The sequence below is a fragment of the Anoplopoma fimbria genome, chromosome 9 (assembly GCF_027596085.1).
Source record: "Anoplopoma fimbria isolate UVic2021 breed Golden Eagle Sablefish chromosome 9, Afim_UVic_2022, whole genome shotgun sequence".
Classification (NCBI taxonomy): Eukaryota; Metazoa; Chordata; class Actinopteri; order Perciformes; family Anoplopomatidae; genus Anoplopoma; species Anoplopoma fimbria.
The window spans coordinates 20,854,328-21,098,120 of NC_072457.1; the positions used below are offsets into that span (position 1 = coordinate 20,854,328).

General features: G+C 40.5%; 14 protein-coding genes across 25 annotated transcripts in view; 7 read left to right on the forward strand and 7 right to left on the reverse strand.

Annotated features, from left to right (window-relative positions):
* Nucleotides 1-62,685, forward strand: part of ptprdb (protein tyrosine phosphatase receptor type Db) — a 91,180-nt gene extending 28,495 nt beyond the window's left edge. Inside the window, 40 exon segments of the mRNA XM_054604031.1 lie at nucleotides 8,161-8,306; nucleotides 10,720-10,861; nucleotides 17,260-17,448; nucleotides 18,756-18,764; nucleotides 20,948-20,965; nucleotides 22,668-22,778; nucleotides 23,843-23,854; nucleotides 24,385-24,390; nucleotides 24,393-24,653; nucleotides 25,381-25,490; nucleotides 26,605-26,802; nucleotides 27,039-27,164; nucleotides 27,289-27,436; nucleotides 27,570-27,715; nucleotides 27,943-28,087; nucleotides 29,055-29,357; nucleotides 30,446-30,639; nucleotides 31,536-31,562; nucleotides 32,252-32,369; nucleotides 32,699-33,286; nucleotides 33,689-33,783; nucleotides 34,278-34,534; nucleotides 36,135-36,228; nucleotides 36,853-37,077; nucleotides 37,171-37,331; nucleotides 38,881-38,892; nucleotides 39,557-39,669; nucleotides 39,790-39,831; nucleotides 40,355-40,452; nucleotides 42,232-42,355; nucleotides 46,532-46,707; nucleotides 50,198-50,317; nucleotides 51,186-51,340; nucleotides 53,135-53,420; nucleotides 56,148-56,326; nucleotides 56,537-56,663; nucleotides 58,576-58,701; nucleotides 58,815-58,969; nucleotides 61,559-61,694; nucleotides 61,822-62,685. Coding sequence (XP_054460006.1) covers nucleotides 8,161-8,306; nucleotides 10,720-10,861; nucleotides 17,260-17,448; nucleotides 18,756-18,764; nucleotides 20,948-20,965; nucleotides 22,668-22,778; nucleotides 23,843-23,854; nucleotides 24,385-24,390; nucleotides 24,393-24,653; nucleotides 25,381-25,490; nucleotides 26,605-26,802; nucleotides 27,039-27,164; nucleotides 27,289-27,436; nucleotides 27,570-27,715; nucleotides 27,943-28,087; nucleotides 29,055-29,357; nucleotides 30,446-30,639; nucleotides 31,536-31,562; nucleotides 32,252-32,369; nucleotides 32,699-33,286; nucleotides 33,689-33,783; nucleotides 34,278-34,534; nucleotides 36,135-36,228; nucleotides 36,853-37,077; nucleotides 37,171-37,331; nucleotides 38,881-38,892; nucleotides 39,557-39,669; nucleotides 39,790-39,831; nucleotides 40,355-40,452; nucleotides 42,232-42,355; nucleotides 46,532-46,707; nucleotides 50,198-50,317; nucleotides 51,186-51,340; nucleotides 53,135-53,420; nucleotides 56,148-56,326; nucleotides 56,537-56,663; nucleotides 58,576-58,701; nucleotides 58,815-58,969; nucleotides 61,559-61,694; nucleotides 61,822-61,890 — 5,747 coding nt within the window. The 3' untranslated portion in view covers nucleotides 61,891-62,685.
* Nucleotides 62,686-82,757: 20,072 nt separating this feature from the next.
* Nucleotides 82,758-110,716, reverse strand: kdm4c (lysine (K)-specific demethylase 4C). 7 transcript variants are annotated; one of them, XM_054604036.1, is made up of 22 exons: nucleotides 110,468-110,716; nucleotides 108,431-108,597; nucleotides 107,961-108,136; nucleotides 107,028-107,142; nucleotides 106,551-106,744; nucleotides 103,785-103,834; nucleotides 102,721-102,824; nucleotides 102,295-102,432; nucleotides 101,922-102,115; nucleotides 101,278-101,516; nucleotides 99,050-101,142; nucleotides 98,826-98,937; nucleotides 97,482-97,666; nucleotides 96,210-96,453; nucleotides 94,244-94,320; nucleotides 93,486-93,541; nucleotides 93,239-93,347; nucleotides 87,018-87,212; nucleotides 86,518-86,688; nucleotides 85,198-85,317; nucleotides 83,951-84,043; nucleotides 82,758-83,805 (listed from the first exon to the last, which is right to left on the reverse strand). In XM_054604036.1, the coding sequence occupies exons 2-22, from the start codon at nucleotides 108,572-108,574 to the stop codon at nucleotides 83,638-83,640; spliced, it is 4,977 nt and encodes a 1,658-aa protein (XP_054460011.1). In that variant the 5' UTR covers nucleotides 108,575-108,597; nucleotides 110,468-110,716; the 3' UTR covers nucleotides 82,758-83,637. The 7 variants fall into 7 exon arrangements, with proteins under 7 accessions (XP_054460011.1, XP_054460010.1, XP_054460012.1 ...); XM_054604035.1 differs by having other exon boundaries at nucleotides 86,518-86,685; nucleotides 99,041-101,142; XM_054604037.1 differs by having other exon boundaries at nucleotides 83,966-84,043; nucleotides 99,041-101,142.
* A 3,544-nt stretch (nucleotides 110,717-114,260) lies between these two features.
* ecpas (Ecm29 proteasome adaptor and scaffold) lies at nucleotides 114,261-129,900 on the forward strand. Its single transcript, XM_054604030.1, is given in 51 exon segments — nucleotides 114,261-114,282; nucleotides 115,031-115,105; nucleotides 115,108-115,160; nucleotides 115,464-115,580; nucleotides 115,931-116,049; nucleotides 116,225-116,374; nucleotides 116,491-116,591; nucleotides 116,594-116,667; nucleotides 116,815-116,954; nucleotides 117,214-117,292; nucleotides 117,387-117,506; nucleotides 117,639-117,724; nucleotides 117,830-117,905; nucleotides 118,005-118,054; nucleotides 118,151-118,217; nucleotides 118,364-118,486; nucleotides 118,609-118,712; nucleotides 118,895-119,018; nucleotides 119,109-119,189; nucleotides 119,319-119,526; nucleotides 119,826-119,917; nucleotides 120,113-120,247; nucleotides 120,363-120,534; nucleotides 120,730-120,902; nucleotides 121,040-121,141; nucleotides 121,400-121,523; nucleotides 122,020-122,165; nucleotides 122,688-122,742; nucleotides 122,892-123,006; nucleotides 123,129-123,197; nucleotides 123,312-123,429; nucleotides 123,518-123,685; nucleotides 123,825-123,904; nucleotides 124,068-124,173; nucleotides 124,302-124,349; nucleotides 124,439-124,557; nucleotides 125,022-125,172; nucleotides 125,272-125,337; nucleotides 125,473-125,562; nucleotides 125,677-125,743; nucleotides 125,829-125,920; nucleotides 126,031-126,097; nucleotides 126,245-126,442; nucleotides 126,571-126,782; nucleotides 126,885-126,928; nucleotides 127,027-127,219; nucleotides 127,348-127,495; nucleotides 128,240-128,345; nucleotides 128,490-128,578; nucleotides 128,668-128,739; nucleotides 128,889-129,900. Coding segments are annotated over 51 exon segments (5,526 nt in total). The 3' UTR covers nucleotides 129,029-129,900.
* Nucleotides 129,901-130,692: 792 nt separating this feature from the next.
* On the reverse strand, nucleotides 130,693-140,479 carry smc2 (structural maintenance of chromosomes 2). The gene is made up of 25 exons (XM_054604194.1): nucleotides 140,207-140,479; nucleotides 139,078-139,227; nucleotides 138,667-138,789; nucleotides 138,537-138,575; nucleotides 138,333-138,443; nucleotides 138,163-138,207; nucleotides 137,810-138,043; nucleotides 137,458-137,607; nucleotides 137,124-137,357; nucleotides 136,819-136,978; nucleotides 136,601-136,718; nucleotides 135,769-135,907; nucleotides 135,521-135,640; nucleotides 135,214-135,418; nucleotides 134,837-134,972; nucleotides 134,233-134,357; nucleotides 133,842-134,035; nucleotides 133,567-133,710; nucleotides 133,310-133,384; nucleotides 132,568-132,687; nucleotides 132,178-132,378; nucleotides 131,948-132,064; nucleotides 131,592-131,752; nucleotides 131,336-131,483; nucleotides 130,693-131,227 (listed from the first exon to the last, which is right to left on the reverse strand). The coding sequence occupies exons 1-25, from the start codon at nucleotides 140,372-140,374 to the stop codon at nucleotides 131,042-131,044; spliced, it is 3,603 nt and encodes a 1,200-aa protein (XP_054460169.1). The 5' UTR covers nucleotides 140,375-140,479; the 3' UTR covers nucleotides 130,693-131,041.
* A 2,167-nt stretch (nucleotides 140,480-142,646) lies between these two features.
* Nucleotides 142,647-144,327, reverse strand: exoc1l (exocyst complex component 1 like). The gene is made up of 3 exons (XM_054605303.1): nucleotides 144,207-144,327; nucleotides 143,758-143,936; nucleotides 142,647-142,916 (listed from the first exon to the last, which is right to left on the reverse strand). Exons 1-3 carry the CDS (start codon nucleotides 144,325-144,327, stop codon nucleotides 142,647-142,649), a joined length of 570 nt encoding a protein of 189 aa, XP_054461278.1.
* Nucleotides 144,328-149,622: 5,295 nt separating this feature from the next.
* On the forward strand, nucleotides 149,623-166,472 carry clockb (clock circadian regulator b). Of its 5 annotated transcripts, none has more exons than XM_054603747.1 (24): nucleotides 149,623-149,730; nucleotides 153,393-153,480; nucleotides 153,912-154,071; nucleotides 154,481-154,569; nucleotides 155,633-155,692; nucleotides 156,043-156,191; nucleotides 156,776-156,867; nucleotides 157,491-157,580; nucleotides 157,777-157,897; nucleotides 158,384-158,497; nucleotides 158,604-158,722; nucleotides 158,839-158,921; nucleotides 159,196-159,302; nucleotides 159,393-159,540; nucleotides 159,687-159,762; nucleotides 160,864-161,008; nucleotides 161,240-161,337; nucleotides 161,557-161,742; nucleotides 162,348-162,506; nucleotides 163,265-163,489; nucleotides 164,250-164,443; nucleotides 164,645-164,774; nucleotides 165,509-165,643; nucleotides 165,882-166,472. In XM_054603747.1, the coding sequence occupies exons 4-24, from the start codon at nucleotides 154,553-154,555 to the stop codon at nucleotides 166,173-166,175; spliced, it is 2,742 nt and encodes a 913-aa protein (XP_054459722.1). In that variant the 5' UTR covers nucleotides 149,623-149,730; nucleotides 153,393-153,480; nucleotides 153,912-154,071; nucleotides 154,481-154,552; the 3' UTR covers nucleotides 166,176-166,472. The 5 variants fall into 5 exon arrangements, with proteins under 5 accessions (XP_054459722.1, XP_054459726.1, XP_054459727.1 ...); XM_054603751.1 differs by having other exon boundaries at nucleotides 165,512-165,643; XM_054603752.1 differs by having other exon boundaries at nucleotides 162,372-162,506.
* Nucleotides 166,473-170,660: 4,188 nt separating this feature from the next.
* On the reverse strand, nucleotides 170,661-187,706 carry kitb (KIT proto-oncogene, receptor tyrosine kinase b). The gene is made up of 21 exons (XM_054605306.1): nucleotides 187,519-187,706; nucleotides 185,622-185,897; nucleotides 185,242-185,526; nucleotides 182,566-182,705; nucleotides 182,019-182,187; nucleotides 180,889-181,078; nucleotides 180,681-180,796; nucleotides 180,459-180,573; nucleotides 179,466-179,653; nucleotides 179,044-179,150; nucleotides 178,318-178,444; nucleotides 177,877-177,981; nucleotides 176,858-176,968; nucleotides 176,088-176,229; nucleotides 175,902-175,969; nucleotides 175,716-175,807; nucleotides 174,892-175,014; nucleotides 174,038-174,149; nucleotides 173,658-173,757; nucleotides 172,875-172,980; nucleotides 170,661-172,601 (listed from the first exon to the last, which is right to left on the reverse strand). The coding sequence occupies exons 1-21, from the start codon at nucleotides 187,571-187,573 to the stop codon at nucleotides 172,458-172,460; spliced, it is 2,871 nt and encodes a 956-aa protein (XP_054461281.1). The 5' UTR covers nucleotides 187,574-187,706; the 3' UTR covers nucleotides 170,661-172,457.
* Nucleotides 187,707-195,454: 7,748 nt separating this feature from the next.
* fip1l1b (FIP1 like 1b (S. cerevisiae)) lies at nucleotides 195,455-205,639 on the forward strand. Its single transcript, XM_054605307.1, is given in 17 exon segments — nucleotides 195,455-195,764; nucleotides 196,006-196,060; nucleotides 196,420-196,486; nucleotides 197,113-197,255; nucleotides 197,432-197,496; nucleotides 197,739-197,846; nucleotides 199,254-199,384; nucleotides 199,650-199,768; nucleotides 201,107-201,163; nucleotides 201,403-201,502; nucleotides 201,624-201,774; nucleotides 201,888-201,932; nucleotides 201,935-201,968; nucleotides 202,791-202,846; nucleotides 203,212-203,401; nucleotides 203,761-203,907; nucleotides 204,971-205,639. Coding segments are annotated over 17 exon segments (1,689 nt in total). The 5' UTR covers nucleotides 195,455-195,685; the 3' UTR covers nucleotides 205,113-205,639.
* A 1,701-nt stretch (nucleotides 205,640-207,340) lies between these two features.
* Nucleotides 207,341-209,430, forward strand: LOC129095800 (uncharacterized). The gene is made up of 6 exons (XM_054604360.1): nucleotides 207,341-207,608; nucleotides 208,246-208,388; nucleotides 208,680-208,741; nucleotides 208,829-208,942; nucleotides 209,026-209,124; nucleotides 209,210-209,430. The coding sequence occupies exons 1-6, from the start codon at nucleotides 207,495-207,497 to the stop codon at nucleotides 209,332-209,334; spliced, it is 657 nt and encodes a 218-aa protein (XP_054460335.1). The 5' UTR covers nucleotides 207,341-207,494; the 3' UTR covers nucleotides 209,335-209,430.
* Nucleotides 209,431-213,278: 3,848 nt separating this feature from the next.
* chic2 (cysteine-rich hydrophobic domain 2) lies at nucleotides 213,279-218,517 on the reverse strand. The gene is made up of 6 exons (XM_054604361.1): nucleotides 218,206-218,517; nucleotides 216,215-216,269; nucleotides 215,830-215,985; nucleotides 215,634-215,690; nucleotides 215,489-215,548; nucleotides 213,279-214,408 (listed from the first exon to the last, which is right to left on the reverse strand). The coding sequence occupies exons 1-6, from the start codon at nucleotides 218,343-218,345 to the stop codon at nucleotides 214,358-214,360; spliced, it is 519 nt and encodes a 172-aa protein (XP_054460336.1). The 5' UTR covers nucleotides 218,346-218,517; the 3' UTR covers nucleotides 213,279-214,357.
* A 1,060-nt stretch (nucleotides 218,518-219,577) lies between these two features.
* On the forward strand, nucleotides 219,578-221,191 carry rhbdd2 (rhomboid domain containing 2). Its single transcript, XM_054605049.1, has one exon. The coding sequence runs from the start codon at nucleotides 219,816-219,818 to the stop codon at nucleotides 220,899-220,901; it is 1,086 nt and encodes a 361-aa protein (XP_054461024.1). The 5' UTR covers nucleotides 219,578-219,815; the 3' UTR covers nucleotides 220,902-221,191.
* Nucleotides 221,192-222,178: 987 nt separating this feature from the next.
* Nucleotides 222,179-224,857, reverse strand: LOC129096121 (OCIA domain-containing protein 1). Of its 2 annotated transcripts, none has more exons than XM_054604800.1 (8): nucleotides 224,656-224,857; nucleotides 224,379-224,463; nucleotides 224,206-224,259; nucleotides 224,053-224,100; nucleotides 223,513-223,642; nucleotides 223,246-223,418; nucleotides 222,499-222,645; nucleotides 222,179-222,375 (listed from the first exon to the last, which is right to left on the reverse strand). In XM_054604800.1, the coding sequence occupies exons 1-8, from the start codon at nucleotides 224,707-224,709 to the stop codon at nucleotides 222,338-222,340; spliced, it is 729 nt and encodes a 242-aa protein (XP_054460775.1). In that variant the 5' UTR covers nucleotides 224,710-224,857; the 3' UTR covers nucleotides 222,179-222,337. The 2 variants fall into 2 exon arrangements, with proteins under 2 accessions (XP_054460775.1, XP_054460774.1); XM_054604799.1 differs by having other exon boundaries at nucleotides 224,379-224,466.
* Nucleotides 224,858-230,470: 5,613 nt separating this feature from the next.
* LOC129095826 (sodium-dependent phosphate transport protein 2B-like) lies at nucleotides 230,471-236,516 on the forward strand. Its single transcript, XM_054604399.1, has 11 exons — nucleotides 230,471-230,516; nucleotides 231,653-231,781; nucleotides 232,064-232,207; nucleotides 232,336-232,447; nucleotides 233,215-233,407; nucleotides 234,090-234,192; nucleotides 234,271-234,396; nucleotides 234,719-234,886; nucleotides 234,974-235,090; nucleotides 235,395-235,519; nucleotides 235,912-236,516. The coding sequence occupies exons 2-11, from the start codon at nucleotides 231,676-231,678 to the stop codon at nucleotides 236,476-236,478; spliced, it is 1,761 nt and encodes a 586-aa protein (XP_054460374.1). The 5' UTR covers nucleotides 230,471-230,516; nucleotides 231,653-231,675; the 3' UTR covers nucleotides 236,479-236,516.
* Nucleotides 236,517-242,210: 5,694 nt separating this feature from the next.
* bglapl (bone gamma-carboxyglutamate (gla) protein, like) lies at nucleotides 242,211-243,224 on the reverse strand. Its single transcript, XM_054605182.1, has 4 exons — nucleotides 243,162-243,224; nucleotides 242,665-243,042; nucleotides 242,464-242,560; nucleotides 242,211-242,313 (listed from the first exon to the last, which is right to left on the reverse strand). The coding sequence occupies exons 1-4, from the start codon at nucleotides 243,220-243,222 to the stop codon at nucleotides 242,211-242,213; spliced, it is 639 nt and encodes a 212-aa protein (XP_054461157.1). The 5' UTR covers nucleotides 243,223-243,224.
* Between the last annotated feature and the right edge of the window lie 569 nt (nucleotides 243,225-243,793).

A 243,793-nucleotide genomic window follows, 5' to 3' on the forward strand; every position in this document is an offset into this window, starting at 1 on the left:
CTGAAAAAAATATCAATAGGCCTATTTGCATATTGAAAATAATATTTCCAATACCATAGGGAAAAAACAAAACATTGAGGGGCTAAATCTTGATTTTTTTTTTTAATAAAAGATAAATATAACAAGGCCTCGTTGATCTGATGCACTTTGAGATCAAAATTAAGAGGCTAAATCTATAAAGAACTTGTGCTCTGGTAAACAATTTGGTGCTAAACACAGTGGTTGTATACATAGAGAGCAGAGAGGAGAGAGTGAGAAAGGGCGGCCGGCAACGGTGTATCGAAAGCGTGGAAAATGATGTACTGATGTTATGATGAAGGATTGTTCAGGACATGTCATGGGTCCAAGTCACAGACTCGGGTCCTCAAGCCAAAAAAAAAAAGCTTTTCTGAGCTACTGAAAATATCACATTTTCACACATGACATATTGGGCCCCAGTACAACACTGGAAAGACCCAACTCGCTCATATGGTGACTGATTGACCTGTCAACATGCAACCATACCAGCACTCGCCTGGCCTCGAGGTTGGCTGGGATCTGAAAGGCTGGGTCAATCTCCCACAATGACAGCAGCCCTACTTTGGCTGACCATGGGAGCCCCTTGAGCGAGGCACTGACAGGAGCCTTTCTAAGCCACCTGTATTTCATGCAGATTTCCCTCAGGTACTAAGGTCAAAGGTCTAAGTTACTATAGAAATCAACTTGTCTTTGTTCTTTGTGAATTTAAATGAGTTTACTTTTTAATGTAGTTTTCAGTTTAGCTTAGACGTTTCACATTAGATCAGCTAAATTGTAATTCCCCCCACACACACACACCAAAAAAAGAAAAATCTGCATTATTTAGTTTTTGCTCAACTTCTTGTATATTTAGGGCCAGTTGAAATGAAATAAACCCTGTAACAAACCCCAAATGCACACAAAGTTTAGCTTCATATTTGAAGCATTCATATTTCATCTTTGGAAAGATCCCATACTTTGAATACATGATACAGTACATGATGTAGTATGCTGTACAGACAGTAAGCCCTTTCAGGCGAATTTAGGATGTGTGTTTATGTAAATAAATCTTGACAAAGACTTGGCTTTCGCTCCGTTGGATGAAGTTGGTCCCTCTTTGGCGAAAACATAAGAAGGCAGAGATTGCATAAGCGTCAAAGATTTGTGAGGTCAGGCGAATTGATAAGGATTTACATTTAGTGCCACATGCGTGTGTTTGCCCCCTGTTATTATGTTCCCAGTTGTCTGTTTAGTATGTATATGTATGCAAGCATGTGTAGTGCTGAGATTAGACAAGAGATTAGATTGCGATAAGTATCTAGTTTCGTGCAAGCTCCGCGGCTTCTTGTCGCTGTTGATGGATGAAGCATGAGAGGAAGAGGCAAGGTCACAAAGGGGAGGATTAGTTGAGGTGGTGAAACAGAATCAAGCAGCTATTTTCTTCGATTGATTGTGCTTCTTTTCTGTGATTGATTGGTATTGCCTGACTCACTGAATGTGAAAAAAAGGGCAAGATCTTGGTTGACATTATTGCCCAACCAGAGTACAAAATGTTAACAACTGCTTGGGGCCGTTTTGACCGAGATGGAGATTCTGGGTGATTTCTTGTGTGGACTGGAAGTGATGATCAAACGACCAAAATACCCCCAAGTGTCAAGAGTTCCTTCCTTTCTACCATTTAATTGTTATTGTTTCATTTTTTACTCAAATAAAACAGCATAGACTCATCATTTAGACATCTCTTGAGGAATCCCTCAACATTTTGGGTAACATGCTAATGGTCTTTAATGCAGAGAATTAATTTAGATGAGCAGATCGCTATCGTTCCTATATCTGTCATACAGTATCAAGCTGGAGAACAGCAGCCGGTTAGCTTAGCTTAGCATAAAGACTAGAAAGTGGGGGACCGCCTGCCTGTCTCTGTCCAAAGTTAAAAGTGTGAAAATGGCTTTTTAAGGTTAAACAAATGAGATTATGTCTGAGCTCTAGGGATGCACGAGGAGACCCAAAGACAATATTTGTACCTTGATGGTGCAAATATATTTGAAAGATAGATTTTATTTCAGAGTTTCACTTTCCCAAATGCTAGGGTCAGGCCAGGAAATTACATGAAATTTCATGCTGAAAAAATAAAGATGAATTCGGGAGGTTTTCTCTGCTGTTGAACTAATAAATGGGTCATTCCTTACCCTAAAGACACTGGGAGGGTGAACATGGTTTGGCAGTTGTTTATTAGGAAATAAAAGAGAGAAATCTTCTGCGACACTGCAGAAAAGTCGACAGTGATGTTGAGTCAGGAATACAAGGAATGAGCGTAACTCAAAAAGCACGGAAATCGTCCTTAAACTTCGTTATCCTCAATTAGCATGGCGCTTATCAACACCACTAATTTCAGTCATTGTCCAAATTATTCACGGTATATTTTCTGGAGTTATTTAAGGCATTTTATCAAAGATCAGCTCTGGCGATGATATGCCCGCTCATCCCGAAGACAACGATAACCGTTAAAATTAAAAGAAGGCAAATTTAAGTGCTTGACGACCCCGTTCCATCCACTCCAGTGCAAATATCTCTCCATAGAAGGTGACAGAAATGGGTCACGTCACAAACATTTTCAGAAGTCACACGCACAATTAAAAGGCAGATCACAGCTATGGTATTATATTAACTGTTTACTGCCAGTGCTGCTTTAGGAGTAGTCCACTGTTGATATTCAGGGTAGAGGGCACAAAATAATCTATACCTTCAAATCAATCTCATGATCAGTTGTAGCAAAGTGACCCTTTTGACTCCGTGAACAGGTTCTCCATTATCATCCATAAATGGCAATCCACGAGTGGATCCATGTTGATGGGAAAGAGAGTGAAACAGCTCTGCCGCCGAAGCTATCCCAGCGTGCTGCGTCGTCGGCCCGCAGCAGTGGGGGCTATTAGCAGCTAGCATAGCTGTGCGCCCATCCGTGGCTAACAGGATCTGACCAGCATTAGCTTAGCGTTAGCTTAGCAGGTGCACCCGTCTGTGAAGAGGCCTGGGTAGCACCAGCCTAGCTCCGACTTAGCAGAGCGGCGGAGTGTGAGTAACGCGCTGTGACCGGCGCTGAGAAAGCCCTCTGTTCGTCTTTATGGGAAGCCAGCCCTGACCCAGTAAAGTTGTGTACCCAGTGGGTAGCCCATGTGTTTCTAATGATCTGTGTATAAAAGAAGACCCTGTTTGATTAATTCCTCCCCTTGTGTTTCTAACAAATTAACCCTGATTAACTCGGCACTAGCCAGACCCTGGGGGCAGCCATGGTGGGTAAGTGGCATGCTAATTGGACATGCATTCCAATCTGCAGTAAAAGTGCAATTTATTCTTTGGCTATTGCGTCAATGTGAAAGTGACAAATGCGGATCTGTTTTGCTCCAGAGAAGTGACAAAGTACAAGTCAGAAGCACGCAGTTTTACACGAGAGGAAAACTGTGTTTGAAATGAATAATCTAATACTCCACCATTGGATGAGACACTGACACAGACGAACACTTAAACTCCATGAAACCTCAATAACATCTCGTCTTTAATGGGAAATTTGATCAAAGGTTACGGCGCTTAATTGTGCATAATTTCATTACCTACGTTGAAACGGCCCATTTTTACCTAAATGTTTTCCGATTGACACTTATGTGTGCTGCAGAAGGATGATAGCTGTGTCTCTCTGTTCTTTGGCCCCAGAAATCCAGTTTCAATTCCAGGACCAACACGAGCAGCTGATAATTTGCTCTTAATGTGTCGGTTTGATGTTAATGTGTTTTAAGTTACGGCCCTGGCCAGCTGCCCACCCACTCTCCGGGCTGACTATCGCGGCCCCGGCTCGGGCCCCGTTATTGGCCTCGTTCCTCAACTCGTCTGACAAGCCTGACTCAGTTCTCATTTTGGGAGTCATCAGCCAACCGCCCACCACCACATGCAACACTATGCAGCTGGATCTTCTCCTGGCAAGGGCCGTAAATTGCTCATTACGTGCCTAACTATCGACATGAGCACATACGCAGGAAAATGTGAGGCGCAGGCACAGATGCTTGCCAAGTTGTACCAATATTCAGAGCGGTGCTTTTTCAGATGTGATCAAGCAAACACAAATTCTCACAAAAGCCATTCATGCACACAAACACGTGTCCCCACTGTAAAAAAAACCCGATAACGTCTATGAACGAGTCCTAAAACCAGGAAGTTCTGTAGTAATTTATCCCCTTGCTCCAAAAAAGGAACGATCCAAAGAATCAGTCAAGAATTACTGATTCTATATTCTTATCTGTGATTCTATACTTTGTTGGTATTCATGCATCTAAGAGCTCCTTTTTTCAACATTTTAAAACATTATCAGCTGCAGTATCAGACAGCTTGGGTCCATTTCTCTTCAGTCCATAGCTTTTGGTTGATTTGCTTTGTTTGGAAAGGCTTGTCTGCTTTGTGCTCTTTCACATCGGATCAGCTAAGTGATTGAGGGCACATACGATGAGGCACGAGAGCACAAGAATTGCAGTGTTTTGGAGAGTTTTGGAAGAGATCTGCAGGAGTTCAGAAAAAATGACACAAATGTTTATTATTTGTTTATTTGTTATTATTCCACTTTGCGGACATTTACAGTCGGAGAACAGAATATTGAAAATCAAAAAAAAACATAAAAAACAATAAAACATCATGTTTTTAAAATCTAAATTACCATTAAATATACATTTCATATTCTTTCTGCGTCATAAAAAAAGTATAGAGCCCCATATGGGAACTTTTAAAACTATAGGCTACTTTTACAACCGGAGACATGTGTCTTTTGAGCTTAGCTCCATCGGTTTTTCCTCCCCAAAAAGATACTACTAGAATATACATTCTTGAATTCATACAATTTTCCAATCGTAACACTCTATATTCCTAAATCATACTCCCTAAAGGTTTGTGCCAGCATCTGTTCTTACAAACTCGGTCTCCCTCTCAGTGTCCCTCTAGGTTAAGACAGCATCTGCCTGCTACAGTACATCCCTGTAGCCTTCTACAAAGTGTCATTAGCTTCATTCAGTCTTGCTGTTTGTCTTTCTCGGCTACTCCAGTAAACCTCAGTACCTCCATTAGAGTTTGAAGGTTAATTCGAGGGGAGTTTTCCCAGGAATGGTCGCATTTTTATCCGTTAACTAAACTAAAATGTAGAAAACAGTTGGAAGGGAAGCAGAATCTTTCACCAAACTAGTTTTAACCTGTATGTCAGTTGGCATATTTTCCTTATACTGTATATTTAAAAAATTACACATTATCCATGCACTCACTGTTTCATCATATCCACCATCATTCTGTGCTACCCAAACGTATTCTTTCTTTTTTTTTTTTTTTTTTTTTAAATACAAAGAAAATCTCTCATCCTAGAATCAAAGTTTATCACACGTCTTCATCCATGACTCGAAAGTGGTCCTGGGGGGGGGGGGTAGAGCTGACTTTGTAATCCCTGCCATCTGTTGTGTAAATCAGATCCCACTGTATGGCGACCTTTATGTAGGCCACCCTCCATCCACACACACACACACACACACACACACACACACACACACACACACACACACACACACACACACACACACACACACACACACACGGAGAGGGGAAAGATTGTCACTGTCTAATTCCATCTAAATCTCTGTCCGCGTTCCCCCCTCACTTCCATCTTGGGTCATATTGAGGGAAAAGAGGAAGGCTGTGAGAGGCGCCTAAGCATGTGACTGCTGCAAAGTGGCCCCTCGCAGAGCAAGAATTTTCAAAGTCCATTTTATTTATCGTGGTTATCTTTAATCCATGAAATAATAATCCTGCAGGGTTCCCTCCTGTCCCCTAAACATGCTACAAATATTGAAGTGCCCTTTTGAGCTCGGGCGCTCCCATTCCTTGGCCTAAATGTCAATGCTTAATCCCACCAAACGGCCCCGATGTCCTAACCACAGTTAGGGGCGTAAATAGAGAGCGGAGAAGTGGTGCAGGGGATGGAGGAGGGAGGCTGAACGAGGGAGGATGAACGTGGAGACAAAGTGGCGGAGGTATGGAAGAGAAAAAGACGAGGGGAAGGACGGGAGCTCGTAAAGAGAGTGGAGGAGGAAAAAACAAGGGGGAAGAATTGCAAGAGCAAGTTGGGGAGAAGTGTGAAGCATACGGATACCCCCCCACACACACCCCCCACCCTTCCCTCATTAAGTCAGTCAATGTGACAGGAAGACTTATGTAACACCCCAGAGATGGAGGGAGGAGATGGAGAAAGAGTAACAAGGAGGAGGATGAAAGAGGGGAGCAAGGAGAGCAGCTGTGAAGGAGAGGGGGAGAGGTGGGGAGGAGGAGTGATTCAGCGGCAAAGAATTAGGAGTGGGGAGAAAAATAAAGGGGCAAAATATGAGAGAGAGAGAGAGAACAGAAGACAATTAAACGGGAGAAACATGAAGAGAGGAATCTGGCTAGAGAGATGTAAAGAAGGGGGGTAAGATAATAAAATTAGATTTTTTTTAAAAAAGCAACTTTTAGTACGGCTCCGCTGGCTTTACACTTTTCATTTGTTTTGTGGGGGAGAGATTAGCAAGAGGATTAAGAGAGCGATTCTCCCGCTCCTCATTCTTTCTGTTTTCCCCTCTCTTTTCTTCTTTTTCTCTTTCTTTCTCTCTCTCTCTCTCTCACACTCTCTCAGATGGGTGCATGCACACAGTGGCTCACTCTCCCGAGTACGGCGCAATGGCGTGCTCGTAGATATCGTTCGAATGTTATGGGGCTAAATAAATATCGTTCTCAGACGATTCTACCAATCCAACAACTATCTTTTGGGATTAATCGATGATGCAAAATGTCAAGAAAATAGTAAAAAGTTTGCCCAATGAGACATCTTCAAATGACTTGAGCTGCTGTTCGAAATATTCAATTTACAATCATGTTAAAGAAGACAGAGTTCTCACATTAATCATTTAATAGTTCAATAAAATTGTTGTCTATAGTTGTCAGTCGACTCATCCTGGAATTTACTAATCGTGTGTATACACATAAACTGCCACATTTAAGAACGAAAGTAGGCAGAAACATGAAAATGCACACACACACACACACACACACACTCACACACTCACACACACTGTTCTACTCAGTTGTTGAGGTAGATTTGGCGGTGAGCCAGCGAGGTGTGGAGGTGATTGGGCAGCTCGGGGCTCTTGGACCATGTTTGCCGCTGCATCTGGCTCGCTCTCTCTGACTTTATCTCTCTTGTCCCCGTCTCTCTCTCTCTCTCTCTCTCCCTCACCCATTCCGCTCTCCATCTGTCTCTCTCTCTTGCTCGTTCCCTTTATCTCCCCCGCTCTTCTGCTCCGGCTCTCCCCTGCTCTCTTTCAACGCACATCATTTTTTTCCTCTCCTTCTCCGAAAAGCTTAGCTCTTTCTGCCTCTCTCTCCCTCCCCTCCTTTTTAAACAGCAAAAAGCAATTTCTCTCCCTTTGTCAGGGCGGTTGGCGGTAAGCCCTTAAGTAGGGATTTTCTGGTTTGGCTGGAATGCCATTAGGCGAGCTGGCGGTGACGTGCCGTGACTGACGTGCCGAATCTTTTTGATGTCGTGATGTCACAATCCAGCGGGAGGCTGTGGTTATGATATTGTTGGCGTCCCCGGAATGAGGGGCTTTAGTGGTCATGTCAGGAGTAAGTCTTCATAAATCCTTTATGGCACAGAAATATTAAGCTTCTTTGGTGGTAAATGGACAGTGGGGAAAACATGGCGGAACGTGCACACACGTGTACGGAAAAAAAAGTTGCACAAAGCCACCCGCATGAGCTGAAAGACAGATAGAGATGCGTGTGTATTCCAAGAATTCCCACTGTCACTGATTCGTTCTCATTTGGATTTTCTGAAAACTGCATCATTGTCCCGCCTCTTTTTTCAACTTACATCTACACACAGACACACACATATATGGCATTCCCCTTTCACACATTACACATAGCTCTCATAGCAGATTATGGTAGCATATGAAGTGGAAATATGATGTTTCAGTACATTTTGAAAAAGCAACAATAATCCATGTGTCAGTCGTTGGTACAGAATGAATGGTTGTCATATTAAGAGCATCGACACAAACAACAACATTGTGAGCTTTGCTTAACTTTTGCGTACATCTTTCCACACAGCGCCCCCCAGGTTCACGCGAATCCCAGAAGATCAGACAGGAGTCCAGGGGGGAGTGGCCTCCTTCGTGTGCCAGGCCTCGGGGGATCCACAGCCCAAGATTGTCTGGAACAAGAAAGGCAAAAAAGTCAGCAACCAGAGATTTGAGGTATGATGCTGAGATACTGATGAAGGACATGTAACTTTCTGTTTTTTGTTGCATGATAGTACAGACTTCTTCTCATACTGAGAAGAAGTCTGGTGGTAATGGCACAGCATTCCACCACAGAGCCACGACTGTGTGGACCTGCTGTGTCCAAAACACCAACTGATGCCATTGAGCCTAAAAAAGACTTTTCCCATTGACTTACATTGGAAAAGAGACAAATAAGCAGATCATTTTTTGGTAGGTGAATCAACTTGCCAGTACGAACACTTTTTTTAACATTAGATTGAAAAAGTTCTGGAATGCACTAATAGCTTAATCCAGAGATAATTTCTTTCCTCTGTTCGTGTAAATGAGCCAGAGAACAAGGCTTAACCAAGGGTTTGGAGGCGAGGCTAAAGGACCAATAGGCCGCTTGCTTTATGGCCCCATGAATGCGGAAGACAACTGTAAGATCTGGATCATTTTGCCTGAATATTATTCTTGGAGTTCAAACTTTAATTTTTTTCCTCGTGCTTCACTGAGCAACATTCATAGGAATAGAATGGGCCCCGCCTCCAGCACTGTATCCAGTTGTCTTCCATGGGTGTGATGCATAGCATTAATAGGGTTTAAGGCTTAAATGGATTAATGATTATTATACCAAACCAAAATTATTTAGAAACTGCCCTGATAATCAGTTGTTTAGAGGAATAGTTTGACATTTTGGGGAAGACGTTCATTTGCTTTCTGAGTGTTGAGGAGATCAGTACCAATCCTTCTTGTATCTGTCCATTGAATATGACGGTTTAGCCAGGTCATTTATTCCAGCTTGCTGACTCGTATATCCTTAATGGAACTGAGCCAACATTAATGTTATTAGTAACACATGTGCTTTTCCTTAATTGACAAATAGGATTGCCCGCTGTCAGAAAGGTGTATTGTCTGCACTGTATTTATTGCAGTTTAAGTTGACATTTAAGTCAATAAGTGAAGTCAAAACTAAACTGTTAGAGATTTGATGGGTTTACCTGCTTCTCTTCATTTGTACTCCAAAAGGTTATACAACTGTGTGAAACGCTATCTGCCCCAGCTCTTTCATATGTCAGATGATGCCCGGGGCTACACTATATGAGATTCTTATATGATCAGCCTTATTAGTTCCCCGAAGGCAGTAACCTTTGATTTATTTCCCCACCTCACAAGTCACTCTTAGATGGAGATGTTGAACTAGCCCCTCTCCTGCCCCCCCACCAGTCAGTTTCACCCTCAGCTCAGGGTGCTTTTCCACTTTAATAAGACCAGTTTCCTCCCAGGTTTAAGTTCATCTCGGCCGCTTCCTGTTTGTGATTAAATCACTGGGGGAGATATTTTATTTTTAATCCACCCTATATAAGCTCAGGCTACTTGCTATATATTTTTCTTTTTTGCCCTGCCATCCAAGAGTTGTTGAGGGATTTCTTTTTATTGGATTTCAGTCAGCGGTCCCTTCTCATAATTCGAATCCAGATCTGGTACATGTGTGTATTAAACTTATGCAAGAGTAATTACTGATGTACAATACAGTATTTCATAAAATACATCTCAAATTGTTACATATCCTAAATATGAAAAAGGACATGAGGGTTAGTCAAGGACAATTTTATTCTCAACTATCCCTTCTTAATTCTTTCAAATCAGTCAAAAGTAACTTTTTAATCATCAGTGGACTGCTTCTCTGGTGCTGCTTGAAATCTATTTACATGTGCGGAGTGATTGATCCCAGACTGTGGGTCCAGGTATGCCTCGTGGCTACGGATTAAACCTGATTTAATGCTCTCATACGTCCCAGGCTCTGTCCCCTCAGCTTCCCTCCGCAAATTAAAAACTAGGAAAGGACCTTTGTAACTGTTTATCATTGAGCTGCAGACAATGTTGTAGATAAAATTAAAACCAAACAACAGCAGCAGTCAGGGTCCAATGCTTCAGCTGAACATTTAAACAAACCTGCCACCGCTTTATCTATCGCACGGTGCAATATATATTTATTTATATTTTTTAAAGCTTGATAAATCTGCTGTTACTGGTGTTTTGGCCACTTTGGAGGCAGCAGAAACAAGCTGTTAACACAACATTGATTTATTATTATATATTAACTGTTGCCCGTCTAAACATGCAGCAGCTACAGGGCAACGTTAGCATTCGTGTGAAGATGTGTTTCTGCTCACCCGATTGAAGTAAGGCCAATATTCACTCTCTTTTAGCTCTGTTTTTGGTCTCCTCCACCTCCTGAGGGCAATATTTGCCTCTGTAGCCTTGTCTATGGCCTGATATTGGGGAGATGGTGTAAAGTTGTTTTTTAGATCCACGAGTGGCACCTGTTACTTTACACATTCTGATTCATAGTTTATATATTATATTGATTAACTTCGCTTTAACATCTTTCTCCCACGAACAGGTTATAGAATTTGACGACGGGTCCGGCTCGGTCCTGAGGATCCAGCCACTGAGGACCCCCAGGGATGAGGCCATTTACGAATGTCACACCTCCAACTCTGTAGGAGAGATCACCGCCACCACCCGACTGAGTGTGCTGCGGGGTCAGTGTGAACATGCATGCTAGCTATGTTACGTTTTGCTGTCAAACACAGTTTTTTTTAAATTGCTGCTGAAAAATGACTTCTCATGATACCTGGACATACATCATGGCCACAGTACTTGTGTATCACCCTACTGTGACAGTTACTTACAAATCAGTAACACTTTATGGTTTTTCTAATGTCATCTCTGTTATTAAGAGTTTGTCTTCAAGGATTCAAGGATCATTATTGTCATTATGCAACACAGGGATGAACAACAAAGTACAGCTGTAGCCCATTTGCAAGACAAGACAAACAAAACAAAAAGAATCCTTTGATGCATTTTTGGGATTTGCATCACAAGGAATGTAAATAATACTTGCCAAAATCTTATCAAGAGAGAACTCATTAAAACATCATCCATCAACTTTGACTATGTTTGAGCACCAAGCATCATTGCTGTAGATACAGAGTCCAACTTATCTCCTCCCACCGGAGTCCTGCGCTCTGGCCTTGGGTCCGCCCGTCCAGTGAAGGTGGAGCCAGGTCTCTGTGAAGATTTTGGCTAAACAGTTACCGACCTCCCGTTGCCCGGTCCGCCTGAAGTCCTATTTCATCCATCTTATTTTCCTTTGACCGGGCATCAGACAGCCATCAGTAGGCTGGGTAGTGTAGTAGCCTCAGGTCCCAGATGGGTTAGCTTAGCTTCCATCTCGCCTCTCCTCCCTGCCACAGTTGCTGGTTGGTCGGCCATGGGTGGTGATCATCTCAAAGACCACTGCTCTTAATCCAATCCTCATGCTTCATTTTTGAAATGTTGATGAGTGTATTCTCTCATACGCCATTGCTCCAGTAATAAACACATTTTTTTTAAATGAAGATTAAAAATATGTACATAAGCATGTACATAAGCTGTTGCCATAGCAAGATAGAGCAGAACTAATGCTGGAAACATACTTACAGCTAGAATTATTTAACATGAACTTAACTGTGTCTCCTTAAGAATTCTGACAGTAATATTTATATATTGATACATGGAGAAGGTCTTTAGTTTGAGATTAGAATTTAAGGTCAGGCAGAAAGCACTGGCTGGAGTTTATGATCCATAAATGAGGTTTGTCAAATCTGAAACGTCTCTGTCGATGTTCTTTCCAAACTTAAAAAAATATTTATGCAGAAGAGGCAGAGGCTTTTCGGATGTTTCCTCAGATATGCAGTATTGGCAAGTGTAAGCCTGGGCCCACTGCGGTAGAGGGTTTTTTGTTAGTGTTAGCGAGAGTCCATTAATGCAGATGGCGATGTTAGTGTTAGTGGAGTCCATTAGGAGAACATTATGTACCGGTAGTTTTGAAGCTCAAGAGTGTCTTAGTGAGTGAAGGCGCTCAAGTGTGGATAATCACATCGGCCTGCCTTTACAGTACATGCTCGTGGGGAAAGGACCCGCAGCCTATTGTTCTACCATCTTGCCTCTCACTCTTTCCCTCTCGTCTCTCTGAGGGGTAATAACACAGTCTACAGCTTTTCCTCTCCACTCTCCTCTCTCCTCTGTCTCGTCTGTCTGTCTTTTTTTTGTCTCCCAAGTTTCTTCCCTCTTTCGCTCTCCCCCCTTTCCGTCTTTCTTGCTCTCCTCCCTGCGTCTCTCTCTTTCCCTCTCCATATGCTCTTAGGTCCACTACACGGCAACCTCTAAATTATTCACATCAGACCGCTCTTTGCATCTTCTGTTCCGTTCCGCTCCATCCATCCAGAATTTTTCCTGTCTCACACGGTTGTCTTTGTGCTTGTGTGCGCACATCTTTGCTTATGTGTCCCTGCGTCTATTTTTGATTCTTTTTTTCCCTCCCTGACCTCCCTTGATGGAAGCTATCCGCTCGTGTCTAATCTTTATCTTTATCGAGAACGTAACCACTTATGCATGCACACATAGACAAACCACACACGCACGCACGCACACACACACACGCAAATGTATCCTCAATCTAAGACAGTCAGTCTTTATGTAGTGATTAGCCTCTTTCTACTCCTCTGAGGAGTCATTGTGTTGTGGAGGACTAAGAGGCCACCTGGGAGCAGCTAATAGCCCCTGATATACTGTCAGTCCAAATGTCAGTTGGAAAGTACACACCCCCCTCTGCGCACACACAACTACACACAGATTCATGCAACACACACAACTACACACAGATTCATGCAACACACACAGAGTCTTGTCAGTCAGTCAGTCAGTCATGTCTCCTCGTCTCCCTGGCTCTGTAAAGACAAGCTCCAGTGACTGACTGACTGACTGGCTGACTGGCTGACTGTCTGTCAGACAGGAGGGATCCGGTGTTAAGGTCAGCTGGCTTAATTACTGAGGATTAGAAGCGGGCTAATTGAAATCTTGGCTTCCAGTAAACGGTCGTGATTGACAATGGCTGAAATAATAATGAACTGGAGAGCAATTACTCCTCAGGATCCAGTGTACAGTCTGATACTGTATAATTCATGGTTTGGTCAAAGTTGAGTGTGCGTCTGTTTGAATCAATATGAGTCAGTACGTCAGTCCAAAAAGTTACAACTTATTTCCATTCTTAAAGGGACAGTGTATTTAGTGTGGATCTATTGGCAGATATGTAATATAATATTAATAAGAATGTTTATAGCGTTTCATCACTTGAAATTAAGAACCCTTGTGTATTTCTTAGCTTAGTATGAGACGTTCATATATCTTCATTCAGGGCGGGTCTTCTACAGGGAGCTGGCCGCCATGTTTCTACAGTCTTCCAGAATGGACAAACCAAACACTTTCGCCACATAGGGACATTCAGTTTTCACGTCGGCCATTAAAATTGGCCATTTTTTAAATCGACATTAACGGACGGCTATACATTTTGTGTTCTCAAAGTACTTGCTAATATCTTGTACCTTGGCGACAATGAAGTCTGATTGGGCAAAAGATTATGGTAAAAAACTAGGAAAATAAGATCTGTAGATTGTACTATCTGAAATTTGGGAAACCTCTAATAATTACATTACATTACAGTCATTTAGCAGACGCTTTTATCCAAAGCGACTTACAATAAGTGTATTCAACATAGGTATTCAAGAGAACTACTAGTCACCAGAAGTCATAAGTGCATCTCCTTTCTTAAACAAGCATCTTAAAGCATAAACCAGAGCAAAAGTATAGTGCAGAGGCAAATTACTACGAAAACAATAATTGCGGATAAATACGGATACAATAAGTGCTACAAACTACGACGAATAGGATAAGTGCAGTAAACGAATACGAATACAATAAGTGCAACAACTAATACGAATGCAATAAGTGCTACGAGGAAGGCTCAGGGTAGTACTTCTTGAAGAGGTGAGTTTTCAGCCTGCGCCGAAAGTTGGGCATAATAATAATATCCCTCATATGACAATCACATATATTCTCACCTGTCTTCCTATCTTATACATCCAACTATAATAAAGTGGTCGACACAGTTGTATAGGTCTAACTCAACCCCACGGTTTTGCCTTGTACTCACAATGTAGTTATGAGAAAAGACCCTACAAAACAGATGCATGAGATCCAGAAACAAAAACAAACCAGACAAGACTTGAACAAAAATGTAACATCTAAGTATCCAAGAACAACAGCTGCAAGTGTTAATTTCCTTGCATCCATCACAGTTAATCCCGCGGAGTCAGTCATGAATGACAGAAACAGCTTTGTTTGCAGGTGCAGATGTTACACTTCTGACGTAGCAGCCCGCTCACGCTTTAGTTCCCATGATTGTACGACCAGGCCTGACCGGCGCTCTTCCAGATTTGCCGATGACAAACGCAGCGAGCGATGCCTTTTGGCTTTCATTTTTGGGTCTCGCATAAAGAGGACAGTGTTCGCACGGCGGTTTCCCATGATCAGGAGACCGGGGCTTCTCTATGAGCTGTGAAATTATCTGGACCTCTTGCTCGGTGGAAAACGGCGAAGCGGGAGCACGTCCAAATGAAACAGTGGGATGTGTGGAAGGCTCCGTCAACAGGGGGAGTCTAGGGTTACGCATCTGCTCCGACCTCAGGGGGTACTTAACCGATCTACAGCTCGCACACACATGCACACACACCGGAGCAGCTTTGTCCCAAACACACTGTGGTGTTGCTTACACCTGTCCCCCATGATGGATGGTGGAGAGCTGGTTATGTGCCTGTGTTAACATGTGAGTGTGTGTTTGTGTGTGTATCTGCTCATTCAATCACTCCTTAAAAGCCGCTACGCACTTTGTCAGCTTTTAAAATAAAGAGCTTCTGATTTTGCACACAAATGTGTGAGTATGTTCAGTTTTTTTGTGGATTTTCACATCCACAGCTCTTGCTTTTTGTGTGCACCGGGTGTGGTTGTTGCAGGAGAGGGGCAAAGAGAGGCGCATCATCTCGGGGAGTAGCATCCTGACTGTGCGTCCTCAATGATTTGCGTCCCACCCCAGGTAGATGAAATAGAATGCATTATTGCTGCCTACGAGGGGCTGTCTTTGAAGTAAGCGTTTGCATAATGAAAGCGGAGAGAATCAGGATTGCTGTGCTGTCCCCTGTGCTCTCTCTCTCTCTCTTTATCTCTCTCTCCCTTTCTGTCTGCGTTCCCCGTCTCTCGCCCCTTGTTCGCTCTCTATTTTCCTTCCTGTCACTCTTTCTTTGTGTGTCCATTCTGTCTTTCATTTTTTCTGCACTTTTGCCCTCTTTCTCCACCCATCCAGGCAAAACAGAACACCCTGGCGCTCACACAAAACCCCCTTCTGATCTTGTTCTCCTGGTTTATTATGTCCTTGTTTCCATTTGTCAGGGCGTTGCGATTGATTGAAACCAGAGCTGTTAAAAGGCCACACACACACACACACACACACACACACACACACACACACACACACACACACACACACGTGTGTAGCAAAGCAAGTGTCTCACGGCCCGTCGGCTATGGTTCGATGGGCTGGTACCAGAATTAGCATCTGCTTGGCGAGGTTCCGCGCTAGGATTTCCCATTAATGAGGCTTTGTGTAGTTGAGAGGGATGAAGTCACAGGGGATTCTGGGTGATATTTTTTTTCTTATACAATAGACTGCCTTCTACATCAAAAACAAACACATGCAAGGATGCCTAGCTCATCGGTCCGCCTTCACCATCTCTGTCTTTATCCACCTTATTATGGGTGACTCACGACGCTGACATTCTACCTCCCATTTTCAAAGTGCAGCCTTGAACAAAGTACAGAATTTGTTTTTTAAAACTGATCCGCTCCGAACCCATTTCATTCCACGAGTGAATACAGTATGCTCTCAGTTCAGATGTCTTTGATCCCCCGCCTCCTCGAAGCATTGTCCCCGCCTCTCCCTCAAATCTCCCACTTCAGCTGAATGAATTTAGCCCAACGCCCTTTGATTTCCCTTCATCACCGCCGCGCGACTCCTCGTTCTTCATTTTAATTGCCTCTGATGTCGGTGAATTCGTATTTGATTTACCGTCTAAAAAAAAAGTTGTGCCGGGGTCCCAGCGGAGGCGTCTTTATTTGACTCGCTTGTTTGAATCATCCTAAGGGGTGAGCTTCCCCGAGAAGGTTGTGTGCATCAGACTGAGCGGGACAAAACGTGTGGCTCAGCTGCTACTGACTCCCAGCGGAATAGAGCATTTGATTTTCAATTGATTCGCATTTGAGAGGCGATCGCCCAAAGCTTTTTGTGAAACAGTTTGTCAGGTGGAATGAAATGTTACTTATCCGGCTGACCTCACTGTTGTGTCCGCATTCTCGCCTCCAGGCCAATTTCGAAAAGTATTATGACTCGAAATTTAATCAAAACTTGATTCTTGCATTTGACTCTAACCTGTTTCAGTTAAAATCCTCTTCACGCTGGACTACTGACTCAACCTGCTAGGTGTCAATCCAGGGCTGAAGCAGTGCCTCTGCCAGTGCGATACCTTGTGTTTTGTCTTGTTTTGAATGTCGACCATCTGCTTTAAGTGCGTCTCAAATGCACGACTTAAATAAAATGAATGCTTTGACTTTTTAGGGCATGTTTTTATTCCATTTCTTGCTCGAGAGTTCGGTGAGAGGACTGATACCAATCTCATATCTATCTGTTCAATACCAATCGCTACAACCGACAGTCCGTTAGCTTAGCTTAGCGTAAGAGAAAGTGTGGAAACAGTAAATCTGGCTGTCTAAAAGTAACAAAATTTAAATGTTTCTAAACTGCTGCTTCCAAAATGTTCATATCAAGCATCAAGCAACCATGCAAAGTTGACCTAACCCACTAACAAAACAAAACAAAGCCTTAACGTTGACCAGCATCAATATACACTGTAACATTATACACTTGTATACATTGTGAATTAATCCATTTTATTAACCCATTTTGCAATGTTCAGCAGCCCTGTTTGACTGATGCGTTTGATCTCTCTAGAGGACCAGCTGCCCTCGGGCTTCCCCACCATAGACATGGGCCCCCAGCTCAAAGTGGTGGAGCGTTCCCGGACAGCCACTATGCTCTGCGCTGCTAGCGGCAACCCTGACCCAGAAATTACCTGGTTCAAGGATTTCCTGCCAGTCAACACGTCCAATAACAACGGACGAATCAAGCAGCTCCGCTCAGGTAACCAACGCTTTTTATCCCTCCATTCTTTTCCCTTCCCCTAAACCCCAAGCTTTTAATTCCACGTTACAGATGTTTTTTTTTCCTTCCCACTTTGATTTTATCCCTCTTTCAATGTCCGACCCTTCTTTATCCCCCCCAACCCATTTTTTTATTTTCTGTTCCCACAAAGCGTCTGTTATTCTTGCCCTCGTTCACCCCTTTTCTTATTGCTGTTCCGCACTCCTCCTGCCGTGGTTTCTGGCTGTGTTTTCTCTGCCGCTGTGGTATGACTTGACTGTGTGTGTGGTTGCCAACTTTTTCTGAAACTCTTCAAAGCCTTTAAACAGTGAACTTTCCAACGTTTCTCCGCTTCTCTCCAAACTCTCTGAGGTCTTCCCATGCAAATCACCATCACGAAAGGGTTTAACATCTCACTTAGTTAGAACGTTTCGAAACAATTGTAACAACATGTCTCTAGTGGTAACAGTTTTCTCTACTGACAGAATTCGCAAGTTAAACCCAGGTGATGGTGGCGTGCACTGAGGGAATGTCCTCTCAAAGATGGCTCACTGCTGTGACTAAACGAACAAATAACCTTTTGTTGTTCCTTATTTCATGGATAGTGCGTCTTGCGTGGGTGTGAAATTGACTCACGGATGTCGCATCCAGGCTTTTTGAGAAAATAAATTGACGTAAATGTATTAAATTCAAAGATTGCTCAGAAAAACACTATAAATATTTCTCAGTCAAGCCACTCTATCCATCTCAATCAGCTTTTCGATAGCCACAGTAGTGTGTAAAAAGCCCAACTTAGCAACGTCCCCCTTCCTTTCTTAGTCCTCCTCCTGCTTCCAGGGACTAACTCTGGACCCCAAATCCCTCTCTTGTGATTGGACACCCAACTCTCTGGCTTCCTTTTTGAAAACAACCTCTTTGCTTCTGGCCCAATTGGTTTTTTTTGTGTGTTTTTTTTAATTCTCTGGCTAAACCCTAAACACCCTGTTCAGACTCCCTTTTTTATCTTTATTTTAACAAAACAATATATATATATATTTATATTTAATTTTAGGGTATACACAATTGTTGAAGCTTTAAATGTCAAATATCTGTTTCTTCTAGAGAATGATTACAAGAATCTTTTACAATTCTTTAAAGCACAAAGTTCTGTTTAGATAATCAATATTCATGACTTTTATTTTTTTGGGGGGAGATCCAGTGCTTTTTCAAGGTGTTTCTACTAAGTCAACTCCTCTGTGTAACCAATGGTCCGATTGTAATGCCATGTCTATGCTGTTTCTTTTCTCTTTGTATCTTTTTAACCACAGAGTCCTTTGGTAAGTGCTTCTGTTCCGAGGCCCACACCCTCACTGTCCACTCTTCTCTGTACTGTTCACTAAATGCTGCTACTCTTCCTGCTGCTGCTCACCTTTTACAATGTTGAGTTGTTATTAAAATGCATGGCATGCATTTTACTAACAGTCACACACAAAGATAATATAAGGCACAGATGCACACACACAGAAGTCTGCAGACACTCATACAAAATTTTGGTTGAAACATATCAACACATATGTCTAAATATATATCATATATTCATACATGTATATATACTCACACATATCTCTGTCACCCTAGAGGTAGCTGGTCTCACCCTCACCTGTGCACCCACAGCCTTCCCACACCCAAAATAATTACAAATAACTCTCTCCTCACACTCACCTATTTACTTTTCCACTTACTCGATTATTCTCCCCCCCCTCACTTGCTCACTTGCTCACTCACTCTGTCATCCACTCACCCACTTACTATCCCCTGCCCTGCTGCATAGAGTTACCAGTCAATAAGCCATCAGCTCCCAGATGGCTGTTGGGTAGAAGGCCTCTGGTGGAGCCGCCCTAAGGCAATCAATGGAGACCAGGTCTTCAGACTCCTAGACGTTGACAGTGTAGTGTAGCTAAACATTGTTAGTACTGCTCAGAGGTAGAGAATGGATACATGCAGTTTTTAATAATCACCATAATAGAGACAGACAAGTAAAGTAGTTAAAGAAAAATCCGCCCTTCAGGACAGTTTTACCGTTATATAAATCACTTTTTGACACTGGCAACAGCTTCTCAAATGTATGTCCTTTTTTTTTTTTACCATTGTAAACTGTTAGGGTATGTGACTCTTGGTTGTACAAAACAGGCAAATTTGAAGATGTCACCTTAGGTTCTGGGGCATTAAATGATCGGCATTTTTTTTCTGACATTTATTGGCAAAGATATTTATGTTTGATTAACCAAAAACTAACCCTCGGATCACTCAGCAATGAAAATCATTGTAAGTTACAGCCCTGCCTTAACATCTCTTACGGTGGATTTACACCAAATCTGTTGACGTACGTGAAGTGGACGGATCATATACATGTTCTATGGAGCACAAGGGAACCGGACGCACGTTGCATGCTTGATACGATACAACGAGTTGATCGACCAATCGCTTATCAACATTTGCATAATCAATCAGTCAGCTTTATGCAAATGAAGTCTGTCCATCGCAAGACAGTATGCTCCTGAAACTCAGATCAAACAGTCAAACTGTTAAAAAGGAATCAATATTCTGTTGCCGCATTACTTATTTTACATCCTAAAATGTTGAAGTACATTGAGAAAGTTTGCAAAGCGGACTGTTAGGGGTTTCGTCGCGTCTTTTCGCCTTGTTGGCCGGATCTCCACCATAAGTGGCCGCATTGCATCCTGGTCTGCCGAAGTCAGCTCTTGCCTCTTTTTTTTTTCACGCGGGAATCCTCGCAGTGCGTTATCGAGTCCACAAACACACCCTTGCTCTTTTGATTCCGAGGGGGCCGAGACATCAACTTGACATTTTACTGCTGGTGTTTTTTAGATTGTTGAAAATGTCCCTGCTGTCAGACTCGGTTTGTAACTGGAAGGAACACCAGACAATAAAAATCTATCTAAGTGCAGTGTAGGGACAGTGACATGTATTTGCAGAGTTTAAGTATTGGAGGGTGGATTTTTCTTTTAGACACTAAATATATTTACACACCATGTCACTGGCAGGATTACACCTGGTGCTGAGGTTAAGCCTCAGGGAAGTGAAGTGCACTTAGAGTCCCAGTCCACCTCTTATAGACCCATAGACGAGTGCAGTGCAGACACCACCCCCCACTCCTACAGCCACATCTGCCCCTGCTGCAAGTCAATGAAGTCAAATCAATAACCCATCTCCTTATAGCTCTGTCACTCTGTCTATCTAGTTTCTGTCTCTCCTCTCAGGCTTACTCTGTCTTTATTTATTCTGTCTTTTTCTTTTATGCCTCTCTCTATCTACTTCCTCTCGCTCACTCTTCAGGATCTATATTTTGAGTCTTCCTCTCTAATTTTGATTCTTCTCCTCTCCAAGTTACCTCCCCATCCCAGTCCCTCCCTCCCTGACGCCCACTTCCTCTCCCGTTGGTACTAACACTTTCTTCTTCTTCTCCTTCTCTAATCTCGTGCATTCATTGCCCACTCAGGTGGCACGCCCATACGAGGTAAGACTGCTGGGAGGACCAACATGACACAGTGGGCTGATTCCTTTCCAAACCCCTCGTTTCCTACTTGTCTCGCGGATCTGAAAAAAAAAAAAAAAAAGCAGCTCTGGGTGGATTAATCAATACACGTTTAGTCCAAAAGACTCCCATATTGGCGATACTCATCCAGCTGCTTCAGATCAGATCTGCAGTAGGTGCAAGAGGGGGGAATTGGAATTGAGCAAGCAATTCATTATACTATGACTTTTTAATCACCTCCCCTCTTCTCATTGCTCACCCTCTCTTCATCCGTTCATCTTTCCATCTCAGCCTCAACGTTACAACACACAAATCCATCGCTTCCCTCCTCGCCATGTTGTGGTCTCTCTTTTGTATTCAGTTTAACATCATTTCGCTTTTTTACATCTCGACGTTTCCAGTCTAAAGCATGACTTGTTTAGAATATTGAATTATTTCTTGGTCACTTAGTTTGAGGTGGCAAAGCATATTATCGCTTTTGCCTGAGTCTGCTTTTTTAGATTTTTTTGTGTTGTCTTATTTTTCCGAATTCTTATTTTCTTTTTTTTTTTACGTGGGAGGGTCTTAACCTAAGCTTGACCCGGCCTCTCCTTTCTACCTTGTCTATATTCGACCAATCAAACGTCCCAGTTTTGTTTTCCCTCCCAGCTGTTAGTTCGCTCAACCTGAAAAGTCCAGATGGCGAAGACTCAGACACACATGCAGACATTAGTGTGCTCACGCAAACATACACACAAACGTACACACACACACATTTCTTCATGATTTTTTAACCATTACTTTCTCTTTTCTCTCTCATTACCGATAAAAAGCCCCAAACAACCACTTTTTTGATAAAGTTTTTACTGGGCGCTTTTTTGCCTTACCACACCATCTTTAAAAAAACAAACTCTGGTTGACTTTTTTGACCGTTTTTCTATTTTCAGGGAGAGAGAAAGCATCGGCCCCTTCCCAAGGCTTCCCGTATGTCGTTCCTTTTTTTTTTTTTTTTTTTTTTATAAATCTGTGGCCTTTTAATGGAGGTCGTTTAATGTCTGTGCCTCCTTATTGGGTGTGTTTTTTAAAATGACATCACACTCCTGATCCCACTGGTGGATCTGTAAGGGTTGGGGATATCTTGTCACATTTTATCCTTGACAACTGAAACATGACTTGCTCCCTAATATAACTGCATCTTAATTTTCAGCAAAGGATTAGAACACAAACAAATACCATATTGGTGACTGGACCGCTCCACGTTTTGGTTGCTTGGTTGATTTGTTTCTGCCTTGCATGAAGACTACATTCTCCGTTTTTTCTAGGCTTTGTATCAGTGCTTTTTTTCTTATATTTTTTTTTACATTTTGTTTCCTCTAAATCAGGAAGCTGACCCCTTGTTTTGGGCAGATTCTTGCTGACAGTGGTAGAAACTTGGTAATGTTTCCCAATAGATTTGGTCTCCTTTTTTTTTTTTCCCTTTTTTCAGCTTGTTTTCGCTGAAAACTCCCTCCGATTCATTTACACTTTGTGCAGTTCTTACCATTTCTATGTTGGTGTATTTATGGACTATACCCAATTATCTGATATCCTTCACCGTGGTGTAATTACTGTTTCTTCCTTGCTATCCTTCTGTGCGACTCTCTCTCTCTCTCTATCTCTCTCTCTCTATCTCCTACTCTTCCTCTCCATCCCTCCATCCATCCAGGTGCCCTCCAGATAGAGATGAGCGAGGAGTCAGACCAGGGGAAGTATGAGTGTGTCGCCACCAACAGCGATGGGACACGCTATTCCACTCCAGCCAACCTCTATGTCAGAGGTAAGAGGGGGATAAAAACACTGCATGCTAGTCGAATTAGAGCACTTATATTTAAGGATCCCATTGATGTGCAGATTGGGACATTTATTCTTAGACGATATATTTATGATACAGTTGTCGTCTGCTAGGAATGTGCGTTTTATGATATTAATGTGATAATGGTGCCGTTAAACCTCCCGTGTTATATTATTCTGAGCTGCAGAGCCATAAAAACGGGGCAATTTTTTATTTATTTTTTTAAAGAGAGAGTTCCTTCACATCAGCTGAGGCCGGACAGAATGTTTCACTCCGGCTATTAATCTCTCTGCCCTCCCTCCTTAGCCTTTAGACCTTTGGAGGAAAAAAACTAAACAAATCATTGTCTGGTTAAGACTTGGTGTTTCTCCCCCAAATCTGACAGGCATCTCACCTCCTCGGGCACTGTCTCTTTCAACACACACACACACACACACACACGCATTCCCATCGAATGTTTGAATCTCAGAGAGACATTTTGATTCCCGTGGCCTTTTGCTCTGTTTTCTGCCCACCCCTGAAATATAAATGAATTAAATAAAGGCTTTAAACAGTGTAGCATGCTTTTTCTGACTCCCAACATTGCTCCCGGGGGGTTACAAAACAAACACACAACTGGACACATGCACAGAAACGCACACATTTATGCTACCCTAAAAGGAAGACACATAAACACACGTGCACGGCAGCACACACACACACACACACACACACACACACACACACACACACACACACACACACACACACACACACACACACACACACACAGGGCAGTGCGGAGGCAGTGATGTGCGCCTAACAGCGCTCGCAGGGCCGGTGAAATCCTGCAGAGCTGCTCAGTGAGTGTCTGACAGGCGGTCCGTGGAGACAGCCGGCTGTGGTTTGCCGCCTTAAACAGCAAAGGCTTTCACAAGCCTTCTATGGACTCGCTGTGTTTTTTTCTCTCTCTTTGCTCTCCTCACATTTCTGTCTTCCTTTTTCTCTTTCTCTCCTCCTCCTCCTCCTCCTCCTCCTCCTCCTCCCGCTGTCCTCCCTCCCCTCTGCAGAGCTGCGAGAAGGTTGGTACAGTAACGACTGTGTGGCTACTTTTGAGTCTCTCCCCAGTACTTCCTTGTCTTCCATTTAACTGCCGTTTGTGTTTGTGTGTCTCGGCTGTTTTTTTTATGTGTGTTGCTGAAGGTTTTAAACCCTGCCTGTACAGTTTGCTCCTCTGTACCGTGCGTTCCTCTTTGACTCTTTTAAACCCCCCCCCACCCCTGTGAGTGCATGTGTGTTGTTTTTTTTGTGTGAGTATCTTTTGTGTCTCAGTTCATGAAATATTTAATGGAGCACACCTAAAAACGCCATGAATAAAACATTTTAATATCACATGCGCCCTAGTGGTGATGTTCCACACTGTTGGAATGCTTGCAGTTTTTTTTTTTGTTTTTTTTTAATGCCATAAAACTTAATCTTCAGAGCACATGGATTTTTTTTTAATCCATCAGAGGATGTATAGACACTGATTGTTATGCACTGTTCTGCACTGCAGAATTACTAACCCCCCCTCTCCTCCCTGCCTCCCTGCTTCCATCGCTGTCCGGTCCAGTGCGCCGCGTCCCCCTCGCTTCTCCATCCCCCCAGCAGACAGCGAGATCATGCCGGGGGGGAACGTCAACATCACCTGCGTCGCCGTCGGCTCCCCGATGCCGTACGTGAAGTGGATGCTGGGGGCAGAGGACCTGACGCCCGAGGACGACATGCCCATCGGCCGCAACGTCCTGGAGCTGACGGACGTGCGCCAGTCCAGCAATTACACCTGCGTCGCCATGTCGACGCTCGGCGTGATCGAGGCGGTGGCGCAGATTATAGTGAAAGGTGGGTTTGTCGTGCTGGGTGAGTGATGAGGCTTAGAGGTGAGGGCGGAAGGGGAATGTGAACAAGAGAGGAAGGGATGGTTTGACCTTGCCTCCAGTGAGACTTTTTTTTTTTTTTTTTTTTTTTTTTTTTTTTAAGAGCAGAGTATTTTTTAAGAAGACCAAACCCCAAGGTGGCCTTCTGTCTTCTATCTCTGAGCACTTTATGTGAAGCACGGAGGAGAACATTTCCATCACAAAAGAAATGTTAAATAAGACTAGTTGTTATGAATACATAACAAGGTGGTGTTATATAGTGATATATGAATAAATCAACTTTGTACTGATTTCTGAGAAATGTTTAGAATCAGAAGAGGAAAAGGAAAGACTGGTTTATTTGAGGTTAATTACATGAGTTTCACGTTGGGAAAATAAGTTTTTCTCTGTCAATAGTCTGTATTTTATTAAACTTTTCAATATAAAGGGGGTTTAATTTGGATTAACATGTGGATCAACTGAGTATATTTGTTTAGTCCGATTAAATTCATATTTTTTGTCCAATTCTTGTTATTGTTTCTAGAGATTATGTTCATTGTTTAATTCAGGATATTGAGCAAGTCTCGTCGTTTAAAAGTTTTAACCAACAGAAGTGGATTTTCTTTTTTCATTAGTACAGAGTGACGATATAAATCTGAGTCCATCAAACGATTTCTTTATGATAAACTCTCCTCTCTCTCTCTCTCTCTCAGCCCTGCCGAAGGCCCCTGGTAACCCTGTGGTGACGGAGAGAACTGCAACGAGCATCACACTCACCTGGGATTCTGGCAACCCTGAGCCAGTCTCCTACTATATCATACAGGTGTGTAACACAGAACACACAGAAGCGCTTGTGCACACGGGGGTCTTTTTTGAGACACAGAACTTAAGATGGCTAAAGCTGCACTACATTTTCATATAAACATAAACTGATAGTAATAAGGTCACCAAATTGTTCAAATGAAATCTGGAGTCTGGAGCACTCTGTCTCTTAGGAGTTAATGAATCAAAGTGTTAGGAATGAAAGATGAACCGCTGCATTGAAGCAGTGACTGAATACTCCATTCAGCCACATTACATAGATGCGGTATCTCACATTTCATTCTGTATGTTTTGACAGAGAACTTAGTTAGTTAATAAGAGCATCATGGTGTTCGTAGTTTATTGGTGTCACACTATATATGCGGGCCATTTCATGTTCCACCAAATTGGTGCCTTTTCCTTCCCCATGAATAGGCATGAAAAGTATCTGTATGATACATTATATTAAGTGTCCTGCACTTGAAGAGACATCATGTAAAACCCTGATTAAAAAACTACATAGAAATCTGGGACAATACACAAGTCACATGATCAACCGGAAGTAGCTTAATCTGAGTCTCCTGAAGGCTAAGGGAAGACCAAAAGCAAGTTTTCTCACCCAATGTTCTTTATTTTTGATTACGTAGTGACAGAGAATGTCATTCTAAATTTACAGTCCTGTTTTCTAAATTATTTCTCAGACGTTCTTTTTTTTTTTTATATATATAATATTTTTGGTAAACCACTTGATTTCCACTTGTTCTCATGCAATTCGCATTGATGTCATCTGGCATTATGTATTATACTAATGCTATGCTAAAATTTCAGTCATGTTACTTACATGAACAATCTTCCATTTAAAAAAATGAAATAAAAAAAAGAAATGTCGCAAATAAATGAATTGGCTGAAAATTGAGCAATACACATTTTGAATAGGAATACATGTGTGTTTTAAGTTACCTTTGTGAAATGTTTAATTTAGAAAAGTTACAACATGCAAATGACACCTATATTGCAGTATGGCATATATATATATATATATATATATATAGAGAGAGAGAGAGAGAGAGAGAGAGAGAGGTGAGAGTCCTCTGTACAAGGTTGTCTAATGCCTCTTCCTCTCTTGCTTCCTCCAGCACCGGGCCAAGGGGTCAGAGGACCCCTACAAGGAGATCGACGGCATCGCCACAACGCGCTACAGCGTGGGCGGCCTCAGCCCGTACTCCCACTACGACTTTCGGGTGGCGGCCGTCAACACCATTGGCCAGGGCCCCTCCAGCGAGGTGGTGGAGGCTCGCACAGCCGAGCAGGCCCCCTCGTCACCTCCTCGACAGGTCAGGGTTTGATCGGACAAAGCAAATTCACAAGATCAATCAAATGTGACATTCAAAGATTCAACCTTGGTCCTGTATGTAAAACTTACAAACAGTACAGTATGATTCACTGTGTCATTTTTTTAACAAACAAGTCTTAAGTTGCTTTTAGTTCTCCATAAAACTAACCCAACTTGCTCCAGCACATTTTATCCCACAGCAGCTCATCTAAAGTTCCTCCTGTTTTCGCCCTGCAGGTCAGAGGTCGTATGCTGAGCACCACAACAGCGATCATCCACTGGGATGAACCAGAGGAACCTAACGGACAGGTGGTGGGCTACAGAGTCTACTACACCTCAGACAACATGCTGCCAGTCAACCAGGTGCGTACCTGTTCAGTATAAAAACACAGATGACCAGTGACTTGTGTCGTCCGCGTTGGTCAAACTCTGAAGTGTCCATCTTTGTTTCTGCTTGCATTCATGCGTTGTGATGTGTGTTGTGCAGTGGGAGAAGCAGATGGTGCGCAGCGCCAACTTCATCACCATCCAGGGTTTGACTCCAAACAAGACGTATTACATCAGAGTGCTGGCCTTCACCTCTGTAGGAGACGGACCCCTGTCCCAGGACCTGCAGATCATAGCCAAGACTGGAGGTAAGAGGGGGGAGTATAAAAGAGATAAACCATGATATACTGAAAATGTATACACTTTATCATCAGCAAGAATAAAGCAAAGAAAGTATCTTAACTTGGTTTGTACTAATCCTGTTTTTCCCCAACTGTGTAGTTCCATCCCAACCTTCAGAATTTAAGGGCGAGGCCAAGTCTGAGACCAGTATCCTGTTGTCCTGGGTTGCCCCACCACAGGGTGGCCCCGACAACCAGATCACGGGATATGAACTGGTCTACCGACGAGCTGACGACACAGAGGAGGTAAAATAAGAGGGAGACAGAATGGTAGCTGGACTGATAAATTCATGGACGGTTGGATGGATGATAACAGATTAAAAGACTGTTTTATTGAATAGATGGAACAGTTGCCAAACAGAAGATCAATTGATGTTAATATTAAAAAAGTTTCAACGCCCTAGGGAAAAAGACAAGAAAAACACATTTTCTCACCACCCGCGTATTCCACCGTTTCTTTCATTTCCTTTCAGAAGAAAGTGAGCTTTGAGCCCACCACCTCCTACCTGTTGAAGAACCTGAAGCCTTTCTCCACCTACACCTTCCAGCTTGCTGCCAGGAGCAAGCATGGAATCGGGGCGTACACCAACGAGGTGGCCATCGACACACCACAGACGCGTAGGTCCCACAACGAATACTGCTGTGTGTGTGTGTGTGTGTGTGTGTGTGTGTGTGTTAGAGAGAGAGAGAGAGAGAAAAAGAGAGAGAGAGAGTGGATTTAATTTTGACAATGCAAAAATGAGAACTTACCCAAAAATGGAACCACAAATACACGTAACACCAGATCTGATCATCATTTGTATGTTACAAAAAGTACTTAATAAGACATTTGGCAGTTACTTTTTTTTTTGCATTGTCAAAAAAAAAAGGTCCCCCCAGTGAATCCAGACCTTGGCCGACCTCAGATTTGATATTTCAACAAATGTATCATTAATTAAATAGTTACCAGAACTGAATCCCAAATGCGGTACTCCAGCAAAATATAGTACCGGACAGCAAAAGAAACCAAAACTAAATTGTTGGCTGCCAATCTGAGGTCTGTAAGAGAATCAGTGAAAACAAAGGTAAGAATCCTGAGAAGCTAGATAGAGATGAGAACTGCTACATGGATCACAGAGGCTTGGGTAGGCTGTGAGGACAAGTAAGTTATGGGCAGGTATGTTTGTGTGTTAAAGCTCTAGTCAACGTTCTCGTGTCGCATCTCTTTCTTTAAGTCATCCACCCGTTTCCATCGATCAGACATTTCGACCGAACAGAAGCCAACCCCCATCGTTCAGTATCTTTGTTCAGTCATCCTGCTTTGTAGCCACAGGGTCATTTTTTTCATAAGAGCTTTCTGTTCTCCAGTGTTTTGTTTTCATTTTATGTTTCTTTGTCTTTTTTGTTCTCTGTCTCTCGTCTGCTCAATTTCATCCTCCCATTCCTTCACGGCAAACCTCACCTCTTCCACCCATCGATAACAACTTTACACACACACACACACACACAAACACACACACACACACACACACACACACGACCAAATAACATTTACCCAAACAAAACCCACCCACCCTACTGTGCTTCCTCGAAACTGGCCGATCAGTTCCTTCAGCGCCTCCCCAGGACATCACGTGCACCAGTCCCAGCTCTACCAGCATCCTGGTAAGTTGGGCCCCGCCCCCCCTGGAGTTTCAGAACGGCATCATCACCGGATATACCATCCAGTACTCCACTACAGAGGGTACCAAAATATCTAAAAGTGTTGACGGAATTCCTCCGGAGAGTTCTCCGTATCTCCTGGAAAACCTGGAGAAATGGACTGAGTATGGCATAACGGTACGGGCCCAGACGGAGGCTGGGGATGGACCGGAGAGCTTACAGCTGCTCATCCACACCGAGGAAGATGGTATGTTCCCAAACAAACCCTCCCCCCCTGCCTGTGTTAGGATGGTCCGCCCCGCTAACAATGGCTCCCTCACTAACATAGCACTAATGAGCTCAAAGCACCCTTCACTAACAGCGAGTTTCTTCATCTGGCCAGTAGAGGCAATTTGGCAATCTAAATGGATGATGCATTCAGGAACCAGTCCACCATTCCCTTTTTGAAAACCTCTCCTTGCTTCCTTCATAACCGCCAGAAACCTCCTACATCCGGAAATCTTCTCCTGCTGCTCCCTCACCTCTGCTTTCTCTTGTCAACAACAACCCTTTTTTCACCGGCAGCTGTTTTTATCCTCTTTTTTTCTTTTTTCTGCACTTTTCCCCTTTCTTATCAAATCCCCCATTTTTTGGGATAAGGGGTGGTTGGGATTTCCCACCTTTTTTCTCCACTAACGATTCCAAAACCAATCCCTTTGGCTGTAGCTGTACCTTGGCCTTTCTACACCTTGGCTTTTCTCACATGCCCTTCAAACTCCTCTCCAATTCTTTGAATATCTTTAATCTAACTTTATTCAATGCATTTTACTGTGTCTTGAGTCATTTGGAATATTTCAGCAATATTTTTGATACTCATGCTCAGTGTTATACTCTTAATGTCTGCATTTTTTCTGGTTTGGAGACAGTCCAGATTTTTTCAGAATCTATATAAAGAGAAGTGTAGTTCTTGGCAGCACCAGAGATGTTTTTCTTGATAACAGTATTTTCTCTTTGACTGCCTGCCACTGTTTATCCGCCCATGGCAACAAATCCTTTTCTATCTGCCATTCTTATCTTTCTCTACATTTGCTTCTTATCCTCCACTGCTTTTTTCCTCCATGTTTTTCCTCAAGCACTCTCATTTTTTTTTTACTATTTTGACTTTTTTACCAGACATCAGAGCAGTTTTAGACTTTTTGGAGGGTTGTATTTTTTAATTTTTTCAGCCTTTGGGTATTTTTTTTTTATCTGCCCATGAATCCAATATATTTTTGATTAGAAAAAAGTGAAGGCCTTTAGAGGTTTGAGTGCCCATCAATTGTGACCCTTGACCTCTATCCCAAAATGCATTTTTAGTTCCAAGTGGTCCTCCGCGAGGGGTGGAGGCAGAGACTGTGAACGCCTCGGCCGTTAGGGTGAAATGGCGCGCACCAGCGCCCGAGCGGCAGCACGGTCAGGTCCGAGGCTACCAAGTCCACTATGTGAGGATGAACTACGGAGAACCTCAGGGTCAGCCGTTCATCAAGGACATCCTCATGGAGGACTCTCAGGTAATATGAACATTTCTCCTCCAACACCTCATGATCAAACAGTCTGTTTCAGGAGCTGCTTTATGACAATTCACATATTTTTACTATACAGTAATATTCATTGCAAATTTGCAATTTAACCTATTAAGTTAGTAGTTTAATTAAAGACTTAAAGAAATGATGATCTCCCTAGACACCTGGGTTTGCCTGAATATATTTTATAGATGAGAAATATGTGGCCATCTAGGTATTACTCTAGATATATATATATATATATATATTTTTATTTTTTTTTTTTTTTTTTTTTTTTTTTTTCTGCACAAATACCAGTGCAGCAATCTGTCCAAGCTCAATGAAATAAATAGGTGTGACAAATGATGCCAAATACATTGAGCATAAACCTTCCTAAGGTTGTTTAAAACGAACATTTTGACATTTAAGGAAATCTGCTTATTTGCCTTCTTGCAGAGAGTTAGATGAGAAAATCAATAGCCAGGAGACGGTCGGCTAAGCTTAGTGTAATGACTCGGAAGAAAGGGGGAAATGGTTTTCCCCACCAGCACCTCTAAAGCTCACTAATTAACACGCTATATCTCCTTTGTTCGATCAAACCATTTTTACAGTCTTTTTACTTTGTATTTAACACACAGACATGTGAGTGGTATCTATTTTCTCATCTAGTTATTGGCAAGAAAGCAAAGTGCATTTCAGGCTTGATTCTTTTAATTTTCAGCCTTATTGGATCTCTGTCAAGGATAAAAAATGGATCAAAGTCTATTTATATCTGCCAATTGCTGCCCATAGTTTCAAGCAGTAAAAGATGGTGCATTCGACTTCAGTGTCTTTTAAATCCTATACCAAATGATAACAATTGTGTTCTTCTCCTTATTTTCTCTTTTCTTGATGCTGCTTTTCAGTGGGAATATGGTGACTCAGCTGAATATGTGAGTAAACCCTTCTTTAAGCCTATAATTTAATAGTGAAAACAACAAAGCACAGAGAGTAGATGAGTCATATTTATGAGATTGTAGTTTTAAAATCTGTTCTGACCTGACTGTGGGCTTGAATCCCTGCAGGAATTTCCCTTTTTCATTTCTGCATTGTGTGTTCTCCAGGATTTTTTTAATAAACCACCCTAGAAAAAAAAACCACACACAGATAACTGATGATGTGAGTCACTCGTGGGTATTGCCAAAATACCATTATTTATGCTTCTCACTGGCCAAGAAATGAAGACAATATTGTGTTTAGTGTTTAGATGGAGACCGATCTAAATTAGTTTTGAGTGTCTACGTGGTTAAAGGACGTTTTGTGTTGCTAGTGAACCCTGTTCCGAGCTCCCCCAGGGATAATTTGATATAGTTGTTTTGAGTTTTGTCGAGATGATATCCAGTCTACAGCATCTAAGTTATAAAAGAAGGGAAAATAACTTCCTGGCATGAGGAAAGCATTGTTGGCGTAGAAAAGGGCTGAATAACCATCAGGTACAGGCACAGCATTGTACCTTTTTTAACCAGTTTGACCCAGACAGATTCTTTTTTATTATTATTAAATAGAAGCTATGCTCCATGTCCTGAGGGCACAAAGAAATAGTTTCCTTTTGACGCTGACAATGCTTTTTATTTTTCTCCAGGAGGTGGTTCTCGGGGACCTGAAGGCAGACACTGCCTACTCTGTATCAGTGGGGGCTTACACCGCCAAGGGCGATGGTGCTCGCAGCAAACCTGTTACCGTCTGCAGCGCCCTGCCACGTAAGTGTGTCAGCGCAGACTCTTCCGCAAACACACTCACACACACACACACACACACACACACACACACACACACACACACACACACACACACACACAGTAATGATCTTTGAGCCTAAAGCGTCGCTAATGATCATTAGAGGCCATTAAATCGTTGAATTGCTTTACGTCTCACTCTGTCACACCTTGATATGCCCAAAAAGAAACCAGCCGCTTGGTGCCTTATTAATCATATTTTGCAGTTTTGCTCCAGGTAACGAGTAATGCGCTTTGCAATTATTCCCTAATTATCTTTTCACCATTCTCTCTCCTGTTTTCCTCCATTCTAGTGCCCCAGAAGCCCAAACTGACTGTGAGCGCCACCGTTTCAGGCACGGCCCTGCTTCAGTGGTACCCGCCGCCCAACCCGCCCACCCCGCTCCTGGGGTACCGCCTCACCTTCGGACGTGTCGACGTCCTCCCCTTCACGGTGGTGGAGTTCCCAACCAAGGAGAACCGCTACACCGCCCAGGACGTCCACAAGGGAGCCAACTACGTGTTCAGGCTCTCCTCCCGTAACAAGATGGGCTACGGCGAGGAGGCCGTCAAGGAGCTGACCACTCCGGAGGACTCCCCATGTGGATACCCAGAAAATATTATCTTGGAGGAGGCGTCTGCCGACTCAATCAGACTGGGGTGGAAATCAGTCCCGCTGATTGAGCAAAACGGGAAAATTACCAAGTACTCGGTTCTGTACAAAGACATAAACAGTCGAGGGAACGCCTCGGAAGTCGTGGTGCCCACTCCAGGGGCCAGTGTTTTGTTGGAGGGCCTGAGTGCCGATACAGTGTACGAAGTCAGGTTGAGCGCGTTCACAGCTGTCGGCCCCGGGCCGTTCAGCCCCAGTGTCCAGTTTAGGACTCAGCGGCTAGACCAAGGTAGGATTCACCTTCTAACAACCCATCTCCATTGCTCCGGATGCAACACGCGCTTCCTAACAGCATACACAAGTCCCACTTACACACACACACACACACACACACACACTCAGACACACACAACATCTGGTGACAACATCCTAAGTGTCCTTTTTCGTTGTCTTGTCACTGTAGTCTTAGACCCAACGTCCTTTTCCCAAAGCAAGGTAAGAGTCTTGGGTCATGGGCGAGTATCGCTGTCCAGTCACGTTCACTGTGTGTTGATCAGAGCAGGTAGCTAGCTTGAGACTGGAACTAGAGAGTGATACACAGGTAAGGCCATTACTTTTGGTTCAGTAGAGAGATCAAACGAGACTGGAACAGTGTTCATTTCTTTTCTTTTTCTTTTTTTGTACCTTTTAGTTTTTGCCACCAACTTCAGAGTAAAAGCTGCCATGAAGAACTCTGTTCTGCTGTCCTGGGAGATCCGAGACAAGAACCCCTCCCAGCCGTTCACCGTGAGTAGAATAACATTTTATCATATTTAAATGTAAAAAAAAAACTGAAATAAAATATTCCAGGTCTCTAAAGGTGTAAAAACAAATAAAGACGAGGTGCAAATAAGGGATGGGGAAAAAAAGGGGAGAGTGAAATGATCTGCTCTGCAATAACTCACTCTGAAGATTCGACATAATGTGTATTATTATTTTCAAGCATTTGTTTCCTATTTTTCTCTGTGTTAGGATTTTTTTACATAAAAGTCAACACTTCCTGTTTGATGATTGATTAGGTCTTGCAGGAACATACTGTAATGTATATGCTGGAAGGCTTTTAGTGTAAAATAGTTAGAGCTGTTTAGGCAAACAGGCAAAAACATGAAGACTTTGCACTAAAGTATAATAATATATACCAACAATGTCAGTGTAAATCAAGGCATTTGGAACTATTTGATAATGTTTTACCCTTTGTTGTTTATTCACTTCTCACACTATGTGGCCCATCCCGTGTCCAGATCCTGTATGGAAAGGGCCAGTCCGTGGAGGTGGATGGGAAGCAGACTCAGAAGCTGATCACTGGTTTGGAGTCGGACACGCAGTACTCCTTTCTGCTCACCAACCGGGCCAACAGCGCCGGGGGTCTGCAGCACCGCGTCACCGCCACCACCGCCCCCGACATCCTGAAGACCAAACCCATGGTGGTGGGGAAGACCAACGCAGACGGCATGGTGACTGTGCAGCTACCGACTGTGCAGACCACAGCCAAAGTCAGGTAGTGATGATGAGTGAAGAGGGAAGAATCAGGGTTATAGAGTATCTTTGATAGTAACCTTCGCAGAATTTGCTCCAATTTCACATCCTCCTCCTCCTGCTGTGTTTCATTTATTGGTCCATCGGGAGGGATTTCTCTTGAGTTGGCAGCAAAGCAAGTGTGAGAACTCCCACAACAGGCCAAATGGAAGCACAAAGCCGATAATCTCATCTGCCTTTTTTTATATCCAATAACAAATAAAGACAGCAAGCACAACATAAATCAGTCGTCTGCCGCTCGCGTGTCCTCACAGCCAAAGTGTTTTGGGGGTCCTTAGAGTCCTGAACAGGATTTTGCTCTTTCAGTATCTGCAAGAGTCTGTCCCATTTTAAGGGCCACTATCAAATATACAGCAGTAGCACAAACTGCAATGAGCTGGATATTGAAAATAATAAAACACACCACAAGCGATTTTTTAAATGTGATTAGCTTTTAGAGATTTTCACATTGATCAACTTATCTCTCTCCTCTCTAAATATAGAATTGCCAGATTGCAGCACACATTTTGTTATCGTGCGCGCTATTTCATCTTTAGAGCTATAACAAATTCTCATTTTCTCACATTTGGCATAGAGAAGCTACACTGTATTGTTCTGCAAAGCACCCTACGTGCACAAGTGCAAGCACGGAGCGCTGGGTGAGTCATCAATTGAGAACACATGGATGGTTTTGGTGTCTGTGCCCTGCGATCGCTTGGCGGGTGCTCATGGTCGGTCTCCTCCAGTGGTATTATTGTTTTTGTCTCACACGTGGCTTCAGACAGGACCCTCTGTTCCAAAAACAACCACACTGTTCGGATTTAGTGTTCCGTGTCACAGCTGCTGCTGCTGCTGCAATATACCGTATTAATGATACAATACTGCGTAGTTCTTATGAGCAGAACGAGAAATAGTTTGACATTTAAGGAAATGTCCTTTCTCACTCTCCTGCTGAGAGTTAGATGATGAGATCAACACCACATGTTCCGTAAATATAAGGCCTAAATAAGATAAGCCTTCACATAAACCTTCATTGATCCCCGAAGGAAAAACTCAGATAGCAATGATACAGATAAATAGAGAAGTAAAATAAATAAATAATAAGATGTTTATACAACTAAAAAAAGAGAAGAAGAAAAAGAAAAAATAAGTTAAAAAAATTGAAAACTTTGGATGCAAGGTAAAGTAAATATGAATCTACCACCAACAGCTGCTTAGCTTAGCTCAGTGAAATGCACAAGCACCTCTTAAGCTCAATTAAAGCAACTGAACTAAACTGACTCTGCAAAAGAGATGTAACTTGTATGTTAGTGAGACGGTTGTGTTACCCTCCGACAGAGCCAGGCTAGCTGTTTACCACTTTATGCTAAGCTAAGCTAAGTGTGTGCTGGCTGAAGCATCATATTTATCATACCGACATGAGTGGTATTTGTCTTTTTATCCAATGACGCTCAAAAAAGAAAATGTCAAATATTCCTTAAAATATCATTGGTGTTTCTCCAGGGACGGATATTTTTTTGTTTTCAAATTCCTACCTATAATGTATTTCCTTAAGCCTTAACCCAGTGCATGCTGTGTTTCAGGGGTTACTATGTGGTGGTGCTGCCACTGAAGAAGCAGAGAGGAGGAAAGTTCCAGAATCCCTGGGAGGAGCCCGACCAGATGAACCTGGATGAGGTGAGGCCTTATGGCCATAATAAAGAGCTTTTTATACAAGTTAGAGATACTTATGTTGAGGGGCAATTTTCATTGATGTTGTTGGCCAGATATGGACTGGCCACTAATGTTAATCTTTTTTTTTATGTCTAAATAAATTGTCTGTGTAATTTTCTTTGCAAACGCAAACCGCCCCATGAGGGACAATTCAAGTATTTTGAATTTAAATTTCAAGTCACACAAACGTAGAGTGCTGAGCCTACTGGCAGGTTTCTGTTGTCAGACTGTTTGTGTCTCATTATGCGAAGGTAGAAGACCTGGCTGTCCGTTGCCTGTTCAATCCAAACAATGCTTTCACCTAACATTTCCCATCTAATTCCACGTCCTGCCTTTTTTCTAAAGACTTCATCACCTCATTACGCTGTTCTGAAAGCGCATCCATGTGTGTGAGATTAGTTTCAATAGAGATATTAATGGTGCCCACTGACTCAATGGATAAACGCGGTAGCAATTCAGTTGATGATGAAGACATTCATGCTTAGGTGATAATTCTCTACACAGCCCCATTGTTCCTTCACTGATGAGGTTTTTCTTTTGTGTGAGGTCAAATTGCCAAAACTGTTAATCCCTGTCCTTCCTTTTTAGCTCCTGAAAGAGATCAACAGGACCAGTGTCAGTCGCGCCCTCCGCATCCGCAGACAGGCCGGCCAATCAGATCCGAGGGCCTACGTCACCGCTCACTTCAAGACCCTCCCCCTGGAGTTCACGCTTGGCGACGGACGTAACTACGGCGACTTCCGCAACCGTCCGCTGCAGAACGGACAGGAGTATGTTTTCTTTGTGCTTGCGCTGTTGGACCTCTCTGAGAACGTGAGTAAAAAAAAGAAACACAAACACACCCTCGCAGTTCGTATCATATCAGTTTTGACTAAATGCATTAAAATAAACTGTATCTTGCTCCAGACCATGTACGCCACAAGCCCTTATTCTGATCCCGTGACCTCATCGGATGTGGATCCTCAGCCGATCGTCGACGAGGAAGAGGGTCTGCTGTGGGTGGTGGGGCCAGTGCTGGCTGTCATCTTCATCGTCTGCATCGTCATCGCCATTCTCCTGTTCAAGAGGTAAGGAAGACATGATGGAGCCAGGAAGACAAAAAAAACGGTTTAATAAAGAGTTGGGATTGGTGAGAGGAGAAGCAAGCAAATCAAAAAGAGACAGGGAGAAGGATTAAGAGTTTTGATAAATACGAGAAAAATAAACTAATTACAAAAGCAGCTTATGTCTTTACAGACGAGCAACAGATACTCTCCAGGGATTAATTGACTTTCATTTCCAATGTGGCTTGTTGCTTCAAAATATTTTTGGGGCATCTGTTATTATATCAGTATATTTCTGTTCTCTCACAAGCAGCAGTTCTCAAATGGCCTTTGACGGAGCAAAGCTATAAAATAAATAATGTGAGCTATCTCTCTACATTTCCCATAATGCTTTGGTATATGCAAACAGGAAGTAAAATGTTTCCATGGAGTCAGTTTGGTTGGTAAGCCATGGGCTACTGAGCCCTTTTTGCCTTTATTTGTTGTTGTATGCCGAAATAGCTAATAGCAGTTCCTGTTTGCAATATATGATACCATGTGTTTGCAGACTACTTGAAAAACAAACTGAAAAAACTTACAAACGGGATGATTCCGGTCAAGTCCTCCTAAGGACCAGTCTTTGTTTACAATGATTTATAGGCTGATTTATGGATTTTTTTCACGATGGAGTCTGAGTTAAATTATATTCTCGGAAGAGTGTAAGTCACAATGAATTTAACAAACGTGTCATGTCGGCGTGATCAGACTTGACTACGTTATGAGTCTGAGAAGGAGTATGAACTTTGACCCGTCAGTCAGTGAATAAAGCCTCTCACCTCACGCAGTATCCTTCCCTCACGTGACCTGAACCTCAGAACCGAGCTGAGCCCAGCTGGTTCATTATGTGGCTCCATTATTTATGCAACATACAGGTGTAACATTATGGTATATTTATTGCTATATGCCAAAGGCCTATGCAGGCGACACAATTAAGCTCACAAGTTCTCACAGAAACCTAACTGTGTGTTCTCTGTAATCTGCTTTTAAAAATCTACATACGGGGAGTAAAGCTGGCCGACATAACAGATAGTGCAAGATACCATTATCACTCATTAGCATTATTCATGAAAATCGTCCTTCTGCTGGCTAGAGCTTTGTTAATGCACTAATGCAAATGTAATATATTACTGTGACTGATGCGGCATTGCAGAATTACTAACCTTGATGGTAATAATCTAAAGTTCATGAGCCCCGGAGTGTAAACGGTGTTGAACCACAGCCATTAATGTCTCCCTTTGCTCCATAGTTCCATGTTATTATATAGTAGATGTGGCAGTAAGAAGCTGTGCTAAGACATAATGTGTGTGCAGAATCATTTAGCTTTACATTCCCTGTTTATCTCTGTCTATAGGAGGTGCTTGTCAATTTATCTATCATTGTAAAAGGAAAGATATTTATTTCAGTGAGAGGGGTAGAACTATGAGTTCAACGTTGCTTTAGTCCCTGGTGTTTAATATTCTTTTTACGACTCAACACTAATGTTATTCATCCTTGTCTGTCCTTTCATCTGCTCTTCTCCCCTCTCTGGATCCAGCAAACCTGACAGGTAAACAAACACCACCTATTACCATTTCCTCTGTCCTGCAGGGTATTTTCCTTGCAAAGCCTTTGCAAATGATGCTTTGGATAATAGCTCCCAGTAGAGTCAGGATTAACTTGATTCTTTTTTTTTTTTGGGATGATTGTATAGTAAGCTGCAGTGCACTGGGTAAAGACATAAGGCATAATAGCATGCAGAGTAAGGAACCATGACAACTGCACTGCATGAGTTTACATATATGATTTTTACAAAAAAAAAAGTGGAAAAGGAATGTAGCTTATATTTCCTGGGAAAAAAGCTGACTTTAACCTCAATCCCAGACAATGTGCCGGCCATTTACATATAAAAGCTGCAACACTAAACCAGCAGTCAACCAAAGCTCTGGTAGAATATAAAACAGATATTTCCCGAGAATTACAGCTATCCTTGTAAATGTCCGAGGAGCGATTTTATGCAGCTTTTCTCCGAAATGTATAGCATTCACATCACTCTGGTCAATTTATTTGAACACAAATCCTCCCTCCCCAAAAATTAGGTTCTGCGTAAGATTACAAATCCCACATTTTCCCAGATTCAGCTGTATTTTTTTTTTTTTTTCATTCAGTAAAAAGGTTTCAGTTCATCAGGGTTGAGATGCATGTAAACACTGCGTGTTGATCTGTGATTCCAGGAAAAGGGCCGAGGCTGAGGGCAGGAAGGGCAGTTTCCCCTGCAGCAAAGCCATGTCGTCCCATCATCCCACTGATCCAGTGGAGCTACGCCGGATCAACTTCCAGACCCCAGGTGAACTAGACACACTGTAATGAATGCGTGGTCACATATACCACGTGCAGTTTTATGTGTGATTCTTGAAGCATTGGTTGTGTTTATAAGATTAACTGTGGTGTTGTTTCCCCTTTTCAGCCTACCGTGTATCAGTGTACCGCGGTTATCGACGTTTGTCAAGTTAGTTGGTCTTAGTCCGCACATGGATCTGCTCTCCTTTCTTCTGTCATTGTTTTCCTTCTTACAACACACATTTTCTTGCTGTTTTTCTTTCTCTGCCTTTTCCCATTTTCATTGCTAACTAACCTACCTAACTATCCCATCTAGGATGAAGCTGCTTGAATTGACAACATTTCATCAAATCGCCTCTGGAATACTTCTTCAAAACAAAGAAAAAATCATGCTAAATTTTTAACCAACTATGTCATAGTCTTTTTTTGTCTTCACCAGCAGTGTGCATATACTCCGAGGACATGTTATCGTGCCTCAGTAACTTTCAGAACACGCACATTGTTCTCTGCCAAGAGAGAAAATGGTCACTTAACAAAAATAAAACCCCATTTGCTTCCTGCGCTGACTTTGGACAGAACACTAAACAACACCACCTCTGAGAATCCGCATTCTTAACATTTTCCTCCCCCCAAAAAAATAACATTGTAAATGTATCCAAATGGCTTCTTTCTTCTATTTCTGTCCCCGGCAGGCATGGCAAGTCACCCGCCCGTCCCCATCTCTGAGCTAACAGATCACATCGAGCGCCTCAAGGCGAACGACAATCTCAAGTTCTCTCAAGAGTACGAGGTAGGAATGCTGATTATCTGTCCCTGAAAGTCTTTAAACTTGGGAAATTCATCTGGTTTTGATGCAGTCGCACACATATTTATCGTCGACTCGTCATGTTTTGTTTTTTTTAAACTCAGTTTCAATTACAGTAGCGCGGTAGATTGAGCCTCACATAGTCTCGGAGTTGCATTTTGATTCTTCATAGAACGAAACAAGATAAAGCACACTCTCCTCTCTCAGCTATCTTGTCGTTATCTATACAAATACAAGGGGGAAATTGAAATTGCAAGCTCAAAGAGAGTTTGCTTACAGCCAGATGGTTATCAAGCCCCATATTTTCTACGCTTTGGCGGAGAGAGAGGAGCAACGGCGATAGAAATAAAGAGTCAGCGTCAGAGAGAAGACTCGTCCAAGAGATACAGGAAGCAAGTGTTCTCTTGAAAAAAAGAAGAAAAAAAAGAGAATTTTTGATAAGTTTCCTTCAACTTGCAGCATAATTAGTTTGGAACAAAAAAAGCTTGTACTTAGTGATAACAAAGTGTCTGAACTCGGTGTGCTGAACTGTGGCACTGAATAAGAAAGAAAATCAGTAGAAATAATTCCCAACATGCTGCCTGTGTAGGAAATAGCGCAAGCATTACAATGAGATCCACAGAGAGCCATTAAAGGGGTAAAAATGTTTTTCTTTTCCTCCCAAAGCAAAAAAAATCAGTTTAGGCCGACGTCCCCTGGGTGAAGAAGCAGACATAAGGCTCTAATTGGCTAGCACAAGAGAGAGATGAATTGTGTGTGACAGAGATACATATATAGAGGAAGACAAGGGCACATTATGCAAAGAGTAGAAAAACAGAGCGAGGACGTTTCAGGGAGAAAAGCGTTGGAAGAGCGGATAAAGGAGGCTGGAAAGAGACAGTGAGGGAGAAGCTGTGTGTAATTGTGGTGTCAGTTTGGAACCACTCTGTTGAGCCCCGCATTCTCTCTGCATGACTGTGCGCTTTGTTCGGTGCCGAAACCCTTAACGACGAGGGAACGAGAGAGATGGATGGAGGAGGGATTGAGGGAGAGAGAGAGAGAGCGAGAGGCCAGAAATGATTGCGGCGTAATAATCAGACACACATGATGTTGGGGCAGCGTGCTGGGGAACGCGAGCTCCAACACACATATGCACGCACGTACTCAAACCAGGACCACTCCGGCCCATTTTTTCCCCCCGACCAGACCATAATTATGTGTCGTAAAATATTCACAATTGCTAAATTGCTCTGGCTCTCTCCTCTTCGTCCCTCTCCATTGACAGCCCCCATAATGACCTCATGTCTGCCTCTCCCAGCTAAAGGCGATGGTTACACTGTAATTACCCTCTAGGAACTTAATGTGTTGGTCTAACACAATCATCCTTTCTCTCCCAGAGGAATTTATCGTGCTTTTATCCACTGTCTCTGGTAGCTAGTTTTACATTTTTTTGGTGCATGTCGAAAGCGGAAAGTCCCTACATTGCTGTTGTTTCTTGAAACGGGATATCGTATTTGCAGACTTTCCCGTCCAAGTTCAATAATACCTTTATAATTTTCAATTTGTCCTTGGTTTCTAATGGAGTGGTTGGGCTCCAGATACACTGGGCCAATGCCATGTTCTTCATTTTGAGGCCGATTTTAAGGAATAACAACATCCTTCCCAGCACTTTATTATAAGTGGTAATGCTTACTGTATAGCGTTTACATGATATTATGGGATAATAACTATCTGTTGGTGTATTCTCTCTTCTTCTTCTTTGACCTTGTCTTTTGTGTCTTGCAGTCCATCGACCCCGGTCAGCAGTTCACTTGGGAGAACTCCAACTTGGAGGTCAACAAACCAAAGAACCGCTATGCTAACGTCATTGCCTATGATCACTCCAGGGTCATACTCTCCAGCATTGAGGGTAAGAGACGCTGCCAGTGTGTGTGTGTGTGTGTGTGTGTGTGTGTGTGTGTGTGTGTGTGTGTGTGTGTGTGTGTGTGTGTGTGTGTGTGTGTGTGTGTGTGTGTGTGTGTGTGTATACCCTCTTGTACTTCTATCTTTGTGAGGACATCAGTGTGGGGACATTTTTTTAGGAAGTGACGGCATTTTGGTCACTTTTTTTAAGGGCTGTTTGAGGTTTATGACTTGGTTACAGGGTAAATGTTAGGCTAAGGGTTTTGGATTTAGTTGTGATGGTTAAAGGTGCAATGTGTCATACCAAGCCAACTGCCTTAAATAAATAGTAGGCAGCATTTCACCTCAGCTGGGTCCATCCATACAATCTAAATTTACATTTATCAATTACTAAAAACAAAATTTCTAACTAACAGCAGGAGAAGAATACATTAAAGTCAATCAACTAATGAGGCATCTGTCTGTAGTTTAAGTGCACGGAGACAGTGAGGATTACATTGTCATTGTAATCGGAGTGACTGTAAAAGGAAAGGAAGGGAGGAGGGGCAGACTATCCGACCCTGCTGCAGTAAAATGAGAGATTTTCTACGGGCACTCTGGTGCTAGGAAACACTACCACTTTTGTCCACAGGGACAGCAAAAATCAACACAAAATAAAAGTTCTTCTTCGTTTTCTTTAGGATAATAAAAAAAACTTGACCTTGAACTAGTACCTTAATCTACAGAAAGTTTCAAACTGCATTCAAACTAGAATGTAAATGTGTCAAACAAACAAACTCATGTGAGAGTTTTACACAAGACGGAACCTTTCCAGCAAATAACTTATTTTTGAATAAAAGTGAAAGCTAATGGTCATTCCATTGGAAACATCTGCACGCAGCAGCAGAGCTATATGCCTCTGCCATTTGGACTGAAAGCAACTACCATGTATCAAAGGATGTCAGAAAAACATCCATCTAGAAAGTGCCGTGGAAAAGTAAAATAAAATTATTGGAATTCCTATATCAAAATGGCCTGTATTGAACAATGAAAAAAGTTTTTAAAAAATCCCCTTACAGCGGAGCATAACAAGAGAAATGGACAATACCAGAAGTTAGAAATATCCAGCACTCTTCGGATTTTGAGAACAATCTCAAACTGTTGTATTTCAAGGACCTCCAAAATCAATATACAACAGACAGAAGAAGTGGTGCTGATGTTTCCCCATCCTATTAGCAAATGGCCTCCAATCAATTTAAGTTTTTGCTAATACTAAATAAAATTCTGTTAAAAGCGCTACTAGCGGATAGCCTGTTCTTTGGGTACAGAGACATTAATACCGCCACCACGGTTTAGGCTTTACAGTATACTGCGCAGTCCCGTAATTCTAAAACTAGTTCATCATGCCAAAGAAAATAACTCTAGATTCAGCTTTTGGTGAACTTTCCAACTTTAAGGACATGATGATTTAAATGGACGCTCATTAAGTTTGTACTTGGAAGTTGTTTTCCTTAACCTCAGACTCATTGGCGTTTTCAATCCCAAATGGCGGCATTTTGTGGTGGAAAATAATACTATCTATCTATCGATGTCCCGAGATGAGTCCAAAGTGAGCGTTGAAATAACAATGAAATGACAAAGAGTGTCTTTGTGGTATTTTATTTCTTGCAAGAAAGAGGCAGAGGTTTACAGGATCACACAGAGCCCACAAAGTATGCACTGGCGAGCCCGCAAAGAAATGCACTGAAGAGAAGGCTTCACACTCTGAATATAAAGCACAAAAACAGGACAGGGTGGTCAAGGCTATATTTCAGTGTCTGCAGACTCTGTTCTGATTTAGCATATCTACTGGCGCCTATGAGGAATAGGTTGAGGAGGGAGATGTGAAGGTCAGAGGGGAAGAAGAAGACCTTTTGTACAGAGGTGTTTACCTCCCTGCACCTGGCCTGTAGACATAAATCCTTTACATAGTATATCTTCAAACATACACAAATATAAATCACACAGTATAACTAAAACCTAAATTTGCTATTACAATCTCCAAACAATGAGTTTCATGTGCTTGCTTCTATACTCTGTTTCTTGCCATTACTAGCTTTCGGTGCAGCTCCACTTCTTTTGCAGACTATCCTACAGAGACTCACTATCGCCTCTCGAGTAAAAAGTGGTATTACAAGAAAGTACAGGCCAGGGCTAGTCGGTTAGTTTGCTCATTTCAGCAGATATCTCTGCAACAAAATACATGGACATAACGTCAACACTCTAAACTCTTCACATTCTGTTATGTGTAGTGTTAGTTCGTCTTTTTAAACTAAAACTCTGGCCATATCTAAAACATTGTACTTTTAAGGTTGGAAACGAGGAAGTGCATTATGACAACGCAGTGAGTCATCACAAGTACAGAAGTACAGTTCATCGGTGTGAATTTGTGTGTGTTAGAGCTGCTTTCCATGACGGGTAAGATATAAGTTCATTTATGAATTAATCAATAGCCTATTTATTGATATAGTTTCATGGTCTGCCCATTCTACTGGACTTGGTCTTTTTAAATAGTCTGAAATTAGAATAGTATTGGTCCTGTTCTCAGTGTGCGTCATGAAGCGCACACACCCACCTCAGCTGGGAAAGACCTGAGGCAGAGAAACTGGCAGCTCCAATGCGGAGAGAGGGAGGCAGTGGGAGGCCAAGCCCAAACAGATGAGCCTTATCTGGGCAGAGCATGTGTGAGCAGCCCTTCCACCCCCGCCTGTCCTGGAGCCCTGGCTGTCTGTCTTTCTTTCAGCTTAGAAAACACATATACTCATGAGCATGTCCAAACGCACCAGAGCACACACACACACGCACACACACACACACACACACTCTCTTTCTGCGACAGAATTAAAACACATGCCCAGGATGAGCACAAGCGCAGATATGCACTTTTGCTCCCAGTCTCCTCCACACATGCTGCATGAACACACACTCTCTGCCAAGCCAGTGTAGCCAGCAAGTAACTGGAAGTGTGTGTCTGTGTGTGTTTGTTTTATCTGCACGGAGCTTCTGCTGTAGTCCCTTGCAATAAAGTTGCAGCACATCAAAGCATTTAGCCAAGCTGTCATTTAAAGACTGAGGCTGATAAACATATGTTAGAAGCCCTTCTTGCCGTCTGTCCCCATCCCATTTGAAATAAGTTGTGTAAACAACCCGTACTCCTCTGTCATTTAAATGTGTGTGTGTGTGTGTGTGCGTGCGCGTGCGCGATGGAGGCTTGGGGTTTTACAACTGTGTGGTGCTGAGTTGTGCTCATGTGAAAAAGCGTCTTGAAGAGAATCAGCTGCAGGAGTTCCTTCCTGTCGGGATTCTACTGTCTGCTCATTGACTTCCATCTTTTCAAACGTACACTGCCATCAGACGACTCAAAAGGAGGTTTTGTGTCCCATTTTGGCAGATTCGGGTCACGGCTGAATGCACACGTACACACCCGTGTGTACGTCTGTGTGTGTACTTTGGTGGTTTTGTGTGTGTGTGTGTGTGTGTGTGTGTGTGTGTGTGTGTGTGTGTGTGTGTGTGTGTGTGTGTGTGTGTGTGTGTGTGTGTGTGTGCATGTTTGAGCTGTGACTCAGTGATTTTTGGGATTATGGTATTAGGCCCCAGATGAGCAGGACTGATCCTAAATCAAATACACACAGATGGTCTCTCAACGTCGCACACACGCACACGCACACACCAACACACACACACACACACACACACACACACACACACACACACACACACACGTACATACACAATCCCCTCCAGGACAAGCAGTGTCAGCCGAGTTTTACACAGAGACGGCCCTGCAGTCATATTGCCATTCAAAGCGACACATCCAGAGTATACTCAGATTAGGCCCATGATCGTCTTAGCATGTATTATAAAACAAGACGGCTGAACAATCCAACACCAAAGAACGCTCGGCCCCGCTGAAAACGTTAATCCCCCCGCCATAACCTCAGATGATCTGCGGTCTTTATTACTGCGACGTGAACCTGCTTTCACGGCAGGAGACTTTGAATAATCCTTCTAGATTATTTCACTGTGAATCAGAATAAGAATCAGGTTCATCTGCATAGGACAGACACTGTTTCCATCCCATCAGTGACCCTCAGCCCATCACAATTCATTCTCCACCTCTCTCCGTTTTATCCTCCTAACTTCCACTCTCTTCCTCATCGTGCAGGTGTCCCGGGCAGTGACTACATCAACGCCAACTACATCGACGGCTACCGCCGTCAGAATGCCTATATCGCCACTCAGGGATCCCTCCCTGAGACTTTCGGGGAGTTCTGGAGGATGGTCTGGGAGCAGCACACGGCTAACATCATCATGATGACCAAGCTGGAAGAGAAGTCACGGGTGAGAAAAAGAGGGAATGGAGTAACAATGGGAGTATGCGACATCAAGGAAAGGGCTAGCACAGCAAACATGATACTAGTGCCCTTAAAGGAGAGAATGGAAAGGGGAGGATGGAATAAAATAGAATCAGGCAGAAGAGGAAGGGGAAGGAGAGGATGGTCGCTTTGGGAAAGGGTCAATTAATAGGATGTCATAGTGCAATATTAAAGCTGGGATAGACACTGGATGGTAGACTATTCACAGCAAGCACTGACCACAAGCCATAATGGAGTAAACGTGGGGAGACTTGAGTGGCCTAAGGGACCATAAATATAGGATTGGGTAAGGTAGATGTAGTAGTGTAGGGTCATTTAATGTTACTAAAAAGTAAACAGCTGGATTTTAGACTTTTTTGCAAGTTGAAATGTGAAACATTTTGTAAATGCAACATACCGTTACAGATTTTGTTGTCAGCAATTTTACAATAAATGCAGAAAACCCTATGAAGTACCAACAATCTTTACACCAACAGATACTTGTTCTATGAAGCAAATGAGGAAGACCTTTAGTTCTTTGGTCGGTGCCTTTGTACATTGACAGCAGGTCACTTAACTGCATGCGGTACTTACAGTGCATTATTTATTTGCTTCACCTGCAGCATTCTGCATTTCAGATGATTGAGGAAATGTCAGAAGAACGACAGCGACATGTAGTGTAAGAGTGCAACCGGACCCCCACTGTCAGCACAGGAAAGGTTAAGTAGGGTAGAGTAGGACTGGATTGTGTAGAATATGATTGGATGGACTGTATGTAGGAGCATGTTAGGAGGAGGAAGAAGTGGGAACGAAGTGTAAGATTATGAGGTATAAAAAAACGGGATTGGATGTGGAATAGGAATGTCAGGTTGAGTGTGATTAAGTAGAATGTAGTTGTCAAGGACAGGGCCGTTTCTGAAGATTAAATTACAATACAGAAAGAGGAATAAAGTACAGTGAGGTTGGAGTTGGATAAGAGTAGAATAGGATTGGATGTGGTTGGTTTGATCGCAGTGAGGAGGGTACAAGACATACCAAGACATTCAGGGCAGTGCATTTCTTTAGGATGAGGAAGAACAGTAGAATCCACGATGGATTTAACAAGGAGAGGACTGAAGAGAAAGGACCAGCACAAGTGTTAAAATAGACTATTAAATAAACCAAAAGACAACCAACATTATTATGGCAATCAAGCTGAAAGTGCTGTGGTTAAGTGAGAGTAAAGAGTATGATAATACAAGGTGGCATGCAGTTTATCCAGAATAGAGTAGGATACAGAAGAATGTAATAGAGTAGAATGGTGAGCTAGTCCTGGGGGAATTACAAGTACAGCTAAATAGGGGTTAGGTAATGAATTAGAAAATCATTTAGCTTAAAGGCTTTCCTCTGTTGTTAACAGAATACACACTTGAGTAAAAATTCAATGTAATGAGAAAAAAATAACAAGAATGGCTGGAGGTATGAATCATGATTACGTGCTAACCAATTATGTCCAGAGCCCTGTTCAGAAAATGATCCTTTCCTCTCATCTGTGCTTCTTCTCCTACTAACCTGTGTCCTGTGTTAAAACTCTGTTTGCTTTGTTCGACTTTTTCCAACTGTCTCTGTTGTGTCTGTTTGACCCTCAGATGCCCTCTTATTTCTTCTCTAAGGCAAGACCTCTCTTTCTCTCCTTTGCTAATCCCTTTTTAAAATGCACCCTTACCTCACATGGTTCTCTCCTTGCCTTTTTTTTTTACCCTCTATTCAGTGCCCCCTTTTTTTCTGCTGTTCCTCCCCACCCCAGCCCCACCCCACCACCTCCTCTGTGCAATAGCCAGTGCATTGAGTGTGAATGCAGGATTGTTTTCACCTCAAAACAAGGCACTCGTAGTTAACTCGGTCTGAAAGGGGTTTTATTGTAACCACTGCAGGTCGGACACAGTGCACATTAGCGTCCACAGTTTGCATGATCACGCCCGCAACTGTTTTTCTACTTTCCTCAACGCAGGATGTAGCCATTAAAGAAAGACTCCGACTAGAACTGGGACTGCAGAGCACCTAATTGTAAACTGCAGGCTTTAACTGTCTCGTTAACATGATGAATCTTTATTCGTGAATGACTGCTTAGCTTTAAATGATCTAAATTCAATAAGTGATTACCACATTACGCTACAGTGAAGATAGTCAATTTACTTAGCTGTTAATTATCAGCCCACTAACTCCACATCCACTGTTTGAGGGAGTGGTGGGATGCTTGGTGGAGGAAATGATTCGATCTCATTTAACACCTCTCAACATTACGCCATTATGTGTTTACGCATTAACAACACAGATGATCACAGATGGTCCCGCTGTGGGAATCTTGCCAGCATCCTTCCCCTTAGCACCAATCAAACTACGCTAAGGGCGGGGGGCAGTTATGCTATTAGCCAATATGTCACTGGATGTTACAGCCTTGGCACCACGCAGGTTTAGTCTTTGGCAGGGGTCTTGCCCGCCCCCCCCTACGTGGACGGCCGTTCCTATCCCTGCAGTGTCTCAAGGTCTGGTGGGAAAACAACAGTAGAAAAGCTGTAATTACAGCCTGAACGTCCCGGGCCAAAACGCATAATCCCCAGTCTGGAGCAGCGGAATGCAGAGCGAGCTGAGCTGAGCTCCCTGCAGTCTTTGATGTGAGGACTGGAGGGATCAGTACATAACGTTTGGTTTGGCCTGATTCTGCCAAGCCCCCCCCCCGCCCCTCCTCCACTGGGATTTCCCCCCCCTCTCCTTTGGGGTCTCTGAGGCTGAGCAGAAGGAACTACAAATATGACCGCTCTGTACAGGGTGTTTTGGTGGTCAGGGGATGCTGGGATTTGGTGTGCGGGGTTGTAGTTTTGTCGGGATTTGTGAATGTAGGGCGATCTACAGCATCAAATATGCGAGGGCTGAACCTTGGGTATCACTTGGCTTTTTCCAGCTCTGCAGTGGATCTTCGTGAGAGCCCACCAACCTATATGGCAATTTCATACCACACAGGTTTTTCTAGTATTTAAGGCGCAACTTATGCAGGATCACACCCCAGAAAGCAGAACTCTCTCTCACTTCCCTGTCTCTCTCTCTCTCTCTCTCTCTCTCTCTCTCTCTCTCTCTCTCTCTCTCTCTCTGTCTGTCACTCTTCACCCCACACACTCACTAAACCCGCTTTCACACACCAGGTTGTCGCTATATATGCACATGTTTTCCAAACATTACTGTCTGAATTTTGCAAAAACTCACTGATCTGCTTTAACACTCCCCTCCTCAATTTTTTTTTCTTTTTTGCATCTGTACACGCGCACACACACACACACACACACACACACACACACACACACACACACACACACACACACACACACACCAAAGTCAGCTCTCTCTTTCTCTCTTCTTTCACAAAAAAAAAAAAAAATGTGTACAGACATTATGCAAACCGCTCTTCATCCCTCACAGCTTCTTCCCCCTTCCCCTTGTAGGTGAAGTGCGATCAGTACTGGCCAACGCGGGGCACAGAGACATACGGCCTCATCCAGGTCACTCTGCTGGACACAGTGGAGCTGGCCACATATTCTGTCAGGACCTTCGCTCTCTACAAGGTAACATGACGTGCTCAGTGGAGTGTAATGGGGTCGCGTGTGTATTGATCTGTTGAAATATTTATGCGTACCACTTTGTGTGTTTGTGCTTGATTCTGTGGCCATTTCACAGTTTGTACATGCAGCAACATTAATGTTAAAAGAAAAAAGGAGAACAACATACTAGATTTATTTGGTATTTTCTCAACTTAATGGGACCACCTGGTTCATTAGTCTATTAATTGGTATATATGCGAGCAATTCATTCCTGTTTTGCATTTTAAAGGATAAGTCTTTGATACTTTTTTCTAATCTTTTGTCATCAACTAATCCCCACAAAAGCCAAAATAAATAAATCCCACCAACAAGTATTGAACGTGTCGCCAAAGCCTGATACACAGTGACGTATTCCTCTGTGCCACAGACCTCCATTGTTGCCCCAAAACTATTAAAACACATCAGTGAGCCACACTGTTGCTCTCCGTGACATTATTGTGACCATGAAAATACTGTAGTTTATTTTTATGTCAGTCCCACTTGCTGTAAATACTCACTGGGCCTCCAAAAGTGTGTTAATCCCTGGCGGAAAATGATCCCCAAATAATAGACAATTTAGTCCTGATTTAGCAATGTTTCCCCGCAGTTTTAGGAAATTACTAAGCCTTTTTGTTTTACAATTTTGACATGTTTTTAAAGATGTATAGCTTCAGTTATATCTTCAATAAATTGGAAGCTTAATGCCACAGACAGCGTAGGGAGATAGGAAAGTACTGAAAGACAGACGAGCATGTCGTGGTGTTTTGGACACTATGTATTTGCTGACAATAAAACATAAATGTAGATTAACACCAGTTTTATCTTTAACACACTTGTCCGTGTGCTTGTCCAGAGCGGCTCCAATGAGAAGCGTGAGGTTCGTCACTTCCAGTTCACAGCCTGGCCGGACCACGGGGTGCCTGAACACCCCACTCCGTTCCTGGCCTTCCTACGTAGAGTCAAGGCCTGCAACCCTCCAGATGCCGGTCCCATGGTCGTCCATTGCAGGTATGTGTGTGTGTGTGTGTGTGTGTGTGTGTGTATGTGTGTGTTGTATTTCGCCCTTGCTTCATCTATGATTTTTCATTGGTTTAGTTTAGGACATTCTTAAAATTCACTGGACTGAAATGGTGTAAAAAGATTCATGTGTCCCTGACCAAAAAGGAAATACTTTTGGGCCTTGCTTGTGTGTGTGTGTGTGTGTGTGTGTGTGTGTGTGTGTGTGTGTGTGTGTGTGTGTGTGTGTGTGTGTGTGTGTGTGTGTGTGTGTGTGTGTGTGTGTGTGTGTGTGTGTGCTTGCATGAAACACTTATGTGTTATTTTGGGGTTTTGTTGGCCACATCATTTTCAAAAGCCCAGGAGTCTGTGAAAATCAAAAAGAGTCCAAGAGCACTTGTATAAAATCATTCACAGGTCCTGGACTGATTGACCTGCCATTATGCAAACCTCAAACCGTCCTCTCTGGCTTAGACAGCCACATTCCTCCCTTAACGACAGCAATCATCTTTAGGGTTTTACAACAGAGGCAGCCCCGATGCTGACCTTCTTTTCCAGAAGCAGCTGTCAGGGTTCACTATTTGCCGTTTACGCCGGTTTTACTGTTTATCTTGGTTCATAAGTTTAAACTCCAACGAGCAGCTGTCTGAGCAGCAGGCTCGCATGTTGGTTGGAAACGTGTCATTGCAGTCTCGGCACAGTGTTGAGCTCCAGAGCTGGAACGAAGCTTCCACCAGGGAGTGAAGGAAGAGAAGATAGAGGGTCGCAGAGGGAATATGGAGCCGAAGCTCTCGGGGAGGAAGAATTAGCGAGATATAGATGGTGGAAGGAAGAGCAGCAAGTGGAGAAAAGGGGATTGAGGGATGATTGAGAGCGGGAGGTTGCCAGGGACCGGGAGTTAGAGGAGGAGATATGTGAGAGGAATGAGAGAGAAGGTGAGGTCAAATCCAGGACGCGGTGAATGGAAATGATGAATTAAAGAAAAGGGAAGGTGGAGAGAAAATGGAATCTAAAAAAAAAAAACTTACAAATGCAAGATCGAAAAAGTGCTAGGGCTGGTGTGAGAGTGCTGCACGGGTACTTGGAGAGAAGATAAAGAGGCAGGGAGATGAGGACAGGAGGAGGGGGTGAAAAGGTTGGCAGGAGAGGAGCTCTTCCTAATCTTCCGTAGCAGTCAGATGGAGTATCTAACAGGATTATCAGTCAAATTTAATTATCCCAGCAAGACTCCATCATAATGTGCCTTAACATATCAACCAGCCTCTCTATCAAACAATGGGCCGCGTCTCATTCCACCTGAACGACACACACGCGCTAGTGCACGCGCACACACACATAATACACACTGATATTAATTTAACAATATAAAGAGGTTTTTTATTCGCTTGTTGAAACTTGCTTGGTAAGGGTGTTTCAGCATTTAGGTACTAGCACAGCAAAAAACGTGGAAGTGTTTGGGTGAGCAGCGAAATGTATTATATTTCTGGATTGCATGTCGATAGGAGAGGATATCTTCCTAATGCCAGTCAGACGGTGATGCTGACTCATCGCTGATGTCAATTGTTACGTCCTTTGTTGGAAATATTGCTTGCTGGCACCTTTGTGATACTTAGTTGATTTAAGCACAGTATGTTAGAGCTTTTTGCAATATGCAACAGGGCAAGATTTGTACCAGGTTTGAAGTCACAGCACACACTCAGGGAAAGGATCTGCTCGACAATTCGTACCTCACAGGTTACGTGAGAATATCGCATCACCATCTGTTTTCTTTTTTTTGTTTTGTTGCTCCGTCTGGTTTTGGCTCAGTGCTGGAGTTGGTCGCACAGGCTGCTTCATCGTGATCGACGCCATGGCGGAGCGAATCAAGCACGAAAAGGCCCTGGACATCTACGGCCACGTCACGCTGATGCGCTCCCAGAGGAACTACATGGTCCAGACGGAGGACCAGTACATCTTCATCCATGATGCACTGCTGGAGGCCGTGACCTGCGGGAACACAGAGGTCCCCGCGAGGAACCTGTACTCCTACATCCAGAGGCTGACGCAGATCGAACCAGGGGAGAATGTCACCGGCATGGAGGTGGAGTTCAAGGTGAGGACTGAATGTGTGTTTGAACGTTGTACAATGTGATCAAACTGATTTATGGTTGTTCATAAAACTGATCAATGATGATTGAGATATATTAAAAATATTGCTAAAAAAGTGTAGATCCAAATGCGACACAATCATACAAACCGTTTCACCAAATCACTGTTTTCTATTTTTCAATCCGTAACTACCAAATGGAAAATAATACTCAAGCTGTCTTTGTGTGCACATTTGTGGTGATGTGTGCTCATGTTGTGACGCTCTGAATCATTGGTTTAAAGCTTGCCTTGCTGAGCTGTTGTTATCACATTTAACTGTGATGGCAAAGCCGTTTCAGAGCTATGGGACCAGTGATGTGACTGGGAGAGATTATATGGGTGTAAAGTCAATAGAGAAGCCTTTGCAAGCTAAAACACAAAATACGTCTAATTCTCCCTAACAATATTTCACAACTTGTTTACCATGCATTAGGCAAACTCATTAAAATATTCAGTAATTAAGATCAGTGTATATGATGGAATAGTTGCACAAGAATGTGCCAGATTCCAAATTTGGGCTTTCATGTCCAAGATTTTTGACCAGGGGCCTACTCGTTAGGAGATTGCTTTAGATAAAAACAAAGTCCTTAAGAACTCTTATATTTTCACTAGTCATTGATGACCAACAAACACCTCGTTCTGGCCAGTCAGCCTGGTCACTGAGCATCTTTCCCAGGGTTATTGGTTAGAGGGTTTCATATACTCAGGATGGATGGCTGGATTTGAAAGGGGTTATGGGATTGCAACTTTTGAATCCAGGGTAAGAGAGTTCTACTGGGGGTTTAAGAGAGCATCACGGCTTTGGAGTTGTTATGTTAGATGGCTACACGCAGAAAGAAGAAATAATGTAGTCCAGAAAGTTGCAGTTTATAACAAAATCTCAGGGAAAAAGGTCATATGGGCACTTTTTGAACATTTAGGGAGCTGATCAGAATTCAAAGAGGGAATACAGAACACAGGCGTCAATACACAAGCAAGAAGAGTGAGTACATAAGAGAGTATTATTGAGTTGTGCTGCTTTAATTTTATTCTAGCTGATGTTGTTTTGTTTACTGTGATATTCACCTCTACGAGTTCTCAGAAGACCTGTCTGGTTTGGCTGGGTGGAAAGATAATTTACCCATACAGGTATATATTGAGAGCAGGTGGCTTAGATTTTTTCCTGGAATGGTTTATTTCTGCTCAGACGCTCAGAGGGCAAAGCAAACACAAAGCCATTCAAAGCAATCTCCTCTATCCCATGCTCTGGCATTCCTGTCCTAATGGCAGCGGTTTCCTCAGAATGACAATGAACCGAGAGCTCCTTGAACTGTTTGCTCAGCCTTATATTGATGTAAAACATATGCCAGAGGTGTCCCAGACACCACGTTCCATCTCGATCAAACACTTGCGGGACAGACAAAGGCACTTTCCACCTTCATCAACAAAACACCAAAAGGATGGAATTTCTCATGGAGGAGCAGCGTCGCGTCCCTCAAATGGAAGAAAGTTAGAGCATGTCTGTGAGAAAAGAAAGAAATGCAGCTGTCCTGGCAGCCTTCGGTAACCCAACACCCTTTTAAGACACACTGTTTTTGTTTCCTTACACAGAGAGTTTACTGGGAGAGTTTAAAGAGGTTGCCAACAGGGCATGATTTTATCCAAGCTTAACAGATGGTTAAAATAATGGGCATGTATCAAAGAAACGGAACGTTTTGTGTGTTCCAGACTGTATTGATAAGACAGAGTCAAATTCAAATCCAACTCACAGGAAGAATTGCTATCGTTGGCACCGAAAACCTCGGTTCAGAGAACCAAAATGAACTGGTGAACTTGTGGTTGGTGTGGGATTTTCCAGCGTGGTCTGTCTGTAAGAAAATAAGGTACCGCTGTTTTCTCCCACAGCGCTCCGGTAGCCTCCGAGGGCCGAGACTCAGTTCACGAGACCCCATTGTCTCTGTCTGCGGTTTCCCTCTGCCTATTCTCTGTTGTTCCGTCTTTCGGTTTCAAGTCATCCAATGGTCGAGTGTCAGAGAGAGTGTACAGTATGTGCTCACGTCTCCATGTATCCATACGAATGTGTGTGTTACATTTTTTTTTTTTCCTCTTTGCTGGTGAAGGATTAACTGTGGTTCACATATGTGCGTTGAGACAGTATGGGGCCTTGTGGTTTCCTTCCCCCCGACTCTTGATTTCCTTCTTCCGACTCTTGTTCACTTTATAATATTCCTTCTAAAAATCCCAACCGCTGCCCTCTTTCCCCTATATTGCCCCTCTTTTTGATGTCTGACTAAATATCCCCAGGCCCGCCGAGTCTAGCTGATTTTTTTTAGTCTCAGTCGTCCAGTTTGCCTGAGGAAAACCAAGGCTTGAGCTAAATACATTTGAATGAGGTCCATGGATTTGTCTAAACTTTCTTCCTTCCTCTTAATCAATCCTCCCTTGTTTCCATTACTCCCATCATCCTTTCCCTGATTTCTTTGGGTTCTGTCTGTTCTCACCAACACTACTTCTTGGAAACATAGTTTCTAATATATGATTTGTATATACAAGACCAAAATATATAAGTAAAAAAGTGGTGTCTTGTAATCCCATGTGGGATTGGCCAAATGTTTGACACATAAATGAAATTATTTAATTAATAAATGATTCATATACTATATCATGCCAGTCAATGTAATGTAATAAAATATTGATTTCTTTACCGTTCCAGCGTCTGGCCAGTGCCAAGGCCCACACATCACGGTTCGTGAGTGCCAACCTGCCATGCAACAAGTTCAAGAACCGGCTGGTGAACATCATGCCCTACGAGACCACGCGAGTGTGCCTGCAGCCAATCAGAGGAGTGGAGGGATCGGATTACATCAACGCCAGCTTCATCGATGGATACAGGTCAGACAAAATTGACCTGAACTCTTATTTTTCGATGTTCCTGTTTTCTTGTTGGTATTTAAGACATGACATTTTAGTTAATTCAGTTATTTTATGTAGACTCAAAGGTCTTTACAGGGACTATCAACTCTCACCGTAGCGTCATTCGAGATGGAATCAGTAAAGAGGGTGTATTTGTAAAGTTTTTAACTCATCTTTTTGTGTTTGCAGGCAGCAAAAAGCCTACATAGCAACCCAAGGCCCACTGGCTGAGACCACAGAGGACTACTGGAGGATGCTGTGGGAACACAACTCCACCATCGTTGTCATGCTAACCAAACTGAGAGAAATGGGACGGGTACGAGCACAAATCCATGCAAACACTCACACACTCATATAATCAAGTACCCTATGTTCAATTCAATTCAATTCAGTTTATTTTGTATAGCCCAGAATCACAAATTACAAATTTGCCTCAGAGGGCTTTACAATCTGTGCACATGCGACATCCTCTGTCCTTCCCTCACATCGGCACAGGAAAAACTCCCCTAAAAAACCCCTTTAACAGGGAGAAAAAAGGAAGAAACCTATGGGAGAACGACAGAGGAGGGATCCTTCTCCCAGGATGGACAGAATGCAATAGATGTCATGTGTACAGAATGAGCAGCATAACAGTTCTTAGATACAACACAGGGTATGTAGGGTACTTGCCAGTATAGATTAGCTCTACTGAGAAGCAAACCTTTAATTACTGCTGTAAGGGCTTGTAGATCTGGTGATAGTATGGATCAAAGCTCTAGGAAGATCAAAGACAAAGAGATGACAAAACTCTTTGAAAGCCACAGTAATTAAATAATTTTGTGTGGGCTTTCAGCTTTAAAACGTTAGACAAGGTTTCAATTAAAATCAACCCAAATATCATATTATGATTTATTCTTAATAACATGATTAACATGATCCAAAAGTGTACTGTAACAGACAATATCATACATTGTACTTTCATTAGACCTCATATGTTAACTAATTAATACAAATTAACGCTGAAGGGCTAACCTGCAGCATGATCAGCAGCATTTATCCCCCAGTCTTCCGTTTCAACTCCATTTTTACTGAGAACTGTTCTAACAGTGTCCATTTGCATCGAAAAAATACAGATATCATACGTAGTTTTTTGGGGGGAATATCTGTAATATCATATCTCATGAACATCATGTCTCATTTGGCTGAGAATAATTTTCAAATGAATAATGAATATTGTGTGGCCAGGATGTAATTTTCATGACAAAGTAGCCAGAAATTGTCCTCCTAATGCACTGAATCCCTCAGGCATGATGTAAAGGCAAGGCAAAGCAAGTTTATTAGTATAACATAATTCATACACAGTGCTTTACAGGTGAGCAGATAAAAGAGTCATGAAAGGAAGAGTGCTTTAGATCAACTAAAAGAACCTAGACAGAAAGCAGAGTGCTTTCTATCAGTTAGTAAAAAAGCATCAGAGGACAGTCTGGTTTTAAGCCTAGTTTAAAAAGTTGCTACGGTCCATGCACCTTTAATACAATCAGGTGGGTTCCAGTACTGGGCAGCATAGCAGCTAACAGCTGCTTAAACATGTTTAAATCCGGCAGTAGGTCTTACTAAAATATTTTTTTCCAGTGATCTGAGAGGTTCAGCAAATATATACATTTGTATCATAAATGAGATATATTTTGATCTTTCTCTATTTAATGGTTTATAAACAAGCAACAGGGGTTTAAAGTCAGTTCCGTGATTTACCGGGAGCCAATGTCAGGATTGAAGTAATCTGAGTAATTTGGTTGGTTCTTTTGGTTTCGTAATAACTCTAGCAGCTGCATTTTGTACACGTTGAAGCTGTTTGATTGTCTTTTTAGGTAGGCCTGTAAAAAGACCATCACAATTGTCAACCCTGCTGGAAATTAAAGCATAAATTATTTTTTATAAATGCTGATTTTAAAACTGACAAAATGCAATCAATTTTCAACACCAATGTTTTAGATAGTGCCCTTTAATTTTAAGTAATTATTTCAGTTTGTACTTATTTAGCAGAAGAATATTTTAAAACATACAGCTGTTACTGTGGGTAATGCATCAACAGAGGGATTCTAGGAAACAAAAAGGGTTAAGTGAGAGGGCTAAGTAAGTTGGGGTGTCATCAGCATAGCGATGATTTGAAATGTTATTGTCATTAATGATTTGACCAAGCTGGAGCATAAACAGCTCTGAACAGAAGCCTCTCTGCTCTCCTCCTGCAGGAGAAGTGTCACCAGTACTGGCCTGCAGAGCGCTCAGCCAGGTACCAGTACTTTGTGGTGGATCCCATGGCTGAGTACAACATGCCCCAGTACATTCTGCGAGAGTTCAAAGTCACTGATGCCAGGGTGAGTCGTCAGTTTGTTTGTGTGTAGGTGCGAGTGTGCAACAGGTTATTATTTGTACTGCTTTAACATTATTTTTGTGATTAAAATTAATAAAAAACATTCTCTTCTTCCAGGACGGCCAATCACGGACAGTTCGTCAGTTCCAGTTCACTGATTGGCCAGAGCAAGGAGTGCCAAAGTCAGGGGAGGGTTTCATTGATTTCATTGGCCAGGTGCACAAAACTAAAGAACAGTTTGGCCAGGACGGGCCAATTACTGTGCACTGCAGGTAAGACCTACTCCTCCCACTAACACAACTATATTTTATACCATGTGATTGTCGTATTCATTGTGACAGGTGAGTGACAAATTTAGGATAAAATGAAATAAATGAGTGGCGAAACATAACAAATGGAGATGAGGTTGAAGACTTTATTTTATGTACCTGACAAACCACAAACCACAGAAGATTAACGCATAATAGTCTATTTGAAGTGAGCAGGGTCCAACTTTTTTTTTGTAGCCTGTTCACACTAAAAGGAACATGTTCACCACGGTTGATGTGTGAACAACATGCACTCAATTCATTCAAACTGGAGGTTTGACTGGGCTTGTTGTACAGTTAGGGTTTGAAGACTGGGTCTGAGGATGGACAGTAACATGGGGCACTGATCCTAAACCATTAGCCTTAAAGGTCACTGGTCACAGTCATGGGAAACTACCAGCATGGGTTTTCCTCTCTGTTACATACGGTGTCTGATCTTTGCCATGTGTAAACAAACAAATCTGCATTAGGTCACTAGAAACTTAGCCAGTGAACATACTAGAATGCTAGTATGACTTTTTTTTAAAACATTCCATACTGTGACTTCTTAATGACACTCATATGACATACTTTACAATGACTTCTTTGACCAATTAATGATACTCTATACTATACCTTTTTAATGACATTTTTATGAAATACTATGCTATGACCTCTTTACATTGAAATTACATTAATTACAATGACTTTTTTGACATTGTAATGCCATCATATAATATGACTTATTTAAAAAAGAATATAACATGCTAAAGTATGATTTTTTTTTTTATGACATTTGAATGGCATACTTTACTACAATTTTTTTAAATGCTAATGACATACTATAGTTTCACTATTTCTGACATTTTCATGACATACTGGACTTTCACTTTTTTGAAAATTGCATGACATACAATACTATGATTATTTTAATGATATGATAGATGAAGACTTTTTGGACATATTTATTGACACACTACACTATATATATTTTTTTACAACATGTTGTACTATGGCTATTATTATCATTTTAATGACATATCATACCATGACTTCTTAATTACATTTTTATGACTTACTATAGTGAGACTTTTAGTGACATACTGTTATATGACTGTTGACATTTTATTGGCATACTATACAAGAAGATGAAGGACGACTCACACACTTGGAAGAACTGGGCTTTCGTAGGGGCCGATGGCTGTGTAGCATTCATGCAGGGACGTACATCAACGTTCTCCATACAGGCTCAATATAAAAAGACAAGTGGTATTCATGTCATATCTTACCCATTCTCAGTTTATTCCTACCCACAAAAGTCATGTCTCTAATGTAAAACGCAACACATCAGCTATTTGTCCACGATACTAGACAGGCAGATATGAAGTAAAAGAAATAATTCAACAGCTACTTTAACTTATTTACCAATTTGTTGTTCTCTCTTTCAAATGATCCAGCATATATATATCCATTCATTAAATGAAATTGCATACTTTAAGATTCTCCTCATCCCAGGAATATACATTAACATTAATGGTTTGTAAGAGTAGCATTTAACATGTAGTGAAACCTTTCCCTTTTACTTCTCTCTTTCAAAACATAAAAATGCTCTCACCTAGATTTCTAATGGTTTATTATTATTTGCTTTCAGTTTGATGTTCAGTTCGAGATTTATAAAGGATTTTTTTTATACATAGGCCCATTTATTGCTTTGAGTTTGATGTTAAGTCATCCAGATTCAGCATATATATTTTTAGGCTATTTATTTAGATATATGTTACTTTCAGTTTGATGTTTAGTGATCCAGATTGTATGTCAACATAGCTTTGTATGGTAAAGTACGTGGGCTCTGACAGGAACTTTATGGTGCATTCAGGTGTACCTTGTAAACTCAGAGAGCTCAAGCTGTTCTTGGTATAAAGTACTCGTACCTTCTAGTGGATCTTTTTTGTTGTTTTTTACAGTTAATTCCCAATTTACTGGTGAAATAAGTCATTGTGATGACATATTAAATAAGTTTTCTAAGTTGACCATGAAGTGCTACATTGAAAAAAATATCAAGCTTGATACCTGTAGCTTTTCTTTTTAAGGAAACATTTGACAAAAAAATAGAAAGTTGTAAAGACATGAAAGCAATGATCTGATGATCTTAACGAATAAAGACTCCGTTGTTTACCAATGGCATAGCTGCAGTGCAGAAACAAATGTTTAAATTGAAAACGGAATCAAATCGTGACTGTTCAAATCAGATCAATGACTATTTTGAACATTTAATGACACACTTTAATCACTTTTTGACAAATGTTTGACTTGGTATACAAGGACTTTTAATGACATACTATACTATGACTTTGTATGTACTTTATGTCACACTTCACTGTGATAATTTGACATGTTTTAGAAATACTCTACATTTTTTTAGTTTTAGTTTTTTTCAAGGCATATTATACTATAACTTCCTGATGACATTTTAATGACATATTCTACTATGTCTTTCTATGAAATGTTATACTTTTTTTACTTTTTTGTTTGAATGTATCCAGCTCTAAATATGTTTCCACTTCTTGCCAACAGTGCTGGAGTAGGCAGGACCGGTGTGTTCATCACCCTCAGCATTGTTCTGGAGAGGATGAGGTACGAGGGGGTGGTGGACATCTTCCAGACTGTCAAGATGCTGCGCACCCAGAGACCTGCCACCGTTCAGACAGAGGTGATCTTCCCAGCTGCTATCCTTCGAACTCCTTTATAATTCATGCTTTCTTTCCATAAAAACACTTGCCTTAATCAGTCTTTTTTTTTCTCTTTCACTGACTCAATATTCTTCTGCCTCCCTCCAGGACCAGTACCAGTTCTGCTACCGGGCGAGTCTGGAGTACCTGGGAAGCTTTGATCACTATGCAACATAAACCCGACTGGCCGCCTTTCATGCCACATCCCACCTAGTGCACTTTTCTTAGGTCACATGCGGCCTAAATCAATGCACTAGGCTGCAATGTGTCTTTGATGATTATTGCGACCACATGCAGAGTGAAGGGGACCCATCGGCTTATCCCGTACTCAGAAACAGCACCTCTAACTGAGCCATAGCAACCTGCTTGACAAGGGTGTTTCCTTTCACCCTCAGCCCAAACACACCCATTGGTCAGTCTGAAGAAGCAACTTCAACCACTGTTCCAATCAGAATACTTGATCAAATATTGTTTTTTTTTATTTTTTATTCCTTTCAGTGCTTTTCTGAGCACCCAGATTGCTTTACATTGTTTGGGTGTGGAACTCTCACCTCGTCCACCACCAGTGTAGCATCACCAACCTAGATACAGGACCAGGCTACAGTATTTAGCTGTCACAGGAAATTTAGATTTTTCTATCTTGAGGACTGTCCAGAAGGAGTCTACAAATCCATCTTATGGAAGTCTCGTGGACTGAAAGAACTGGGACTTTTGAGCACCAGAGAATTGCCAACGGAAGACTGAAAACACAGAGCACACAGTATTAAAAAGACAAAGAATACACATCCCAAAAAAAAAGACACCAAGCTATGTTTCTCTGTTTTGTTTTGGAAACAGAATCTTGTGTAGTTTCTTGTGAATGAAAAACAAGATATTTCTACCATACAGTAATAAAAAAACCACCAGTTCAACCTTATGCTTCATGTTTTAAGATAAAGGAAGCTTGAGAGAGGTTTAAAATGCATACCACAAAGTAAAACATTAATTTAGTTTTTTAGAAAAAAAATATAGATATGTGACTATCTTGTTTTTTAAAAACTGGCTATTCTCTATGGCATGTTCTGTTCTTTGTTTTTACAGATGTTTCACTTTGTCCCCACTGACCATACAAAGGCAAAGTTGTATTTTTTTTCCCTTCTGTGTAATCCAATGAGCTGTAGCGTTTTAAAAAAAAGTGATACGGTACTGTTTTAAAGTGTACAATCAAATCTAGTGTGGAAAATGTTCACAATTCTTTAAAAAAAAAACACCACCATTGAGTATCACTCCTGTATGCTATAACCCATGTTTTTAAAAACACACAGTTGTTCACCATGCACACAGGACTCTCAACCTCATTTCTATCTGGCCTCAAATTGGTCAAAGAAGGCAACCATGTTTGAATTCCAAGGGGCCGACAGAGGTGCAGTACTAACCCTGCTGCTACTAGGAAGTCCCGAGAATAATCTCGCCAAGGTCTTCTGTGTGCAGGTTGAGCGAAAGTCCAGATAGAAACTACAGAGAGCATGCACAGAAAGCAAATACGACAAAACATCTATTTATGTGTCCAAATAAGCTTCACCAAGATTTCTCAAGCAGGGAGCGAAACAGGGATGTAGAAAACAGGGTGGGATGAGGGTGTTGGGGGGGGGGGGGGTTGTTGGGGAAGGAACAATTTTCTCACTGGAATGCTCACCTATGACTTTTCTCTCTGTCTGATTCAGTGTGCAATAAGTAGATGTATTATATATTTTTGTGTGTAGTCACTAACTGCAGTTATATGCCATTATGAAGACGATGATATTGATGACACATCTTTTTCCAGACACAAAGATGTTACGCAAAGATGTTATATGATTCTTGCCACTGTTAAACGTGTCCAAACAGAGGGACAACCTCTGACCTCTTAGGATGTAGATCTTTTATTATGTCACAACTCCAGTAGATGATGTCATACTTCTGTGTGTCATGGCAACCAACGGATTATCAAACTCATACTTCAAACAGCATCTAATAAGTATTTTGATTTTAGATTTCTAGTGCCTTATATTACACGCCTATTTTGATAAAGTTACTTTAAAGGGTTTTTGTGTATTTTATGTGTGTGTGCTTGTACGTATGTGAACCGAATGTATGTGTATATGATTTTGTTATGTTCCAGTATGTATAAGTATCTTGTTTGTTGTGTTTTTGGCTGTGAAACTTTGTATGGAAGGTTCTGTGGAGGCTGGATAATTGTACTCATCACTTTCCCAGCAGCAACACTGTCATATCTCCTTTAATCAAAAAGATATCTTACATGACTCAAATACAGAAAAAAAGTGGTTTCAAAATAGGTTATAGGCAGAATGGTCTTATAATTTTGGAGAGAAAAAAAGTTTGTTTGTATACATCTTTCAATATTTTCTTTCCTGGGACATGTGCTTAAGCTTTGTGTTATACTCTTTTGACTTCAGTTTGCCTGCCATGAAATTTTGGCCACACTGGCGTCTAGGACACCGACTGTGAGCTGGCTCGGAAAAGTCACACTTACTCAGCTCTGTAAAAATCTATATAAAGCTGAACTACAGTGGCTATCCTTTTCACTCTGGAGAAAAAGCTAAGTAACAAACCAAACAGATACCTGAAGCTCTCCACCGAAAAATCAGTCACACTGCTCATCTGTGTTACCCATTCTGATGTCAGCAGTTATATATTTTTTTCTTCAACGACAAAGGCTGAGAGAAGTTCAGGTGCTACGTCTCCAACAACACAGAAACCAATATTTTTTGTATCTCTGTTAACGCTTGACCGTATAAGGGATCGTTGACGGATTTCCACCATCTTACAGTAACCCTGTTGTCGTTTTTGTATGCATGGTACCACTTTTGAGATGCCCCTTTGGTCGCACCTGTTATGGGAAGACTTGCACTTTCTCTCTTTGTACTATGCACTAATACTAGTATCCTATTATCTCTGATAGCCCCTTCCCCCTCCCAAAGGAGTTTTACTTGAACTCAGTAAAGATGGACCCTGTAATGCTCACATGGTTGTTTATATGTAAATAACACAAAACACAGTGGGGAATTGAAATGCATAAATAATTGAATAAATAGATAAACAATTAAGGTAAAACGTGAATAAGAATCTATCAGATATACAGAGTGATATAATACAACGATGCACCTGAAACCACAGTTTATGGCACAGCAGTATGTGCAATACATCACATTGTGGATTTGTTGTACCACAAAAGAGATGTTTCACAAAGAAAGTGTTCTATTTTACCCCCTAATGTATCATGTAGATGGATAAAACTGGAGTTTATAAATTGTATAAAAATGAAAATATGGTGTTACTTGGATCAATTACATTTAATTGGTCTGTAAATGTAAACTTTTTTTTTTATTATTTGGTTTGTTTTCTGCTCCGGGTCAACAAGTGCTTTTTATTTTCTTACATTGGTTCTCGGAGCGCGTGAAAACCGAAAAACAGGTCTGTATGGTTTTCTGTTCTCTGTCGACACAAGTTTCATTTGTTACAAATAAACTCAAGTCAAATGATTGCTATTGCTGTCGTTTTGTACAATACTTAAGACTTTAAATAACATGGTTGGAATAATAAAGTACTGGATCTTTATATAACTTTTGAAGACATTATTTTAGATAAACAGCAGCTTCAAATGTAGATTTAGGTGATTTTGGCTTCCATATATTGGTGGTAAGATACTGTGCTCTGTTTTAAAGTTAAATGTGATTTTCATATCTGTAATGTTAAAAACATAGTGACAAATTTAGAGGGATTTTATTTGGCCTCTAAAAATCATGTATAAGAATGACAGAGCAAGGATCGTATATGTATCAACTCACACCGGCAGTATTAAATGTGCTAAAATATGCCAAGTCAGTAGTCCATATATATATATATATATATATATATATATATATAGTATAGTATTTCCGAAAAAGTATAGCAGGTAAAAAACCATGTCATGAAAATAAATCAAAAGTAATTGCATAATTAAAGGCTGTTGAAAATGTCAGAGTATAGTATGTCATTAAAATAATTCAAACTGCACTACGTAACTAAAAGCCATTAAAAAGTTAGAAAAGTAGTATGTCATTAAAAAGTCCAAGTATAGTGTGTCATTATTATTTTTAAAAAAGTCAACATAATGTGTCCAAAAAAGGCATGAAAAGTCTAAGTATAATATGTTGAAAAATCATATTGAAGCCATAATGAAGGATGTCAAAAAACACATAATATTTTATATTAAAGTCATGAAAAAATCACAATAAAGTCATAGTTTAGCATTTAGAGAAAGGTACTAGTATAGTATGCTGAAAAAGTCATTGAAAGAAGTCATAGTATAGTATGTCGAAACAGTCATAAAAAAGTATTTATTTAATATTTAGAAAAAGTTAAAAATAAGTCATTATAGTATGTCGAAAAATAGTCATTCTATAGCATGTCGAAAAGATATATGAAAAAAGTCATAAAAATAAGTCATACTATAGCATGTTGAAAAAGTCATATTATAGCATGTTGAAAAAGTCATACTATACCATGTCGAAAAAAGTTATAAAAAAGTCATACTATAGCATGTCGAAAAAAGTCATAAAAATAAGTCATAGTATAGCATGTCGAAAAAGGTCATAAAAATAAGTCATACTATAAGTCATGTATAAAATGTCGAAAAAAGTCCTAAAATAAGTCATAGTATAGCATGTCAAAAAAAGTCATAAAAATAAGTCATAGTATAGCATGTCGAAAAAAGTCATAAAAATAAGTCATAGTATAGTATGTCGAAAAAAAATCATACATAGTATAGCATGTCGAAGTAAAAGACATAAAAATAAGTCATAGTATAGCATGTTGAAAAAGTCATACTGTCAAAAAACTAAATGTCGAAAAAAATTCAAGTTATGTCAAAAAGTCATAAAAATAAGTCATAGCATGTCGAAAAAAGTCATACTATAGCATGTCGAAAAATCATAAAAATGAGTCATACATAGCATTTTAAAAAGTCATACTATAGCATGTTGAAAAAGTCATACTATACCATGTCGAAAAAAGTCATAAAAATAAGTCATAGTATAGCATGTCGAAAAAATAAAAATAAGTCATAAAATAAGTCATAGTATAGTATGTCGAAAAATAGTCATTCTATAGCATGTCGAAAAAATTATATGAAAAAAGTATAGTCATAAAAATAAGTCATATATAGCATGTCGAAAATAGTCATAGTATAGCATGTCGAAAAAGTCATAAAAATGAGTCATAGTATAGCATGTTGAAAAAAGTCATACTATAGCATGTTGAAAAAGTCATAGTATAGCATGTCGAAAAAATGTCATAAAAATAAGTCATACTATAGCATGTCGAAAAAAATAAAAATAAGTCATAAATAGCATGTTGAAAAAGTCATACTATAGCATGTTGAAAAAGTCATAAAATATAGCATGTTGAAAAAAATGAGTCATACTATAGCATGTCGAAAAAAGTCATAAAATGTTGAAAAAGTCATACTATAGCATGTCGAAAAAACAAAAAAGTCATACTATAGCATGTCGAAAAAAGTCATAAAAATAAATCATAGTATAGCATGTCGAAAAAAGTCATAAAAATAAGTCATAGTATAGTATGTCGAAAAAAGTCATAAAAAAGTATTTATTTAATATTTAGAAAAAAGTCATAGTATAGTATGTCGAAAAATAGTCATTCTATAGCATGTCGAAAAGATATATGTCAAAAAAAGTCCTAAAAATAAGTCATAGTATAGCATGTCGAAAAAATGAAAAAAGTCATAGTATAGCATGTCGAAAAAGTCATAAAAATGAGTCATACTATAGCATGTCGAAAAAAGTTATAAAAAAAGTCATACTATAGCATGTTGAAAAAATTCATAAAAAAGTCATACTATAGCATGTCGAAAAAAGTAAAAATAAGTCATAGTATAGCATGTAAAAAAAGTCATACTATAGCATGTCGAAAAAATACTATAGCATGTCGAAAAATACATAAAAATAAGTCATACTATAGCATGTTGAAAAAGTCATACTATAAAAAGCATGTATAGCAAAAAAATAAGTCATACTATAGCATGTCGAAAAAATTCATAAAAAAGTCATAGTATAGCATGTCGAAAAAAGTCCTGAAAATAAATCATAGTATAGCATGTCAAAAAGTCATACTAAGTCATAGTATAGCATGTCGAAAAAAGTCATAAAAATAAGTCATAGTATAGCATGTTGAAAAAGTCATACTATAGCATGTCGAAAAGATATCATAGAAAAAGTCATAAAAAAAGTCATAATAGCATGTCGAAAAAGTCATAGTATAGCATGTCGAAAAAATTCATAAAAATGAGTCATAGTATAGCATGTTGAAAAAAGTCATACTATAAAAAAAGTCATAGTATAGCATGTCGAAAAAAGTCATAAAAATAAGTCATACTGTAGCATGTCGAATAAAGACATAAAAATGAGTCATACTATAGCATGTTGAAAAAGTCATAATAAATGTTGAAAAAGTCATACTATACCATGTCGAAAAAAGTCATAAAAAAGTCATACTATAGCATGTCGAAAAAAGTCATAAAAAAGTCATACTATAGCATGTCGAAAAAAAATCATACTATAGCATAAAAAAATCATAGTATAATAGCATGTCGAAAAAAGTCATAGCATGTCGAAAAAAGTCATAAAAATAAGTCATACTGTAGCATGTCGAAAAAGTCATAAAAATAAGTCATACTATAGCATGTTGAAAAAGTCATACTATAGCATGTTGAAAAAGTCATACTATACCATGTCGAAAAAAAAAAGTCATACTATAGCATGTTCATAAAAATAAGTCATACTATAGCATGTCGAAAAAGTCATAAAAATAAGTCATAGTATAGTATGTCGAAAAAGTCATAAAAAAGTATTTATTTAATATTTAGAAAAAAGTTAGAAATAAGTCATATTATAGTATGTCGAAAAATAGTCATTCTATAGCATGTCGAAAAGATATATGAAAAAGTCATAAAAATAAGTCATACTATAGCATGTCGAAAAAAGTCATACTGTAGCATGTCGAAAAAATTCATAAAAAAGTCATACTATAGCATGTCGAAAAAGTCATAAAAATAAATCATAGTATAGCATGTTGAAAAAAATAAGTCATAGTATAGCATGTCGAAAAAGTAAAGACATAAAAATGAGTCATACTATAGCATGTCGAAAAAAGTCCTAAAAATAAATAGCATAGTCAATAAAGTCATGTATGAAAAAAGTCATAAAAAAAAGTCATAAGTCATACTGTCATAGCATGCATGTCGAAAAAGACATAAAAATAGCATGTTGAAAAAGTCATACTATAGCATGTTGAAAAAGTCATACTATAGCATGTCGAAAAAAGTCATAAAAATAAGTCATAGTATAGCATGTCGAAAAAAAGTCATACTATAGCATGTCAAAAAAATATAAAAAAACTCATACTATAGCATGTCGAAAAAAGTCATAAAAATAAGTCATAGTATAGCATGTCGAAAAAGTCATAGTATAGCATGTCGAAAAAAGTCATAAAAATAATTCATATATAGCATGTTGAAAAAGTCATACTATACCATGTCGAAAAAAATTATAAAAAAAAAAAGTCATAAAGATAAGTCATACTGTAGCATGTCGAATAAAGACATAAAAATGAGTCATACTATAGCATGTTGAAAAAGTCATACTATAGCATGTTGAAAAAGTCATACTATAGCATGTCGAAAAAGTCTTAAAAATAAGTCATAGTATAGTATGTCGAAAAAAGTCATAAAAATAAGTCATAGTATAGCATGTCGAAAAAAGTCATAAAAATAAGTCATAGTATAGCATGTTGAAAAAGTCATACTATAGCATGTCGAAAAAAATTCATAAAAATAAGTCATAGTATAGCATGTCATGAAAAAAGTCATAAAAATAAGTCATACTCTAGCATGTCGAAAAAGTCATAAAAAAGCATACCATGTCGAAAAAAGTTATAAAAAACTCATACTATAGCATGTCGAAAAAAGTTATAAAAAAGTAATACTATAGCATGTCGAAAAAAATCATAAAAAAAGTCATACTATAGCATGTCGAAAAAATATATAAAAAAGTCATTCTATAGCATGTCGAGAAAAGTCATAAAAATAAGTCATACTATAGCATGTTGAAAAAGTCATAGTATAGCATGTCGAAAAAAGTCCTCAAAATAAATCATACTATAGCATGTTGAAAAAGTCATACTATAGCATGTCGAAAAAGTCATAAAAATGAGTCATAGTATAGCATGTCGAAAAAAGTCCTGAAAATAAATCATAGTATAGCATGTCGAAAAAAGTCATAAAAATAAGTCATACTATAGCATGTTGAAAAAGACATAAAAATAGTCATACTATAAAGTTGAAAAAGTCATACTATAGCATGTTGAAAAAGTCATACTATAGCATGTCGAAAAAAGTCATAAAAAATATTCATACTATAGCATGTTGAAAATAATCATAAAAAAGTCATACTATAGCATGTCGAAAAAAGTCATAAAAAAAGTCATACTATAGCATGTTGAAAAAATATATAAAAAAGTCATACTATAGCATGTCGAAAAAATATATAAAAAAGTAATTCTATAGCATCGAAAAAAGTCATAAAAATAAGTCATACTCTAGCATGTCGAAAAAGTCATAGTATAGCATGTTGAAAAAGTCATACTCATAGCATGTCGAAAAAGTCATACTGTAGCATGTCGAAAATAATTCATAAAAAAGTCATACTATAGCATGTTGAAAAAGTCATAGTATAGCATGTCGAAAAAAGTCATAAAATAGGCATACTATAGAATGTCGAAAAAGTCATAGTATAGCATGTCGAAAAAAGTCATAAAAATAAGTCATACTATAGCATGTTGAAAAAGGTAATACTATAGCATGTTGAAAAAAGTCCTAAAAATAAGTCATAGTATAGCATGTTGAAAAAGTCATAGTATAGCATGTCGAAAAAAAGTCATAAAAATAAGTCATAGTATAGCATGTTGAAAAAGGTAATACATATATAGCATGTCGAAAAAAGTTATAAAATAAGTCATACTATAGCATGTTGAAAAAGTCATAGTATAGCATGTTGAAAAAGTCATACTATACTATGTCGAAAAAAAGTCATAAAAGTCATACTATAGCATGTCGAAAAAAGTCATACTGTAGCATGTCGAAAAAAGTCATAAAAATAAGTCATAGTATAGCATGTCGAAAAAGTCATAAAAATGAGTCATACTATAGCATGTCGAAAAAAGTTATAAAAAAGTCATACTATAGCATGTCGAAAAAAGTTATAAAAAAGTCATAAGCATGTTGAAAAAAATATATAAAATAGCATGTCGAAAAAAGTATAAAAAAGTCATACTATAGCATGTTGAAAAATATATAAAAAAGTCATTCTATAGCATGTCGAAAAAAGTCATAAATATAAGTCTTACTATAACATGTTGAAAAAGTCATAGTATAGCATGTCGAAAAAAGTCCTCAAAATAAATCATAATATAGCATGTTGAAAAAGTCATACTATAGCATGTCGAAAAAGTCATAAAAATGAGTCATACTATAGCATGTTGAAAAAGGTAATACTATAGCATGTCGAAAAAGTCTTAAAAATAAGTCATAGTATAGTAAGTCGAAAAAGTCATAAAAATAAGTCATAGTATAGTAAGTCGAAAAAGTCATAAAAATAAGTCATACTATAGCATGTCGAAAAAGTCATAAAAATAAGTCATAGTATAGCATGTTGAAAAAGTCATACTATAGCATGTCGAAAAAAGTCATACTATAGCATGTTGAAAAAAGTCATATAAAAATAAAAATGAGTCATACTATAGCATGTCGAAAAAAGTCATAAAAAAAGTCATACTATAGCATGTCGAAAAAGTTCATAAAAAGTCATACAATAGCATGTCGAAAAAAGTATAAAAATAATTCATACTATAGCATGTTGAAAAAATATATAAAAAAGTCATACAATAGCATGTCGAAAAAATATATAAAAAAAGTAATTCTATAGCATGTCGAAAAAAGTCATAAAAATAAGTCATACTATAGCATGTTGAAAAAGTCATAGTATAGCATGTCGAAAAAAGTCATAAAAATAAGTCATACTATAGCATGTTGAAAAAGTCATACTATAGCATGTCGAAAAAAGTATAAAAAAGTAATTCTATAGCATGTCGAAAAAGTCATAAAAATAAGTCATAGTATAGCATGTTGAAAAAGGTAATACTATAGCATGTCGAAAAAAGGTATAAAAAATACTAGTAATTCTATAGCATGTCGAAAAAATATATGAAAAAAGTCATAGTATAGCATGTTGAAAAAGTCATACTATAGCATGTCGAAAAAAGTCATAAAAATAAGTCATACTATAGCATGTCGAAAAATATATAAAAAAGTCATACTATAGCATGTCGAAAAAAGTTATAAAAAAGTCATACTATAGCATGTTGAAAAATATATAAAAAAGTCATACTATAGCATGTCGAAAAAAGTTATAAAAAAAAATTCTATAGCATGTCGAAAAAAGTCATAAAAATAAGTCTTACTATAGCATGTCGAAAAAGTCATAGTATAGCATGTTGAAAAAGTCAAAAAGTCATACTATATGTCGAAAAAAAAAATAAGTCATACTATAGCATGTCGAAAAAAGTTCAAAAAAAGTCATACTATAGCATGTTGAAAAAGTCATAGTATAGCATGTCAAAAAAGTCATAAAAAGGCATACTATAGAATGTCGAAAAAGTCATACTATAGCATGTCGAAAAAAGTCATAAAATAAGTCATAGTATAGCATGTTGAAAAAGGTAATACTATAGCATGTCGAAAAAAGTCCTAAAAATAAGTCATAGTATAGCATGTTGAAAAAGTCATACTATAGCATGTCGAAAAAAGTCATAAAAATAAGTCATACTATAGCATGTCGAAAAAGGTAATACTATAGCATGTTGAAAAAAGTCCTAAAAATAAGTCATACTATAGCATGTTGAAAAAGTCATACTATAGCATGTCGAAAAAACTAATACTATAGCATGTCGAAAAAATTCATAAAAATAAGTCATAATATTGCTTGTTGAAAAAGGTAATACTATAGCATGTCGAAAAAAGTCATAAAAATAAGTCATAGTATAGCATGTTGAAAAAGTCATACTATAGCATGTCGAAAAAAGTCTTAAAAATAAGTCATAGTATAGCATGTTGAAAAAGTCATACTATAGCATGTCGAAAAAAGTCATACTATAGCATGTTGAAAAAGTCATAGTATAGCATGTCGAAAAATAGTCATACTGTAGCATGTCGAAAAAATTCATAAAAAAGTCATAGTATAGCATGTCGAAAAAGTCATAAAAAGGCATACTATACCATGTCGAAAAAAGTTATAAAAAAGTCATACTATAGCATGTCGAAAAAAGTCATAAAAATGAGTCATACTATAGCATGTCGAAAAAAGTCATAAAAAAAAGTCATAGAAATAAGTCATACTATAGCATGTTGAAAAAAGTATAAAAAAGTCATACTATAGCATAAAAAAAATAAAAAAAAGTCATAGTATAAGCATGTCGAGAAAAGTCATAAAAATAAGTCTTACTATAGCATGTTGAAAAAGTCATAGTATAGCATGTCGAAAAAAGTCCTCAAAATAAATCATAATATAGCATGTTGAAAAAGTCATACTATAGCATGTCGAAAAAAGTCATAAAAATAAGTCATACTATAGCATGTTGAAAAAGGTAATACTATAGCATGTTGAAAAAAGTCTTAAAAATAAGTCATACTATAGCATGTTGAAAAAAGTCCTGAAAATAAATCATAGTATAGTATGTCGAAAAAAGTCATAAAAATAAGTCATACTATAGCATGTTGAATAAAGATATAAAAATGAGTCATACTATAGCATGTTGAAAAAGTCATACTATAGCATGTTGAAAAAGTCATACTATACCATGTCGAAAAAAGTATAAAAAAAGTCATACTATAGCATGTCGAAAAAAGTATAAAAAAAAAGTCATACTATACCATGTCGAAAAAAGTATAAAAAAAAGTCATACTATAGCATGTCGAAAAAGTCATAAAAATGAGTCATACTATAGCATGTCGAAAAAAGTTATAAAAAAGTCATACTATAGCATGTTGAAAAATATATAAAAAAGTCATACTATAGCATGTCGAAAAAATATATAAAAAAGTAATTCTATAGCATGTCGAAAAACGTCCTAAAAATGAGTCATACTATAGCATGTCGAAAAAGTCATAGTATAGCATGTCGAAAAAAGTCATAAAAAAAGTCATACTATAGCATGTCGAAAAAGTCAAAAAAGGTATAAAAAAGTAATACTATAGCATGTCGAAAAAAGTCATAAACATAAGTCATAGTAAAGCATGTTGAAAAAGGTAATACTATAGCATGTCGAAAAAATTATAAAAAAGTCATTCTATAGATTTCGAAAAAAGGTATATATGAAAAAATATATGAAAAAAGTCATAGTATAGCATGTTGAAAAAATATATAAAAAAGTCATAGCATAGTATATCGCAATCAGAGTCAGAACCATAAGCTGTTTATTGATAGTTCATTACACATACAAGGAATTTGACCAGGTGATTGATTGGTGCGTAACAGCAAACACAGTACAATAATATAAGACATCATTTTCAAAAAGAAATATGAAAATATACAATAAAATATGGTAAACAAATAACAGTTCATTAAAACAAGTATATTATTCAAATGTCAAGTGTATATTAATAAAGAAAAGAAACGATTTGCAGGGTTGAATAACTGTGAGAAATTGTCCTGGGGATATAAATGTCTGAGTCCGTGGTGGTCCCGTGCTTTATTGATGAACCAAACTGCCGACAGGAAGAAACTGTTTTTGTGGCATGAGGTCTTTGTCCTGATGGACCGCAGCCAGAGGGGAGGGACTTGAAGAGTTTGTGTCAAGGGTGAGAGGTGTCGGCTACAATCTTTCTTGCCCGTTGAGGACCCTAGATAGCGGGTCATAAAGTTGAAGAAAACTATATCTAAATTAGTCATAGTATAGTATGCCAAAACAGAGTATAGTATGTAATTAAATAGTATGTTATTAACAAGTCATAGTAGAGTTGTTGAAAAAAGACATTGTACAGCATTACCAAAATAGTCATAAAAAGTCTTACTATAGCATGTCGAAAAAATATATAAAAAAGTAATTCTATAGCATGTTGAAAAAGTCATTTTTCAACATACTATAGCATGTCGAAAAAAGTCATAAAAAAGTCATAGTATAGTATGTCGAAAAAAGTCCTAAAAATAAGTCATAGTATAGTATGTCGAAAAAAGTCATAAAAAAGTCATAGTATAGCATGTTGAAAAAGTCATAGTATAGTATGTCGAAAAAAGTCATACTATGGCATGTCGAAAAAAGTCATAAAAATAAGTCATAGTATAGCATGTTGAAAAAGGTAATACTATAGCATGTCAAAAAAACTCATAAAAATAAGTCATAGTATAGCATGTCGAAAAAAGTCATAAAAATAAGTCATACTATAGCAATGTTGAAAAAGTAATACTATACCATGTCGAAAAAAGTCATAAAAAAGTCATACTATAGCATGTCGAAAAAACTCATAAAAATAAGTAATAGTATAGCATGTTGAAAAAGTCATAAAAAAGTCATATTATAGCATGTCGAAAAAAGTCATAAAAATGAGTCATACTATAGCATGTTGAAAAAGTCATACTATAGCATGTCGAAAATAATTCATAAAAAAGTCATACTATAGAATGTCGAAAAAAGTCCTAAAAATAAATCATAGTATAGCATGTCGAAAAAAGTCCTAAAAATAAATCATAGTATAGCATGTCGAAAAAAGTCATACTATAGCATGTTGAAAAAGTCATAGTATAGCATGTCGAAAAAAGTCATAAAAAAGTCATACTATAGCATGTCGAAAAAAGTCATAAAAATAAGTCATAGTATAGTATGTCGAAAAATAGTCATTCTATAGCATGTCGAAAAGATATATGAAAAAAGTCATAAAAATAAGTCATACATCGAAAAAGTCATAAAAATGAGTCATACTATAGCATGTTGAAAAAGTCATACTATACCATGTCGAAAGAAGTTATAAAAAAGTCATACTATAGCATGTTGAAAAAGTCATACTATAGCATGTTGAAAAAAGTCATAAAAAAGTCATAGTATAGCATGTCGAAAAAAGAAATAAAAAGGCATACTATAGAATGTCGAAAAAAGTCATACTATAGCATGTCGAAAAAAGTCATAAAAAAAGTCATACTATACCATGTCGAAAAAAGTTATAAAAGTCATACTATAGCATGTTGAAAAAGTCATACTATAGCATGTCGAAAAAAGTCCTCAAAATAAATCATACTATAGCATGTTGAAAAAGTCATACTATAGCATGTCGAAAAAAGTCATAAAAATGAGTCATACTATAGCATGTTGAAAAAGGTAATACTATAGCATGTCGAAAAAAGTCTTAAAAATAAGTCATACTATAGCATGTTGAATAAAGACATAAAAATGAGTCATACTATAGCATGTTGAAAAAGTCATACTATAGCATGTCGAAAATAATTCATAAAAAAGTCATACTATAGCATGTCGAAAATAATTCATAAAAAAGTCATACTATAGCATGTTGAAAAAATATATAAAAAAGTCATACTATAGCATGTCGAAAAAAGTCATAAAAATGAGTCATACTATAGCATGTTGAAAAAGTCATACTATACCATGTCGAAAAAAGTTATAAAAAAGTCATACTATAGCATGTCGAAAATAATTCATAAAAAAGTCATAGTATAGCATGTCGAAAAAAGTCATAAAAAAGTCATACTATAGCATGTCGAAAAAAGTCATAAAAATAAGTCATAGTATAGTATGTCGAAAAATAGTCATTCTATAGCATGTCGAAAAGATATATGAAAAAAGTCATAAAAATAAGTCATACATCGAAAAAGTCATAAAAATGAGTCATACTATAGCATGTTGAAAAAGTCATACTATACCATGTCGAAAGAAGTTATAAAAGTCATACTATAGCATGTCGAAAAAAGTCATACTATAGCATGTTGAAAAAAGTCATAAAAAAGTCATAGTATAGCATGTCGAAAAAAGAAATAAAAAGGCATACTATAGAATGTCGAAAAAAGTCATACTATAGCATGTCGAAAAAAGTCATAAAAATAAGTCATACTATAGCATGTCGAAAAAAGTCATACTGTAGCATGTCGAAAAAATTCATAAAAGTCATACTATAGCATGTTGAAAAAGTCATACTATAGCATGTCGAAAAAAGTCCTCAAAATAAATCATACTATAGCATGTTGAAAAAGTCATACTATAGCATGTCGAAAAAGTCATAAAAATGAGTCATACTATAGCATGTCGAAAAAAGTCTTAAAAATCATAGTATAGCATGTGTCATAAAAAAGTCATACTATAGCATGTCGAAAAAAGTCATAAAAATAAGTCATAGTATAGCATGTCGAAAAAAGTCATAAAAATAAGTCATAGTATAGCATGTTGAAAAAGGTAATACTATAGCATGTCAAAAAAAGTCCTAAAAATAAGTCATAGTATAGCATGTTGAAAAAAGTCATAAAAATGAGTCATACTATAGCATGTTGAAAAAGTCATAGTATAGCATGTTGAAAAAAGTCCTGAAAATAAGTCATACTATAGCATGTCGAAAAAGTCATAGAAATAAGTCATAGTATAGTATGTCGAAAAATAAGTCATACTATAGCATGTCGAAAAAGTCATAAAAATGAGTCATACTATAGCATGTTGAAAGAAGTTATAAAAGTCATACTATAGCATGTCGAAAAAAGTCATAAAAAATAAGTCATAGTATAGCATGTCGAAAAAAGTCAGAATTAAGTCATGTCGAAAAATAGTCATTCTATAGCATGTCGAAAAGATATATGAAAAAAGTCATAAAAATAAGTCATACATCGAAAAAGTCATAAAAATGAGTCATACTATACCATGTTGAAATAAGTTATAAAAGTCATACTATACCATGTTGAAAGAAGTTATAAAAGTCATACTATAAATGTCAAAAAAGTCATACTATAGTATGTCGAAAAAACTCATAAAAATAAGTCATAGTATAGCATGTTGAAAAAGGTAATACTATAGCATGTCAAAAAAAGTCCTAAAAATAAGTCATAGTATAGCATGTTGAAAAAGTCATAGTATAGCATGTCGAAAAAAGTTATAAAAAAAGTCATACTATAGCATGTTGAAAAAGTCATACTATACCATGTCGAAAGAAGTTATAAAAGTCATACTATAGCATGTCGAAAAAGTCATACTATAGAATGTCGAAAAAGTCATACTATAGCATGTCGAAAAAAGTCATAAAAATAAGTCATACTATAGCATGTCGAAAAAAGTCATAAAATAGTCATACTAAAAAATGTCATAAAAAATTCATAAAAAAGTCATACTATATACCATGTCGAAAAAAGTTATAAAAGTCATACTATAGCATGTTGAAAAAGTCATACTATAGCATGTCGAAAAAAGTCCTCAAAATAAATCATACTATAGCATGTTGAAAAAGTCATACTATAGCATGTCGAAAAAGTCATAAAAATGAGTCATACTATAGCATGTTGAAAAAGGTAATACTATAGCATGTCAAAAAAAGTCCTAAAAATAAGTCATAGTATAGTATGTCGAAAAAAGTCATAAAAATAAGTCATAGTATAGCATGTTGAATAAAGACATAAAAATGAGTCATACTATAGCATGTTGAAAAAGTCATACTATAGCATGTCGAAAATAATTCATAAAAAAGTCATACTATAGCATGTTGAAAAAATATATAAAAAAGTCATACTATAGCATGTCGAAAAAAGTCATAAAAATGAGTCATAGTATAGCATGTCGAAAAAAGTCATAAAAATGAGTCATAGTATAGTATGTCGAAAAAGTCATAAAAAAGTATTTATTTAAAAAAAAAGAAAAAAGTTAGAAATAAGTCATACTATAGCATGTCGAAAAAAGTCCTAAAAATGAGTCATACTATAGCATGTCGAAAAAAGTCATACTGTAGCATGTCGATAAAAAAGTCATAAAGCATGTTGAAAAAGTCATAGTAAAGCATGTTGAAAAAAAGTCATACTATAGCATGTCGAAAAAAGGTATAAAAAAGTAATTCTATAGAGTTTCGAAAATATATATGAAAAAAGTCATAGTATAGCATGTTGAAAAAATATATAAAAAAGTCATAGCATAGTATATCGCAATCAGAGTCAGAACCATAAGCTGTTTATTGATAGTTCATTACACATACAAGGAATTTGGCCAGGTGATTGATTGGTGCGTAACAGCAAACACAGTACAATAATATAAGACATCATTTTCAAAAAGAAATATGAAAATATACAATAAAATATGGTAAACAAATAACAGTTCATTAAAACAAGTATATTATTCAAATGTCAAGTGTATATTAATAAAGAAAAGAAACGATTTGCAGGGTTGAATAACTGTGAGAAATTGTCCTGGGGATATAAATGTCTGAGTCCGTGGTGGTCCCGTGCTTTATTGATGAACCAAACTGCCGACAGGAAGAAACTGTTTTTGTGGCATGAGGTCTTTGTCCTGATGGACCGCAGCCAGAGGGGAGGGACTTGAAGAGTTTGTGTCAAGGGTGAGAGGTGTCGGCTACAATCTTTCTTGCCCGCTTCAGGACCCTGAAGCGGGTCATAAAGTTGAAGAAAACTATATCTAAATTAGTCATAGTATAGTATGCCAAAACAGAGTATAGTATGTAATTAAATAGTATGTTATTAACAAGTCATAGTAGAGTTGTTGAAAAAAGACATTGTACAGCATTACCAAAATAGTCATAAAAAGTCTTACTATAGCATGTCGAAAAAATATATAAAAAAGTAATTCTATAGCATGTTGAAAAAGTCATAGTATAGCATGTCGAAAAAAGTCATACTATAGTATGTCGAAAAAAGTCCTAAAAATAAGTCATACTATAGCATGTTGAAAAAGTCATAGTATGGCATGTCAAAAAAAGTCCTAAAAATAAATCATACTAAAGCATGTTGAAAAAGTCATACTATAGCATGTCGAAAAAATGTATAAAAAAGTCATACTATAGCTTGTCGAAAAAAGTCATAAAAATAAGTCATACTATAGCATGTCGGAAAAAGTCATAAAAATAAGTCATACTGTAAAAAAAGAGTCATACATACTATAGCATGTTGAAAAAGTCATACTATAGCATGTTGAAAAAAGTTATAAAAAAGTCATAAAAAAAAGCATGTCGAAAAAAAAAACACATGGAAAAAAAGTCATTAAGAAATTCATAGTATAGTGTTTCGAAAAAAGTCATAAAAAATTGTAGTACAGTATTTCGAAAAAAGTCATAGTAGAGTAAGTCATAAAAAGTAATAAAGTAATAATATAGTATGTCGAGAAAAGTCATAAAAAAAGTCAGTAGAGTATGTCGAAAAAAGTAAAAAAAAATGTTTAAAGTCATTGTATAGCGTGTCAAAGAAAGCCATAAAAAGTCCATCTACATTATGTCGAAAAAAAGTCATAAAAAAGTCACAGAATAGACTTTTGAAAAAAAAAATCATAGTATAGCATGTCAATTTCTTTTGTAAAAAAGTCATAGTATAGTATGTCAAAAAAAGTGATAAAGTCAAAATATAGTATGACGATAAGAGTCAAAAAAGTCATAGTAAAGTATGTCAGAAAAAGTCATAGTATAGTATGTTTAAAAACAGTCATAGTATAGCATGTTGAAAAAAGTCAAAAACATTATTGTATGGTTAATCTGAAAAAAACATAGTATGACAAAAAAACCTGGTAAAAGATATGTTTCAGGATAGTATGTAAGAAAAATCATAGTATAGTATGTTGAAAAAAGTCAGTATAGTAAGTGTGGAAAAAAGACTACATTCAAAAAATCATAGTAAAGTATGTCAATAAAGTCATAGAACTATGTTGGAAAAAATAAGCATTGAAAAGTATGAAAAAATACAGTATTCCATCTAAATGTACCAAAAAGATGAAAAGTAAAAAAAAATATGCTATAGAATAGTATGTCATAAAAAAGTCAGTTATTTGTTTTCATTAAAATGTCAAAAATATTGATGCTCACTAGGTAGCTATATTTATTAAGTTCGCTTTTGCCATAGCTTAGGTGCAAACATTTGCTATTTGGCAAACACTAGTTAAATTCCCCAACTGGTATTACCATTTGTCTCACTTACAATTAATACATGTTAGAGAGTACTTATGTACAAATTTGAGATACTGGTATTTCACTTTAGAAGTATGAAGTTGCATAAAATGAAATTGTTCACTACATCTCAGGAAAATATTGGTTTATTTTTACTGAAGTGTATTTGTCTGACAGCTGTAATTACTAGTAACCATTCAAATTACAATCATTCATACACTTCCTATCCATAGTATTATAGGTTAAAAAATATATATATATTACAGTGAATGAACAATTTATTATTGAATTATAATTGACTCAGCAATATGTACCTTAGGGCTGCACGGTGGTGTAGTTAGCACTGTCGCCTCACAGCAAGAGGGGCCAGGGTTCAATTCCCGGGCTGGACAACCTTCTGTGTGGAGTTTGCATGTTCTCCCCGTGTCAGCGTGGGTTCTCTCCAGGTTCTCCGGCTTCCTCCCACAGTCCAAATGCAGCTTAGGTGAATTGAAGACTCTAAATTGCCCGTAGGTGTGGATGTGAGTGTGAATGGTTGTTTGTCTCTATATGTCAGCCCTGTGATAGGCTGGCGACCTGTCCAGGTTGAACCCTGCCTTCACCCATTGACAGCTGAGATCGGCTCCAGCACCCCTGCGACCCTTAACTGGATAAGCAGGTTACGGAAAATGGATGGATGGATGGAATATGTACCTTATGTTATTTTGATTCTTGAAAAGGTGGGGCTAATGTTAATAAATATATATACTGCCAGCTAGCTATATAGCTCTGGGGATGAATAAATTATTTTATTAATAATAATAATAATACTAAATCCACCAATTACATTTTGTACTTTGTATAAATAAATGTAGTTTACGGGAACATACATTTATACGCTGTTTTTTTCCTTTGCATTTTCATGGAGAATGTCTCGTCTTCTTTCTTTGGCATCAGTGTGACTAAGAGTCATCTGAGGCAGGCTGTGACATGGTGTCCATACAAAGCTTTCTGAAACCTTGCCATGACCACTTATGATGACCATACCTCCTGGATTTCACCTCATGCCTTTTCCAGCCAGGGTGCTCAGGATTTACTGGCAACAATCTGCTCCACATCCTTCAGTGTGGGTGCAATTTTTACTTTACTGCAGACAACAATCAGCCATTTAAAGACAGTCCAATGTAGACCTCTTCTTGTATCCTTAACCAGCTCTATATCCTCATTGGCCTGAACCCCACACTCTGTGACTGGCTGTTAGACTTTCTCAATGGATTGGTAAACCTGACAGAATGTGTCCCATACTCTACACTCTATTCACCTACGACTACTTCGCCTCCCACAAGGACACTATCCTGAAATGGAATGACGACACTGCAGTCAATGATCTGATCACTGGGGGTGAAGAAACGGCATACAGTAGAGAGTTAGCAAGTCTGATGACATGGCGTGACAACGTCTCTCTCTCTCTCTCTCTCTCAACACAGATAAGCCCAGAAAGATGATAATGAAAATGAGGAGGTGAGGAGGGTTCCTTTTTACTGAACTGTATTTGTCTGACAGCTGTAATTTCTAGTAACCATTCGGATTACATTTTTTCACACACTCCATCGTATTATAGTATGGGAACAACCCCACCATGGACAGCAAACGCCTGCAGAGAGTGGTTAAGACTGCTGAGAAGATCATCAGGGTGCCCCTCCATCTCTGCAGGACATCTACCATCTACCACCATCATCTACCAGCATCCTCAGGGACTCCACCTATACCCAAAACACAGTTACCAACCGAATAACTTGAAATAGCTCGACAATTTAATAAAAAAAAAAAACCATATTTCTTTTATTGTTTTCATTACAGCAGTTAGCAATAGTTTAACTTTAGCAAGCCAAAAATAAATACAAATTTTAAATAATTTCAACAATGTGTTTCATTCGATGGAGCAACAGTAGCATTTCACGTTAATAGTGCACAGAATCCAATACAAAGTCATGGCTTCCTGTCTGAATCGTTCACCTTAGGTAGGGACGATTTTAAACTTATCAATGATTCATTTTTCAATATCAAATTACACTATTCATATATTTTTGTCCATATGGATGAAAAATCATGCAGCAAGGAAGCCATTGTAGTGTCATTGGACTCCAGCAGGAGCAGTTAGGACACAATGTTCAACATGCGGCGAGAAACAGTAAGACATGAGGAAAATACTACAAGCAAAGTGCATAAATATTCAAAATCAAATCTGGAAATAACAGACCCCCCGAAAAAAGCTACCAAGGGCAAGCTATTTAGAAAAATTTCACCTTTGAATTTTTCCATGTACAAAGAAAAAAGTTTGTTGTCATTTATTTCAAAAAAAGGGTGATGTGACTAATGTGAGTCACATTTATTTTCCCTGACGGATGTGAAAGCACTAGGTAACCGAGGCAACGTTGCCCTCCGTTAACCCGTTCTGTAAGAGTCCAGGTGTCCTGTTGTTCTCCAGCTCGTCACAATCTCTGTTGTAAAATGTACAAGCTCGCGCTGGATCCATCAAACCCAAATCCCCCATTCCCTTGAGGTGTTTCTTTTGATCTATTCTCAGGGAACTTGTTTGGGCAACAGTTGAGATCCAAAACACTTCAACACAAGCATACTCGTACATACACTCACACACAAACAGCCTCCACTGGTAAGTCAGTGCATTGGATTGTCATTGATCCTTGTCCGTGACTTCATTTCCCTTTGTGGCTACGTTGCTCCCATGTGCTTTTGGCAGTTGTACGGAGGCCTGGCAGGGCCACATAGTCTTTCTGGAAGCGTGAGTTGGGTGTTCTCTGCCGTTTCCTCTCGCCCTGCGTGGTGAAGAAGGCGTCCTGGAAACGCATGCTTGAAGCGGTGGACTAGAAAAACGAGCCATGAGAGAACGCCAATGAGTAAACGGGAAAGCGTTCCGGGAGGCAAGAGAGTTTTTAACCTCCATGCCATTAAAAAGTATCAATCTTATGGTTTACAGTTTATGTGTTGCCCAGTAAGTCTAATACTTACAAGTCTACGTTTCACCTTTTTAGGCAGGTCTTCATCTAAAGTATAGACATCTTCTCTTTTTGCCAGCACCTGAGACCCGTCTTCAAACTCCACCTGTGGTGACATAAAAAAATATTCAGCTCTTATTTACACAGTTTTAAATAAAAGGAGTTTATGTATCCAAAGTGCTTTACAATTTGCCTCTTTCTCACCAATAAACACACACTTAACTTAAAAAGGTACTTGGAGTACTCCACTAGGTGCTATTCTAACTCCTAAATTTAATTTATAAATTAATTTGCAGTAAATAATCTGCTAAAAAGAAGAGAGAATTGAACGTCAGTCAAAGATATACGTGATATTTGTAGTAATAATGCAAATACAATATAGTTTATTAAAAAGCATGTATCAGGTCTAAAGTAAACATTAAACAATATCTACATAATTTGTTATTTTATCATAAATTATAAATTAACCTGACCTTTTTTTAGTCTAAATGAATAAACATTACCAGCTCTGACTATACAGTGAGGACTGATTAAATGAAGAATAAAGAAGCCATTTTCACATTTACTCGGCTCTGATAAACACGTGTTTTCTGCTCAAGAAATTAAAGTTTTTGACTGACGTGTAGATGTTGAAGTAAAACACATCCTGAAACTATTTTTTTTTTTATCTTAAACTGAGTATCTGCGTCACAGATGCATTTGTGCATAACTAATGGTCGACGCCCAGCTCAACTAAATAAAGCTTTAAGTGAAAGCCGTATGACTTAGCCTGGTGAATATTTCATTTAGTTTGAATAATGCAGATTGTCACCTCCTTCTCATCCTCCTCTTCTCTCCCCATCTGCTTTCACTCTGCATCTGACTAGCTTTCGCTTTCTCTATCTCTATCTCTGTTCATCCTCCCATCATCTTCCATCTCATCCCCACTCCTCTTTAGTCGCCATGACTTCAGTGTCTCTCTCTCTCTCTCTCTCTCTCTCTCTACCTCTCTCTCTCTCTACCTCTACCTCTCTCTCTCCTCTCCACCTCTCCCTCTCCCTCACCATACATAGACCTGGGGACCTTGGCGACGTCAGAGGAGTCACGAAAATGCTGATGTTGCCGGAGTTCAACAAGTTTACTGCTGTCTCGCTTTGACCCTCTACTGAGCGTGCAATTTAATTCAACAAAAAATGATTACATCTGCAAAGACAGCTCATGTGTTTCGCATACTTTTACCATTTGTCGTGTATGTCTACAGTGCAGAACGTTTGCATGTACCTGATACATGTAGGATACGTTGGATCCCAGGTATTTGGCACCATAGAACAGCCCATCAGGCCACTTCACCTGAACTGCTTCCCCGACTTCTGGAGGACCCAAGTTCATACAATCTCTGCTCTAAAGACACAAGAGAATAATGGTTGGTCTGTGAAAGAGTGTGTGTGAAAATTTGATGAAACACCAGCGAGGACTGTGGTCTAAGAAGAGTCATGGTTTGGCATGGTTTATAGCTTTAGTATCTTAGGATGCAAGTTTGAATCATTGAGCTGGCTGGCGTTAGCCCGCTTTGTTGATTCATAGCACGCAGGATAAACACAGGTCTAATTAGTAACATTAATTATGGTCCTTTTCCATTTAGGCCTTGCTATTGTGCACGCTAGCTCACTAGAAGGGCTGTGACACACTCAATAGAATGCAACCATAATTAATTTGATCAATTACACTTGTGTTTACCCTGCTATGACATGTAAAAATGGCTGTTGTGAAAAGGGCCTTGCAGTCATTGTAAGATGCTGTAAAATGTTTTTCCACCAAACAATACACGAGGGTAGGTATTTTTTATATTCATCAAACAGCTAGCTAGAAGCTACAACAACCATGAATTTAACATTATTGAATGGTAAATAATGTACCTACAACATGATCAAATATTTGTTCAACATCATAATAGTCTCCAGATACAAAGAATGCTATTCAATGGTGAATCTAAAGGGTTTAAAGTAAGAATTAAAGGGGTGCACAATCTGCTGCACATCTGAGGAAGACTTGGTCAATTAAGGCTGAAGGTTCAGAGTTGAATGCAAATCAGTGGAATGTCCTCACGGATACAGTAACACACATCAGTGTGTGGTTGTGTCTGCCACAGCTACTTCTCTTTAACAGTGTTCAGCTTACCAAGTGGGAATTGGTAATTACCAAAATCACTTGAACAAATCAATGAATTTCAACTCATAAAGAGAGGCCACGTGAGTGATTATTTGCTGCTACCATGACAACTCAGCAGTCACATGATTATTCCATTTTAATATGAATGGCCTTTTCAGAAATCCATGCTGTTTCATGGTCATTTCAGAAAGGTTTATAGTAAGAAATTGATTCAAAGTGACTGTTGATCACATTGGTTTTGCAGAATCACACCTTACAGTGAGATTGTAAAACAAATTTTAGGTAATCCCTCAGCAATAACCGTTTGAGAACTAATAACCCCCCTTAAGAAAAGGAAGTTCCTTTCAAATGAGAAGGTTAGAACATCTGATACGACCTCGTACAACTGGGAGCTGACCTCCTGAGCGTGTCTGTAATTAAACATATTCTCACCACTATATCCTCGGGGTAGGTATCGTTGGAGAAGGAGCCGTCATCAAACATGACCTCGTAGAACATCTGGGAGGTGATCTCGGTGATCTTTGAGCTGTAGTAGCGCAGGTTCTTGTGTTTGGAGATTACCGTCTGGCCGAGTGAGATAGGCGCTTGGCACGCTCGCTGCTTCTGGTATAGACGGAGAGCAGCAATTAGACAACTGTAGAAGCACATTCAATCAATATGCATATTTATAGCCCTACACTAAACCATCACCTCTTATTCTACTTACATTTAATTTAAAAAAAATGTGACCAACATTCACATGCCCACCTTTACTACACTGCATGTTACAGCAATCATCTGGTGTCTACGCTAGAAGCAATTATCCCTATTAATCTTTATACGCAGTAAAAGTGTGATAGTTGTCTCAAAGAGCAAACACATTGCCATGTCCCTTCTAAATGAGCACAACCTGGTTCATAACAGCTCTAGGAAACACCTGTCCTACAACTTACAGCTGTCGAACTCCGTGATTGATGTCTATGGCAGGTGATTGACACGACATACGGCCAATCATCCGGCTCCATGATTACCCCGGCAGCATGGGCACAGGTCACATGAAAGGAGGTGGGACACCGGCCGCATGAGCACTGGATACAAGCACCTGCCTGCCGCTTCCCCGAGCAGCGCTTACGACAATAGATGCACTTCTGTAAACACAGACCAGAGCAGACTGTCAACAGGAAGCACTGACTGACGAGGACCAGCTGCATCCAAAGTCTTTAAAAAGGACAAGGCTGGCTTCATTCTCTATTTATCACGCCAGCACTCAGACCCAAGTCCATCCTTTCCTACTGAAGACACAGACAGGTCACACATATACAGCTTCATTTGAATAAAAAGGCTAAAATAGTTTCCTTTTTTAGTTAAACAAACATAGGTAAATAGCGCATGTGTTGGGGAATATTTGTGAATGACAAAACATTTAGTTTATATAGTGAATATTTTACATAATTAGGGCAACGTATGTGGGATTAAAATAAACAAAACAAACACAGTGCCCATGTTCAACATAAAGAAGGTCCACATCACTCAGTAACACATAAATGAGCCATACTGTTAAACTAACAGTTCCTGTTCAACAAGCATGGACTATGGCTCTTGTTAGTATAATCAATCAATAACTTGTTTTGGGCTTTTGATGAGATTTGTCAAGAACGAGAAAAATCTAGGCTTCCCCATTAATGCCACAAACAGAGCATGTGTTATTAGTATTTGGAAGTGCAATGTTGGGCATCAGCCAATAGCGAGTACCGATCGGATACCAGTGTTTAATTTATAAGCTGTATGACTCACTGTGTGTGAGAGACTGGGAACATTCTGTTATGTGTAACATTGCTTACCTAACTTTATAAAAAAAACAATGAAACAAATAAATACATAGATATTAATGTTGTGAATTGTTATTTAATAAATGAATGGTATCAGATACAAGATTAGCTCATTACCACCAATATCTGATCCAGCTGTTTGAGTTAGTGAAGGACCGATATCACTAACGTTATTGTCCAGTCCAATACCAGCAACCTGGTCAGAGGACATTTTCTAAACAATATGATGGACAAAAAAACCCAGGAAAACAGTAAGTCCCTGTTGGCAAATTCAATTGGATCTTATGAAAAGTTTTGATAAAAAGAGTAACTTGAGATTAGATGTAAATGATGAATAATACATTCTACACACTTAATTGTATAGTATGTAAAAAGCAGGATGTAGCGTATGAAGGCATGTAGAATACTTCAATTTGGACATTTGGTTTACATGCATTTAGCATAGGTTCAGAAATTAATATTTGGTTTAACAAAACTCAACAGAGTGTGAGCATTAAACCTTCTGTCACATCTCCTCCTTCAATTCAATTCAGTTTATTTTGTATAGCCCAGAATCACAAATTACAAATTTGCCTCAGAGGGCTTTACAATCTGTGCACTCCTTCCTTCCAATCTTTCCTCTCACCTTCCATTCTAAGCTACATTAAACCATCAACCATTGAGAGCCTTTTTTTGCATTGAATGAAACCTGACCTTATTCAATAGTGTAGCCTTTGGAGCAGGTTAAAAAAAATTAGCAATTTAAAAATCTGCATTTCCACTTGAGAGACTTTGAATACGGGCTAAAGAAGAACTGCAGCAAATGAAAGACAGACAGCAGCTTAGTGAATCATCGCTCGGTTTTGCCATGAACCTCCAACATCATTTAAAAAACATTTTGTGATCCAAATAAACATATCAGTGAAATCTCTTCAATGCGCTGTTATTGGATACTGTGGTGTAAACAAAACATCGCTATGAGGCGAGGGAGAGAGACCTTGGTTGTAACAGCGAACAGAAACATGTTATTGCACCGCTACAATACAAGGAAAGCCTCAAATAAGACCAATCAGATGGCATCCTTTGAGGTTTCCACAAGAATCCAGTGCTGCAATGCCTATGTTGTGGCCATCCCCCCCAAGTCCATTTCCTCTCCTCCTCTCTCACAAATCCAAAGCTCTCCCGCTAAAGGGAAAGAATGACGGCATCCTCCCATTATATACCCACTTGCTCCCTCATTCCTGTTTCACCCCTTTTGCATCCCTCCCATCTCACTCCATTTCCTCCACTCTCCTCATAATAAAACATCCATCTACGCTCTCTCTCTCTTTTTTTCTCGCTTCCCTGCCCCGTCTTCCTCTCTCACGCTGTGCGGATTCACATCTCTTTGAAGGTAATTTATTCATTAATCTAATTCCTGTGAATCCATACATGCGGGTATATAATATGCCTATATTTAGATAAACTCCTCAGAGGAGGGGCCTCAACAGTAAGTGAGTTTAAGTGGGAATTACCTGGTTTGTAAATATGAAGTCTAGCCTATAAAAACAGTCTGATGACATGTGAACTGTCATATCACCATCCAATCACATCCACTGAAGAACACGATGTGTCCAAACAGTATGTGAGAGATTAAGGAGATGTTATATTAAATAGGTCTTTAAATAGGATTTTAATTCTCCGGTACATATAATGGAAAAAATGCCAGAGGACGAAAAGCACAGCATTTAATAGGCTGATAAGAAGGTGCCAATACAAAACTTTTCTTAAAGTATCTGTCCTTATCAGCTAAGCTTCTGAAATAAGTGTCCTTTGTTCATTTCTTTGAAAAACCACTAGCTGATCTAAATAGTTAACCTAGCCACCATTAATTCAGTTTAACCTATACAGCACGGCTGGCTTCCCCATTACAATGATCAGTTTAGTTTACCTAATCCAGGTATCAGCTGAGGATCAGAGGAATGGTGTGCCGAGTGACTCTCAGAGAAGTCATCTTTCAGCCTAAAAGGCAATGTTTAATTTAAAATGGGGAATGAAAATGCATAATTTTTATCACTTTTTGTTTTGTTATCCATTGCCTCACAGTTTCTCTATTTCTGAACTGAGGGACTTTAACTCAGTGCTTTTCTTGGTGACTAACTTGGCCTACATTTCATAAAGCCTTTTCCCATATCTCCTCCATTATGGACACACTGCTGATGAACTGGCCCGACTGTCTCGTTAACCTATTGAGGCCAGCATGACAAGATTCTGAATGGCATGCAACACACCCTGTGTGTGCAGTGGGACGTGTGCAGTGGGACGTGTGATGTGTGCCTCTGTGTGTGTGTGTGTGTGTGTGTGTGTGTGTGTGTGTGTGTGTGTGTGTGTGTGTGTGTGTGTGTGTGTGTGTGTGTGTGTGTGTGTGTGTGTGTGTGTGTGTGTGTGTGTACGGGCGTAAATGAGCATTTATGTACTTTTATTGGTGGAAAAATGTATTTGCGTGAAAATATAAAAGTATTGTTAAATATGTCAACATAGTTTGATGTTTTAGTGTGCAGGAGGTTGTGTATGTGTGAGCCTAACCCACTTTTCCCCATGCCTGTGTCTTCTCCGGGGTGTATTTTGGCGCCTGTGTTGAGCCATGCGTTAAGAACATTCCCACAGTAAATTATGAATGTGTATGTGTGTGTATGTGTGTGTGTATGTGTGTGTGTGTGTGTGTGTGTGTGTGTGTGTGTGTGTGTGTGTAGTAAATTATAAATGCATTGGGCTGCTGCAGGGGCAATGGGTCCAATGCGAACACGTGGCTCACGGAGCAAACTCTCAAATGATGCAGTGGACATAAGAGAAAAGGTATAGCAGCCATAATCTCACTCAATTTAACTAAAATGGATGTCATCATGACATACTTTTTTTTTTATTTACTAAAGAATGTTTGAACAGGCTGTCCGCTTTTTTCACATCTTTTACCTTTATTTAAAACTCAAAAGAGGTTGTTTTAAAGAGGCCCATCTGTTTTATCATCAACTGAAGCGTGCGTCCTTTCAAAAAGTGCTTGTGTCAGCATGTTATTTAGTGCAAAATTGGCTGCAGAGAGAAAAGGTTTTGTGTCATCATGAAGTGTGGGAATAACATGATGCGGGCGGATCAGATACATTTTCCAAAACCGAATTTAGATCATAACAAGATCTGAACGATTAAGCCATCATCAGGGTAATGTCACAGGCTTTTTATGAGCGTGCCGCCCTTTTCAGTCCGGACTCGAGTTTTCATTTTGTTCAGATTCTGGCCTCTGGATATGGATACTGACACTTTGTGGTCTGTGCTTTCATATCCAAATGTGCTTAATTTCAATGTGGTGTGAGTAGATTTGAACCATATCCCTGTAAATACCCTGTGCTGTGGTTAATGCCACTGTGTCCATAAAGTCAGTGTACTACTTATTGCAGTAGTTTTACTTCAAGTATTTGTGCGTAGGCCTCGTGTAGGAACCCACTATTTGTAGGTTCCATTATGTTGGACACTGCTGAATTAAACTAGATGGTATTGCTTTATACAGGAAGGTCCACTTATCTTTATCAAAAGGGTTGGGATTTATTATTCCTTTATTTGAAAGTTGTAACTAAAGTGATAAGACAAAAAGGAGGGGAGAGAAAGTAGAGGAATGAAATGCAGGACACGAAACGGCCATGCTGTGGTTCGCAGGCTTCTATAAATCGTGGCTGTACCTGGACTTTGGTCGTGCCTCCTGCTATGGCCCTGCTGACATCCGCTGCTACTACCATTATTATTATTAGTCACATTACTATTAGTATTACCTGTACCATTACGCATATTAGCATTGCTTCCACCCTGAAGCCCTTTTTGCTTTCTAGCCTCGCAGGTTTCCACAAACCGTTGTGGTCCCTGGACCGTGGTCGTGCCTCCTGCTGTGACCCGGCTGACATCCACTGCTACTTCGATTATTATTATTAGTCACATTACTAATACTATTCCCTATATCATTATTTTAATTCTACTATAGTCATTTCTGCTTTTATCAGTATTCTTAATTTTTTCCTTTGTTATTCTGCTTACTACTGTGATTACATGAATAATTTATGTTATATACATTGAATGTGTTGTAACTCTGTTCTGCTGTTCATTCTGTACACATGACATCTATTGCATTCTGTCCATCCTTGGTTTTTTTAGGGGAGTTTTTCCTGTGCCGATGTGATGGTTCAGGGACAGAGGATGTCGCATGTGTACAGATTGTAAAGCCCTCTGAGGCAAATTTGTAATTCTGGGCTATACAAAATAAACTGAATTGAATTGAATTGAATTAACCCATAGGTCACCAGGGCACCCCTTTAAATGAGGGTTGACTAATTACTGAAAAATAGGGCTCTCCCCGACCAAACACAAAATCAATCAGTTGATTTAATCGACCGAACTATGTGGAGTTTCTCCACAACGAATCACTCGAAAGCACCACTTTAAATCTTGTGTTAACTAGAGTTAATAATATAATATAATCTTAGCTGACTAAGACAACCAATTAGTGGACTTAACGTCTAAGACGGGGCAGCCCTAAAGAAAGACCTGTCCGTATAATATAATGAGGCTGAATAGCACTACAACCCGCTGTCTTCAAAAACATCATGAAGTTGATACAGACAATACCTCACTAAAACTGTTTTAGCTACGTGGACCTAATAGGCTGGCAACTAAGTTTATATTCACAATACCTTGATAATCAAATACTGAATATTAATCATGTCTTAATGTCATTGTGACTCTCAGCTCTTATAATTCTAGCTTTGGACAGTAATTTGTTACTAATCCAGATTGTGTTTAAGGGAGTCACAACCCGTGTCTTGATCAATCATATATGCTTCTGTTTATTATTTAAATGTAATATTAATTCAGATTTCATTTTAATTTTTTTTAGGGAGAACCATGCCGCATTAGAATGTACCTCTAACACTTTTCTTTCTGCTGAGCTATCATGGTGCCTGCAGCAGAGAGCCAACTATAGTGGCAACATGTCAGGTCTGCTGAGACACACTCCAGCTCTCTCATTAAGCAAACACACACACACACACACTAGATGCACATACACACAAGCAGACAGACACACAACCACACACGTGTAGACAAACGCCCGCACACGGACAGCCCTACATACACAAACCCCCTCTGCCACCCACCAGTGGTTAATTATCTAGCTTTGATTGCGGGCATGTTCGTCTCACATTGTTAATTAGAACTGTGAACACTTCATTAATTAGACTGAGCCAGTCCTCAAGGACCTGGGGAATTCCAGAGCAGCATCAGTGTGTGTGTGTGTGTGTGTGTGTGTGTGTGTGTGTGTGTGCGTGTGTGTGTGCGTGTGTGCTCACCAGTTTATATCGCTGCATGGGGATCCTACTAGTGTCAATGGGACTCCTCTTGGCTTCATCGCTGAACCTTGCTTCTGGCAGTGCTACTGCACACATAACATGGGCCCATCTATATGCGCGCACACACACACAGACAAACAAATTAATACATTATGATGATTAAGAAGCACAGACATTTCATTCGTCTGAGCTCTGGAGATCAGAGATGAGTGTGCAGAGCTAATCAGAGAACAAAAGCCTGTCTCACTTGTCGCCTTGGGTTTTCTTCAGAGCGCCACCTCTGAGGTTACAGAGACAGCATTCCTGAAAAACATACAGAGATAAGTGAGTATGAGAGAGAGAGATCTTTATTTCCCACAAATTCATGGGAAATCTGCTGAGATGTTGTATGGTGAAAAGGCAGTTTAATTGTAGGCACAAAATAACAACTTTCAATATAAATGCAGTTAAAAAAAACTGCTAATTAAATCTTAAATCTGTTCCAGGCTTTGACTGTGACGATACCACAAAGTAGCTGAATATAGCAGCATCTTTATTATTTTAGAAGAACAGTGTGGCATAATAAAAAAGTTATATTCAGTCATCTATCAAGCCTATATTTAATTTAGTTCACTTCAATGTTGGCAGGCAAGTAAAAAAAAAGAAAGAAATATTGCCAAAGCATCAAAATAAAAAAAGTAGACAATACTATCATTAATATTAACATAACATTAACATATTTTTATATTTATTAAGTTAACATTGTCCTTGTTGACTCCAAACCAAAAACTTATTTAGACACAAACAACATTTTCAAATCAAATCATGCAAGGATCCGTCTTAAAAAAAAGTTCCACTTGGATCAAAATTTCCTAAATAAATGAGTACTTAATCTTTTGATCAGTGCGCTTTTCCAAATGCCTTGCACCTACAAGTAATGTGTGCATTATGACATTTTAACTAAAACATCAATGTCAAAAGAGTTTAGAGAAAAGTGACATCTCACAAGGAGAAGAATGGTCTTACTGCTGTAAAGCTTCCTTCTGTACAGCGATCACACGACCACTGTTCGCCGACATCATCTGCGGCAACACCGTAGCAACCTACAGGAGGAATAGAAAGATGAAAAAATATATATATATTTTCACACTCACTCAATACTGCTAAACCGCTTTACTCTAACCTGGTGGCATGGTTTCAACAAACCATTCACAGAAAGCAGCAGCCGTTACAGCGAATGGTAAGTCTTTAAATCGGTTACAAAGAGCAGAATAAAATGCCACGTCCGCATTGTTTCCACAGATTTCCAACAGAAAGATGGTATTGTTTGATGCAGAATCCACAGTAATGCAGACTAAGTGGAAATGCAGAGCTTTATGGTAGGTGTGTGAAAGGGAACGGTGGCGGGTGAGCAAGAAATGCAGACAACACAGGAGGAAAGAGGAACATCTATGGGCCTTTGTTTATAAATGCATTTATTTTGTGTTCATCTGCGTATCAGAGCGCTTTGCAAACAGCCAGACCTGCACTGGCGTGACAGTATGTTTACGTTTCAGACACTTTTGCAGGTAAACCTTTGTAACCCAGACGACATGGCTGACAACATTCAGAGTAGTATGAAACAGCCACATTGAGTAAATATTGTTGTCTCGCTTGGTTAGGTTTTGTGTCCTTGGTTAGGCAAAACAGCAGACGTGTTTTATAGAAATATAAATGCTGGTGGCCTCAAACAGAAAAACAAATTTTGAATTTGAAAGTATGACAAATGTGAGTCTTTTCAAAGCTGACAGCTGGTTAAAATCCAGTCCTAGAGGTTTTAGACACATAAGCTGGGGGGACTTTTTATTTGTAAGAAACACTTAAAGTCTGTGTGTGTGTGTGTGTGTGTGTGTGTGTGTGTGTGTGTGTGTGTGTGTGTGTGTGTGTGTGTGTGTGTGTGTGTGTGTGTTCTTTTCCCCGACTATCCATCACCAAACCAAACATCAAATCCAAGCCCACCTCTCTTTCCTTTCCCGAGTTCAAATAACAGTATGGGGGAAAGCAACATCAACTTGTACTTATTGAAGGTTCTCTAAACCAAACTTGTGGCTTTTTCATCAGTGTCAAATGACCTGCGCTTCAGCTCCTACTCCCACCCTGTACAAAGAAAGAACATGCAGTGCACAGCCATTCAGCGCACGCACGCGCACACACACATGCACGCGCACACACACGCACACAAAACAAATTAGGTGGTTTTCACACTAGTGGCAGGAAAGTATGAGGGATTGAAACTGACTGAAAGCAGCAATGTCCGTATAAAGCTGTGGATTCGGGACAGTGTGTGAGCCTTTTTGCAAAGTGTGTGTGTGTGTGTGTGTGTGTGTGTGTGTGTGTGTGTGTGTGTGTGTGTGTGTGTGTGTGTGTGTGTGTGTGTGTGTGTGTGTGTGTGTGTGTGTGTCTGTGGAAGACCAGCTGAACGCTTAAGATATTGGCAAAACATGTAAGGATTGGGAAAGAGACCTGGGACTGTTTATGTGTATGGGGGATTGAGATAATGTACATCGTATCCCGTCTGTGTGTCCAGTGCAACAGAGAGGTTCCGTTTTTTGGGTTGGTTTTTTTTTTTTTTTACGAGTGTGTGTGAGGCCTTGCTGTACTGGCTTGGGGCTTTTGGACAGGAAGTATGTGTGGTGAAGACAGCGGATTCACCGTCATTCGGCTGACGAGGGAAATAAAATACTCCAAACCGCAGAGGGGGGGGAAAGGGAAACAGAGAGGGTGGAACGTTGAGACGGAGTCAGGGCTCAAACCCACTGACCCTATTACAATGACATGACAAAAAAACAAGCACAACATGTAGAAACAAACAATGTGGCTTGGTGAGGTAAAACTATGCTGAAAACACCAGTACCAACCTGCGGACACACCACGCTCTCCCTCACACTCACACACACACACACACACACACACACACAGACTTACACCCTTCTCTCCCCTTGTGTATACGTACTTGCATGGACTTGCAGGCAACAGCCCTGGCAGTAGAGCAGAGGGGAGGTTCCATCTTCCTGCAGCAGAGGGTTGGTGGGAGTTGGGGGGCAGTTCTGCTCCCGGAAAGAAAAGCAGATCTCTGGGACCAGGGGCTTGGTACTTCTCAGACCTCTGCAGGGCCGTGTGGGGCCCTCCATTGGAGAGGAGGATCTGGATGTGTCCCTAGCTACGATAGGTGTAGTGTCCTCTACTTTGTCTTCAGCCTGAAAAAGGAAATATGGTGATTTTTTTTAATGTTCTTCTTAAGAACCTCTTAATATATCAGAGAGAGGTTGGTAATAAAGTATTTCCCCCCTCTTCGCTCATAATTAATGTCATTCTGGATGGCATTTTAGCCAGTGGCAAATTACAGGAGCTGGTTCTGTAATAAGACAATGATAAGCTGCAAGAAAACCATGTGACGTGGTCCATCACCACAGGGCTTAGAATGATTTTCAATACTACTATTATTCAGCTGTAATTATTTAGCAGTTATTAAATCATTTGCACAGACAGTGGCAACTTATTGAAATGTCTCTTTTTTGGGGCTCTGCTTTCACATTAAGAAAGGGCCTCGTGTCAATGTCATATACATGTAGGTCTCTGCACATCAAATCAGTTTGGCTATTCAAAAACAAAAGGTGGACCAGCAAAGACATTATCACCATTAACATGACATTACAAGCCCTTTTGATAAGCTCGGGGGGGTCTTTACTTGTTCCACTGTTATGTTACAGAGTGATCAATTTTTTGGGGGTGGGGGGTGTAATACTGTGCACTGAGCTGATGAAACTAAGGTATTACATTAACACAGCTCTATTCATGAAAAATATTTTATACCTTTTGAAAAAAGTACACCTGACTGTACTTAAATGAAGGAAGGACCTGCATGTTTGCCAAAAAACAGTAAGTAATTGTGGCTATAAATATTTCTATGAGGGGGGGGGGGGTGAATGACATATGCTCTCCAGATGGGGTTAGAGTCACTGATCAGCACAGGTATAACTGAAATCACCCCACCTCAACGGCACAGATAAATCTCGTGTGGCTCAAGGAGCGAAAGCAAAGACTGGAACTGGATGTGATTTGCTAGTATTGATTCCTACATCTTCAGCTCAATGGCTAGGAGATACAATCATATCCTCAAGTGTGTTTATGGAACACATATAGGCACTAATGAAAGTGTAATGCATTTTGGCGTGAAGCATCCAACAAATAAAAGTATTCTATATCTTGTTGAACTCCACTTTACCTGATAATAGGGCATGAAGAGTGTGCACACAGCACAGTGTGGCTGCATGGAGGCTGCATGGGCATTGTACTCCCTCTCCGCTGTGAAGCAGCTCTTCCTGTTCTGCCACAGGTAGATGAGGGGTTTCGCCCACGCCTCCATTTCCTGCTCCTCCTCCTCCTCTGCCAGGCTCGCTTCAGGGGGCTCTAAGAGGAGACACAACAAAGCCTTACAACCACTTATCTATTCAACTGGTGTTTTTTTTTTTCTCCTTTCTTTTTTTACTACGGCATGATGATTCCTGCAATACAGAGAGCAAATCTCTTGTCTGGTAGTTTGTTAATTAAGCCTGTTCTGACTACGAAACAACCGTGTGCCCTGAATATCAAAATGTAGAATCATTCTCACAACTGACTTCAGTAGTATTAATAGACTTGCTGCTAAGTCAAGTCTAATCCATCCACAGTTGTGACATGTTCCTCCAGTGACCTGAAAAACAATTTCAATGAATAGAAGCCTGTATGTTTATAAAAAAAAAAAATACTCAAAATGATTAAGAGCTGTCATCATCATAAAATAGGCTTCTCACAGCCACGGTCATTTCTCCGGGATAAACAACTAAAATGACTGCTGAATTATTCATCCGTTTTCACAACCATGGAGATGATAAATATGACCGTGTGTGTTTGTGTGTGTGTATATGTGTGTGTGTGTGTGTGTATATGTGCATTAGTAGTTGTTAATTGAGGGCCCTGCCTCCCACCCTGTGAAAACCATGAAAACAAATAGAGTATCTATCACTAGGTCATTTTGCTGTGGTAGGCCTGAGAGTTAAATGCGTTTGGTTTATGTGTGCATTGACGTCAGACGAATCATTTGGGGGGGACATAAAATGTGAAAAATGAGGAGGGGAAGAAGGGACCGCAGAGCGGAAGGGTTCAGTGGTTATAAAAAGCTTACGCTGTGGGAGAACACAAATGTAACTTGGCAGTACTTACTATTTCAAATTTTAAAATTAAAAAAACTGGGCTTATTGTCTTGCTAGTTTAACTACCCTTTAAATAAGAAAATGTCATAGTTTTTTTTTTTTTTAAGTATGCTGAAGATTGGGTTTTGGCATCTGTATTCTGGTTTAACTGCAATGCAACCATCAGAAGTCAAAGGATCATGGTCTCTGGCCTGGTGCCAACCACTATGAAGCACCAACCACAACAGGAAATACCTCAGGTTTTTATTAATAAGGAGCATGGATTGACCTCCAGCATGTAAACGTGTCACTGTCTAAACCTTCACGGTACCTTTAAATGAACTGTGCGACCCGTGTGAACCGTGTGTGGGTGAGTGAGTGAGTGAGTGAGTTCCCACCATCGTCACTGGCGGCCTGTTGTTTGACAGCAGTGGGCACAGCCCTCGCAGTAGGTTTCCTGAGTGGGTGACGCCAGCTCTTAGCGGTCCTCTTCACTGACAGGGCAGCATACTGGCATGAACAGGCATAATTGAAAAGCATTAAGAATTCGAAAATAATCTGCATTTGTATAAAAAGACTAAATGTGTATGTCTGTGTGTAAAAAAGCACTCACGGCACAAACCTCCCCAGGTTCCAGGCCTGATTCATCACACTCGCAGTTACTCGTATCATTTTCCTCTTCTTCTTCTTCTTCTTCCTCCTCCCCCCCCTCTTCATCGTCAGAGTCGCTACTGCTCTCTCCCTTGACACTACTTTGCTGCTCCGCCTCATCGCCATCAGATCCCCCTTCTTCTATATCAGACACTCCATCCTGTTCTCCTCTTCCCATCCCGAGAGGTGAAACAGCAGTAACTGAGTGTAGGCTCTCCTCTGCCTCCCTTTGTCTCCCCAGTTCCCTGCACAAGGAAAGGGCTTCAGACCCCCCTGCTTCCCCTCTATGGAGGTCAAAATCTCCATAGAGGGGTGAAGTCCCCAGGGGCTCAACAGCACCGACTGAAACTAAGGAGGTGGGCTCGAGCTGGGCCCAGGTGAGAGGCCCACCTTCCTCTTCCTGGTTCTCTGACTCACGGAGGTCCTGTTCTGCATCCTCCAGGTCCGTGACTTCTTTGCACTGAGGTTCAGTCCACATGGTGTAAGGCAGGGGGTCATGGGTGAAGTCAGACGGGAGTTCTGGGTGCAGACTCTGGATAAGAACTGCAGGACCCTGGGAATTGAAGTTTTTCCAGATGCTGCTGGAGAAAGGTTTGGGCTCCATGTATGGGTTCTCCGAAGTGCAATGCGAAGTGGAGTATGTAGTGTGGTGGTGGAGTTGTAATGCTAAGGGACTGTCACTCTGGGTGCATAATGGAGAGGAAGGGGTTGGGGGATTATTGTTTGAGGTGCAAGTTAAAAGAGAGCCACAACTGCTCGGACTGAATGCACTGACCCTTTGAACCGAGTCATCTTTACTCGCCAACTCTGCTAAGCTGTATTGCTGCTCCGTTTGAGGTGCAGAGCTCTGAACTAGCTGGCGAGACGAAGCATCAGTCTGTCCAGTGGTAACATTTTCCAGCTTTGTAGGGTCCTTTTCTGCAGCTATTCCTGGCATTATTAGCATTTCATGGACACCACCAGATGTTATTTTGTGCAGCGCATTGGTGGTTAAATGAGCCGTGTTTCCTTCTAAACCAGACACTGCTGCCCCATCGCAATTATATGGAGAATCTAAATGCCACTTGTTGGCGTTTTCCACAGTAAGAGGTTCTTTTGACATCATTGGGTCGGTTTCGCTCTCTTCCTGTTTGGCCTCATGCGAGGACGGAGAGCCGGTTGGGGTCTCCCGCTGAAGCACGGGCGCAACCTGGTGACTGCGTGAGCTCGCTTTTGGGACGTTGGTTAGCACGTCTTCAGCTGGGGTGAGCGAGGGCATCTCCTGGATCAGCACAGGGGGCAAAGGGCAGATTCCAACCTTATCTGCTGGCTCCGGAGTGAGTTGTGGCATATCCACTGCATTCCTCTGTAGCAGAGGAGGGAAAAGATTTTCCTCAGTGCTGTTTTTTTCCAAACTGACATTGGGTCCTGAAGGGGAGGAGGAGCCACATGATGTGTAACTGTCCCCCTCTACTGGCTCAGTTTTGAGATCATAAAGTGCTTCTGTAGTGGAGTGTGGATTGATATGTTTTGTATCAACAAACGTGTCCATTTTCTCTGCTTTAGCAGTGCTGTTAGTGTTACTCTGAGTACCCGTGTTCATGCTACTGTCAGTGTTTGGTGTTAGGCTTAAAGTGTCTTCTCTACATGAGGAACTAGATGTCTGAGCTTCAGAGTCAGCGGGACGCAAGCTCATCTCAGTCTCAGCAGAAGTGCTTGTTGTGTGTGAAGATGAGCAGAGTTTGTTGGCCTCCAGGGGAGAGACCCTGATAGAGCAGTCCTGAGAAGTTAAGAGGTCTTGTGGTTCAGGAGAGCAACACCTTGGCTCATTAATTCCCGGATGCATCTGGGTAGCCTCGGCCCATTGTCCGAGTCCTTCAGGAGTCCTGCTCGTGACCCCTGACCCTGAGAGGCATTGAGGGTCAATGCGTGTACCCATCTCTGCCTTAAGGTCCTTCTTCACTGCTGAAGCAGTGGAGGGAATGGAGCTGCAGCGAGAGTTATGGGATGGCTCCTTATTCAAAAATCCCAAACAATTACTCTCTACACGATTTACCTTGACCACACACATCTGTCTGCAAGGACCTGTTGAAGATAAAAGGATGAATGTACCAAGTAAACATGGGCTGTGATATGATTTATTTCCAAAATGTAAAAAAACAGGCATGCAGACTAACTGTGTCAATCACGCATGCACATACACTGACTACTGTCTCTTACCAGGAAGCTGAATGGAGTTCTGGATCTGGTTGTGCTTCGACTCTGCTTCTTTTTTCTTCTCCTTCTCCTCCTCTTCCTCTTCCCTGCAGCTCGTCCCTGCCACAGTCCTTCGCACCTTTGGCCCAGGTGGACCGCCCATGCCTTTCCTCTTGCTGCTGGTTAATGCTGAGCTGCCATCCAGGCCGATAGGCTCCTCGGTGGTTCTAAGGCGCTTGGAGCGCATACGAGTGTGGGTGCAGCTGTAAGAAGGGAGATAAATCGAAGAAGATTGGAAATCAAACCCTGATTAACTTTAACATCAATGAAATGTTGTGACTTATGAGACAATGGCATTTGGCTTTAGCAGCTGTCAAAAATGTTACGCCTTAAATATTAGTGACTAGCCAATGCACCAGGGCATCCCAGGAACCAAGTTCATCATTACAATCTGATGCATCTTCAAATATTGCATTGGAAATTTTATAAATAAATGTTATTTTCCTTCCTTTCCATAATCAAACATTTACTAACGTCAATGAGGACTGTGTATTATATTAAAAATATACAATCATAAATATACAATCAGCACCACTCCTACAAAAGGATTACAACCCAGGTAGCACCATTAGCTTCAGCAGACTACTCTCTGTGTGTGATAACAGTACCCTTTGGTAGCAGGTTTGCTCTTGCGCCGCCTCTGCAACCAGCTCTGCAGCTCCGGTGTCGTACTGGGAGTAGCAAGTATGTGGTCGGGAGGTGCAGAATCTTTGCCCACCATCCAGTTGGCGTAGCGGTCAGGCTGAAAACGTTTCACAAAGGGTTCCATGGATATCTTCACCATGTCCTTGCTACATGTGCACTGGAGGAAAGACAGAGGAGGTGGTCACTTTAAAAGATCAATTATAAACTGGTACTGTACGACCATGACTTTTTTTTTTTTTTTTTTTTTTTTTACAGTGAATTTAACCATATTCAAATCTGAGAAACTTATTTGAAAGTGGTGCAGAGTTTTAAGAAAGGTTCTAAGCTGAATGTTACCTGCGTGGCTACTTTGCCATAGTCTATCCAGCGCACAGTGGCAAAGTTGGTGGACTCGGCACAGTTGAAGCCATGATTGAAGCCAGCATGGTAGCCATAAGGGAAGGTGATCATGAACTCTCCAGCTTCCTGAGTAATCTGGTTTCAATTTATGATAGGGGGGAGAAAGACACAGGGGGAGATGTTGGTTTATAAGAAGAGATGAGTGACAACACACTAAACTATCTTTTTGTTTTTTCAAAAATTTGCACATAAAAGAAAATAAATACAATCATTCAAATGAGCCACTGCAGGTTTCAGTTGAAACTAACCCTGCTTATTTTATTAGCAAGAAATCTGTTTCCAGAAAGTTGGTAAATAAAGGGAGTACAAATGGTGAGAAGAGGAGGACTGAGAGTAACGTTTCAAAAGGGGCTGAGAGCCTACCTTATCAAAGGGAATGCCATACTTCTTAAGTATGGAAGGGGAGATTAGAGTCATCTTGTGACGAAGAAAAGCCTCACAGCCCTTGAAGCTGTTGGGAAAGAAACCTGACAAAAAAATGTGGACGTACACACCGTTAACAGAGTGAAAGCCAGACAAGAAATTGACAAAAACCATACATGAATGAAAAGCCTTTCTACAAAGCTAAGTGACAGGTGGATGTTCTGCTTAGCACACTTTCAACCTTAACAGACTACAGGGATATCTTGCTTTCCATTAGGGCTGCAAATAATGATTATTATAATAACAAAACTAATTTATTATCAAATTAGATCATTAATGTGTTTATTAAAATGACAAAAAATATGACAAATGTCCATCATAAGTTACCATAGCACAAAATAATGTCTTCAAATTGCTTGTTTTGTCTGAAAAGACAACGGAAATGGAATTCAATTTAAAATGATAATCCATGAAACACAAAAAGAAAACAGGCAAAATTGAATCTGACATTTAATTTTACAATATGTAACCAGGAAATGTTTTGTGTTTTTGCCTGATAAATTACTACTTAAACAAGAAAATAGTTAACAATCTATTTTATTCAGGCTTTTCGGCAGATTACTTCCTCATCATTTTACCTTTGTAATCAGCATTGCAATCTTAGACCTAATAGCCTCATTTAACATTACACTTTAACAACTATTTAGTTGTGCGTTTAATCATATGCATTGAAGTTTATTTAGCCTCCTAATGCCTTACAGTATGGATTTTCCTAAAGTGGTTTGTTAATACATTAAGAATGTTTACTATTTACTTATTTTTGCATGTTTGTAGTCAGAGCTCATTAGCATGCTGCATCTCTAGTTTTGCCTTTACCTCTCATGCCCTCTCATTGCAGAGTTTAATTTATGTGCTGTACTTTGTTGTTTAATGCAGACCTGCTTCTGTATGTGTATGTGTGTGTGTGTGTGTGTGTGTGTGTGTGTGTGTATATATATATATATATTATTTAATTACCTCTCCCGTCTCCATTTATACAAAGAGAATAGAAATTATTATTTTACCTGTAGCCAGACGCTCCAGTCTCTTCCCATGCTCAGGGGGAATGGCATACCTGTGAGAGACAACGGATAGAGATGGAGCAGACGGAATTATTTTTGGGCTGCATATGTGAAAAATCTAAACATTGCATTGTAGGCATAATGAACACACTGTAGCATCCACTGATAGTTGCAGCCAAGACTTTGCAATTTCAAGACTGCCATCAAGTGGTGGATGAATGAACAACTGTAACAAGGCTGATGAGCCTTTTCCAGCAGTGCACTATCGAATAATAAGTCAAAAATTATAACAGAAATGTCACCATAAAAGTATATTAAAATTTTAAGTAGAAACACTATAATAACATGCATTTAACTTTTCTGGAAAAATGCTGAACATTTACAATTTAGAAGGCTAATTTATTTGGTCTCGGTCTCTGCAATACTGTATTTTAAAATATGGAGTCTAGTTCCACCTCTGATAGAAACCGCATAACGATCACAAACTGTGTTGAATTAAGAGTTAATCTTATTTTGTCCCTATTCCACATTTTCTTGCGCCACACTGCTGACGCAATCTGAATTTTAAACTATTCCCAATGTTCCGGGCGAGAAACCTAGGGGAGGGTGACAGCATTCCCTCCAGGTTTGACTAGGCATTCCATTTGACTAGCACCATCGGCCCCTCAGGTCTGTGGCATTACTATCATCATATCACCTGTCGGCTTAACAGAGCAGTGAGAGACAGGATGAGAGGGAGAGGCAACCTCAGGTGGAGGTGACATGGGGAGTTGGAGGGGGTAGGGGATTGAGAGGAGGTGAGAGAGGTGCATATTTAAGCCGCTCCCCTCCAGGGACGAGATGTCAAAATAGCAGCAAGATGAAAGAGTGTGTGCTGGTGTGTGTGTGTGTGTGGGTGCTGGATCATCAGGCTGCTCTACACGAGAATGTGTGTGTCTGTGGTTCTGTGTATATGTGTGTCACTGTCTAGCTGTGACACTGATCCCTGTGGGGTTGCAGGGCTCACTGCTCTAATGAGCAGAACTCGCTCCAGGGCAAGAGGGAGAGAAAAAACGGAGCACGCCGAGCTGACAAAGAAATAAAAAGCAAACTCCATTTTGATCTACCTGCATTCTTTAACTCTTCTTTCACTTTATTATTTTAACCTGAACCTCCTTGAAGCCCAGCAACCACTTCTATTAAAAAATGTACTGTACCTGTGCAATATATATACTGGGTCTAACATAATCATGTTACCATGCACTCTGGTCAATATAGTATTTTATATGAAATTCAAAGTAGTTTGTCAACTTTAAAGTATGTAAATCTTGTATGTATACTTCAAAATCTGTGTGCAGTAAGTGTATATTTATTACACTACCCACTGATGAGGATCCCAGTCATAGTGTAAAGTACAACAGAATTTATTTTGCTTTTTCCAAAGAAAATCCAGTAATTCTGTCCTCTGGACCTCTAAAAATCGACAATAAAATAGGACTTTTCTAAGGATGAATAGTCCTTGAACTATGAGGCAAAGTATCGTTCATCGCCGCAACACACACCCCCTCACTCTGTCAGACAAATACAGAATATCAAGTGTCGTCAGGGTACACGGCATCAAGTTGTTATTTGCAAAGATGAAGGAATTGAGACCGTGCAACCGACAGAATAGTAGTTGAAAAACTACCACTTCCGCTTAGATTACAGTGTTAATCAGCGTTATAGTTTTTGCACTAGATTTACAGAAGCAATACATTGTATTTGGTTGACTGGTTAACTTTTTGTCTTGCTCCACTGCACAGACAAGAATGATAGCTTCCAGGAAATCAACCATATGCTAACGCCCTAGGAGAATAACAAAAGGTCCATAAACAATCTTCCCCTAGATGTGCCTAATGCTGCATGTGTTGTACCTTTTCTATTCTCACTAGTATTTGGACTCCCCAAAGCATAGTCACTTATTGCAGGTAACCACCTCATCAATGTGCAAACAGACAGAAAGGGAACAAAAACCCCTAGGGTCATATGCAACAGAATGGTCGGGTTAATAGAATAAGAGCTATAACAACAAATGTTATAAACATTTAAATCCACTTTAAATCATTAAAAAAAGATCTGAATGGAAAGTGCTTGCGATGGATTTTTGCAGTCCTGACCACCTTTGCCATTTAAAATGACTCCTCTGTCGTGAAAGGCAAAACTTTAAAAAGGTTATATAGTGAGGATAACACAAAAAAGCTGTAAGTTTTACTTCCATTTTGGTCACAAGGGAAGGGAAGAAGGACAAGTGGCACAGAGATAAACGACCTCCAATAAGTCCAGTGTGCTGTAGTTAACTTGCATTGGTTTCAGGGTTTAGAATTGGTTTTAAGATATCATTGATTACGTACAAAGCACTGCGAGGCCTTGCCCTAAGTCATCTATCAGGACTTACTACCCGTTGTCCCTTTCCACACCCTTAGATTGTCGAATGCGTTGTTATTCCAAGGTCTAGATTTTCACAATAAGGTGATAGAGCCTTTGCAGTCAGGGCTCTATTTCTGAACATTTTCAGTGATTTTCTGTATGTTTTATGACATTCTAGTTTGTGTTTTAATGCGTTTGGTTTTTGGCTTTGAGTTCATTTCATTTCTTTTGTTAAATGTTTTTCTGTTTAAATTATAAAGCACTTTTTAAGGGTGTTTTGAAAAAAAAAGTGTGACATAAATAGTGTTACATTACATTATGTTGCACAATCATGGCTTCTTTATGCATTTACCCCCTGTACCTCCATCCCAGCCCCTTACTAACCAGGACTTGGGCTCTCCAAAGTGGAGGTAGTTGATGCTGTACAGGTCCATATCTTCAGTGTGCCAGGAGAAGGTGGTCTTCCACATTCCAAAGTATAGATATGGAGTGTTAACCCCCTGGATGGATACACCACAGTCCTCCTCGATAACATCCAAGATAGAGTTCAGGTGGCCAATGTTCCACTCCTCCACATCCTAGGAGATTAGGAAACAGCATTGAAGATTTGTATTCCGGTTGACCAAGGCACTTTTAAATCCAATCAAAAATGTATCCAATAATTTAACTCAGTGTGCTCCAGGTTGGCCGGCTGTTAAGTCCACCAAAGTGATGACCAGTATTACTATTACTAACCAAGTAAAAACACTGAATCTGTGCTCATATAGAGATTAAATAACTGGTGAAAGAAATGAACACACATGTATGGACATTAGAAGAATACAGAGAGTAGGCAAGAAAGGAGGAAGAAAAAGTATCTACCTCATCATAGAGGCTACCACTGACATCCGCACCATATATGGGTGAGACAAAAGTGAGGTTCTTCCAATATTTCCTCTCAAGATCTTCATAATTCAAGTAGCGAGGTGTACAGTACCTGTGGAGGACAATCACGTTCTATTTATTTAGCCTTCATTTTGCCAGGAATATTCCCATTGAGATTCAGAATCTCTCAGGGAGTCCTGGCTAAAACAACAGCATTAAAACGTTCACATAGAAGAAGAAAAAACTGATTTCAAATAAAACAGCAAGAATATTTCAAACAAACATAAGAAATGTTACATAAAAGAAACAACCATCACACTTGCAAAAAGATGAAATTAGATTAAACAATGCATTAGCAGTGTTGAGTAACAACACATCTGCATTCAGTGTTCAAATAGTCCTTAATCCTGTTTTTATAATCCTTCTACTTTGTAAAATGAATCTAATTAAGGTGATCTTAAAATGAAAACTACCACATATTACATATCAGCAACATTTTACTCTGTTTTTTTCTTTCATTTAGGTTAGATAAGCAAACGATGTAATCCATTGTAAAAGGTTGTTTTATTTTCCTTTTAGGTCAAATATACCTGCAAAACAACTCCCTGGATATAATTTATATATTTACTTATATACTGACTTTCACTTTGTCGACAACGTCTATCCAGGATGAAAAATCACCATTAAACATACACAAATACAAATGATATTGATACTGCTGGTATTAAGTATCTCTATATTTCTATCAGTGAGTTTGCCAGGTAACCAATCAACTTCAAGAAGTGATTCCGTATTCTAAGAATATATTTGTTAAACATTGTACATTTTGTAATACGCCAGTCGCATACCCTGTGAAGCAAATGTCTTACTCTGGCAGCCCCAGAATGAAATGTCTGTGTGAATGTTAACAATGAACTCCATAATACTCACATGTCACTGTTTGCTAATCGCCTGAACTCCTGAACACTGAGAGGCTTTTTCTGAATGTTGTATTGAGTGAAGAGCCCTGATTGGCCAGCCATCATCTGCTGGATGGGCGCATCAATCATTAGATCATCTATGTCGTCATAGGTACGACGGGGCTTCCAGCCTTTAGGAGGAATCACCTGAGGGACAAACAGAAAAGGAAAGGACTGCTAGTACAAATAGGTCACTCTGATCAGCATTTCATCATTTGGAATTAGCAGTATTCAACCCACCGTTCCAATAAGACCACATGGCGATAAAGTATTAACTATGTCACATTTTTCTGACTGACTAAAACTGCCCTCACTACAAAATGATGTACAATCAGCCTCTACAACAGCAGTCGAACTCCAACCTTGTGGACATAAGAAAGTACAGCACTCACAGATGAAGACAACCAATTTTTGGGAGATTGAAACTTTGTCCCAAATTACCTTAGCCAGGCCTGCGCGGTGTGCACCCTGAGACTCCATATAAACCAGGTACTGGTTGAAGTCTTTGAACTCCTCCATGGTGGGCCTGAAGGTCATAATCTTGCAGGTGGGGTTTGCAGGGGTGTACACCTCTGCCCCCGCCATCCTGCCGCCTCACCAGATATAACCTGGAAAAAAGAAGGAAAAAGAATAAACAATAAAAATGTGCTCCAACATCAACTTATATTGTATTTTAAATTGTAATGGTCATAGACATTGGTAGAAATATATGTATTACTTTGCTATGTGGGGAGTAACATACTCTACTCTAAAACTGTAACATGGTCAAATCTGGGCAGAATGGGCTAACTAATAAGTATGATATAATCCATTCAGAAAGTGCTGAATCGATATTGTAGATGCTTTTAGAGATATAGATACTTTAACAGTCCAGATGGAAATATATATCTGAAAATGATATCATTTTTCAGTGTTTTAATTGTTAATGTATTTTAAAATGAATGGAGATTAATTAATCTAGAACGTTCATATTAACATTTTGTCCATATTACCTATTTTCTTATTTTGAATTTCCTATTTTGTGTAATTCGTCTCTGTTGACTGGAGTCCCCTGATTTTGCTGGTTGCCAATTATTTTTGTTTGTTGAGTGAATGTTGCATAGAATGATACACTATATTTAATAGTGTATCATGCAAGTAAATAACCAAACAGCTTGAAAACATTAGTTCTGTACCTATTTCACACATAGGCACATCTTACACTTTTGCACTGATATATTGATTGATATATTGACTCATACTATTACAATTTCAAACCAGTAAGTGTCTGTGCTTAGTTTTTTCTTGTCAAATACCTTAGTAAATACACCATTACAAAATGTGCACCACTAGATGTAATTCACTGGACTAGAAGACAGGTGGTTTGTGTAATGGCAGTATGCTAACCACTAGATGGAGGTAGAGATTCAACAAATGTCGATTTGGTCCTTAGCTCCTTCCTGATGCCAACAGTCCTTTTCAGATGGTGTCCCATCCACCCCCACTCCACCCACCCCCACCCCACTCCCAACTCTGACTTTACTGTGCACCAGACAAAGGATTGCATTGCCCCAAGTGATGCTTTTGGGGATTTCCACCCTTACACTCCCTCATAACGTTGCCTCACTTGCAGACCACATTATAATGGCGTGGGACCGGATTATGTAACAGGCAATTGCAACTTTTGTCAAAACCAGCAAACGTACCAGTGTTAGGACACAATGTGTCAAAGGAGAAGTCATTGCTTAAATATATATAAGAACCACAATAACGTCACACACAATCTGGTGCATTCGGCCTGTTATGGATTGAACCAGTCCTGTTAAAGCCCAGGGGGTGAACACACAGCAGACCCGTGAATGCTGCATGCACGTCTGTGGCTGAGCTTTGTTGTCTACACAGGATGCTAACTAGCCTGCTAGCCTCCGTGTTGTTATGATTAACAGGAGTGAAGGCTGAACCACGAGCTCAGCATGCTAGCTAACGTGTGTGTATACACGGTGACACCAGACTCACAGGGGTCTGTTCAGGATTTGCTCATTCACTGGGGGGTAGCAGCTGGGAGAGCAGAGCGTAGCTAGCTCTGAAGCTAACCTAGCGGCTAGCTTCTCAGTGCAGTGGATGGGGTTTAAATGCCCCTCTAGCATGTGGCTGCAGACAGGCCGCACTGTGTGGCACAGGTCACCAGCCTGACATCCACATCGTGTATGCACCACGTGTTGATGCCATGTATGTTTTAGCAACAAGAGGAGGAACAATGACCAGCGATATGCCCACTGGGACGAGCGCCTGCCAACTCCTTCAGCTAGCAGCTAGCGGCTAACTAGCGGCTAACTAGCAGCTAACTAGCAGCTAGCGGCTAGCTGTTGATAGCGATGCTAACTCTGCACAGTGGTCACGAAACGCACCCCGCTCTGAGGTGAACGGGCTCAGAGATAGCGACCAAAACCCCGGAGGCATGTCAGGCGTCGTCTCCCTGAACAGTATGGAGTGTCGTACCTTGGTTTGGAGAGACACCGTCGTGTTGTTATTGATCCCTTGTCCGTCCAGCTGGTTCACATGACAGCTACTCCTCCGCCGCCGCCTGAGCCATTGAGCGGAGGGCGCGTTCCAGGCCGCCTCCACGGCTGCGCCACTGCGCTGTGCGTGCAGACGAGCACGGACGCGGCGGACGGATCCCTGCGCTGTGAGGCAGAGAGTCGGTGGTCTGGAACGGGGCCAATGTTGGCTGAAAGTGCACCTGCTTCTCCAGCTTACCACTGTTTCATTGTGTTTTATGCATTTGCCTTGATGCTTTTATCAACTACTACTACTACTGCACTAATTAATACATACTCTTAAATGTGACTCTCGAAAATAGATGATACACTTGTGTATATATGGGTTTTTTTAATGTTTTTTTTATATTCATAAGAGCTCTCCATTAATATGCCTATTTACTAACAAAAGCTGTCAAAACTAATTATGTGGTACCATCATGAGGCCAGTTTCTAATAAGGCACATAATACCAATTAATACATTACCAATTACTTTCTAATGCTTCATAATCAACTTTTGGGTTGCCAGTTTGTGAAAAATCCCTCTAGTTTGTGTTTGTCCTACTTTGACATGACACTTGCTTGGTCTTCCTTTCTATATCCCTAACTTGTACAATTTTATACTTTTTTTTTTACTCTTTGGATTTTGATTTTATACATATTTAATTTACATTGTTGGAGGGAGCTATGGACCCACAATGTCCATTGACAGCAACTGTTCTCTGTAATTGTTGTGCATTTGATAATAAACGCAAATGCAAAAAGAGCACCAGAAAAAAAAATCTTGTCTGTTTGACCTTGGCCTGTTTGGAACATGTATTCAGTGCATCTGATATGAATATGTGTGTATTAGTATGACAAACCAGAAAACAATATAATACAGCAGCATAGTAGGCTATGACATAATAAATAATATAATATATGTAGCATATAATATAATTTGAATACAAATTATATGGTACCACCATGAGACCATGTTGTACCAGTTTCCAATAAGGCACATAATACCAATTAATACATTACCAATTACTTTCTTATGCTTCATAATCAACTTTTGGGTTGCCAGTTTGTGAAAAATCCCTCTAGTTTGTGTTTGTCCTACTTTGGCATGACACTTGCTTGGTCTTCCTATCTCCATCCCTAACTTGTACAATTTTATACTTTTTTTTTTTTTACTCTTTGGATTTTGTTTTTATACATATTTAATTGACATTGTTGGAGGGAGCTATGGACCCACAATGTCCATTGACAGCAACTGTTCTCTGTAATTGTTGTGCATTTGATAATAAACGCAATGCAAAAAGAGCACCAGAAAAAAAAATCTTGTCTGTTTGACCTTGGCCTGTTTGGAACATAAGATAAGATAAGATAAGAGATAAGATAATCCTTTATTAGTCCCGCAGCGGGGAAATTTGCAGGCTTACAGCAGCGTAGAGTAAAGTGCACACAAGAGACATAGTAGAAGAAAGGCAAGATAAAAGTAAAAAATGAAAATAAAAAATAAATAAAATAAAAAACAAGTATTATAAATAAGCAATAAAAAACAGTAGAAAATCAACAATAACTGAAATGTTATATTTACAGACAGAAAAAACTATTTTAACTATTATTTAACTATTATTGCACAGTGTAATGTATTGCACAGGTTTTTATTGTCATGTTATTATTGTCATGTGTCATGTGGTCTACTGGGAGCAGAGTTGGTTGTGCAACCTGACAGCAGCAGGAAGGAAGGACCTGCGGTACCTCTCCTTCAAACACCGGGGGTGAAGCAGCCGGTGGCTGAAGGAGCTGCACAGAGCTGCCAGGGTGTCCTGCATGGGGTGAGAGGTGTTGTTCATCAGGGATGACAGCTTGGCCATCATCCTCCTGTCTCCCACCACCTCCACCGTATCCAGTGGACACCCCAGCACACTGCTGGCCTTCCTGACAAGCTTGTTGAGTCTCTTCTTGTCGGCTGCTGAGATGCTGCTGCTCCAGCAGACCACTGCATAAAAGATGGCTGATGCCACCACAGAGTCAAAGAAGGTCCTCAGGAGTGCTCCCTGCACTCCAAAGGACCTCAGTCTCCTCAGCAGATAGAGTCTGCTCTGACCCGTTTTATACAGTGAATTTGTATGATTAGTCCAGTCCAGTTTATTGTTCAGGTGAACACCCAGGTACTTATAAGATTGCACAATCTCAATGTCCTGTCCCTGGATGTTCACTGGTTACGGAGGACAGTGTTTACCCTGGCGGAAGTCCACCACCAGCTCTTTGGTTTTACCAGAGTTGATCTGGAGGCGGTTCCGCCGGCACCATCCTATGAAGTCCTGGTTCAGTTCTCTGTATTCCCTCTCATCGCCGGCGGAGATGAGGCCGACGATTGCAGAGCCGTCAGAGAACTTTTGCAGGTGGCAGGTAGCAGAGTTATATTTGAAGTCCGAAGTATAGATGGAGAAGAGGAATGGAGCCAGAACGGTTCCTTGTGGGGCCCCCGTGCTGCAGGACACCCGATCTGACTCACACTCCCTTATCCTCACATACTGTGGACGGTTGGTGAGGTAGTCCAGGATCCACGCAGTGAGGTGGTGGTCCACCCCAGTCTGTTCCAGCTTGTCCCTCAGAAGCAAAGGCTGGATGGTGTTGAAGGCACTGGAGAAGTCGAAGAACATGACTCTCACAGTGCTTCCAGCCTTTTCCAGGTGAGAAAGGCATCTTTGTAGCAGGTAGATGACAGCGTCATCCACCCCGATGCCAGATTGGTAGGCGAACTGAAGAGGGTCCAAAGATGAGATCACCAGGGGGCAGAGGTGCACAAGGACCAGCCGCTCCAGGGTCTTCATCAGGTGGGATGTTAATGCCACCGGCCTGAAGCTGCTGAAGTCCTTGGAGTCATGTATTAACAATATAAGTGCATCTGATATGAATATGCATGTATTAGTATGACAAACCAGAAAAGAATATAATACAGCAGCATAGTATGTTATGACATAATATATAATATAATAAATGTAACATGGTGTATTACTGTAATGGACATAAACTCCATTGCTTGTAAACTTGTACAATTTGGCACCGCCATAAACTACAGTTACAGTACCAGTCAAAAGTTTGGACACACCTTCTCATTCAATGGTTTTTCTTTATTTTTCTTTATTTTTTTTCTACATTGTAGATTAATATTGAAGACATCCAAACTATGAAGGAACACATATAGAATTGTGTAGTAAACAAACAAATGCTCAACAAACCAGAATATGTTTTATATTTTAGATTCTTCAAAGTAGTTGAATGAGAAGGTACTGGTACTGTATATTATGTCATAGCATACTATGCTGCTGTACTATAATGTTTTCTGGTTTGTCATACTAATACACGCATATTCATATCAGATGCACATACAGTAGCAGTCAAAACTTTGGACACGCCTTCTCATTGAACTACTTTGAAGAATCTAAAATATAAAACATATTCTGGTTTGTTGAGCATTTGTTTGTTTACCACATAATTCCATATGTGTTCCTTCATAGTTTGGATGTCTTCAATATTAATCTGCAATGTAGAAAAAAATAAAAATAAAGAAAAAACATTGAATGAGAAGGTGTGTCCAAACTTTTGACTGGTACTGTATAACATAATAAATGTAACATGGTGTATTACTGTAGTGGACATAAACACCATTGCTTGACAGTGGAGTTCTGGTGAAGGAGTGGCAGCAGAGGGTGCAGTGACCTCCAGTGACCTGCGGGGGCGCTGATGAGTCTCTGCAAACATGGCTGCCCAGGATGAACTCAGTAAGTTTCTTTCTGCGGTATTTGTGATGAATATCTCTTAAAATGCTGTATTCGTGGCCGTCAAAACCCCAAATGAGCCCCAGACCTGCTTTATTCTTATTCTAACGACTGGGATGTTTTATTTTAAAGTAACGATGAAGCTTGTTTCAGTTTAAAACCGGACAGCTAGCTCCTCGGCTACATGCTAACGTCAGGAGGCCGTCTGCCCAGTCATGGTCAAAATGAAACTAACACGTGTGCTGCTCATACATTTTGTTTAAGCAGACTTCTGAGTCGTACATTTGAGTGTTTGGAGCATGAAGGGCTACATGTGCAGGGTGTGTGTTACGGTGCAAAGACGGAGGTAGGGCGTCAAAATGATGTGAAATGCGTTGAGGGTCAGTCAGTGTAGCTAGCACCATGCTAGGAGAGAGGAGGCAGGGCTGAGTGGGGTTTGAGCCCACTCATCAGCTGACAGGACTGACTGTTTTCAGCCTGTTTCAGCCTGTTTTCACTCTGTTTCAGCCTGTTTTAACTCCATGTCTTTCCACTGGTTTTGCCATGTGGTTGCATGAACCCACTGGGCTGTGCCTCCATATATGAATGGAAAACTGTTGTCAAATGAATTATAGAAGAGTCATTGCATTTAAGCTGCTCTCATGTTTAGTGGTTATTTTTTTGGGAGGGGGGGTATGATGAATACAACCCAGAACATGAGTTGATCAAGGTGTTTAATGTGTTTTTTTTTTTTTGTTTCTTCTTTTCACAGATCAACTGGAACGTGTGTTCCTTCGCCTGGGCCATGCAGAAACCGATGACCAGCTGCAGGACATCATCTCCAAGTTCCTCCCCCTGTGCTCCTCAAACTCTCCAGCGTTCAGGAGGGTGTGCGGAAGAAAGTAAGATGGGTGTTGTCTCTATCTGTGCCTAAAAAGATTACAATGACTCAAGAGTCTGTGCTCACGCTACACCTCAGAGTAATAATACACATTTGCAGTCTAAGGCCATCGGGACCTCCCCCTAAAAATATTGGCTTTTTTATTTTTTACCCCAAATCTTTAGTCAAAGACATAAAACTTCCATTGTATGCAGGCATGATGCAGGGATGCTTTCAATGACCTTCGATCTTCCAGTTTTTGTCCAGTGAGTTTTTGCATTTGTTGATCAAACCACCAAACAGCTTTCTGTGCCTCCTCCGCTAGGTAATGGAGCTGTTGGTCCACTTGAACAAGAGGATAAAAAGCAGGCCGAAGATTCAGCTGCCAGTAGAAACTTTGCTGGTGCAGTACCAAGATCCCGCAGCCGCCTCCTTTGTGACGGTAAGAATAAACGTTTGCAAAGTAGATCTATTGAAACCAGAAGTTTTATTCATGATACATTCACGGAGTGGAGCTATTGAAAGTTACAAATTACATTGATTACTGTTAAGATCACTAATAACTAGTTACAGTGACTATTATCATATCTACCAGTCTGCATCTTGGTTTTAACACCTTAAGTTTAGATAGCAAATGTAAAAATGGTAGATTTAGTTTTCACTGATGTGGATTATATTATATATATCTTGATATTTCAGATGTGAACGAGACCAATTTATTTTAATTTTGTTTAACTAGTGATGTGTAATTTGAGACACAAATGGTGATTGTTAAATCTATGTCTTTTGTAGAATTTCACCATCATCTACATCAAAATGGGCTACCCTCGTCTGGAGGTGGGGAAACAGTGCGAGCTGGCCCCCACCCTTCTCACTGCCATGGAGGGCAAGCCACAGCCACAGCAGGACAGGTGAGGGGACACACCCACTACCACACATTTGGAATGCACTAGCATATACATTCACTGGAGTTTATGCTTGATTGACACGTGAATTAAGTTAAACATTTGTTCATTATTTGGGGCTGAACCCTATTCATCCCTTGTCGGACTGTGATTTAGCTTCACTCTCACTTCCTTCTCTTAGCCTGATGCACCTGCTGATCCCTACTCTTTACCATATGAAGTATCCTGCAGACACCTCCAAGATTGTGTCTCCATTTAACCTATCTGAGAGGCCAAAGACAGTGCAGCTGCTGCTGGAGTTTATGTTGGATGTTTTACTGATGCCTTACGGGTGAGTTCATGGCGTCTGCTTTGGGTATTGTATGGGGTATGTGTCTGGGTCACAGGATAGCCTAACTCTAATCGTTGAACAAGAACGTTGACCTGTTCTCTTTCCGGCTCCTTTAGGTTTGTGCTGAATGAATCCCCGACTCGCCCTGCTCCCTCCTCCTCCCAGGGAAGTCCTGCAGAGGGGACGGTGGCTGCAGCTGGCCAGGGTCTCCCCCAGCCTCCCCAGGGATGAGTGTCTATGCTGCCAAGAGGGTGATTGGAGAAGCCCAGTGGAGCGCTGAGCAGCTAGAGCAGGTACGATCACTCAGCTGGAGGACGAGTAGAGGCTATATTTTTGGTAATATGGGCAGACAGATATTTAAAAAATGTATGCCTGAGCCCCTGTATTTTAATGGCTGTATAACGGTTCTAATTACTTTGTCCTGTATTTGGTTTCAACAGTGTAAACTGGGCATAGTGAAGTTCATGGAGGCGAAGCAAATCCCGGAGGTGGAGACGGTGGTGCACCTGGTGGTGGCATCGAGCGACACCCGGCACGGTGTGGCCACAGCGGCTGACCTGGAGCTGAAGAGCAAACAGAGGTTGGTTAAGGAGCTTGAATCATCTCTGGTTCATCAAGTCATCAAACCAGCCATCTTAACTTTAACTCAATATATGATACAGTGAATTGTCAAATTATTGGGTATACTTGTTGTGCCTAAAAATCACAAGATTAAATCATTTTTTTCAGGCTATGTTTAAGAGACTGACCGACTGGTATCTTAAACCTTCTGAAAGAAATGCTGAAACAAACTTTTATTCATATCAATGGTTGTGTCCTTGTGTTTTATTATCTTCCAGCATCATCGATTGGAACAATCCTCTAATTATCAACAAGATGTACAAGGTGTATCTGGGGGACGTTCCTCTTAAATCAAAGGTTTGTAAACATCGAAAGATCATTTTTTAACCTAAACTGTGAGGTTTTAATTTATAAATATTATGTATATAATACTGTTTTGTATGTGCACTAGGGAGGCAATGTGAAGCAAGAGCTGAAACACGAGCCAGTAAGCACACGAGTCAAGCTGAAGATCCTGCCACATCTTCTGCGCTCGCGCCTAGCCGCAGAGTGCTTTCCAGCTAACATCCAGGTAGGATCCTTTTTTCATGCTTACGGGTACATTTGTTTATTCTCAAATATTTCAAAGTTGGTCTGGTGGCAGACTAAATCCTTTTCAAATGCTCCAGTGTGCGCTGCAATCATTCCTTTCCTTTCTTTTTAGGTTGTGTATGATGGTCTGTTTGGAGCCAACACCAACAACAAACTTCTGTCTCTCACCTTGCAGTTTGTCCATCACATCTGCATGGTGTAAGAAAAGTGTACTTTTTTTCTAGATACATCCATATTTCATTTCTTTACATGAAATAGCATTTGCATTTGCAAAATTATAATTGGGCTTTTTATGTATTTCAGATGTCCTGACACTAATAAACCTTTGGGGCTAATGCTGCTTAATGGTCTCACCAAGCTCATCAATGAATACAAGGAGGTAAAACTACTAATGACTACACACATTTATACTACAATGTCTGTGTTTACGGTTATATTTCATATATAAATACCAACTAAAAAACATTTGTCCTTGCAGGATCCTAAGTTATTATGTGTTGCCTATTCTGCTGTTGGAAAGCTGTCAAGGTAAAATTAAATATCTTATCGCTTTCTATAAATATTGCCAGCTTGGTGTTGGATTTTAGTATAAAAATATTCTACGTTTTCTATCTTCTCGTCTAGCCGCATGCCACAGCTGTTCACAAAGGATATTGCACTCGTGCAGCAGTTTTTTGAGTCCATGTGCAAGGTAAGTGGAAGGTCACTTTAAATGCTGTGAAAACTCCGCAGCACCCCACAATGCATTAAAGTTTATTTTCTAAGCCTCAACTCTAAGAAGATACAAAGGGAGTATCCAATACTGATGTTCCCCAAAATCTGTGTTATTTTCTTTAGGAGGAGTCTGATGTCCGTCTTGCCATTCAGGAAGCTTTGTCTATGATGGTTGGAGCTTATGCGAACCTGCAGGGGGCGCTGCTGAACCTAATGGAGGCCCTGGTGGCTGCATACATTGTAAAGGTGAGTCTACGCTGCTAAACAAGATATTCCTTTAATTAAGAAACAAAAAGATAATCTTGACTAGTTTAGTATGTCGCCTTGAGGTATAATCGATAACCTTTTGATTATTCTTTTTGTGACAGCCGGAGGTGCAAGTTCGCCAGGTGGCCATGAAGTTTGCCAGCACAGTGTTTGGTCCTGATCACGTGCCATCAAGATACCTGCTGCTACTGGCAGCTGGAGACCCGTAAGTCCCAAAACACAAAAAACTTGTATGTAACGGCAAATTAATTGCATCACAAATCAGCATTTTAGTAAGTCTAAAAGCACTTATTGTATCAAATAGGCAATAAGATAAAAATTTGATGGGAGGTGGTTAATTTAGGGTGTTTTGCAGGAGCTAAAATTTGCTGTTTTGTGTGTTTTCAGGAGGGAGGAGGTGTCCGCGGAGGCCCAGAAGGTGCTGAGAGCTTTTCCTAACAAGAGCTCAGAGAAGGAGGGACCAAAAACAATGCCCTCCTTTCCTGACATGGTGGCCTATGTCCAGGAGAAGGTGAGGCTCTGTGCTTGTTAACACCCAGGTTACACCCATTTAAACGTAATGATGATTTAATCTCTCTTTTTTTAATCTTGTCATCATCAGGCAGCTCAGAGGATCAAGACTCCAGCTAAATACATTGTTGGAACCTCCACTATTCCTTTCAACCCATCTGCATTTGGGGAGGTAAATATTAATTAGTGATCAGGCTGTGACATTAAGTTTGCCCCCTTTTTTTTTTTTTTTTTTTTTTTTATTATTATTTTTTTTGTTGCTGCTGCTGCAGACACCTAACTTTTCCCAATCTTCCACTAGATCGTGCTCTACCTGAGGATGTGTTTAGCCCACAGCGCCGGGGTCACGCCCATGTCTGCGCGACTTGCCGACATGCAGGATGGCGCGCCGGCCATCGGACGCTACGTCCGCACACTGCTGACCTCTGAGTCTCAGTCAAAGGGTTCAGAGGGGAACCCCGTTCATGTCTACATGGATCTGCTGCAGCAGCTGCTGTCTGCTGTCGGGGGTGAGTTAACCTTCCCTTTCTTCAGGGCCATTGTGCTGCAGGACCAAGTCATGTGTCCATTGTTATTATGGGCTTCATAGAACATTTAAGATTTTTTTTTTTATCTATTACCAGTAGTTTATGTTAATGTAATATGTATGCAGTGGTACAGGAAGTGTTTGTTTTGTTACTTATTGAACTTTTTTAAAAGTAATGTTTTTGTTATATTCATTGTATTTTTATCTGTGTGTGTCATGATAATCATGGTTGGAAACACTCCATGTGTTATTTATTACGCCTCCCTTTATTAATCTCAACAGGAATTCCAGTTATGTACTGTCTACTGGAGGCGGTGTCTGTCTGCCCAGATATACTGGCTCCCAGATTTATTGATAAAATTGACTGGATTAAAGTGAGTATTTCATTTATTCATGTATTCTATTAGACTATAGTATTGTAGCATTTCTGCAGTGAGATTTATCAAAGCTCTAATTCATTAGTTAGGCATTGAGTCCAATTAGTTAGCTGTCCTGTGATTTTTGTAAAACCATGAGCATAATTCACACGTTTCCACTTCGGCTGTAATAACAGATGTTTTCCTCTCCAGAGTCTGATGAACACAAATAAGGAGGACATGAGGGAGCTGGCGGCCCAGCTGTATGCCGTGGTGGTTTCCTCCATGACTGGCAACGAGCTGCAGTCGGCTGTGCACAACCTGCTCAAAATCACCAAGGACAACCATGTATGCGCACTTTTGTCTCTTCAGAGCACTTCAACGTTTTTTTTCTTTCTTTTATGTTTTATTAAGTGTGCATTTTTTACTTGAGTAAATGCTGATTGGTTTTGTTGAACCACAGAGTCCTGAGACTCAGCATGGTGCCATCATGGCTCTGGGCTACATGGTGGGAAGGTACATGAGCAAGAAAAAAGCTGCCACCTCTGGGGACTCTATGCACGACATGGAGCAGCAAATGAGCAACACCTCCCAAGGAGATGATGAACTTGTTGCCATGGCCACCAAGACAATTGGTATGCTTTTATTTTTTTTAATTTTTTTTAAACAATTTCCTCCGGTATTGACTGACTTTAACAGCTGTTGGTGTACAATAGAGTGATGTTAAAATGCCATTTATTTGCCATTAACCTTTTTGTGTGAACATTAGGAATGGGTAATTTACGTGTGTGTGTGTGTCTGTGTGTGTGTGTGTGTCTGTGTCCATCCAGGTTCCTTCCTGGACAGCAGTAGTGCACTGCTGGCTGTAGCAGCGTGTACAGCTCTGGGAGAAGTTGGCCGTAATGGCCCCCTGCTGATCCCTGCTGATGGGGCGGGCTTCACCAAACTGTCGGCCACAGAAAACCTGCTGGCTCGCATCCCCTCTGGCAAGGAGAGCACGAAGGTAACCAGGGACTACACAACAGGAAGTGGACGCCATGGTGTTTTGTTCGGTGTCGACATGGCTTGCATGTATGTTTTTAAATGATGTGTTGGATCTTCAGTCAAAAGATTTGTGACACATATCCTCTTTATCTCCAGATGAAGGAGCGATCCATCCAGACCTTGGGTTACCTGCCTGTGGGAGACGGAGACTTCCCTCACCAGAAGAAGCTGCTGCAGGGTCTCATGGACTCTGTGGAGGTATGAAACACACAGACTGCCTGACTGTATTATTAACCTTAGCAATGCAGGGCTTTACATTCTAGTAGGCACAATCCAACTGATTGTTGTAGCAAAACTTTTAACTGTAAAATACATTTTGTTGATGACTTAATGTTTTATGATTTAAGAAACACAAACACAATCTTTATTAACATGCATTGTTGGGTAAGAGGTCTCAATCTGATGTGTCGGTGTGTTTTTTTTTTTTTTTTTTTTACACTTTTCTTTTGTCTTAAGGCCAAACAGGTGGAGCTGCAGTTCACAGTGGGAGAGGCTATAACCAGTGTGGCTATAGGAACCAGCTCTGGAGCTGCTAGGGACCCGTGGACCTGCACCGAGGACCAGTACAGCCCCCCACAAAGTAAGTACCTTCAATTGTAGTAGTTGGATTTTACTTTCCATTGCCAAAGACAGAGGGTGTTGTATGCTGTACAGATTGTCGAGGCCGCGATATGTTATAAAGGGCTATATCAGAAAAATTGACTTTGGAATCAGATCATTTCTCAAGCTATGTTCGCACAAATGTGATTGATTTGGTTGTCAAGTATGTATTAAGGCTGACTCTTTATATTGAAATTAGTCAAGTGATCAGATTTGTCAGACTGTCTCTTGCATAATGACAGTGGTTGTCACAGTGAAGTGCATAATGATGAAAGACATATCTTCTGTCTAGCAGATCTGCATTGCTAGCAATCATATAAGTGACAAATTAGATTTACCTGAGCATACATTTACATACAATAATATGCCTTTTTTTTTTTATCTACAGCTCAAATGCCACTTCAACAAAACTAGAAATATTATTTTTTTCCCCCTCAAAAACATTTCCACTCTCTTCCTTGTCCTCCCTTTTTTAGATGTGAAAAATAACGATGTGGTTCCTTGGGTCCTCAAGTCCATCCTGGCCCGGTATATACCCAGCCAGAACCCCCATGTCCGACAGGCGGCCTGCATATGGCTGCTTTCTCTGGTCAAGAAACTCAGCCAACACAAGGAAATCACGGTGGGTGTTTTTGTACATATATATGTATGTTCTGAATCTGAAGAGAAACAGGGTCACAGTTCAGAGGCTGAATAACCAAGAGAGGGATAACATAGACAGCATCTTTTTTGCAAGCCTCACATATAAGATAATGCGACTTGAGTAAAGAGGAGTTTGTGATTTCCCGTGTTTTTGTTGTGTGAGATCTGGAGACTTTTGCAAGTCATTTTTATTTTGAATATGTCAGATGTTTAGGATGATAACTCCTCCGTCATTAAACTCTTTTTTTCTTAATAACTCTCCTCCGTCATTAAACAGAACATACATTTTTTGTCACAAATTCTCACAAAATGTTTATCTGTATTTATTAATGACCTTTAGCTGAAGGAAATGCACAATAATTAATTTTTTCCGCCTCATGAGAAAGAACGTCATCAGTGCTTGAGGACTACATTTAGTTTTCTAACAATGAAAGAAAAGCACAGACTTCTTCATATGTCGAATCCTCTGTTTTTTTGTAATACAAAAATTTTGCTCTTACAGTCCCATTTGAAGGAGATTCAGGTGGCGTTCATCTCTGTTCTCTCCGACCCTGATGGTAAGCAGAGACTTATGTCCAACCTGGATTGAACTCAACACCAGCTTTTTAAATGCACATGTGCAACATTACAAAAATATGTATCAAGCCTTGCTTTCTGTCCTTCACAATTCCTTATCCGTCCCTCTTTTCTTTCTTCTTTCATGTAGAGTTGAGCCAGGATGTGGCGTCTAAAGGCCTGGGCCTCGTCTATGAGATGGGAGGAGAGGTTGACCAGCAGGAGTTGGTGTCTACTCTGGTGGAAACACTCATGACTGGCAAAAGGCGAGTAGATGGTTGAGTAAAGGAGGATGGAACGAAACAATAGAAAGAGGCACAGAAAGTTGTAACATTTTCAGTGTTTATATATTCTTGAATTCTTATTCCTTTTTTTTTTAATCAAACAGAGTGAAACATGCTGTTTCAGAAGATACCGAGGTGTTCCAAGGAGAAGGTTTGGGGAAAACACCTGATGGGTAAGTCTGGGGTCACCACTATTAGACATTTTTGACTTTTCCAAATGTAGTGAAAATGCTTTATGTGCACAAGTTGACCTTCCTCTCCCTCTTACATGGATGTTCTCCCGACAGTCACGGCCTGACAACATACAAGGAGCTCTGCTCGCTGGCCAGCGACCTGAACCAACCGGATCTGGTCTACAAGTTCATGAACCTGGCCAATCACCATGCCATGTGGAACTCCCGCAAGGTATCGCGTTCATATCATCGCCGTTCCATTTCCCTGACTATCTGGGGTTGCCTCACTCTTCTTTACACCTGACCTCTCATCTTTTCAGGGGGCAGCTTTTGGTTTCAACATGATCGCAGCCAAGGCCGGGGAGCAGCTGGCCCCGTTCCTGCCCCAGATCGTGCCCCGCTTGTACCGCTACCAGTTTGACCCCAACCTGAGCATTCGTCAGGCCATGACCAGCATCTGGGACGCCTTGGTCACGGATAAGACCCTGGTAGGAGCTTAGTCTTGTGCAACATACACAAAAATACATACTTGTACATCTACAAACAAGTGGATGTTTGAAAAAGATGTAAAAGACTTTCATCATTAGAAGTAACATAAGCGTGTTGGTTTGTTCTGGTGTGTTTCAGGTGGATAAGTATCTTAAGGAGATCCTGCAGGATGTGATTTCTAACTTGACCAGTAACACCTGGAGAATCCGCGAGTCCAGGTACACGAACTACACACACACTAAACATCAAACTCCCAGTTATTAGTTTCCTTTCTACTTTCATCGATTTTTTTTTTTTTTTTTTTTTTTTTTTTAAGCCTTTGCTCTAATGTAAAAATCTGTAAAAAATGATCTGTTTTTGATGGATTGATTTTCCTTCCAGCTGCCTCGCCCTGAACGACCTGGTTCGTGGCCGCCAAGCTGAAGACCTCATTGATCACCTTGCAGAAATGTGGGAGACACTGTTCAGAGTCCTTGACGACATCAAGGTGAGCATAACGATGAATCATATGAGGCTGTCGTGTAGAGCACACATTCTAAACGTACAACAGAACAACTACAAGTAGCATTACATTGTTTTGTAATGCATTGCTGACTGTGTCCTCTTGCTTTTCAGGAATCTGTGAGGAAAGCAGCAGACCTCACGCTGAAAACACTCAGCAAGGTAAAGTTGTTTGTCACAATACTGGCCTGTGTGTGCGAATATCTCTTTAAATGTTTGTGTACAAGTGTCTCGTCTCGCTCTCTGTCCAGGTGTGTACTCGTATGTGTGAGTCTACGGGCTCTGCAGCCCAGAGAACTGTGGCGGTCATGTTGCCCGTCCTGCTGGAAAAAGGCATCGTTAGCAATGTCTCCGAGGTCCGCTCGCTAAGGTAACTTCTCCCTCCGGAAATGTGCTCTAGCTTTTCCTGTGTGACCTCGATCTGAAGGTGCTTATTATGAGGCAGCTTATGCTGTATGTCTGTCAGCTAAAAACTAAATAAACATTTTAGAAGTGCGGTACACGGCGAACTGTGGGGGACGATGTTTTTTTGGGGGGGAACATAACAGTACAAAACATGTTGAAAGTTTGTTTTTTTTCCAGAGTCCAAATATGTATATTTGACTTCAACTTCAATTCTTTTCTTTTTTTTCTTTTTTTTTGTACCAGCTAAATCAGTGTACTTAAACAAACTTGTTCATCACAGTCACCAAGAAAACAAGAGTTTGCTTACATGTCATGATGTTGAGCAGTATGGCTCTTTAGTTTCAGTCGCCACAATACCATGCTGTAATTGTGTGCCGTAGCATTGTCTGCCTTGTTCTCCCTGAACTAATCCCTTAAATTCCCTACCAGTATCCAGACCCTGGTGAAGGTTAGTAAGACGGCGGGGGCCAGACTAAAGCCTCACGCCTCCCGGCTGATCCCGGCCCTGCTGGAGGCCCTCAGCACCCTGGAGCCTCAGGTGCTCAACTACCTCAGTCTCAGAGCCACAGAGCAAGAAAAGGTAACATCAGCTGTCAACCGCATCTTCACCCAAAGTCTGGCAACCGAAGCCTTTTTACGTGGTTTTTTTTCTTGAATTGCGCTCTTTCTGCTTCTCTAGAGTGCCATGGACGCTGCCAGGCTGAGTGCCGCAAAGTCCTCTCCGATGATGGAGACCGTTAACATGGTAGGAAACAAAACATCATAATTATTTCACTTAACCTCAGTTGCAAAGAAAGAGACGTTTTCTATTTAACGAAACATGACAAAAGCCGACGCGATCTGTGTTGTAAGGACCCGTCTTGTGTATCCCTGTGCTCAGTGTCTGCAGCACCTGGATGTTTCCGTGCTGGGAGAGCTGGTTCCCAGGCTCTGTGAGCTGCTCAAGAGTGGAGTCGGCTTGGGCACCAAGGTAGACGCACGCACACACCTCTGTAGTCACTGATTCCTAAATGGATGATGTATGTAAAGATACAGTGTATCGAGTCAGCCTGTTTATGCTTTATGTCTCTTTTTTTCTGTCCAGGGAGGCTGTGCCAGTGTCATCGTCTCCCTCACAGTGCAGTGCCCCCAGGACCTCACCCCATACTCAGGTAAAGTAAGCTCCTCTGTTCCTGTAATGTGTTCTCATGTTTGATGCAAGTGAATTAATGACAAAGATATTGTTGTTGTTTCCAGGCAAACTGATGAGTGCCCTGCTGAATGGCATCCATGACAGGAGCAGTGTCGTACAGAAGGCTTTTGCTTTTGCTTTGGGGCATCTAGTCAGGGTAAGCACCACTGCTGTTAAAACTATTTTTATTGTATTAATCACAGCGTTTGTTGTTCTCAGTGACTCGGTAACCATGAGTTGTTCCACTTGTCCCCCCCCCCCCATCAGACGGCAAAAGACAGCAGCGTAGAGAAACTACTGCTGAAGCTCAGCAGCTGGTACTTGGAGAAGGAAGGTAAGACGGCAGAAAAATCAATATGCCCTCACAGTGTAACGATTCTGTATGTGCATTAAACCCAACGGTACCTTTGGGACTCTGCTCTCTTCTTCTTCTTCTTCACTCTATATTTTCTCAACTCTCTCTCTCTCTCTCCATTACCAGAGCTGGTGTACAAGTCTTCATGTACGTTGACCGTGCACGCCATCAGCCACTACAGCCCTGATGTGCTGAAGGCCCACGCGGGGGTCGCTCTGCCGCTGGCCTTCCTGGGAATGCACCAGGCGCCCGGTCCCGATGAGGAGAAAGGCGAGGGCCACGATGCCACGCTGTGGGGTGAGGTGTGGCAGGACAATGTCCCAGGTGAGAAACAGCTATATATTTAGCTATTGTATAAAATAAATAAATGTTAAACTACATTTTGGAATAATGTTATCCATTAAAAACTTTTAACTTTTTTTTTATTCTCTGAACTTTTCCTTTGTCTCTAGGAAGCTTTGGAGGCATCCGGCTCTACATGACGGAGCTGATCGCCATCACGCAGAAGGCACTGCAGTCCCAGTCCTGGAAGATGAAGGCTCAGGGTGCAGCTGCCATGGCAACCGTTGCCAAGGAACAGACGGGCTCGTTGGTGGCGCCGCACCTCGGCATGGTGCTGACGGCTTTAATGCAGGGGCTATCCGGACGCACATGGGCTGGCAAGGTAGCGGATAATGTTACAACGGCAGAACAAGAGTTAGAAGGAGTTTTTGTGTCACAAAATGTATATTTTGGTTTTACATTTTAATTTTTTTTTATGTTTCAGGAGGAGCTGTTGAAAGCCATTGGATCAGTTGTTTCCAAATGCAGGTGAGACTCCTTGCAGAACTGTTGCCAGTTTTATTTGAAAGACAACAATTTCTTTATTTTTTATACCTAATCTTTTCCATTATTCCTCTGTTTTTTAGCGCGGAGCTGAAGAAGCCCTGCGCAGGCCAACCCACCATCGCTGAGGTTCTGGAGGTTGTGTTCAAGGAATGTCGTAAGGAGAGTCTGGTTTACAAAATGGCCGCTCTGCGCTGTGCCGGAGACGTGCTCCACAGCAGCCAGGAGGACCGTTTCAGCGACATGGCTGAGATCCTTTTCCCCCTGATCAAGAAGGTCTAAATCCCATCTTCTTGTCTGATATTGCTTGTTTGGTATCATAACGCCATATTGTAAAATATCGCTGCCTTTTAAGACCACTGTTGTTGAACTTTGTTCTCTCTGTCTTCCTGATTCCCCGACAGAACTGCCCAGAGAGCGGTGGCACATCGCTGAGGTCACGTGAGGATGATGATGATCGAGATGTGAAGGAGAAAGAGCTGCAGACAGAAGCTCTGCTCTGTGCCTTTGAGACTCTTGGAAAGGCTTGGCCCAGAAACCAGCAGACTCAGGGTAAGTTACAGACATGACCGGACCTCTGCTCAGATATGACATGTTGACTGTTTCAGGGAAATGAATTAACCCTGAATCATATTTTCTAAACTGTACACCCACCTTTTTTATTTGATGTGACCCAACCCACCAACTTGTGGCGTTCCTCATGTACTTCGCTGACGTACAGAATCAGATCCAAACTATTATTTCTGCCTGACCTCAATAGAGACGTGTGGATCAACTGATCTAAATACTACCATCCTTTAGCTATTTAAACATTCTGCAGTCAGAGCTAGTTTGATTTTTCTTAGTTTATATGTTTACCTCTACTGCGTTTAAGTCCCTGTAAACAATACGTTGTTGGGTTTGTCATAGATAAAATAACATATTTGTATTCACACTGATATGTTGGCATGATTATGACCTATTGCATTCTCCCCATGGTCTATTTTATCACACTTTTAGAAGTGTGTATATTAATTATTTGTTGTAGGCCTAGTACTCTAGTACTTTTCCCTGGAGAATATCCCAAAAGAATGGTGATTATTTTAAGTTTTAGGTCTCAGTTATTTACTTAATTGGACTGAGATCAAGTGTCAAGTCTATTAGTCGAAGACAAGTGAGCAAGATTCAAAGACACATACAAAATAAATGTAGTCTGCATTATATACTACTCTCCCATACCAAGTCAATATTTCTTATCTAAGAGAGAGGTGTTGTAATGATGTTATATAATGTTCTGTACTGTGTGTCTGTCTGTAGCTCGGTTCCAGGTGGCGGTGTGCAGTCTGATGTGTGAGAAGCTCAAGCTAAGCACCTGGAAAGTCCAGCTTGGTGTTCTACAGTCCATGAAGGCCTACTTCAAGGGGTAAGGGCCAAAGAATCAAAACATTTTCCTGTTATTTTCTCGTTGACATAAACCCTGAATTAATCAAGCGCATCATATTGTGCTTATGAACATTTCTAATCAAGTTTTTTGACTCCATGCGTGTGTGTTGTTTTTCCTCTGTAGGCTGTTGCTGCTCGAGAAGGGCGGTGAGGACTTCGATGCGTTGTCTCAGATCCTCACAGAGACCTGCGCCGCTCTCACTCACCCTTTAGGTAAAGGCCTCACAAAGTCAGCGTAGTTAGTGTTCTAGTGTAATACGACTGCACATCATCACCATGTTTGTGTTGTTTGTCCCATCCAGAAAACAAAAGTTACTCCTCTGTGAGGACGGAGGCCTTGTCGGTTGTGGATATGATCGTAAAGAGAACTGGAGGTATATATTTATATAATAAAGCTGTTTTGGATTACTGTCTCGTAATAAACACATTTTTTTACTCACCTACTGGGGCATGTTTCTCCAGTATATGTTCTTTATTGATCTGTCCCTGATGAAATGTTCCCGTGCCTGTGTGATGTTGACAGAGAGTGAACAGTGGGACTGCGTGTCCGTGAAGAGCCGGGAGCAGCTGCAGCGCTCGCTGTCAACGCTGCAGGCCGACAGCAGACCGGACCTGAGGGATAAAGCCCAGGAGCTACGCAGACACATCCAGAGCCAACCCTGAGCATGCGCACACACACACACGCATATACACACACACACACACACACACACACACACACACACACACACACACACACACACACACACACACACACACACACACACACACACAGCTCACCAAGCCAGTCAGATACATGCAGTCACAAACACAGAATACAACCAAATAGAGCATCAACTGCTTTTTTTTTTTTACTTCATCGGCTAAACGAAACACATCCCACACTCCTCTGTCTGACGCCTTTGATGCGCTTATCTTCTCCTAAACAGATATTCACAAATCTCATTACTTATCCATATTACCTGTGAGCTGCTCCACTCAAGCCGACACACACTGATTTTTCACGTTTGTGTGACTGACGAAGCTTGGAGAGAGAGAATGCAGTAACACGAGGCTGTTATTGTAACGTGTCAACTTTTATTTGGTTCATTTAAATGGACAGTAACCTTAATGGAAATAAACGCTATATAAACCGATGTGTTGGGTTTGTGGACGATGTATATCTGTAGCCCCAAAATGGGGACTTTTACTACTGTTGTGGGTTTGCCTACTCATTAATTATCAGAATGTTGTACACCTCGGCTAACGACAAGAAGGTCGTCTAGTCTACTTTTTGGGGCCGTGGACACTTCCTCACTGTTTTACCATCGCCGCAGAGTATTGGTAAAAGAGCTGAGGAACGGGAGCGATCTCTGTGTCTCCTGTTAATGATGTTCTTTCTCCTGTTTACAAGACGACAGCCAATCGTGTGACGTCTTGAGAAGAAATAAAAAAATAAATAAAAAAAAAAACAATTAAGTTGAAAGTGATGCTATAGTTGTTTGAATTTGTCCCTGATAAAATAAAACTACCTTGATGATTTTGACTAGTGGCTTTTTTTTTTGTGTTCATACAGAACGACATGGTTTAAAATCACAGTAACAAGTTAAGGGTGCATTTCAAACTCAAACACATATTAATGAGACCACAAATATTAGTTATGTAAATACATAAACAGTAATGAAAGGTTGAACTTACATGTGTGACAGTCAGCAAAACATCATCCACTCTAGTCGTCTGTTAATAAGTTATTTATCTTAGTTTTTTTGGGCTTTTGAATTAAGTAAAAAAATGCACACATCTGAGCTGCATTATCTAGTTCTACCTTCTAGTGAGGTTCATCTAACAGCCAATCAAATGTGATGTGACTTAATACAAGACCCAGCTGTAACTGATACAATCGTCCACAAGTTATATTTTTAAGGAAGACTAGTATAAATTCCAAGAGAGGGATTTGGTAGCTCAACTTTAAAAATATAAAGTTATTTTCAAAAGTCTGTATTGTTGTATGCAATATTCTTGTACATTTGATGTAGTTTAAACAATCCTGTTAAATTGTGAATAGCAACTTGGCAGTAGATGTTATTGGGTGTTATTTGTTTGCTAATAAAGTTTTTAAAATCACTCAAATGCAGTTTTGATTGTTCGAAATGTATGTAACTGTACAATTGCAACTTAACAACCAAAAAGCTTGTGTCAGATCAGTAGCCTGAAGATTTTTGTAATGTTAATACTGATAAATTGTCAGACCACTCTAGTGTCCAACACTGCAGGTTTGGCTTTTAGTTCCGTCCAATCTGTGAAGCGGCTTGGACAATGAAAGAACACAATTGAGTCAAGTATTTATATTCAACCTGCTTTATTTACTAAAATACATCGGCACGTTAGCTGCATACAAAACTGATAATGTGTGGCAAAGAGCATGAACATATACCAGGAAAGGGACAGGATAACCACGGACAGTTTAGACAAAAGAAATTTACAGTTAAAAAGGTTTAAAATACACAAAAGATGTGAAGAAAAAAAAAAAAAGCACAAGTCATATAAACACAACTCTTGAGATAAGGAGAGAGCAAAGACCACCAACACAGGAAATGGTATACACGACTGATTGCCAGAGGTTATAAACAGATACCACATAGACATGACTTAAAAACAGAGCAAATTTAGAATATGGCTGTTGAGCTGTTTCAGTGATTAGCTGATGAGCGGTTTGTTCCTCTTGTCCTTTTGACGAGCCTTGTCGTGGCCTTTCTGGGGAACGTTGATGTCGCTCTGGCTGAGCGCCGTCCGCGAAACCGTGGACATGCCGTCCACGAACTTGGTCTTGAACAGGACGTTGGCGTTGGTGAACATGCCGTCCTTCAGGGACACCACCACGAACTGCAGGGAGAGAATTTAGGAAGGTTACTCTTTAATAACCCCGTGACTCAGATTATGGTGAATGTGTACATGACCGCACTTAGTAAGGGTATTGGAACACATGCATACCTGGGAGTGTCGGAAATGTGTGCGCAGCATCTGCCCGATGTTCTGTGTGTGCGAGAGATCCAGAGCAGCGTCCACCTCGTCCAAGATGTAGATGGGAGCCGGTTTGAACAGCAGCATGGCCAGGATGAGGGACAAGGCCACCAGTGATCTGAACACAGAGACGCAAAGAGGACCTTTAATAAAAGTGACCGACTTCCCTCATCATCCATGGAAACCTTTACATCCATAGCGGTAAAAATAGCAAAACAATTTTTACCTTTGCCCGCCGCTTAGCTCAGTGAGGTTCTCCTTCCAGGTGTTGCCCAAGGCCACCTTGAACTCCAGACCCTCCAAGACACCACAGCCCTGTGCGGGGGCCAGCTTAGCAGTGGCCCCTGGCAGCAGAGTGGAGAAAATAGAGCCAAAGTCCTTGTTTACCTGCAGAGGAAGGGGAATTATTAGAAGTGATGGGAAAAGTAACAAGAACAGGAGTTACTGTGAGGGTCAAATCCATGGGACAAAGTACTTCATAAATTGGCAATGCTGGGTATATTTTCTCTCGGTACACACAGCCAAATGTGAGATGACAGTGAGCAACAAATGGGAAAAATGTTGTTCTGAAAGAGAGCCGACCTTCTGCCACGCCACGTTGAGAGCCTCATTCTTCTTCTGGTCCAGCTCCTCGATGGTCTGCAAGATTTTGGCTTTGTCGTTCTCCACGATCCTCTTCTTCTTCATCAGGTCGTTGTACTGCAGGAGGATAAATGTAGAGTCATTCAAAGCCACAATTGTAGTTTTTTTTTGTTGCATTTGCTAACAATCTTCAACAATCTCCCGAGCTCTTCCTGCGTCTCTGTCCTCACCCTCTCCTCTGCCTCGTTCAGCATGTTCATGGCCCTCTTGTTGACGTTCCTCTCCAGCTTGTTGGTGGTCTCCTCCAGCTTCTTCAGCCGCTGGCCGGCCTCGCGGGGGTTGTTGGTCTTAAAGTCATACGAGGTGTAGGGCTGGCCGAAGAACTGGCGCTCCGACCGGATCCAGTCGTGTTCCTCCAGCATCCGAGTTACCTGGAGGACGAACGTTGTGACGAAGGGGGGAGAGAGAAAGCCATGGTTAGAGGACAATGATCATAAAGACAGATGAAACTCTCAGGGACCTCAGAGAGTGTGTGTGTGTGTGTGTGTGTGTGTGTGTGTGTGTGTGTGTGTGTGTGTGTGTGTGTGTGTGTGTGTGTGTGTGTGTGTGTGTGTGTGTACCTTGTCAGCAGCTTCCTGGCTGTCCTTGCGGTGTTTACTGATGTTGTGTTCCAGCTCCTTGATCTTCAGCTGGACTTCGTTGTTTTGCTCTCTTATCTTATTGGCCTCCGTGCTCTTACCCTGGAATATTCAATTAGTTTAAAAAAAAAATGTCAAACGACAAGTCATATTTGAAAATTCCAAGCTGTAGAATAAGTCAGCACTAGACAATTAAACAAGTGAAACAGACAAAGAGGAAAGTTAAAACTGTCGCAAGTAGAGAGTTAAAGATCAACATACTATGTTCTAAGGAACTACTCAAAGCTTCTAAATTAGGAGTTAAGAACCACAGCATTAAAAAGGAACAGTATGGAGCATTTCGGGGGGATTTACTAGCAGAAATGGCACATAATATTTATAGGTATGTCTTCAATGGTTTATAATCACCTGAAACTAAGAATCATTGTGTTTTTGTTTAGCTAAGAATGAGCCCTTCAAATCTACACAGGAAGCACCACCATGTTTCTTCAGAAGCCCAGAATGAGCAAAACCGTGTTCTCGCCAGCCGCTGTCTGACTTCTGTTGCTCCTATAGTACTGTTATTACGGTAAGGATGGCCTCCGAGCAGTTGAGCACTGAGTGGCTTACGTTACCGCAGAGCGAAGAGGTGTTTAGTCCATCGATAGATGCCGCCAAATCTTACAAACTATCCTTTTAAAAAAAAAAAAAAAATAAAAAAAAGGAAGAAGAAAATGTAAATCACCTTGAGCTCTTTGTCCTGAGTCATGATCACTTCCTTCTGTTTGGCCAGCTCCTCCTGGGCTTTGCGCACCGCCTCCTGCACAGCAAGAGAGAGAATGAGGAATGGTGAAAGAGGGACGGAAATAAGAACAGTAGATTTAACATGTATGTTTTGAAATGTGAGCTCTTTAGGAGACACATTTAAAAAAAGCACAAACTTGTGAGCATCACAGTTGTATATATACACACACACACACACACACAAAATGTTGTAAATACCTTGTTCTGTGATACGGTGCAAGCCATGCTGTCTATCTGCTCCTTGATGGCCCCCATGGCTTCATCTACAGCCTGGATCTGCTGCTCATAACCAGCCTGCTCCCTCCGCAGCTCCTCCAGCTCCAGGGCCACGGCGTCGGACTCCTGCACGCACGAGCAAGAAAGTAAAACGCATTTGATTAATTCGACAGAGGCACACGCAGATTGAGGATGTTTAAGCATTGAATGGAGGACGACTGACTGTGTGTGGTTGCCCGTGTGTGTGGGCGGCGTACCTGCTGCTTCTGCTTCAGCTTCTTATTGAAGGTGTCAGCTTTGGCCTTGGCTGAGTTGAGGTTCTGCTGGGCGGCTTTCAGCTCCTTCTCCCTCTCGGCCTCGGCATTCTTCATCTTGTTCTCCAGCACTTTGTACTTTTCTTCCGCCCGTTTCTGCACATCCTTGGTGACACGCAGAGTCTCCTCGCTCTCCTCTGGTTGAGCAAGACCATCGCACACAGTGAAAGTTAGCACAAAAGAAGATTAAAATCAGGACCAATGTATTGTTTGAGATCTCACAAATATAGTGTCTATTTGTATACAGTGTGAGCAAACTGCCTAGTTGATTACAATCATTTGTAAAGTGTGTGTGTGTGTGTGTGTGTGTGTGTGCACATTCCAGCATTCTGACCAATGGCCTTGCGTAGCCTCTCCAGCTCCTCTTGCTGCTGGTGGAAGGAGCTCTGCTGCACCTTGGCCAGCAGAATCTGTTCCTCCTCCACCTTCAGCTCATACTGCTGCTTCAGCTGACGGTACCTGGAGGGAGGAAGTGCAGTGAATGAAGAGTAAGAAGAAAAACGTAGGAGATAATGAAATCCAGTATTGTCCAGAAAGATGTGGGGGGCACCGAGTTGGTGATTTATTTTAAGAACATTTGGGAAAACTTGGAAACAAAAGCCTGACAGATACAGTATTTTTTTGGCCGATACAGATATAGATATTTTTTTTAAATCCATAACAATATGTCGGACAAATATCTTTTATAATAAACAAAACAACCTGGATATGGATCGCTTGTATTGGATTTTTTGATTTTAAGATATGTACTGAAGAGTCAGTTCCCTCTAGTGGACAAACTATGTAAAAGGTGACTCTGTTTCTAAATGATCTCAAACATGCCAAGTTATCAGATATTAATGCATCCGTCATAAACTAATATTGGCTCATATATCGGCCCGGTCGATTTACCAGTCTAGCTCCATTTTAATTAGTGTGTGTATTTGATGTCTGCATACTTCTCGGCGGTTCCTTTAAGGCTGGCCAGTTGACTCTCAGTATCCTGAAGCTGGGCCTCTTTCTCATTCAAGCTGTCGCGAACCTCCTTCAGCTCCTGCAGGCTGGTCAGGACCGAGGCTGACTGGGAGCGAGCGCCTGGAAGAGAAAAAGGCATTGTGTATGAAAAACGTCATATTACATGTTTCTAGGAAGTCCAAACTGTTATTCCAGGTATGCGCGGAAGCTTTGGAAAACAGTTATAAAGCAAAACATGAGTTGAAGCAAAAAAATAAACATTTGAATGTACAAGAAAACAATTTGAGGCATGTTTTAAAGCAACCTCACAGATAACTCAGTGACACACATCATCTAGCACACGAGTCGCCCTCCTTCTCACCTCCGCTCAGAGTTCCCTGTGGGTCGAAGATGTCCCCTCCGAGAGTGACGGTCTTGGTCATCACCTGCTTATCGAAAGCCACCTTTTTGGCGTTGTCCAAGCTGTCGCACACCAGCGTGGAGCCAAAGACGTACTCCATGGCCTTACGCAGGTCGGACTCATAGCCCACCAGGGACAGAGCTGCGTGGACGTTGTCCTCTCCGACCTGGGGGAACGGGGGAGGACAGACGGAGAGGAGTCAGGGCTTTTTAACATCAGAGAGTGTGATGACTCAATCTCCAAACCGGGCTGTGTTTAGACGTCTCACCAGGCTCTTGGCATTGTTCACCACTCTGTCACTGAGTGTCTTTGCAGAGATCTTGTTCAGGGGGATGATGGTGTACCTCCGCTGCAGCTCTCCCTTCTCCAACAGTTTCTTACCAGTCACCTGGCAAAGACAAAATATCACATGGGTTACACTGTCCCAATGGTACGCAAATTAAATACCATAAACACCGGAACATGATTGCACCTAAAAAATTAAAAAACATGCACACTGTCCACAAACACACCTACCTCTGTGTCAACTATAATGTTGTAAAGACGTCCTCCTGCAACGACCTCCAGTCCTGTTGCGTAGGAGACGTCCCGGACTGTGATCAGGTTAGCGAGCAGCCCTTTCACTTTGCTCCGGTCCCATCCTCGCTCTGGGTCCCTTTAAGACAGAAAAAAAACATTTAATACTATACTGTAAGTCTTTTCAGGGCCAAGCAATACAATGAGATACCTAATTAATTTTTTTGATATTACATTCAAAGCTTCTATTGAGGTTTTCAAATGGAGCTTTCATCATGTTTTATGATGTCAGTTAAAAATAGGAATTTGGAGTTATTGGGGTTATATAAAAGTGCTGTGAAATTGCTGCCAGACCCAACGTTAAGGTGCGTGCTCTCCTTTGAGTACAGCAAGCCGGAGAGCAAACTATTTTTTTGGATCACAGGGAAAAGTGTTTTTGAATGTCTAAATGCCAACAAATATGTGTTGAAGTAGAATATTTGGTTGGAAAGAAATGCGTTTTGAATTTTGAAAATGATTGCTTCAATTTTCTGTCACCAATGTGGGTGTGCAGGGCCTTTAAAATTCAAAATAGATTAATGAATCCTTTGGAAAAGAGTATTTTGCCCTAAAATGTGTTATTTATTTTATTCACGTGTTGATTTTTAAAAAAGGGACAAATTGGAAGAAACATTGACAGTTGCAGAGTTAGTGTCAGATGAACAGTGTGAGTGTGTGTAAAGCTAAAGCTAATTTCCAACACAATATCAGAAGACAAACTAAAAGTACATATTGATTAAAAACCATACTGTACAGTTACAGAGATGAGCTAATTCATTTGGAGAATCCTTACTTGTAGTCGAAGCGCAAGTTGGGGAAGCGAGACACAAGTCGCTCATAGGTCTCTTTAAGTTTAGCAGCCTCTCTGGACAGCTGCCTTCTATTGTCCAGCAGCTTCTCCTCCTTCCCGTCTGAAGTGCATACACAGACCTTACATGTTAATACAAAACGCATAACATAAGGAATGTCTGAATGTCTGACTGCCTGCACTGCTCTGCTCTCACACAGTACCTTCATAGTTGAGTTTAGCTAGCTCCGCCTGCAACTTCTCCCTGCTGCTTCTGACGGCCTGCAGGCTGTCCTGGTCCTTCTTGTAGCCACTGTCCATCTTTTTCACCTCGGCCTGTTTGGTCTTCAGCTCAGCCTGGGCGTGCTTCAGGGTCATCTGGGCCTGGACAGACAGGAGGACAGAGAAAAGATGGATGAACAATCTTTAGAAAGGACAGGAAAGATATTGAACTTTCTAATAAATGTAAACAGGCAACCTGAAACACCACACCCCCCCCACGTCAGATACGTTCAAGTGCTTTCCTCACCTGCTTGGCCTCAGTATCTGCCTTGCTCATGTCATTCTTGCAGGTCATCATCTGCCCGGCCAGCGTGGCCTCCGCTCCGTCCTCGTTGGTAGAGAGGCCCGCTGACACGGCCCTGAAGTGCTGCTCAGCGGCCTCCAGGGCGGCGCTGTCCTTCTGTCCCTCCTCCTGGAGAGTCTGAAGCTGCTCCGTCAACTTAGAAACTTCCTTTTCTTTTACAACGAGCATTTTCTTGTCCTGAGGATGAAGGGAAAGAACCGTTGAAGTTTTTGTTGTTTGGACAAGAGATTAAACAAGTCATATAGGCACAATGCAGCTAAATGTATTGTCCTGTTACCTCCTCCATACTCTTGACAAGCTCACTCCTCTTCTTGGTTTCATCTTTGACGTTCTGTTTTTTCAGGTCAAGTGCACTCTGAGCTTTGGCGTCCACACGTTGCACGTCAGCTAGAGTCTCCTCCAGGGATTTCAATACTCCATTCACCTCCTACAGATGAGCAGATAAACATCAAAGGCAACGCAATATGAGTCAGGATTACTTTTTGTTATTGTTGTTTCATAAAAACATACAGAACATTGAGTTTTGTTTGGCTACAGTTTATTTTTGGACACTTATTTCAAAATGTTTTTCAACGCCAAGAGGGTTTTCAACTTCTGAAGAATGAGGGAAATGAAGTCTTCCAGTGTACCTGGTCCTTTTTCTTCTGCAGCTCATGAATCTGGGCCGACAGCTCCTGGACTTTGCTCTCATTCTCGACCATGCTCGCTTGCATCTTGGCGATGTTATCCTGCATCACCTTCAGATTATCCGCCGACTTCAGCTTGGTTTCCTCGGCACACACAAACAGCCAGGCCACGTACAGCCGAGACAAGTGCTGGATCTCACGCATCAGCTTCTGGTACTCCAAGTATGATGATCGCTCCTGCAGAGGGAGTGAGGTTTAGCAACAACAAAACAATAAGGATACTGTTGCATTCTTGCCATCACATGTCAGTCACAGCGGTGATTTTTGTTAGTTTTGACTTTTTGCATTGAACCTACCTCTTGGAGTTTATGCATAGTTGGAGTGATTTCTTCATCCAAAATCTGAGAGTAATCAAAGACAAACAGTTAAACATTTCAACATTAGTTGCAATGGTATTTGTGGCAGCATCCCGCTGGAGAATGAAACGAGATAAATTAGTCAAAAGGAATCTGAATGTCTACCACACCGTCTGAATCTCCTTCAGCTTGGCCTCCTTCTTCTCAATGGTTTTCTGCGCGCTAATCTTTTTACACTCGTACATCCTGGTTCCCGCTGCCTCCTCGATCATGGCAAGGATCTGAGAGAAAAGAGGCGCTCATTGGAAGACTTGAAATAGACAGGACGAATGTATGAAATAGTACCGATGGTGGACGACACGTGCATGCTTTACCTCTGGTGGCTTCATGTTTAGAACTTTGGTGATCCTCCCCTGAAATATTGGAAACATCACATGATGTTAAATACTGTGGAGGGTAACAAACACTACCACACACACACACTGCTGCAGACACGAGACTGACCTGCATGATGAGGAAATGCGGGTTGTTGACGTTGAGGCCAATAGAGCAGAACAAGTCCTGCACCCTGGTGTTGTTGGCATTGACTCCATTGATGAGGTACTTGTTCCTTCCTCCGATTACCACCTTAAACAAAGTTGTATCACCAAGTTGTAACCCTTTCATGCATGGAGGTCACTACAGTGGACAGCTATTCAAATGTTGTTTTCTTGTATATGCGTGGGTTTTGATGGCATAGTTGCACATCAGCCACTACAATGAGCGCTCACCGTAGTGGCTGATGTGCAACTATGCCATCAAAACCCAACATTTGAATAGCTGTCCACTGTAGTGACCTCTATGCATGAAAGGGTTAATATCAGCATTGCACACAATGACCAGTTGTACACTAATATGACATATTTCTTTGCCAACCTGTCTGGTGACGGTGATCTCATCATGGGTTTCAAACCCCAGAGGACTCTGGCTTTTGTTGGAGTTGTCAAAGGTGATGGACACCGTGGCCTTGGTGATCCCACCCTGTCCGTTTTTGTAAACCAGATCCTGGAGGTTGGAGGCTCGCACCTTTTCAGGAGAAGAGGAAACAAAGAGATAACGTTACAGGTTTCAAGGCAGGCCACCGACAACTTGCTACCTTTTCGTTACTCTGCTTACTACTCTTATTATATGAATCATTTATGTCATATACATTGAATGTGTTCTCTGTTATGCTGTGCATTCTGTACACATGACATCTATTGACTTCTGTCCATCCTGGGAGAAGGATCCCTCCTCTGTCGCTCTCCCAGAGGTTTCTTCCTTTTTTCTCCCTGTTAAAGGGTTTTTTTTAGGGGAGTTTTTCCTGTGCTGATGTGAGTGTCTAAGGACAGAGGATGTGAGGTTCTAAGGACAGAGGATGTGAGGTGTCTAAGGACAGAGGATGTGAGTGTCTAAGGACAGAGGATGTGAGGATGTCTAAGGACAGAGGATGTGAGTGTCTAAGGACAGAGGATGTGAGTGTCTAAGGACAGAGGATGTGAGGTTCTAAGGACAGAGGATGTGAGGTTCTAAGGACAGAGGATGTGAGGGTGTAAGGACAGAGGATGTGAGGTTCTAAGGATGTGAGGGTCTAAGGACAGAGGATGTGAGGGTCTAAGGACAGAGGATGTGAGGTTCTAAGGACAGAGGATGTGAGGGTCTAAGGATGTGAGTGTCTAAGGACAGAGGATGTGAGGTTCTAAGGATGTGAGTGTCTAAGGACAGAGGATGTGAGGTTCTAAGGACAGAGGATGTGAGTGTCTAAGGACAGAGGATGTGAGGTTCTAAGGATGTGAGTGTCTAAGGACAGAGGATGTGAGGGTCTAAGGACAGAGGATGTCAAGGACAGAGGATGTCACATGTGTACAGATTGTAAAGCCCTCTGAGGCTAATGTGTAACTTGTGATTCTGGGCTCTACTAAACAAAACAAACTGAACCTTTGAGCACAGAGCTGAACAACAACAACAACAACAACAACAACAACAACAACAACAACACCACCACCACCACCACCACCACACTCACGTGGCTGAGGTTGGAGATGCCCAGCAGGAAACATATGGAGTCCAGTATGTTGGACTTCCCGCTGCCGTTCAGCCCGGTGATGGCGTTGAACAGCGGGTCGAAGCCGTTGATCTCCGTCCTCTGCGCGTAGGACTTGAACCCCTCGATGATGATGGACTTGATGTGCATGTCTGGGCTGTCCTCTCCGCCGTGCTAGGAAACCAAAATCGGCACCTTACGAGTAGAAGCTCCAGGTTACGGCCCAGCGTTCACAGCCGACCACAGGACAACCGTCTCTGCTCACTTGAATTTTGGCGGCAGGCGTGGAGCCGCCGGTCCGTCCTCTGTGCGCCGGGGACCGGGGGAGGACAACGAAAGTTATTAACATGATTTGTGTGCATGTTAAATAAATATATCAATATTTAAATGTGGTTGAATAAAAAATTTAAGATAATATGCAAAGAACAGAGTTTTATATTTTTTTTAATGTTTATTTTCATCAGGCAGTTCTCAAGGCTACTAAATGCGCCCTGTCGACTGTAGCAGTGTTCTGTCGCCCCCTGGAGGTCGAGAGATGAACCACAGGTGGAGTCAAAGAGAACTCGACCCGGGTCAAACATGGACACCCATATACTGTGGACAACAAATATATACAGTACCAGTCAAAAGTTTGGACACACCTTCTCATTCAATGGTTTTTCTTTATTTTTAATTTTCTACATTGTAGATTAATATTGAAGACATCCAAACTATGAAGGAACACATATGGAATTATGTGGTAAACAAACAAATGCTCAACAAACCAGAATATGTTTTATATTTTAGATTCTTCAAAGTAGTTGAATGAGAAGGTGTGTCCAAACTTTTGACTGGTACTGTAGTTAAGACCCTTTGACATTTAAATAGTTTAATATGTTGTCATGTTTTTAAGTTTTACTTTTTAGGTTCTTTTGACTTTTGAATGAAACACTCATTTTATATACTGTGTATTTTTATAATAATAAATTCAAAAAATGACCAGGACAATAAGATGTTTGCTTCCGGTTTGTAATCACAGTTATTAAATCCAAGCATTTTACAGTACAATAAAATCACAAAAAAAAATTCACATCACCTTTATTCATGCATACCCTAATAAAAGACAATTTACAATTAATTCACTATACATTTACCCAATTATGCTACAACATACATACAGTACCAGTCAAAAGTTTGGACACACCTTCTCATTCAATGGATTTACTTTATTTATTATTTTATTTTTTTCTACATCGTAGATTAATATTGAAGACATCCAAACTATGAAGGAACACATATGGAATTATGTAGTGAACAAACAAATGCTCAACAAACCAGAATATGTTTTATATTTTAGATTCTTCAAAGTAGTTGAATGAGAAGGTGTGTCCAAACTTTTGACTGGTACTGTATAGTAAGGTTACGGAAAACTGTGTCATTACTATTATAGCCATAGCTGATACAAATATTGCGTGTAGCCTATCGTATTTAGTTGTCTTTAATGATGATTCTACCAGGTTGAATAATTAAAAACTTGAAGTATGAAGCCATACTCACAATTAAGAACGACGGAGAGTCCTAGTATTTATGATAGTTACTGAAAGGGCCATAGTTATGAGTCCAAGTCCCCAGTGCTCCTTTCATTTTTTGATATTTTAAAAAGTCCTAATATTTCTTAATTACTTCAGTTTTTCAAATTATATTTATTCAGCTAACTGTTGAATTATTACTACATAGTATTATGTCCTGTCACTTTTTTGTTTCAATATGAAATTTCAAAACCTTCTCCACAAAGCAAGGAATAAAATTAATAAAACATCTGGTTTTGTAATACTGAATCCTGTATTTCTAGGCCTAAAGTTAGGTCTAATTAATCTATCTATTCTAACACACATTGGAACCAGCCTATAAAATATACACCAAAGGTTAATTCAGCTGTGTGCTTAGGCCCCAGACTGAAGTCATGAGCTACCAAGCAGCACCACAGACAAGACACTATAGGAGTAATCAAAAATACAGTAGTTCATTTGGCCTTTTACATTGATACCACAATTAAAGATTCTACCTACAAGAAAGATAAAGGCAGAGACAGGCAAGAAATGTCTAGTGTTTTTATTTGTTCTCCATTTGAAACTCACATGTTTACAATAGCGCACAGAATAGAATACTTTCAAGGATAAGTAAGTAAAAGATCACAAAAGTTGATTACACAGATAACAAATACCAAGCTGCTTGAAACAAAAAGATACATTCAGCAGAGTTTTAATGCAAAAAGACATTTCATGGTGAATAAGCCCTATTAGTGTTAACAGTTGCAACAAGCCTACACTCACTTCACACCTCCTACTCAACACAAGCTATATACCGTAAACCTTCTACAGTTTTCTAGCATACGCACACATCTCAAATTGACACACAAAAACACCATCATGGTGTCATTCCATTATGCGTCCAGAGGCACGGGACACATGGACAGACACACCAAATTGAATGCGTAGAAGCATATCTGTGTGAGGACAACACAGTCTCCTCGGTTGGAGTAGAAGGAGGTGGGCTTGATGTAGGCCCAGTCAAAGTTCAGCAGGTTCAGTGCTTTCTGGTAGTTCTGGTCGCTGAGAACGACCAGGGCACGCACAAACGAGTATTTGGCCGAGCAGCTGACGGCCGTCACCGTACGCACCTTGTCAAAGTGCAGCAGGAAACAGGGGTCATCCTGGAGCCACAGAGACACAGAATGAGATAGTATTACTTATAATAAAAACAAAATTATAATAATACAAATCAGAGCCAAAACAGTGATGTTAATAGTATGTTCTGTAAATTAACACAGTGGTCCCCCAGTTAAAATTGATTCAAATCAGACAATAAACCATTCAGGTTAGGCAGATAAGCAGGTATATGAAAGCAAATGGGCTGTTGGGAGATAAAATCATATACATGAAATAATCTTGTTGATAAAAACACGAATTCATCTCTCAAGAACTCTAGAAGTTGTTTCAAGTATTTAACTGTTTCATCTTCTAACCTTAGCCTTCTGAAGCGTCTCAATATTTAATTTGCATCGATAAAACTCTATTGTTTGACCGATGAAATGTGTTTGAACGCTGCACATAAAGCTATAATGACATTGATTTAAGATTTTTCTATGCCAACCCCAGATTTCCACATTATTATAACTCATAAATGAGGTGGTTGTTAACAACAATATAGGTAAAAGTAGGTAAAGAATAATTTATGTTATGACTCTCTCATTTCCTTATCTGTTTTGCTTCTCTTGTCTCTATTTAGGATCCCAAAGAGAGACATTTCTTTTTTTGGGTCCACACGCAGTAGCATGTAGCACTGAAAAATGATTACACGAATAACAATGTGAAATTATAGTTTGAGACATTTTTCAAAGCTTTTGTAACTATGACGAGTAACAGTGTGATTAATTATGATAAAAAGCAGTGTTATAATTATATTATATGTGCCAATCTTCCATTCTATAAAAAAACTATGGGACATAATGCAATAATAAGCAACGGAAATTTCAATAATATTTGATTCATTACCACATCAGGGTCCCGTCCGTCGACAAGAGTCAGGTCCTGCAGGCCCCAGATCTCCGCCTTCCTGTAGCACTCCTGGATGCTGGAGCGTTTGGTGTGGGACTTCTTGGATCCAGACTTTAGGGACGGCTGAGATATCTGACATCGCACTATACATAACTGCACCACTTTGTTTTTTGAAACTACAGAAAAAGGGAAAAATGATTTTTTTTTTGGCAGATAAATAGGCACACTGCAGCACCAGACATTTCATCTGCAGTAAAAGTAAAACCTAGACTCCTTTCAGGTCTCATAGCATTTAATACTATTGTACAAGGACACTCAGCACATTTCCCTACAGATTCTCCTTAACCAAGTTAATATCCTGTGCATGTAAAATAAAAATTCCAATGATCATCTTTAACCCCCTAAAACTGTTTTCAAATGACACGATCAACTGAAAATCTGTTTACCTGAGACACAGAGAAAATGTCTCCCTTGCGTCGGCTCCTCAATCTCAATAAACTCCACCAGTCTCTGTTTATCAGGTCGGAATAAAACTCTCTGCATCTCCTCCCTCAGAAGAGACGACATCACTGGAGAGTGAACAATGAAGAATCGAGATCAGATGATGGGAAAAAGGCTTTAAGAAAATACAAAACGGAAGCCGTAAAACAGAAGGAACACAAAAGAGTGACAAGAGATGAAAAAATCCAAGAGAGAAAAAGAGAAATCTCAACACTGAATCCTGGCAGTGGTGGCGAGGGAGGTGGTGATGTTTCCTCTGGTCAGACCGCGTGAAAAGTATGTGGTCGTGTATATGAAATTAGCTTTTACTCCACCACGCACACACTCCACTCTGAGGCTGTCAACCAGATTGATCTATGTTAATCTTTCATTAAAGTACTGCCTTCATGTCAACTTGCCCAGGAGGGATCTAGCAGAAAGTGAGCAATTAAAGGCCAATCTCTTCATCATTTTTGCCCTTTTATTGCTTAAATTAAGATCCGTTACGACGCTGATCCCCACGTTGACTCAGGTTTCCTGCAAATATGGATTTAACTCTTGGATATTTGTATTTACTTCAGCGAAGTGTGTCTCACCCGAAGTATTCTGTCCTGGTTGTGAGTGGTTGTACGTTTCCTCACAACGCACAGGTTATCTTTCAGTGGTCTCTCTCTCTGTCTCCACTCACTCAAATATGCTGTAGATGTTGATGTATATATATGAGTGTGTGGCAGGGTGCCCAATGTTCGTCTGTGATTAAACGGTTGTTGTGTGGGAAAAGGATGTCCCACAGCACTCTGCATGGTTTCCATTACCCTGTAGTAATTCAATCTCTGAGCACAGGTACAATGGGGTGAAGCACTTAAATGGAGGAATTTTACAAGCACATAAAGGATGCTATACACTTCTTTAGCGAGCATGGCTCCAAAAGACAATTTGCCTGATGTACTGATAAACAGGACATAATATTACATTTTTATTCCCGTGAAAACAGCGTGGGAGGATTTTTCCATACAAAAAAAAAAAAAAAAAAAAAAAAATGCCCGGTTGAACCAGACCAAAGCTCTGATTTGATTTGTTAGCAGGAAAGAGTGTGGCTCCATTGGATTTGTCACGTTTTTTTTTGCAAACGGCTAAGTGCTTTACTTTTGTTGTTGTTGTCGATGGTTTCTGCGGGTGTTCACTTGAAAGGCTCTCTGCCTCTGAGATGGAAAGATGAGCAAAGGGGCAGGAAGCATGGAGGAAAGGGAACATACAAGGGTTGAATCCCATGAATAACACATGAGGTTTTATTGTACTTACTTATCATAAACTTCAAACCCAGTAAGTATGTTCATGTCAATTGAAAGGGTTTGTAATTGTACAATAATATAGGAAAGAACCCAGGGAGTGGCTTTTGTAATGATATATATGTTGGAATGCACAAGGATAAAGTGATTTTCCATTTGAATTCAATGGGAAAACTTTTAATATGTATATATCTTTATTTGTTAGAAAGTATGTATCATAAAGAGTTTGTTGAGACATTCTGCAGCTATGAAAACCAACAGGATACAAATGTATAGCAGTTATAATAAGATAAGATAAGATAAGATAAGATAAGATAAGATAAGATAAGATAATCCTTTATTAGTCCCGCAGCGGGGAAATTTGCAGGCTTACAGCAGCATAGGGTAAAGTTAAAAGACAAGATAAAAATAAAAATGAAATAAAAAAACCAAGTATTATAAATAAGCAACAAAAACAGTAGAAAATCAACAATAACTGAAATATTATATTTACAGACAGAAAAATATTATAAATAATAATGTTACCTGTGGCTACATGGGAAGAGTTTTGGAAGAGAGGGACATGATTACATTACATTGCATTACATTACAGTGCATTTAGCAGACGCTTTTATCCAAAGCGCTTACAATCCGATGACAGGCTACCATGCAAGGTGCCACCATCAGACTCTAACTAACATTCATGCAACATAAAGAGGACTAAGAGTGTGAGGTTTAGAAGCAAGGTCAGACGACCCGGCAGCGAGGATGAGGAGCAGATCCATGTGGCATACTGGAGGGACGGGATGAAGGTATTAAAGCTTGGGACAAAGAAAGGAAGAAGAAGCTGCTGAAAGAAGAAGACGCTATAAAGAATTATTAAAAAAGGAAACAGGAAAGGAGGGAAGACATGAAGGATGCAGAGGAATAAGACAATACAACCATGGAAAAATGGATCTGCATAAAGCAGTGAGGGTGAATGTGGATAAGATGGATGAGAAAATAATAGATAGGAAAAGGAGGGGGGGGGGGGCCTTGAGAAGCAGATAACGACTAATCCCAACAAACCCGAAGAGAGCTGAAAATGATGACTGAGAAAAAGAGGAAAAGCGTCGGGGCAGGTTGAGTTCACAGAGAGGAAGGATATCGGGGGGGGGAGAATAAACGAGGTCTGCACTGTTATACACTGAGGGAGCTGGAATAGAGCGAATGAAAACACGTTTTGTTTAATGTACAAGCCTTAGGCTGGGATTTTAAAAAAGTGTGAAAACACTGTTTTCATTAAACTTTTTTGGATTTTGGATTATACAGTTTGCATTTTTTGTAATAACATTGTAGTATTTTGAATTGTATGTTATTTTTATATATACATTTTTTTATTTAAATTTACTTTGTATAATTGCTGCAAAACTGTTTTGCAAATTTAAAAGCTTAAGTTTGAGCTTTTTAGGTTTGTGCCTTTGCAATTAGATACACGGATGTTTTGTTGAATTGTTTATCACTAATGCATGACGTGACACCGCATAGCTTGTCTGCATTGTGTTGCCGTTTTAACTATTGGAAAAATTGTGAGGGCAATGGAGTCTTTGTGGTCATCACAATCCTTCAGGTGTGAGTTTATTCAGTCTTGAGCAGGGCTCATTGCATGTGTGGAATATGGTCTCAAAATATAGTATACATTGCAAGTCCCCTTCAAAAAACTAATCCAAGACACACTGCAGGGTTTGTGCAAAAGGAAAACGCCTTTATTCTACTTTATTCTGCAAAATGGTTGTATTTGAAATTAAAAACCCTGTCACCAAGCATCACAATGTAAACATTTTCTTTGTGTTGATGTTCTGTTGTTTGTGCAGGATGGTGTTGTAACCATGTAAATGTCTTATTTTTTTAATGAATTGTCACGTAAACCAAACAGGGAGTTTATCAAGGCGGTGACCTTTGCCCCAGTATTTACATGTTAAATCAGGGAGGGTACTGTAGCAATGACTCATGGTCACTAAAAGATGATCAAATGATCTAATTCGAGCAGCCGTTTCTCAGGACATGACGCAAAATGAGTCAAACAGGCAAACAGGCTTGTAAAAAAAAAAAATAGGAGTATCATGATGTTTCAATATGCCAGAAACAATTAGCATTGTTTTGGAGCAAAGGTGAAAAGCTCAGGAGAATATATATCGTTCTTAATACACTCTTTATGAACCTCCCATCTCTCTTCAACCAAAAGCTAAAATAAATAATTCAGGTAAAGGATCCTGAACCCCTTTGCTGGATTTTTATCACTCCTGAGGAACATGGTGGCACCTTGTAACGCGGCCTATGCCATCAGTGTACAAATATGTGTGTGTGAATGCCAGCTTGTGTTGTAAAGCTCTTTAAGTGGTTGCTAAGACTAGAAAAGCACTACATAAATACAGTCCATTTACCTCCCCCGAATGGCTGGTTCTCCGAAACGTAGATTTTATCACTGCTGAGAGTAATTACAATTTCCTCTCTCTGGGAATAAATGTGGGGTCAAAAAAAGTAGGAAAATATTTACCAGAGGCGGGTTCAGAGGAAGGGGTCCAGGCTTAGTATTACAGGGGCCACACCTGAGTTTCAGCACTGCGACCTGTGTATGAGATCACTTTCCCCTCTCTATATATTCCCAAACTCCCGGCAATACTACAGGCCTTTAGTAGTATTATTCTAACAGCTTCCTCCCTTGCATGTCAACAAACTTCTCTGGGTCAAGAAAAGTTGAGATTGCTCCCTAGCACAGGGGCTGCAGATTTACACACACTTTGATAGATACTTTTCCTACAGATGTCTTTTGTTGTTGTTGTTGTTGTTGTTAGAGCTGATAATGACCTCATAGCATTTCAACTGCTGCACTGGTATAGGAGGATGACACAGCCAAAACCCTACTAATGTAGCAGAACTGTCACAGGAAACATGGCAATATCCAGGTCAATTAAACATACACTTTAAGGCAACAATAAAGCTATTGTTTTGATTTTAGTTTTGAAATCCGTATTTGAGGAAACACAGCACATTAGTAGTTACCCATGATCTTTATCTTTTTTAATCTTGATGATTTTAATATGGGTATGAAATGCTTGTAAATAAGGTTTAACTGTGGGTTTTAATACTTTCATCTCTCGTCCACAAAGACAATGAACAACGCAGTATACTTAGCCATCACTGCCACATTTGAAGCTCACATGAGCAGCCTCCTCTACAATCTCTTTTGTTTACTCTTATCTTGATTATGAATATTGTATTTACCTAGTTGTAAACTTCTTTCTTAGCCATAATGCACCTGCTTTTGTGTTCCATTTTATGTTATGCCAATGAAAAAATATCACAATAAAAATGATATGATATTTTTTTTAAATGAACCTCCAATCCTATTGTGAAAATTCCCAATAATATGATATATATTTTTGGGGAACCTCGATACAGGATAGGTACAACGTCACGGCCTGGAGAGCTTCTGATTGGATGTCGATAAAAAGGGGAAACCCCTCGCCATCAGGCAGGGCCATCCCTAGCCTACCCTTCGCTGCACCCTCCTGGCGACCGTCCAATGTCACATCCACAGTCCATTCTCTCACCCAAACTGTGTGCAGCAGTGTTTTCCTGGAAATAATGTGATGGTGTAAATAATGCATATTAATAGATGCTTGTTTAAGAAAGGAGATGCACTTATGACTTCTGGTGACTAGTAGTTCTCTTGAATACCTATGTTGAACACACTTATTGTAAGTCGCTTTGGATAAAAGCGTCTGCTAAATGACTGTAATGTAATGTAATGCAATGTAATGTAATTGTGAAAAAATAATTAAGTAGGGATACATTTAAGTCATGTATTATGTCCAGACTGATGTATCCGATGTGGTATCCGCCATTCTCGCTTTAAATGCATTCATTTGCCTTTTTCTTGTTATTCTCTTTTAAATCTAAACTAAATGGCTGTCCCAGTACACTAACAAAAAAAAACACGCAGAGTCATTTCCCCTCTGAAGATCCCTCAGAGATCCCCTCGGAGTGTTTTTTTTTTCTTGCAGAATACTGTACTTGCAAAATAGTGCGCCCTACCGTCGCCAATGCGCATGACTGTACTTGGTAATATGAAGTAGGCCTCCTGTTTTTCTCCCCAACCCGGAGTCCTCCCGGCCCCCACCGCCTCGATGCAACGTCCAAGTGAGCACAACACGGAGGCTGCCGTCGATCACACGCGGAGGTAAGGGGCTCCTTAACGCGCATCGGACGCCGGCGGCGGTCGCCAAACGCGGAACGGCACGGCCGCTTTGGCGTCGTCAGTGCGCGGAAGCAGTCGGACTGCAGAGGAGGCTCCGGGACTGTTTCCGCACGCTCGAGGGAGAGCAAGGCCCAGTGACCCACATTCAGAGAGCCCGTGTCTATGCGTGCGAGGGGGCGAGCGTGCGCGCGTGTCCCTGCCAGTGTGTGTGTGTGTGTGTGTGTGTGTGTGTGTGTGTGTGTGTGTGTGTGTGTGTGTACACATACACATCTGCCGCGACAATGTTTCCACCGTCGCTGCTTTTGGACATTTCTCCTTTCATGTTTTTGTCGGCTTTCGCGAGGACCTTTCCCCGTGCGGGTGTTTAAGGCTCGGTGCTCTCGTGTCGTCCGCGGACCCAGGGTAACGTGTTTGTGGAGATTATTCTGTCTTCAATGTCAGTTGTTGCGTGACAGCTCCGAGGCTCACGCGCCAGCTCCGAGGCTGACATTCCTGCCGTTTATCACGCGAACGTGCACCGCTTTACCTGTCATGTGTGTGTGTGTGTGTGTGTGTGTGTGTGTGTGTGTGTGTGTGTGTGTGTGTGTGTGTGGCGTCCCCGAGCTTAGCGGAGGGAAACGGGGTCAGTAGGAGCATTCATGCTCTGGGTTAAATGGACAGTTTTCGGTAGCAAGCTTAGTTAGCCTGCATGCTAGATATATGGGTTGCTTTCTTTTTCGGTTGTGTAACGAACACCTGTGGCCCCATAAAGGTGTACTGTGCATATATGATCATAAAGGTATACTGTGCATATATGATCATAAAGTTGTACTGTGCATATATGATCATAAAGGTATACTGTGCATATATGATCATAAAGGTGTAGTGTGCATATATGATCATAAAGGTGTATTGTGCATATATGATCATAAATGTGTATTGTGCATATATGATCATAAATGTGTATTGTGCATATATGATCATAAAGGTGTACTGTGCATATATGATCATAAAGGTGTATTGTGCATATATGATCATAAAGGTGTACTGTGCATATATGATCATAAAGGTGTACTGTGCATATATGATCATAAAGGTGTATTGTGCATATATGATCATAAATGTGTATTGTGCATATATGATCATAAAGATATACTGTGCATATATGATCATAAAGTGTATATGATCATAAAGGTATTGTGCATATATGATCATAAAGGTGTATGTGCATATATGATCATATATATGATATATGATCATAAAGGTGTATACTGTGCATATATGATCATAAAGGTGTACTGTGCATATATGATCATAAAGGTGTACTGTGCATATATGATCATAAAGGTGTACTGTGCATATATGATCATAAAGGTGTATTGTGCATATATGATCATAAAGTGCATATATGATCATAAAGGTGTACTGTGCATATATGATCATAAAGGTGTACTGTGCATATATGATCATAAAGGTGTACTGTGTATATGATCATATATGATATATGATCATAAAGGTGTACTGTGCATATATGATCATAAAGGTATGATATATGATCATAAATGATCATAAAGGTGTACTGTGCATGTGCATATATGATCATAAAGGTGTATACTGTGCATATATGATCATAAAGTTGTACTGTGCATATATGATCATAAAGGTGTATTGTGCATATATGATCATAAAGGTGTACTGTGCATATATGATCATAAAGGTGTACTGTGCATATATGATCATAAAGGTGTACTGTGCATATATGATCATAAAGGTGTACTGTGCATATATGATCATAAAGGTGTACTGTGCATATGATCATAAAGGTGTATATATGATCATAAAGGTAACTGTGCATATATGATCATAAAGGTATACTGTGCATATATGATCATAAAGGTGTACTGTGCATATATGATCATAAAGGTATACTGTGCATATATGATCATAAAGGTGTATTGTGCATATATGATCATAAAGGTGTATGTGCATATATGTGTGCATATATGATCATAAAGGTGTACTGTGCATATATGATCATAAATATGATCATAAAGGTGTACTGTGCATATATGATCATAAAGGTGTACTGTGCATATATGATCATAAAGGTATACTGTGCATATATGATCATAAAGGTATACTGTGCATATATGATCATAAATGTGTATTGTGCATATATGATCATAAAGTGCATATATGTGTACTGTGCATATATGATCATAAAGGTGTATTGTGCATATATGATCATAAAGGTGTATTGTGCATATATGATCATAAAGGTGTATTGTGCATATATGATCATAAAGGTGTACTGTGCATATATGATCATAAAGGTATACTGTGCATATATGATCATAAAGGTATACTGTGCATATATGATCATAAAGGTGTACTGTGCATATATGATCATAAAGGTGTATTGTGCATATATGATCATAAATGTGTATTGTGCATATATGATCATAAAGGTATACTGTGCATATATGATCATAAAGGTGTACTGTGCATATATGATCATAAAGGTGTATTGTGCATATATGATCATAAAGTTGTACTGTGCATATATGATCATAAAGGTATATTGTGCATATATGATCATAAAGGTGTATGATATATGATCATAAAGGTAAATATATGATCATAAAGGTGTACTGTGCATATATGATCATAAAGGTGTATTGTGCATATATGATCATAAAGGTGTACTGTGCATATATGATCATAAAGGTGTACTGTGCATATATGATCATAAAGGTATACTGTGCATATATGATCATAAAGGTATATTGTGCATATATGATAGTTAATGTCTATATTGGTCGACTGCAGTGTTTATTCATTGACAAAGATGTGCAGTGGGCAGAATCTGTCCAATGGAGGAGCTCAGTCTAATGAGGCTTCACTTATTGGCCATGAGGAATACACGACTGTAGGTCAGGCCAGAGACACATGGAGCCATTAAGATGGTTTAACAAACTGACTGAATCTCACCATAATCTCCCACTAAAAAAATGTGTGCTATAAATAATCTAGGCCATAATGTTATTCATGTTTTACAGCAAAATCCTCTTATAAGGTCATTGGGTCACGGTGGTGGTATGTTGTTGGCTCTGCTTGACAAGTTTGGGAACTTCATTGTCAAAACTGTTTGTGAAGACATCACCAAAAAGTACTTGAATAATGGTGAGGATTTGCTGCATTTCTATTACCTTATGTGATATTGGTATTTAAGTTGCAGACTGTTGGTCGGACATAACAGGCGCTTTGAAGATGCCACTTTCCGGCTGTCGGAGTGTTTGATGGGCATTTTTCACTTATTCTAATTAGTAATTAACTGGTTCCAGCTTCTAAATTGTGTGGATTTATGTCACTGTAAACTATTTATCTTTGGCTTTTGGACTTACAGTCAGACCCCATCTTGACCTTATCTTGAGGTTTAAGAAATTGTGACAATTAACTGATAATGAAAAAAATGATCAGTTGCAGCCCTATTCTTATAGTAGTATGAATATCTTTTAAGTTGTTGACTGCTGCTCAGATCCACAATTTCCTGTTTTGCAGCATCTACCATTTTCTGTCCTTGTTGGCCTCTAGAATTTGCATGCATGGTAAACACACGGCCCCCTGGTATGTTTGTAAATGAGTGTGGGCTCTTTGTGTTGCAGGAGAAGTGTGGCTCACACATGAAGATTAGTCAGTGCCTGGAAGGATAGGATCGAAAACAGCTAGTTTTGCCCACAGACATTTCGGAAAGTAAGTTGAAAATAACCTTATCACCACATTTTTCATAACTGGGTCACTGTGCCCCGAAAGAGTTTTCTGAAGCGCTTATAATCTAAGCATAATAATTGACTTATACCAGGGTTTCCTCATGCAGTGGCGTACGGTATTTGCACTTGAAATACTTTGTAATGCAATAACTGGAATTTCAAGACCTCCCAACGGTCTTGCTTCATAAAATCTGCTTCATTAGTTATTTATTAGTTAGCATCTTAGTGAGTTGTTTAGAAAGTTTGACAGTATGAATTGGAAGCTACTGTACATTTTTGCGACAGGGTCAAATTTAACATGTGCTAAATGACAAATTCAAAGTGGTAATAAGAGCATTGTTGATAAATAAAAAATAAAGCTGCCCTCAAATTGACCTACTGACCCCTAGTTTTCTGTTCTGATTCCTCCCGCAGGCTTGGTTGATCACCATGTTGTTTCCGTGGACTGTTGCCCTTTCGTGACCCCAATGACCTCAACGGCCGTTTTGACTTTTAGAGTCAGCTTTGACCCCACACCCTTTCTACGACCCCCGAGAAAAGACATAAACTGACCACGTGCATAAGCTGCATTGGGGTGAGAAGTCCTCACATGCACACACATACTCAGACACACACTCAGACACACAAGTAAATTTGGTGATGCATTTTTTTAACATGTTGCAACATAAACTACAAATATGGTCTGTTGTATATTAAGTTATAAAACAACTGATGATAGTAAGCCAGCTATCTGAACCCCATGGGAATGCTGATAATTGTGATGTATTTTGAAAAAACACATTAAAATATGAACACGCTTGTTTGTTTGTTTTTCAGAGAGGACATTTATCAAGTTAACATAATTATTTAAGCTTGGCCTACTTGCATAACTTCAGCAGGCTGTGTCCCAAAACAGTCAATCGTATTTTCAGTCTGAACTGCAATATGTGCAAACCATAACAGCAACCTAAGCTAATGCAAAACTGTTTTTTCTGTCTCTCCAGTTGGTCTTCCAAATGCCTACCTCACGCCTAAAGAGCAAATCACTGCAGCCACAGCCCTGATCAGCAGCAGCCATGACATCAAGCATAGGGTATACTGCAACACACACACACACACACACACACACACACACACACACACACACACACACACACACACACACACACACACACACACACACACACACACACACACACACAATATGTAAATGTATAATAAATTACATTCATACACTATGCATGTGTTGAGTATAAGCAAGTTAAGTTCAAAATATGTTCAGCTGTCTAGCTTTACAAAATCATTAAACCCATAATGGTGTCATGTTAATTAAATAAATTCCGAAAAAAATGTATGATTATAATAATGATAGCAATAATAATGAATGAACTTAAGACCAATTGATGTGGGATCCCACCAGCCGCAACGCTTAATCGGACCAATGACCCCTTCCCCACTTCCTGCCCACTTACTTCCGGCGACCCTTGCTCGGACCACACCCATCTTTAAACTCTGACTTCGTTTTGCTCTCAACAACACACCTGTAAAGATTTGTAAATGCATCTTGAACGGTTTTGACGCTATCACGTTGATAAAATCTGTCTACAGACGGACATAAATAAAACACCAGGCAAAGCACTCAAATCTGCTTCTCTAGTAGTTTCCCCTGCCTCCAGGACACAATCTGCCACAATGACACACATACAGACGCTCAAGGTGAAAACAATACAAGGGTCACTGTAATAATTATAGTTATTGTTGTTGTTATCATGAAATGGGGTGCCACAATAAAAAAACTTTAAGATATTAAATAACTGCTCCAGATCTCACCCGGCCCTAAAAAATGAAAGTTTTTCTATTGACCCATATTGATTGAAACGTAGGAAGGAGCACGCCCTGTTTCACAAATGCACTTGTAATCTTCTTGGCTAGCAAAACACATTCCTCTCTCTCTCCCCCTCTTACTCTCTCTTTTTTTGTGTGACCCAAAAATAGACCTGCTCCTGGCATGTAGGAATCCTCTCATTAACCGGCATCCGTCACTTGCTATTATTAACAATACAGATCTGCTTTCAAGCTGCCAACAAACATGCATACACAGGAAAAAAACTAAGTGGGACAGGATAAGATGAAAATATTATTTTCTCCTCTTGCAGGGATGATTGTAGCATATTTGATGGGTTGATGGAAGAAGATGAAAAGGACAAAGCAAAACGGTAAGCAAGATATAAGGATGAAGACGCTATAGTGATGATAAAACATCATATATAAAGATGTTGTTTCTTGACCAGATCTACACTTTACCAGCATTTGAAACACTTTTAAAACATGTCTAAATCGTCTTTATGGCATGCCGTACACAGCAGTCATGAATAAAATAAGAGGGTCACGTGACAAAAAGGTAACGCCTGCCTATTTACAGGATCGTCAGTTTTTTTTCTGTAAGTCAAAATGGCAAATATGGACAAAAAAACAAAACCAAAAGTCTCTTGGAAATGTTTGTCTGAAAGAAACTTTGACTGGATGACTTTTGGAATCTAATTTATAACGGTGGTTTTGATTCCAGCGTGTCCCGAAACAAGTCTGAGAAGAAACGGAGAGACCAGTTCAATGTCCTCATCAAGGAACTGGGCACGATGTTGCCGGGCAATACCAGGAAGATGGACAAATCCACCATCCTGCAGAAAAGCATTGACTTCCTGTGTAAACACAAAGGTCAGGACTCCTCACAAGGGGGACACACGTCTTGTTCTATATTTAGTTGTTATCGTGTACACTGTCAGTCTGTGCTTGTTTACACTCTTTACCACAGCTTATAACACTTTTTATGGGACATGGGCACCGTACCTGTAAAGTGGAAATGACTCTTTAATTAGTTTTGACCTTTTCAGCTGTGTAGTGACTTAATGTGTTATGCATATTAATAATGTCCTACATAAATAATTAGCTGCTTTACACCCCCACCCCCACCTTCCACTCTGTTTCCCCTCATAATCATAAATACTGTGATCCCTTATGCTGAAATATTTGATTACTGCACATGTGTTACTATTTATTTTCCTAGTCCTAGCTCTTATCATTGCTGTGCATGATAATTAACTCAGCTGCCACTTCACCGTTGCACTGTGTTATCTCTTGCTCTGTTTAAGTGCCTTGTTTTCACCCTGATCCATTTGCTATCGATGCATCTTTTGTGTGTGCTTTCTTTATGATTTGTCTTTTTTTATGTCCATGATTTTTCTTGAAAAACAGGATTTTTCTTCTTTAAATTTCCATTTGTCTTCCGTTTCCTCCACCAGAGATTGCAGCCCAGTCGGAGTCGAGTGAGATCAGGCAGGACTGGAAACCTCCATTTCTTAGCAATGAGGAGTTCACCCAGCTCATGCTGGAGGTCAGACATCACACATGTTGTACTGTAATCCTGTCTGTTAGGTATTCACAGTCATTTAACTCTGGGGGTAGGTTTTTCTCAAGCATTCTGAAAAGTGAAACTATAGCAGAAGTGCCTTCAACTTTCATTCTTTCTAATGGCCATCAGGGGGCAACTCCTCTGGTTTAAAAAAAATGTCTGATTGTAAAGAAGTCTATGAGAAAATGATCCTACTTCTCACTTGATTTATTACCTCAGTAAACATTGTAAATTAGTTTATGGTCTCAATCTCTAGTTGCAAGTCTTCTTCAATACAGCATGATGTTCATTTAGTAAATTATGGTCCCATTCAGAGTTATTTAATTAACTACCAGAAAGTTAATTGGAAACTTTTTGGTGGCCTAAAAATGTCTTAGATCCACCCTCTCGTGTCACCACTGGTTGCGAAAAAACAAGATGGCGACGGCCAAAATGGCAAACTTGAGCCTTCAAAACGGCAGTCCACAAACCAATGAGTGACGGCCAGGATTTTATTTCTGAAAGTAAAAACGCTGCGGTATCATTACTTATTGTTTATTTTGCTGATATTCAACAAAACACAAATTGATGAGAGCCTCTTACTTTATCTTGTCTTGCGTTATCAGGCTCTGGATGGGTTCTTTTTAGCAATAATGACCGACGGGAACATCCTCTACGTCTCTGAGAGTGTCACCTCACTACTTGAACACTTACCGGTGAGTAACACTGGTTTCTTTCTTTTACCTGCTATGAGTCATCCACTGTATTGTAGAACAAGCTTTAAGTGGATTTTTTTGTGTGTGTCGTTTAGATCAAACATGCTGGGATAATCTATGTGTGTGCGCTGAAAAAACGGGCTTTGCCATTCTTCTTAGTTTTGTGCTTGTTCTCATGTATGTGTGTGTTTCTCAGACGGACCTGGTGGACCAGAACCTGTTAAACTTCCTGCCACTTGGGGAACACTCAGAGGTGTACAAGGCTCTGTCCACGCACCCCACCGACCACGAGAACCTTACCTCCGACTACCTGAAGAGTCAGTAACATCCCGAATCACATTACACTACGCTTAATGCTGGTTATCAACATTATCCAGTGATACTGTACTGTTTTGTGTTTGATGTTTAATAGGACAATATCATTTCCTACTTCACTATGCACAGCTTGCAGCTGAATCTGATTTTTAAGTTTGACCGTAATAAATCATTGAATATATTTTGAATAAATAAACAACTTAAGATGATGCAAAATTCCTGGCCTGTTAGTCTTGTCTCTAAGGAAATCATTTTCTTCTCAGACTTGAGTAGCTAAATAAAGAGCCACAGGTCTTTTTTATTTATTTTTTTACCCAAAAACTAGCTTATATTTTACATGCCCATGCTTGGGCATCATTTTGACAGTTTTGTCTTGATTTTCCTTCCAGTATCACGAAACATTTTAAACACATGAGTTTAATGGGAAAAAATGATTTTCTTTTTCACATAACTTTGACCTTACTGTATTTTTTATTTTTATTTTCCAGCTAAGAACCACATGGAGTTCTGCTGCCATATGCTGCGAGGGACCATTGACCCCAAAGAACCGCCTGTCTATGAATATGTAAAGGTCATTGGCAACTTCAAGTCACTCAACAACGGTATGTCCCTTAAATAGCATTCCAGACACGAAAATCTGTGCAAAGCCAGTTTGACTGACGGGGTAAACAACCTTGTCAACGGCAAAACCTGCTCTGTGTTGCGCAGTTCCCAACGCGGCGAGGAATGGTCTAGCAGGGGTGTTACAGCGGTCACTACAACCGGCGTTTGACGACCAGGTGTGCTTCGTAGCCACTGTTCGGCTGGCCAAACCTCAGTTTATCAAGGTAGAGGCACACACACACTCACAAAAATGCAAAAAAAAATCACACTGTGCCATTATTGAAGCATTTTTATCTAACATACCTTCTCTCTTCTGGTGTTTTTGTTTTTATATTCACAGGAGATGTGTACAGTGGAAGAGCCCAATGAAGAATTCACCTCTAGGCACAGTCTAGAATGGAAGTTCCTATTCTTAGACCATAGGTAAACACACAAACACACACATTTCAATGTGCATTGATTTTTAAGCTTTAAGTATATGCAGTCAGAAGTCGTCTTCGGGGGGTCGCACTTTTGCCGCGTAGGCAAAATGTCGTATGAAGCTCTTATCTTAACGCATAATCCAAACTTTTATATTTACATAATACTTATTTCTTTGAGATATGGTCTTTTGAGCCCCCGTCAAGTTTGCCCCTTTTTGCATACACTTCACCTTTCTGTTTTCCGATTTTGGGATTCCATTTGTCCTTTTTTTCAGAGCTCCACCAATCATAGGCTACCTGCCTTTTGAGGTTCTGGGAACATCAGGGTACGACTATTACCATGTGGACGACCTGGAGACACTTGCCAAGTGTCACGAACACTGTGAGGGCTCATATCTACACTCTTTCATTTTGTGTGAAAGCCTTTCTCTCTGCTCGTCGTTTCTCACCTCTGTGTCTCTCTCCTGTTCAGTGATGCAGTACGGTAAAGGGAAGTCTTGTTACTATCGTTTCCTGACTAAAGGTCAACAGTGGATCTGGCTTCAGACGCACTACTACATCACCTATCACCAGTGGAACTCTCGGCCCGAGTTTATTGTCTGTACGCACACAGTAGTCAGGTACTGCAGCTTTCCTGTCCGTTTGTTTAGAGTCTGTGGTAATAAACAGCCTCTCATAGGCACTTCTGTGATCCATTTACAGGTGACACAGCATTTCTAAATGTTCAAATCTCTCATGCACCTTCTTTTTTTTGTCTAAAACGCAGCTATGCAGAAGTGAGGGCAGAACAGCGCAGAGAGCTGGGCATTGAGGAGGCTAACCCAGAAGTTACTGTGAATAAGGTGAGAACTTACATCTAGAAACTGTCAAAACTCATCAGCTTTGATCAATGCAGGAGTCCAACAATTAAAGGTATCTCAATATATCAAGTATGGAGGAGAAATTGTGAAAAAAACAAACATATTGTGGTTGAATTTGTAGGTTTTAAAAGGTATATATCAGTAGTGTTATTGAACTTTTGTTAGTAGACTGACTGAAGTTCTCTAGTGGCAATGTTTAACATACAAAACAATATATTCAGCTTAATTAAGAGCCATCATATTTTTCTATATGTCAAAAGGCTCACAAATTTCGGATGTAAACTGTCTTATACAACCTAGATCCAAATTTGCGATCCCATTACTTCTGTCATTGAGATGCTACTGCCAATTAATATTTCTATCACTTTTTACAGATCTCTGACAAATTGGCTAGGATAATGGTTCTTGTTCTCACATTAATTCAGTTACATTTTGTCCATAGAAGAACTTTGTGGGTTGTCCATCTAATAGCTGTTAATTACCATGTACTAGTGCAGTGCTCGTTTAAGACATGCCTCTTTGGAACGGGCCAATTGCTTGGCCTCTAGTATCGGCGCTTGCACCTTTCTCGAGAACCGTTCATTCAAACAACTTCACAGTCGACGCGTTTCTTCGGGTCCCGAGAAATACCCCGGCCAAGTGTGAAGTCAGTCGGAAAAACAAAACAAAAGAGAGACAAGAGTGTGGCGGTCGAGCGAGCAAGAGAGTGAATGAAGAGAGGGAGCGGCATTAGCGAGAACAAAGCAAGCACAAATAAACACACCCACACCTCCGCACAACCCTGCAAGAAGGTCCTGCTTTGCCGGATTTTGAATGAATGCAGCCAAAACCCACACGCTTCATCCTCTCTGCTTTGTGTGTGTGTGTGTGTGTGTGTGTGTGTGTGTGTGTGTGTGTGTGTGTGTGTGTGTGTGTGTGACTCTGTCAATATATAGCAGCACACTTTACACACAGCAGAGGAGATAGATGGAGCAGAAGTAACAGTGAAGTACATGAAATATAAATAATGTAAGGTAAGCTAAATTATAACTTTTTAAAGGATTGTCTGTTAAGTGTATTTTTCCTCCGCTTGTCTGTTTTTAGAGTCAGGACTCTGAGTCCGAGTCACAGCTGAATACGTCCAGCCTCAAGGAGGCTCTAGAGCGATTTGACCGCAGCCGAACACCCTCAACCTCCTCACAGAGCTCTCACAAGTCCTCATCACATGTCTCCGACAACACATGCACTTGTAAGGACACACACACACACACACACACACACACACACACACACACACACACACACATATGTTGCATGTACATATATAATATGAATCAGTCCTACCCTGACTTCATACTTTAAAGACGGATCAGTGACACATCAGTTGTGGAGTTTAATGGGATGGGAGGCCCTGCAGTAAGATGATACGATATCGTCAGCAGAGTATGACTCGTACTTATTGATTCTGTCTCTGCAATAGCCTCCAAGCTACACATGGACACGGCCACACCTCCTCGGCAGTCCTTGGCCTCCACCATGGAGATGACATCACAGCGTCGCTCATCCATCAGCAGCCAGGTGAGACTTGATTGGCCCAAAAAAACCAACGCAAAACAAACTTCTCTGTCTTCTTGTTTTGACAGATATACATTTTTATGACCTTGAGTTAGGCAAATAGAGATTACATTTTATTCAGTCAATGACGTTTTCTAAATGCAGTTTGGTAAAGGAAATGTAATCAAACAAATTCTTACACTTCAGTTGCCATAATTCTATTTATTACTTGTCTATTTGCAGTCGATGAGCTCTCAGACCACAGGACAGAGTGTAACTCCGGGTATGATCACTCATCAGCAGCAGCAACAACAGCAGCAACAACAACAACAACAGCAGCAACAACCACAACAGCAACAACAACAGCAGCAACAACAACAACAGCAACAACAACAACAGCAACCACAGCAGCTACAGACAAACGTACAGGTGAGAACGTAGGCACTACACATGGGTCATTTCATCTCATCATGATGTGCTGTAGAGTAGAGCTGAAACCACTGCCAAAAACTTTAATGGTCCCAGGTTTAATAGGTTGATTCTTCACTATTTCTGACCAAAATGATAAATCAATAAATTTAGAAAAATAATAGTCAGGCTAATATAAGACACTAAAAGAAGGTGTGTGCATGTGTCATGCGTTACAATCAAATATATTTAGTTTATTTTTTAATTTGAGGTTTTATTATCAAGAACACACTGCAATATGCATAAAATCTGGGTATATTTTTTTTCAACCTTTTTCTGCCATCAGAACATTGTGATCTGCATTTTCATGTACCATAGTTCCTGTAACAATCAACATCATAGCACTACTTTTTGTGCTTGCACGTTAACTATTAATTAGATAACGATAGTGTTTTGCGTATCAATACAGTATCACAAAACAGTGTGTCTCGATAGTCATATGTATAAATATTTTCTGAAAACCCTAATTAAAAAACCCATTAGCTGCAGCCCCCACTTTTTGTCGGCCTGCCAGTGCTCGTAATGAGCATTAGTGACATGAGCGACCTCTTTCCCTCCACCCACAGCCAGTGATGGAGTTCTCTGCGCAGGTGAACGCCATGCAGCATCTAAAGGATCAGCTGGAACAGAGGACAAGACTGATCCAAGCCAACATCCAGCGGCAGCAGGACGAGCTGAGACACATCCAAGACCAGCTCCAGAGAGTCCAGGGGCAGGGCATACAGGTACGATGTAGACCCACGCACATGATGGCTGTCAGATTTTTAAAATGCCAAATGGGGCCGTGCAGTTAATCAAATTACTATTACTATTCCGTCTCGCAGTGATGCTCTCGTTTTGTCTTGTGTCATAAAAGACAAACAGCCCCCCCGTCTCGTTTACCATGCTTTGTGGGTCTTCTCTTTTTTCTGTGTCTTCCCCATTCAAAGCTATACAACTAATGTATTTATGATTAAAAGTTCCACAGGCGCACAAGTTCTTCATTTATTTAGCCTCATTATTTGGTTTGCAAAGTACACACTACTTCAGTTTACTGAAAGGGGTTCATTTTACTCACAGAATAATTGCATACTTACCTTTTCAATTTCAGTTGCATTCAGGCTTCTCCCCATGATGTTTTTCCAAATTTAGATAGTCGGTTACTAGAACAAAAGTAGCACGCAACCTCTCTTCTTTTTATAAAGATCAGTAGATGAGTAGTGCACTTTGTCTTTTCCTGTTGCGTTCCACCTGGCTGTGCCTGACCTACATCAGAGCCAGAATCATGCATTATGTATTATTTCTGTTCTATTCATAGGTAACCGTAATTTCACTAGCGTGTACACTAGCTGGTGTGTTAAGACAATTTACTCACTTTGATTTATTCTGTTCTGTTATAATAATACGCACAGATTGGGCCGATAAATGTACAGAAAATAGTTAATGCAGTGCAAACCTAGCAAACACCACTGTGGCCTGACATTTTGTGTATCCATCCCGACAGATGTTGCTGCAGCAGCAAGGCGGAGCGATGAATGTGCAGCTCCCCCAGGTGGGCTCAGTCCAACAAACAACTGCTTTGACCAGTCAAGTCCAGCAAACGACAATTAACCCCGTCCATTCAGGAACTCAGCAGCTCACCATCCAGCAGCAGGCTCCACCCCCCCAGCAGAACCTGCAGCAGCAGCAGCAGCAACAACAACAACAACAGACCAACGCCCTCACACAGGTAGGACACAAATAAAGATTTTTTTTAAATCTCCGATAAACTGGCAGTATCTGTAACCTTTAAAGGAACAGGTCCAACATTAATCATGTGCTCAATATTAGAGGTCCTGTGAGCTTGTGTGAACTTCTGTCACTATTGATCGGTCATGTAGAGAATGTCGATAGAAGGACACAAACACAGAACTGGTCTGTGTACTTGCAGTGTTTACATCTCATTCAGAAGACAGGAAGAGCCACAGGGCATGCTATTAGTGTTTCGTCATGTGACAGACTTCACAGGAAACTCTGTGACAGTGGAGTACTGTAAAACACACCATCATGTTTACCTTGGTTAAAAACACCATCCATTCTCTGGGATTGAGCAATGTTGATCTAAGCTATCTTGTCAGGTTTATTTAAACAACCAGGGCAACAAAAGCGCCATGTTTCACTTCATGTTTGTATATAATGTATTAAAAGCAAACACACTTTTCGAGGTAGTGAAGTGGCTTTAATGCACCCTTCCTGACAGCCACCTTCTATGTAAGCTGAATTAAAACAATGTTCAGAATATCCTAAAGTTTATTTTCAGTTTTTCTGTATATTTACAGCTTCATGACCTGTACATTTATTTTTTTGTACGTTCAATAATGACATAAAATAGAAAAACTTGAGAAAAAAGAACTGTAAATAAACCAAAAAGACCCCTCGTCTGTTTACTCTGTTTTTTAAAGGAATTCATATCATGTCCCTCCCTCCTTCCCCACATTACCACTCTCCAGCCCCAGCGTCAGACCCAACAACCTCCCCAGGCTCAGCCCCAGACCCAGGGCTCAGTATCCGCTCCACTGTACAACACCATGATGATTTCCCAGCCAGGGCAGCCCAACGTGCTGCAGATCAGCACCAGCCTGCCGCAGACCAACACGCAGCAAGGCACCGCAGTGGCCACCTTCACGCAGGATCGACAGATCCGGTAGGTAGACAACAACCAAACCAACAAGTCAAACTACCCCTCACTCTCACTAAGCTAAAGTCTCTCCAGGCCTGTACTGTATGTATATAAGTAATTGGACTCTATATAAGTCACTGTATATATTATTATATTTATTTTTATTTTGTAATTCACTTTTTTCTTCCTCTTTCTTGTCCCTGTTCTCCATTTCACTCTCTCCAGGTTCCCAGCAGGGCAGCAGCTGGTGACCAAGCTTGTGACTGCTCCAATGGCGTGTGGAGCAGTCATGGTGCCCACCTCCATGTTCATGGGACAGGTGGTCACTGCGTACAACCCGTTTGGTGGGCAACAGGTACGGACAAAGCTGTATGAGTCGCAGAGCGGCTACTGAAACTGTATCTGATACCAGTAAACTACTCTACAGAGAGTCCAGCCAAGCGGCCATGTGTGAGGCACATAACCACCCAGCTGTTAAGTGAGAGAGTGGTTACAGTGTGAAATAATTGAAAAAAAATACTATAAAAACCGTGGAGGTTGTGGGGAAACATTGGTTTGCTTGCTCAGCAAATCTCACCTTTCTGAATAAATTATTGGAAAAAACTGTTAGTAATTGATGCTGATATTTAGCAATGAAAAGAAGGTAATGTCTTCTCAAAGTAAACAGCAATATTCTTTTACAGTCTAGCTCTAAAAGCAGAAGAACAAAGAGATTAAAATGAATCCGAAAAGGCTTTATGGATTTTCAAAATAAAGTTGTCTTCTCATTGAAACCTATAGATGACTCAAAGGACTAACAGCTCCTAAGACTTGTAGATTCTTTGTCAATAAAACCGTTGCATAAATCCTTACATTAGCTTATACAGTAGACTCCCATCTCTTTTCATTTGTCTCTTAATTCCAAATACACTTTTATCTTTATACACGTATATCTGTAGAGAGATCATAAGTAGAGGTGATGCTATTTAAACCTAATGTGTGGGCTCTCTCTTAAAGCAGCAAATGGCCTACAATCCAAAACAAAACTCAATTCACACTGATATGACTACATCCTTTTGTTGTTCCGTGGTAACTCCTGTGTATATTCAGCAGGGCGGGCAAACCCAGACTCTGACTCTGCAACCAGCCCAACCGCCCCAAGGTCAGCCCGACGGCCAAAACCAGACGACTGTAGTGGCTCAGGGCGGCCAGCAGGGGCAGCAGCAACAACAGCAATTCCTACAGGTATCAGTAGAGGGCAGCAAATATGATTTATTTAAACACACACCATGACAAAATATCAAATGTTATTATTGTGAAAGGTGTTGTCTTTATCCTGCATGCAGTAATGAATGAGATAATATACTGAATTGATTTAAACTTAACGATGTTCATTCGCTTTACTTTCAGAGTGGGTGAAAAGAGAAAGATTTCTTTTAGAACTGCTTCAATTTTTAATGCTCCTGCACTGTATTTCTGTCAGGGCACTCATCTTCTCCATAGCAACCAGTCCACCCAGTTGATTCTGCAGGCAGCTTTCCCACTCCAACAACAGGGCACATTCACACAGGCAACGCAGCAACAGCAGCAACAACAACAACAACAACAACAACAACAGCAGCAGCAACGACAACAGCAGCAACAACAACAACAACAACAACAGCAGCAACAATCTCACCACCAGAGGCACCAGCAGCAACTGAAACCGCAGCCCCAGAAACAGCAGAAAGCCCCGTCATCGCACAGGACTGACAGTGTCAGCAGCCAACCACAGTAAGGTCTGGAGGAAGAATGTGTTAGTATGACGACTACGGGAAATTTAAGGGATTGCTGCACACATCTGTGTTGGTGGCATGGCTGTCACAAACTTACTTCTCCACCGTCCCCTCCACCCCGAAAATCATTGCCCTACCTTCCTCAATCTGAAAGAAATGAATCATAGGAAAGAGGAAAGCCTGTGAGTCCTCAAGGAACTCGATTGTCACCATGGCAACAGGATGGATTAAAATCCCCCCTTCCTTTACCAGAGGCGGAGTTGTGAGGGAGCTCCGGTCTCCGTGGAAAAACCCGGTAACAACAGACTATTTTTTTTTTTTTTTTTTTTTTTTTTTTTTTTTTTTTTTTTTTTTTTTTTTTTTTTTTTTTGAAGGTGTGTCAAAGTGGACTGACCTTGTACAGATATACTGTATGATACAAAAAAAAACTTGTAAATATCCTATATAGCCTAACAGGAAACAGAAATGTAGTATTTTATATGATTGCATGGAAAGAATAACTGTGTAAGCTTTTATTAGTCGCTTTTGAGAGATGAATTTTTACTTTGTTCAAGTGTTTCCTGGTCAAAGATGGAGCGACGATGTGCTCTCTCAGTCTTCTCCCCTACCCCTCAACCCCCACCCCCCTACCTTCCCTAAAATAACAATAACAGTCCAGAATAAGGCTTTAAAGTTCTGTCAGTTTGGTTGGGCTGGGGATTTTTCTTGTTAAAGTTGTGTTTTTGAACACTGTGTCTGAGACAAAAATGGCTCTTTTTAACTTTGTAACAAATTATGTTTGGCAAGAAGCTAGATCACAGTTTAACTGAATTATTTGCAGAATGATCACTGTACGTATAACGGGTTTAGTGATTCCAAGTGCCAATAACATAGTCAATTATGTTTTTATCTTTATTTTATTTCGAGCAGACTATTCAAAGGCGTATATATATTTAGATATTACCCCTATTAAAGTTAACGCGTGTGTATATAGTAGGGATTATTTTTTAACAGTCAGAGAGCCCTATAAGTAACAAACAGTATATCCTCAACCTCCTGAAACTTTAGCACTTGATGTGGTTGTGTACAGTAAATCACTGTCCAGACCTAGTTGTTTATAATCCGTGGTGTGATTCTGTGAGCTAGTGTGTTTTTGGGAATACAATCTGTGTGTGCATGAGTGGGCATGAGAGTGTCTGTGGTTGGTGCGTGTTTGTGTGTTTGTGTGTGTATGTGTGAGCGTGCTTGTTGCCCCTTGTGTCTTACAATAATTGACTTAGTAAGGGTTTGAAGTTGCTGGATGGTACTTGTATTCTCAGGAATGTGGAAAGTTTATTTGCTTCTGCCTCAGTCTGGAACCAGACCAGGAAGGATTAGACAGTGATGCAGCCAAGACCAGAGGAGAAAGTGTGTGAAGGGTGTGGTGACTCAATCTAATTTGACCTAGATCACTTCAAACCTTCCTTGGTATTTCCTTATCAAAATAGTATGAAGGGAGCAGTCTCCAAAGATGAAGTAGAAATATAGAAAAAAAATTCTTTCACCTATTCACCCAGATTGGATTAGATTGACTTTATTGTACCAGCGAAACCTGCATTTCTACTCACTGTCCCATGGTCTTTCTGTATTATCAGTGTTTTTGATCCTTCTATCTCTTCCTAGGCCTCAGAAACCCTCATGCAGTTCAGTTCACTCGTCTCTGGTTAAAACCGGGGCTGGGCCCAAATTCCATTTCAAATGACATAGATGGGAAATGGGCTCAGCCCTTCTACTACAGTTGTAAGCCATATCAAACAGAAAAGCCTTGGATCGGAGGAAGCGAAACGGTTGGCGAATGAGCATTTAGAATGTGTTGTTTTGTCTCAAGAGTGTAGTTAAGACTGCGTGTTTGTGTGAATATATATAGCGTCTCCTACTTCTCGTATCTCTCTGGGGTGGCAGTATTGGTTTCCCCCGGCGATAGCCAATCAGTTCTTGCGTTGCAGTATAAAGAGAATAATTGTAATATTCAAGAAACTTCCTCTCCGGTGGGGCTCAGTATTGTGCAAGCCAGTGTGTGGGACAGCTCAACTTGAATACATGTTTGTGTGAGAAAGAGAGAGAAAGAGAGAGTTTGTATGCATGATAACTGTCACTGTAACCTGTTATATTTTCATATGGAAACAATTGTGTGACTGGAGAAAGAATGGATGTTAGGCAATGCAGAGCATTGGTCATCTGTCAGAATATAAAGAAAACAGGCAGTGTTATTGTTTTACGATGGCAGACTGCTCAACAAACACATCAGACACATCAGACCGGTCTCTAATGGTTACCCTCTGAGATTAGTTTTTCATTTACGGTTGTCAATTTGTGCGAATGAGTGGGGACAATGCTCTTATTGACTTTGTCCACAAATGACGAATAGAAGACAGGCTTCACAGAAAGGGTCCTACTGTTTGAACCAGGTCTTCCACGCATCACGTAACAAATATAGATCCTATATAGACTAGTTTGTGTTTAAGGCATCGTTCTAAAAGGGTAATGATGAAATGTTTATAGTTTGTGTCACTGATACCCAGCCCAAAGAATGTAAAGGTGTTTTAAAGAGACAAATGGATGTTGTAACTGTTGATTATGGAAAACCTTTGACAGGCTTTGTGATGAAGGAAACCGAGGGGTGTTAAAAGGAAATCATGTTTCTCACTACAAGGATCCACATGTTGAATCTGCCATGCAATTATTCTTATTTACAGGCTTTCGTTTTGTGAAAAGAACCTCCTCAATGTTTCACCAATGATGACATTTCTGTTTGTGCAACAATGATTTCCTAGTTGGGGAAAAAAAAAAAAAGTTTAAATGGTGCTGAAAGTGGAGGTGTAGGATATTTGAAATGGGACACAATACACAAGACAGCTATCCCCCCCCACCCCGTCCACACAGATACACAGATCACCTCTCCACTACACAATCTGGTTCTAAAGAGTCCTAGATCCCGTATAATACTCCTGTTCACATACACAAAGCGAAAAAACACCAGTATTCAGTGTAAAACGGTGCTATGCTTACCTGTACTGTATGTATGTATATCCCTTCTTCTGCTCTTGATCTGTGCTCCTTTTATCTAGCCCAAAGTCAAATGTAATAATTATCAATATTTTGAAGCAAAAATGTTTGCTACTATTATAACCCCCCCTTTCCCCTCTTGGTCAATTTGAAAATAAAAACAGTTGCAAATATTATACGTGAAACTTGTCTGCTGAGAGTTTGTTGTGTGTTGGTCTGTCAACAGCTGTTGGATGGATTGTGATTACATTTTGTACAGCTATTCATGGTCCCAGGATGATGAACCCTAATTACTTTGGTGATCCCCTGGTTTTCCCTCTCTAGAGTCACCATGAGGTTGCTACTTTGTTTTTCTTTTTGAGAAAAGGTCCCAACAACTATTGGATGGATGTTTTGAAATGTTGTTAAGACGTTCATGGTGCCCAGAGGATGAATTCTATTGACTTCGGTGAACCCCTGACTTTCCCTCTCTAGAGCCACCATGAGGTTGACATCTTTGTTATAGTCACAAAAACAATTGGCTGGATTATTATGACATGTTGTAAAGACGTATATGGTTCCAAGAGGATGAGCCCTAATGAAGTGAACCCCTGACTTTCCCTCTCTAGAGCCACCATTAGGTTGACATGTTACATTTTTGTGTAATAGATGTCAACAATTATTTGGTAGATTGTCATGAAATTTTGTAAAGATGTTCAGGGTTCCCAGAGGATGAACCCTAATGACATTGACCCTCTCAGGAGCCACCGTGAGGTTGACATCTTTGGTTTTTTTCAGTGAAAGTAACAACCATTGGGTGGATTTTGATTTTGGTCATGGTCCCCACCGGATGAATCTTAATGACTTTGGTGATCCCCTAGGTTTTCCTCTAGCGACACCATGAGTAAATGGGAATCTGATGGTAATTGGACTTATACTTGTATAGCACCTTTCTTGTCCCCCGGGCACTCAAAGTGCTTCACCACTTCATTCACTGATGGCAGGGGCCACCATGCAAGGTGACAGCCATACCCATGGGAGAAATTTTGGGTTAAGTGTATTGACCAAGAACACATTGACATGAACTAGCGGAGCAGGGGATCAAAACGCCCGTCCTTTGATTTTAGGACGACCCGCTCTAACACTGAGCCACAGTCGCAAGAATGACATTCGGTGGTTTGAGTGAAATATCTCAACAACTATTGGATTAATTGCCATTACGTTTTGTGCAGACATTCGTGTCCTCATGAATGGTGTTCCTCTGACTTTTCCTCTGACTTTTCAAAATGGCAAATTGTACCATCCAAATGTCTAATAGCATTCCTATCAGCCCCAGCTGCACTTAATGTTTAGTGCTAATTAACAAATGTTAGATTGCTGATTTCGCTTTAAGCTCAAAGCAGCCTTGTAGGGCCTCAGAGCTGCGTACTCGTTTCACAGAATTCGAAAAAATGACAGACAATTAAATGGACACTTTCCAGTCGTTTTTACTGTCACAGGTACTTTCTTTATTATTACAAGTCAACCAACCGTATCAAAACTGTATGATTCTCAAAACCAGCACACAGAAACTCTCTTCTGGCTCTCAACAACAACAACAACAACAACAACTATGTCACAATCCAATGCATTCAGTATTTAAAAAAAAAAGAAAATCTAAAGGCACATCTCTATTGTATTTACATTGCATACATGTTTGACATAAATTAAGTAAAAAGATCACACAATCAGTTCTTAACGCCGGGCCACAGACTAAACTAAAGCTAACTCTAAATGACATACAGCAGTACATCAATACATCTGTTATGGGTCACAGTATTTAAAGCTACAACGCACAGGTGTGAGTCAGTGTTTCTGTAACTTACAGCATTATGTTTTATTTGGAGTTATCGCTCACATGCCACCTTGCTATGGCTCATTTGTTATAATGTAAAATAAACTTCAGGTCTCTGATCAAGCCCTGTTAAAGAAAGTGTTGAGGTTATCTTGCTGCAAACAACTCAGTATATATTAGTGATTATTGAAGATATTATTTTAATATTTTGACGTTTTGGAAAAAACACTTATTTGCTTCCTCGCTGAGTTTCAGATGAGAAGCATGACTGTCCATTCAACATGAAGCTGGAGCCAGCAGCCAGTTAGCTTAGGTAAGCATAAAGACTAGAAACAGGGGGAAACAGCATGACAAGCTTAAGTCTTCTTCTTGTACATGTACAAATAGTTACTTTCAAGAGATGGAAAAAAAAAAAATAGTTCAGTTTAAATAAGATTGCCAGGCAACCATCATACACACCTGGGAATCACTGCACCCAGCCAAGAAATAGTCCCACACACAACTCCACATTAAAACCACAAATTGTCTCTTTTCTTTGTACGGATTAAACTAACGAGACATTATGTATTGATTTGTGTAATTAAGAGCTGCTGGCAGACGGGATTTATCCCCGTTCAATCAATCCATCAATCAAGCTTTATTTATACAGCACCTTTCAAACTAAACAAAATACAGCACAGAATAAATATTTCACGGTAAAGCAGTAAAACGTTAATACAGTAAAATTGGAGCGAAGATAAAATTCGAAACAAATTGTGTATGAATACTAAAGGACAGAGTTAGCTGTTTCCCCCCCGTTTCCATTCTTTATGCTTTGCCTCCATACATGACGCACAGATATCTTAAGGTGGTATCAATCCTCTCATCTAACTCTCTGCAAGTCAGCATTTTATTTAAATACCCTAAAATGCCAAACATATTTATAAAAAGGGAGACAGTTCCAACACAAAACAAAAAGCAGTCCACTCATCACAGCACAAACTGTGCTTATCTATTCCTCAGTCAAAGCTCTCTGTTTTCCCCAAAGCGTCTTAAGATGCAATCTAAGGCTGATGTAAGCCGAAACTCCTCCCGCTGCTGATGGGAGACGTTGTATCTGATGGGCGGTTAGTGCTGGAGTCTGCTTTATATAGACGTGCACCTGAAATACCTACCACAGAGATCAATAAGCCAATGGGGAGATTACATAGAGGCCAGTGCTGAGAGCCCAGAGCAGTGTCATATATACAGTTTCTGTGTGTGTGTGTGTGTGTGTGTGTGTGTGTGTGTGTGTGTGTGTGTGTGTGTGGTGCAGGAAGGCCAGCGTTTGAGAGTTAGTTTGATTGTTGTCAGTAGTTTAAAGAGTGTATTTGGCTCTTGTTGTTTGTGCAGTAAAGGAGAGGATGATCAGGGAGGTGGGGGGGGGTTGTGTGTTGCAGAACTGTGTGTGTGCGTGTGTGTTTGTTTGTCAGACATAGTCCAGGAAGACATCAGCCGTGTTTTGAAGTAAAGGCTGGGTGGGGGCTGTAGTGCTGCAGACTGAGCTCAGCCTCCGTGATGGCGCCCTCTGCTGCTCTGGATGACCCGGGGCGTTGCTCAGTGTCAGGTACACCTGAGGAACAACACATTCGGGGGTTAACGTAAGTTTTGATTAAATTACTTTTTTACTGTCACACTGACATTGTACAAATCAAAATGTCATATGCACAGTACATGATGTTTTCCATCGTTTTGATTCAGGCAGTGGATCTGTATCACACATATCCGTTATCACTTGCTCTCTTTGTTTCCTGTTTTTTCTCTAATAAAGACAAAAATGCCCCAAAAAATGATTTGAAACACAAGAAATGTCACATCAGTACTGTCCATGGTTCTACCTACTCACATTCCTGGTTTTTTCTGACAGCATTAGTTCAGTCCTCTCCACCAGTTTCCTGAAGGAAGGCCTCTTCAAAGGATCTTGGTTCCAACAAGACAACATCATGTCATACCTACAGAGGTGAGACAAAAAATTAATTTCATCCAACAATACAGAAAAGAGGTTATATTTACAGAAAAATATGAATTTATTCATACAATAGATCAAAGTGTATTTGTCATCAGATTAAAAGAGACATGTTATAAGAATTAATCAATGAATTGATAAATTGATCGCCAAAAAGCTAAAATGTGACGATTTGCTGCTTTCGTCTTTTTACATACTTATTAAATTATATTATTATTATATAATATATATATATATATATATATATATATATATGGATTTTGGACTGTTGTTCAAACAAAAAGACATTTGTAAACGACACAATTCACCTTTTTCATGATTTTAATCAACCGCCGGACAACGCCGTGCTAGCAACCTGTCAATCACAAGGTAGCCCCGCCCTAAAGCGTACTCTGCTTTATGGTCTATTTGACTCTAAATGGACCATAATTTACTAAATGAACATCATGCTGTATTGAAGAAGACTTGAAACTAGAGATTGAGACCATAAACTCATGTTTACAATGTTAACTGAGGTAACAAATCAGTGAGAAGTAGGGTCATTTTCTCATAGACTTCTATACAATCAGACTTCTTTTTGCAAAAAGAGGAGTCTCCCCCTGCTGGCCATTAGAGAGAATGTACGTTTTTGAAAGGATGTTGTGGCCTGAGACACACACTTACATCTCGATGGGAGCAATCTCGGGCCTGCTCATCCTGTGGCCGTCTTGAATCATCCTATAAAATACTGAGCCCACCTGCATCCCAGGATACGGGCTGTTACCTGCAACACAGACATACATACACGCTTAAATGACCTTTCAATTCATGTCTCATTTTTGGGCAAAAGAAAATATGGATACATTTAATGATTTTGGTTTCTGGAGTTACATTTTGTACCACAATCAATATGATTTGGTACAATTAACCCCGCTATGTGATGTGGCTGCTTGGGAGAATCAACAGAGCCTCTAATAAGGTCCCAGTCAGCTCAAAGGGACGATAATAATGGCCTGGACATTATGGAACAGACGCAACAGCACAGCTCTAACTGGAAATGTTACCCAGAGAGAAGATTTCCCAGAGCAGGATGCCATAGGACCACACGTCACTCTCGAAGGTGTAGACACAGTCGAAAATGCTCTCGGGAGACATCCACTTGACTGGCAGACGAGCCTGCAGGAGGGAGAGCCGTGATTACAGGAACGGTTTGCATCATGTTCCCTCGATTTCATTCAAATGATATCTTTTCTCCAAAAAGGTACAACTTTTTTAATTATAAAGACTAAAACTGGGGTTGGAAATCTTGACAAACTAGCAAAAGTACGCCACATTAAAAAAATGATCCAACCAAAAAAAACGGCCCCTTTTCGAATGAAGCTAAAAGCTATAGCTTCAAAAGTAGCTAAGTTATTCAAAAATCACCAGGTCCGCAAAACAGCCCGTCCCTTCAGGCCTCCCTCTTAAGCCACGCGCCAAAAAATGATCATTATGAAAGTGATCAATAAACATGGCTATGTTAGATATAGTGCAGCTGAAGCGCAATGAGTGCAATAGTCAGATTGGGGTTATTAAATCCTACTGTAGCCACAGATGCCAGATATGTTTCAGCTCTTTTTGTCTGTCAGAGCGTAAAGTAATGAGACTTTCAACAAATATAACAAAACTGTTAAACCTGGATAAGCAATCCCTATCTTTACTTGATTGGTGAGTCGTGAGAAAAATAAACAGCAGCTACTTTGTTATTAGATTAATAGTTCATTGTCATTTTTCAAGCAAAAATACAAACATTACATAAACGATGCTCAGGTAAATTCTGAGGATTTGCTTGTTTTGTCTTGTATTATTCTAAAAATGTAGAGTATTGACTGGACAAAACAAGCAGCTGGAAAGGAAGAAGAAGGAGGGAAGGACTCACGTTGCCCCGGAGCACATAGTTGGCGTCAGTGGTGATGTCTCGCGCTAACCCAAAGTCACAGATCTTCGCCACCCTGCCGCGAGTCAGCAGAATGTTTCTGGCTGCAAGATCCCTGTGGACACACTGGATACACACACACACACACACACACACACACACACACACACACACACACACACACACACACACACACACACACACACACACACACACACACACACACACACACACACACACACACACACACAGCAGTGAGTATTGACATTGTAACAGGTTTCTGCAGTGAGTGAATGACATACAGCACACATGTACCAATGAGGCGAGGCGAGTTTGACTTGTTACAAACTGCACAAACACAAAAGGCATATTGACAGTGCTTTACAGAACATGTAAATGCAGTAAAACTACATTTGTATATATATTTAACAAATAAAAATACAATTAAATCAATGAACAGAAAAATATCCAGAAGTGTTTAGTACATTTTCAGTGGAATTACAGTCTAGACTACTAATGCATAAATAGTGCCTAATTTAATAAAAGCAACAAAAGTGCAGTAAGGGTGTATCAGGATGGTTTTCATTTCAATGATAGTATTTCTGATCACGAAGAAGCTGGCTCCTTGTGTGAGCAGTGAATGATCTAACCTATAAATGCAGATTCACCATGTTCAGCTCTGAATGTACGGGCCCTATAAGCTGACAGCGATGCGCGGCATGTTGGACCCGAGCCATAACGTGAATTATAAACAAGCTTCAGCACTTTTTAAATCTCTCCCATAACGACTCTATAAATAAAAAGCGAACGGTCGGTAAAAGCCTTACGTTCTTGGAAGTAATGTACTCCATTCCCTTGGCCACCTGGTAAGAAAAGCTGAGGAGATCTTCGGCGTCCAGAGACAGCTCCTCTACATCGACTAAATAAAGAGGACATTGTCAGATTTATACTGTCGGCGAGGCACTCAGTGTGTTGTTGAAATGTAGGATAAGAAATGTAGAAGGACTTTCTACCTGACTGGGAAGTCCTTTCTTTCTCAGAGGGTCGCATGGGCATATACCCTGTACCAGTCAACTCACCGCTGCACACACACACACACACACACACACACACACACACACACACACACACACATGTTAGCAATAAATGGTAATTGTTTTGCTGTTGCAATCACAATTCTAATTTGCACACATGCACACCTCGCTGTAGGCCCCGTTTGATTCGACACGTTGCGATAGTAACCATCACCAACTTGGGAATTAAGGAAAACCTCTCTTTTTCTGCGCAGGAAGTTGAGGAGGTCGCCATAGCAACAGTACTCTGTGATCACCAAAATTGGGCCTGGCAGGGTGAAAAGAGATAAAAAGAAAACCTCATTTGCTGATTTTGAAACCCCATGACACCATAGAACAATGAAAAGAGACACAGGAACACAAAGCTCTAATGATGAGTAAAAAGAAGATGGTGTCAGGTTGAAACATTTGGCTGTTTCGATGCAGGACATGTTTCCGATATCAATATATAAGTTTGTGTCAATACTTTTAAATCAAGAATTATCATGCGTTCACCGTTTCTTTCCTAACAACATACTCATGCATACTTGTGTGTGAATCCAATTCAACTGCAGCATTATAATCAATGTTGATGGTCTAGACAGGTAGAACATATTGATCGAATGCACAGTCAATTTGCGACGAGTTAAAATGCATCACGATTTCATATAGATGCCGGCTGGTACTGACTGTCCAGTATCTGATTTTCAATAAGAGGTCAATATTAGCTGGGCATGGCAGCAAGTCAGCACGTACAATACATTACCATAAAACAAAATCAGTCAATAAATATATAATAAACAAGCAAAAGCTGCAAAGTTGAATTCCCACATCAAAATCCAGATTCAATTTAGCCCCAAAGCTCTAACATGTTAATTTCCCAGGAGAGAACTCAGTGGTGAAGCAGCTCCACTCACCTCCGACAGTGCAGGCCCCCAGCAGGTTTACGATGTTCACGTGGTTGCCGAGGTAACTGAGCACCTTCAGCTCTGACATCAGCGCCTCCTTCTCCGTGGCGTGAGCGTTGGCTGGGATGACATCATCAAGACATTTATGAATCTTATGTTGCCACAACATGCAGGCTGTGTCCCAAAGTACTCCAGATTAACTATATTATCAAACAGGTTAGCATGCTTTTCATAATAATGCTGCTATACCAACAATAAAAGCCACAGAAAAGCACAAACCTAATAAGGACCCATAATTACCTTGTTGGAGACCTGATACTTTCTGATAATACAGTTATAAGTTATTTAAAAAAAGAACCTTTAGACTCAAAAAAGAATGTGTCATTTATTTTTATGACTTCAAAGAGCCCTGTCTTTTACTGCATTATCTTTGATTAATGTCCACTTCTAGAGTGTATTTAGGAGAATTATCTGTAAAAAGAAACAGCTAAATTATTTTACCCGGAAAATCCAGAGGATTTAAGGGACTTTTAGCCCTGAGTTGTGTCTGCAGACATCATCAGAGGCTGCACACAGACCCCCGGAAGGTAGGGCAGCTTGGATATTTTCTGAGAGGTAAAAAAGTCACCCACTACTGCTTGTAAAGCTTAAATACTGTGAGACCGCATGGTACAGGTGTACCTCGTTCACAAAACAAGGAACCACTGGAAGACACTAATATTAACATTTAGGAGTGGACATTCTTTCATTTCATGTGTTAAAAAACTAATTATGTGGTTCAACATGGAATAAGGAATGAGAGAGCAATGGAGTGGTTTTCGGACACAGCCACAGAGAGAGAGATTAAAACAGACCAACACACACACACACACACACACACACACACACACACACACACACACACACACACACACACACACACACACACACACACACACACACACACACACACACACACACACACACACACACACACACACACACACACACACACACACACACACACACACACTCACACACACACTTACGTTTCAGCATCTTAACAGCGACAGTTGTAAGAGTATCTGCGGAGCAGAGTCCATACGCTGTGGCCCTCACTACCTTTCCAAAAGCACCGGAGCCCAGAGTTTTACCTGTGGGAATACACACACACACACACACACACACACACACACACACACACACACACACACACACACACACACACACACACACACACACACACACACACACACACCATTATCATTTCATAATTACTCTTAGAGCCCCATCACACATCAGCCAATTACATCGTCTTCTTTTCCACTTCCTTAACAGATAAATGTGAAAACAATCTTCTAGTGTATCATTCTGCACAGTGAATCTCAAACTTCCACGTGAAGTAACCGTAAGAGAATCACATGTCCGCAGAAGTGCTTTCTCACAAATGTAAACATGCGGTATATAGCTACACAAACATGAATGCATACCGAAGCGTAGCTTCTGTCGAGGAAACTCCCACTTGGAGTCATACGGCAGCTGGGTGGGGTCGATATATATGTAGTTGTTGCCGTGGATACTCTCAATGACCTTCCACTGGATCTGGAACTTTGGTTTCTGTTTAAGTTTGGAGAGATTTATACAGCACTTATACAGAGAAAGTGATTCAATAAATTTGTATATGCTCTTTAGTTGTCCGCCCGTCGTGAGACTGATGATCCATCGTGAATTTTAAAAACTAGTTCCCAAGGGAGTCTGACTCATCTCAGGGAAATATGAGCATCACGCTGTGTCAAGAAAACTCTTTAACCAGAGCGTGTCTGCACTCTGAATGGCTGATTGGTTTATTTCAAATTCATCAGGACACATTCATATTCATTAAAAGGACATATTTCCGCTAAAAAATGCAGCAAAATAAACTAGTCTGATCTCAGAAAGCTGCTCTAACTTAAACATACAATAATTAAGATAGAGGCGTGAGTCATTAGTTAATGAGAGTGGGCCTTTTGCCAGAAACCCTTGCAGTCATTTCATTTTCTCAGCGCTGGTGGATGAACTTGATTTCACATTGAAGTCTGAGGATTTTTAAACAGGGATTGAATGAGATTGATAGGCGATGGATTTATGTGATTTATGAGAGATGCATGACCCCACTACCTCTCATATTAAATGCTACTTCTTCATTGCAGTGATGTATGATTTACTTCCTGTCTTACCTGCACGTATTTATAGAGCAGCACCACCAGAATGAGGCTGAGCATGATGCCGGTGGCCACCATGCCGGTTAGAAGAGGAGTGAAGAGTTTATGGGGGACGATGCGCTCTGAGAGGAAAACACATACGCCAGGAAGTAATCAGAAAAAAAGTACATACAAAAACAACACACTCAAGCGCACACATGGTTCCCTCCTCTTCCATGGTGTCAAAACAGACAGCTGCAGCAGTGGTGTTTTGTTTGTGTGCCAAGGATTAGCGAGCCTGCACCATATAATCCCAGCCTGCATAGTCAGCATACACTAATCTCATCCAATCTGGACCAAGTAACCACACAACTGGCCGGCACGGACACAGGGTCTATGGGTTCGGTATATGTGTGTGTGTGTGTGTGTGTGTGTGTGTGTGTGTGTGTGTGTCGTACCACTGATGGAGAACAGAGTGTAGGCCTCCTCCCCCTCCGTGCTCGCCACGCACTCTAGGGTGTGATAGTGCGCATGCTCCTTGCTCACATTCAGTCGGCTCACCACCTCGCCCGGACCAAAGGTGGACTCTGTCACCATGGTGACGTCCGGGGTCTCCCATTGGGTGGCGTTGGGCAGGTGTGAGCACCTGTTGAGGGGTTATAGAGTTGTTTAAGGTAATAATGATATTTCAACCACGGTCACTCTCGGCTTCTGAAATATTAAATCAATTCATTGTTCAGCCAATAAAATTTCAAACATAATTCAAAACAGAGCTGTAAATGTCTTATACTGCTTATATTGTGTTGACCTTCAGTCAAAATCCAACTGGCTTAGTTGTATGAATACAAATGAGAGTATGAGATCATATAAAGCAACTTTTTCCCATGAGCCTCTACTGTTCTCAGAGGAACTGCCAGACAAAACAACAGAAGGTGTTGGAGACTATTGTGAACAAAATGCTCCGAAGTCACACTGCTGTTCGTTACAGCTTTCAATATGAGCAGCATAGAAAAACCAAGGTTTATTTAACTTATGTACGAAAAGGTATATCAAAATAAATGAAAAAATATTTCTTATTTCTATATCTTATTGTTTGTATTACAAAATGGACATGAAACTGAACTGACTATGAAATAAGAAGGAACATGAAAATTTAAGCTAATGAAAAAATAATGTGATAATTCACAATGTGATGTAGTGATGAATCACAATAATTGCTTATTTTGAGCCATTTGTAAAGAGAGTTATTTCATCATCACTTTCTACATAATCTAATAAAACAAAGACAGTCTCCAAAGTCCGAACAGCAGGATAAAACATTAAAGATCTGGATCATGATAATAAAGCAGCTGTGAATCAACCCTTTTCTGATGTAATGAATCTCATGAAGTAAATTAAGTGACATAAACAGTCTTTTGATGAAAGAAGTACTTCATATATTTGAGGCGTACCGTGTGTGGGGCAGCTCACAGAAGTACCAGCTTATCTTAGGGACTGGGTAACCGCCGGCGATGCACCGCACCTGTCCATCAACAGGGCCTTCCTGGGCGATGATAACCGGCTTGCCTTGTGGGGGAAAAAGGTGGCCGGATTGATAAAAAAGAGACACACATATTTAGTGTAGAAAACGTATAAATTCTAAGGCAAATAAGTGCAATGTATGAGCCACTTACTGTTGACGTACACGTGGAATGAATGGTCGATGGAAGTGTCCTCGTTGCTGGCCGAGAACTTATAAATCCCGCCCTCCGAGCCGACGACCCTCACCAGTCGGAGCTCGCTGATGAGTCTGATTAAAACAAAACGCGTCTTTTCTAATTCTGTTTGTGTACATGCGTGTGGCACTTGCTGTAGAACACACACACTGGGAACTCACTGTACCTGTATTTGCGGTGGTGGATGGTGATGACGTGCTCTGTGGTGTTGAGGAGCCGTTTGCCGTTGTGGGACCAGGACAGGGATCTGGGGGCCGGATAGGCGTTTAACTCCACTCTGAGGCTCAGGCTCTCCCCCTCTTTAACGTCGGCCTGGACCGGACCTGGTCTTCCAAACATGGTGATGAACCCCTGATCTGGAGGGACATCAGAAACACAAATACTTCAAGGAAAAGTCACACTACACAGTAGTCCATCTATGTATCTAAGTGTTGCAGATAAGCAAAGGTTATACTGTAGATTCTATGTGTGTCATTTGTATATTCCTTTTGTTTAATGCCTTGCATGTACCTTGTTGTGCTACTTCAACCTACCCGGTCTACCTTTATTTCAGTTTGTGATTTCCCCGAATTTTCCAAAATGGCAGATGAAAATATGCCTGAACTATTTTGCATCCCCATCTGTAGGTTTTTATAAGAGCTATTGAGAGTTGTTGAGCATTAGGGTAAATTATCTGGAAAGAAGAAAAAAAAGTAAAATACTAAAATGTACACAAGATACATGTTTCTACTGTTATTTATTCAGGGACGTTTCACTGAGAGCCAAGCTCATATTTTGCTCGTATTCCTTGTTCAGCATTTTCACAGTCTGATCCACTGGGACACTCTAGTTGCGAGTTAAGGGTCTTGCTTCAGGGTATTTCCCCTCCCAGATTCCTCTCCAGTTTGCCAAAGTCTTTTGGCGATGATTGTTCGTGTAAATTAGACTAAACTAAAAGTGCAACAAATGTGCCATGTCATGTGATGATACAAACTGTAAACAGCAGATCACTACTCAAAGCTAGTGAGCCCAGCTTGCTTATTCACTCTTTGCTGTTGAGGAAACAATTCAAGTTCACTCTTATTGTTTGAGATGTCAGTTGTACAGTAGGAACAGAACAAATCCACAGACATGACTAACAAATCCTTTTAGCAAATCCTAGCTTTTTTGGGGGGACATTATATCTTCTGCTGCAACTTTCTGTGGTCTTGCCTAACTCGTGTCTAGACCCATTTCTGGCATTCTTACTGGTATAAAATAACACACTTTAAATAATGACAGCTGTTTTCCTGAGAACAAACCATGTTCAACATTTACCTCGGACATCCAGCTGCAGCGCTGTGGTACTGGTGCCTCTCTCGTTGTGGGTGCGGCAGCGATAGGTGCCCGAGTCTGATTTGCTGACAGATGTGATCAACAGGGAGGTGGCACGCTGGTAACCACGGGAGCCAGACAGGATGTGTGAAGTGTGGGATTCATCCGGGTGCTGTAGGGCATGGGGGGGGGGGCAACGGTGAGCCAGTGCAATGATTCATGGCGGCATGTTTCTCGAGTGAGCGTACACATTCCTGCACTGTCAGGTATACTATTATTTACCTTAAAGCAGTTATTATTAAAAAGAATTGTGTAAGAAATTTCAGAATCAGTCCCACAAAACCCCAAAATGTGACAAATGTGAACTTTAAAAATCTAACTTCACTGTCACTGTAAATCTCTCTCTGTGCCTTGGATTGGTAAGGGTTAATGTCCTATAAAGAGAGCCAGTGAGTCAGACAGACACACAGAAAGCTTCACATCCTGACAGCCATACACCCGGACATAAAGAGGCCGAGGAGAAGCCGGTCAATCCCTTCATCAATCTCACCGCGGTTGCAGGGAAATCCCACTTGACACTGAAATCCGGGTTGACGTTGGGGGAGCTGCAGGTAATCTCAAACTTGTCCCCTCTCCTCAGGATGACTGTGTCTTTCTGGGACAGCGTTATTACTGGAGGAACCTCTGGCACTGGATCAAGAGATGCGAAAACATTATCGTGACGGATATAATTGATAAGCTTGTTTAAACCGTTGCGTGCATGTTATTGAGCACCCTGAAATGATTATATCCGTATTCAATCATAAAAGGGTGTGTGACTGCAGTTAGTGGACAAACACACACTAATGACAATGCACACACAAGTACAGTATTTGCATATCCAGACACTTGTGCGCATATAAACTGGACTATTATTTTCCAACATTAAATGCCTGCTGACGTCCCTCCAGTGGCTGTGTTTGACAAACACTGCAGTAATTCTGTTTACACCAAACAGGGCCTTCATGCACCGTTACAAAGCTTTGTTCAGAGTGGGACTCTTAATCCCTCAGCTCCTCCCTGCCTCACATCTCCTTTCTCACTCCCTCTTTCCATCGGTCAGAAGGACACTACGCCCCTGTTCTTCCCATCTTGTCTCTGTTTGGACTTCTTCCCACTGCAGAGCAGACTGAAAATGCTGATGCAATGCAGGGACAAGTAGAAATATGATCAGTTCCAACTGCACACATAGAAATGCTTTTATGGTACATTCGCTATTAATATAGCTCGTATAAAAAGCTATGAGCCAACCCTCTTTTGCCAAAACACATCTGCAATGTGGATGGTTGCTGTGACTGCCACTGATCTCTGCCAGGATGCATTATGGTCTCTTATGAAGATTTGTAACCATGTTATCGTCTCTGCTGGCCTGTTGGGACACCATTTTGGTCCAGACTGAGATACCTCAACAACTATTTGATGGATTAGGTTTAGTCCTGGCATTTATGATCCCTTGTATTTTACTGACTTTGGTGATCAATTTAAAAGTTTGTAAAAGTAGTAAATACTACTAAAAAACCACCTGCAATACTAAGTACAATCCCACAATTTACTTTGTGTTTACAGCTAATTAGCAACTAGCATGCTAACATACTAAAGTATGATGGTAAAGATCATACACATCAAACCTGTTTACAATCAGGCAGTTGTTAGCATGACGGCATTAGCATTTAGCTCAAAGCACCACTGTGCTGTGGACTCTTAGTCTTGATAACGTATATACAAATAGCATTTGTCTTTAAGTCAGAAGTCTACTACAAAGAAACTACTGTTGTAAGGTTCTGCTGTACGATGAACATCAAGGAGCCAACTTCAGCAGAGCCTTAGGCCATGTCCACATTAACCCGCTTTCACTCGTTTTCAAATGAAAACGGGGTTTTAGATCTCCGTCCACACGTGTGTTTCAGCATCGTTTTCGAAATTATGTGCGTCCAGACTGAAAACGAATATCACGTGACTATTCACGTACACTGAGCATGCCGGTGTAAACAGGAAGTACAATGGTTGCTTGGGTACAGATAATAGATTACACTACTCTTGATACTCGTCGTGCTTGATACTCAAGAACTTCCTCTAAAATCTTCCTCCATCAACTCAAACAGACACATTTTGGGGAAGTTTTTAGAAGTTTTATTTTTCAAGCTTAGTTACAACACTGCAGGTCTAACTCTATCTCTCCCACACAGACAGCACATGTACTTTAAATGAACAGTCATTAAACGAAGTTTACTAGACACTAGTCCGTCATTAGTCTGTTCTGTAGGGCTGATAAGGCCGCGGGACACGCCCCTTTAATCTCTCCATAACAGGTGATTCCAGCTGAAGCCAAAGACCTAACCCCCTCCGAGTTGCCATGGGTCACGTGTGCTCCCCTGGGTCCTAGTCCCTACATGTTTGAACATCTATGTACAAACATTTGTAACTAATACCACATGATCCATGTTGAATTAACCTGGTAGTCGATCGGTATCAAGGCTGTTGTTGTTGTTCTCTTACGGAAAGGGGTCACGTGGTAAGGCGGTGACGAATCAGGGAATGACACGTCATAACTGCTAAGAACCAATCAAATAGCGAACGCCGGTGCCTACGTCATCGTTTTCGGACTTCTTCGTTTTCAGTCATCCACACTATCATGAAAACGCTGTGTTTTCAAACTTCTCCGTCCTCGGGAGCGTTTTCAAACTTAAAAACGTAAAACGCTGGGTAGTGTGGACGCTCGGTGCAAACGGAGAAAAAGATATGCGGATTCATTTGAAAACGGGTTAGTGTGGACGTGGCCTTAGTAGCCGATTGGTAAGGGCACATACCATATAATGTTATAACTGCCTTGGGACCTTTGTTGCACGTCATATATATATATCGTAACAACTTCATTATGTGTGTGCTGCATTGTTTACTCTAACTGAGACAAGTATTGGGAAGATTTGCATTAAGGTTTCCCCCGAGGCATTAGCAAAGGAAAGTACTTTGGCTTCCCCAGTTCTCTACGGCCATCAGCTGCAGATACAACATTTACTATACCCTTATTTTTAAACCCTTTTAGCTTAATTATCCCCCAGATGACAAATCTAGTAAACCTATGCCACATGAGTAACCCTTTAAACACTGCTATGAAACCCTTTTCCCAACGTTAATTAAAGTATTTTGGAAACAAGGCCGTTACAAAGCCATCATATCTCTCACTTACCAAGTCGTACATCCACAGTGTATTGGCTCGACGTCACTTTGACCCCAGCAAGCTGTCCCACGCACACAAAACAGCCCTCGTACTCCTTTCTCACGTTGCTGATGGTGACGCCTCGCTGGAGGTTGCCCCAGTAACTCAAACCGGGGGGCAAAGGTCGTCCATCGCAGGTCTCCAAGGCCAGGAGGGTGACCTCGGGGTCGGTCACAGGACAGGGGATGGTGCAGTTCTCCCCAGCGCGCACCAGGATGACGTTCACCATGGTGCGCTGGAAGGCATTCTGGGAGTCTGAGGAGACGAGAAGGAGATTTGCATTGATAGATGCAACACACACACACCCGCGCGATCGTCTGCCCTTGACCCCTCCACCTCAAAACACCCACCTTTCACATATACATAGATGGAGGTGTGTTCCAGCGTGCTGTTGTTGATGCACACATAGCGACCCATGTGGTAGGCCTGTGCCGCCGCCACCTTGACGTAGGCCGCTCCACCCTCCTCCACCTCTCCCTCCAGCCTGCGAGCTCTCTCCCTCTGCCACCTCAACCCGGACAGGGCGCCAGGCGTCGTGGCATTGTCGTGGCAACGCAGCTCCAGCCTTCCCCTCTTGGGAACTACAACGTGAGGCCCGCTGGGGGAGATGACCGGCTGGCACCAAACTTTTTAGACAGAGCACATAGGAGGTAATGTGGTTGAAATACTTTGTACCTGATCAGTAAAGATCCGTCACAAAAGGAAATAAAATGCTGCCTTCAGTGACACTGATGTGGAGGAATGACTCTCTCTGGGAGGTATTGCAAGAAAGAGATAGGAATCAATTAAAAGAGCTTAAACAAGAAAAAGCAACTAAAGATTGCTATCATTAATGATTCGTATCAAGATTATTTAGTAGATTAATCCTTTAACTGTCCAGTCTATAAAATCCCCACCACAGTTGTGTACATATGTGATGGTTAAATGGAAAGTTATGATTGGCACAGAGCCCCTTCGGACAGAGTGCTATCAAACCACCACGGCTCAATCGAGCAATCAATAATTATGAGCTGTCTACCCGCTGAGTAATCATGCATTAAGGCCCCTAGATCCACTCCCTTAAGATGAGTGTACTCAACCAACATTTCTCAGTTAACAACCCCCCCCCCCCCCCCCCATTTCTTTCAGATTTTCCACATGATATGAGGCATTTCAAGAACAGGATTTTCATGTGACTGTTGTGCCTTCAGGGCCAGAAGCAGGGCTGAGAAGTCAAGAAGGAGAAGCATGTGGATGCAAAAAAAAAAAAAAAAAAAAACAACTAAGAAAAAACATCAATATCTTTGTTTGTGCAGGCTCCAAAGTGCACGTTTTGTAGCTGCCCCAACTGTGAGATGCAGTTGGGTGTTTGGGTAAGCGAAAAAGGTCTCAAACAGAACCTGAGGCTGTTTTATATGACTAAACACAAGGCTATCATCACAGCAGGCAGAGTTGGGCAAATGTCAAGGTGCTGCTGGGTGTGTTTGTGCTGCAAGATGTGTGTGTTTCTGGGCTCTTCTTTGTTCCTACTGCTGGCACACTAAAGCACACAACTTAATCCCCTTTTATTTTTTGGGGGGGAATAAATAATTAATGGTGCTCTAACACACACACACACACACACACACACACACACACACACACACACACACACACACACACACACACACACACACATATACAAACACACACCTGTTGACTGCAGGGAAAGGCAGTCCTAAGGCATCTCCGTCCCTCGTGGACTCTGTCAACCCAACAGTACAGTTATGCAAATGATGTGATCTGGAGACAGTGGGCTGACAGGTCGATCCCACTGCAACGTTAAACGCCACTTGGGTGTGTTTAACATCACCCGTGTTTCCAAAAAACAACGTGGACATAGAAGATGTATAAACCTAAAACCACATTATGATACATGTTTTTGCTGTTCACATCTGAAACAGTGTAATTTAAGGGCGGAAAATAATTTAAATAGTGACTCTAAAAACATGTAGGAGACAGAGTAACACTCCAGTGCAATGAAAAGAACCTCTAATACAAATGCAAGAAAGAATATTACAATAATTGTGTTATGACGCATAAAGTATGAAAGCATTGTCTAGTCTCGTGTTCTTGGGAATAAGATACAACTAAAGTATAATTTATGAGACTATTGTAAGGGGATGAGATAGAAATGAGGTCACTATAAAGTCATTATTGCGAACACAAACACGCCACGAGTCTCTAAAGCAATAATTTCATCAATATTTAAATAGTTTTTTTCCTTACCTGATAGTGGCAGCAGAACAAAACCGAAAGCAATAACCACCCAGGAGAATCTCATGATTAGGTTTTGAAGCTTTTCTTTTCTTTTTTTTTTTTTTTTTTTTTTTACTCTATTCCGCGCGTCTCAGGTGCAGGAGCGGACATCCTGCGCTCATCCATCCATCCACAGACAGAGCAGGTCTCTCCACCGCGCCGGGCGCACAGACACAATGATCCTGAACGGCTGCGACCCCCCCCCCCCAGATGGATTTCACTGGAGCTTAAAGACACAGTGCAGCGCCTCTCCTCTCCCTCTCCCCTCCTCCTCTGGATTCCTGCCACTCCTTTCCGTCCCGCATTGGCTGGCCGCTCGCCAAGGTGATGAGTCGGTTATTACCGGGAGAGAAGGATAAAAACACGGATCTTTCCAGGTCATCCTCACCTTTTTTCTTTTTTTTTTTTTACACAGTCATTGCGAGAAAAAAAAAGAAAAAGTAAATTGCACTCTCCAGTAATGGAAGAGCTGGCTATGTTTCCAGTTGGATTACTGTAAATGTTTATCCCAGACGTGAACGCAGCATCGTGCCGGTGTCAGCCTCTTCTCACACGTCTTGATGACAGCTCTTTCATTTGGCAGGAGTTTCCCTTCATGCAGAAACCCGTCCAGTTTTGTGATGCGCTTCCCAGGTCTTGTGTTTCCCCCAGCTTTAATAGTGGAGTCACTCCTTTTCCCTGATCTAATCAACTTAATATCACGCTAGGAGTCAATAAAAGATTATAATGTGGCTGTTTGTATACACATACCACCTACAAACCCAACGGTTGTCATATTAAATTAGCAGCATCAGTCATAACCCAGATTTCATTACATGTTTTGAATAGAGTTATTCTTAGGGAAAGTATAGATAAAAAAAAAAGAAAGTGGATAAAAACTGAGGGATTTTGTTATAGTGCCCCTGAATTAACCAAAAACACAACCGTTCATGAACATACCACAATTTATTCCCCAAATGTTTTTGCCTTCATATAAAACCCCCAAACCTTAATTTTTTGTAGCTCTTCACATATGTATTATTTGCTATAACCCCCAAATAGGAACCCCCAAATTTTCTTAGAATATTAAATTAGTTTTTCTTAAATTGGTTGGAGAAAAAACAACCAATTTGTCTATGTTTGGTAATCCAGTTTTAGTTAGGAGGTCTACCTACCAAAATGTTGTGAAAAATCAGGTGGATACCAAAGACCAACAGTGAACGGGATTTATTCCCAAAAAGCACCCTCAAAGACTAGATGAAGATGGACTATTGGGCTGTGACAACATTAAAATACTTAAATCACAACAAAAACTTAAGAGAAACACATTTTTCCACTTATTTCACTTTATGCCTTAGGGCCAGCTCTGCATAATATTGTGTGTGTGTGTGTGTGTGTGTGTGTGTGTGTGTGTGTGTGTGTGTGTGTGTGTGTGTGTGTGTGTGTGTGTGTGTGTGTGTGTGTGTTTGGTTATGTGTGGGTTTTTATTCTCGTCTGGTCTGTGTGTTTTCCAGTTCTCCAGAGGAATATGCGAGAGGACACTGGGACCGTTGTGTTATTTTATTACACACATGATAATAATCTCTAACCTCACTGCACCGCCCCATGGCTTCATGCCTTTTTTTCATCACATGATGGCAAGATGACGCTAAACAAACTAGAACAGAAGCAGAACTTCTCTTTAATTGATTTTTGTTACTTCGTTAATTTGTTTTTTCAATATAATTCTCTGGAAAATGTGACTGGTAATGGTTCCAGTTTAGAAAAAACAAGCAAACTGGGCAAATCTAACTTCTGCAAACACACACCCATTCAGACTGGGGCTCAGCTTTTGGACTTTTGGACTTTTGGACAGTTTTCCTTCCTGATGACTATGCAAAGAGGACCAATAAAAACAAGTTGAACCAAAGTCCAGTCCAGTCCTTTGGGTCATTGTAATAAAGCGCTATGTTAACAGGGATATTGCGCCACATAGACTGAATTGTGGACGTTGTTGTGACGCCATGCACCCGTTAGGGAGTGAGGATGGTAGATGGAAGGGAGGAGGGTTTTGACTCAAAAGCCTGAGGGTCCGAAAGCCATTGCCCGACCATGTGCTCCACATAGATGTTTTTGCAGACAGGGATGCCTCAAAGGCGTATTTCACATTTGCACCATGAAACGTTTGGTTGTTTCTGGTGCAAAAATTGGATCGCACATCTGATGTAAAAGCTCAAAAGGGGACACAGCCTGAGAGCTTAACCCCAAATATTTGTCAGTTTTTAACATTTTGGGCAAGCTAAGCACAAAGACTGGAAACAACTAGCCAAACGGCGAATTAACCTTTTTAACTTCTTTGTGTGTCTGTACAAATTCAAAAGAAAAGAGATATGAGGTGTTCATTGGTGAACTTTATGGTAGCTAGTATGTTAATTTTGTTCCCATTTAGAAAAAGCCAGGCTAGCTGTTCAGAGTCTGCGTGCTAAGCTAAGCTAACCAGCTGCAATCTTCTCATCTGGCTCTCCAACCAAAAGTGAATAAACCCGTTTCCCACAATGCTTCGGTGACAGATTGACTTCAGCGAATCTTCTGTTAAATATTCTGCATGCAGACAAAGGAAACCTGCACCTCAAGGTGTCAAAGTACAATCCACCTGTCTGCCAGCTGCCCTGAGAAGAAGTCACTGTGTTTGTTTGCATGTGAGTCCGTCAGGATCGTCCATATGTCTGCTGCCCACCGAGTTAACATGTCATGTGAGCAGCTTATACTATGCCTTTCCCTTTTACATTATTCATCACTGAGGTGAGCGTCTATGGCCGATCTTGGCTGACTCACTGTGACTCGCTTTGTGTTTGTGTGTGTGTGTGTGTGTGTGGACCCACAGCATGACTCACTCAGTGCTTTTAGACCGATGAGGACAGCGGTCTCATAGAGGGCAACGCAGGTTTTATACAAGAAAAATAGCCACTTAGATTAGATTACGTAATGAAAAAAACATTCCTCTCTCTCTCCTTGTTTTCTCTCTCTTGTTCTGTTTCACCTTCCCCTCTCTTCCCTCTCTCCCCTCATTCTCCTTTCTCCTTTTTAGTGACGCACACACACACACACACACACACATCCTAACTCAATCACCTGCAAATGGATCTTCACACCCGCAGGCAGGCACATACGTACGCCGTCTTTGGCAGTTTCCACAAAACCACAGGAGACAGACAAAACACACACACACACACACACACACACACACACACACACACACACACACACACACACACACACACACACACACACACACACACACACACACACACACACACACACACACACACACTTGGACACACATGTTTAAATCAAAGAATACCTCATTGTTTCTCCCAGGAATGATTGGCCAAAGGCTCAGCATAACCTTTTTTTTCCCTGATGCAATCCGATGCTGTTTTCTGTCTGCTGACTGGGCATTATAAACCTGATATCTCTGTCCATTTGTCTCCCCTCTCCTTTAATACAGTCAGTGCAGTGGAGTTTTTTTTTGACCCACTCTGTGTGGTTGTTAAGTGTACATCCATGGTTCAATTGTGGTGTTTCACATATCAATGATAACCAGTTGAACAGATTGGACTAAGAGGTGGGCTAAAAAATAAATAAAAAAATAAAGAACATTTCCTCAGAGAAACAATGTAAGGCTTAGCTTCACTTTGATGTAATTTACTTTGATTGAATCCAGTGATGTTCTAACCTTAAAGGAAGAGTTGCTTTTTCTGCTGTCTGTTAGAGTTAAATGGAAGATAGATACACTGCCATATCTGTCTATTTTTGTAATCTGCACAAAAACCAAAGTAACAAAAAAAAAGTGCTGGACCATTTCTCAGCCAGACAAAGTAACGTCCTGGAGTCTTCACTGGTTGCCTGGCAACTGCTCAGAGCCAAGAAATAGTTGCTTATTAGTGAGCTTTAACAAGGCTGGAAGGTGGATTGTGTTACCTTTGGACAGAGCCAGGCTAGCTGTTTCCCCCTGTTTCCAGTCTTTGTGCTAAGCTAAGCTAACTGGCTGTAGCTTAATATTTAGTGTGCAGATCTGAGTGTGGTATCATTCTTCTCATCTAAATCCCTGCAGAAAGAAAATGAGCATAATTCTTAAAACTTCTGCTTCAAACATTATCATAAAGGGAAATTGAAAGTTGCATAAATTGTTGTTCTGCAGTGAACTTCTGATGCAAAACAAATGAGCTCAAATCCTAATTGCACAGTTTGGGTAATCACATTTGTGACATTTATCTTATAATCTGAGGCCTTAGCTTAAAACAATAATTTATTTTTCACGACAGATGGATCTTTGTGTTGCATAACAAAAGAGTAGGAACTGTGTTGTTAAACTGCTGTGTGTGGCGTCACACTGTTGTGATGACCACATGTTAGATCCAAAGAGATGATGTGGATTGAAAATGTGCCAGGGCACATATCTGAGTAAACTAATATCAGCGCCTGTAATTACTGATAGCCCAATGATCGCCCTCTGTCTGGATAAACCTGATTAGCATCGACTAGGCTGTAAGAGGGCCTAATCCACCGTAAGGAGGGGGCAGGCAGGGAGGGAGGGTGAACAGAGAGAAGCGGGAGGATTCAGAGGGTGAAGGGGAAAGGAGAAAGGGGAAACAAAAGCAAACATGGTGCAAAAGGATGGAGAGTGGAGGAGTTACATACTGTTGGGGTGGGCAAAATAATAGAAACATGTGTCTGCATCACCTGTCAACTAAATATCCTTTCTTTTCATATTCCTTAAAAAAATAAAATAATTGTTGTGTACTGCATGGTGATGTGGTTCTAGAGTGTTATAGTGCATGAATGTTGCCGCTATTTGAAAACAATGTATTTGAGTTTACTAGATGATTCAATTCCATTTTTCCAATAATCCGATGGGTTTCTAAATGATTTATTTTGTTTAAGATGTATGAATGTTCCTGTACCCATAAAGGAACACCTAATCCCTCTTTTTATTTGATAAACATAATGTCTTAAAGTTTGGCATAATTTGTAACAGAGTTACTTTTTTCACCAGCCCAGTGTTTTGTCTGAATTATCATACTTACAATTTAAAACCTCGTACAAAATGCTTTACCAGAAAAGCCATTGACAATTATGGACATGCAAGTTAAAGTGGCAATCTGGAAGATTTTCATTGAAGGAGGTAACTCAATGGGGATTGAGCTTTTTAGCCCACTAATGAAAATATTGCAATATTTATATATTTGCAAGGTGTCTGTGGCGACTTTCCTGAAACAAAACAGTTTTTAATTTCACTCAAAAAGAAATTCAAAATCAACCAGGATGTATAGCTTAAGGATTGCCACTTTAAGTAAAGTAGAAGAGGTGGAGAGCAAAAGGGGAGGGACTGTGATGATTTGAAAGCAGATGGGGTAAAATACAGAGAGGAGTAAGATGAGGTCAGGGGAGACAGAGTGAATGAAATAAATGCAATGTCCATGATTAGTTTACCTGAGAGACCATTGGCATCCCTCTCTCTCTCTCTACCGTATTCCTATGTGTGTCTGTGTGTGTGTGTGCTGTGAACATACAGGGATCCACATAAAAGCTCAAATGTATAATGTGATACAGTACTTAATATGAGAGAAAATCAATTTACACACAAATATAAAATGACCACAGTGTGTGCATGTCGTGCATGCTCTCCTCCACATCCATGTGGATGTGCACGTTTCCATACCGATGTAATTTCAGCATCAGATCTATCAAGTTTGTGTGGATTTTGCCTCTGTATAATCACCATTGCAAAAATAAGTGATAATAGCTTGAGTGGCGGAGAAAAAGAGGGAGTGAGAGAATACACATATTTCCTTGTCGTTTACTGACAATGCAAAAGTGGCCTCCACTTAAAAGGCCATAAATGCATTAACAATCCTCTTTGCATTATCGGGGGCAAACAGAACCACAACAGCAATCTGTTTGCTGCTGATGAGCACTGCAGCTGCTGCTTGATTTCATAGATGTAGATGTATATTTTCTTTTAAAACTACAGTAAAAAAATGTAATAATATATATATATATATATATATGTCCCTGCCTAATCACTTTTAAAGTGTGTTACAGTAAGAAAAGTGGTATATAAATAATGTTAAATATGTTATAGTGCACTGAGGATGTTTTCTCTTCTCCAGCAACGCCCTGCCTTAATCTGCACAGCTACAGTTATAGAATTACAGTGTATAGATTACTGCACCTTGTTGCTGCTCAGCAAAACCAACAACCACGGTCTTAATGCTGGCCACTGGAGCAGGGTGGAGTGCCTTAATGTTAATTTCCCTGGAAGTCTGTGGAGGCAAACATGCACTTACCTTTGTCTTCTTTTGATCTGGGGTTGCTTTTTGTAGTTTGTGCTAAAGCCTCTTAAGGGATACTTAATAAATCAATATATATTGCAGACAAAGGTGTGCTTTTCATCACTGTGGCAACTTATTGTATTCGTATTAAGATAAGATAAGATAAGATAAGATAAGATAAGATAAAATAAGATAATCCTTTATTTCTCCTGTTGTGAGTGAGTCCATGAAGAAACAGATTTCCAAGTTTTATGTGGAAGAATAATGACATAATGCATAATGACAATAACTACTCCTTAAGACTATCTGCTGAGGAGACTGAGGTCATTTGGAGTGCAAGTAGCACTCCTGAAGACCTTATTCGACTTTGTGGTGGCATCAGTCATCTTTTATGCAGTGGTCTGCTGGAGCAGCAGCATCTCGACAGCCGACAGGAAGAGACTAAACAAGCTTGTCAGGAAGGCCAGCAGTGTGCTGGGGTGTCCACTGGATACGGTGGAGGTGGTGGGAGACAGGAGGATGATGGCCAAGCTGTCATCCCTGATGAACAACACCTCCCACCCCATGCAGGACACCCTGGCAGCTCTGTACAGCTCCTTCAGCCACCAGCTGCTCCACCCCCGGTGTGTGAAGGAGAGGTACCGCAGGTCCTTCCTTCCTGCTGCTGTCAGGCTGCACAACCAGCTCTGCTCCCAGTAGACCACATGACACTAAAAACCTCTGCAATACAAATACACTGTGCAATACAATAGTTATAATAGTTTCTGTCTGTATATATAATATTTCAGTTACTGTGGATTCTTTACTGTTTTTTACTGTTTTTTTATTGCTCATTTGCTTATTTATAATACTTATTTTTGATCTTGTTTTTTTTACTATGTCTCTTGTTTGCACTATCCTCTATGCTGCTGTAATCCTGTAAATTTCCCCGCTGCGGGACTAATAAAGGATTATCTTATCTTATCTTATCTAATAAAGGATTATCTTATCTTATCTTATCTTAATACGAATACAATAAGTGCAACAAACTAATACGAATAGAAATAAGTGCAACAAACTAATACAAATACAATAAGTGCAACAAACTAATACGAATACAATAAGTGCAACAAACTAATACAAATACAATAAGTGCAGAAACAAACTAATACGAATAGAAATAAGTGCAACAAACTAATATGAATACAATAAGTGCAACAAACTAATACGAATACAATAAGTGCAGAAACAAACTAATACAACAAACTAATACGAATACAATAAGTGAAACAAACTAATACAAATGCAATAAGTGCAGAAACAAACAAATACAATAAGTATAACCACAGGACGCTTTTAAGGCAGTCGGAGGGCCTCATCTCATAATTTCTCCATACAGTTAAGAATAAAAGAAGCACACAATGGATTTTATGTCTTTTTTTTGGTTTTGTTTACTATGTGGGAAATATTAAATAAATATTAAATAATATATATTTATTTATTTATTTTTCAGTTGTTTTTTTTTCTCCTCATTTCACCCCTCCTGTCTCGGCCGCTGGGGGTCGCTGTGTTTTTTTCAGCACCGACGCCTTCACCTCAGCGTGACGTCACAATCTCTTCCGGGTCCACACACACACACACACACACACACACAGACCATTCACTCCGCTCTGCTCGGCTGAAGATGAATCTAATGAATCTAATGAGTCTAATGAGTCTAATGAGTGCATAGTCGTTGTACGTAACCGCGTCCCCCCACAGAAGGGATCACACTGCACGTGGCTGTCTGCGTTGAAAGGCCTTTTGCTGAGTGTCGTGTGTGCGCGAGGCTGCCGTCGGGTGAACTCACGAGACTCTCCGTCGACATGTCTGCGGAGGAAGCGGACAAGACGGCCGCTGCCGAGGCCAGCGCCGGAGACGAGGAGGAGGAATGGCTCTATGGAGGTGATGCGACCATGCTAAGCCAAACTAGCCCTGCCTGGATGATAGAATAATAATAATAATAATAATAATAACAATAATAATAATAATAGTAATAATAATAGTAGTGATGAAATACTTCTATGTCATGTGTTATTGAAACGGGACACGTGTTTAATACTAATGTTGGTCCATGTTGGATTGTGTGCATGAAGTTTAACATGAGCATGTGCTTTCTTTTTTTTTTCCCCCCCTCATATTTCAGATGAGACTGATGGCAAAGATGAGGATGAAGAGGCCAAACTGAATGCTGCAGTCAGGTGTGTGTGTGTGTGTGTGTGTGTGTGTGTGTGTGTGTGTGTGTGTGTGTGTGTGTGTGTGTGTCTGTGTTCACACATAGTTCACACATGATCAAACACACATCACACACACACACACCTGTTTACATCCAGAGGAAAGCTTTCTCATTCTCATGGACTGACTGTGGACCCGTCATTATATACAAATCTACATCATTTTACAGGCTGATGACAAATACACATTCTTAACAGCACCGGAAAACTAACTAGATTAAAGTCATTGTTTTGTACCATTTTTTTTTTAATCCTGTGCTACATTTTTTGCATTGTGATCATGAAGTTGGAGAACATGAGAACTCTGCTTTTCCTTCTCTCTATAGTGCACCTGCTGATGCTTCAACAGAGGACGCTGCAGGACACGCTACAGGGAATGGAGTGTCGTCTGAGGTAGGTAACCGTGGTCCGCGTGCAGACAGTTCCAGTATGTGCTGCATCGGGTGCCCTGTGTGTTTATGTGCTTACTTACCTCCCAGTGCCCCGTCTCAGAAAGCAGGTTTAATGGAAACGCTGAGCTAGTTAACCCTGAACTCTTGAGTTTTCAGTTCCATAAAGAGAGGCAACTTAACTCTGGGTGTGTTACCATAGTAACACTTTCATTTATGATGTTTTATTTCCTCATTCATTCACTCAGTCCTTATCAAAGCACGTATCAAAGCGCATTTATTGACAAAGGCTTACTGTCTGAGTATCATACACTGTAGGTTAGTTTGTAAATCCTAGGGTGGATATTAGTTTGTGACCAGAAAAATCTAACGCTGCTTTTACGGGTTTTCAGACATTTCTTTGTGCAGCGTTTGTTTTTGCCCTCACATTCAAATATTACACAGTCAAGTCACTCTCAGCACGGAATAAAACTCTTGAGTTTTCCTTCTCAGGGTTAGTCAACTTGGAATTAATGGAGAGGCTCAGAGTTTGGTAAACCTGCTTTCTGAAACGGGCCCAATTCCCATCCCTCTCACAGTTGTTTTCTGTCCCAATGAGAACTGCTCATGCCTCATCCTTTTTTCTGTCAGGCGACCGGCGAAGGTGAGGGTGACGGCGAGGGTGAAGGTGGAGGAGCAGGTGAAGATGTTGACAGTGACAGCGACAGTGATGATGACGACGATGATGTCCGTGTCACCATTGGAGACATAAAAACTGGAGCCCCGCAGTACACGTAGGTTTTCAGTCAATGTGTGTTGTTTTGCGGTTGATTTAAACAGCCACGGGCTACTTTAAACAAACTTGTTAACAAAGTTAAAAAAATAGTTTGTCCACCACAGAATATGGTGTTTATGACGGCTAAGTAAGAGGAGACATTGTGACAGAGTTTTATTTATTTTGTCCTCCTAGAACTTATGGAGCTCCACCTGTCAATCTCAACATAAAGACCACAGGCTCCAGACCTTATGGACAAGGTATTGCCCTCTATTCTTGAACAGCTTTCTGGTTTGAACTATTAAAAAAACAAACTTGTTCTTTTCTGCGCTCATCTGCACTATTCAGTTCAAAACACTGATACACAGAGCATGCATATATATATATATATATATATATATATATATATATATATATATATATACACAGAGAGTATTAAAGAGTTTCAACAAAATGTTCATGTCTAGTTAACATGTTATGATGGTTATTATTCTTTCCGTAGCCTCCAAGATGAAGGGAGTGGATCTGGATGGTCCTGGAAACATTAACGGGGTTCCAGTGCTGGAGGCTGACGTGGAGTCCTTTGAAGAGAAACCCTGGAGAAAGCCAGGTGTGTGTGTGTGTGTGAAGCTGGAAAAAAACCCAGTAGAAATGTGTAACTGTTTCTTAACCCTCCTGTTATGTTCATTTGTCAGGAACAGCAATAATGTGACCCGGTGCATGTTTAATCATCCAAAGGTTGTTAGAAATCAAAAAATATATATAATATAGTTTGTTCCTCATTAGCAACACCATTACTAACAATACAATCAGTATTTAGTGTAATGGCGTTATTCACCCCTCACAGATCATAGTTCCATTAGGACAACTCACTCGTTTTCATGAAAAATACATGTTCAAACCATTTTTAGGTGCATTGGAAAAACCTAGATATAAATTGCATTAGTCTTACATAACATATATTTTTGTTTACATTTTGAAAAACTTCTTTTTTTTAATGGGGTGATGTAGATGAATAGAGATGAGACACCTCTTCTGTTCAGGGTCATATTGACCCGCTCAATTAAAATCAAGCCAAATGAGTCATAAGGATTTGTATTGAAAGTAAACTTTATTTATGTTTATTTAAAGTGACTTTTTGACCCCAGCAAGGATAAGGAGCCCCATATATGCATGTAAATGTGTTTCATCCAGCTCCTTCCACTTCTCCCCAAAAACCATCTCCCTTCTAGATTAGTCATTTCTAGAATGAGTTTCTGTATAGAGTTGGGAATGACCAGCTCAAAAGCTTGATGTCTGTGACACGAGTCACTGCCATCCTGGTGCGGCTTGGCAATGTCTTTATAATGTTTTCGGCAGACAGCCTGACTGGCGTATATTGGGTGAGGATGACCACTGTACTGTATTTTTTTGACATGAATGTCTTGCTTGGAGGAATAAGAATCAATTTTCCTCATAATCTGAATTGACCTGAAGATGGTCTACATTTTCAGACACATCCTCCTCTATTTTACTGTTGTGATCAAGGATGTGTTCCAGAGCCTCCAGGGCTGTCGTCCTTTAGTTTCTGTTGCTCATGTTGTCTTACAGTCAGCTGCTGTATTGTATGTAGCTGCGGAGTGTAATGTTGGTAGGAATCCCAAGCAACCCTTTTGCATGTTTCGACCCATCACCTGCTGAGTGTGGGCACAGTTTTCCCGTGCGAAAATAAAAGGTTCCCGTCAAAGTCATAAAAGTATCTGTATTTCTCGCACAGGTGGGGTAGTGAGAAAGAGTGTGTGGGTTGCAAATACATGATAGGAACCATTTTTATTTTTAACGTTGATTACACTAATTAAAGCAAGTAGAAGAACTGAAAAAGTACTAGATTTTCAAAGTTTGAAACGGGTCAATTTGACCTGCAACATAACATGAGGGTGAAGGCACCTCACTTATGATCACTTTCAGGATGTTTGGTGACATACAGGCGCCCAGAGGCAGTATTTCACATGTTTTGTGTGTGTGTGTGTTTGTGTAGGAGCGGATCTGTCGGACTACTTTAACTACGGCTTCAATGAAGACACATGGAAGGCTTACTGTGAAAAACAGAAGAGACTGCGCATGGGCCTGGAGGTCTCTACCGTCGGCTCTGTGACGAGCAAAATCACTGTGAGAGACCAGGGCTTAATCTGTCCTTTTCTTTCTGTCAACGCCCTATTCATTCCCCTTCAACTTCTGTTTTCTAAGCCTCTCCCTCTCACCAGTTAGTTGGAATGAAAGCAGTTTCCTGTGTGGTTTTATCTGGAAACTTTACAAACATGTCTATCACCTCTTGTTCTACAATGTTGTAAAGAGACAAAAAACTATCTCTACTATGATTATTAACACATGAAATATATTAACAAGCTTATTTTTTGGCTCTTTTTTTTTTTAGGTTCAGCAAGGCCGGACAGGAAATGACAAAGACATGTCCTGTTTGCCCGTTCACACGTCCAAGCCAGACTTCACATCACCCGTCAGCCTGTACAAGCCCACTGTCAGTCAGGTCCCCAGGTAACACTTGTGCTTTTATCTGCACTAATTAAGATATCTGGTAATATAACACACAGTTTCTACTTCAAGTGTTTTCATCCACCCTTTTTAACAACATTTTCAATGTAAGTATTTAAAAAAAACTCAGTGAAATGGCCTGGGAAAAAAATGTTTTCCGCTTGGCTGAGGTGAAAAAGTTGGTATATAAATATTATGTGAACATGAAGCATGTGACTTAAATGTCCACTGAAGCTGGAGTGAATAAAAAAGGCGGCAGATGAAGGGACCCGATATGACACATACTATATATTTCCATCATACATTTCCCGACATTTGAGGTTCTGAAAGGCACCTTTTTGAATACGTCCTATTATTGCACCCTCTTCCTCTGCAATGGATTATTGGCACTAAAAATGGCCATGTTGATGAAACACGGCCAACTAGCTCGAAGATACTAAGTAAGCTTACGCTAATCAGGTTACTGAGCAAGGCTGTTGCTAGACTGCTGACGTTAACCCTGCGTTCTCGTTGCTCCTGGTTGCCAGTTGGTTCCGGTGCTAACATGTAAATATAACAATACTTAAGTTAGAAATTCACTCACCGAAAAAAAAAAACTGGAGCACATGACTTCTTCTTCAATCAATCATTTTATTTGTCACATGAAAACGGTACAAGATTACCATACTCCAGTGAACTGCAATCTCGTCAGCTCCTTTTAATTAACCTTATTCACCATAAAGCACACAAACCTCCTGCTTGCCAGAGTCCTCTGTTGGTACATAGAAAACATGGCCGAGAGGTTAAGTTTAGTGACTGAACTTGGTCGAGGTGAAACCTAGAGACAGCTATGACGCCACTCAAAGCGTCCACTCTTAATTATGCATAACTTTAAGCCTTAATATAATTGAAACGGGTGTATAATATAGAAACCCACACCCTGTACAGTCTTTATTAACGTTAAAATAAGTTATAGAGATGTAACGGATTTGGAGCAAGCCTCAAGTGGCCGTTTGCAAACTGCAGTTTAAGGCATCTGAGAAGTTGCCGCTCGGTCAACACTTACACACACACACACACAGAAGGATCATGGGAGAAGATGCTGAGCGAGGACAGAGGCGTGTGTCCACTGTCTGCACACTAACCGGGAGATGAAATACTCTGACAGAGTCCGGGAGATCATATCGATCCTTGCCTGAGGAAAGTGAGATTTCATAATCCGGATCATTCCAGCCCCTGGTCACCACCAGGTCTATCAGTGTCCCTGTTGCTAGAACAGGTCATCCCGTGGGCTGTACGTGTGTGATTGGGCCAACGTTGCTGTAATCTTCTTTACCCCTGTCCTTTGTTTCAAAATGGTAGGATCTCTCCCCCTCAGTGGCCTGGTCCTCCTCCTCCTCAGGACATGTCCTATTATACGTAAGTTGGCACGGCCTTGTCCCTGCAAGGTTTAATGATGGCCCGATGGGAAATGTGTTGATGTACAAACAGGTGGGGGCCTGGTGTTTTTCTTGACCATGAAACGTGACCACAGAAAAACTCCCGGTGCTACTTCCAAGGCCCCAAAGATACTTTCTTTCTTTCTTTTGACGGCAGTAGAAGTAGACGAGGCGTATGCCCAGTGTCTTTATTTCCATTTTTTCATAATCTTTTCCCAGGAAGACGAGCGGAACTATAGATGTGATCGGCGGAGGGACGGCCACCATCAGCAGGGTTGAAGGGCGACGCAGACACAATCTGGAAGGCAACAATATCCAGGTGCACAGAAGCAACGCGGACGCTCTTTTTGTTCCACTAAACTGGAGTTAAAGTTGAAATAAACTGTGGCGTGACTGCGTGTGTGCGTGCGCGTGTTTTCATGCTGCCGGTTTTTGTGCAGGTGATCGCCGAGACATCGGATGCCGAGCCGACTCCAGCTAAGATTCCCACGTTCTTCCCTCCTGGACCAATTCCTCCAAACATCCCACCACCTCCATTCCTCCCTCCACCACCAAACGTCAACGCTGCACCCCCACTCATCCCCCCACCCAGTAAGTTTATCATCATCATCATTTTATTATTAATATTATTTTATCCTATCTCACCTTGTATTTGCTCTGTTTTATTGTTTTCATTGTGTGAATTCTCTTTTTCTCTCTCGTAGGGTTGCCCATTACTGTTCCTCCTCCCGGTTTCCCCCCTCCACCCAGCGGCCCCCTCCCACGATCATCCCCACTATGGACAGGTAATTGTTTGTTTCAATGTACCAAATTCTCATTTTAGGGGTTATTTCTTTGCTGACAATTAAGCTAAGATACCTAATACGGGCTTTCGTCAGTTGTCACTTGCTGCCACGGTAAATATTCACATTTCCTGCAACCTGATGCAGAGCAGTCAGACAATAGGGTCAGTGAGGCCGTTATGGCAGAAGCAGCCTCCTTTTGTGGCTGAGCATTCAGGATTTGTACCATTACTGGAGTGGAGTTGTCCTATAACCATCAAACTCAACCATTTACCCGTTTTGTCCCCCACGCTAACTGGCAACTTGATCACCCACGACACAGAGACACAATGTGATACTAACTTAATAATACTATTGGCTCATGAGCTTTGTTAGAAGTGGGAACCAAATGTCAGATAGCTTCCACTAAGATAAAGAAAACATTCATTTTGGACCCGTCAACACTTTTAACACCATTCAGTCATCATATTTATTTTAGCAAAAAGGAAACTTTATTCTAAAAGCTCTGTGGATGTAATTCAGCTAGATAAAAATGTTGTCAATATGACCTTTTTAAAGCAGTAATGTCATCGGTCTATTACATGCAGAGCTACAGACTTTACACAACAACCACATTAGCTCTACTGCTAAAGTCTCCATATAATCTACAATCAACACACATCCTGTCCAGCGCCTTAGCTTGTTGAACAGGTGACCAGATAAAAAATAATCAGGGAACAGTGCAGTTTACATCTATTTTCAGGCTAGATAGACAGGATACAAATTCCTTTTTCCTATATCGGTGTATGTTACATATTGTGTCCTAACATTCTTCTCTTTCCACAGTGGCCACCCTGGAGGTTATGATGGCCGCTCTGTCCCTCCCTACCCATTCCCTCAAGGTAGGAAGCTTTTAATGTCACCTGTTTTTTTTTTTTTTTTTACCCCAGCAGCACAACAAATGTCAGAATGTTTTTTTTTTTTTGTACATTAACAGGATATAAGATGTGATATATATGAGAACTAACCACTGCAATGTGTTATAACAGTGCAAACGAGGATATCAAATATGCATTTTTATACCATTGTTTTTAGTGTTGTTGGAGACGCGTGTATTTTGACATTGTTTAATGTGCATTATCAACTACTTGCATTATCATTGACAATCACAGGTTGCTAACTGGATTTGAACAAAGTCTCATTTCAAGGAAACATTTGAACACAAAGTAATAACCGTCTCTGGGTACCTTCCTCTTTACCTTGTCAGGCGCATACCCTCCACCCATGTCCGGAGGCGTGCCTCCTCCTTGGCCCCCCATGATGGACAACTCTAAACCCTGGGACTACTATGGCCGTCGGGAGGACAAGAGAGAGAAGGAGAGAGAGAGGCCCAGAGAGAGGACACATGAGCGGGAGAGAGAGAGGGAGCACAGCCCTTCAGCGATGAGCTACACCAGGTGATTACCAGGCACAGATTCTGTCTATGGAGGAGCCAATCCGATATGTCAGAGAGGTATCAGCATAGGTCCTAGTGAGTGGATCTGGTATCTGCAGCATGGGCAGATATCATGAGTTGAAGTATCAGTAGATTTTTGTCTTCAATGTTTTAAGCTTTTTGCTCCGTCTTGCCTTGAATAACACGTCAAAAATGTATAAAAAAATATTTTAAGCAAAGGAGGGATACGTTTATGCACCTTTTAAACACCGACTGATAAATGACAAACTTATTGTGTCATTAAAAAGCTGTATTTTATCAGAGTAAGGGCTTGTTTGGTATGCGTGCAAACGTAACGCAGCAGACTCTCAACCTCCACAGCGACGATGAGCGGTTTCGTTACCGCGAGTACCAGGAGCGTGGTTACGGGGAGCGCCATCGGGACCGGTCGAGCAGAGAGAAGGAGGAAAGACACCGAGAGAGACGGCACCGAGAGAAAGAGGAGGGGCGCCACAAGTCCTCTCGCAGGTACGTGAACACGCACACAACCTCTCTGTTAGAAAGACTAACAGTTTGCACACCCGGACAATCAGAACAATGCTGTTTCTTTATTTCCATGTCTTTTAGCATATCATCACATACGTAGCCATAAAGTGTAAATATAAAAACATTATTTTTTTTATTTTTTATTATATTCTTGTTTTAAAACAAATCAGCTGAAAATATTTAAATCAGCTTAAGACAGAGTTAGCTTGGCTAGCTAACATTAGCTAAGCTACTTATAAAATCTGCAGGCTGCAATTCAATCGGGGCTCGGAACAAAAACAGAAAAAAAAAAAACATCTTTCTTTACCTTTTGCTTGATCCGGTCCGGTCTGTTTGTGTCATGTGACTTGTTGCGGTAAGACGACGCGAGCTAGAGTTGCAGAGAGGAGTTTCTCTGTTGCCAGAGTTTGTTGAGTAGCTCGGTGTTATCGAGGAGATTCTCCATGTCGTGGCTGCGTATTCGGCTGATTTCGACCATGAGAATGCAATGCAAGATTTCCGAAGGAGACTTTTCCGAGCAAACAGACAGACAGACAGACGGATCGAGCAAAAGGTAAAGAGGAATGTTTGATTCTTTTTCTCTAGGGTCATTTCCTACCTCACTTTTTATCGTCCAACATGGGGAAAAATGGGTCCAGGTTGAAAAAGAGCAAAGTTACGCTTTCATGACAGCAACTAAGTGGTATAAAGACTTAGCAAATGGTCAATCGTCAAGCTATCTTCCTGTAACGGAATATCAGAAATGTTTTCTGTTTGTGTTTGTCTCTGTTATTTTCCTAACACATCTGGTCCGTCTCCATTTCACTTCACCTTTTCTGTCTTTCACCCATTGATCTCCTTGTCTCCATTTCCCCCTCTCTCCTACCTGACCTTTTATCTGCCTCCCCCTATTGTCTTCCCTCTGTGCCCTTTCCTCTCTCTCTCTCTCTCTCTCTCTCTCTCTCTCTCCTCTCTCCGGTCTCTTTCCTCTACCTCTCTAAATCTCCCCTCTCCTCACCTCCTCTGCCCTTTTTCCACACTTTCGTCCTTCCGCTTCAATTAGCAGCAGTAGCAGGAGGAGGCACGAAAGCGAGGAGGGCGACAGCCACCGGAGGCACAAACACAAGAAGAGCAAGAGGAGCAAGGAGGGCAAAGAGGCCGGCGAGGAGATCAGCGCAGACCAAGAGAACCAGGAGACCATGGAGTAGCGATGGCCACGTCCCGTTTTGTCCTCCCTCCCTCTGTCTGTCTCTGGTTGTTGTTTGTCCCTCCGTCTCTCCCACCAAGATGAGAAACAACAAAAAGGGGGAAGATGAGCACAGACCAACAAAACCAGAAAGTTGCAGAGCGATCGATGGGTCCTGTCACTCTCCTCTCCATCAATCACAATTCTCCTCCATCCTCACCGTCACCTCAAGCGGAGAACGGACGGAGCAAAGGAGGTGGTAAAGGAGGGGGTGGTCGTCCTCTTTACTCCATCTGTCTTTCCATCACTAGCTGACACCAGACAAGGCATCAATCTGTCTTCCCCCCCCTCCCTCTCTCGTCCCTCCCCTCCCCTCAGAGCACTGCTGTAACGATTAGGTCATGCTCAGAGATTTCACTGTATAGTCCCAATGATCAGCAGATTCAGCTCTTTTTTTTTTTTCTGTCATTTGTTTGTTCTTGTCCAGTATGAAGACATCTATAGAGTCAATTTGTTGAGTTCAATTAAAAAAAAAAACTTTTGATAAGACATCTTTTTGTGACTTTTTTTGGAAGTAATAGTCAGAGAATCTGTCATTTATTAGTTTCCCATCATAGTATTTCACAGAACATTCACTAATCATAATTGAATGCATAATCTACCCATTGTTCATACTGAAAATGACCTTTGGGGTTTAAAATATTGTGACCATGGAAATATTTAAAAAGGTCGCTCTCCCTCTGTGTGTTGGAATCCAGCTGCTCCGCCTGCTTAGCCGTCGCCATGTTGAGAGCCGTGTGGAGGCAATAGATGTGCTCCGGAACATCTGTAAAGTCCCCTCCCACTTAAGCAGTGTTAGCTTATTGTTACCCCACACTGCTGAAGGGTTAGGTTTTTCTGTGATCAAAGGAAATCTAAATTTAGGACGAGCAATCGAGCAGTTTTTAGATTAAAAAAACATATTTCATATTTTCTGGATTTCTTCAATGAGGGAGAATGAAAGTGAATGTAACTTTAAACGTTTCTTGTAAGGCAATTGAGTTTTGTGTAAAGAAAAGCCTAAAAAGACAAATTATTACTCCAAGCAATTTGTGTGTCTTAAAACATGTCTGGAGAATAGCTTTAACATAATCCCACCATGAAATGCATTATCATAATTTATCTTTGAATTTGACTTCAAAGGAACGTGTTTTTGATGAGTAACCATGCTGCTGCTAAAGAGAGATATGTTTAATGCAAGAAGAGGTGTATTTTCTATACAACTTCATACGACCCGTAAAGATCTTTCCTGTACATGTGCACATCAAGGCAGCTGTTTTGTGTGTACTTTTTTGTGTGTGTGTGTGATTTCAACACATTCTTAAAGGGTAACAGTTCTCAGTGGGGAACAACCGGCAGAGCACAGCAGAGGTTATCAGTAGGTGAGGACAAAGTTCAAGTGAACTTCAAATTAACATATGATTGGAAAATTTTGAACTTTTTTTTTTTCGGACGCATTTCTAAAACTTGCTAATAGTATTAATGTTTGATTTCTAGTCCGGCAGATTTGATCTCTCCATCAAATGACTCAAGCTCAAGATTTGACATTCAGGCTCAGTAGCTGTTGTGATCTCATCCAGAACACTCTTAGGGCTTAAGTATGAAAGGTTAATTATTTCACTTGTAAACAATTGATTTATTACTTTCTCACCGTTTTATTTTTTAGCATAATTAGTATATCTAATTAGTGCTACTGTATTAAAACTACAAATTTACAGTTTGATTTTTATTATGTCACTCTAAAGTTGCATAAGAACTCTTTATGCAATGCGAGTACTTCTGATGTTTGCACAAAAGATATTTACAAAAGATATAGGCTGTGTGTGCCACGACATTCACATCCAGTACATACTGTATACAGACACACTTACACCTACACACACATACACATACACACACGTACATGAAATAAAAGTAAACCGAAGTCTTTGCAGTTTTGGTTAGAAACTGAAATGAATCACTCGACTGCAGGGCATTTATTTCTAATGGAGTATTTTTCTGGTATTGCTACTTTTTTTCTAGTAAATGATCTGAAAATGTCCTCCATCACTGATATGTTCATAAAATCAAGTGCAAGAAACATTTTTGTTTACTTAAATGCATAACAGCCTCTACTGTTACATGTGATCGGATACAGATTCCTCAAACAGGTCAAAGTCTCCCTCTCTCTCGGCCCATGCCTGGTCTGTTTGCTTTGCTCACATCCCTTCACATAAAAGTCAATGTGTGCTGGGGAGATGCATCCACTGCTGATTTGAGGCTTGTGTCAGGCAGAGAATAGATTCACCTGAGGACCAAAGGAAATCTGAGCGCAGAGGACAAACTGGGAAGCACAGAAGGAGGAAAAAAAAAACCCATCAAGAGAATGAAGAAGTGTGTAGCGGTTGTCGTGGTGCTGAGTCTCCTCTCAGTGGGACTCTCTGCTCCTCTTAGCAGCTGTGACACTCTGGTGAAACCCATAACTCTCAGCAATGAGGACGTAAGTGCACTTCTGCTTTACCTTGTATCTTAAGTGTGAGTAAGTAAGTGTAACTGTGAACGGCAGTAACCTGCCATGTTTCAACTCGTCTGTCCTTCTACGAACACATTTTTGCAAAATACATTGCATGCTGTACTGATGTCATTTGGACCCTGAACTTGTTTTCAGGTCCCAGAGGCTTTGGGGCTCCAACAATGAAAAGTTGGCAAATCTCTATAGGCAGCACCTCTTTTCACAGGTCCCTTATTTCCTAATACTTATTTAGAAATAACTATGTAATATGGTCCAAATTGTAAAGACAAACAGGAACGTCCTTAAGAGAAAAGCACCATTAAAATTTTGGAAAATATTCCTTTATCATTTTTGTTTATAGGAAATGTATTTCCTTATATTTTATGCGTGTCTAATCTCCCTAAGCATTGCTATAGCAAACACTGTCTCTATTTATCCTATAATTACCCCAAAAATGATCCTGTTCCTTCTACAAATTTAAATTTTGCATCATTTGGTAATCGGAGCATGGAGGAAACAACTATACGTCTCAGAATTCTCCCATGAGCCCACAGGAGGTCCCGGCCTCCACTGTTTTAGAAACGTTGACGTTATGTACACTGTGATCTGTCTGCGTGTGCTTCAGATGTTGGGAAGGTGGCTGTACGTCGGGGGGTGCTCTGACCTCCCAGGAAGCCGCTCCCTGGTCCACCTGATGAACAGCGCCTGGCTGGACATCACCGCGACCGCCCAGAGCAACATCCTCAACCTCGTCCAGACTCAGAGAATGTAAATACCTCACCTGAACTGTCGCACCACGGGACTGAAGGCTGTATGTTTCTAGAGGAACTTTTCTTTTTAATACCTAGACATGCATCTTGTTAATGAGATATATTTGCACTACATCGTTTTCCTTCTTGCCATATCCATTCCCTCATTCGAATTTCTTGGTACAGACATCAGCAGCACCCTCAAATGGGGAACATCAATACAGACCACATTACAAAAAAAACCCTGCTTCATTCTTCTGGCTTTCTAAAGAGTCTGTCATGGTATAATGCTTTACTATTTTCTTCACAGATATGGGGAATGTTCCAGCTTAACATACAATGTGATCTTTGAAAACAGCACAATGTTGATTGGTGAGCAGAGAGGAGCCACAATGTATCAGAGAGATTCGTTAAGAGTGGAAACCTGGATTGAAACACTATTCCCTGTGTTTTTCACAGAGCAACCCTTCCACCTCAAGGAAGTCTACCTGCCCACTAACTGCTCCGATTGTCTGGTTGCCTATGAACAAGTTTTCACTGGCAAAGAAACCTTCACCAGCTTCCTGCTTTTTAGTAAGACACTCACCTATCAGTCCTTAAACACTGCATTGACCTGAACATTCTTCTAATTCAACCTCGGACATCTTCATTTCCAGGCAGGAGACAAAGCGTCTTACCTGGAGTCGTGGAGATGTTCAGGACACAAGCAGAATGTCTCCGGATGCCGTCGCCCATAATGATAGACTCAAACTACGGTGAGAATTATTTATCTCCACACTGTGCCTCCATAATGTCGTACAGAGCTGTTTTTGTCTTATTTTTTAATGTGTATACCAACAGAAATCTGCCCAGACAACATCGCTCCCTCAGAGGGCATCAGCGCCCTCAACTCTATGTTAGAGGCCAAGATGGGACATCGAGTTGCAAAACTCCTGGATGCTTTTTTTGACATGTTTGTGAACTGATTAGTTTAGTCCTTTTGTACAGAGAAAGTGTGGAATTTTTCCCTCTTGGTTACATAAATAATTAAAAGAATTAAATAAAATGAAGAATGAGGAACGCCCTTGGACTTTTTCTTCTTCACAAATACCCCTCAAGAAGATATAAGAAAACAAAAGATGCACAAATATAGCGAGTGGGCAGCAACTTTTGGGTCTAGAATACAATGCAATTTAGTAGATTAACCAGGAAACTGCCTTTCAAAAGTGAAGACTAGCTGTCGAATGCAAAAAAACACCAGTGAAAAACAAACATGAAGTCTGCATAGAAGGTTTACCAAAGTAAACAGCCCAGTAAAACATGCAGAGTCCACAAAAGTCGGGCAGTGGCAAGGTAGCTCTGAGATTTCTGCTCCTCAGCAGTTTGGTTGGACTGGCTCCAGCAGAAGACGAGGAGGAGGGAGGCCGTCTTGTCCTAGTGTCCCTTTTGCTATCTGGACGGCCGTGTGTCCGCATGCCTGTTTCTCTGAGGGTAGTGTGGGCTCGACGTCACAAGGAGAAAGATTAAGTCCCCACTAAGCTCCCTCATTTTAGCTGAAGCAACCTGGGGCCCAGTATTCCTCACTAACACGTCAGGGTTTGCCACAGCGTGCTGTGTAGCTTTCAACCTAGCCACTGCCCGACTTCTGAATGATAAATGGACTGTACTTGTAAAGCGCTTCTTCCGACCACTATATACTCAGGACATACCTGTCTGATGATGCCCAAGAATGTCTGGAGCTGCAGACTATTTTCTGGGGTTAGATTTATCTCCTGCATCCTCTCACTCATATATCCATAGCACTGCTCTGGGCCTGCTGCACGGTGGTGTGGTGGTTAACACTGTCGCCTCACAGCAAGAGGGGCCCGGGTTCATTTCCCGGCTAGACGAGCCTTCTGTGTGGAGTTTGCATGTTCTCCCCGTGTCAGCGTGGGTTCTCTCCGGGTTCTCCGGCTTCCTCCCACAGTCCAAAGACATGCAGCTTAGGTTAATTGATGTGAGCGTGAATGGTTCTCTGTCTGTATATGTCAGCCCTGTGATAGTCTGGCGACCTGATGGAGAGAGCTTCAGATATGCCACTGAAACGCGTGAGCCTAATCAACAACCTCTGGCATCTGATGGGAACATTGTCCAAGTCATTGAGGTACCAAAGGGTTTATGATCAGTGACAAACCTTAAGTTATCAAGTCCAAACTGGTTCTAATCAGACCTTTTTTTGGCCCACACGCTGGCCAGGCACCCTTTTTTGGATTTGGGTGGACCTTGTCTCTGCGTCAGTTTTAAGAAAAAGTCTTAGGTCTCTACGACGAAGCAGGATTGCTAGATAGCTAGGTAACTGAACTCACAAGTGTAAAGTTTTGGCCACCTAATGAACCTACTGAATCTGGTAGAACCAGCTTGCTGAATGTATTCAAACCATTGATTTGAATACATTTGAGGTGGCAAGCCTTGGAATTATTTCCTGCGCAGAGAAACCTCCCTATTGTTGGGTTTTAGCAAGCTTTTGGCTGTGTTTGCCGTTTTCAGCAACCCACTTGAGCCGAAACTTCCTCTGACCTCATCCATCTGCTTCACTAAACCCATCCTCACAGCCTCAGGGCGGCCTGGCTGGCAGCTGCCTTTCCCTCTCATCACATGCACTGGAAGAGAATACGGTCTTTCCTTGTAGCTGGTGTTGGCCTGGAACATGCCTGTGCATCCGAGGTTACCCTAGTGCTCCTGTGTCGATCTAGAAGGTAAATGTTTTTTTTACCTACGGTTAAACTTTATTAGTCTCTCTTCCAACTTCTCCCAGGAATTATAGCTGTTACATCTTTTCTGTGATTTCTCTCACAGCTTCTGAGCTGCATGCACGTCCCCAATATCAATGCACCCAGAGACTAACTTGTTCTGGTCACCATATCTTCCATCCATTATTAAGAATAAAATCCAGTCGCCTTTGACTTAGTGCTTCTAGATTTCCCGGGACCTCAAATGACTGATTGTCCTCATCCAGACTTGACATATGTCAACAAGCAGGAAAACAAACACACTGACTTAGAGAGGAAGATACTCATAGTCTTATTTATTGGTAGTTTATTACTGTACATCTGCACACCTGCATGAGTCATATGTACATTTATCTTTCTCTCCATCGCACACACAAACACACGGACCACTCAAGATTATATAAAAAAAAAAGGACTTGTTTTCTGTGCAGGGTTCAATCACAGTCTGAGATCTACGAAGAACATTTGCATCTGCACACAATGTGCACATACGAGCACACACACACACACACACAAATATCTTCATATGGCCTTGTGCCTTGATTAACATGGAACAGACCATAATCAAAAATATAGAAAAGTGACTGATGAACCGATAGGCAGCCCAGTGGTACTCAAGTAAATTTGGGTCTTTTACCATGTAAACCAGCTTGTGGGTCCATGAATGTGTTTCCTTCACTATCTAAACAGGAAGACCACATAAAGGTTGCTTGTCTGTTTTTTTACGGGGCATTTTTCCATTATCATTTTACAATTATTCAAGTAACGTGTGATCTGCACTGTACTCTTGACCCTCTGTTGTGACTTTGGAACATATCTGACTGTGAGATTTCCCAATAATACATGTGGTTGTTAGAAGTATAATCCCCTGAGTGTGACCCATACAATCTCTGGAGCTGTGTGACTTAAACAAAGTTTTCAATCTCAGTCTCCGGATGTTTTCTTTTTTTTTTTTTTTTAAATAATGAGGTGTGCTGAGTGAGGAAAGCTAAATATATGCCATCACCTTTTTTTTTGCTGGAAGATGGTTGTATGTTTTATTAAACAGAGATGTACTTTATGATACGTTCATAAACATGTGGACAGTTTTAAGAAAAAGTCTTAGGTCTCTACGACGAAGCAGGATTGCTAGATAGCTAGGTAACTGAACTCACAAGTGAGAAGTTTTGGCCACCCAATGAACGAAAGATCAAGACTCTCTTTCATTTTAGCTCCGTTTTTGGTCTCCACCATCTCCTGAGGGAGATGTTTGTCTCTTAGGCTGCTAAACGCTCCACCAGCTAGTTGCTGACTGTGTCTGTCTGCTGTTTGGTGATGAGCCTTTTCTATGAAAACATCTGTCTGCTGCTGGAAATTGCTTCAGGCCAGAAAATCAAAATGCTCTGTCAAGCTGAGGGAAACTGCAGTCGGGTGACAACATAATAACAAGTAACCCCTTTAAAACATCACTTTTTCATTGTTAATATAGAAACACTGATTAGTGATGCAGCTTTAAGTCCTAGTTCCTCCTTTGGGGGTTGTCTGGTTTTAGTGCAGTTATCAAGCTAACTTCAGTAATCCTGCCTGCTTCATGATACAGAACCCTGGTATTACCTAACACCTAAGAAAGAGGACCTAACACTCTTGGTCAACCCAGACTTCTGAATGTCATCGGTCAGATTATATCTAAAAGAGAAGAACTTTCTCAGAAGAGCTATATCCTTAACTTGAATCACTCCTATATATTAGCCAAGGTCCACAGATAAGAATAGAATAGAGGCCATGTGAAGGTTTTAAGGATCAATTGTGTGCTTTAGTGTTGACACATGACCATAAAGACAAAAAGGAAAAAAAAACATGAAAAACGTTTGCAAAAAAATATATATTGGAGGCCCATTTCATGAATGCACAGATTATATGCGCACTCATTTATAAATTACTACGACTAAAGTAACAAAGATCGGTTATGGCAAACAAATATGTCAAAGAAAGAACCCTGCTTTAAAGAGTATCTCTTAATGTCTGATTTGTCTTTTTTTGCTTAGGTTTCTCTCTCTCAATCAAAAACACACAGACACACACACACACAAAACAAATACAGTGAAAAGCTCTCTTTCACCAAAATAGTAAACAAAATTTGAGTTACTAAAAAGAAAAAAACAAAGGACCCTCCTCTTAATCACTAGTGGCTTTCTTTCCAGCTTTACCTGATCAACTGCGACTCAGAAGCAGTAGTAGGCAGCCAGCTCATCACCTGGACGGACACACACACACACACACACACACACACACACACACACACACACACACACACACACACACACACACACACACACACACACACACACACACACACACACACACACACACACACACACACACACACACACACACACACACTGTTGAAGACAAATTGTTCCAGGTAAACCGTGTAGCACAAAGTGCCATTCATACCACGGAGGGTACAGTCAAGACTGTGTGATTGTCACTGGGTTAGGGTCGATGCACTGTGAACTGTGCAGAGATGTGGAAGGAGGCGAGAGGATGTCTGCTAGTTGATAAGAAAAAGTGACATAATTGAGTTCAGCTGTCCTGGCCACTCGCCCAACATGCTCCTGTAAGACCAGTCTGTCCGCTACAGAGTTGATTTGGATGGAGGTTCCCTTCGGAGTTCTTTACGTTTCCTCCACGGCCTCCAGAGAAGAATCTAGAGCGCCAAACCAACCGTTACGAAAGCACTGGGGTGTATTTTTTGCAGGTGATGTTGGCCGGTGAGACAGAGGGTGAGATGTGCAAATGTTTTTTGTTTTTTTTATTATCATGGTCTGACTGTGCCATGTGCTTAGGGAAGGGAACATACAAGTGACAAAAATTTCCAGTCATAGCTCAGAGGACTCAAATTGAGAGTCCAATCTGCAGCTCAAGTTCCAAAAATCCATAACGCTGCCTGTGGCTGGTCCCCCCCCACACACACACGACATCCCACAGGCTGGTGCCGGTTAGCTTAACAGTGCCCCAGCTCGCTCCGATAGGTTGCGGTTCAACGGTGAATTCACTCCAAAAAAAGAAAAGTGTTGGGGGGGGTGCCGGATTTGTAAACAAAGGTGATATGTGTGGGTGAGCGGGTCAAAGTGAGAAGAGGGAGGATCGATGCTACCCTGTAAACGAAAACATCGGGGTATTTATTCGGGAGCTTGACCGCCATTGTGGTTCTGTCACAGAGCTGGACAGCAAAGGAGGTTTGAGATCAGCCACAGTCAGCCTAGTCCGGTCTGAAGATGGGGATCTTAGGTAAGAACTCTATTAGGATTACCTGCAGAAGATGAGAGAAAATGCTGTTACTGTGAGACGATGCAGATTATTCAAGAGGTTCAGAGTTTGCTACAGCATTTCTGACAAAGTAGCCATCGTTTCAGTATCTCGGGTCGTATTGGGCCAATGCTTGAGGTCATTCAGATTTGCAGACTTCTTGCTTCAGTGTGATCAAGTACATTGGTGTGTCAGGTAGGGTTGTACGAAAGAGGATCGAGGCTTCATTCGTAATGTTGACATTTGAATTCTAAATCAACATTGTAATGCTACGCTTTTTTTTTTTGTGGCATGTCTTTTCATTCTGTTTAAACTCTGTATTTCTGCATGCAGATAAAGATCAGGCTTTACTAATCAGAGTTTCCCCTTTATTCATGTCGCTGAATTATCAGCGCCACTGCTAAAATTCTCAACTCACAACATGTTTTTATCAAACTAAATATTCTTCTTCAATCTATATTTGCTGTCATTGAGCCTTTCAAATACAACACTTTTGCTGCTTTTGAAAAAAAAAGAAAAAAAGACTAGTGTATTCCAACAAACTACTTTATTTAAATTGAGGATTTCAGTTCAGGGATTTTTATTTCTACTTTTTGACTATAAAATAACGTTCTCATTGTGATTAATAGGTTATCACCCATCCTGATGTTGAATGTGTAAGTGAGGCTGTGTTCAAATCAACATTAGCACTGTGTGTTAAAACGCAGACTCCTCATTCATTCTTTATGAGATTACTACACAGACCATGTGCAGGTCCTGACCCAAGAAAGTGCAGGGTTGTCCAACCTTAACTTTTGCCGCAATGCAATTTTCCGTCAATTAAATGGTAACTGCCTTACACAACGCACATTCCATAGATTACATTACATAGGTTACATCCGTAGATTAGGATGTAACTTGAACACTGTCGTTCTGCGGTTTACCCTGCATTTGATATATTCCCAGCTGGAAAACCTTTCCTCATAGTGTTACATAAGCCCTGTGAAGCGTTTTGGTGTCTGACAAGCCATCAAACTCCTTAATCAACTAGTCCAACCAGCCTCCTTGTAATGTATATCATCATCTCTCCGCAACGGATACTTACATATTCCATCATGTTGTTGGTCTCACACTTCCTTTTGCTTAGTCTCCAATGCAAACACAACTGCAAACAGAGGTCAGATGATTATTTACAACAACATGTCCCAACAGGGTGCAATATCATTACACACATATCCATTCATGCTCACCTTGTGGTAAAGTCTGGTGTTCTCCCACTCCAGAAGTTTCTCTATCGATCTTCTTGTCTGGAAGGTAACAGTGACATTAGATGACATTCCTTAACCCCCCCAAAAAGAAAATCAATAATAACCTTTTCCCTAACTCCCTGGTTGATTTTGATTTACTGTTTTGTTGTTACTAGTGCAACATAGATGGGTATCTCACCCTCTTGCTGAGGCAGATGACAGGCCACAAACTGAAGCCCAACGTGCAACAGCAGCAAAGGCAGCCACACAGCAGCCACCGCACATTCACCGGCAGGGTCTTCCTCAGGCAGCTGTTCACGCGGTTGATACTGGCTTTGAATTCCTCTGGTGCCACCTGAGGAAGTGAACACACGTGGTATAGTTTGTAAAGTAACATGTAATGTTCTTGTGTTTGTGAGTAGATTGTACGCAAAACTTAATCTGCGTTTTGCTATGGTCATCAGATGAATGAATGCAGCATTGTTTGTTCCATCAGTGAAAATATAACTTACTGTACTGCGGAATAGTTAGCAATTTTATTACAAAAACAATAAGATGTTGTATAATAACAACAAGACACTCACCTTTCCTGTAAGTGCTGAAGGAAATTCTGACTCAAATTTGTTACTAAGCCCAAATCTGTGGGGGAAAGGTAAAAACAGTAGACTGTTACACATCAGCAGAAATGCGCTGTTTTAATAATTGGCTTAAACAAACAAACTTTACATGTCAGGCCGCTTCTCCAAAGGTAAAACTACCAAGTCAAGCAGGTATCTGGGGTAAATTATTGCAATTCCAATATGAATCAATATAAATTTCCTTAGATGTACCTCGTCGTTTTTGAGGGAGCCCCATAACACAGACACATTGTAATAATATCAAAACAAAAAACATCAGATATTTCTTATTAGGTATTGTAAGGTTTGTCAAAGATGATACATGGTTGTGTTGAAACACCCTAAAACCCCAGTACGTCCATGCTCTCTAGACTTAAATCAAACCAACATTGATTGTCCACGACTTATTATTATTATTATTATTATACAATTCTCTGTTTTTTCTGGATTGGTTTACACAACCACAAGGAGTGCGGACAATTCAATGTAGTGTCAAAACTTTGACAAGGAGTGGTGAAAGGAAACAATGTGATAATTCAAGGCAATCAAGTTAAGCTGCACATTCATGTGAATGCTCCCACGTGACTAGACAACAACCACAACATACATCTCCTGCTGCCACAACAACTGTGTGTTCATATTTCTTTTGTGGCATGTCTTTTCATTCTGTTTAAACTCTGTATTTCTGCATGCAGATAAAGATCAGGCTTCACTTCTCAGTGTTTCCCCTTTATTCATGCCGAGCCTTTCAAATGTTTTTATCAAACAAAATCTTCTTCTTCAATCTATTTTTTGCTGCTTTCAAATACAAAAAAAAAAAAAAAAAAAAAAAAAGACTAATGTATTCCAACAAACTACTTTATTTAAATTGAGGATTTCAGTTCAGGGATTTTTATTTCTACTTTTTGTCTATAAAAAACTTTCTCATTGTGATATAATAGGTTATCACCCATCCTATGTTGAATGTGTAAATAAGGCTGTGTTCAAATCAACATTAGCACTGTGTGATAAAACGCAGACTCCTCATTCATTCTTTATGAGATTACTACACAGACCATGTGCAGGTCCTGACCCAAGAAAGTGCACGGGGTGAAAGGAAACAATGTGATAATTCAAGGCAATCAAGTTAAGCTGCACATTCATGTGAATGCTCCCCACGTGACTAGACAACAACCACAACTTCCATCTCCTGCTGCCACAACAACTGTGTGTTCATATTTTACTTTTTACATTATTTATCTAATCCATGCGCACTGGACACTTTACCAAACAAAGGTTCAGCTGCATCTCCCTTTAAACTCTACGACCAGAGGAGAACAAGTCTGCTCTCTGTTCCTGTGTTCAAGGAAAGGGGTACAAACCCAAATCCCCTTAATCAAGATCAAACCCGGCTTATTCTCACATGCACATAAATGCACACATATGAACTTACACACACACAAACACACACACACGCTCATGCTCATTCACATCTTGACTCATTGCATTTGTTTTCTTGTTGTTTATAATGTATTGTTATTATAAATCATATCTTTTAAAATTGCTTTTTCAACAGTATTTCTTATCACATGTATTTTCTTTTTGTATTCGTCATAGAATTGTGATTTTTTTTATTTTATATATATATTATACAGGTGGAGGCTTCTAATAAGCCCAGTGGGCTTTCTGCCTCTTCCTGCACTGTAATATCATTTATCAATGTTTTTTTATATTTTTCAATTGTGCAAATAAACTAGACTAAAGTCCCCAGAGCGTGGGCCAGACGCCGGGGCCAGGCTGCCTGAGAGCAGCCCTGTGCACCACCATGTCCCCGGTGTCTGGGTCGAGCTCCATGTGAGGGTTAGCTCCATGCTAACAGCTAGCCGACCCCGCTCCGCCTCCACTGCGGGGCTCGAGGCTCGTTTAGCGGGGACGGCGGGCTCCTCTCTCGGGGCCCGTGAGTGCTGCGGGTCGCTTACACGGTGACGTGGCCGGACCCTCGCACCACCACCGGGTCCGGGGCGTACTTGAGGAGCTGCTCCTCCGCGGCCCTGTCCTCGTCCTCCTCTTCCTCCTCCTCCTCCTCCTCCTCGTAGATCTCGTCAAAGTCCTCCATCATCGCACGACTCGGCCTCGCGCTCCCCGGGACACACACCGGGACAGACACGGTGCCGACGAGCAGCGGGACGTTACCGGGAAACGAGCACAGACACAGCCGCAGACACGACCACAACACAGAGCAGCGCGTCCGGAGCCCGTTCACACCGGAGCAAACATCAACATCCGCCGCAGACACCGGAAGAGGCACGGTGAGGATATATGTTATATATTTATTATATATTATATATTATATTATTATATATATTTATATATGTTATATATTATATATATGTTATATATTATATATATATTATATTATATATATATATTTATATATATATATTATATATATATATTATATATATTTTTTATATATATATATATATATATATATATATATATTTTTATATATATATATTTATTATATATATTTTTATATATATATATATATTTTTTATATATATATATATTTATATATATAAATTTTTTATATATATTTTTATTATATATATATATATTTATTATATATATATTTATATATATATATATATTTTATATATATATTTTTTTATTTTTTTATATGTATTTTATATATATAAATATATATATATATTTAGATATTTTGATATAATATATAAAACATCTTTTTTTTATATATTTTTTTTTCTTACAAAATTGCAATTTACTGAAGGATGCTTTTGCAACATGCAGATATCATGCTTTTGTTTCACTTAAATGGTAAAATATGTTGTTTGGTTTATTTGACCCCAACAGACAGGATGAAGAACTACCTGAAACATTTGACAAAACATATGTAGCAATAACATAATAAAAGTATGGCTCTTTCTAGTATGGTTTTATAGTGTGTATTATTGGATTATGTTACTGATTGTTAAGTAAAGTGCAACATATTACTCTGAATTGAAGTTGTTGGGAAGTATAAAGTAGAATCAATTGGAAATACTCATTAAAATACAAATAGCTAAAAAAATATCCTCAAGTACAGCATTTGAGTAAATGTATTTAGTTACATTTACAATGTTAATGATAGTAACACACAAATAATTATAAAAAATAAACAAAACCGGAAGTTGAGCAAAATCTCCTTAAATATACATGAACGTTTTCAATAAGTTACATTTAACCTGCCTTTTAACCCAACATGATATTATGTTTCACTTTTACTCAAAAGATGCTCTTTTTATTTTGAAAGGTTCAACCGGAAGTCTTTTTTTTAAACCATTTCCTGCCCGGTGAAGCGCGTGTACTCTTCAGAGCCGCTGCGCCCGGACAACGTGAAGACTGTGAAGCTTTTTGTCATCAACCATGACCTAAACCCGTCCGAGGGGAGCAGGAGACGTCGACACGAGCTTTAGAGCAGTCTGCACGTGACAGTAATGCTACTTCCTGGTCAGGGAGTGTGGAGTCAGGTGACCCTCAGGTGAACCTTCAGTGGACCAGCACCGGATGCCCTGAGTTCACTTGCAAGATGACACATACTGAGATCTTTAAAATGATCTTCAAAGCTTTGAAAGACTTGGTTCCTGTCCTCACGAGCGGGGTTCTAACCGTGGTGCTTCTCTCGTGCGCTCTGTTCGGCCTCCAAACATACTTTGACTTCACTGAGGGGGTGCTCAGTGTTGGGGCGACTGTGTTTCAGAATGGACACCTCCACAGACTCCTGATGTTCCCTTTGTACCACAGAACCTCCGCTCAGCTCCTCGTCAACATCTCAACCTTGGTGTTTCTCAGCGGCAGTCTGGAGAAAGGTGTTGGCACTGTGCGCTTCCTGTTCTTGTTCTTCCTGCTGTCGACCACCACAGGCTTGTTTTACAGCTTCGTGGATCTTATGCAAAGTGAGGACAGCCAGAGTCACGCCGAGGGGTTGGTCCCTGTGTCCCTGGCATGCGTGGCTCTAACTACCATGCACACAAAAATGACCAAAGGATACCTGTGCGGGGTCAGTTTCCCCACCGTGGCCCTCCCGTGGGTGCTCCTCCTAGTCACCACCGCCCTCGTTCCTCACAGCGTGCTCCCCTGTAACGTCATAGGCGTCCTGGTCGGGTGGATGTATGGGAAAGGGTGGCTCTCTATCCTGAACGTGTCCGAGGCCAGGGCTGGCTCTCTGGAGAAGAGGATGCCTTTTAGGTTGTTGAGGAGCATCACAGGAGTGACGTTTGTCCCTGCTTCCACAGAGGAGAGGAGGAAGACCCTCCTTCCACAAATCAACCCAACCCCTGGGTCCTACCCGGTCCAGGCCTACGCCCCGTTGGCCAGCGTTCGCACTGCCAATACCTCGGGTGATCATTACGAAGGTTGGCTGAATTCCACCAGTGCTCCGTCCGCTACAGCGCCACCTCCCAATCCTCATGGACATGGCTCTGCACATAGCTTTGGACTAAGTCAAGGACTGTCTTCAGAGCAGAATTTTGGCCAAGGCTGCAACCACGACCACGACCATGGTCATGGTCATAGTCACGATCATGGTCATGGTCATAGTCATGATCATAGTCATGGTCATGGTCATAGTCACGATCATAGTCATGGTCATGATCATGGTCATAGTCATGGTTAATTATAGTCATGGTTATTATCTGACTCCTCTGTCAATACTATAATATTTTTTCACAGTTAAACCCAGCTGGGCCCCTGCAGCATCTCTTATCATTGACAAACGCTTGGACTCATTGTAAAGCTGATTTTTAAAGTAGTATTTTACAGCATTTGTGGACTGTCTGCCTGTCTGTATATTTAAAGGACATTCCTCCGAATGTGTTTAAATGTTATTGCCGACTTTTGTATATACATTTTTAAATTTACTTTTTTTTGTACAAATTCCCCCTCATTTCTACAAATAAACTATGGTGGGCAAAACTTAAAACGCCTTTTTTGGTTTTTTTTTTTTAAAGGTGCTTAATGCAAGATGGGGAGCATTTATTTTGCCTCTCAACGGCTCTCAAAATGGGGACGTCTGAGGTGGCGGCTCTAAGCGAATGGTGCAATACACACAGAATGGATGCCCTTTGACCTTTTTATCATCTAGTTTGATAGATTTTGCAGTTTAAGATATTGGTAGCTCTGGCTTAACGTTACACTCTCTGCTATCATTTGCCCGATCGGCACTGAAAGTAGCCAACAATGAGCGATTTCCCTTCTTTCTCATCTCTGTTGAGAGTGGCACATGTGTAGTACCGGTTGGGTGGCAAGTGACACGTAACGTTATTGTTGTTCCTGTTTAGCGTAATCGACCTGATGAATGATATTATAACCTGATAAAGGATCGCTGTATACACTTGTGTATTGCTAATACCAGATTCAGCATTTTAGGCTGCATCTCAGACATTTCCAATACTAGTTTAAAAGGCACAACTAATCTAAAGTCTGTGCAGGATAGCAGAGTAAATGTTATTTTCCATATGCAAACTAGACTTAAGCTCCCAAAACTGTATTGAACTAGAAACGCCTCATCAGGCATAACAATGAAATACAGAAGGTATGCCTCTATATGGGTACAAATCACAAAAATATTAAAGGCACCGCTCCAGACATGAGTTAAAACACACAAATACTGTCTGATAGTTTTTTTTTTTCAAAAACAAAACCAAGAAAATCAATGACCTTGTTGAAAGGTCTTAAATTAACATCTACTCCCCCTCCCACATTTAGAAGTCGCCTGTGTATGTATTCAGAATGTAATCAGTTTTGTGTTTTATACACTATAAAATAAGAAAAATAAACACCTAAGCAGCACTATGTCTCATGCTTTTTGTGTGATGAGAAGAAGAATAGGGACAAAGATACCCAATAACTGGCAACCAAAATCAAAGCACAGAAAGAAACCGTTTACCGGTAAGTCCTCTTGTAATTTGGTTTAATTGAATCTTTTGAAAATACATGTATCACAGACTCATACAACATAATGATAACTAACTGACACGCTGGAGCAAAATGGCCACTGGGCTGCTTCTGTAAGGCAGGGTGCCAGTGTACAGATGGAATGATCATAAGGACTCATTCCTCCCAGGAATCTCCATAGACGTTTTTCTTCACTGTAACATAAGAGAGAGAGAGAGGAAAAAGGAGGAAGAGTTTAGTCACTTAAGACAACAGATGTACTTGAATTCAGACCCCCTTGACATTGTGTTTCACACATCACAGCATGAGAAGCTTACCGTCTTTCCTGGGTCTCCCCGGCTCCTTCTCAGGTGACGTTTTGAGCAGCGTCTCGGCCTTCTGAGTGAGCGTGACCTCGTAGTTCTCTCTGTTCTTGAGCCTCAGGTCCTCATAGTGGATGGCCCTCTTCCTGGGCTCCTCGTCTTCTGTTGAAGGTGGTGGGGACAAGGAAAGGGACAAAGAGAGTTATCTGGGAAAGTTGTAAGAAAAGTTACAACACATTTCATGATTTGGTATAATAAGGAGCACCTTCCGCTCATTATATTGTCTTTTTATGCATCATAATGTTAAATGTTTGATTTCAGGAAGAAATAAAAAGAGTAGGCATTTCCAAATCCATCATAAGGCTTCTTTACTTGACTTAGGCCAACTTATTTAAAAAGGAATAACAGAATAATTTATATTTCTAAATGTATGTATTTATTTATAGACAAATATCAATATCAGCATTGTTCAGTGTGCGTTGGATATATTGAAAATTGCTAGACTGAAAACTCCCAAAAATATATTGGGGAAATTGCTCCACCTTTGCTGCATTGTTTGCCATATGAACGTTTTATGACTCGCCACGGCTCTGCTTTTATCACAAACACTGTTCAACAGTTATCATGGTATTGATAAGCGGAAGTTGTTGTCAATTGTTGGTTCACAATTAGAGGTGAGTCCGAGACGCCGCTTCTGTTTATGTGTATTTGCACAACAGATGGTCATCATTAAGTTGTATTTGAAAAAAACAATGGTGGTACCTAGAGCTGCGAAGTCGTCCGCTTTGCCCATTGACACGGGTGACTCTGCATTAAAGCCATATCCGTTGTCTCTGGTGTTGGGGGTCAGTTCTTTGGGGGCTTCTGCGTGCTGGAACATTGTGTCAAATGTCGGGTTGTCTGGATCACTCATCTCTGACTGAGGACCCTTGGGACTGGGGGGGAGGAGGGGGACAGAAAAATGGTCAGGGGCTAGTCGTTGGAGGAAAACATATGGGGGGGGGGGGGGGGGGTATGCGTGGTACTCACGCTTGTGGAGGCAGTCCTGTCCTCTGTCTGAGGGCGTCTCCCAGAGGAGAGTTCTCCAGACTCTTGAACTTCTCCTGGCACGTCTTCATGTACGACATTTTCCCCGCCAGGTAGCCACAGAAGCCGGCGACTGGAGAGACATTGACCATTTTCTTATAATATTTCATTTCAGCTAGAGGCAGGTGATATCATCGCTGAGAAATAAAATATTGTTAGTGATGTGAATGTGACACTGTAGCTAAACTGGTAAAATAAGTTCAGAAATGTGCATCATTTAACTGTAACGCAGCCTTATTGGGATGTGTATTGTCATATTACCCTAAATGTAACAAACACTCGTCACATAGTCAAAACTAATGCAGTGGAATACTGTTTTCTGAGAGGTGTTGATTCAATACTACGGTCTTTCTAGAGGCTGTAGTTTGTTGGGGCCGTTGAGCGTTGTTGCGTTATAGTGAGAGGCGTTCATATCATTTGCTCCACTAATTATCAGAGGCGACTGCGTGCGTCACCTCCCGGCTTTGAGGTTTGTGAACTTACAGGCCACTTTGGGTAGAGATCCAAACCTTGGAGATGCAGACAGAACCCCTGCAAACAAACAGAGCAGAACAGGAGTTATTTTAAGTGTAATATGTGCTAATGTTTATGTCACAGACATGTTTGCTGATTCATCTGCAGTATGAATAGCATCACCTTTGGCAACTAGTGCTTGAGTGATGGCCACGCCGACCATAGAGAAGGGCACCGCTGTGAAGAGAGCATGTTGGTGTCAAACTCATTATCAAAGTTCACATCTTTTTTATTTTTTTATTTATTAATTACACAACATCTGTAGTCTGACCTGTGTGTGAAAGACAGAAACTTACACCTGTACCAAAAGCTTTCATTGTTGCACTCTTTGAACACCCTCTTCTCTTCTTCTGTGGGGACGTACTCCACGCCCACTGGTGCCTGCTGGTTAAAAACACACACACAAACACACACACACACACACACACACACACACACACACACACACACACACACACACACACACACACACACACACACACACACACACACAGAGTCAGTCTAATGAGATTTAAACAGCAGACAGACTAGAGCATCCGCAGTTCATCCAAAGTTGACGCATGCTGTGTTTACCTGTGCGCCCACGTGCTGCCGCTCCTCGGTGAAGCCCGTGGCGGAGGAAGACATGTTGACGGGGACGGTGGTGCTAATTTAAGCCTTCAAAGCACGCGGAATAACAACATGTAAGCCACTGGGCGACCTGACTTCTTCTGTTTGGTACAATGTCATTGCTCCAGCTACCACTGCAGTAACCCGGAAGTTAAAGACAGGTCCAGTCGGGGGTTACCTGAGGTGTTGTGCTCACGCCCTCTAGTGGCTGTCAAAATAGTTGCATTTTGTGATAATTTGACTTTTTTAGTATGTACAGTACCAGTCAAAAGTTTGGACACACCTTCTCATTCAACTACTTTGAAGAATGTAAAAATATAAAACATATTCTGGTTTGTTGAGCATTTGTTTGTTTACCACATAATTCCATATGTGTTCCTTCATAGTTTGGATGTCTTCAATATTAATCTACAATGTAGAAAAAAATAAAAATAAAAAGAAAGAAAAACCATTGAATGAGGTGTGTCCAAACTTTCGACTGGTACTGTATATATTGCAATACAGAGTAGTAGTACAAAATGCAGTAGCATATCACTTAATACTATTACATTGCAGTACATACATTAAATAAATATATAATTCCTTAAAAGGTATTTATTATGTAGTGATATAAGTTATCTAACAATATAATAATACTTTATTACTGCTGTATAATTATCGTGTTTTCATAATGTAATATACGCTATATCATGGTAGTACTCTTTTCGAGTTGTTTTATGAATTGCATAAAATCATTACTGTATATTACATAAACTGCGCATATTTATAAAACTATATACTTTGCTAAATCATAATGTATATTTGATTATTATTCAGACTTATTACACTTACTTATTCACACACACACACACACACACACACACACACACACACACACCCACTCACACTCCGGGACACACACACACACACACACACACACACACATATATATATATACAGTGGGGCAAAAAAGTATTTAGTCAGCCACCAATTGTGCAAGTTTTCCCACTTAAAAAGATGAGAGACCCTGTAATTTTCATCATAGGTACACTTCAACTATGAGAGACAGAATGGGGGAAAGAATCCAGGAAATCACATTGTAGAATTTTTAATGAATTAATTGGTAAATTCCTCGGTAAAATAAGTATTTGGTCACCTACAAACAAGCAAGATTTCTGGCTCTCACAGACCTGTAACTTCTTCTTTAAGAGGCTCCTCTGTCCTCCACTCGTTACCTGTATTAATGGCACCTGTTTGAACTTGTTATCAGTATAAAAGACACCTGTCCACAACCTCAAACAGTCACACTCCAAACTCCACTATGGCCAAGACCAAAGAGCTGTCAAAGGACACCAGAAACAAAATTGTAGACCTGCACCAGGCTGGGAAGACTGAATCTGCAATAGGTAAGCAGCTTGGTGTGAAGAAATCAACTGTGGGAGCAATTATTAGAAAATGGAAGACATACAAGACCACTGATAATCTCCCTCGATCTGGGGCTCCACGCAAGATCTCACCCCGTGGGGCCAAAATGATCACAAGAGGAGGAGAAAGAATGCCGAGTTGCATCCAAAGAACACCATACCTACTGTGAAGCATGGGGGTGGAAACATCATGCTTTGGGGCTGTTTTTCTGCAAGGGGACCAGGACGACTGATCCATGTAAAGGAAAGAATGAATGGGGCCATGTATCGTGAGATTTTGAGTGAAAACCTCCTTCCATCAGCAAGGGCATTGAAGATGAAACGTGGCTGGGTCTTTCAGCATGACAATGATCCCAAACACACCGCCCGGGCAACAAAGGAGTGGCTTCGTAAGAAGCATTTCAAGGTCCTGGAGTGGCCTAGCCAGTCTCCAGATCTCAACCCCATAGAAAATCTGTGGAGGGAGTTGAAAGTCCGTGTTGCCCAGCGACAGCCCCAAAACATCACTGCTCTAGAGGAGATCTGCATGGAGGAATGGGCCAAAATACCAGCAACAGTGTGTGAAAAGCTTGTGAAGACTTACAGAAAACGTTTGACCTCTGTCATTGCCAACAAAGGGTATATAACAAAGTATTGAGATGAACTTTTGTTATTGACCAAATACTTATTTTCCACCATAATCTGCAAATATATTCTTTAAAAATCAGACAATGTGATTTTTCTCATTCTGTCTCTCATAGTTTAGGTATACCTATGATGAAAATTACAGGCCTCTCATCTTTTTAAGTGGGAGAACTAAATACTTTTTTGCCCCACTGTATATATATATATATATATATATATATATATATTCATTCAGCTAAATAGTACACACATCATGGCTGCCAGATTTGCACTTATTTTGTAAAAGTATTTGTGCTATTTACTTGTAATGTACCAGTCAAAAGTTTGGACACACCTTCTCATTCAATGGTTTTTCTTTATTTTAATTTTTTTTTCTACATTGTAGATTAATATTGAAGACATCCAAACTATGAAGGAACACATATGGAATTATGTGGTAAAGAAACAAATGCTCAACAAACCAGAATATGTTTTATATTTTCGATTCCTCAAAGTAGTTGAATGAGAAGGTGTGTCCAAACTTTTGACTGGTACTGTACATATTTTCTATTTAATGTCATCACACTCACTTTCTTTTATTAAATGAGGGAGCTGAGGAGGAAGATCAGGGAAGGGAAAAATATCTACATATCTATCTTCATTGTTTGTGTGTCCACATAGTATTGACTAATTCATTCCATGTTTTGAGTCAAAAATACGATTAAATAGGTAATTTGTATTTTGTATATGTATTTTATTATAAGTTGCCCTATAAGAATAGAATGCTACAGTGTTGTAATGGCGTTCTGCAGTGCCTAGGAGATGCTGTTGCACTTGCACACTGTTCGTCAAAGAAAACGTTGATTTCCTCTAATATGTGTTTGCATAATGCACCAAAAAAATGTTTTAATGCTATTTCTGAAAAAACTTGGTAAAGCTAGAAAATACATATCCTAGAGTGATAAAGCACAAACCAGGGAGTGAAAGACATAGAGTGGAAGAAGTGTGGCTAGACCACAATCAATTGGCTAACATTTATTGATAAAACTAAGAATAGATGAGAATTTTTTCCTTCGCTGTCCCAGTTATCATCCATTCGGTTTTACTGGCAACATGACATGACAGGGAGTGTCAGGCTAAAACATATTTGTGTCTGATCTGTGTCAGTGGGCATAACAGAGAAGGGTGTTGTGGTTAATTTCAGTCCTAAGGTCACACCAGAGCGGCCGGGCAATTTGGCTGATCACAGATGAAACGGTTACTGTTACAAATGGCTGCATTAGGGCCACAGAGGGACACCTGTGACGATCAATTGATTCATTGTGGGGTCACTTGAGCTTACCAGATGGGCTCTTGGGCCACTTAAGTACGCCTTTCATGCAAGGCTATATTTCACTACATTTGTTGTAGCTAGATGTAGCGAATATACTGGTAACATTGTATATATTAAGGCAGAAATCAAGCATGGAGGTGTTTTATGAGGACATGCCCCCTGGATTAATAATGTTCAACAAAGGACACTTGTGTACTGCTGAGAGAAAGACAGATAGAAGCTGTCAAAGAGGACGTCCTCAACTAACACAACTTCCATGGAAATTCAATGGATCAGTGTGGCCTAGGCTGACTTTCTCTCCTCTAAGTTCTCTCAGCGGTTGTATAGGCCTAAACGTGGTTCATTGATATGTTGAGGTATTGAACAATGGGTAGCTGTATTAAGAGAATCAATAGATTCCTCCAAAAAGAAAAAAATCTCATTGTGTGCCAAAAATAGACTGTACCCACATACGCAAACTTTGTAGGGCACAGTGCACATCCGGCAACCCCCCCCATGTGGTCTATCTGTTAGTGGGATAAACCTTGATCAGGGGAAACCTTTTCTCTGCCACTCCTCTCCCAATGGTCCACCGGCCGGAGCTTTCATCAATCTGATGGCTGTAGAGTATTTTTATTTTTAAGGCGATGCAGGATTTTTTTTTTTTTAAGATAGATGGACACATTTGCAAAACGGATTAACAACCAAATAAGAATCTTAGGGCATAAAACCAGAGAGGTGTTTAGGTAAGTTTACAGGTTAGTAACAGCCGGTGTAGGTGCAGGCGACGGTACAGACACCACCATCTCAAAATTTATCAGGTACCATGTGAGTTGGGTTGCGACACATCTCGCAAGAGAGATTAGAACAGTGTCAGGGAGGACTAATCGAGGTTGGTAAGGTGTGCTTATCTATGAGACGGAAGTTTCCCCGGTGATGTGAACGCCGCACATCACATTCTCCTCTGCCCTAAGTGGGCCCCCCTCCCTACCACACCTCAACCTTTCACTCCTCCTGGGTGGAGAAGTCATTTCTAAACCTGAAGCCCAGGTGAGCTCAGCACACAAGGGGAGCATGGACCCGCTACGCCCGCCACAGGTGAGGACAAGCATTCCATTCTATTCTCATTCCATTGATCTGTGTGCTTTATTTCTGCTGTCACCTGGAAACTGGATGTAATATCAATTTTGTATTATTATATTTGTAATAATATGTCTAATGGATTCATCAAACACAAAATTGTATTACTGCTATTATTAAGATTATGATTAATACTGGAATAATGCACTTACAAATATACCAACTTAATTGTTTTTACCACACTTTACAAACATAATGGTTATATGCAACACCCGAATTTCCCCCATGGGGATCAATAAAGGAATATAATAATAATAATAATAATAATAATATATTTGTACATGATGCCATTATTTGTGTTGTTACTATTATGATGGTAACATATTCCACTACTAGTATGATAACGTGCAGAAGATATAGTATGGCTTATGATGTTCAAAGTAATATTTAATTTAGCTTGAAAGCAGACCACAAAGTATGTGTGCCCATGGACTCTAAACTCAAAGTGAACAAATGGATCTAGTCAATGAAAGACTGGCAGAGACACTGTTTAGTATTAATAGGACATTTATCTTGGGAACTATTGCCTGTGGACCACTGAAAACACAAAACACAAACATAAGTAATTAAAGAAAACAGGTCTTTTGGTAAATAACCCAAGAGAATAATATAACATTTTCATGTTAGAGAATTGTATCCATCGCACATTACATAAGTACATTTAAATAACTAACTGATTTAACATCTCAGTCCAAAAGTAACATCATTAGCTGGTAGCTTTCTTTCTGTGTCATGTGAATGGAATTTTACTGCAGCTAGACCATGTGATGATAAGATCAATACCCTGGCATGTGAGGGGAAAGTGTGTATTTGTGTGTGGGTGTGTATGTGTGTGGTATTTCTGGACCTGATGCCCGTGATAGTCAAACTGTAATTGTCAAAAGATAGATTGTCAAATGTAATGACATACGATACCAACCACCAGTATGACGTATGTGGCAAACGTTCAGGTCGTCATATTTGATTTGACTGCAATCTCTTTTCATGATTTGCGACTTTTAGATTACATTGAAACATTATGTAATGAGCATTTTCCACAATAAATATATAGCTTTTCCGAATTGAATCCTTATATATTGTTTTCTTTTTTTTCCCTAGCTAACGGCTGCTCAAAACAATGGCAACGAAGACCACAATGAGAGACATGGAAACAAGAGCAAAGGTATTTTTCATATTGTTTTAAAATGCTACTGATGAATACATATAATTTGTACATGTAATGTACATAGTTTATTCAGGCTTCTTGTCTTTCCTAGAGGTCAAAGCGAGCCCTAGACACTCCACTGTGGCTTTGATTGATGAGAAGCCGGAGGACGCAGACCCGTGGGACCTGCCAGACCTGAAGGACACCGGGGTCCCATGGACAGGTGAGGACTTTTAATGTCACAGTTCAACGAGGGCAAGTGTTGTCTTATCCTTGTACTTTTAAAGGAACATGTGTGTGATTAGATATAGTGAGTAATACATTTACACGGCTACTAATGGGTTACATAAAGAGTTTACAGTAGTGATAAAGGGTCCCACATATATTGTTACATAACCTCGAGAGCTATCAAGTACACTGTTTTTGTGCAGTCAAATAATCAACTTAATTGCCATACGTCATATATTGAGTAATATATTCAAAGTATATGTAAACCCTTCTTACAGTGCTAGAAAAAGTATTCACCCCCAATTGGATGTTTTAACGTCCAACAATATGAAATCAAAGTAGACTCAATGTCGGCCATAGAGATCAGCCTTCGCTCTAATCTAACTACTATGGATGAAAGAAAATAGTTCCCACATTAAACTGTTCACAACAAGGTCTGTGGATTATCTTTGAGTAATCATGATTTCTGGAAAGAGACATCACTGTTGAGTTTTCAAATGTATTTTTGGGGTGTTTTAAGCACCACAAGCTGTGTGCCATGTAGTCCCATTATATTGGAGAGAAGGCAGACCTATTTACGGACGATATCTCTAACATTCTTCAACATTCTAACACCTGAACAATCGAGATTGAAAAGTAGCACTACAGGTGAGAGGAAAATTAGTATTTTTGCCATTAAATCAACTTTGATTAAAAACTTCTAATGGCAGTTAATACTTATTTCGAAGCTCTCTAGTTGGCTGAACTCCCAAGACAATAAATCCCATCAGAGTTATTGATCTGATTATTTAGAAACCATGGAGCTCATAAATAATAACGGATGTAATAAAAACAGTTGCCAGACAGCTCATCCTGTGCCAACCCGCTGTAGGTACTGTTTCAAATGACCCTCATCTATGTGGGCTGTGCAAAAGGTTGATATTTTGACATGTCATAGCAGGAAAACCACAGTTGTAATTACTAATATTAATAAAGGCCATTTAGCTTTATCAGTTCCAGGGTACGCTCACAAGCATAGCCTATTGAGACTCTTAAATGTAACAGAGCCAATGTTTATGGTACAAATCAAACCTGTGGTTTTCCTGCTACAACAAATAAACATGTCTGTCTTTTGTCTTGTGTCTGTCCCAGCTTTGGACACCAGAGGGAAGGTGATGAGAGTTTTGGTGTCAGTGGGGAAGTTTATCCTGCTGCTGGGTTTCCTCTACATGTTCATCTGCTCTCTCGACATCCTCAGCTCAGCTTTCCAGCTCGTCGGAGGTAAACATAGTAACGCTTGTCAGAAGCCTGGTGTGGGTGTAATGATGTCCCTTTAAACTGGACCACAGAAGACATTTTGACTTGTCAGAGTTGGAAAAGTAGTTTCTGATAACCTAAACGATGGCTTTGTTCCATTCGAATATCCCAATAAGTCATAAAAACACATAAAAAAAAGCACAGTGGTACACTGCGATTGATATTTTAACCAATGAATCTCCACAGCACACTGTTTTGACGTGGGGGAATTAAGCATTTTTGGGAATATTCACATTGTCCTATCAGGTAAAGCAGCAGGCGACATCCTTCAGGACAACACGATTCTGTCCAACCCTCTGGCCGGTCTGGTCATTGGTGTTCTGGTCACCTTGCTGGTTCAAAGCTCGTCCACTTCCTCCTCCATAGTTGTCAGCATGGTCTCCTCTGGACGTGAGTACAAGCCTCCACACTTCACACTTCACACATATACACATCCATGCACAGAATGCATGAACGATGATGATGTTAGAGGTGTGGAGGAGGACTGATGATGAAGGGGACCCGTGTTGCTTTGGCAGTTCTCACGGTCCAGCTGGCTGTTCCTATCATCATGGGCACCAACATTGGCACCTCAGTCACCAACACACTAGTCGCCATGACGCAGGCGGGTGACCGCAGCACCTTTCGCAGGTAATTATTTTGTATGTGATGGATTTCTTTCTTTGACTCTCCTTTCTCTGCAGTTCAGAAAGCCCCCAAAAACTGCAATTATTTTGTATTGCTGTATCAGTCAAAATGTAAGTAAGAAAACTTTAGTAGCAGTCTGTGAAAAACATGTGTATTATATCCAAAATGACAGCTTTTGATGAACCAAGAAATGGGTAAGGATACATTTAAATACAATAAATCTTCAATATCTAATGCATGTAAATCCTTACCTTGAACAGAAAAGGACAAATATTTAAGGTATAACTTAAAAAATGGAAGTGGAATGCCTCAACGCAGCGTCAACAAATATCACAGCTACAGCAAATTAGTCCCAACAGGTGGATTTGGCTGATGTAAAACAGTAGATATCATCTTCAGTTTTTTTTAAACCATGAAATGTGGATTTTTATAAATTTGGTAAAAATAAAAAATAAAAAATATATATATATTGACATTTAATTTGTTACATCACAGTATAGTCATTTACAGGCTTTAAATTAAATTAAATTAAATTAATTTATATATTTAAGTGTGCATTTACTCTTTAACCGATCATGTATGATCCTCAAGTTATCTGAAAAATAACAAAATCACAAAATGTAGAAATCCCTATGGGTTTTACCTACCGTCTTACAAGATGACTTATTGCTTGACAGCAATAATATGTATCTCCCATTAGAAAGATCAAAGGTAATTTTACTTCTACTTTCTTTATCTACTTTATCTACTTTCTTTTACAATGTACCCAGGGCTTTTGCAGGGGCCACAGTGCACGACTTCTTCAACTGGCTGTCTGTGCTGGTGCTGCTGCCTCTGGAAACCGCCACCGGTTATATGTACTATGTCACCAAGCTCATCGTCGACTCCTTTAAAATTGAGAGTGGAGAAGCCCCAGACCTGTTAAATGTGATCACCGATGTCCTCACTGAGTCAATTATACAGGTAAAATGTAATTTCCGATTATGTTCCTTGTGCAAACTGCCTTGCTGCCATTTAAATTTTCTATTTTAGCTATCCAGACTGAAATTCATTAAGCTGTAATGAAGTTGTAAGGAGCCTCAGTGGTGCACATCTGGATACATCCTATCTAATGCCCAGAACAGACAGAACTGTGATACCCTTAGACATACATAGAAGTAAAAAAAATTGCACAGAAGACAAAATGAAAGTTCTGGTTTTAGAAATTATTTTCCAGCAAGTGCAAAAGGTACAGATCTTTTGGCTATGCCAGTAGCCATTTAGCTTCACTTGAACTTGTCGCAAACAACAAGTGTGAATCAATTTATCACCAGTAGGTGTATGAAATTATCACCTCTGGGTAGATAGGTGATTTTAGCGGCATTAACGGTGAGCTTAATTGGTCACACTCTTTGGTTTGTCACTGTAATTCAAGACAGATGGTGACTTGAACAGCAGTCTGGCTGATACAGAAGCCACTTCACAATTGTTAGTGTTGTGTATATTCACTCCACAGTAACTTCTTCATCATTTCTGTGTTTGGAATTGTGTTGTTTTTTCTCTTTAAAAGAAATGACCAGTGTATCAGAGAAATAAATACCACTATATAACATTACTATTTATGTCTTGGTTTTACATTTCTGCATGTTCTTTCCCTCCAACTTAGTTGGATCAGGCTGTCATTAGTGGGATTGCCATCGGTGACCCAGCAGCCAGGAACAAGAGCCTCATCAAGAAATGGTGCCAAACCTTCACCAACACAGTAAGTCCAAGGCATGTCAGCAACGTAGCAAACATTTCAAAACATCATGAAGATTCAAATGGTTATTGTCAAACTGCTGCTGCGTTTCAGACCTTGATGAACGTCACAGTTCCTGGTCCCGAAAACTGCACTTCTCCGTCTCTCTGCTGGGACGATGGCAACTACACCTTCACGCTGAAGAACATTTCTGAAACTTACAATGTCCAGAAATGTAAGACCAGTTTTCACAGTATTTATACTCTTTTATTATTATGGATTTTTTAAATCAATAATTTGGTTTTTATGGGTTCATTGACCCCATTTCCAACATCAGAAGACAGCCGTTTTTAGCAAAAAGAAAGTGATCACCTTCTAGCAACACATCAACCATAACAACTCTATTAGGTGATACTAAAAATAAATGTGTGTTTTTCAAGTTGTTGTATAGTTCTTCTGCCCCCATTTGGCAAAAAGAAAATCAATTTGTGCAGCTTAGAAATAAGAAGGATGTTGTGTCCGTATCGTAACTTTCATTTGTGTTTGTCTGTCCTTAGGTAAGCATCTCTTTGTGAATGTGAATCTGTCCGACCTGGCAGTGGGTCTGATCCTGCTGGCTCTTTCTCTGCTGGTGCTCTGCTCCTGCCTGATCCTGATCGTCAAGCTGCTCAACTCCATGCTGAAGGGACAGGTGGCTGCAGTCATCAAGAAGATCCTCAACACCAGTAGGTGGCACACTCATGTGCAATGAATGCAATGTGATTGAGTTGGTTAGTAATGCATGAATGTTGTGTTTCTGTTTGTGCGTGCAGATTTCCCTTTTCCATTTGGTTGGGTCACAGGTTACATTGCCATTTTAGTCGGAGCTGGAATGACCTTCATTGTGCAGAGCAGTTCGGTTTTCACTTCTGCTATTACTCCACTTGTTGGTGAGGTCAATCATTCATTCATCCATCCATCCATCCATCCATTTCATTCATCTCTGGTTTTTTTTTTCATTTCAAAAGTCTATGTAACATTTTGCACTTTCTTTTTTTTGCAAATTCCCATAGATAGGGGATTTTATTCTGCTTTTCTTAATGTTTCTGTATTTTCTTATTCTCTCTGGTGACGTTTTAGGCAGTAAACCATTGTTCAGACACTGTCTCTCCAACAAAGATAGGTTGAATACAGTGGAGAGGGATCTAGAGAGCACACAAACTTAACTTGTTTTCCCATTTTCTCTTTAAATAGGTATTGGTGTCATCAGCATAGAAAGAGCATACCCATTGTCTCTGGGTTCAAATATTGGCACAACCACCACAGCCATCCTGGCAGCTATGGCTAGTCCTGGAGACACACTGGCTAATGCTCTACAGGTCGGTAATTCCCATCAAATGAATGGTTCAATTTAAACAGAAGTAAATATATATACAGTATATTTTTTTACAATTTTGGACTCTTGGACAAGATTTTTTGTTTTTTACATGTTAAGCTGTCCTGAGAATGAATAACAATAAATATTTGTCACTGTATCAATTCAATACTGTTTTTTTTTTTATCTAGTATAAAATGTAGCATACATTCTACATGGTTGGGAAATTATTATAAAAAATGACAGACCTGTATGGTAAACTGTTACCTTTTTTTCATTAAATACATTATATTAGTAGTATCATAGTATGTTATAGAGTTATTATTTATTATTATTTCATGAGGAGGAAAATAATAACTGAAGCATATCAATAACGTTTGTTGTTGTTCTTTCCAGATCGCCCTTGTGCACTTCCTGTTCAACATCTCAGGCATCATTCTGTGGTATCCAATCCCCTTCACTCGCCTCCCTATCCGGCTGGCTAAAGGCCTGGGCAACATCACAGCCTCCTACCGCTGGTTTGCTGGCGTCTATATCATCTCCTTCTTCTTCCTTTTACCGCTCCTCATCTTCAGCCTGTCGCTGGCTGGCTGGCAGGTACTGGCGGGTGTGGGTGCACCTCTGGTGATCATGTTAATCATCATCTTGGTGATCAACCTGCTGCAGAAACGGAAACCCGGGTGTCTGCCTGCAGCACTGCGATCCTGGGACTTCCTCCCTCTCTGGGCCCACTCCCTGGCTCCCTGGGACAAAGTGGTTGGGGTATTTACTGCCAAATGCTGTTGCTGCTGCAAATGCTGCCAGCTCGCTGCTGACGACCAAGAACCCGGAGAGAAAGAATCTGTGGAAAAAAACTATAAATCACACACAGAGGTGTATGATAACCCTGCAATGAGTGCAGAGAAAGAAGTGGAAAACGAGATAAATTTAGAACTAAAGATTTTAAAAATGACCCGACTTTGAGATTTTATATATACATATAAGTGCATTGGTCATTTGAAAAGGACCAAACACATTTTGGCAGAACTCTCAAATTTCTGTAATATTTATGTTAGCGTATGAATGAAATAATGAAAAAGAAAAGGAAAATAACATGGAGTAAAGGGTTGGCCTTGGTCACCTGCGTGATGTTGGCAAAAACATTTTTTTTTATTATCGTCAACCAATCCCAAGGAATATGTTAGTCCATCTCTCCAATACTCTGACTTTCCATGCCTCAAGCATTAAGCCAGTTGGCTCCTGCGAAAGACATAAAAAAAAGACTGTTAAAAACAGCTTACAAACATATAGATTTATTTTTTAAAGTCATAATAATTTCCTAAAACAGCTGGACACTGTAATTTATATCAAACACTACTCAAACAGAAGCAAGAGGTGAATTGGGTTTTGAGTTTGAGAATTTGGTAGTTCGGAAAAGGTCAGCTGTAGACAAGATGTCCGACCCAGTCCGCAGAGCCTTAAATCCCTGCACCCTTTGCGGCACAGAGCACTTTCAGTTGTTTATTCTAAGTTTATTAATATTGAACTTGTATCCAAATCACACCAACTTCGACACTTTTTTGATCCCCAGCAATATAATAGCAAAATGTGAGGTAGACCAGTTGACAATTCTAAAGATGAGCGAATAACATACAGACAACAATTCCTTGCTTTCTATTTAGATAATGTTGTTGTAACCGAGGTAAATGAAACGATTAATCATGATATTGATTTTAAGAGATATTGCCCAGACATACTAATTAGCAAATGTAAGCATGCTAACATTCAAAAGTAGGAGAACATTTACGATATGCCTGCTAAACATCAGCAGTGTGACGTTGAGCATGTTAGCATGCTAACTTTAGCATTTATCTTAAAGCACCAATGTGTCTCACGAAGCTGCTAGCACGGCTGCAGACGTTTTGTCTTGTTTGACAGCATGAGGTCCATGTAATGCGGGAATAATCAGGGTTTTTTGGGACAATAAGAAAAATACTGGAATATTACCAGACTTATACTATAGTATTTGAGTTTCTAAAGTGTCACTATGATAGCATAAAATAATAAATCACCATTTAAACATTTTCCAGATGTAGCAGGAGATGTTATCTATGAGATCACATAAATGCTGAAATACAAATGTACATGTATGTTAACTATTGCTGAACTAAGTCAATAACTGGTATTCATAGGGAACAGTTATTGAAAGAGCAAAAAATGCAAAGGTTGTTTTATATTCCATGTTGTTGAAATGAGAAACTTCTGAGGATGCAAAGTCTTTGTACACTAGTATACGGTGGAATAGTATTCTCACATCACCTTTTATGATCATAAACAGGTAAACCAGCCATTTTGAAGAAACATATGTTTCACAAATCTCGTTTAGTTTCAGATATATCTTGTTTTTTCCTTACATCAGCTCAAAGTTGTACTGCAGAAAGAAACGTTAAATGATAGCTGATGGACTAAATTATGCAAATCTATATTGCAGCACTTGTAAAATCTCCTTTGACCCACCTGTGGGTCACCCAGTGTGTAGGAATGACAGCAGTAGAGACAGTCAGTCAGGATCATATTTGCACAAAACCACAGGCATATTTAGAAAAATGCTCACTACGTTTCCACGTTTCTATCAGGTTTGTCATTTGTTTATTTACAAGGACAAGGGAAATCTTATTCTTACGGTGTATGAAAGACACATGGAGATCCTTATCACATCGTTTTAAGGTGTAAAACATATTTTGTAATTGAGACGGATAATTGTATTCAAGGAATATGTAGTTTGAAATAAGACGAATGTGCATCTAACTAAATGTTTTAAACTTTTAATGTTAATGTTGAGTTGTATATTTTGTCTCCATAATGATTATTTAGAAATAAAAGATTCAAAATTATACCTGATTGAAAGAACTCTTTTCTTGACTCACTCACTTGACTCACCGTTTTAAATGTTCCCTCATTATATGATGTATGATATAATAATGGTCCATTTATTGCCCTCCTATCAGTTTTATCTGGAGATCTGAGTAGAGTAAAGCATGTTGGGCATGAACAATTTTGACAAAATAAAGTTGAGAGTTTACAGTTCAGAGTGCCAAACGTGCTCAGTATCTCAAAGTATCATAAAGGTTATCAACAACATCATTATTATTATCAGCATTATTAGTATTAGACCCACCTGTGGGTCACCCAGTGTGTAGGAATGACAGCAGTAGAGACAGTCAGTCAGGATCATATTTGCACAAAACCACAGGCATATTTAGAAAAATGCTCACTACGTTTCCACGTTTCTATCAGGTTTGTCATTTGTTTATTTACAAGGACAAGGGAAATCTTATTCTTACGGTGTATGAAAGACACATGGAGATCCTTATCACATCGTTTGAAGGTGTAAAACATATTTTGTAATTGAGACGGATAATTGTATTCAAGGAATATGTAGTTTGAAATAAGACGAATGTGCATCTAACTAAATGTTTTAAACTTTTAATGTTAATGTTGAGTTGTATATTTTGTCTCCATAATGATTATTTAGAAATAAAAGATTCAAAATTATACCTGATTGAAAGAACTCTTTTCTTGACTCACTCACTTGACTCACCGTTTTAAATGTTCCCTCATTATATGATGCATGATATAATAATGGTCCATTTATTGCCCTCCTATCAGTTTTATCTGGAGATCTGAGTAAAGCATGTTGGGCATGAACAATGTTGACAAAATAAAGTTGAGAGTTTACAGTTCAGAGTGCCAAACGTGCTGAGTATCTCAAAGTATCATAAAGGTTATCAACAACATTATTATTATCAGCATTATTAGTATTTCACAATTTTTTGCGATAACTAACTCTTTCTGATAGTAAAGTAGTTTGCTGGTTCTCGTTTATGACTGCTCTAAATCATTTGAGAGTATGGAACTATTTTATCTCATAATTATCTGGGCACGAAACACAGCCAGTGTCCAGGAAACTGTTGTACTGACTGCTATACTGTCAGTAAACCTTATGCAAACAACATGAGATGGATTATCAATATGTCAATATCGAGGGCACACAGCTATGCCAAAGCGCAGGAACAACCACAAGACACTTTCCACATGGTCAACTGACTGAGTGAATATGTACATTTACTCAAGTACATTTTGAGGTCAGACCAAACATTATATATTATAACAGTGGTTCCGGACCTCTTTAGCTTGAGACCTCACACAAGGAAGCAGGATCTTGTTGGGGCAACTTGTTTCAGATGTCTTTAAGTTGTTAAGTTGTCCACCAAGACATTTCCTCTGTGAACTTCTCACATGGTTTTATTCAAATAACTGTTCATGGACTAAAGATGTAGATGTATACAATATTTCAGAGAGGCAAATATGAAAATATGTGTTTGTGTGGCAGAACTTTTTTTTTTCTTTTTCTCTGTCCTCTCCCATAAATCATCTCTGGACCCCTTAGATTTATCTTGTGACCCTTTGTAGCCCGACCCTATGTTGGGAACCACTGATCTAAACTATTTAACTGTAGTATATAAAGCAGTAACCAGCTCCACAGCTTCAACAATAAAATGCTCCGGGTAATACTTATGTACTTTTACTTAAGTAGGATAAAGAATGTAGGACTTTTACTTATGAAAGAGTATTTTTCGATTGTTGCACAGGTACCTTTAAAAATGTTTTAAGAAGAAAGTCAGAGTACTTCTTCCACTGCTGGTTGCAAACTAGTGTTTTACTAACCCAGACAGCACCCTCAAATCTAATAAAAGTTTTAGTCAGTTGTTTAAATAGGGATCCACTGTAGCATCACAAACTGCACTTCCAAAGAGTAAAGTTTTAGGGGCCTTTGTGAATGTAGGTATCATATTGTTTAAACTACATATGCATAAATGGAGAAATCCATATGTTTCAGAGAGGGGGTAAACACCTAGATGTGCATGAGTACTTTAACATGTTATTCAAACAAGATTGGCAAAAGTACATCATTTGCAATTTGAGGTATGTTGGGATATTATGTGTAAATTATTATTATTATTATTAATTAATTGAGTGTCAGGTCAGATGTGTTTTCCATATTACTTTTTCACTCGTCACTCTGACTGGATTATCTGATAGCACAACTTTATTATGTCAGTTTGCTCTGCCCCCTCGCAGTTACCTGCTGTAAAAATGTATTAAGTAGCAACAAATCTCCACGTGAGAACGGGGCTAATGTTGAACTTAAGAAGCTGGTGCAATCAGTCTCTCTCTCTCTCTCTCTCTCTCTCTCTCTCTCTCTCTCTCTCTCTCTCTCTCTCTCTCTCTCTGTGTGTACAGAGGAAATCAATAGTGCTTGGTCTTACCTGCTCTCTCTGTTAATGATAAAGCAGTTCACACATTCAGGGCTTCCCAGCATTTCAGCACGTGACGGGGTATCTCGTTGTCACTGTGATTCAGCAGAGGGCAAACCCATTGATGAGGCTTACGACTGTTCAAAGATTGAAATGTACTGAAAGTTTGTGGCTTTTTTTTTTTTAAGTTCACTTGGATGTTTGAGCTTCATTGTGCAGAATAACTTCTTATTCGAATCAATTCTATTGATAAGTAATCATTTAATTATGTTTGCTTTTAATTAAACGCTATTTTTTTTATTATTTCTTTCCAGTCATAGATGCACAGGCAATGTTTTTGTAACCATGATTTTTGTATAAGTTTCAGAAGGGAAATCTGTGACATTTTGGTTAAATATATATAATTATTTCTGTTGGCAGTTTGATATGATTGATATAATATTATATTCTGTCTGAGTGTTATCATGTTTCCAAACTGAATACAACATTAAGTCTTGACTTGTGGACTGAAAACTCTTGAACGTCTACTGAAACCTTTATGACTAACCAACTCTGACATCTAGTGGCAAATATAGGAACAGCATAAATGCTAAATGGAGAGGTATCATGTTGACTGATGATGAAGCCACTTGTGTTGTGCATGTTAATGTATGAAAGATAATCTGATTCGTATCCTCTGCAGAACATATCTCAGCCAGCATTGAAGCAGATAGATATTTTTATATTAACGATGGATTACATGAGTACTTTAATGTGGAGGGTGTCATTCGTAGTGGTTCTCGTATAATGTCATTCCTTCCATCAGCTTCCATCAAAACATTTCAGTCATTGAGGACAAGACAAGCAATTCGACAAAACAAAATAATTTATTATTTTCAAACCCAGAGGCAATTTGTGGCTTGTATGTGTAATATGTGCATTCTACACACACTGTACACTACCACTACCATTATCAATACACTATTACTAAAACTACAGTATACACTACTACATCCACTGCTTACTGTAACTACTACTTCCAAATAAAGTAACACTAAAGCACAACATAAAAAAACACCAATACATTAACATACACTGCATCTTCACTTGTAGCACCATTCATTGCATTATACCACAGACGTAGAGAATAATTTAATCTTGTGTGGGCTACTACATACTTCACAGGCTTGCGTTTCCATGTGCCTCTCTCTGAAAGCCTGGAGGAGACCTTTTCATACCGTTAAAGCTGGTAACTTGTGCAAGGATTTGTGCCTTAAAAAAAAAAAATCTCCATTTGGCATCATAACATAACATGGGCCAAATCTTTTTCCTTTTTTTGTTATTTTTTGGGGGATTGACTGCTCCTTGTCCGGAGTTGCTGCACTGTTATTTTACGAAACGACACAGTTCTAGTTCATCTTAGAAGGGGACGGGTCCGTAGTAGGCGTTGTATGCGGAGACGATGCCTGCAGTCTCAGCCATCTCGTCACAGGCAATGTTCAGCTCACACACCTCTCTCAGGCTGCAGGGCAGAGGAGAGAAACAAGGTTAGAAGGGGGGATTGCAAAATTGCTGAATTCTGAGTTGTTTTTTTACACCATACTAATTAGTAAAATTATTATTTGACCTTGGGTAGGAACTTTGCAGCAAGGAATAAAGAAAATAACTTTACCTCTCCAGCTGCAGAAGGCTGAGGCCTCCTGCTGGGGCAGCTCTTCTTCTCCTCAGGAGAACAGCCGCCATGTCACTCTTCATGAACACCTCAGACGCTGCAGGGACAAACGTTCAAATCGTTGAAAATGTTCTTGTTTTACAGTTCAAGTTATTCTGAAACCATGCAAAGATTCTTTCTGGAGACAAAAATGTTGCATACGATCAACACTGGCTAACTCGGATGAAGAAGGAGGGGAAGATTCAGAGGCGGTGGAGTCGGATGCCGAGGAGTCAGACTCAGAGGAGGAGGACTCAGAGGAAGACGACTCGGTAGACTCAGAGGAGGAAGAGGAGGAGGAGGAGGAGGAAGACGAGTCAGATGCTGAAGAGTCTGAGGAAGAGTTGGAGTCGGAGGCCGAGGACGAATCAGACTCGGAGGAGGATGAGGATGATGAATCGGGGGCGTCAGGGGCGTCGGGGTCGTCGGGGTCGGCGGGGTCGGCGGAGTCAGCGGGGTCGGCGGAGTCAGCGGGGTCAGCAGGTGCAGCGTCAACCTCTGTGTCAGCATCAGGGTCCACGACAACCTCTGGCTCAATAGCTGGGGAATCACAGAAAAAAATAACACTTTTGTAGACACTGTCGGCACTTACACTGTTCCAAATAAAACAGGGGTCAATCTCAGGAATCACAGCAGTGATGGGATGAGTTTGTGCTTACCTCCCATGGACCAGCACACTGACAGAAGGGCACAGATGGACAGAAGAGTCAGAGTCTTCATGATGCCTTGTAGTTAGTTTCGAGCTGCGGACAAGTTGCTTTCTTGATTTTACGCCCCTCCTTTCCTTCGATGGCTTGCTCTGTTTCTTTTCCACAATTCGAGGTCAATATATACCCAAGTCCACCTCCTTTCTCAGACCAGTGCTAGCCATCTGATTGGCCGGGGAATCAAATGTCAACGTTTCCGCTTCCACTTGTCAAGAAAGCTCCCCTTAACACCCACGCAGCCCTGGCACAGAGTCCAAAAACTTGTTCACCCAAGCACAGACTTACACTGCCACAAACATTCCCTGCATTCAACTGTACGTACAGTGCATGTACTGTATGTAAACATATATGTATGTATGTACGTATATAGCCTTGACTTGACATTTTGCAAGTCGTACTAACTTCAGGGGATTCCCCTTCTCCACATGCACACATGCAAATATACACACTCAGACATATTTAACCTCTACTTCTGAAGAACTCCTATATGTCCTATACATAAATGTAATTACTGAATAAATATTTATTTTATACTCGTCTTCAAACAGTTTCTCCCTCTGGCTTTTGGGTGCAGTATTTTTCTC

Bases quoted from the DNA above. Each gene is read 5' to 3' on its own strand.
- exoc1l (XM_054605303.1), bottom strand. From the start codon at position 144,327: ATGTCGTCTCTTCTGAGGGAGGAGATGCAGAGAGTTTTATTCCGACCT. The intron at 143,937-144,206 runs GTAAACAGATTT...CTTTTTCTGTAG, and splicing joins ACATTTTCTCTGTGTCTCAG to TTTCAAAAAACAAAGTGGTG. The intron at 142,917-143,757 runs GTAATGAATCAA...CTGTGGCTCCAG, and splicing joins ACGGACGGGACCCTGATGTG to GATGACCCCTGTTTCCTGCT.
- LOC129096121 (XM_054604799.1), bottom strand. From the start codon at position 224,709: ATGTCTTCCTCCGCCACGGGCTTCACCGAGGAGCGGCAGCACGTGGGC. The intron at 224,467-224,655 runs GTAAACACAGCA...GTTTTTAACCAG, and splicing joins GGCAGCACGTGGGCGCACAG to CAGGCACCAGTGGGCGTGGA. The intron at 222,646-223,245 runs GTACCACCATTG...CACCTTCAACAG, and splicing joins GGACGACTTCGCAGCTCTAG to AAGACGAGGAGCCCAGGAAG.
- rhbdd2 (XM_054605049.1), top strand. From the start codon at position 219,816: ATGACACATACTGAGATCTTTAAAATGATCTTCAAAGCTTTGAAAGAC.
- LOC129095800 (XM_054604360.1), top strand. From the start codon at position 207,495: ATGAAGAAGTGTGTAGCGGTTGTCGTGGTGCTGAGTCTCCTCTCAGTG. The intron at 208,389-208,679 runs GTAAATACCTCA...TTTTCTTCACAG, and splicing joins CTCGTCCAGACTCAGAGAAT to ATATGGGGAATGTTCCAGCT. The intron at 208,943-209,025 runs GTAAGACACTCA...CTTCATTTCCAG, and splicing joins CACCAGCTTCCTGCTTTTTA to GCAGGAGACAAAGCGTCTTA.
- clockb (XM_054603747.1), top strand. The intron at 157,581-157,776 runs GTGAGTAACACT...TGTGTTTCTCAG, and splicing joins CACTACTTGAACACTTACCG to ACGGACCTGGTGGACCAGAA. The intron at 161,338-161,556 runs GTGAGACTTGAT...GTCTATTTGCAG, and splicing joins GCTCATCCATCAGCAGCCAG to TCGATGAGCTCTCAGACCAC.
- kdm4c (XM_054604032.1), bottom strand. From the start codon at position 108,574: ATGGCGGGGGCAGAGGTGTACACCCCTGCAAACCCCACCTGCAAGATT. The intron at 101,143-101,277 runs GTAAGAGACAGT...TATCTTCAACAG, and splicing joins GAACTCCATTCAGCTTCCTG to GTCCTTGCAGACAGATGTGT. The intron at 97,667-98,825 runs GTGGGAACTCAC...GTCTCCTCTTAG, and splicing joins ACAGGCCGCCAGTGACGATG to AGCCCCCTGAAGCGAGCCTG.
- LOC129095826 (XM_054604399.1), top strand. From the start codon at position 231,676: ATGAGAGTTTTGGTGTCAGTGGGGAAGTTTATCCTGCTGCTGGGTTTC. The intron at 232,448-233,214 runs GTAATTATTTTG...CAATGTACCCAG, and splicing joins GACCGCAGCACCTTTCGCAG to GGCTTTTGCAGGGGCCACAG. The intron at 235,091-235,394 runs GTGAGGTCAATC...CTCTTTAAATAG, and splicing joins TGCTATTACTCCACTTGTTG to GTATTGGTGTCATCAGCATA.
- smc2 (XM_054604194.1), bottom strand. From the start codon at position 140,374: ATGCACATCAAGTCCATCATCATCGAGGGGTTCAAGTCCTACGCGCAG. The intron at 135,641-135,768 runs GTAGGTGTGTTT...TGTCTTTGCCAG, and splicing joins ACATTATAGTTGACACAGAG to GTGACTGGTAAGAAACTGTT. The intron at 131,228-131,335 runs GTATGCATGTGT...CTCTCCCTGCAG, and splicing joins CACATTTCCGACACTCCCAG to TTCGTGGTGGTGTCCCTGAA.
- bglapl (XM_054605182.1), bottom strand. From the start codon at position 243,222: ATGAAGACTCTGACTCTTCTGTCCATCTGTGCCCTTCTGTCAGTGTGC. The intron at 242,561-242,664 runs GTATGCAACATT...TTGTCCCTGCAG, and splicing joins CGAGTTAGCCAGTGTTGATC to CGTCTGAGGTGTTCATGAAG. The intron at 242,314-242,463 runs GTAAAGTTATTT...TCTGCCCTGCAG, and splicing joins AGCCTTCTGCAGCTGGAGAG to CCTGAGAGAGGTGTGTGAGC.
- chic2 (XM_054604361.1), bottom strand. From the start codon at position 218,345: ATGATGGAGGACTTTGACGAGATCTACGAGGAGGAGGAGGAGGAGGAG. The intron at 215,549-215,633 runs GTGAGCATGAAT...CTCTGTTTGCAG, and splicing joins ACACCAGACTTTACCACAAG to TTGTGTTTGCATTGGAGACT. The intron at 214,409-215,488 runs GTAAGTATCCGT...CATCTTCTGCAG, and splicing joins CCAACAACATGATGGAATAT to GTAATCCTAATAGAGTTCTT.
- kitb (XM_054605306.1), bottom strand. From the start codon at position 187,573: ATGAGATTCTCCTGGGTGGTTATTGCTTTCGGTTTTGTTCTGCTGCCA. The intron at 182,188-182,565 runs GTGAGATTGATG...CATGCCCTACAG, and splicing joins GGGATTTCCCTGCAACCGCG to CACCCGGATGAATCCCACAC. The intron at 177,982-178,317 runs GTATGCATTCAT...GTATTCCCACAG, and splicing joins TCGACAGAAGCTACGCTTCG to GTAAAACTCTGGGCTCCGGT.